Source organism: Pezoporus occidentalis, unplaced genomic scaffold (genome assembly GCF_034315485.1).
Source record: "Pezoporus occidentalis ecotype Australia unplaced genomic scaffold, CSIRO_AGI_Poc_V1 ctg144, whole genome shotgun sequence".
Lineage (NCBI taxonomy): Eukaryota > Metazoa > Chordata > Aves > Psittaciformes > Psittacidae > Pezoporus > Pezoporus occidentalis.
Window position 1 is genome coordinate 651,594 of NW_026913252.1, and position 283,201 is coordinate 934,794.

The window sequence follows — 283,201 nt, forward strand, 5'->3', positions numbered from 1 at the left end:
TTCTCCCCTGCTCCCTTCATTTCCTTCCTCTTTCCCTGCTCTCCCTCTGAGCCAGCATCCCACCTACTTCTAACCCAAAATCTCCTGTGCCACATTTCCCAGCAGAAGCAATGAGGAATTCAATGGAAAGACTGAAAGGTCAGGATGGAGCCATGCCAGGGCTGCAGAACACAGCTACAGCTGGGAATATGCTTCCAGAAAGTGTCCATCCTTCCCAGTGACAATCCTCAGACATCCTAGAGATGATACACTGAACACAGACCTCGCCAAGGAGGAGGAGTCCTCACTGAGGCTCAGGAGCCCAAGCATCGTGGAGAGTCAGTGACAACCCCAAATGGCAACCAGGAAAGGCAAGAACCTGGTTTGCAAGTGCAAAGGAGCAGGAGATCAGGGAGGCAATTAGATAGGCAAACATCTGATCGGTGACAAACCGGGCCACCGCCACACCAGATGGGCAATGAACAAAGCGCCAGTGACGGGCCCAGCAAGCCCCCATGCAGCCAGCACATGTGTTCAATTAGCCCAAGAGCCAACATCCAACCCAACACCAACCTAGCCAGCAAAGGAGCAGACAATAGCCTACTTGTTCCATCAAACAGCTGAGTTAATAGCAAAAACGTGCGGGGAGCGAGGCAGCAGCCAGAAGCCCACGCCAGCCACGCAGTAAGTCAATTAACCAAAGAGCCACATAATCGACCACTTTAGAGCCGAGCAAATAGCTCACAATGAGTTATTTATCCATTGAATTTAACCTCCAGTTTTCGCTCGGGCCATCTCTGGGAGCACATGATTTTCAATTCATCTTATTTTGGCTTCTTCACTCTGTGCACGGCTGGCCAAAAGTTAACATTTGAACTGCACTCATTAGCTGTGATTGCCCAGGAAGATTACATGTTGCTCTCTAGCCTCAGATTAGACAAGCACAGCTTTGCCAGTGAATCTCAGTCCCCAAAACATTCAAATGAGACTGCAGTGAATCAGCCAGGGCATGGTGAACACATTATTCAAAGAGCTTGACAAGGAGTTATTGAGCCCTTCTCCAGCCAACCAAGTAGTGCAACTAAATAGTCCTGAGGGAATGCGGCTGCTGATACTGCTTAAATAGGATTGGGAGCTGAAGGGTTTGGGTTTTCAGCCTCTGATGTTGGGTCTCATTTCTGGGACCTTTTCCATCACCGCAGGACAGTTGCTGAAGACATAGGCCCATGAACAGGCAAGGATGGCCCAGCTCTGTATCTCCAGCCCTTGTCTGGGGGGTCACAGAATCACAGAATAGTTTGGGTTGGAAGGGACCTTCAAAGCTCACCCAGTCCAACCCCCTGCAGTGAGCACAGGGACATCTTCAACCAGATCAGAGTGCCCAGAACCACATCCAGCCTGGCCTGGAATGGCTGCAGGGATGGGGTATCCCCACCTCTCTGAGCAGCCTGTGCCAGTGTTTTACCACCATCACTGAACACAATTATTTCCTCAGACACTGCCTGGGATATTGCAGTGCCTGCTGCAGGGCCTCAAGCCTGGGGACACAGCCAGGCCAGCTCCTTCTGGCAAGGGCTGGGGCATGCAAGGTTCTGATTGCATCTGGGTGCTCCAGGTATCACCAGAGCATTAAAATCACAGCAACACCTCACTGAAAAACCCAGCCACCTGACTGGGAGCTGCTCAGAAGAGATGCTGTGTCCCCTATCCACAAGCCTTTGAGGAAAGGTCTCCATGGTGGTGTGAAATCCAGGGCTGCTGTTGTCCTCTTGGTACAGAAACACCTCCTTCTGCACACACCACACTTTTCCACTTGCTGCCAACAGACTGCAGGTCTGATGCACATGGTCAAACACAAGCCCAGGCAAAGTCCTTGCTCCTGCGGAGCCGTGCCACAGCAGGATTTGGCTCATGCCATGGGTCACACTGCACTTCAGGGAGCCAGATAGCATTAATCCATGGCCTTTTCTACACCAGTGCTATGGGTGATGGGGTAGGTACCATTCCTGGCTGTCTTCATCCTGAAGAAACAAGGCAGGCAGACTTGAAGTGTGGCCTCACACAGCTGAGGGTCTGCCACAAGTGCTTTGCATTGGGCACTGGCCAGGAGGAGGATGTGGTGCTGGCTCCATGCTGCCAAACCACACTGTCAACCACTGCCTGGGAATCTCAATCCCACAGGAAACATAAAACCAACAGGAGCCACCCATCTTTGTAGTGAGAAGTGGAACATCAGAGGAACACTCCTACCACCTGCCTCTCCAAGAGGCAGTCACAGGGACCGTTTGAGACCAGGAGTAGCAGCATTTAGCTCACTCCAGCAGCCAACTGAATCAACAATCCTTACATGTCCTGATTCCCAATGAATCACATCTGATTTCTCACCCAACCTGGAGCATGGAGCAGCAGCACAGCTCAGACCTTGCTGCTTCCATACTCAGAGGGCTGTGAAAAACCTCCCCACCCTCATTACCCTTGCAAATGAGTGTTTTTAATCTAGCCAGCATCTCCCACAGCAGCTTCAGGTTTGAGCTTCACTGTCAAGGAGAATTGACTTCTCAAAAGCCAAACTCGGCTGCAAGCATCACGCTTCAGCTTCGAGACCAAACAAAAACCCACTGATTCCACATTATTTCCATGCAAAGCTATAAATCAGCTCAGGCTTGGCTTGACTCTAGGCCAAGGCTTGACTGAAAGGTTCATGAACCTTAAGGAATCCTTTGACAAGCTCAGTCTGAGATTCAGATCTGTAATGAAACCCCCGAAACAGTGAAGCTCTCTGGTTCCATGCCATTTCAGGTTTTGCTGTGAACATTTCATGCAGGTCTGGGGACACGGTTACACCGGCATAAACCCAGTTACTCCTTAAAAATCAATAGAGCTGGCCTGGATTGATGCCGGTGTAAGAGCAATCAACCCAGCCCAGAAAATAAGAAGTTATTTTTACTCCTTGCCTTCCGTTTTGCTAGAATCCACCCAAGAAAAGTTCCCAGCCCAAGTCCAGACTGCAGAAATGCAAATGCCAGTAGAGCATAAACCCCAGCGTGTCTGGAGGAATGTGTGTAAATCAACAGGGTTACTCCAGCTGCATGAGGCTTCTTCTCTCATGCAGGAGCTGATTGAGCTTAATGAAAACCAACAAGAACCCAAAAGCCACCCCCTTGGGCCAAATCTGCTGCTGCCCTCAGCAGCTTCTATAGGAAGAGGCATTTACTGCATGCTGCCTTAAGTGGGGACCGCTTCTGAAGGGCAGAAGCATCGTGCCCCATCAGGCTGACCCCAGGCCAGAGGTTCCGCAGCCCACAGAGGGCTGGCTCCTGCTCCCCAGTGCGGTGCTGGGCTCTCAGCAGGTCGCTCAGGCTGATTCCCATTGATTCTTCACAGAGCCCCAGCTCTAACAAGGCAAACCGAGTTTGTGCTCTGGAAGGAAAGCGCTGCGGGGCTCAGGGGATGCTGTCCTCCACCCTCACTCTGATTTTATAGCAGATCTGCAGGGGTGGGTCAACACCAGATTGCTCCAAGTGGGGGAACTGATGCAAGGTGCTGGGTCAAAGCCCATTTAGCGCCTTTCTTCACAGGAACCCACCTCCATGGGTTCAGCTGGATAACGGTGGAGACAAAGCACTTCAGCTCCTCTGCTCCCTCGCCTCTGCTTGCACAACAGAGAAGTCCTGGGGTGTAAAACCTGATGCAGAAGCAGAGCAGAGCATGGCAGCGGGCTGGTGAGCTCCATTACTCTGCAGTAACATCAGCCCTCTCAATGGAGCTGCTCCAGATGTGCTACAGCAGCCTTTGGCCTGGCACCATTCCTGCTCCTTCCCATGCCAAGCGTTTCCCCACACTAAGACAGCAAACAGCAGGAATTCCCTGGATTTGCTTATTTAAAAAGTTTCTTGTTGCAGAGGTTTAAGAGCTGGCAGGAAGCTGGAGCTGTTTATTTACCTGGGGGCTCGCAGCAGCCCCAGGGATGTAATGCAAGGAAGTGCTCTTGCTTGCCTGCTGCCCATCTGCAGCCCAGCCCTCCGCAGGGGCTGGCAGGGAGCTCTCCTTTCACAGCTCATTCTGGTACCCAGAAAACCATTGGCTTGCCTACACAAATCTCAGCCTGCCAGTTACTCTTGCCCTTGTTTTAATCCCACACCCGCTCCCAGGGGCAAAGGTGTTCTGATGCATGTTCCCTTCTATGTCTTGGGAAGGGATGTCCTATAAGGCAGCAAGGCCATTGCTTTGGCAGACTTCATCATCCTGTCAGTACTGAGAAGCTGGCTTGGCTCTTTACCTTCCCTGTTAGGCTCTTCTGCAGTGTAAAGAGAATTTCTTGCTGCCTGGCATCGTCTTGCTGACCTTCAGTGCACATACACTGCGAATTAAGTGTCCAGGTAAGCAAATCCATCATTGATTTGCTGCCCTATCTGAACATGTAACTGTATCTCAGACAGCTTTGAGGTGTGATCAGTGGGACTTCAGGTGCTGGTTGTGCCAAGCTGGCTCCCTCATGTATGTCCTGCAGCAAAGACTCCCTGCAGAGCCTCTGTGCTGAGTGTGGGGCTCATTCCCACAATCACTGGGTTGTCCAATAGCCATATTTCCTAAAATATGACCTTCATGTTCCTGGGGATGCTGCTGGGGTGAAGGGGACATCACTGCAGGGTTGGTGCTCCCCGGCAGCTAAGCTGTGTGCTGAAAGCACCAGCCAGGGAGTCAGCTCCTGAGAGCACCAGGCTAAGTTTTCTGTAGCCCTCCATCACCTGCCCAGCAAGTTCAGCATACACCTTGATGCACGGGCATACCTTACACCTCATGTTGGTGGTATCACTCCAACACACAAGCCCAACCAGTGTGGTACCTGTCTGCTGTCCATTTTGGAGCTTCCCTTTGGAAAACAGAAGACCTGCTGCACTAACAAAGACAGGTTTCCAACCTTAGATGCCAATCTGACCTCTAAAGCAAGACTGGGGTGAAGGATAAGCCAAGGGCAATAACAGTACAGGGGTACCTGAACCAAACACAGCAGGCAGAGAGAGCTCCAGGGAGCAATGAGCCACATCCAAGATCCAGTCAGCAGCAAAAGCAGCCAGAGAGAGGAGGGGAGACAACCTCTGGACCCATACCTAAGGTCCGTCCAGAAGAAAGATGCATGCTAGGAAAGCAATACCCTAGGGCTGAGCCTAAATAAAGCCCAGGGTGCATGGGCAGGAATGTGGAGGGTCCCAGGAGGCTGGTCAGGGCAATTGGTTTGCGTTAAGGTGAACCTGACAGTGCATCAAGGCATCTGGCAGAGGCCAGCCCAGATGTTTGAAGGTGCAGGCGTTTGAAGCACCCTCTCCCCCTTCCTGTCAATAGCATGGAGGAAAATCAGTTTCCAGCACTCACACACCTCCTTATCAGGGCTGTGAACCAGTGTCGGGAGGGTGGTTTGACAGCTCTGCTGTGAGCAGGGAGCAAGGGAGCCCCTCCTTGGCTGCAGCACCAAGCATCCACCGCAGCAGGCCAGGTCTTCCCAGCAGAGATCCTGGCAGGAGCCTGGACCAGGGATCCCTCGATTCAATGAGGGGTGCAGTGCAATGCGTCACAGCAGACATCAGGGACTGGCCCCTGAGCACCACGCCTGAAGGGAGAGAGCCCACTGGGGAGCACAGAGTTATTCCAACTGGATGCAAGCTCCGGTTTATGTTATTGGAACGGGTTTGGAGGTGATGTAATCACTCAGTGTGCTCCTGCGCTTGGGATCGGGATGAGGTGCTGTCATGAGCTGACAAGGCAAGGATGCGAGAAAATGAGCTGGGACTTCCCCTGCAGGACTTGCTGGAGCTGCGAGCTGGGGAAGACGTGACTGGAAGCCGTAAGGATTAATGGCCTCTGTGCTGCTGTACAAGGCGTGAATGAATGAAATTCTGTTCTCCTTACAAAGGAATGCCATTAATTCAAGGGGAGATAGTCCAGATTTTACTCCAGTGTGATGAAAGCAGAATTTGGCCCTTGATCTTGCACAGAAAACGCCTGTCTAGCAAGTTTTGAGGTGCTTCTTTCCATTTCTCTTTTGATTTGATTGCATTTTCTTCTGTAGAAACAGTTTTTGTCCAGTAAATGCAGGAAGAAAGAAATAGAGACAGGCCAGAAGGCAGGAATAGGTAGCAGCAATCAGCAGGGAAGGAAAAACAATGGAGCCAATGGGAGCAATGCCTGGGAAATGGGGAGCTGCTCAGTGGGAGATGCTGGGGTGCAAGGGGTGAAAAGCTGGGGTGGGGGTGTGGGGAGAGGTCTCTGGCACCTTTGTCACCTCTTTGGCTGGAATTCCTGAGTAAATCCAGAGTTGACCAGATCTGCTCCCGCTTGCCAGCAGCCCCTCTTCAGTGGTCGGTGAAGACTGGGTTGGGAGCAGTACAGGTGAGGTCCGTATTTGCTCACATTCCAATTCATTTCTGGAGGCCGGTGGAAGCAGGGGATGGCAGTGGGGCCGTGTGTGGCTGGGAGGGGTGATGGGCTCCCTGGGTTGCTGGCAGCTTCATTCCCTGGTAGCTGGTCAGGGAAGGGGAGGCGATGCTGTGCGGTGAGAAAATGAACATGGGCCGGCTTCAGTGTGTGCTTGCAGCCCAGAAACCAACCGTATCCTGGGCTGCATCAAAAGGAGCGTGACCAGCAGGGCGAAGGAGGTGATCCTGCCCCTCTGCTCTGCTCTTGTGAGACCTCACCTGGAGCATTGTGTGCAGTTCTGGTGTCCTCAACATAAAAGGGACATGGAACTGTTGGAACAAGTCCAGAGGAGGCCACGAGGATGCTCAGGGGACTGGAGCACCTCCCGTATGAAGACAGGCTGAGAAAGTTGGGGCTGTTCAGCCTGGAGAAGAGAAGCTGCGTGGAGACCTCAGAGCAGCCTTCCAGTGTCTGAAGGGGGCCTATAGGGATGCTGAGGAGGGACTCTTCATTAGGGACTGCAGTGAGAGGACAAGGGGTAACGGGTTAAAACTGAAACAGGGGAAGTTTAGGTTGGATACAAGGAGGAAATTCTTCCCTGTTAGGGTGGTGAGGCACTGGAATGGGTTGCCCAGGGAGGTTGTGAATGCTCCATCCCTGGCAGTGTTCAAGAGCAGGTTGGACGAGGCCTTGGGTGATATGGTTTAGTGTGAGGTGTCCCTGCCCATGTCAGGGGTGTTGGAACTGGATGATCTTAAGGTCTTTCCAACCCTAACTATTGTATGATTCTATGATTCTATGATGGGGAACACAGCACAGGGACAGGGTTTTGTATGCAGAGGACCAGGCGGTCAGCTGGGGGGGATGGGGGTGGCACTGGAAGCCGGACAGGGATGGGAGCCCCAGCAGATGAGGCTGTGCCATCTGCCAACAAGGGACCAGGTGCCTGGGGAGCACGAGGAAGCAGTGCCCTAGCTGCCAGCACACTAATGCAATGGGTCTTCTGTCCCATGTGTGCATTGGTTCCAAGCAGATGAGCGCCCAGGAGGGACAATGGGACAACATGGCACACAGCCACCCGCCAGTCAAGGAGAGCTGCACCCAGCCCCTCTCCTCCGGGCTGTGGTCCCACCATGTTTCCAGCCAAGGGGTTCTCTGGGACCCCGCCAGAATACACTTCACAAGCTATTTCTGCTCAGGCTCTCTAATGTGTGGCTTTGCTATTCATCACAGCAGGGAGCTTCACCCTAAATTGAGCCAGTGGAGCAGCCAGGTCAGAGCCGCTTTGCTGTGTGCTGCTCAGAACAGTGTCAGCCTGAGCTCTCTGCCGAGCTCCATGTAGGATGCAGTGGTACAGCCATCCACAAGCAGAAGCAGCAGATGTTTGTTGAAGAAAGGCAATAATCCAGAGTTCTGCTGATATAAACACAATACCAGCACTGAATGCAACTGAAGGAAGACAAAAACATCCTGAAGACATAAACCATCAGGCTTCTTGGAAAACCTCCAGGCTGCATGCACCGGACTCTATCAGCCTCGGAGAAATGAGGGCTTAACCCCTTTTCGATCTCTTTGGCAGCCCAGCGCTTGAAGATTTACAGCAGACTGAGTGAGGGATCTTCACTGACATGTCCTGTTCCTTTAATTATGGGTGAGGAAAGTAACAGCTGCCCTGCAGACACTCTCCTGATCACCCCACTCCCCACCCCGTGGGACCCCTGGCCCCTTCCCCACCAACACCTTGGGCCCACCTGCCGAACAGCCGGTGTTCAGATCCCCATTGGTCCCGACGAGCTGTGCCGGCAGCTGGCGCATCCCTGGGATGCTCCTCTAGGAGGCGGGTGCCTCGGGGCCCTGCCTGCGCGGGTGATGCGGTGCTGGGTGCAGGGCTGGAGCAGGCCACCAACACGACCAAGCAGTTGTTGTGAATTCCTCTCTGCTCATTCCCAGTGCTGCAGGGTCCAGCCTGGATCCCGGGGTCGGGTCAGGCTCCGAGGAGGCACGCTCCAGAGGCAGTGCTGATGGATTTTGACAGGACTTAAGGACACTGGCTACTTTTGGGAGGTTTCCTCTTCTGCCAGTGAGCTTTCGAAGGAGCATGTGTGTTGACAGGGGCAGATAGCACCAGAGGGTGCTGAGGAGGGAGACAACTCCGGAGAACATGTCAGGAAGGATGGTTCTTGGCTGCCCACCCTACAGTGAGCAATGGGCACCAAGGAACCAGCATCCCTTGGACCCCACTCATGCGTGCTACCTTCAGATATGAGGTCTTACCATAGTCATTTAACAGCACTCTGAAGCCAATTAGTAGCTTTAATTCATGGAGACCACACACATGCCCAACCCATGTATTTATGCTGGATGGCTTCCATCTTGAAAACTTTCTTGGCTTTCTGTCCATCCCCAGGATGTTTCCAGACTCCACCTTCCCCTGCCCAGCCTCATGGCCACAGGGGAGCTGAGAGGATTCATGGCTAAAGCACCAAGAGGGAAACTGAGCTACCAGCCTTTCCCATCCATTGGAAGTGTCTCAAGCTGAGCAAAGCACTTGCTGCAGGCATGGGAAGGGAACTGTGTTAACTCGTGAAATAAAGAGCATGTTCTGCTCTGTAGGTGCAATACAGGGAAGGACAAACTTCTTTTGTCCCAGTGGCAGGTCTCATGGGCTGCAGCTGAGATGTTGCACCCCAAGAGATCTAGCAGTCTTGATGGATTTGCTCTGAACCATATGACACTATAGCAATCCCTATGGACCAAAGGGAGAGGGACTTCAGACAAGGGCCTATAGGGACAGGTCAAAGGGGAATGGCTTTAACCTGCCAGTGGGAAGACTGAGATGAAACCTTAGGAAACCAGGCTGGCATTCTATGATTCTAGTCCACCCCCCCTGCAGTGAGGAGGGACACCTTCAATTACATTAGGTTACTCCTGTTCAATCTGACCTGGAACACTTCCAGGGATAGGAGGTCATCTACCGCCCCCAGGAGCAACCTGTGCCAGTGTTTCAGTACTGTCATCATAAACTGTGTCTTCCTTGGAAACCATCCCCTGTCCTCTCTGTCCCGGTTTCCTTCATCTCCCAGCCAAAGGGACCACCTGCCCAGCAACCATCAAGTCCAGGCTTGACTCTCCCAGCTGTAGTTCTGCTGGGCCCATCACTGGGGTGACTCAGTGCAGGGTCCCTGCTGCACAGTGGGCAGGAAGCACAGATCTGTGTAGGAGCTGGGCATGGGAGATGAGCTGCCTGTTCTAGCACAGGCAGGTCCTTGGTGGGAGTGACTGGGAGCCCAGCGAGGGCCAAATGGTGCGGTTTACTGGGAGCTGCCATCCCATCCCACACAGTGTTACCGTGCAGAGCTCCCTCCGTTAAAGCGCCTGGTGCAGTGATGGAGAGCCGTGTTGGCCAGATCTCCCTGTGAGCTTCCAGACGTTATATATACATGGAGATATTTATACATATATATATGTACGTGCTGTTTTGCAGCCAGTGGGAAATGAAGGCTGTTCTTAGCCTTGTTTCCTCTCTATGCGTTACCCACACTCCTCCTTGCTGGCATTCTCTGGACCCATTCCTAGCATGCATCAGAGGAGAAGCCAGGGATTCACCAGGCAGCGAAGGTGCCTATCAAACGGCTCCTCCGGGAGCTCTCTGCTGGGCTGGAGGCGTGGGATCATGTGAGGAGGGCTGGAACGAGCATCGCTGCACATCTGCCCTGGCGCCACAGCCTCTCCATCTGACTGCTTTCATGAGCAAAGGCAAACCAGAAATACACCTGACCACTGAACCCTGGTCAGGGCCTTTCACCACCTCAGAGAGGTTTTACCTCCTTCCTCTCCTTGGTCCAATGCCTGGACACTTCCGTCAAGTCCGGTTCTCAGCACATCTGCTCCAAAGATTTGGGAGGTCCCAGGACCAGTCAGACCCCTAGTCAGGGCTCTGACATCTGCTTCTGCCTCCTCTATGAGTCACTTGGGGAGTTTGGAAAAGTCACATAACTGTTCCTGGCCAGTGCAGCTGGGTGCGAGTCCCATTCCAGCGGGTCTCTTCTCCAAGGTTTCACCTCTGAGCACACGCCAAGCGCCTTGAGCTCTTCTGATGGAGAGCACATCCCAAGTGCCTTGAGCTCTTCTGATGGAGAGCACATCCCAAGTGCCTTGAGCTCTTCTCTTCACACAAATGCCCCATGGTCTGATGTCCCATGATGGGAATATAGATGTCCGACACCAGTGGTCCTCTGCCAGCCATCTCCAGAAGAGGGAGGTGCAGAGATGTAGTCTTACATTACAGAGGTGTAGATTTACATTAGCTGTCAAGATTTCAATGAGCACTTCCACATAATTCCATTTTGTGGGATTTACCTGCTGCTCCTCTGCCCTGTGCCCACTCCATCCCACTATTTTAGAGACATTTCAACTCCTCTATCGCATTTTCTTCTCAAGACCAAAGCCTGCTCACACATCGCTGGCATTGAGCTGGAGAAACACTGCCAGACCCAGCTTTGCGCCAAGGTTAAATGAGCAGAGTCTGGCCCTGTGTGTGTTAATTGTTCACAGACTCATTACTGCCCTTTCCCAGTCTTTGCTGCTTCCTCAGAGGGGCTGGAAGCCATGGACTTGCTGCACACCGGGGCCCCGGCAGAAGAGCGCTGCAGGAATGGGAGCCACCAGGTCCCCAGCTGTTGCGGAGGGTTTTTTCCACCACCTCTGCTGGGGCTTTGTTTTTCCAATGAAATAAACACTTCCACGTGTCGCTGAGTCCTGCGGATGGAGCTTGGGAGCTCTGATTTGCTTTCCATGTCCCTGCGGAGCGGATGCCCCTGCTGTCCTCCCCACCAGCACAACTTGCTCTAGCTGCACCTCCAACCCCTTCAGCCAAGCAGGACCTCAATGCTCTCCTCCCAGTGACTCTGGTGGCTCTTTTCCGTAAGGAGGAGTGAGTGAAACCTGGTGTCAATGGGACATGGTGCAGGACCATCCCTGCCTTGCACAGCTGTGAATGATGTGAGCCTCATGCCCAGCTGGAGTGGTGGTGGTGTGGGGTGAGGAGCTCAAGCACAGCAGGAGGAGGACACCTTTCCTAAGGCATCCCCAGGACGCGCTGCTCCTCTCACCAAGGGATGCCAACTCAACCACGTCCTCCTTGGGAGCAGCCAAGCTCAAGGCTTTGTGCTCTCTGACTGAATCCCAAGATTCATCCAGACCTTTCCCCAAGAACCCCTTCTCTCTTCTTCTCTGGGCCATATGGGGAAGGAGGAGAAGGGGATACGGGGAAAAGAGCTTATTTAGGCCCTGTTGTTTCTGCTCACAGACGTGGCAGTCCCAGTGCGTGCTGCAGCCCCAGCACTGGCAAGCACAGCCCAGCACAGTTCAGCTCAGCCTCCTGTTGTGTTTCCTGCCTCTGCTCCCAGGCAGCCCTGACAGCCCAGCACCACAGCACTGCAGCACCGCAGCATCACACTGGCCAGGACCCACCCAAGCTGCCTGCACTTGGGGGGATCCAACCCTGGGAAACTCCTCTGAGCATCGCAGGATGTGGCCAGTAACAGAGGAAGGGCAGCTCCAGGAAGAGGAAAATCTGATGTGGTCCCCTGGTGTCCCCTCTGCTGCCATGGCTCCGGAGATGCTCACCAGCCGGGTGATGCCGTCACCTGCACTAAACCCTTCCACAGGGGAGAGCACAGGAGGAGGCCTGGTGCTTGTGTTGGCCTCCCTGGCCCTCTGCCACAATGATTTACATCAGCACAGCCCAGATCCAGCCTTGATCCCATGGGGAAGGTCCTGTCCTTCCTGCCCTCCCTGCTTGTGCTTGGAGAAGGTGAGAGGGTCCCTGGGAAAGGCTGCAGACCCCAGCAGAGACACAGGAGCTGTGGCTGAGGCTGTATGTGGCATTGTGCCCATGGGAGCATCCCACTTATCCCCAGTGAGATGAACTGTCCTCTGGGCCAAGCCGGGGCACCCTGTGCCAGCGCCTCACCATAGCAGAGAGGGTCAAATTCTCCTAAAAGCTGAGTGTGTTGGGCCTGGCTCTCCTGGGTCCTTTTCTGCTCCCGGTGAGAACGGCTCCACTTGTGCTTTGGGGAGATTGCTGCACAATCAGGGACTCCCCAGAAATGGGACCTGGGTTTCACACAGGACGCTTGGAGCAGGGAGGCTGGGAATCCACCGGGCTGGTGCACAGGGAATGAGTGGCCGAACATCCCCAGTCAGAGCCAGGCTGGTCCTTTTTTGGGTGCCCGGTCTTGGAGTCTGGTGTCTTGAAAAAACACAGTTTTTGGAGTATCCCCACCAGGCAGTGGGGAACCAGGCTGTGGTCCAGGGGGAAACCTGCCAACTCCTCCCTTTCCATCCACGTCCCCAAACCTGGTTACATACAAAGAACAGACATTTCATGGCAGAGAGACCCTCACACCCCCACTGTGTTTGCATCCTGGCTGCTTTAGCTCCCCAGATAGCTGAGCCTGAAGCTTCCCCTCTGCCTCTGCTGCATTTCAGCTCCACTGCTCTGATGCCATAAATAGAAGACAGAACATGAATAAATAACAACAATAACCCCCCTGCACGAACACTCAGCAAATCAAACTGACCCATCTGTGAATGAAGGGGAAGAAAAGGTGGCTCCTCCCTGCAAGTCTCCAGAGCTTCCAGAAGCAGGCTGCGGTCTGGCCAGGGAGAGCACAGCCAGGGTTTGCTCCATCCATGCCAGCACCGGGATGGAGCCGCGGTGTTGCAGCTGCTCCTGCCCTGCTCCAGTGCCCACAGCTGGCTGTGTCGTGTTCCCTGGGCAGGGCCGGAGCAGCCCAGGGCCCCACGGGGCAGAGAATGGCAGCAGGGGCTGAGCAGCGTGAAGTCCCTCCAAACCTTAGGGGGAAATTACTCTGTGCTATTTACAGCTGAGCAATCCATGTGCCACAAAACACCTCTTCCCAGCACGTGTGTCCAAGGTGGGCATGGTTAGTGCCATAGCTGGAGTGGTGAAAAGGGTCCCGGGAGTGTGCAGACGCCAAATTCAGTGCCCAGCTGCCTCGCAGCCCTCGTGGTGACTGTTACAGAGCTGCAGGGTTTTCCTCCCTTTCCCAGGAGCCTCTGCACTGTGGTTGGAACCAGCGATCGAATACCCTGCACCTGGGATACCCCAGGGAGCAGTGGCTGCTGGGGGTGCCAGGGTGGCTGGGGGGGCAGAGGGACTGTTCCCACAGTGTGGGGTGATGCTGGCAGCAGCCTCTCCCCACTGTGCATCTGCCCAGGATTCGAGCTCCTCCCAGGCTTTGCTGCAGGAACGCTCCTCACGCTGGCTGCTGCCTCCCACATCTGGGAACCATGAATGGAGCAGTGGGGCCAGGAGTGGAAATCCGGGCTTGGCACCACGGGTTCACCTGTGTCAGCCCAAAAGCCCCAGCAGCCCTCAGCACCCTCCCCTCGTGAGAGGCACCCCAGGTGAGGATGTGCCATCCTGCTCAGCGAGGCAGGAGAACAGGAGAGGGAGGGCTGGAGCCAGAGCCCAGCAAAGACAGCATGGGCAGCACAGGGGCACAGGAGGCACAGGGGACAAAGGCAGCACAGGGGCACAGGAGGCACAGGGGACAAAGGCAACACAAGGGGCACAGGCAGCACAGGCAGCACAGGGGCACAGGGGACATGGGGCACAGGGGATACAGGGGACACAGGCAGCACAGGGGCACAGGGGACATGGGGCACAGGGGATACAGGGGACACAGGCAGCACAGGGGCACAGGGGACATGGGGCACAGGGGATACAGGGGACACAGGGGACACAGGCAGCACAGGGGCACAGGGGATACAGGGGACACAGGGGACACAGGCGGCACAGGGGACAAAGGCAGCACAAGGGGCACAGGGGGCACAGAGGGCACAGAGCAGCACAGCGTCCCCTCTCCTCTGGCCACAGACACGTTTCCCTTCGCCGGGCATACCACGGCTCAGCCAGGGTGTGCATGAGCACACACGTCCTGCAAGATCCCAGCCGGTGGCCAAGAGATTCCAGATGCTGGAGGAGCTGTGCACAGCTGCCGGCCAGAAGCGCCAGAGCAGGGGTAAAGCACTGACATCCTTTCTTTTCCCCTTTGCCTTTCCCTTATCCTTTCCTTTTCTCTTTCCCTTTCCCTTCCTTTCGGTGGCATCACTGGGAAGAGACAATCTCCCTCAGTAATTCCATGGGAAGCAGGTGAGCTTGGCTGTGCAGGGCCTGGCTGAGAAATGAGAGCATGGAGCAGGAATGTCAGCTATTTCCTTCTGCTCCCCAGTGCTAGAGCAGCCCCAGGTAACAGGCAAGGGACCAGCGCTGCTCCCCCACACCCCTTTGCTGCTGGGGAGCTCTGGGGTCAGGCAGCACCTCCTGACCACACCACCTCCAACCACATCACAAGCAAAGCTGCAGAGGTGGAAGCGAGGCCATGTCCTGCCGGTGGGGTATGGATCTGCTGTTGAGAGCTGACATGGGAAAGGGAATAGAGAAAATGCCTGTGAGAATTGCAGGAGGTTCTGTTTGAAGATTGGATCGATTGGAACATTTCTGTATGTGGGAGCTAGGCAGGAAGCTGCCTTCCAGCAGGCCAAGTGCAGGGTTCGAAGTGAAAGTATGTCTTGGGCCATCAGCCCTGCGTGCCTGGGAGTGGGATGGGGATGAGGATGGGGATGGGGAGGGTTTCACACAGGCACTGGTTCAGTGAAGGCCCACAGACTCTCCCATTCCACCTCCTCCTCAGCAGGGCTGGGCATCCATCCCCCTGGGATGTTCAGCAGGGATGGGAAGGACTCACCCCTAAAAGCGAAGGGGGGATGCAGGACTGGAGAGACACCAGCCCCCAGAGTTGAATTCAGGTCAGGCTCTCACTGCCCCTTGGCTTTGTTTCTTCCCTTGTGTGGCGTGCGGTGGAAACTCTAACCCAGCTCATGTGGGAGCGGGGCTGCGGAGCTGGATCTTGGCACAAAGCTCCACACAGCCCCCAGTGTTTGTACAGGCTGGAAAAGCACAGTAAAGCTTTTGCTTCCTACTTTGCATCAGCGTCGCTGCCGTTCCCAGAGAGGATGGGCAGGGTAACAGGCAGCTCTGGGAAGGGGGGCAGGCTGGAGAGGGGCTCGGGGGTAACCAACAGCAGCCGCAGAGAGGGCAGGGGGTCTTCATCCCGCTGTGAGTGTGTTCTGCACACACCAGCACCGCCACCGTGGGGCTGAGCTGAGGCAGGGACATCAGTGTCCTTGTACCTGCACAGGGCTCCCTGCTGCAGGATGTGCTCGGTGTACAAATGCCCCCCTGCTTTTCCTGGTTTTCCTGGCCCGTGTTTCCAGCATTAGGGGTGCAAACGCGGCAGCTGCCCCGCAGATGAGTGGTTCTCTGGCAACGCTGCAGGCGCTCCCCATTACATGTGGTCTTCGAAATGCAACCAAGCAGCAGAAGAACCCAGCAGCTCTGTCCTTCCCTTTGCTAAACTCAGAGGCTGAAGCAGCATCACCTCTGTGCTTACACAGAGGGATGGGAGCAGGTCCCAGCTTCACACCTCCCAGAAGAAGATTATGAAATGGAAACCAAAAGGAACAGAGCGAACCAAGAGGATGACCTCAAACTGTTATTTCGCTTTTACCTTCTTCTCATGTTTATTTCTGGGCATGAGCAGCTCTGGCCATGCCAAACATGTGAGGTTTGGCTTAAACCAAGAGGAATGCAGCTGCTTTCCATGCAGAATACGAAGCTTTTCTTTAAAAAAGGAAGAGTTTGGGCCAATCCCCAGATCCCTCCTGGTGGCTCTGCAGGCCAGGGTACCCTCACCTCTTCCTGCTGAGCTCTGCTTGGATGAGTCCTGCCCTGCCATCTCCCCAGGAATCACTGGGAAAGGGGGACCCGGAGGAGTGGCCTCAGTGGGACCTCTAAGTGTTGCAAAGCCCCGCAGTGATGGTGCCCGAGCTCTGTTTTCACTGCTCTGCCCAGCACCCAGTGCCCACTTCAGCTCTCTCTAACCTTGTGCTTTACAGCTCAATAATTTCCATTTTTTACCCTTTCCCACACTTACTCCTCCCTGGGTTTCAATCCTGCCCCTTGCAAGATGCTCCTGTATCCTCTATGCTCTTACCAAACCCCCCACCACAAGGCAGATGCTGGCAGGGCTGGTCCAACACTCAGACCTGAGGTCCCACTTCCTGCCCCTTCCCAGCTCCTCGTACTCAGCTGATACCCGATATTCCCATCTCTGCTCTGGGCTCCTCAAAGGTCATTTTCCACAACTCATCTGTTCTAATCTGGGTCTCTGATGGGATGAGTCTGTCTCCTCTCTGGCTGCAGATCTGACCTGTGCTTGTGGCCATGGCTTCAAGCATCTGTGTCCAGCCTCACTGCCTGCCTGTGGCCCTGGCTTGGGATGCTCCCAGTGCTTCTCAGGGAGATCTTCAAACAGTCAGGAAGCACTGCTGTGGCAAGCGCCCTTTGGTTGAACCTGAATGGGGGCATGATCCCTGGGTCCTTGGGACAAAGAGAGACTACAGCACACACGCTGTGCCCCAGCCCTGCCCCGTGCTCCAGCATGCATAGGGCTGTCAGGGCACCCATGCTGCTCACCCATCTTTTAGCATGAAAACCCTTCCCCTCCTCACAGCCGAGGGCCGGGGCTGGGCAGAGAGCGCAGCTCCCCTTGTGCTGGGGTGTCAATACAGAAATGAGGGAGGGAGCTGGCGCTGGCGGGGATACCCCAAAGCAAACCCCCCCCCCCCCCCCCCCATCCATCACGCCACCTCCTGCAGACCCAGCGCTCCCCGAGGCACCGCAGGGCAGAGGCTGCGGCAGGAGCGTGTCCGCCGTGCGCTGGCCCCGGCAGCGCTCCGGGAGCGGCACCGGCGGCTCCGCGTGCTCCAGGCCCTGCATTTCCGCCGATCCCGTTCTCTTCCCCCCGGCAGCCGCAGGTCCGGGCTCCTGAGCACGGGCTGCGGGCTGAGAGCAGCCGTGGAAACTCTGCCGGTGCAAAGGGTCCAAAGGCAAAGGAGGGGAAGGAAAGCGGGGCTGTTTGTGCTCACTGGGGTGTCTGTGCTCACTGCGCTGTTTGTGCTCCCTGGGCTGTTTGTGCTCACTGGGCTGTTTGTGCTCCCTGGGCTGTCTGTGCTCACTGCGCTGTTTGTGCTCCCTGGGCTGTTTGTGCTCACTGGGCTGTTTGTGCTCCCTGGGCTGTTTGTGCTCACTGGGGTGTCTGTGCTCCCTGGGCTGTCTGTGCTCACTGGGGTGTGGATGCTCACGGGGGCAAGGAACCACAAGTGCTCTGCTCCGCACCGAGCAGTCCCTGTGAGGGTGATGGCGCGTCCAAGCTGGTGCCATCTCCCGTGCTGGAATAGGAGAGCTCGGAGGGTCCCATCACCCCAAGGCCACCCCAGGGTGACCCATAAGGGTCGGAGATGTGTTTGCTGGTGACCCGACACACTTCCACCTCCATCCCCTGCCCGAGCACATCCCGTGGGGCACTTCCTTGCCTGGCTCATGGCCAGAGCTTTCTCCTTTCCCTGACAGCTGGGGAGAAGCAAAAGTGTTTCTCCCCATTCCCAAGAGAGATCTTTATTTACAGGGACTTCAAATATTTATCTGAAGCACAGGAGCCCCGTCAGCACAGCCCTCGCTATGTGCTGCGGCTCCAGTGTCCCTCCTCAGCTTGGGCCATTTCCTGCTCGCTGTTTATTTCCTCAAGGATCTTCCCTGCAGTAAATCACTGCCGGCAGGGCTGGTCTGAGGTGACGGGATTCAGCTGCACACTGGGATTTTGGCTGTGAGCTGCAGAAGCACCTCTCTATTGGGAGCTGGATTGATCCTCCAATCAAGGAAAAGCACTGGGATCTCCAGAGGCTATTTCCCTGGATCGGGGAGCTTTGAGGCAATTTGGACAAGACCTTGACAGCCATCCTCTTTCCTCTCCCTCCAAGCAGGGCTTTTCCCATTGCTGCTTCCCTGGTGGCAGCTGCCAGGGCTGTTTCCTGATGTCTTCAGCAAGGGATGAGTTTGTAACCTGGGGGTCCAACTGCTGGGTCTGTGCCTGGAAATGGCATCCCTGGTCCATGAGTGCTGGGGGAGAGTGGGGTTCATGACTTCTCCCACCCCGTGCTGCCCCAGCACCCCCCCAGCCCACTCTCTGTCCTGACTCCTTGGCACCATCACCCTCTGTCACAATACCCCCCCACTGGGTGCACACCCCACATGGGTGCTCGAGATGGAGACCCCTTCCCAGCTCCAGCCTCAGTTTAATGGCACCTCTGGTTCTTTGGTTTTCTCTGGTTGTAACTTCCTCTTCTTTGAATGCTCTTTACAGAAGATGGCCAGAGGTGCTCAGGCAGAACAGCGCCAGGACAGATATAACTCAAGAAGGGAACACACCACACTACCAGGCTGGGGCAGGAGAAGAGACAAAGATGCTCCGTGCAAACAGGCTCTCCCGTAGTGCCCACGACGTGGCTCTCAAAGGGTGGGTTTCAGTTCAGATCTCCCTGCAAGAGCAGTTGGCCAAAACCCAGTAGAGAAGACCCTAAGAAACCCGTACTTCTTCGGTTTCTCCGGGTTCCTGGGACGCAGCAGCAGCTCACTCCCCAGCCCAGCCCTGAAAGCAGTGCCTGGTCCTGACAGTGTAGCCCCAGTGTGCAAAAGCATCCAACACAGCATCACAGAATCCCAACCTGGTTTGTTGGAAGGGACCTTAAAGCTCCTCCAGCTCCAACCCCTGCCATGGGCAGGGACCCCTTCCACTAGAGCAGCTTGCTCCGAGCCCCTGTGTCCAGCCTGGCCTTGAGCACTGCCAGGGATGGGGCATTCACAGCATGCTCAGTAAAACAGGGTGAGCTTCAGCAAAATGACCTTGCTGGAAGTCCCCAGAAGCCCTTTGACCTCAGTCTCAGTGGGGTTGCCCAGGGCACATCAGGGACCATCTCCAAGTGGCCCATTGCTGTTGGTGGGCATCAGCTGGGAGATGCAGGGACAGGATCAGGAAGCATCTGGAGGGCTGGTCTGGAGCTGGTCATGGACTCATCAGGACTCATTCCCAAACAAGTTTCTGAGCGTGTTCCCATTTCCATCACCCGTGCAGGCTCCTCAGGGGGTGGGCAGCTGAAGACCTGGCCCTGCTGCTCCCCACAGCCCTTGCTTTCATCACATACTACATCCTAAGAGAATGACAAATCAGTTTCTGGATTAAATTCTGGCATGAATAAACATTATGCTAGAATTTGCCAGTCCTTCAGGAACTGCAAGCATTTTCCCAGTCTCAAATGTTCATTCAAATAACGGATGAATAATGACCTTGATTATGTCAGATATTACAATGAGCAGAGCACTGGGCTTTGGTTCATAACAGTATCTGCAAATCAGTGCCTTAACGTTTTGCTCTTCTTGGTAGATTCCTCGTGCTCCAGCACTTTGAAGCCAAAAGCCGGTGCTCTTGGACAGAGCAGCAGCAGCAGACCAGCACCTTCCTTGCAATGGGACCAAATGGTGCATCCCCATGACATGGCAAAGAGGTGACCTCCTGGGGGCTTCTGGCTGCATACCAGGGTCTGAGGCACCTCCTGCATCTCCCCAGGGTGGAAAACCCAGGCTGATCTGCAGCCAGGCAGCTGCAGCAGAGGATACAGGAACATCCAAGAGGGAGCTGGGTGCAAGGGGACCCCACTGCCATTGATCCAGGGCTGTTTCCTTGCTGGGGGGCCAGGAAGAATTTTTGCTATGTATATCTTAGTCCAGGTTGGACACAGGGGCTTGGAGCAAGCTGCTCTAGTGGAAGGTGTCCCTGCCCATGGCAGGGTTTGGAGCTGGGTGAGCTTTAAGGTCCCTTCCAACACAAACCAGCCTGGGGTTCTGTGACTCTAAGGGCAGGAGGAATGTGGCAGCCAGTGGCTGTGCCTTTGGACAGAGTAACACCATCCCTGGGGCCGGGCAACATGGGGGCTCCTCCTGCCTCCTCCTGCCTCCACACTCCAAAAGGAATCAGGGATTCCCTTTGGAGCATGGCTCAGAATCAGCCTCTGCCGCTGACCCCGTCACTCATGGGAGCTCCTGGTGTTTGTAGAAACACCTCTTCTTCCGACGCCCTGGTCCCAGGAGCGGCTCCCCAGGGACAGGGTGACCGGGTGAGAGCTCTCTGCCAGGAGCACAGGAAGGGACCAGATCCAGCAGCTTTGCTGCCTCTCCAGTGAGAGAAACGACATCCACAGGATGTGGGCAAGGAGAGCACCGGTGGGAAATAACAAGGCAAATGCAAGCTGAAGCTAATCTCAGCCTCTGCTTTTTATCCAGATTGCTCTGTTTATTCACAGCCTTTCTCCGATAAAATCGTTAGAAAATCCAAGGCAGCATCCACTGCCTTCCAGATGCATAGGGAAGGATAGCAAGAAAGCCAGGGAGAGAAGGCAGCTCCAGCAAAGAGCAAGGCAGAGGGGCCGTGTAAGAGACACGAACAGAGAAACTGCACTCAGTTTCAGAGCCCATCTCTCAGCAGCCTCCATGTGCTGCTCCTTCCATGCAGGATTTTCCCATTAATGTCCAGTGTTTGAATCTTCAATTAGGAAGAAAAGGAAAATAAAGCCCTTTTGTTTTCAGGGCTCAAAGCAGCTGGACAACATCTCCCAAGATGATGACTGCAAAGGCAAAACCAAAAGCAAGCACCAGCTTCATGTCAGCCTGGAGCATTAACCAGTGTCCTTGTCTCACCTCCCACTGTTCCCTCTTCCCCCTGCCCTTAGCTTCTCAGAAGCTGGCTGTGTGGTGCCCACTTAGGATGCTTACAGGGTATAGGAGAGGTTTAGTAGCAGCTGGTACTGCACCAAAGCTGCATCTCCTGGTGGTGAGATGAAAAGCGACCCAGGTTGTAACCTCTGGAAAACTGAAGTCTGGCTGGTACATACGGCAGCAAAAAGGAGAGGCTGGGTTTAAGTCCACGGCTTCTATAGACTGACATGAAAGGAAATGGTGCAGCCTTGTTCTGAGTCTCTGAAGATGCTCACGCTGAGTCCCAGCCCCTGCACAGAAAGCAGCTTCCTCTTGGATGTGGCAATACAGCTGCTAAAACCCACACAGAGATTTACCCCTCCAGTCCAGAGATGTTTTTCTTCTTACTTTCTCCCTTTGGGGAATTACATATCAGGAAAGAGCCCAGCCAACACCACAGGGGGCAGCCGGGACCCAGCACCATGTACCTGAGCTGTCCCAAGGGCAGCAGAGTCCCTTCCTGCCAAAAGCCCTTTCATTACTTGCAGGAAGAGCCTTTATCACAGGGCCTCACGTGGATTTGTGTTCCAGTTGTGTCCAGGTACCATTTCAAACCCCATTCCTGTGCCCGGCTGCCTTGCCCTTGGTGAGAGGCCAACGGAGATGTAAGGACCCAGCCGTGGTCCAGGGCTCCCTGCTCAGCTGCTTTCCAGGTAGGGGAAGGAGGAAGCTTTTCTCCATGGGCTTGGAGCTGGCATGGGAAGCCCAAAGCTTTTCTTCCAGAGGCTGAGGACCCGGCAGCAGATGTGACAGCCAGATGCTGGCCAGAGAGCTGTAGCCATGCTGGAGATGGAGGTTTTCTCAGCATCAAAAGGCAGCAGTTTGGGATGAGCAGGGAATGAAGGGCAAGGATCAGCTGCTGTGGGACAAGTGACATGGCCTCGCCGTTGCCAGGAGCTGGACCTTGCTGTGATGGGGTCTCAGGCTGCAGCGGGTTCAACCCAGGAGTTTTCTTATGGTGCGGGATGGGGCTTGGAGCAACCTGCTCTAGTCGAAGGTGTCCCTGCCACTGGAAGAGGCTTGGAAATGAGATGATCTCTGAGGTCCTTTTCAACCCAAACTGTTCCATGGTTCTATGACTCCATGATTACCACGTTCTGGTTCAACTCTGACCTGTGATTTTCTGTGTCTGGGTGTAGCCAAACCCCTCCTTGCTGCCACCGCTGCTGCTGGGAGTCTGCTAGCATCAGGAAAGTCCTCAGCTGCAGGTCCAGCTCTGGGCTGAGCCCTGCAGGCAGTCAGTGTATGGCCTGGAAGGGCTGAGGAGCTCCAGGAGCCAGGACAGTGACACCACAGAACACTGCACCATTAGAAACCTATGGAAGGAACTGGTAGAGGCTCAGCCTGGATCTTGGCCGCTGCAGCCGAGTTAGCCCCTTGCCCTGGCTGGGAGCACCGAGCTCTCCTTAGCAACCACTCCTCAATATTTAGCACCAAACGCATGTGCCCAAGTGACCTCCCATGTCCTTTCCAGAGCACTGCTGCTGAGCCATCGCCAGGAGCACAGCAGCTACCAACTGAGTCACCGCCAGCTCAAGATTTCCTCTGCTTCTCCCAGATGAGCACTTGCTGGGCTTGCCATGACCTGGTCTGCTCGGCCATGGTGAGCTCATGGCCAGGGTGGAGCCTTCAGGAGAAGCAAGGCAAGAAGGTCCATAGGGGAAGTTAGAGACCAGAGGGTCCATGGGTAGTCTCTATTGTTGTAGCCACCAGATGGAGAGGAAGGAGACATGTTTGGAGAAGTGATGTGCAAAGGGGTGGAAAACAACATCTGGCTTACTATAAGGAGTAGAGCGAGTGGTATAAGAATGGGACTTCCAGGGACATCTAAGGGTGACGCGAAGATTACAGGTGATGATGAAAACCAGTTGGGGCTCTCAGTCGATTGCACAGAGAGGAGATGGGGTGATGTGCTGGAGAAATGGGAGGCCATGAAGTACTTGAGGTCTGAGGACTTAGATGGGCCCACTGCAGAGCAGGTTAACAGAGCTGAGGGCATAGAGATAGAACCGGCTGAAGAAGTTTTGGGTTAACTAAAACCCGAGGAAACTGAAGCATGGGTTCACTTTTTGAGGCATCTCATCCAGGAAGCTCTTTCCTCCAAGCTCAAAGGGGCAAAGGGGAATGCCCTGAGGTATGTAGCCCCTGTCCCCCATTTTGGGGAGATGGGCAAAACCCACAGCTTGTTTCATCACACCAAAAATCAGAGTTTGCTACACCTTGATGACAAAAAGGCACCATGGTTTCAGCTCCCCCTGGCCCTCTGTGCCCCCCATATTTTTGGTGGACTCTCTCCCATGCACAGACACTGTCTGGACATGCTGCCCTCCCTTCAATGAGTCCCCTGCCCTAACGAGGTGCAGCCCTGCGTGCAGGCTGGGCAGGTCTCTTGGCTCGGGGGGAGCGTGGAGCCTGCACAGAGCTCGGGCCCTGGTGAATCCTCCAGCGCTGCCCTAGCCCTGCACCTGCCTTCAGCCTGGAGCCTTCCCCTCTGTGCTCTGCGCATCACGGCGGAGGCGCCGGAGGAAGCAGCCCTGCCCCGGGCGGGAGGCGGGAGATGCTTTATGAGCAGCAGCCGCTGGTGGAGGGCTCTGGCTCCGGCCCCGCTGCCACATTCTTGGGAGAGATCATATCAAGAACCTATTTTTGCTAAAAGCGCAGCGGTAACAGGCTCCAGATGCGCGCTGTTATGTAATGGGGCTTGTTTGAACGGATCCCACTTCCAGATGTGCAGCTCGGGCTGCAGGCGTCTGCCTGCTCCTCGGCAGGGCGGGAGGGAGCAGCAGCTCGGGGTGCTGTGCGAGACGCGGCCAGAGCCTCCATCGCCAGCGGGACCTGCCCTGCCTGCTGCGTGCTTCCCGAGCGATGCTTTTCCATGTGCCTCTCCCCAGCGCAGCCTTGGGCAGCCTGGGCAGCTCCCACATCCCATCTGGGAGGAGGTCAGCAGGAAGGGTCCTGAGCACCGGTTTGCTCAGCTCCATGTGAGAAAGAAGGGGACTCGTAAGGAACAATTTCTTGTCTCCCATGGCAATCTGGGCCTGCCTGTAGGGCACCATCACGTAGATGGGAAGTATTACTTGTTTGGGGATTCACTATAACCACTGGTTGAAGACTGGAAGATAAAGAGAATTAAGGGACTTTATTCCCCAAGGCCCACTTTGTGCTTTCCTAGCTGTGAGAAAGTCTCAGGCAGAATGGGTGCCAGGAGGAAAGAAGCAAAGGTTTCATCAGGCAGAAACATTTTGGACCTGGAAGTGGAGAGGCAAAATGGGGGCATCTGAGGAAAGAGATGGCCACCTTCCCATTGGGCCTGTGATATCAGCTCAGTAAACACCGGTGGGAGCAGTCCACACACCCTTCTGGACCAGTTTCCAAGCTGGCATTGATGTTCACCAGCTGAGCCATTGCCTTGGTTCATCTCACTGGTAGAGGTTCATTTCCCTGCTGGAGGCTGGAGAGAAGGCTTTTGAAGGCATTTTGTGTCATGGTGGTTTCTCCTTCCCTCCGTGCAGGTCTGGGTGCTATGGGTTGAGCATCCCCCTTCTCCAGCACTGCTGGAAATATTGGAAACATTGGCTGCTCACCCCTTTGGTGGGAATTGCTCCAAGTCGAGACGCAGGAGACGTCTGGATCCTCACTGCTAGGTGGACAGGGGGATGAGTGGTGCATGCTAAGCCAAGGAGGATTTGAATTCAAAGTATGTGGCTCTATGCCATTACTATTAGCATCTCCTAATAAAATGCTAAGACTTACTAAGTGCTCGGAATCAGGAGGGAGGTTTAAGGGGGATGCTCTTGGACTGAAAGCAAGAGGCTTAGGTGCTTTCCGGAGAGCACAGAAACAGCTGGGGGCCGGCTCTCCCCAGAAACCGCTACCTGATGGCCGAAGGAAAGAGCTGGAGAGGCAATACTGACCCCATAGTGCCCCACAGGACATGAGCCGAGCCATAGCTCCAAGGAGAAGGAATGGTCAGAGGAGCAGTGACAGATCTGCCCCCCGTGGAGGGGGAGCGCATCCTGCAGGATCAGTTCCTGCACCCGCATCACTGCCTTCCCCAGCTGAGATTCCTGCAGCAGCTCAGGCTTCCTTTGGGATTACTGCGCCTCAGTGTAAACCTCCTCAAGTGTCAAACAATAAACACAGATGGGACAAAACCACTGCTCAGCTGGAGCCTGGGAAGTCCAAGGGGGAAAAGAGCTGCTCTGGGATCACGGGTTCACATCATGCCTTGTGCTTGATTTTACCTGCAATGAGACCTTTGTGAAGCTGGCTCTGTTCTGCATTGCAGCCACGTGCTCACCCCGGCGTTCGGGTTTTTCTCTGGCCTCAGTGCAGCTCTGCTGTGCACATGCAGCCTGCCCAGGCCACGGAGTCGATTGCAAAGCCATCTGCTCACACACCGCTGAGGACGTTTCCATGGCTCTTTAAAAGAAAGGGACTCGTTTCTCTTCCCCCCCCCCATGATGAAGCCATACGTGCGCACAGATCATGTGCCAGAAATGTGGTGTTTAGCAGAGGTGCATTCCCACTGCCGTGGGATGGAGTGGGAAGAGGGGAGGGAAGGGGAGAGGGGATGCAGAGGCGCACCCAGCCCGGCAGACAGCCTGTGGAAGGTGTAGAAGCTGAGCTGGGGAAATGAATGAACGCTTGAGCCTTGTCCCTCCCCCCCCAGCACGTCCATGTAAAATGTGGAGATTAGGTGGAAAATCCATACAGAGGGGAAGTGTATGCCTTTAGCAGAGCGGGGCTCGAGGCGGGCCAGTGAGCTGTTTTGAATTGATGTCCTGGCACACAGAAAGTCCGCTCCTGGTTCCCTTTCCTGCCTGGGGCAGTGTTTCTGCTGTTAACCCTCTGAGGGAGGAGAGCGGGTAGGAGGGGACCATCCCCACTCTGCTTAACCAGGGCAGCAGCGCCCGATCCCTCCAAATGCTTCCCAAAGTCACAAGGGGGGGAAACATTCCAGGATGAGATGTGAGAGGTAAACAGACGGGGCTGACAACACACAGCCAAGGGGAGGAGGGAAGCGCTCTCGCTTCTGGACTGGCAAGGATGAGACACGGAGGAGATGGAATTAACTTCCAGGCTTAACCATTAGTCTTTTTTACAGTGCAAATGGATTTCTCCCAATACCTTTTAATGTCAATATCCCTGGGGAAAGAAGCCTCGTGTGGCATTCAGAGGGGGTGAGTAAATGTGGAAAGATGAGCATGAAAGAGATATAAGAGATGATGACTTCTGCAAGCTGCCTGTGCTGGACACACTGGTGTGTGGCAGGGAGAGGATGGTACCCTCCAGGGCTTTGCCTTTGATAGACACCAGCGGCCTTCATATATGGTCCCTTGTATGCTAAGGTGACACACAAGGGAAAGAGAAATGAGGGTTGTCAGACACGGGCTTGGACCAAGGTGGGGAAAGCTGGTGTCCTGGAGGATGTTCTCCTGGGTCACGCCAAGCACCCAGCTCATTCAAGAGCTAACTTACCTGGGGCGCCAGTACTTACGGCCCAAGTTGCTCGAAGCAGCTTGGGAAGGGAGAAGGAAACATCCATGTGATGGGAGAGCAGAGACCCAAAGCAAGGGGCACTTGGTGCAGGCAGGATCCCTGGCAAGGTCTCAGCATCGCATCCTGCAGGCACAGTGGGGAGGGTGGCAGAGCCCAGCTCTTGTCCAGTTCTGAATGGATCCATCAGATTTCCCAGCAGGGACCACAGGATTCCTTCCAGCCAGCCCTGGTGAGGGTTGAGGAGCCAGGTATGGGCAGGCAGGAGGGCACGGGGTTGCTGACAACTGCAGGCAGGCAGTGACACTTGTGAGCTGGATCCTCCAACACAGGACCTCATCCTGTCCCCAGGCCTTCTGGCCACCTCCCACCCGGGGCTGGAGAGATGATGGAGCAGGGAAGCCCTTCCCTTATCTCCTGCTTTTCCACAGCCATGCTCAACACTTCTGTGACACATTCTATAACCCCCAGCCACTCATGTCCATGAGCTGCAGTCCCTGGAGGTGCGGTAGCCCGGGAGAGGAGGGCAGAGCACCGCGAAGGCAGCACGCTGCGGCGTGTTGAAAATACTACCACTAATTACACAATGGGTTCCTTATGTTCCCTGGAAATGCAATATGTGGGAGGACTCCCGGCCAATTCATGTTTTAGGACAAATCAAGGCAATATATTACTCGACTCAGCTCCTAAATTTGGTCATACTTTAGCTGGTGTTTTCAGACGTTTGTGAGTTAGGTTGGCCAATGCCACAGAGAAAAGTGATGGGGCAATTATCTTAATTAGGAACAAATGCATTACTTCTGCAAGTTATTTGGTGCTTGGAACAAGCCCTCCCCATTGCGTGACTACTTTGCGCAGAGTTAACCCCTGCCGAGACCTCCTGGAGGTCAGCTTTCTGGAGGATGAGAAGGAAACTCGGTGCCCATCGGACTGCTGGGGTTAAAAGCCATGCAATGCATGAAGCTTTCACAGCATCTGCCAGCAGCCTCAGCAGCTTCACTGGCACCAGGCACTTTTGCCCTTCACAGGGGTCAAGAAGAGGCTGTGTGTCCTGCAGAGGGGTGAGGGACCAGCCCTGGGAAGCCCAGATGCCTTCAAGCCCGGACCAGCCTGGGCAGCATGTGTCAGATAAGGCAGCAACTTCACCACACAGATGAGCGAGGCTCCTCTTGCCTCATCCCTAAACCACAGCCTGCAGGTGCTGGTGATGCCGTGTGCCTGTGGCCCCATTTAGAGGACCCTGGAGAAGAGCTGGATGAGCTCAAGCAAAGATCTGACCCTTCCCAGGCAGCCACTGGCTTTGTGGATTTGTCCCAGGTTGCAGCCCCCACTACCCCAGCATCTTCCCACAAGAGCAGGGGAGCAGAAGCTCCTGGTCTCTTCACCCTCATGTTTTGCCTTGTTTTCCCCCTTTGTAGCAGCATCCGCAGGTGATTTTAGAGGCAGGAAGGACCCTCCTGCCTCTGACATTCAGGTTCTTGTGTGGCATCAAAGAGGAGACAGAAATTCATTCATCCCCCAGTCCAAATGACAAAGCTTTTAAATGAGCTACCAGTGCCGACATCCCAGCATCATTCCGGGGCTCCAGCATTCCAGCCTGGCTCATGGTGCGAGGCAGGCTCCAGAAGCTTGCTGCACCTTTCTGGCAGGCAGCCCTGTCCAAACCAGACCCCTGATTCCTTCATATCTCGCTCTCCTCCATAGGAGTCTGTGGCTCACCCTGAGCCCCCATCCCTGGACCAAGCACCACAGGAAAGCCAGGGGATGGAAAGGGACAGGGGGGGACCTGCTGGGAGAGGACAGCCTGGCAGCCCCAGGCTCCATGCCCCATCCACAGCAGATGCAGGGCACGGGCTGGAGGAGCCGCTTCGCTCCCAGTCCTTTTTGCATCTTGTATTTTGTCTCCTTTTTCTGCTTTCTCCAGAAGGGCCCAGATGCCTTTACTTTGGCTGGGCTCCCTTGGCCAGCAGCCCGCAGAGGCACCAGAAACGCTGTGTGTGAGTGTGCGTGTGCAATATTAATACACAAAATGGAAGGCAACCAGCATATAAACATTCTTTACTGTTTGGGTCACAGCCCGGGGAGCTGTAAGAGCTCTTGTGCTGAGTTTTGAACACAGACTAAATAGAGAGGGGCAGAGAGGAGGAGAGGCTGGGAGAGACGGGGCGGGAGGACAAGAGGCAAGGACCCTGTGCGGAGCATGGGGTGCAACGGGAACACACAGAGGTGCTGGTGCAAGGCTAGGAGGTATCCTCGGGACACTCACATCTGCTCCCTGCAGAAGGCTGGGCAGGAGGTGGGGGGGAAACCAGCGAGGGGCTGCTCACCAGGGCAGCTAAAGCAGGAGGTAAATACTAAATAAAAGGCACGAGAGGCCGGGGGCTGGAATAACCAGGATTCCTGTGCAGAGCTTGGCAGAGTGGCTTAAGTGTCTGCTTGGGAATAAGGAGGAGGGGGCTGTGTTGGAAGTATTTCTGCAGCAGCCAGCAGGAAGGACGGTCTCTCCGGAGCTAACGAGACCCATCTGGCTCCCGCCTGCAGCCGAGAGTGTTAAATCAGAAACTATTCCATCAACAGCCAGTTTGGCCAAATATGAAACATTTCCAGGGAATCAATGGCCGGTGCTGGTGACGCAAAAGCCAACAGTCTTGACTTCTTTTCCAGAGCCTCCAGAAATACACTCATAGGTTTGGACTTAAAGGCACAGATCGTGCTTTTTCCACTGGTCTAGGCAGCGTTCAGCTGAGAAAGCCACATCCCAGCAGCGAGAGCGATGGCTGGGCTGGTTTAATCCACTGGTTAATGCTTGCGAAGGGTCCCAGGGGCTTTTGGACCTGCCAAGCTGCTCCACGCAGTGAATCCAAACTGGACGTGTCCTCCCCTGATGTTTTCTGTGGGGGTGAGCTCAGGCAGAGGACTCGAGCTTCACACTGCTGAGCTGGGGCCACCGTTGGTCTCATCCTGTGCTGGTGTCTGGGCCTTTGGCCCTCACCTGTGCAGAGCACAATGGAAACCAAATGGTCAGGCTTTGCATGTGAGGGTGCAGGAGAACAGGGGCCATCAGAGAGCCTGGATGGTGCCCACCTTGGTGCTTGAGACACGTTTAGTGTAAGGTCAGCAGCAGTGCTGGAGCCAGCGCATCTCCAGCGCATTTGGTCTTGTATGGGTGAAACAGGAGAAATGGTGTAACTCTTTCTGTAGGTCCATCCCCTCAGGTCTGCTCCAACTTTCCAAGCCAAGGGAGCATCCCAATGGCTTATCCCAGCCTTCCTGCCAGCCTGGGTCATGCTTGTCCCATCCCAGCAGAGAAACAGCACTGGTGGCATATGCCAAGTCACAGCTAAGCAAGACAAAAGTGATCCCTGGTGATAACACAGAAGGGGAAAAGTGGCAAAAAAGAGTATAAATAAAAGCAGATGACACAGATAATGTGAGGTCTGTGGAGCAGCATTTGCTGCAAATCAGTCTGTATTTGAAGCAATGTAAAACCTGCCCAGCTCTGAGCTTTGCAGTGCAGAATGCGGAATGCATCCTTAAGCATCCTTCCCGTCATACATAGATCCTTCCTCACTCCCATCTCCAATGGGCTGTGTCCTCCATCAGAGGAGATCCAGTTGTGCTCTCCACCTGCAAATGGCTGCATTTTAGTTGAGGGCATGCCGTATCTGCAGTTTGACACTGTAAAAGGCTCTGAAAACCACTTCCCCCACCAGTTTTCCTCCATAGAGGCAGAAGCTGCTGAGCAGGGCACACCAGAGCCATGCTGCCCAGATGCTGGGACTATGGTCACAGGTCTCACCTTGCCCAGGGTGTGTTCAGACACACATGGATGGGTCTTCTTGCTCTGCGTGGCTCATGGCTCTGGAGGTGAGGGGTACTCCATCCGCAGCATCATCAGCTGAACACGAATTCCCAGTTGCATCTGGACTTCAGAGGCCCGGTTGGTGGTCTGCTCTGGTGAGCACGGCTTTTATCAGGGGCCAGGGAGCTGGGAAAAGGAGCCAAGCATCTTGTTTCTCCTTCCCTGCTGGAGGCAGCCTCATTCCCACCGGCTGCTCCTGGGAGTTCTCCAGTTAAGCAAATCTGGGGAACAAGCACAGTAGGGGGGCTGGGGAGGGGTGCACGGGGCCTGGGCACAATCAGAGCAGGAGAGGAGGCATCTGCAGCTCCCTGGAGAAGGTGGCTCTGCTGCAGCATGAAGGGTGTTTCCCATCACTCTGGGGGTGATGATGGAGCAACCTGTGTCTGCAGGGCACCTGGGGCACACATGCCCTTGTCATGGAGGAGTCAGCACAGCCCCTGGGCTCCATGGGGTGTCTCTGGGCAGGGCAAGAGCTTGGGATTTGGTCTAACCAGCAAGGGCAGAGCGTGGGCAGTGTGAATCGAGCCAGTGGCTGGAGAAAGAGCTCATGGTCATGCAGGAGCTGGCCCATGAGCCATGTCCCCTTCTATTCCCTGTCCCCCACAACTCTCTGCACCTGCACCCATTGCTCATGCTGATGGCTCCCCCTCCGTGTGTTTCCAGAGGTACTTCCAGCATGGAAAGTTCTATTTAAAGGGCATTTTTCCTCTCTCTTCTTTTTTTTTTCCTTTCGGAGGAGAGGCCAAAGGGCTGTAAAATGCAGTTTCCCACCTCTCTGAACCAGAGGAAATGATGCTGACAGAAAGCTTAATTTACCCCATTGCACCAGTTTTGGGAGATGGACAGAAAAGGCGGAGTGGACAAAGTGGACCTTGGCTTGGGAGGTGAGGCCCTGGCTCTCCCACTGCTCCCTAAGCAGCACGCACGGCAGAGCTGGGAGATCTTGGAGCAGGGAGTCAGATCCCTGAAGCTCTTCTGCTCCTGGCAGCTCGTGGGGCCAAGAGGCTGTGAAACACCTCATGTCTGCAGGCACTGAGCAGAGACCTTCCTGCTGGAGCTGAGCGCGCCTTGAGAGGAGCAGAGCAAACAGAATGCACCTCCCATGGCCCCCATCACCTCTCCGGAACCAGGCTGTGGTCATGGAAGGGCTGCCCGTGTGGGGCAGACGGAGGCTCCTCCTCGCTGGAGGTCTCGCAGCGGGGCCCCTAAGAAAGCAGCCCCCACTTACACGCAATCCAACCTGGTTTAGCTTAGCATCCCCTGGGAACACTGGGGGAAAGCAGGCGGGGGCCGGGCTGCCCACGAGGAGCCAAAACCCAGCATCACCGTTCTCCTCCTCCCTCTGCCCCCGCAGGCTGGGGGTGCAGAGCCCGTGTTAGAGGGCACCGCTCGGGGGGCAACACTGGGAAGTCATCGGGGTCCCGCCAGCCTGTCTGGGACACAGCTCCGCGCACCGGGGCCATTCCCTTGGAATTAGGACTGATTAGTGCTGATTCCTTGCTCTGTGGCACTCTGCCAGCCCCATGGCGTGCCTGGTTCAGCACAGGGACCCCGCTGTCAGGAGTGTGTGTCTGTCCTGGTGGGGCTGATGGATCTCCCCACTGTGTCTTGCCATGAGGACAGCCTCGTCTCAAAGCCACCCAGCCACTGGTGGGACATGAGCAGGGACTGGAGAGGGCTCTGTGTCCTTCTGCTGCTGCTCCAAGCAGCCAAGGAACTGAGCACCAGGAGGGCAAGAAGCACCCTCCTGCCCCTGCACGCACTGAGGAAGTGCTATGCACGGATGAGAAGAGGCTGGGGGCAAATCTTTGCTCCCAAGAGAAGGGGTGCTGGGTGACTGGGAGATTTCAGGGATTCTGGCTCTCCTGGAAGCACCACGGCTGAAGGGAATGCCAGGTGTTGTGTGGGCAAGAAGCCTGGGAAAGCCTCCCCTGGGACACCCCCGGCTGCTCCTGACCCTGAGAACAGGCTGAGGATGGGGCTGCCCAGACCCGGGGATGTTCTCGAGCATGGAGAGCCCTGTTGCCAAGTGCTGAGCTGGGAAGTTGGCCAGCCCCACTGGGAGCTGGAATTTCCCCTCCAAGCAAAGCAGCATCAGTGTGACAGTGATACCCCTCAGCACTGCATTGGGTTCTTCTGTGCGGCTTCTGCAGCCCTTTCCAGGCCCCAAACTAGCACCAGCACCAGCAAAATTAGCCCTGAGGACATCCTGTATAGCAGAAGGGTCAAACTGAGAAGTGCCAAAGCAAACGCCCTGGGGCAAGAGGCCAAATCCAGCTCCAGCTGCAGGCTGGGTTATGCTGGCACTGCAAAGGGGAGCAGATCCTCACCTGGCTGCAGTAGCAAGCGGGTCAATAAGAGGTGAAGATCCAAGCCAAGCATGCCAGGATCTCCCTCCTGTGAGTGAGCCCATGGACACTGCCCTCTGCTTTGCTTCCAGTCTCTGTCCTGGGTTGGATTGGGATGGCCCTTGTGTCCTCAGGGGTAGTGCAGAGCTCAGGTACCATCGGCTGCTGCGCACTGGTGCCAGGACACAGCCCCCTGAACACAGTGGCCTCAGCCTCTGGGGCTGCTCAAACTCAATGGTTCCTCAGTTCTGGTAAAGCACTGGCACTTGCTGCTTGTGTCACCCTTGTGCTGTGCTCTTCCCATGCTGAGCTCAGCAATGGTCCCATCAAACGTCCCTCCACCTCCCCCTTCCATTCAGAACAAAGCAAAAGGATTACCAGCTTCAGTGTTGGAGTTAACAGTGCAGCCTCCTTTGCTGTATGAACAGTATGAGGAGCTCTGCCTTGGCTCTGCACCATCCTCTCTCGATGATGCATTAGATGCACCTATAATAGCAATAGGTGCCAAAGCAAGTCCTCTCCTGGGCAGCATCCTTCCTGCAGGCTGCAAACTGGCCTGGGGAAACTGCCATCACTTTGCACACCAGACCTCAGTGATGGGGACCTGTGAACTCGGACCCTCCATGGTGACACCTGGAAACGCTGCAGCTCTGCCCCAGCAATTCCTCTGAATGCTCTTCCAAACTGTTAAACATCCAGGATGTGAGCCTGAGGAGCCTGCCTTCCCCGTCCAGGCGCAGGAGCCACGCTGGTCAGCCCAGCCAGCTCTGCACGCTGCAGCAGTGGGAGAAAACGGAGATAAAAACATCCTGTATGGCATGAGCAGGATGGTGATTAATCCTTGGGAAAGGCTAACTGACATGACTATCAATAACTACAGTAACTTGTTGTGGCTGCCTCATTCCAGGAGGATTACATGCCTGAACACTCCTTAAAACATTTAATGAATGTCATTTTGGTTTTACTCTCGCTGCTCATGCAAGTGAAGCACTCAACAGCTCCGGCCAGAACCATGGGGAGAGCCGGCAGGGCTGCTCCAGCTTCCCACACACCGACACACCGCACACCACCCACTGACGCCAGTATCCTCGCTGGGTGCTCCTGCTGCCTCCAGCTCTTTCCCATCAGGATCCTTATGGCCAGTGCTGGTTCTTGATGGCTTCAGATGACTTTGGGTGATGTCTCACTGGAGGACACCCGCCCCACAGCATGGACACCGCAGCTCACACCTTTCAGTGACCTGAAAGCAGTGTTTCGGTTAAGCAGAGCGGGTTGGACAGGGCCTTGGGTGACATGGTGCAGTGTGAGGTGTCCCTGCCCATGGCAGGGGGCTGGACTACATAGTATTAAGGTCCTTTCCAACCCAAACCGTTCTATGACTCTGTGGCTCAGGTTTTTCTGCCGGCTCCCCTTTCTGGGGTTTTCTATGGCAATCCCCAAGGAGGAAGATGGGGAAGGTATGGGTGCTGACGCAAGATGTGTTTGTCTGCTCCACCTTCAGAATTCTCCTTATCCCTGCTGAGAGAACAAACCAAAACAGCAATGGACCTGCCATTAAAGGCCAACAGCCATGAGCCCTGCAGGCATCAGCAAGGTATAGAGTGTTCAGAGAGGGTTTCCCAGTCACAGCTATGTCTGGGTACACACCACCCCAGGCATCCACCTTGCTTGGGTCTGTGAGATCCATGCAGACTACAGTTCCCCCTCATTTTGCTGCAGGCTGCTCTTTAGAAAGGAACAATAGTGGAAGCAAAGCTGCAAAAGGTGCTTTTCGCACTGAAGGACCACATCACTGCCTTTCCTGCATGGATGAGACTTGGTGCAACATGTCCTGGGGCACAGCCATGCAGGCTGGGGCTGGGAACCACTCCAGAGATGCTCACCTGGTTTGGTGTATGGCCTTTCAGGAGAGGGGGAGCGGGATCATGCACAGCTCAGATCCTGGGGGTCACTGCTCCACCTCGGTCATGCTGCACAGGGACATCACCAGGGAAATTCGGGAACCAGTGTCAGATTGTCCAAACCCCTCCACGAGCCCATTGGTGTCAGGGATGCCCTGGTTAAATGTGGTCTGTGGTTTCACAGTGGTGATTTCCAGCCACCACAGGTCACTGCTGGTAGCTGCTCTTGTCCATGCTGACCAGCACAGTACAAGTGCGATTTCAAGATACCTTGAGATGATATAGTCCTAATTAAAATACATTTAAATTATCCCTGCTCACCGCAGGGGGTTTGGAACTAAATGACCTTTGAAGCTCCTTTCCAACCCAAGCTATTCTATGGTTCTATGAATCATGTCCAGTGTTTTCTTCTCAGACATGGCTCCAAGGAAGGAGTTTTCATTTTCTATTGGCAATTCTCTGGTTCATACCAGGCTCTCTCCTCATCCCCACGTGAGGGGCAGCTGCCAGTCCTGCCTCACCCCCTTACAGGTTCAGTTCCCTGGGCACTGGCAGTTTCTTGCCTACTGATGCTGTGGGAGACTTTCTGGGCTCTGAAAGCATGGAGATGCTCTCTGGCCTCATGCTCCCCATGTCTGGAGCCATCTGAAGAGAGACCTGAGAGCTGAAAAGGATGTTAAAGCAGACCTGGCCACCAGGATCCCACCCCACTCCTCCCCACATCCTGCATCAGTATCAACAGCCTCACCAGTTACTGACTGGAAACCCTTAAGCAAGAGCCTGTCTGCAGAGAGGTGGCTGAGCCCAGCCCCATGCAGCAGCTCTCACCTGACCTTCCCTTATCTCCTCAGCCCCAGACGGGCTTTCCCTGCTAGCAGAGGACCTTTCTGCTGCTTCTTGTACTCTCAGCCTCATATTTCAGATTCCTTCGGAGCTGTATCTGGTTTTCATTTAAACATATTACATTTAGATAGATAGATGGGTAGATAGAGTACAATGAGAAAGGATTTTCAAGGTAATAAATGGAACATGCGAGCCTAATTATTCAGGATGACCCGCTGCAATTCGGTAAGTCCAGCGAGTTGTTTATGTTGGCAAAAGGAGAACAAAATATCATTGGATATGGTCATTACTCTCGTAAGATTTCAATATGTATACATTGTCAGGAGTCCCTGAGTTATGAAGCCTTCCTTGCTGAAGGAATAAACATGCTGGGTAATAATCCTGGAAGCAATCAAAATGCCTTCAGCTCGGTGCCTGCAGAGCTCCCCTCTCCTGCGCTGTCTGCAGCCAGCCCTGAGCCTGGGCTCGCTCACAGTTATCTCACCCTGAGGCCATGGGCAGAGCTCATGGGTGAGCAAAGGCAGAAGCAGGATTCTCGGCATTTCAGGTGGAGCTGTTGAAGCCCCCTGGTCCAATGGGAAAAAATACCATGAGGGAGCTGGCTGCGCCCTCAGTATGGCTGGAGAAGCCCGAAGGGCTCCTGTGTGCTGGCCTGGGAAAGGGTTTGCAGAGGCAGGACTTGCTTTTGTTCAGTTGGCTCAGGACATCCCCTGGGTGCTGCTGCCCCCATTTCCCAGGCTCTGAGCATGCCTGCAGCTGGCTGCTGGGGAGGATGCAGGGAGGAAGGGCCGGCCTCCATTCCCAGCCCTGCGCACACCTTCCTGCTGCTTGAGAAAAGCCTTCTGAGCATCCTTATTACTGAACCTGCCGCTGAGCCCTAGCAGTGGGCACTAAGGGGATGTGGGTCACAGATAGACGGTGCTGGAAATGCAACAGTAGCCCATTGGCTCTGACCATATAGAAACCATTTTGTGACACACACACCCCTCTGAGAAGCAGGGATAACAGAGCCGAGATGTAGCCTCCCAGCTCCTGTGTGCAGCCTTGGATTTACCTCTCCTGTGAGCTCGGGACCACTGCAGGGTGGTCCATGCGGTGACATAGCTCAACGCTGCTTGCTGCCAATGGGGCAGCCAGAAAACTCCTGGCAAGGCTCTCCGTCAGGAAAGGACCCACCCTCAGCTGCGCCTGGGGGGTAGAAATCAGCCCCAAACCTGTTTCTGTTTCAAGGGAGAAGTTAACTCCCCACTGAATGCACAGAACTGACAAGCAGTGAAGCTTGGGCTGTTTACCCCGCAGCCTGGGCATCATGGTCTGCGTGGCTTGGAGCCTCAGTGGGGCTCTATTCACTTTGATTTTACACCAGGGTTAACCAGACCCCGACAATTATCCCCTTTTAACAAGGCAGTGTTTACACCTATGAGAAAGGGTCAGCTCCTGCCTTGCTCACTGCGGCTGGGAGTATTGCTGATGGCAGCTGGAGCGGTGATGTGACAGTAGGGGGGGAAGGAGAGATGGGAGGAAAGAAAAGTGGAAATAGGAAAGGTGATCTTAATGCTCAAATGGAAAATATCCCCCGTGATCCTTGACTTCACAGCCTGCTCCCTCCCCATCACTCCTTACACCCATCACTGTGATGCAGCTGCAGAGTGCACACAGAGATAGTTGGAAGCTGGGCTGGGTTGATGGATTTCTTAGCTCCTGGGCTATTAAATATCTGGACAGGCTAATTTTAAAGCAAACAGGCAAAGGCCAAATGACAAATTGTTTGGGAGGCCCTTTAGCGAGAGGATGGAGTTTTACAACCACCAAGGGCACTGTTGCTGCCATTAAACCTGTGGATATTGGGGAAAAATAAGATCTGATTTATTTGGTGATGGTGGAAAATATTATCCAAGCTGTAGTTCATTGATCATTGCATCCTCCTGGTTTTCAAGGCCTCTTCCTTGTGCATAGGGAACATACACATATTTTTCCCTGCATATGAGGCTGAACACATGGTTGCTCCTGCACTTGAGTTGTTACATGCTCTGCTGCATGAGACTTGGCCAAGAGCTGGTGATGCCAACAGGGAGCAGCTTCCTGCAGCAAGGGACAGGTCACCTCAGGGCAGCTCTTTGGCAGTGACAGCAAGGAGCTGTGCGCTTACAGGGAATAACTCAACACTGGCAGGAGCTGCCAGTCCAGTGGGGGCTCATCCAGGCCCAGTGTCTCCATCAGGATGTACAGTCCAAAGACTTGAGCATCTTCCACCTCCTCCTTCCTGATGGACACTGATCCTGCAGATCCTGCCATGGGATCCTTCCTCTCATGTCCTGCTCCCCTTGTCCCTGTTCCTGCCCTTCCGCCCCAAGGCATCATGGATACACGTGGAGCAGTACCACCCCTGGGGAAGGACAAGTGACCAAACCCCCTTGCATACCCATGGTGAGGAGAAAGCGGACCTCAAGGAGGATTTGCACTTGCACAGGAGAGCAGGGACACGCTGCTGTGCCAGCACAGCTCTGACACAGCCACATCACACCCTCAGCCTCAGCTCAGCCACAGCGCTCACCCCAGACTGCCTGTAGCAGCGTTCCCCACCTGCCTCCATCCACACCGGACAAGGTTTTCATTTCCCAAAGGAAACAAGGGCTCGGTGCCTCCGAAGCGGGGTCCACGGAGCACAGCAGCCTCCATTTCCCAGCTCTGGGAGCAGGACTGATCCTGCTGCACACCCGGGCGGCAGGAGCAAAGTTCAGCATGGTCAATGGAAAGAAGGCAGGCTCCGGCCACCAGGAGCCTCACTGGGGATGGAGGCTCTCTAAGCTGGTTCAGCTGGTGAGGGCAGAGCCATGCTCTGCGGGGATAGCCAGAAACAGCAGCACTTTCTGCACTTTGTTCCAGATTTTTTTCTCCAGCCATCAAACAATACCATGAGAAAAGAAGAAAAGAAGGATCATCCTGGTGTTCCCAGGGAAATCCAGAGCCTCTTCCCACCCTTTGGCTCACTCCTGCTCTGTCACAGCCTCCAGGCAACCCGGTGAGAGCAGCCCTGCTCTGCAAACAGCCTGGGCCACCTCCTGCCTGTGCAAAGCTACCCAGTGCCAACCCTGAGCCCTGCAGCTCCCAGAGGTGGCTGTTGTGGCAGAGCATCGCACCCCTCCTGCCCGGCAGGGATCCATCCCGGGGGATGCGGGCGCTGGCGCTGGGTGATGCCTGTGGGCCAAGGGCTGCTCCTGGGGCAGTGGAGATCCCAACCTCCCACCCCGGGAGGATGCTGCTCACTCCCACGTCTCCCCACAGTGTCTCCAGGGCAGGTATCGCCACAGCCCTGACCTGCTGTTGGTCCAGCAGGAGCTGCAGCTCTACCCCACTGGGGAATTACAAGCCCATTCATAGGGGGAAGCAAAGCCTCCCTGTCTGCGTTCCTACCAGCTGGAGCCCTGCACAGCCTGTGAACATCAAAGCCCCAGACAGAGCCCAGGATGCATTTTGGCTCTCTGCAGTCACCCATCGCTCAGCACCACATGTGTTGGACCAAGAGATGCAGCCCAGGTGAGGCACATGGAGATGCTCTGAGGTCCTAGGCCAGCATCCTGCTTTGAAGGAGAGCATGGAGAAGAGCAGCAAGGAGAGCCCCGGGAGCACAAAGCACTGCAGCTGCTGCTCATTTGTTTCCCTTGATTTAGGGAGCAAAGGCCAGGGCAAAGGTGGGGTGCCCAGACCACCCACAGCCCGGTGTGGTGACAGGGAGTGACGTGGCCAAGAGGGACCTGCCATCCCCTTCACACAGAGCTGCAGGCAGGCAGGGGTGCACAGGCTGTGGTGCTGATGCCAGTGGCAGCACCCAGCAGCCCAAGGATGGGTGAAGGACAGCAGGGCTACATTCACCTGTGTGACAATAGAATACACTGCCTGTTTCTCCGCTAGCATCTGGAAATGAGGTGAATAAAATACGTGGGGAGGGAGGGACTGAGGGTTCCCATAACACCTATCAGGTTGGGAAATCAGGGAGAAGACTGATGAAACGAATGGTGTCCAGAGAGCTGCCAGGGCTCCTGCCTGCAACTCAGATGGACAGCACCCGTCCCCATGCCTAAACCTCCAGCGGGGGAGTTTGACTGAATGGACATCCCAGTGAATGACTCTGGGATGAGCCAGCCCCTGTCAGCACAGATCACCCTCGACGGGAGCAGCCCTCACTCTGTGCAAGCAGAAGAGGATCTCCTTTGGCGCTGGAGCTGTTTTACCTTCCTAAAGTAAAATGTCCAACTACTCGTTATATTTAGACACTGGGTTTTTCAGGAAACAGAAAGAGGCTTGTACCAAGCCCTGTGTTCACCTCTGGAGATGGCTCCTACCTCCTGACCAGGGCTGGCCCCAAAGCCCATCGCCTTGCCCATGCCAACCCCACACATGCTCCCTGCCCTCCAGCCCTTCCCGCAGGCATCTGGGGACCCCCAGACACCCTTGGCCCACAGCAGGCTCTGTTGGGGAACATGGGGAAAGGCTTAGGAAACCTGGCGGGAGGCCAGTGCTGGGATGGGAATGAGCCGCGGTGCCTGCCTCCGGCTGCCACGAGCGAGGGCTGCTGGTGCTGGACGGCAGAGGGCACTGGAGATGGGGAAGCCATCCCGTAATAAAGGCTTATCCAGCTCTCCTGGTGCGCTTTCCTTGTCACTACGGGAAGGGCTGCCCTTTGCACCACCTCGCTGTTGGAGGCTCGCCCCGGCTCCCGCGCTCCTGGGCTGGGGTCCCCCCGCTGCGGGGCAGGCCTCCCCCCAGCGCTCCCTCATCCAACTGGATGGGCTCCCAGCAAGGAGCAGCGGGAGGAATCTTGGCTTCTGGTGGGGAAACGCAGCCAGCGCCGGGGAAGGGCGGGGAGGGAAGCGCAGCCCTTCCAAGGCTCCAGCCTACCATCCCCACAAGCGGCCCTGTAATTGCAGCCACATGCTGGCTCCCGCAGCCCCACTGCCGGGGCTGCCCCCGGCGCAGAGGTGCCCTTCACCTCCTGCGTGAGGCCGAGGGACGGCGCCCGCTCTGCATCACGGACCTGTACACGCAGCAGGGAGCCCCGCACAGCCTTCAGCTGCAGGGACACGACGGGCTTCCCTGGTCCCCAGCGCTCCCTTGCTCTTCCCTCCCTCTCTCCTCCAGCATGAATATTTATCCCCTCGCCTTAGGGCCAGCTTCGCCATAGACATTCCTGCAGGAATTCCTCCTTCTCCCGCCACCCGGGGCCGGGGCGAGGGGGAGGCAGCCCTTTTCATGTCCAATCCCCCCATCCTCGGTGGAGAGTAAACATTGTTCCTCGCACAAAGGCGGGTATTGTGGCGGGATGGGGAGCGGGAGGGAGGGCGGGCATGGGGGAGCCCCCTGAGAAGGGGCCGAGCGGGATGTGAATATAAATTCTGTAAATATTTCCTTTAAGGTGCTCCCTGTAATCCCAGGAAACAGAGCCGCTGTCCCGGGAGGGCGGGGGCAGTGGGCAGGGCTCGGCTGCGGGTTTCTTCACGTTGATTAAAACCCTGATGGAGCAGCAGGGGCAGCATCACAGGCAGCTCCGGAGAGCACCAGAACCTCCCCCCCACCACCTTCCTGCCTCCCACCGGGTCCACACAGCAGCCAGGCAGTGTCTTGCCCCCTGTGCTGTCCCCACTTGCACTCCCCAGGCCCTTCTCCTCCTGGATAATGTATGGCCAGGCTGGTAAAGCCAAGAACACCGGGGTCTGAGTCCTGCAATGAAGGGTTTGCTGCCCATCAGCCACGTGGCCCTGAGCCTCAGCCAGGATCCTGAGTTGAGGCGGGGACATGTGGCACCCAGGAGAGGGTGCAGGGACACCTCAGCGTGGCCATCACCCCATAGAAGTCAAGCACAAGGCCTGAGATTGTCTAAAGGGGCCATTCACGGTGATGAATATGGGCATTACCAGTGAAGCAGCAGCAGCAGAGGCCATGGGATGGCTCCACTGGGCCCTCTCCAGCCCAGGAGCTGCTGTATCTGTCCTTTGCCCATCCCTGGACCAGCTCTCCCTTGCCCAGGGAGAAGCAGGAGGTGGATGTCCTGGACCAGCACTGGTGCAATGCCCACTCCATGGTCCAGGGCCTTTCCCAGGCCTCCTGCAGAGCCTCCTGGAGTGGATGAGCCATTATCCCGCAGCAGTCAGATGAGCTGGTGTGTCTCCTTCAGAAAAGGATTACCAAAACACCCAATTAGGCTTTCCCTTCTCCTGCCTTGCCTCCTTTTGGTGCACTGCATGAAACAAGTGTGTCCAGAAGCCAGGACTTCCACGGACACTTGCTTTAATGGTGATTCTTCACTTGCCCAGCTCCATCCCAGGAGCCCCATCTATTCTCCCGTGGGCAGAGCTGCTCTCTTCACCCCACAGCCCACTCGCCTTTGCGTCCAGGATCCAACATATCTAGGGACCTTTGCTCATGCAGGAGCTCAGTGCTCATCCCAAATTCAGCCTGTGGAGCAGGGGACCTTCCAGTGCCTGCAAAACTTGTGGCCATCCCGCAGCATCCTCTGGCAAATGGCAGAGCCTGGGAGGCCACCGCAGAATCCCAGCCTGGTTTGGGTTGAAGGGATGTTAAAGCTCCTCCAGCTCCAACCCCTGCCACAGGCAGGGACCCCTTCCACTAGAGCAGCTTGCTCCAAGCCCCTGTGTCCAACCTGCCCTTGAACACTGCCAGGGATGGGGCAGCCACAGCTTCTCTGGGCACCCTGTGCCAGCGCCTCAGCACCCTCACAGGGAAGAGCTTCTGCCTCAGATCTAACCTGAACTTCCCCTGTTTTACCCCACCTGATCCCACACCACATGTGAGCACAGAAATCCCTAATTCCAAGTCATTCCCAGTTCTAGGGATGTAACATTACTCTCTATAATGGTTATATTTAGCCCCCCGTTGCTTGCAGGGGATCCTGACACCATCAGCCGCCGCCCCCCCCCCCCGGGTCCGGGGGCCATGGCCACAGCCCCCTTTCACCCGGGGCACCATGAAACGTGCCCTGTGCCTGGGGGGTTTGGGGAGGTCAGGGCTGTAACCACATTGCAGAAGAGATTAGAGCCACGCGGGGAGGTCCTGGGGCTGTGCCTCACCCTTTCACTGCCAGGAGGATCCCGGCACGCTTCCTTCATTCCTCCTTCCCCATCCCCATTGCTGGCGAAGAGCTGAGGGGACGTGGGGCTGCTTTGATCCGCTCCAGCACAGCTGTTCCCAGACCTTTATGTAAGGGATGAGAAACGTGACTGAAATACCCGAGAGTGAACAGAAGCAAGTGCTGGAGACTATAAATAAATATGACACAATGACTGTGGTCACTGCTAAATAAGTTCTACCTTGAACTGACAGTATAAATAGAGTCAAAAAACACCACCAGCAGGTGACATGGATTTGAGGTTGGGAGCAACCAGTGTGATGCAAGCGCAAACACAGTGAAACCCCATACGTGTTCTAACTGCGCTGCTCCATCCCTGCTATCTGTCAGCCATGGAGGTGGTTGTTTCATTCCTGCTTTGGGGGGGAAGATGAGCTACAGCCAGTACTTGTGAGTCCCCCCAGGGTGAGAGTGCCCATGGAAGGGGAGCTGCAATGGGGAAAAGCCCCCAGGATGCTCCTGCATCCCTCCAGCTCCCAAGTGCTCTCCCATCCTTACCCATTCCTTCCTGCTGGACCCGGAGGAACAGGGCATGGTGGGATGTGCATGAGGAAGGTTAAGCCCCTGCGGTGGCACGGGCCCCCCTCTGCACCGTCCAGAGCCCCCATGGCAGCCGCAGCCTCGCAAGTGGCCTCCGAGCAGCCATAAAACGGGTTCAGATTTCACTTTCCGTGTTTAAAACCTTTTCCCCCTTTCCTTTCCCTGCTTTCCCAGCAGATGTGTTACCTTGGCTCCAACACGTCTTGGCCCTTCATGGTGCTGTTTACGACCCTGTTTCCAGCAAGGCACATTGAGTCCCTCACTGACTGGTGAGCTCCTGTGTGAGCTGCACCTATCCCTCACAATCCAAGTAACCCACATGCTCCAGACACCTCAATCCCAAACCCACACAAGCATTAAAGAGCTTCATGTATAAGCACTGCGCATAGCTTGGACACCATCCCATGTCCTTTGTCCCAAACACAGACCAAGGAGGAGAGCCCAGGAACCTGCCCCTGGCTCCCCACATTGCTACCACAGCATCACCGTGGCCAACTCTACACAACAAACCCCGGGATGCTCAGCAAGCATTGAATACTGGGATCAGGCATGGGAGATGCCCATCGGGATGGGGATGGCCCATGCCATGCTGTGATGGGGCTCACACCACCAGCCACCCTCAGCGCCAGTGCAGGATGCTGCCAGCACCACGATGCTTGACAGTGCATGTAGGAAGACATCCCAGTGGGGGCTGCTGGCGCAGGGCCCTCTTCTGACATGACCCACAGCAGGCTTGCCCAGCTCAGATTCACAGCAATCCTGGTAGCATGGAAAACTTCCCTGTCCCCTTCTCCCTCTTTTCCACCTTCCTCACTGCGGGTCCAAACCCCATCTACCTGCAGCGGTCTGACGATTCCCACTTGGACAAACACGCCCTTGGCATGCCAGCTTGTAGCTGGAATCAGCTCAATGCAGAGGGCTGGAGCAGGGGGAGCGTGGGTGGGAAGGGGCTGCAGATCAGGCTGATAGCGCCTGGCATTTGGGCTGGATTTCTAGGACAGTTTGTACAGCGCCTTGCCTGCACAATGGTCATGTCTAGCCACCGCGCTGCGGCTCTCATTTCCATGAGCAAGGAATTCAACCGAAAAGTAAACAGGAAAAAACGTTGCGGCTCAGTTTATAAATATATAGGAATTATTTAGGCAGTCAGGCCAATTTGCACAGATGCCGCGTATTCGCTGTGACAGATCCCTGGGTTGTTTTGGAGCCACCCCTTGTGAATGGGAAACAGGGCTGGTTTCTTGCCATGTCTGCATGAAATATTGGGATCCTCCTGCAAGCTGGCTGCCAGCAGCGAGTGCTCCGGCTCTTGGGAACAGCGCTGTGAGCTGATGTGAGCTATTTGCACGTAGAGCTCTGAGACTCGAGCCCCCGTGTTTCCAGCTTGGGATGCACGAGGCCTTTGGAAGAGGCAGGGGAGCTTTTCCATGGCGATTTCAGCCTGAGATGTGTCAGGGCGATGGGACAGAGTGTGCCTTGGTGGGGTGGGGGGCAGGACCCGCCCTGGTACATGCACCCCACAAGGGCTTGTGCCAAGGACAACGAACTGGGACCACGCTCCATTTTGGAGTCCTAACTGCCCATGTCCCACAGGCTGGAGCTGCTGGTCCCAGGGTTGGGGGCAGAGAGGGGTGCAGGCAGGACACCACATCATCCCTGCCCATGGGAGCAAGGAAACCGAGCCCCAAACCCCATCCACCTCCTCAGCATCCCAAACCCGGAGCCACAGTTCAGATCAAACCAATGGGACCCGGCTTTTCCCAACCACGTCCCTGGCTCCCGCTCCCACAGCGGGCCTGCGCCCAGAGCTTTATTCAACCTGACAGCCGAGTGACTTGCTCATTGGAAGCGACGTCTTAATTACAGGACATCCTCCATGGCATTTCTGCCTACAGCCCCTAAAAGAAACTTCTCTTTCCTGGCTCTGCCCCCAGCTCCGCCGGGCCGCGGGAGCTGCTCAGACAGTGGGGATATTGTTTGGGCCATTGCCTGAATGGCCCAGCCTCCTCAGCTGTAAAATTACCTAGAGGATAACTAAACAAACCCCAGACAAGCACTTCTTTAAAGCACTGCTTACTTTGCACAGCCATTTCCCCTGCCTGCCACATGTGCTCACGCTGGGCTTGCTTTTCCTCCCTCTCACTGTTGCAATGCCCTGCAAAGCATTGCATGGGGAAGGGGGGGCACAAGGGATGCCATGGGCACTTCTGGTCCAGGCTCTGCTCAGCCCCAGCTCACAGCTGGATAACTCACAACACAGAGGCATCAGGAGCAAACAGGGAGGCAGAGACAGTGACTCCAGGCTGGCCTGTGTTGGAGCTGGGAGGTGGTGATGTTCTAGAGGGTTCAGCCCTGATCCATTGCTGGGGAGCACTGGGGTATCCCTCAGAACAGCACTGCTGTCCCACAGGGAAACTGGTCCCACCAGCCCAGTCCAAAACCCACTGAAACCAGCGGAAAAACAGTCCCAGTCTCCATCATCACCACAGCCCAACGGGGCTGCCGAGCCCCCAGGGATGAAATCAAGTGGTAAAGGACAACAAACCCCTCCAGGCTGGGTTGGGTGAGCGGGGAGGTCAGCACAGGTCACCTCCGGGAGGTTTTGCTGGTTCCAACTAACCCTCATAAATAGGAGGGGAGCTCTGGCCAAGCCCTCGTTCAGAGTCAATCTGAGCATTTCCTGACTCGGTGTTGATTTCACAGATTAAAGCCAGTCAAAAACAACCTGGTCGAGATCCAGCCAGCGTTAATTTTTGGACGAAGACCTTGAGGAATTTCATTCGGGTTTGTTCTGAGGGGAAGGGCTGTGCTTTTCCCACCCAGGAGCTTGTTTGCTTTTGAAATACATGCAATAAACACATGAACGCAAGCCCCAGCTCAAGCGAAGAGGCTGTCTTCTGCTGCAAAAGCATTACGTGTTCATTAACATAGGGGATATTGGTCAGTGTGGGGTCATGCCTTTAACCCCAGGTCTGCCAGTGAGCCACTAACCTAAACTGCACCCAAGTTTCCATGTTCACATGAGGGCTGCAGCAACAGCCCGGGGTTTGGCACAGGGAAGCAAGACAGGAATTGAAGATCAAAAATCCCATTGATCCCAAAATTAAGGAGGGGAGGATGTTGAGCAAATCCCCGAGTATTCCCGTGGCCGGTCAGAGGGAGATTTTCCTTTCTGGTCTTGGTGCCCTGGGCAGATAGAGCACGTTCCTGCAAAGACAGGGCTGGGAACCCAAATCGCAGCACTCCAGTGTGAGCTCTGAAAGTATGCACGGCCCAACCGAGGCAGATCCCAAAGTTTGGCAGATTCTTCTGATCAGGAAATTCCTTGAGAGTTCAGGAGTTTCTCCAAGGCTGAGCCCAAGCTATTCCACTTGGATATCAAGTTCTCCCGACTTTAAGGTTTTTTCTGGTGATGGGTCAGTGGGACCTTGGCGAGCACACGTACAGTGAGAAAGAGAATCAACAAAACACTGCACTAGGCCAAACGCAGATGCAGGGCCCAGCTGCTTGCAAAGGGAATCCAGGGAAGCCAAGTATCAGCCATGAGGTCCAAGCAGGTCTGGAAGGAGCCCAAGCTGGTATCAGTTACACTGCTCCTTTGCCCGTGCATAAATAACCACCCATTATTTATGGCCCTTCACATCACACCCTACACGTGCCTGCAGGGTCACCTCGGAGGACAGGGCAGAGCTGGCTGCAGGGGGGGCACCAAGGGGCCCTCATAGGACCCAGAAATAACTCCTGCTCATCCCCCTGCCGTAGGCGACGTGGATAATGGCAGGGTTTCAGGCCAGCTGTTCCCACATTTGCTATATCACAAAGTCACCCCGTGCTTGGGGACACATGGGAGCAGTGCTGGTCATGGCTTGGAGCAAGCAGCTCTTGACCACAGCCAAGCAAAAGCAGCCCTAGGGGTGGGCAGCCCTCCTGCTGCCCCAGAGCACCATCCCTGGGCAAACCACCAAGAACAGGCACAGAATAGAGAATGGAGCATGCAGGTAACTTACCCCAGGTGGGCTCGTAGGGTTGCTCTCCATCATCACCCCATTAACACGCAGAGACAACCGTCCTGCAGGCAGGCTGCTGGGCTTCATGGGGGTACTGCCCCCAAAATGCAGGAGATGGGAGAGGCAGAGGGCAATGCTCAGGCTGCTTCTGCGCAGAGCCCTGCAGCAGGCTCCACGCGTGGCCATCACCCGCTTGGACCCACCTCATGCAGGGAAACCTGCACCTACAGCTGCCTCCAGGTCCATCTCTCCTGCTGGAGCCACCCCAGCAGCCCTGGCCCCTCGCCTTGGCTGCAGGAACCAGGCACCCACAGGCACTCATCCCTCAAGAGCATCCCCACGCTCCAACAGCAGGCAAACTCCTTGCCTTAGGGTGTTGAAGAAGAGCTGAGGGGTTACAATCCGCTCAGCTGTGCCTTGGTGCCAGGTGACTGTAAACCAAAAACAAAGCCAAAGAGGCCGGTTTGTACACGTGTCCTTCACTATCGCCCGGCTCCCAGAGGAGAAGTGTTTTCTTTCCGCTCTTGTGGTGTGTCTCTTCCGCTGCGTGCAGCAGCGAGGTCACTGAGCAGAGGGTTTGTGGCTGAATCGCTGGGCTGCTGCCATTATCCTGTCCCCAGGAAAGGCAGAATCTGACCCAGCTGGAGGAAACGGAAAAGGAAAACACGGATCTTCCCTAAAGCCAGAGGCACAGCTCTGCAAAGGGCCTGCCTAAGCCCTGGAGAAGCAACCAAACATACCAACAGGGGCATTTCTCTAAAGCCAAATGCCAGGCTGCTGCTGTTCCCACTTCCAGTGAACCTGCTTCCTGCACCAGGGGCTGTCCCTGGGAAAAGCATCCATGGAGGAGAGGCCAGAAGGACCATCCCAAGGGCTGAACTGCCACAACAGCGTGGAAATCACCGAGTTAGTGCAGTAGCACGAGGTGAGCTCCTCCTGCTGCAGACATCCCCTCCATGGCCTGCACAGCTCCCCAGGCCCAGACACAGGGTTTGCAGGGTAACGTGTTGGTGCTGGGGGACAAGCTGGCACCAAAGCCCTCTCCAGGAGCAGTGGGATGAACAGCTCAGACACCCTATGTCACAGCTGACCCTGCTTCAAGCAGATTGACCAGGGAACCCCATGGTTCCAGACAGGCTAAAGGAGCACAGGACCTGGTGCCAGAGCCCTCACAGCCAAGCCAGGGACACAAACATCCCTCAGGGGGCCCAATGTTGGAGGGACCCCTCCTGCAAAAGCTTCCATCACAGGACCATCACAGCCCTGCTCCTGCCAGACCCAGCATCAAGCCCCCACCCCAAAGGCATTTTCCTCCCCTACCACCCTCCCTTGGCTTTGGGGATACCCTTGAAGGTAGGCAGGAGCTGACAATAAAGACCTTTTGCTCACCCAGACCTTTACCTACCAACAGAAGAGCTTTATCTCCCCCACATCTAACCCCTGTCCCAGACACTACCTGCTCCTCATCACAGGCATCCAGCCTTTTATAGCATTCCCAGGGTCCTGCCCAGCTGAGCCCAAACTGATAGGGACCCGCTGAGCTCACAGGAGGGTGTCACCTCCTCCCTTGCTCCATCTTCATCCTCCTCACCCTGCATCCGTGCGCTGCTGCATCCAACTGAGACAGCCCCTGGAGACTGCTCCTGCTCCACAGCTGTGGCCTGATAATGCTTTTTCTTGTTCCCCTGGGTCCTGGCATGGATGGGAAAGGGTTTCTTTAAGTAGACCACCTCCTGCTTGCCCCTTGTCCTTGCTGAACCTTCCCTGCCGGCCTCCCTGCGTGCTTTCCTGGAGGAAGGATGCTAACGGATGTGCAAATAACACAACCTGTGTATTCTTCTCCCTGCTCGGAGCTTGTATAACCTGTGGTTGACCCCTCCTAGTCCTCCCCAAACCGCAGCCCCAGTGTGTGCTGCCGCCGCTGCTGCTGCTCTGGCATTTTTATGAATGGCTTTGAGCCCGGGGAAGAGCTGTGAGCTGGGTTTGGAACAGCTCCATCCCTTCTACCGCACGCGCTAATCTTGACAAATGATCAGCGTGTGGCTTTGGAAACCAGAGATAAGGCTGTCTGACCACTTCAAGTCATTGCACTTTCCCACGAAGAAAGGGGTTCTGTTCTCAGCCCCCGGGCACAGCTTCCCCTGGAGCCTGGGCACAGCCGGGTGCCCCCTGCCCCACAGCTTGGGGGGCACACACTGCACTCACACCCCCTGGCACCGCGGCCAGGGCCTGACCCACAGCAAAACCTCAGCGCACAGGGCAGATGTTTGGGCATTCCCTTGGCTGCTGATGCCACCGGCTGCCTCCTGCCCACACACCTACATCTTCCCATTGGGGCCAATGAGAGCAGTGATCCGTGCCCCTCGTGGAGCTGGGATGTGGCACAAGCATGTACTGGGAGCCAGAAAGAGCTTCCAGCCTTGCAGCTGAGCCATGACCACGGTGGGCTTCCATGAACTCAGTTTTAGCTGGGAACTGGAGCACCTGGAGGGCTCTTGGCTCTCCTGGGTCACTGCTCCCCTTGGGGGGCTACCCCAGAGCTGTGGTGTCTCACAGGGGCTCTGATGGTAGAGCAAGCCCTGGATGGATCCTGTTGGATATGTACCTGGGAAAGCTGGGCTTTCCAGAAGGCTCCTTCTCACACAGACACAGACCTGCTGCCAAGGGAAAAGGCCTCTGCTAGTGCCAATTCAAGGAATGCCTTTGATCCGGTGGGAATCATTAGAGAGAAACTCTGCCTCTAAATCGAGCTGCTCTCTTGCCTTGCCACTTTGGGAAATGAATTTGTACTCGGAAAAACTCAGGCTGGGAGAGCTCTTGGGAAGCCATCCAACCCCTTTCCCTGCCCCAAATTGGTCCTGACAGGCTTTTTTTTATCTAACCTTTCCTTTAAAATCTCCAGATGGCTCAATCCAGCCTCCTCCTGGGCTACATCCATTTTATTAACAGATAGTTGTGTATTATTAATATCCAGCTTCCATTTCCCTCGCTGCAATCTGCTCCCATCCCATGGCAACAACTCTGACCTCTGTGCCCGGGGAACCCACCCGGGTGCCTTTCCAGCAGCACCTATTTAAAGCTTGGGATTGGGAAGGACAAGGCTGGTTCTGGCCAAGCGCAAGCAGAGCTGGGAAGCCCGGGGGCTGCCCTGTCTCTTCTCCTTCTCCTATCGCTGTGGGAAGGTTTGGGGCTGCAGGCACTGCCCGTTGGACCCGGGTGGGAACGGGGGGTTCAGGAGCTGCTGACCCATGAAGGATGGGATTGTTCAGCTGATGAGGCCATGCAGGTGTTAATTAAAACGGATGTGAGGCAGAACTGTTTGGTGTCACTGTTTGGTGTCATCTGCTCCTGAAATGAGCCTCATGGTGCCTCACCCAGCCCTTCCTCCAGAGACAGCAGGGGAAGAGCTGCCCCTGGAGCCTCTGCTCTTGTCTCCCCCATGAGCTCCTCCTAGGAGCACCTCCTGTCCTGCACAATGGACCTGCTCTTTGGCTAAATCTCTGCTGGACTCTCAAAAGCACAAAACCCTTTCACTCCCAGACTGGCTTGGAGCAGGGCTCTGCAGGGGTGAGAGCTGTAGCCAGAATCATGAGCTCCTGGAGGTTCAGGTGCAGAAACAAGCTCCCTGCACTGAGCTGGGGCAGGAGGTGCTCCCATGGGGACACTGATGGACACTGATGGACACTGCCCCCGGGTCAGGCACCCCTGCAGGAAGGGTCTCAGGTTTGCCCAGCTTCCAGATTCAATCAGCAGCAGGAGCCTTGGTCTGATCCCCTTTGCTCTCCAGCCAAGGCAAGGAGGGAAAGCAGAGCTTTGCTCTGGGAAGCACCAAGGGCTGGTGTTCCCAGTGAGCCGGTCTGCAGTGCCTTCCGACTGCAGTTCAGTATGGCAAAGCCCTTCCATTCTGCTGCACAGCCCAGCACTCAGCACCCTTCACAGCTCTGGGAGATGGGGCTTGGCATCTTCTCTGGGACATGCCCATGCCAGGAGAATGCCCGAATACAAGGAGTCTCCGCATGAGCACTTCTCCCAGGCCAGGATGCTGTGCCAGGCTGCACAGAGTCCGTGGTGTGGTGGGGACCAGCAGCAGCATGGCTGAGCACCACTGAGTCAAACCTGGGCTGCTCCATAAGTGCAGCTTAATGAATCTCAGTTTCCTGCCGCTCGGTGTCTCATGGTTGTTTCAGCTCACAGCTCAGAAGGCTCATGAGAGTTTTCCCCATGGTTTGGGGCACTTGTAATGGCTCTGTCCTATTCTTTGATGTCTTGTAAAAGAGCTGATGATGAATCTGTTTCCTCAGTGGGGACCCAAGTTTGTCACTCTCCTGTCTACCCCAATGCCTTTTTTTTTTATGAAACAGACAACAGCAAAAGGAAATGGAATTCAGCCTCTCCAAGGATGAAATTTAGCACAAAGTGACCTGGAGCCTCAGCACTGCGGTTGGATGGCAGGAACAGGCAGATATACACACTCTTCCACAAGGGCAATGGAGCCCTCCTTCCCTTTCACAGCCAGGCTAGTGAGGAAGCAAAAGCAGCTCTGTCCTGCTGTGCCCACCCATCGCAGGAGAGGACTGGAGGCCAGGACCAAGGGCTTTGACACCATGCTCCACCAGATGGTTTTTCCTGAGGCCGCAGACACACACGTGCAGCACGCTGTTACTAAACCTGGCTCGCACTCCCTGCACTCAGGGGGAAAGAGCTCAGGCTGCTCACTCAACTCCGCCATCCAGCATTAAACCGTGCAGCTCGGTCGACTTTTGTTTGCTGTGTAGAGCTGCTCATAGAGCATCCCCCCTGCAGCATCCCAGCGGAGCATAGAGCATCCCCCCTGCAGCATTCCAGCGGAGCATAGAGCATCCCCCCTGCAGCATCCCAGCGGAGTGGAACAAGTCCATGTCCCCGCTTCATGTGGTGCCAGACACACCGTGCACAGCCCACGCTGCAGCCACCTCTGCGGTGCAGCCTGACAGGCGGCTTGCAGCAACACCCGCACCACGCTGCACCGAGCGGAGGAGCCGCTGCCCAACACGCTCCAGCTCGTTACACACACTTCCTCCTCCTGCTGCCTCCAGCCTCCTCGGCTCTGCTCTCCTGCTAACGTTTCTGTTCACCTCAGGCTGAGCCAAAGACTCCTTGAAAGGAAAAGGCCATTTGTCTCAGTATCCCACCATCTCTGTCTCAGTGCCAGCCCGAGCCTCCATGCCTCCTTCCCTCATCAGCCACAGGTTTCACTCCTGCATTTGGGATTCCATCCCTTCTCAACCACTTCTTGTTTTCCTCCAGGAGTTCTGGAGAAGCAGTGCACCCCTCACGTGGTGCTTCCCTGCCTGGGCTGACATGGGGCAGGAGCCTCATCAAACCCTTGCTGTGGTCCTGGGTGATGCTCACGACTGCGAGCGTCCTGGGAACAGCAGGATGCTCAGCCCTGGCTCTGCTTCTGCAGGGCCTCACCGCTGCAGGGCTGTGAGCTGACCTTGCTGTGTAGCAGGAGGGATGTTACCCCCATCCCAAACTGCCCAGCGCCCCTTGGGGAGGGTCCTCTCCCCCTTGCCCAAGAGCAAAGGCTCCCCGTGGCTCACACAAAGGGTCTTACACTGCTGTGGTCAGTGCTGTGGTGCCTGGGGAGTGCTGTTGGGGCAGGGCATGGTGCTCAGCACCCAGCACACGCTGCTGTGGGCACAGGCAGGATGCAGCACACAGGAGGGGCAGGAGGCCGGAACCTGCCTTCCCAAGGAAGAAGTGCTGGTGTCTGTGGGAGATCCATCGCTCTGTAGGGAAACACAAGGGATTCCCTTGTCCCTCCTGGAGCCTGTCACCAAAGCCCAGATGTACTGGGGAGGGCTGATGCAAGCTCCAAGCCAGCATCGCTTCCCGCTTCCCACTTCCCCTCCCTGCAAACCGCAGATGCCGGGTTTGCTGGGACCTTGGTGATGCGGTTCCATCAGGCCAAGTGATCGAGCTGCGGGTCTGCAGCAGCGCACATCGCCTCGGGCCAAACACGCCGAAGGGGCACAGCCAAGGTCCCTCTGCCTTTCTGCTCCCGTGGGTGAGGCAGAGTCGGGAAGGGGCTGGGGGGGGACAAGGGCCCGTCCTGGGGGGAGCGGGGAAGGGGCAGCTCCGGCACGGCTCGGGGGTGCCGCAGCCCCCCCGGGCCCCTCCGGTCGCGCTCCAGCCCCGGGGCTGCGCGGGAGGGTTCCGGGGGGGCTGCGCTTTGTCTGCCCTCCCGCGGGGCCGGGGGTCGGCGGCTGCGGGAGGGCGGGAGGAGGAGCGCGGCCCGCCCCGCCGCCGCCGCCTTACAAAAGGGGTCGGTCGTGCTGCGGAGCCCCGTGTGCCGCCGGGCAGGGCCGGGCCGGGCCGGGCAGGGCAGGGCAGGGCAGGGCAGGGCGCAGCGGGCGGCGCTCCGGTCCCCTCCGCAGCGGCCGCCCCGTCCCGCCCCGTCCCGCTCCGCCGCCGCCGGGCCCGGGACCATGCGCCGCCGCGGGGCTCTGCTCTGCCTCTCGCTGTGGACGCTGCTGGCCCTCTCCGACGCCAAAGGTGCCTTCTACCCGCCCGCGGCCGCCCTGCCCTACGGCGGCAGGTACAGCCTCTACACGGCCGGCCCCAGCCCGCAGCTCGGCCCCGGCAAGCCCGTAGGCAAGCACAAGTAAGCGATCGCCTTGCGCGTCCCCTGCCGCGGCCGCGCAACGGACCCGGCGCGTACCGGGAGGCGGCCTCGGCCCTGGGTACCGGCGGGGCTCATTGAGCATCCCGTACCGGGCACGGACGGTGGGCACCGGGGACCGGCAGCGCCTCTGGGGTCAGCCGCAGCATCCGCGGTGGGTATCGCACCCGCGGTACCGGCAGTGGGCAGCGGCCCCCGAGGGCAGCCCTTGCTGGGGAGCGGTCCCGGTCCCGGTGCCGGGGGCAGGTGGGCAGGGCAGGACGGGGGGGGCTCAGCGCTGGACGGGGCGGACCGTGTGCGGGGGGGGAGGTCGGGTGCGCTGCGGTCCTGCGGGGGACAGGGCTGCGGGGGGCACGGGGGCGGCGGTGCCCGTGTGTGTTAACGGGGGTAGGTGCATGTACCTGTTCTGCAGGACATGGGCATGGGGGGGATGCGCGGGGGGGTGGCTGTGCACAGACCTCCGCATGGAAACACGGACTGGTTTGGAGGGAATTTGCTCATTTGCTTGTAAAGCACAGATTCAGTGGAGATCAAATAGGTTTTTAAGTAACCTGGAAAACTCAGCAGAGGAGGAATGTGGGCTTTATACACTCACTATAGACTTTTTCCATTCAATTGCAAAAGGGCTGTTACGGAGGGGGGGGGGGGGGGGGCGGAGAACACTTCCCTCCCCCCTTGTCCGCTAGAACCGTTTCTGCAGGGCTGCTTTGGGAAGGGGAGGATGTGGTGTTATGAACAAGCTGAAATGAATAAAGTAACATTGAGACGAACAATACTGGCAGTGCCAGCAGGAGCTTTCTAAACCCCGTAACATTTTCCAGCTGCTCACTCCTAAAGCATCGGGCTGGAGCTATAAAACTGCAGCTCAGGTGGGTGAGAGGGGAAGGGGGTTCTGAGGGGGAGAGAGAGCCAGAACCACCCTCCCCAAGTAGCCGCAGGTAGGCAGTGTTCATCAGCAGCGGCCAGTAGGTCTGCCCATGTAGGCTACCAGCTTACTTGCAGAAGGGGTTTACAGTCTGTGAGCGGGTCCTGGATCTCTGGATAGACAGTGATTCTAAGTTTCCACATGCACACTCACACATGATCTCCCTTCCCTCCAGCTCAGAAAAGTGGATCGCCTGTGCTCTCTGTGGCCCGGTGCTCAGATAAATGACTCACTTTTGGAAGTGCCGGGAGCAGCACGGATCCCTGCACACACTCTGAGCCTGGCAGCCTCTCCCCTGCATCTGGGCAGGCTGGGAATGCCAGGAGTGCCCATCCCAGGGGAGCAAAGACGGCCCTCAGCAAGGGCTGGGGTAGAGGTGCTGGTGCTGCTCCCAGGGGGATGCGCTGCGGGTGTGGGATGGGGGGTCCCTGCTGGGAGGTAGCAGAGAGAGCCGGGTGTTGGAGGGAGGATAAGCCTGCTCACACCTTGCTGCTTCATGCAGGGAGCTCCAACAGGCAGAGGAGCCAGAGGAGCCTGACTGGGGGCAATGGAGGGATTATGGTGGGTCTTGGCATGGGCAGGGGCTGTACTTTGTCTTCACATGTTTGCCATCATTGCTTGGCTCTGCTTCACCTCTTTCTGCACTCAAGATGAGCCAGAGCCCTGCTGCTCTGTCCCCAGAGGGTAATGGTGGGAGGGCTGCACACACACACCCCCCCGTGTGCACACACACTTGTGCACAGCCACATGCACACACACACATGCACATCCACATGCACTCACACACATGTGCACATCCACATGCACACACACGCGTGCACATCCACATGCACACACACACACGTGCACATCCACATGCACACACACACATGCACATCCACATGCACACACACACAGATGTGCACATCCACATGCACACACACACGTGCACATCCACATGCACTCACACACACGTGCACATCCATATGCACACACACACGTGCACATCCACATCCATATGCACACACACACACGTGCACACCCACATGCACACACACACACGTGCATATCCATGTGCGCATACACAAACACATGTGCACAGCCACGTGCACACACACGTGCACATCCATACGCGCACACACATGTGCACATCCACACGCACACACACGTGCACGTCCACATGCACACACACATGTGCACACCCCTGTGCACACAAACACACATTCACATCCACATGCACACCCACACATGCACACCCACACGTGCACACTCGCTCCCCCAGGCAGGAGGCACCTCAGTCCTTCACCCCAGGCAGCTCTGCTCTGTCGTGGTTGTCCTGGTCCCTCCCCTCACCTCTACCTGGCAGAGGTGTCTCAGTGCCACTGCGCCATCGTCCTGCTAAGCCCGTGAGAGCTGCGCTGCGGCCCTGCAGCTCCTTCCTCTGGTCGGTCCCAGGGCTGCTCCCAGGCCGTGCCATGGTGATGCCAGGGAGCTGCAGCTGCTTCCCAGCTGAGCCGCACTGGCCGCAGAGGGAGCTGGGTCCTCCCGCGTCACTGAGCACCGCGCGCCGGCCCATCTGCTCCTGCCTGAGCCCTGCTCTGTGTGCCTGCAGCCGCCTCTCCTCCCGCTCTGCCGTCTGCCCCGTCCCTGTGTCCTTAATCCCTCCCTCACCACATCCCTGCTGTCTCTGCCCCTGTGGGCCACGTCCATCTGCTCCTGCAGCAGCGCTGCCTTCAGCTGAAGCAGCTTCTATCTCCATCTGTCCCACCAGCGCTCCTGCACCCTTCCCACGCAGCCTTCCTCCCAGCCACCTCATCCTCAGTGCCTGGGTTTGCTGCTTGGCTCTGGAGAGTTCAGTGTGCATGGAGCTGGCTGCTCCATGGCAAGAGGGAAGAGGCTCCGCTCCACCCAAGGGGTCTGAGGAAGTTCCCAGCCTCCATCCCACTTGGAACCTGGTTTGTTCCTGCCTCCCTGGTGGAGGGAGGTGCGTTGCTGCAGCCCCACAGAGCAGCCATCCCCCACCTCCTCTTCCTCTGCTCACTGTAGCATCACACACGGCCTAGTGTGACAGTACCCACAGCAAGGTCCAAAGGCTCCTGGGCTGGCAGCACCCCAGAAGGACAGATCGCCCCTGCCAGATGCTGCTGGAGCTGTTTCTGGCATGCTGTTCCCATAACTGCTGCTGCAGGTGGGGTTCTGTTGTGTCCTCCCAGGCCATGATGTGCCCAGCACAGCCCAGCTCTCAGGCTCTGGGTGACCTGTGCACTGGTAGCGACGTGGCCAAGACTGTGAGAGCAGCAACTGCCCTCAGCACCCAGCCTCCCATGCAGAGCAGCACCTCAGAGGTGAGGGTGCTCAGCCTGCTTCCAGCACCAACACAGCTGCACCCCTTAACCCAGAGGAGAGGGGCCTGGGCCCCCAAGGGCTGAGGAAGAAGCTTAAAACCCAGCCCAGGCACCCAGCAGCAGGCTGGCACTGGGGACCCTGCTCCATCCCCACTCCCTGCTCTCCCCAGGCCCCTCTGCTGTCCCTGTTCCCAGTGTGTGGGGTGGGCTGGGCTGGGGGGTCCAGCAGCAGGGTCACACAGAGCTGCCTGGGATGGGTGGCACAGCCGGGTGCTGCTGTGTGCCAGGCTGATGGTGTCTCCCTGTGCTTCCCCACAGGAGCTACTGTGCCTACGTGGTGCAGCGCAATGTGACGTGCGTGCTGCAGGACGGCGCCGAGAGCTACATCAAGGCTGAGTACCACAAGTGCAGCTGGGGACCCAAGTGCCCAGGGAAAGTGCTGTGAGTATGGGGGACCCTGGGCCATGGCTCCCTTCCCACCAGGCCACAGCTCTCCTCGGGTGCCACCCATCTGACCATGAACCCTGCTCTTCAGAGCACAGCGAAAGGAGCTGAAAGCGTTTTCCTGGGTGAGGCAGTCAGTGCAGGGCAGGGGTGCTGGGAGGAAGCAGGATGGGATCTGTCAGGAGGGGCAGGGAGATCTGTCCCTTATCAGAAGTAAATCAGGAAGCCATGGGAAGCTGGTGAGGTGCATCCCTGCAGCCATTCCAGGCCAGGCTGGATGTGGTTCTGGGCACTCTGATCTAGCTGAAGATGTCCCTGTGCTCGTTGCAGGGGGTTGGACTGGGTGAGCTTTGAAAGTCCCTTCCTCCCATCACAAGTGTTTAAGCAGCATCTGGGGACTTGAGGACATCCTGCAGTAGCTGGTAGCTGTGAAGGAGATTCCCAAAGCAGCTCCCATCTCTGCAGTGTCTGCTGCTTGGCCCCTCCAGCCCTTCAAACAAAACTGGGGTGAAAACAGGGAGTTTTCTGGACCCACAGCTGAGTTTTCTGCACAGCCTCAGATGCTGCATCACACATGAGAGGGAAATGTCTCTTCCACACACTTGGGCCATCGGCTCACAAATCATTTCATCCCAGCCCTGAGGAGAAGGACTTGGGGGTGTTCGGTGAGGAGAAGCTCCCCATGACCTGGCTTCAGTGTGCACATGAGGAGGCCACGGAGATGCTGCGAGGGCTGGAGCAGCTCTGCTCTGGAGCCAGGCTGAGAGAGCTGGGCTGGGGCAGCCTGGAGAAGAGAAGGCTCCTGAAGGGGAGACCTGAGAGCAGCTCCAGTGCCTAAAGGGGCTGCAGGAAAGCTGGAGAGGGGCTTGGGACAAGGGATGTAGGGACAGGCCAAGGGGAATCGCTTGAACCTGCCAGAGGGGAGACTGAGCTGAGCTCTTAGGCAGAAGCTCTTCCCTGTGAGGGTGCTGAGGCGCTGGCACAGGGTGCCCAGAGAAGCTGTGGCTGCCCCATCCCTGGCAGTGTTCAAGGGCAGGTTGGACACAGGGGCTTGGAGCAAGCTGCTCTAGTGGAAGGTGTCCCTGCCCGTGGCAGGGGTTAGAACTGGAGGAGCTTTGAGTTTTGTGTTGGCACAAAGCAGTCCAGGAATCTACAATCCCTGGGCCAAGAGGTGCCAGACAGTGTGTCATCTGTCACAGTGGTCATCTATGGGGCCAGAGATCAAAGCAATAAAAACTTTTGTGATTTTCCAAACTAACAACGGGGGTCTGAGGTTAAAACCAATTCCAAGCAAAGCACCTCACCAGAATCCACAGGCTCAGGACTAACAGCTCTGCTCAGAGAGTCCCTCCTCACCCCGGGCTGGTTCTCAGGCTGGTCTGTCTGCGTTGCCAGCCTGCTGGGGAGGACTGTTCTCTCGCCATGTGCTGTCAGACCTCGTGGTCCACTCCTGGAGAGGGTGGGCACAGATTCTGCCGTTGTGGTGTGATGAGCTGTGTCCCTGGCCAGGCACTGCGCTGCTACACTGACCTATGGTGCAGCAAGAGCTCCTGGAGGAGGTGGGTCATGGTCTGCAGGTGCAGGACAAGGGTCTTAGCTAGGCTTTCCCATGCACCCAACAGGAACCATGACCCCCCTCTTCTCTATTGCTTGACATTGAGGTTGCTTCTCTAAACTGATTTCTCTCTTGGTCAAATCTCCTGGAAAGGTACCGCACCTTCTTCAGGCCCAAATACAAGATTGGGTACAAGACAGTGACTGAGCTGGCCTGGAGGTGCTGCCCCGGCTTCATGGGAGAAGGGTGCCACGACAGCCCCACGGACCAACCTGGCCTCCTGCCCCAGCAGCCCAGCCCCAAGGTGCCTCCTGGGCAGAAGATGTTTCCAATCCCCGGGCTTCCTCCCTATCCCAAAAGCCACCCTGACCTGTTTCCAGGCTCAAAGAAGAGTCACTATGGTGAGATCTCGCTCCTGCTTCACATCCCCAGGTTACCACGCCACCGCATGCTCTCACACCTCCTGGTTCTGTCTGTGCTGTTCCAGCATGGGACATGAATTAGGCAAACCATCAGTGGATGATGTGCTCTCTGATCCGAGATCTGGCACTGATTGCTTCGAGGATCACTTGCTTCTTAAATGTCATTTGTTTCAAAATGTGCAGCTGCAAAATTTCCCTCATTGCTTTAAAGCATTTCCCATTGATTTTTGGGGTCAACAGAGTGTGTCTCAAGACAAAGCTCCCCCAGGGTGCTCTCATCACCTGCTGTTGAACAGAGGGTTTGATCCCAAGGAGGAAGAGGGTTTCCTGATCAGCTTAAGAAGAGGTGTAGAGAAAAGGAGGAAGGGTGGGCTGATAGCTCTCTAGCATGGCACTGAGAGGGATGCAGGAGCTAATGTTAGTATGGGAAAGGACTCTCATCTAGGAGGTAGCCAAGGAGGGAAGTTGAAGGAACACCAGCCCTGACTGTCTCTGTTCCTTTCCCTGTGCAGGCAGGAAGCTGCCGGGGCTCTTCGGGGACCGCCTGGATCGGCTGGAGGAGGAGGTGAGGCGCCTTTCGCAGTCCTACGACAGCCTGCACACCATGGTGAGTGGGCTGGGCGACCGCCTGCGCCTCGCCATCCAGGAGGACACCACCAGGATGATCGGCTCGCTGATGAACAGCCCTGGCACACCGGACTCCTCGGTGGGCTTCGGCGTCATTCCCGACGGCCTGGTGGATGCGGCGGACAGAGCCGACATCGCCGCGTTCCCTCCCGTGGGGGACATCCTGACCAAGGTGGCGGAGGTGAGCGACGTGCTGAAGACCAAGGCGGACCTGCTGCAGGAGGTGCGCGGCATGGTCCTGGACCACGACGGGCAGATCAAGCATCTGCTGGAGTCAGCCCGGCCCTCGCCCCTCACCTCCATCGACCTGCTGGAGGAGTACGTGGACACGAGGCTGAGCAACCTGCGCGGGGAGCTGCTCGACGGCTTCGAGAAGAAGCTGGGCAAGCTCCAGAGCACGTGTGATTTCCGGATCCAGGAGGTGCGGCAGCAGTGCGAGGAGGAGAAAGCTGCCAACCTGCGGCTGCAGCAGACGCTGGATGGGAAGGAGCTCGAGATCAAGAAAGAGATCTCCCAGCTGGAGACCCAGATCCAAGGGCTGACAGTGGTGGAAAGCTGCTGCAGCAACCTGGACTACCTCACCGATCGCATGAACATCCTTGAGAAAGGCCTCCACAGCATCTCCGAGTCCCAGAAGAACTTGCACTCCCGGCTGGATGGAGAAATCTCCACTGTCACCCTAGGGAACCTTTTTGAAGGGCGCTTTGAAGACCTGGAAGCCAGACTCAATGCTACAGAGAGAGAAACAGGGAGCTGCTGTTCTGGTATAGAGGACAGCATGAGAGGCACAGTGATGGCAGAGGTGGACGGTATGAGGACTGCCTTTGACGACAAAGTGCAGACCCTGGAGGACAGGTTCATGACCATCGTGGGGGAGCTGAACAATGTGAGCTCTCCCATGGGAATGGACGGTGCGGTGGTGCCCGTGCTGGAGGGGGAGCTCGCCAGCATGAGGAAACAGACAGACGAGGCACTGGAGGTGCTGCAGAATCGCCTCGTCACGCTGGAGAGCACTTGTTCCCTGGGCTGCAGCTCCGCCTCCAAAGACGTGGAGACCTTCCGCACCGAGATCGAGGACTGCCAGAACAAGAACCAGGACCTGCTCCTGCGCATGGACAGCAACTACGACCTCCTGCGCAAGCTGAACGCCACCATCCTGGAGATCCAGCGGCGGATCGAGGAGGAAGCATCGGGGGCTTTGCAAGGGGAGATCACCCTGCTGAAGATCAACCTGAACACCGTGAGCAAGTCCCTGACGGGGCTCAAGGACTCCGTCTCCCAGTACTCGGACACCGTGACACACGTCAATTCCTCCCTGGATGAGCACGAGCGGAAGATTGAGGATGAGGTCCACTCCATCCAGGAGAAAGTCAATGACCAAGGCTCCCAACTGTTCTTCAGCAACCGACGTGTCCTCAACCTCAAGGGAGACCTGGAGCGACTCAAAGCCAGGATCATCAACGACCTGAGCTCCTGCAAGAACGTGGCCCGTGACCTGCAGAAGGAGATTGCTCACTTTGATGACCGGGTGGCCCGGGTGGAGAGCACCTGTGGCAGGCTGGGAGCCATCACGGGAAGCCTGGATGGCGTCAGGGATGAACTGGAGAAACACACGGGCAGCCTGTGGGACTACATGGACCACATGAACGGGACTCTGGCTGCCCACTCTCAGGAAATAACGGGACTGAAGGACAACCTGATGGACTGCCAGGCCAAGGTCTCCGAGCTGGCTGAGCAGGTTGGCCACTTGGAAGAGCAGGCGCAGGGGAAGCAGCATTAGCTGTGTTGCCACGTGCTTCTTCCTTCTCCTCCCTGTGAAGGACGGGGTTAACTTCCATCACACAGACTTGCTCCAACGTGACGACAGCTCTTGGGATATTTTTTTAAATTAAAAGATAAATTAAAAGCTGCTACAACCCCTTTATTTTTAATCCTGTCTGCCCCACTCCTCCATAACGTGCCCATTGGTACCCGCCAGCCTTGACCCTGGTGCAGCAGCATCACTGCTCTGGCTGGGGCATTGCTTTGGCTCCTGGGCTGATGACCCCAGAAGGACAATTCAGGAGGAAGCAGGAAGCAGAAAGGGGAGGATGTTTATTTTGTTTGCGTGGATTTATCACTTCTTGAAGACTAAACCCCTGTAGTTACCAGCTGAGGAATAGAGGTTCTCTGACCTGAAGACCACCTGCATCTTAATGAAGGGACTGAGAAGAGCCAGGGCTCCTTACAGGGAGCAAAACTCACCACAGGAATTATGGATCTCAGAGAACACATGTGCCCACACATCCCCTGGGAGCTGCCTTCCCCTTCTGAGACAGCAGCCCACCTTGCGTGCCATAAATCCATCTACACTGTGCATGCTCCTTACGGAGCATGTGAGGATCTGCATTAGGAAAACACACGCATATATAGATGTATGGTATGTGTATGTATATTTTTGAACAATCACTTGCTATGGTTCTCATCTGATTACAGTCTCCTCTTGCTGTCCACATGTCCCTTGCTGTATTTTGAAGAACCAATTGAGCAGCTAAAACCTGTCCCTCAGGACATCCATGTCCCGCAATCCCACTGTGCTCTGCTCACTGCTTACACCGGGGGCTGATACGAAGGGTTATGGAAAACCTGTGTCTTCCCTCAGGAGACGTGTCCACAAACCCCTGCAGGAGCTGGGCATGGAGCAGTCCTGTCCTCCAGCTCTGCTTCCCTCCTGTTTTATCACTGAAACTGTGAACATGGTTTTCCCCATCTCGTGGCAGGGCAGGAGAGCTGCAGCAGCTCCAGGGGCTGAGTGTGAGGCTCTGTCTGTGCAGAGCAGGAGTCTGCATCCTCTCATGTTCCTCTGAGCTCACTGGGATGCCAGCAGCCCTCGGGACCCGCACCAGTGCGGAGCAGGGTACCCTTGAGAAGACATCTTGAGACCTCAGCTCAGCCTGGGGATGAAGAAGACGTGATTAACACAGCCAGCTTGGCTGTTTTGCCACAAACAGGCAGGCTGGAAAACACTGAACATGTTCCCGAGCAACTCCAGCCTTGCCCTATGGAGCAGGAGCCTGGACTGTGTGGCTGGGGCTCAGAAAAGCCACCTCTCCCAGGGAGCCTGGTGTGGATGTCCCCTGGTGCTCAGCCAACATGGGCTTCACTACCAGAAAGGATGAAGACGAAATGAAAGAGCCTCCCTCTGACCAGCTCTGGCACTTTATAGCAGAGGAACATGATTTTCTATCAGCTCAGCACTGCAGCTCATGGACCCTTCCACACCAGCTTGGCCTTCAGCTTCCACCCGGTGCTCATCCCCCTCTCCAGGCTGCACCACCCGATAAAGGAGCAGCTCTGTGCTCTGATCAGCACAAAGCAGAGATTTATCTGGATGCCTTTTCTCCTCCGTAGAAACTGGATGAACTCCCTGGATCAGATGCTTCTAGGCTGGCGAGGGCAGCGGGGATCACTGTGGCCACATCGTGTTACCCTGATGCGGTAGAAGCTTTCTCCTGCCAAGGGATGATGGTCGAGCTGTGTGAGATGGAGAGGGGACCTGGTCTCCCACCGCTCACTTATCCCCACCAGCTCAGAAGGCTGCCAGACGCTCCGAGCACCTGAATCCACTCCTGGTGCTCTGGGCTTGGCTGATTTGGAGCCGTGCTGCAGCTACCGAACACTTCTCCAGCAAAGGGGCGGCTTCCAGCTGCCTTTGGGCATCCTGCACAACCTGCTTGTGGACAACAAAACCCAAGGCTTTTTCCCCAGTCCAGGAAGGAGGCTCAAGCCAACCCTCATCCCACTGGATTAACCCTAACCCTGCCCAAGCCCCATCCCCATCCTCTCACAACAGGGAGAAAACAGACTGCAAAGAGAACAACCAAAGAGAAGGGCAAGCCAAGGGCCAGGCTCCCCCTTCCTAGGGCTGGGGCAGAGCAGCTCAACAGCATTGGCTGCCTCCAGCAGAGAGAGGCCAGGACTGGCCATAACAAACCCAGGACAAGGAAGAAGTCTGACCTTCCGGAAAATGGTGCTATATTTGGACTATACCTGACGAGTCACTTGAAGCTATGGACAGTTTGTATTCCAGTTCTCAGCTATTCGTGTTTAAAAAGTGAAGGAACTTCCTAAAAATAGGGCATTTTTATTGTGGTTTTGCTTGCAGAGAGGAAAGGAGATGGTGCTCATGGGGCTGTCCTTGCACAGGCAGTGCTCCAAGGCAGTTGCCAAGTGATGCTGGTAGAAGGCTGTGTTTTATTGTGTTTAAAACTTTGTACATTTGTTCAGATTTTTAAAGCTGAAAATGTGTTTGTACTGGAAAAGACAAAAATAAAGTTATTTCTTGCTGAGGTTTGCAGATCACAGTCATGTGTGGGGCTTGCAGGAGAGCAGAGCTGCACCACAGGGCAGGCAGAGTAGATTTCCACTCACACCAGTGATAAAGGAGAATGGGGATGGCCAGGCTGGGTCAGTTTATGCAGTCACAGCTGAGAGCTCCCAGAGCAGGGCACCAGGCTTGGACAGGTCCCTCACCCAGTACAGGCTGGTTGTGTCCCACCCAAACCCACTTTGAGGCAGCCAAGCTTTCCTTGAATGCTCCACTTCAGGGCACAGGAACAAGCTCCTGCCCTAGCAGGAGACTGCATCAGGAGATTCACCCCATGCACATAAACCCAGGCTTTGCTTTCTGTATGAAATCAGGTCTGCACCAGTACCTGAAGGCAGAAGAAAAGAGGGAAAAGAAAGAAAAGTCCTTTTCTAGTGCCCTGGCTCCACAGGCCAAGGAAGCTGGAGCAGGTCCTGCCCTCATCTCCACCAGGATGATGCTCCTGGCAGGTCAGAGGACACAAACTCAGCCACAGCTGTAGAAGGTCACAGAGCCTGGCTCCCACCTCCATGCACAGGGCTACAGCACACAAGAGACAGCACAGGGTAATTGCTAGTACTGAAGAACACCCAAACCCCAAACAGCTTCCAGCCACCTTAACAAGCTGTTAAGCCATGAGACAGCTTCACTTCACCAGCATTCAATCTGCAGGTAGTTGGATTGGTAGGAACATTGGTCATACTGGAGATAGCAAGTTATACTCAATAGGACAGTGAGTGACCCACCACCACTTTTAATGAAGAGCCAGGCTTTAAAGGTGTTAAGAACATTAAGCAGGGACCAGCTTACAGGAGTTTCATTTTAGTAAATGCAGGTTTTGTAGAGTCAGAGCTCTCTGGGCCCCTATTGGGTGTTTCTAGTGCAGAACATGACCCCTGTGAGAAGTGCAAAGTGCCTGAGCAGCAAGCAGGGATGAGCAGAGGCATCTGGAGCATCCCATCCTGGCAGAGGATGCACAGGAGAGCCCTGGGTCAGGTCTCCGCAGGCAATAAGGTCAGGAGAAGGCATCCAAGTCAACAGCAGGCAGTGGGGGTCTCCAGTAGGCAAAGTGGCTGTACTCTGGGCACACCAGAGCCATGCTCCTGCTCTGGCCCAGAGGAGGGAAGATGAGCTCCACCAGCTCCGACAGCCGCTCGTACCTAGGGGGGCAAGAGAGAAGTTGCACTGAGGTCACTGGGGCTTTGTTTTCTACCCCAGAAGATGCTTCTCAGGGCTAAAGCCAGGTTAACCCAAAGATGCCGAGGACCAGGCCCATTGCTTACGTTGACTTGTGGTTCTTTGCGAGCTCCTGGATCAGCTCTCCCTTGGGGTTGACTGTGAATATGCGGCTCTCTGGCAGGCCAACCTGCTTGTAAGCACAGACATCCTGCCCAAGGCAGGCCAGCGAGGCATGAGAGCTGCAGGAAGGCACCACTGCCCCAGCCCCAGCCCTCCCTTCTCCCCACGAGACCCACTCACGTTGGCTCTGTTCCCAAAAGCCGCATAGAAGGGCAGCTGGGTGGCAAACAGGTTCTGGATGTCCTTCAAGCAGGCGATCTTGAACACCTCTGGCTTCTTCTCAATCACCTGCCTGAAGCACAGAGCAGAGGTCAGTTGGCATCAGCTGCTCAGGACTGGGGGCAGCCAGGCTGCCCGGGGCCAGACAAGTGATGGGAAGGGCAAGAGAGGTTTTGTGCATGAGGAGCTTCCCAGGGAGGGCAGAAACAGTTCAAGGCAGTGACATCCCTCAGCATCAACCTGGGGTAAGGGGTGACATCCCCAGGGACATGGGATGCAGGGCTGGCAGGACAGGATGTGGTACCTGCGGAAGGCAGAGAAGAGGCTGCTGGGGGCGAGCAGGATGGGGCCCTTGGGGAGCGCACAGCCCTGCTCGTTGACCCATTTGAGGTAGCCTTTGGTGATGTGCGCCATGCCGATGGCTCGGGCTGAGCAGTACAGGAACTTGTAGCCATTCCTAGCGGGAGAGCAGGGAGCCCTCGGGCAGGGCAGCCTCCTGCGCCTCCGAACACGAGGAGGCCCAACCTGTTCAGCCCGACCCCGCTCTCCCCTTCAGCAGCGGGCGGCTTCAGGCACAGCGCGACCCTACAGGGACCCGGTCTGAGCCCGGTCCCCGCCGGCCTCACGGCTCGGCCCCACGGCTCCTGCCCATGGCGGGTCCCCACCCGCGGGCCCACAGTGCCTCCTAGCGGCCACTGCCGAGGGGACTCAGGCTGGGGTCCGCCGTGTGCGGGCGCAGCTCCTGCAGCCCTCGGAGGGTGCCCGCGCCCACGGCAGGGGTGGAACTGGAAGGGCTTTAAGGACCTTTCAACCCAAACCGCTCCATCTCCACCCAGCCTCTCCTTCACCATCCTCCCGCTTCTCCCTGGCTTCACCTGATCCAACACCTACAGGTGGATTTTATGGAAGAGCTTAGCAATCCCACGGTGAGTCCAGTCCTTTCCCAGATGTGGCAAAATGTGCCCGAGAGCATCTGACCTAGAAGGGAATGAGACCAGGTTAGGCTGATCCAAGCCGGTGGGGTACCCATCTCCACCAGGACAGGTCTCTGGTCCCTCCTGGCTGCACACACAACCCTTGCAAGGGCATGTTCCCTAACATCAGGAGCAGGGAGAAGAGCCCTTTACTTGGTGATGGTGCCATCGATGTCAGAGATCACCACCTTGTCGTCCCAGTTCCACAGGTAGATGGTGGCCTCACAGCGGCACGTGCCCTGGTACTGGGTTGTCACGCTGAACGCCACCTCGTTAGGGCCATCCTGCAGGTTCAGCCTTCCCTGGGGCGCAGGAGGAACAAAGCAGTACATCAGCACGGGTTCATGCCAGCCCAAGGCTTGTCATGGGCCAGACTGCCACCCAGACAGACCAGAGACCTTAAACCTCTGCAGGGTAGCCACCCACAGCAAAATACATGGGTGCCCTATAAAAACACAAGTCAGGAGTAGAGAAATCCCTGTCCGAGGGCTGTCTCACCCCACCACACAAGCACTGAAGGAGCAGTGGAGAACATACTATTTGCTCAGAGGACAGCCGCAGGGATTTCTTGTAGGTTGGCAGAGATTTCTGTTCAGGATCATCCATTGCTAATATGTCCCCGGGGCACAGGGGCTCTTCATCACAGGATGACCCCTCTTCCTGCCTATACAAAGGGAAGAGCATGGTGGCTTCACTCTGCAGACCACGGCTTTCCCTGTGAGCACCAGGAGAGATCTGAAGCATACCCAGGACAACCCACCCAGGAAGTAGCCATGGAGGAGCTTGGCTGGACCAGGGTCAGCCAGAGCCTTAACAGAGCTTTCTGCCCTCACACATGCTATAGACATGGGGATATCTGGTCATTTAGGAGGAGAAGAGACCAGCAGCATGCAGAGACTCCTAAAGGCAACTTGGGGTGGAGGCACTCACCTCTGCTGAGCAGAGACAGGCTGCAGCATCCTCACATTGGCTTTCCCTGGCCTCAGCTGCTCCTGCAGGCAGAGTGGTGTCATGAGCACCCCCGTGCCAAGCGCAGGAGCTGCCTTGCTTTACTGCCACTTGGAGCAGTGATACCAGGGAAGAGGTGGCAATGAATCCCCTTGACTTCATGAGGACACTGCTCCATGGAAGAGCCACAACCTGGTGCTGTGGCTGCACAGGGAGACCAGCACACACATATGGCGGGTGGGCTGCGGCATGAAGGGCACGTGGCACCATCACAAGGTCCATGCCACCACATTACCAGGCACTGTCCTGCTGACCAGCCATTAACAGACCCGAGGGGACAGCAGCAACCTTCACAAGCCACCTTGCCAACAGGTCTGGCTGCCCTGGTACCCAGCCTCAGGCCATGCCCAGGACCCTGCTGCGCTCCTCCCCTGGGACATGGGCACCACAGCCAGTGCTCAAACACACCTCTGATGAGAATTCTCTCCTCCTCCAGGAGAACCACCACCTGCTGCCTTTCCTGGGCATCTTTTCCTTCACCAGCTGGTCAACAGTGCTCTGTGAACAGGGGATGAAGGCAGCCCTCAGCCCAGGGAGGCTCAGCTGCCAACAGGCTAAGACCACCCTAAAAGTCACCTTGAGGCCCCTCTGAAGGGCAGACTTCAGGGTTTGCTGGACTCGAGGAATGCTCAGCTCTGCCTACAAAGCCCCACATGGGCAGCTTGGCTTCTTGCAGCCCCACTACAACAATTCAAGCCCTGCCGAAAAGCATGGCCAGTAAATGGATTGTGCCACTGACCTCAGGAATGTTCCTTTGGAAAGCCTGCAGGGACAGGACCATGGGAGCAGCCACTGCCCAGTTGTAATACCTGGAAGAAGCAAGAGGGGTGGAAACATCGCCACTCCTGGAGCAGGGGCTGTTTCCAGATCACCACCCTGCAGTGTGGCCAGAGGGTCCCTTGCCACAACTACTGTGATATAAGCACTGTGTGGGATGGAGTCCCACTCCTGCTGGAGTGTTTCTGTAGGGCTCGCACTGGTGGCGTCGGGATGAAGCAGCAGGAAACGAGAGGCACTCACTTCTTGTTGAGCAGTATCACCAGGTTCGGGTCATTGATGAGCCCCGGGTTCTCAGCAAACTGCTGGTAGGAGACCACACGCTCCATGAACTTCCCTGGCGGGACAGAGGCTGTGTCACACCACTGGTGCACAACATGGGGGCAGCAGGTCCCCCCTCTGCTCCCACCTACCGTGAGGGAGCTGCCTGCTGCCCCCCAGCCCTCCGCACAGGGACAGGGCGGCCGCGGGGCTCTCAGCAGGCACATGGAGGGGCAACTGGGCACAAACAGCGCTGCTGGGGGCTGCCACGGGCTTTGAACTGAGCTCTGGGTCACTGCAAGAGAGCAAAACAATGGCAGCACCGGCAATAGCTTTGGACACCCCTGCTGCAGGGGCACTGCTCAGGGTCTGAGCTCTGCCAGCACGGACAGCCCTCACCTCCTGGGGAGACAGCGAGCTGCCTGCTCCTCAGCCGGGCTGGAGGCTGATGGCTCCTCAAGGCACAGACAGAAAGGAGAGAGCTTAGCTGAAACTCCTTTCCAGCCACCTTACCATCTATCAAGGAAGCTAACAGCACATTTGTACATCATTTAAAGAGAGCCTCTCGTTTCTTATTGGAAAAGCTGCCTTAACAGCAACAGAAGTACCACAAGACACCTGCACTGACATGAGACCACTTGCCAAGAGGACACAAAGGACAGGGCAGACTCCTGCCTATGATCTGCTGTGACAACATGGAGGTGCTGTTTGAAGTTAGCACCATGCAAGACAATGCTTTGTGATCTCCCTCTTTGTCCAGTGAGGAATCCCAAGTGTCTCTTCTTCAGGGAGACAATTTCATTCTCAAATTATGCTGCCTGGAAGAGTGAGGTTGGTTAGAACAGGAAACCAGGATAAAATTCCTTAAATACACTGTCAAGGGAATCATCCTTTGCTCTGTGTGATTTTCCACCTGGCTTGGCAGGGTTGGGATGAAGACACAAGCCCAGCCAGGTGCTGCCGGGCACTTCAAGTTAAGGTATGGTCTACACTGCTGAGAAATCTTCCAAACATGCAAAAAGCAGAGGCATCCAAGCATGGACCTCAGGAAACAAGGCAAGAAACCTTCCTGGGGATCCACTGAAAGGAGGGGAGCTGAGGAATGTCTCCTCAAAACATAGGAGCTGGCAGCACAAGGAGAGGGCAAAGCACACACAGCACACCTTGAGTGCCCAATGCTGGGGAAGTTACACTGAGTGAAGACCTCAGCCCTCCATTCAGGTCAGGTCCACCCGCAGGCTCCCAGCAGCACCAGCCACCCCCTCACCACCCACCTTGTCTCCTCTGGCTTCCCAGATGGGGCTCAGGGCGCTCCAAGTTCACCTGCCCCACAGCAGCATCTGGCTGAACCTCGGGCACCACGCTCCTGCCTCCCGCCCGTGGGGGCAAGGGGGTGTCCAACAAGGTCTCTGCCCTCACAGCCCTGGGGACATCCTGCTCCTTGGGGAAGCTGTTCCCATGCCGTGGTGCAGGTGTTGGCTCCATAACAGACACAGCAGCGGAACAGGGTATGGCCTGAGGTCCTGCTGGGCACAGATCTGCTCCCAGACCTTCAGAGGTGGCAACAAGATGGGTTACCTCATCCTCTGGGGCCAGTGCCACAGAGATTGTGGTTTCTGCAGTAGCAATGCTCTTGGTGGACTTGGCTGGTTCAACTCGTTCGGATCTATTCACCTAAGGAAAGCAGAACAGGTTTGAGGACAGGAAGTTGCCCAACGCATCAGTGCTGCTTAGAGGACACCTCCAAGGCTGCCTGGCCACAGCCTCCTCCACTCTCTGCAGCCCTGCCACCAGCTGCTGGACAAGGGCGAGAGCAGGGACTCACCTGAGGGAGCCTTCCCCAGGTCCACTGCATGTGGGACTCAGTCCCCAGAGGGAAGCTCTCCTGGGGTCTGATCTCCAGCTCAGAATCGCTTCTAGGAGAGGGCGGATGGCTCATGGTGGGGCTGCAAGAAGAAAAGGCAATGTGAGACCTCATCTACTCTACAGCCCTATGCTTTCACTGCAAGGACATTGAGGGCCAAGAGCCCTGTAAGGCTGCTTTCCTACAGAGTCACTTCTGCCCTGAGGCTGTCACAAATGAGCAAGTCCTGTGGGTTGAACCCTAACGGGTTCAAACTGAAACAGGGGAGACTGAGATGAGCTCTTAGGCAGAAGCTCTTCCCTGTGAGGGTGCTGAGGCGCTGGCACAGGGTGCCCAGAGAAGCTGTGGCTGCCCCATCCCTGGCAGTGTTCAAGGGCAGGTTGGACACAGGGGCTTGGAGGAAGCTGCTCTAGTGGAAGGGGTCCCTGCCCGTGGCAGGGGTTGGAGCTGGAGGAGCTTTAAGGTCCCTTCCAACACAAACCAGGCTGTGACTCCATAAGCTGAGGCCTGAGGAAGCAGTGCTATGCAGGTCAGCAGCAAAGCCCTGTACACACAGGCCCCTTGTGTCTGTGACCATGGCCAGAAGTGTCACCTGGGGGCTCTCAGCTTTCTTCTAGCCACACCATATGGGACCCCCTCTCCTGCCGCTCCTAAGTCCCTTTTGGTGCCCTGCTGTCACCAAAGCCAAGGTGACTTGGCTCTGCTCATTACCTGTCCACAGAGGCCAGCTCCCCATCAGAGTAAGGGTGCATCTCCAGGGACTGCAGTGACATGGCTCCTTCTTCAGGGAGATCAGCAAAGGAGAAATACACTGAATCACTGCAAAGAGGGAAAGAAGTCCGTGATGCTGCTCACAGGCACCAGGTCTCTCCTGGAAAGCTGGCAACCCCCAACTTCCCATTTCCACTGGCTTTCTACTCCACAGGAGTCTGGTCCAACTTGGAAACACTTTCCTCGTGTTTCAGTTCTGCTGGGCACCAGCAAGTGATGATCACCTTGGGGCTGCCAGCTCACATGGCTCCTCCATGGACATCCCACTTCTGGTCTCCTCGCAGCCTTCTAACAGTGAGTCTGACCCTTCCTTCCTCCTGGGCTTTCTCCTGCGTCACCTCCTCTTGTGCAAGGTCACTTCAGTGCTGGTGTCCTCCGGTCCATGAGCATCCTCCTCCAGGCTCTGCTCCATGGGGATGGGTGACGTGCAGAGGTGGGAAGGGATGCTGCCCTGCAGCAGGGATGGGAGAGCCCAACAGCACCAGCACCCTGCTTCCCAGCCTGGCCGCTCACGGCTCTTGCCTACGCAAGATGTTCCACCAGCACAACCAACATCATGGTTGGACCTGGTGACCTTAAAGGCCTTTTCCAACCTAGATAATTCTATGGAGCTCTCAATTTGGGGGTGGGTTTGTGGCTAGACCTGAAAGGAAACGTTCTGTATGTACAACTGGGAGGGGGGGACGGGGATGGCACCATGGGTGACACACAAAACACCCAAGCCACAAACAACTTGGGGTATCCAGCCACGTGCTGAAGACATCTTTAACATGGGCAAGGAGAGGCAGGCAGGAGATGGCACCACAGGACCAGAATTACAAAGACTGCAGCTGGGATTCAGCTCTAGAGCCCTCTCCCTGCTCTCAAACCCAGCCCAAGCCAGCAGCGACCACAAGTCCACATGGGAGGGAGCTGCCAAGAGCTCTGGAAGCCACAGCCAGTCTCATCCTGCTTCCCAGTGGAGTGGGCAGCCTGCCACAGCCTCTGGCTTCCTCCCATCCCTGTCACAAGATCCTCAAGAGGCCAAGATCCGAGGTGTCTGCCTGGCTGGCCAGCAGCCATGCCCATTGATGGAGACCAGACTAAGATTCAGATACTCAGGCCCTCAGGGTGCTCCACTGTTCAGATCCACCACACTGCCTGCAATGTCCTTTGCGTAGGAACCTGTCTGGACACACAGAGCATCAGCGGGATAATGCAGTTACCCTAGGGAAGAGGAGCAATCCAAAGCTGCTCCTTCCACCTCAACCCTACACTTCCAGGTGGTCACAGCAGGACACAGACCAGCAGCAGCTCTTCATCACCAACCTCACTCTCCTCTGACTCCTGGACAAAGAAAGCCTCTCCATTGTCACCCAGCTTCATGTGCAGGTCTACAGGCTCCCCATTGATTTCAATGTCGACCTAGCAAGGGACAGAAGAAGCCTGTCTGTCACCCATCAGTGAGCAGGAAGGCATTTCCCAAGTGAGCAGATGGGTTGGGATTGCTGATGGGGCTGACAGCCAGCCAGGCTCCCCTCCAAACACTGGCAAGCCCCGCTTTGAGCAGGGCTCCCATTCCCCTCAAACACATAACCCACATAACCCCCGGGTTATGGGAGATACTGGGTGAGCAGAAGCCCAGTCCCGGGGCAGACACCACTCACCACCTTCTCCCTGGAGCGCAGCACGCCCAGCTTCCCAAAGCGCACGTGGAATGGGGAGCACTGGAAGGAGTTATCGGGCTGCCTCACCACCACCACGTCGATGCAGCCCGTCAGCGTGGCGGGGTTCAGGCCCCGGTACAGCTCCTTCACCGTGACAAAGACAGTCTCAGCAAGCTGCCCCACGTAGTTCATGGTTTGAGACTGCAACGAGAGACAGGGACAGACTCAGGTGGGGAAGAGGGCTCCAGCAGCTAAATGCAAGGTGAGGACATGAGGAGAAGTCATCTCATAGCTGCAGACTCAGCCACACCATGGGGACAGGCAAGTTTCCCTAGGGAAACTGAGGCACACACGTGAAGGGCCTTGCAGAAGATCAGCCAAAGGCTGTGAGCACAGGAAATGGGGGAGAAGCCAGAGCACAAGTTATTGCCTCCAGCTTGGAGGAGAGATGCCATTAGCTCAGCACTTGGGATCAGCAGGACAACAGTCTTGGTGTCAGCACATCACACCAGGGGCTGGGAACCACGCAGCTTCCCGAGCTCCACAGCCCACCTTGCCTCAAGGAGAGGATGAGGACACAGGATGAGCACTTCAGAAAGACCATGGGTGAGCCAAAGGAAGCCTCTTGTGCCAGCAGCGTGGTCAGCCGACGGCAGAGTGTCCCGGGGGCTCTCAGCACAGCCCCTGGTGCACACCCAACCCAAGGGGTGGCTGGTGAGAGCTGGTTCCTTACCCAGAGGGATGAGGACAACCCCTGTGCAGGCACCCGGCTTCTCTGGCCCGTTTTGCACAAGCTCAGCCTCGTCCTGTTCCCAGCCATCCCTCCTGGAACGTGGTCTGCATGTCCCTGCCCCACGCTCTGGCCCCCCCACCTCTCCCTGACAGCCAGGAACAGCCCAAAGCCCAGAGGCTCCCTAGGGCAGGATGCAGGGAAGTGCGAGGCTGTTCCCGAAGCTTCAGCAGCTCTGCTGTGAGCGGGGCCACTCACCAACCTGCTGAGCCCAGCTTTCCCGGGACAAGGCAGCATTCCAGCTGCAGGGCCTGGAGCACACAGCACAGAGCTCCTCGCTGCAGGGAGAGAGGGAACAGTCGGGCTGGCCCCAGTGCCCCAGGGCAGCGCTGGTGGGCTCCCAACTGGGACAGACCCAGACCTGGAAAGTGCATAGGGAGCATCCTGGGCAGATAAAGCCACACAGCCTGTGCTGCTTGCGTGTGGGCTTGGGAAGAGCCCTCAGGAACAGCCCTATGCTCAGCAGCACCTTCATGGTGATGTGGAGTGTTTCTCAGCAGCGCACACAGCCTCATGAGAGGGCTTCATCCCCTCTGCAGGGCCAGCATTCCCACAGGAACTTCACATCCCATGGCCTCAGTGAGCAGCAGCCCCATCCCCAAACCTCTGTCTGCACACTGCTGAGTTGTGCTCAAGGGACAGGATGGCTCTGGTACAGCTTTTGGCTTGTTAAGTCCCTGTGGGCTTCACCCAGGACAGCTGGAGAAACGGAGAGAAAAGGCTCAGACTCCTCCCTGCAGCCCCCAGCCCCACCATGGATGGAGCAGGTCCATCAGGGGCACAAAGAACAAGTTACTGTGAAAGGACATCAATAGGTGGACAGGGTAGCAGAAAAGGTTTTCAGGCCACCCCGAGGACACCAACCCACGGTCAACAAATAAACCCTGCAGAGGAACGGGGCATCCCCACCCTCAACCCCAGGGTGATCCCAGCCCTCCACCACGCAGCTCTCACAGAGGGCAAAGGGAGAAAACCTTCCCTGTGCAGGCAACACAGTTCCCACCCAGCGCAGCTAACCCCCCTCCCGGAACAAGCCAGGTACTTCCCCAGCACCAGCGAGCCGGCCCCCCCGCAGCAGCGCACCCTTCCCTGTGCTTCCAACTGACCGGGACCTTCCCGTTACCTGCCCGGCTCCTGAACCTCAGCATCCGCTGCACCGCGGGGCTGCTCCCTGCCAGCAGCACCCACCCCGCTCCGCTCCGCTCCTCCTCCCGTACCTGCCGCTTCCTTCCTCTCACCTGAGCCAGGGGCGGGCTCCCAAGGCACGGAGCGCGGCCCTGGGCAGCAGCCGGGCTCGCTCCAGGCAGCGCTTATGTCCCGTTGCCCGCTCGTTTGCTCCCTGCGGAGCCGCAGCTGCTGGCAGTGATGGAGCCCCTTCCTCCCCCCCCAGCCCAGCATCCCGCTGCCTGACCCACCGGGCCGGAATTCCTAAACGCAGTCCTTCCCTTTTCCAGACCAGATCTCCCAGAGCTTAACCCCTCAGGGCACAAACTACACAAAGCACGGGCTCTTGGGACTGAGCCCTCTGGAAAACGTGCTGGAACAGGCTGAGCACACGGCTCTGGGAAAGCTCTGCCCTCGGAGGGAAGAAGAGCTCATCTCAATCTCCCCTCTGGCAGGTTAAAGCCATTCCCCCTTGTCCTGTCCCTACAGGCCCTTAGTCCAAAACCCCTCTCCCTCAGGTCTATAGGGATTGCTATCGTGTCATTAGGACCATGAAGGGTGGGTAGGGTGGTAGTTGCTGTGTTGCTCACTTAATTGGCCCTTGATGTAAGATTGGGTGCACCTTGGCCAGGCTCAGTCAGGGAGGAACACGAAGGGTGCTGCTAGGGAGGAACGAGGCTGCACCAAGGTTCTGGAGGCTCTAATTTTAGCTGCTGCTCAATAACGGCAGCCTTTGGGAGCGTGAATGTGGGTGAGTTGTCACTGCACAGCCTGAGGCCAGGAGCACACCAGGGCTCTGGGCTCTCTCACACCAGCCAGCCCCTGCCCTGAGCAAGCCGGGGAAGGCAGCCCTGGCTGGGACACAGGGAATGTCCGTGCCCTCCTGCAGAACCCCCCACCCACAACTGCTGCTGTGCCACAGGGAGCCTTGCTCTACCCTCTGCACCCACCCTGGGGCTCCACACACCTGCCCCCCCCCCCCCCCCCCGACCAGAGTGCTGCCTTATTCCAACATCGAGCCCTCCCTGTCCCACATTGCCCCAGGATGTCCTTCACCCAGCAGCCCCATATCACCTCCCCACCTCTATCATTGTGGCTTCCTGTCTTTTTGGGTGAGTTTTTATGCCCCTTCCACCCCTCCAGCCTTAGGAAAGCTTTGGGACACAAAGCAGCAGACAGCATCACTTTAGAGGCACCACAAAAGCAAAGCCCAGCAGGGAAGTCTTCAACAAGACATAAAGGGAGGGAGTGGGTGGCCAAGCCCCAGGGACTCCCCTGCTCTGCATTATCTCCAGTGGGATGAGAAGAGAAAGCAGGAGCTGAAAGAAAGGCAAAAGCAGAGGCTTCAAGTGAAGCTCTGCAGACCTCAGTGGGCCTGGCAGCAGTGGGGCAGCGATGCAGGGACAGCTGGGGGGCTCCAGTGAGAAACTGAGGCAGGAAGGGGGGGGTGTTTGTGCCCCCCAAACAGTGCATTGGCTCCCCCTGGACCAGGACTCTCCAGGAGGAGGGATGTGGCTGGTGTGGGCTCTGCCCTGACCCCAACCTGCTGTGAAGGGGTTTTGGAGTGCTCACAGCTGCTGGTCTGCGGGAGAGCTGGTGGTGCTTGGGGAAGGTAGGGTCTTCTGCTGGTGTGGGCACGGGGCTCTTCCACCCATCCCTCATGGAGCTGATGTTCCTCCGGGACAGCAGGGAAGTGCCAGAGCGTGGCTGCTTCGGACTGCTTTATCCCCTGAAGAGAAGGGACCAAACCACCCAGGCTGCTCACAGCCCATGGGTTGACGGCAGAAACACCAGAGCTCATCCCCAGGCAAGCCCCATTACCTCCCTGTGCCTCCCTGCCCTCAGCTGTGCCATACAGCTGAGGTTGCTGGCAGTGGCAGGCATGGAGATCCCCCTGTGCCCCTACAGCACCAAGCACGGCTGGGACATGAGGTCCAGGCCCTTGGGGACTTCCCAAAGGCTGTGACAAGGCAGCTAAGGCAGGCAGCCTGCTCCCAGCAGCTTCGTGTGCCCAAGAGCTCTGCCTTCAGTGGAGCTGGATGGGAAGCAGCTCTTGAGGGTGGCCAGGCATGGCCATGGTCCCCGAGGAGCATGGGCTGGCACCAGTGCTGCAGCCTGGAGCCCGACCACCTCCGGCTGTGCCACCTCAGATCTGTCCTTCGCTCTGTGATGCCACTGGAGCGGGTCTCACCCAGGGCACTGGTTTGCATCCTGCAGACCCCAGGGCTGGGACACAATGAACCCAACGGGTACAATTCCCAACCATCATCCCTCCACCATGCCCCTCCAGGGAATCCCAGCCACAGGCTGGGATGTGAAAGAGCTTCTCTGTTACCACAGCCCCTTCTCTCAGCAGAGACAAGCTCTTGCAGGAGCTGGCGAGGGCTGGCAGGGCAGCGGCTGCCATCTCTTTCGCTGGACCAACACAGAACTCCAGAGGCTTGTGAAAGGGGCGATTCAGCAAAACAGGAGAGGCAGAAACACGGAGCCAGCACAGCTGGATGGGGTGAAATTCCCACCCTGTGAAAGTCACAGGGAACAAGGCTCAGGTGGCCTGCTCCCTTGGGAATGGGGGCAATTCCTGCAGGTCCAGGTGCTCTGACTGGAGCCAGGAATACATCAGGAACAGTGGTGTTTTTTTCCTTTCCTATTCCCAGACAGGTCAGGTTAGGCCTGGCATGTGATGGAGTGGGTGGGAAAGCCACTTGCCTGGAGAGGAGAAAATGCCACCCTCAGTCACCCATCACAAGCACCAAAAAGCCACAGGTTGAAAACCATTTGTACTGGCTCACAGACATGCTCTGCTGATCTGGATCCCTGTTTCTGACCTGTTAGAAGTCCACATTTCCTCTGTGAACACTAATTTCTTTAAAAGAAAACCTGGAGAGCTGCAATTCCCAGGGCTTGCAATGAGATATAGCCATGCTCCAAACCCGGGAGAGCCAACAGGCCCGAGCACTGGGGCTGATGGAAAATGGAGTGTCTGAACTCACAGCGCTCGGAGGACCTGCAGCCTTTTTGTCCCTGCCGCTGCTGACCCGGGTGGGACCATGCTGCAAAGCCAATGGCTTTAGGTGAGCGACATCGTATTTACAGTGACGTAAAAGCCTGACCATCAGCTCTGGATGCAGGGAAAGCGGGATGACGTGCACAGCCGGGCAGCTGGAAAATCATCTCCCGTCCAAAGCTGGTGTCTCAAGACAGATGATGCTGCCAAGCCACGTTTCATTTAAAAGATATCTGGTCTCTGCTTGATCCCTGACCTGCTACAGTGGAAGGTTTGTGGTGGGAGGGACCTTAAAGCTCATCAGCTCCAACCCCTGCACGGGCAGGGACCCCTTCCACTAGAGCAGCTTGCTCCAAGCCCCTGTGTCCAACCTGCCCTTGAACACTGCCAGGGATGGGGCAGCCACAGCTTCTCTGGGCACCCTGTGCCAGCGCCTCAGCACCTGCACCCTGCCAGACCCGCTCCTCGCGTCCCGCTCGAGGCCCCGACGGACCTGGCAGGCCCCGCGCTCCCCGCGCCCGCCCGCGCCTCGCCCTCCCCGCGCTCCCGACACCCGCGCTCCCGACGCGCGCGCTCCCGCCCCGCCCCGGCTGACTGGCGCGCAGGCGCGCTGCCCGCCCCGCCTCAGTGGGGTGACGTCAGGCCCCGCCTTTCCCCGCCCGGCGATGGGTCCCGGCTGATGCCGGTGTGTGTCGCGCCCGCCCGCCCCCCTCCCGATGCCTGTGCTCGGCGGCGCCCGCCCGCCGGCCCCACAGCGCCGCCCGCCCCGCCCGCCCCGCGCTCGCCGCCGGGGCCGGGGCCTCCGCCGCACCGAGCCAGCCGGGGACCTGTCGCGGGTGAGTGCGCCGAGCCGCCGCGGTCCCTATCCCGCCGGACCTGCCCCGGCACCGCGGACCCGGGCGGGTGCGAGGCGATCCCGCACCCCGCAGCTCCGGGCGCCCGCCGGGGGTCGGGACACGCGTGTCGCCCTGCGCCGCGCCGCGATCGGGTCCGCCGCTATTCACCAGTTTACACTGAAAGAGAATGAGCAGAGCCCGGGCGGCCCCTCCGCTGGGCGAGCTGTGCCCGAGCGCCGGCACCCGCCGGCCGCTCCCTCGGCGCCGTCTGCGCTGGGTTCTCCTTTAGTCTGGGTCTTCAGAGGGAGAAAATTCCCTTTCCCAGCCCTGCGTGCTGCGGGGACCCGGCTCGGTGGCGGTCGGGGTTGTCACGGGTGTGGGTCTGTGGGTGCTGCCGTCGGGTTTAACGCGCCCGGCCTCAGGACGCACCGGGACGGGCGCGGGCGGCATCGTCCCCTTCGCTCAGCCGGTGGGGGAGCGGCGCTGCTGCCGGGTGCCGCGGCCGGGGCTGCCCAGGGGACGGGTGTCGGAGCTGGGGCTCGACGCCAGATCCGGGAAGGAGCCTGGGATCGATCTGTCCCGGCTTCCCTCCGGTGCCCCCCTCGCCTGGCCGGGGCCGGTGGTTTCATCTCGCACCTCTCTGGCCTGATAAAGTCCTGCCCTGGCCGTGCCAGCCGCTGCGGTAGCAGCCGGGCCTGTGCCGGGCGCCGCGGAGCCGGGACCTGCCGGTAACGGGGGCGTGGGTCCGGTGTGGGGAGCGGGGACGCGCCTGGGGCACAGCCTGGGTTAGACGGACAGCGGCTCCGAGGAGGGGGGACTTCAGCTCATGGCCAGGGCTCTGAACTCCATCCCCGCGTTCGGGACGTGCTTCGTCTGTGTCCTCAAAACTGGAGCCGTGAGGGGTTTTCCCAAGAGACCTCTTCCATGCTGGTTACGAGATGGAAAACTTCTGGGGAGAAGCAGGTGATGGGGCTCCTTGTGTACCTGGGACAAACCTGCACGCAAGCCCTGCCTGAGCTGTTTTCCCATTTCTGCTCCCTGAGGAGCAGCTCTGCCTGGCCGCTGTTGGCTTTCACCTCTCCTGGCATGGGAAGGTGGCTCTGGACTGTGCAGGGGTTCTCGCTGCTCTCCTCCCTGACCACCACCCAGCTGCAGTCCCCAGCCCAGTCACGGAGTCCTGAGGAACGATCCTCCACGGATAGGGAGCCAGAAGTCTACTCCGTTACGTGCAACAGCTTATTCTAAACTGATTTCTCTTTAAAAGATGAGTAGGGAAAAAAAAAAAACAGAAGATGAGAAGCATTTTATTTGCTGTAGAAGAAAACAGCATTTAATGATCACTTCTATTAACTAGGTTGGGGCCGTGACCTTGATGTATTTTACAGCTCGGGTGGTGTAACTGTGAAGAGGGAGCAGACTGTTCCAGTCTGTTCATTGTTTCCTCTTGGCTAATCCCAGTAACTCGCAGCACAGGGATGCCCACACAGTTCTGGAGTCCTGACCCACCTGTGGGGGTGGGAAGGAGGAGGCTGTTGGTTGTGTTTTGCTTCAGATGCAGCCGAATCTGTAGCTTGTGTTCATTGTGTTGTAGCCGGGTTGGGGCATGGCACTGGGCTCTGAGGCGGCTCAGCCCCCACAGTTCCTGCCATGGTGAGAAAGTCATAGTAGGTGTGTTTGAGGCCCTAGAGCACATCTCCATCAATAAGACCCCCATAGGGCTGCTGGCTTTCACTGGGGACATGCAGGGATGAATGTGGCAGCCCAGAGTAGGGAAGCCTGCAGAAGGCAAGCCAGGTGGGAATTGCTGTCCGAGTAGTCCATGGGGGGAGATTTAAATGGGAGCATGGCTCTTGTTCTCCTGTGTGTCCCCTCTCCCCACAGGAAGGTTTTCCTTCTGTTTAGACCTCCTCTTCTCCCCTTCCAAAACTGTGGTGCCCTTGTGTATGCAACTTTACCATCCCCCTTGGTTACTATGGTGTTACTGTGTAAAAGCAGCTTGTCTCGTAGCTCCTGGAATCATCCACAGTTTGGGATTATGGTCCAACCCGGGATGTGGGTCTGTGTCTATCCCTTGTCAAGCCTTTCCCTGTTTGTGTGGTGGGATGGATATGGAGGCAGCATCATTGGCAGGGCACGGCCCTGGCTCGCTCCCATGGGAGCCTTCTCTGGGATGCCAGGTGTGAGGGAGCTGCTGCTCCATGCGAGGCCACCTTATCCATGTGTCACTTGCTAGTTCCAGACGTGGGGCAGCATCTTGAGCAGTGATGAATCCTGCAGGAGATTCAGAGGCCTTTGGTTTGCTCATGGTTCGTGTACGTTATTGCCACCCTTGTTCCTGTAGGGAGCTGGCATGGCCCAGAATGGAGGGATTGGCTTGGGAGAGCAGGAGCCCAGAGCCGAGTCCAGATCCCCCCACCCTGCTCATCCATCTGGAGCGTGATTTGTCCCATGCAGACTCTCAGTCACTCTGAGGTGCCTCTCTCTTTGCATTAACTAAACAGGAGCCCAGGATGATGATGCTTGTCACTTGGGCACGTGTTCCCAGTAGCATGAGTGTAGTCCTTCCATGGAGGCTAATTTGGAGAAGGTCTTGCTTAATGGTGTTTGTGCTGAAGGCTTGCAGCATCTCTCCCTGTTGCTGCTGTGATGGCTTTTCTGCTTTGTTGAGTAGGAGAGGGGTGATGGTTCCAATTAAAAAGCGAACAAAAAAGTGTCTTGTACTTCCCCCCTTCTTTGTTTTCTCTTTTTCCTGACAAATGTGCTAAATAACAGTGTTTGAAATGGGAAAGGAGCGAGTTTGCATAAAGGGCAGTGGCTGGAGGAGCTGTGGTGGGCTGCAGTGGGGCTGGAGAGGCTGGTGATGACACATGGCACAGGAGTAGGGCAGGAGAGGTTGGGTTGTCCCCAGGCCATGGCTCATCTCCGTGTGCAGGATGAGGCCTTCAGAGACTTGGTGGTTTCTCCTTCCCCTTCCTGAGGGACACTGTGAGGATGCCCTCTCCTTTTCCTATGCAGACATTTAACTGAGGTCCCTGCTTATCTGTGTGCTCTCCACTCCTTATTCCTGTTGTTTCCTTTTTAGTTTTATATTGGAGCAGAAGCCTTCTAAACTGGGCATCCAGTTGCAGTGATGGCTTTCATAATGTTCCTCCTACTGAAGGCGAGCCTGCTCTCCCTGCTCCAGCCAGTCCCCACCATATGTTTTAGCACTTGCTTGGGGAAAATAAACCCAAATCAAATACATGATGTTAAGGTTGCAAAAGTTTCCATTCTCGCTCCACCCAAGCGCTCCTGCCCAGTAATGCTCAGCCAATCCAGTCTGGGTGATGGGACTCCCCTGCTTGTTGCTCAGGGCAAGGGGAAGAGCTCTGGGGGTTTTTCTCTTTCAATAGAGATGCTTGAGAGGGCCATGCCAGCAGCAGGGTGGGGAATGAGCTCTGGCATTTGGCTGGCAGAGCATCCGTGCTGAAGAGCTGGGTGGGACAGGTTTGAACAGCAAGCAAGAGGCAGATGAATCAGCTGAAAGGGGCTTCCAGCAAGGCAAGGGGCTCTCTGCTCTCTGTGTCGGTCCCTTTAACTCTTCCTCTCCTGAACAGGTCTCTTGATGGTGGTTTTGGGCTGACTTTTTGTGTCCCAGAGGTATAAAGGGGATGGGTTTGTTCCCATGAGAAGGGAGCTGGCTGCTCCTGGAGTCCTGCTCAGTGTGGGATGCTTGCGCATGCTCTGCTCCTGCTTAGATAAATAAAGAGGGTTTCATGGAACTTAGAGCAACTTCTCCTTTGGAAACAGGTCAGGCAAATATTTATTCCCCTAAGGTGTCAGGCCAGTATTGCACAAATACTTGAGCGGGTCGTCATTTCGTTTTTCCCTCCTTTGTTTCTTTTTAAGCATATTTGTATGTTTGTCCTCAAAGGGGGATTGAAACTTCTTGTCTGCTCTTAAAATGGTAAAAATCAGGAGTTTCATTTTAGAGGTCCAAAATTAGACTTGAGGGCTTGGATCCTTGATCCTGAGACTCTTCATCTCCAGGTCTCCTCTGTGTAGGAGTAGCAAGGGTTGTAGCTGTAGCACATTGGGGTACTTGGAATGTACTTTGTGTAAGAGGATGTTTGAAATGAAGTTGTCTTTCATGCTTAGTGATGTGTAGCATGTTTAATGAACTGGGGTCTTGGGCTTCTGCATTAAGGATCCAACCACATGGCTGGTACCTCGTGCTTGTGCTCAGGGCAGGCTCCAAAGGCTGGACACCTTCTTGATGGCTCCAGTCCTGTCTTGGGGCACCAGCAGCACAAGGACCATTTCATCCTCCTGTGTTAGTGGGTTTTCTCTTGCAGCCTGTGTTGTGCCTTCTGGCTCTGGTTCAGAAGATCCTCTTCTGAAACGTATGCTGCTTGCTCTTCCTTTGCTGGGAATCATTTCCATGTCAGAAGAGATTTAAGACAAGTGTCTCTGTTTTATAGAGGCAGAGCTCATTTAACACCCCAAATGTGAGTACAAACCCCATCAGCCATACTAGCAGAGGGGAAGCAGGCGTGTGGTCTGGACTTGGAGCAATGGGATGAGTGTGGATATTCCATTAAGACCATAACCTGCCTGTTGGGCTCCAGTCCTGTGTGCACTGGGAAGTGCAGCAGATGCTTAAACAGCAGCTTGAGCTCCCTGCTCCAGTGTCTAGCATTGCCATGCTGCTTTGCAGGCAGGAGGATGGAGACCGAGAGTGATGTAGCAACCACTGCAGGTCTGTGGTCCTTTGCTTTCTGCTTTGTGCCCCTCCATCGTCGATACTTGTCGTGGTGGTGTGCTGCTCCCCCAGCACTGACTCGTGGTGCTGAGCAGTGTTTTCCAAAATGGAGATTTGGGAATCTGGTGCTGGCCATCATGGGAGTGCTTATAAAAGCTCTAGAAATGAAGGTGCTTTGGAAGAGATCCTTTGTGTGCTGGGGATTAATTGTGCAAAACCTGTCAATAGTCCCTGCTGTGCCCACCTGGACCTACCCTTCCCAAGCTCCATCCATGCCACTGCTTCATCAGGCATGTCCTTTAGATGGGGTTTTAAATCCTATTCCCTGCTCTGGGGATACCCGCATGTTTTCTGGGTGGTTTTGGCTCTCTTTGGTGCTGCAGGACGTTCCCTTTTCTTGTCACCTGGGGAGGCCTCGGGGCGGCTGTGGGTGCCCAGCAGCGGGTGGGGAGCAGGACACTGGGCTGTTCAAAGGGACTTTAAAGCTTTCATGCTTCTCCTTTGATCCTCTCTGGCAGCCAGGAGAGGGTTTGGTTGGGATTTTTGTTTGTTTGCTTGGTTTTAATTGTAGTTTTCAAGGGGATGATTGGAGCTGAGCGGGTGGGGGAGAAGGAGCCTTTGCATTCAGGGTAACCACAAAATAAACCATGCTGCAAGGTGAGCACCGTGTCCCTTGTGTGCTCAAAGCCCTGCTCTTGGCAGTACTGGCCCATGGGCTCACCCGGGTGACGTGAGGTGGTGATAGTGTTTGAGTTCCATGGAGGAGCCTCTCTGATGGGGACCTTCAGAAGAGGGGGTCCATGGGGGGACCTGTGCTCAGTGGGTAGACCTGATAGCCGGAGAGAGTGGTCCCTAGTGGGGCATTGTGAGCTGGTGTTGCTGTCCCTCTTGCTCTTATGGGCCAAGGATGAAGCCACCCAAGTCCATCAGAGCTGCATCTGCCATTGCCACCTCTGCTCACTGCTCAGGCAAACCCCAGTTCCTGTCCCAACATAGGTGTTCTGGCATTGCTGGAGTGCTGGGCTTGGGAATGGGGGCTTGTTTCCCCCACGTGGGGAGGTTTTCCTTCTTGATTACAGATGCCAGTGAATGGAAAAGGGAGTGAGGTGGTTGGTGAGAGGCAGCGAAGGATGGGATAAACAGCAGAGGTACTGCTGAACATGGACGAGTTGCACTGTCTTCCCAAAATGTCTGCTCTAGAGATGCCATCACTGCTCTGCCCATAAGCACTCAGGAATGCTTCCATATCTGTGCTGCTGGGGTCAAGTTTGTCAGGTCTTTGTAGAAGTGAGACTCAGAAGAAAAGGAAGCAAAAGATGTTGAATTAAAAATGTCACTGGTTGATTTCTTTATGGTTTTGGTCTGTTTTCTTCTAATTTAATCAATTCCCGACTGCATTGTGAATTCCAAATGTGAATGGGAAATAATCCCACCAGTACAATAATTAGCATGTAACCAGCAAATGAAGAAACCCCGAACTGCTGAGCTGATTGGTGAATGCTGCCTGCTTCCCGAATTCATTTCAATAATCACAGCTCCCATTAAACAGAGGACGGGGTGGGGAGGAACTCTTCAATTTCCCTCCAGCTCAGTGTAGTGAGAAATGGTGTGTGCAGGGACGCGGTTCTCCATGGATTAGAAAACAGAGAGGAGGGATGTGCTTGAAACTGAACTGCACGCACAAAGTATTGCTAATTTTGCAGCTGAGAAGCTCCATTTCACTTGTTTGTTTTTTTTTTGGGGGGGGGTGGATAGAAATGGTAAGTCAGATATCCATAATTTTCTGTAGGTGTGTGACAGTAAATAGTGTGCTGGGAGAATAAAACATTCCCTTGCAGTGGTGCTTTGCTGCAGGATGCAAAAATAAGCCCACTGGAAGCCGTTAATAGTGAAATTAGTTTCTGTGTTTATTGTGCATCCATCCAGCTCCCAAATGCTGTGCTGTGCTTTGAAGGGATGGGTGGAAAGCAGCATGGGGGAAGGGGTGATTTAGGAGCATCCAGGAGCTGGGTACTGTTTTGCCACAGGGATCCGGGGCTGTTTCTGCCCTGTCTTCGTCTGCTGCTGTTTTGTGGCTCCGAGGTGGGTGGTCAGAGAAATCCTCTCTCTGCCTTGGTACCTCCGTGGGGTCCTGTCCAACAGCACCAGGAGGGTCCCCCTGCAGAGCTCCACCTGGCAGTGGTGTCATTACACACCCGTGTTCACATTCAGCATTAGCAGAGGTGATTTACCTCCCAGTGGTGGTCTTCCCCTCCTAGAGCAGCCCTGGGTCATCTCCTGGCTGTGGCCACCTCACCCTCAGGACTCCCTTTCCAGCAGCGGGGCAGAGCTGATGCTGCTATCGGGTGTTGAACCACTTCAGAGATGCTTTTTCATTCCAGTTTAAACTTCATTCCAGCAGCATTTGCTAAGGTGTGGTACAGCTCAGTGCTTGGAGGCCTAAAACTGCCGCCTTTACAAATACAGGGAATGGGCTGCTCAAACCTTGGCCCTACAAGTGTTCCTATGAGCATATCACGCTGTGTTGTAAAGGTGAGAGATCCCGGTGTGCTTGATGGAGCAGTGTTTCAATTGAGGTATTGGCAAGACTCGGGCAATCAGAGGTGCCTGTGATGGGCTCTGGCATGAAGCTGGTGATCCCCGTTTCAGCACCCCATGGTGTGGGAGCCAGGAGGGAGCCAGGTCCCAGGAGCATCATCCCTGGTGGGGGCTCCTGGGTCCTCCCCTCCCAAAGGCTCAGCACACAGTGATGTTTTCAGAGGTTATGATGAATGCAAGAAGTCAGGCCAGCCCTGGGGCTTCAGTGATCACTGGCAGGGTTTATGATGTGTTCTCTTTGAATATTTCTCCATGTTAGAGATGGGCTCAAAGACGCATGGCATTGTTTTGTTTCCCCTCCACACTTCATGTTCTGCTAAAAATGAAAGCTAATGTCAACAATGCTGCAATAACCAGGCGGTGGATGCGCACGTCCTGCGCCCAATCCAGTTTTGTTGCCATTTGGGAAAAGCAAGATTCGGCTGGTAATCGCATCACGAGCTTTGGATCAGGATCTCAGTGAAACCACCTCACTGGGGGCTTTGTCTCCTTTGCTTTCTTCCAATGCCATTAAAGAGAGGGGATTCTCTTGCAAAGAAGCAGAGATGGAGGAAAGTCACTCGAGGTGAGTAAACAAGGTGGCTGGTTTTTGATGAAAGCCAAGAAACAGCCTGTGGCTGCTACGTGTGCTGAGGGCACCTTAAATACAGAGTGTCCTTCTGTGCTGACAGGCGTCCCAAACACCCTTTATAATGAACCTCTAATTATAGCTCAGTGGCTCCATAGGTTCTGGGGATCAGCTTGGGAATAGCGCACTGAAAACCAGAGAATAGTTCTATTTTCTGTGGCTGATGAGTGAGCCAGACTTAGAGCTGGGCCTGGTGCGCGTGGTGCATAGTGATGTATTTATAGAGTACTGTAGAGCTGTGCTTGCTGCTGCTGCTTCATACAGCTGTGCGGATGAGCTCTGCGTTTTGGGAAACCCCTCCCAGATGCATTGGTGAGAATTCCCAGATCCAGAGCCCAGATGAGCTGGTTGCAAAGGGTTTGGCTGGTGGCAGCTCATCACCTCCTGGTGTCTGACCAGGGCCCAGCGCTCAGAACCGGGGACTTCAGTGAAAATCTTGGGTTGTTAAAGTGAAACAGACCTCCAGAGCTTCGTGGTTACAGGGAGAGCCTGGAAAACAGGAATTCTTGGGCACAGAGGGGTATGTGGGCACCCTCCCCCTACCACCCTGTGTTAGGTTATCTCCCGGTATCCAGACCGGGAGCCGCTGCAGTGTGTTCGAGGCTGATACCAGCAACTTGATCCTTTTCTCCTCCGTTTATTTATTTCTCCCCCCTTCATTTTAATCCTGTCTCCTGGGAGATTCCAGCTGAAATCTATTCATTGCTGAGATGCTTCTTTTCCCTTGTGCCGTGGCTGCTGGGTCCAGTTTGGCTGCGGTTTGTTCCTGGCACAGGAGGAAAGCAGCAGGAGAGAAGAGCTGTGTTCAGTGTTGGGGCGGGTAGAGGTACCCTATAGGTGTTACACACTTGTGGGCTCAGCCCTTCTTCCTGAGACTTAGCTGGTGCTGTGGGATAACAGGGACAGCTTTCTGCTGTTGCAGAGGCTCTTGCGGAGCTCTGGCACGTGCTAAGGGGTGAGGAGAGACCTCAGGGGCAAGGGCAGGGGTATGCTTATTCCTCTTCCAAGGAACAAGGAATGGGACAAGAGGAAACGGCCTCAAGCTGCACCAGGGCAGGTTTAGATGGAGCTGAGGAACAATTCCTTCCCCAAGGGTGCTCAGGCATTGGAACAGGCTGCCCAGGGCAGGGCTGCAGTCACCGTCCCTGCAAGTGTTCACACACTGTGGAGATGAGGTCTCAGTGCCATGGGTTAGTGGTGGCCTTGGCAGTGCTGGGAATGGCTGGACCAGATGAGCTTAAAGGGCTTTTCCAGCCTGGTTGATTCTATGTGGGGATGAGGGGGAGCAGAGTGAGACCTCCTGCTTCCTTCTGGTCCGAGCTACGTGGCTGGATCACGGACACAACCCCTGTCCGTGGGGGAACAGGGTCCCTGCTCAGCCCAGCTCCAGAGCCCTGCTTCCAGCCCCACAGGACCCCCATGGCCCCGCTCCCACACGTGTCCGTGGGGACTGGCTCAACCCTGGTGCTTCTGAAGCTGGACCAGATCAAGTGATAACCCATGGGAGGGTTCTCCTGCTGGGCCACTGATCCTTGACAGCCTGGAGCGCGCTGCACTGGGCTGCAGAGATTTACTCCAGAATTGTGTCTTTTTCCCCCCTTTTCCCCGTGATGAGAAGTGAGGGTCTCACACCCCAGGAGCTGACACTTCTCCTACCTGATGGCCCCAGCAAGAGCATCTTTTGCTTTCTCCAGACAATCAAAGCTGATGATGAAGTGGTGAGGTTTTGGCAGTACTGGTTTGGGTGCTGTTTGTGTGCCAAACCCTGCTTGAATACAGCTTTTATCACCATTTGTAACAGTAGCTGGTGGGGGGAGCAGGGCTTTCAGAAGAATGCTGTATAAAGGAGCACTGTCCTGCAGTAAAAGTGGCTTGGAGGTGGACTAGAAAAACCCAAACCCAGTGTTTTTCTTGTGCTCATGTTGTAAAACTTGCCGTTAATTTGGGCGAGTAAGTTTTTACTTTCATTTGTAGGCAGGTTTGTTGTTGTGTCTGTGCGAAAGGGCAGTGCTGTGCTCCGGGCAGGGGTTCTGGGGGGGAAAGGCATTGACGTCCTGACTAAGAAATGCCAAGATCCTTGTTCTGTGCCACTGGCCCCAGCCAGGCCCTGCAGGTGCCGCCGTGGGACCCAGCTGGCAGCTTGTGCAGACATGGCTCATCTGTGGTGGGATGAGCAGAGACGGGTCCGTGTGTCTGATCCACCTCACGTAGGAGGGCTTGGGAGGAGACCAGGCTGCTGCAGGTCTGTGAGCAGCAGAGGAGAGGGACCGGATGCTGGGGAGGGACTCTGCATCAGGGACTGGAGCGATAGGACAAGGGGTGATGGGTTCAGACTGAAACAGGGGAGACTGAGGGGCTTGGAGCAAGCTGCTCTAGTGGAAGGTGTCCCTGCCCATGGCAGCGGTTGGAGCTGGATGAGCTTTAAGGTCCTTTCCAACACAAACCAATCTGTGACTCTATGAATCTATGTTGCTTGACACCAAGAAGCTCTTGCTGAGCATCCCCTCACCAAGGAGGGCAAGTGCATCACTTTGCTCTATTTTCAGGTTTGGTTTGGATCATTACACACTGTTCTTAAATACCCATTTACTCTGTCTCCCATCTCTTTGGCCCAGAAGCAAGAGAATGAAACATTAAAAGAGGAATGTGATTATAATCCTGTAAAAACTGACAGGGGAATTTGGCAGCCGGTGAATGTCACACATAATATTTTATTCATTTTTTATGATGATTAGATTTCAAGCTGACAGTTTAAATGGCAAAGCACCTTAAAGAGATCTTGCGGACAGTGTGAGAAACCTGTCAGTGTGGGTTTTCTTTGCTAAGTGTGGAGTTTGCAAGGTCCTGGCCCTGACAAAACCCAGGATCCTTTGACTTTAGCTGAGCTGTGTAAGTGCAGGAGGTGTAAGCGATGAGTCCCTCCTATTAATAACTTGCATTACAGCATTGTCACTGGTGGCTCACAGGCTCCTTTATACGTGAGTGAAGAGCAGTGCTGCCTGTTCCAGGGGCACTTCTTGGCCAAAAGGGGATATTCTTGGAACAAAACCACTGTATTTTTGCTTTTGTTGTCCCCTTGCTCCCATAACTGGGAGCAGTAATGGAATGAGGCTGGAGATCTTGGCAGAGAACCTGCTCAGATCTGTTACTGAACGTATTGACTGTTCACGTAGGTTACTCGGCATGGAGAGCAGATCCAGGGGCTGACAGAGTTCCCCATCCCAGAATATCCCCGCTCACAGCAGGAGCTGCAGCCAATGATGCAAAACCCTCCCGGCAGTGCAGGAGCTTCCCACGTCCTGCTGTCGGGTTGGGGTTCTGGGGTGCAGGGGAAGCGGTGCTCCGGGTAATCACCCGCATTGTCAGCGCGCCCCAGCACGCACCAAGGGATGGTTCCTGCTCTCAAGGAGCAGTGAAATGTAGATGTCTGTGTTCCCATGGTCCTCAGAGCATCCTTGTGGGCAGCGGAATAAAAATGAGAGGAGTGGGAGTCTGCTCCCATGTTCCCGTTTCCTGGAGCGAGAAGCTGGCTGTGGATTGCTTGTGGGAGCTGTAATGCTGGGTGCTGTGTGTGCCTCGTTCAACGTGCAGCTGAATAGGATTGAAAGTGCATAAAACTGCAATGGGAATTTGCAGCTTAATGAAAATATTCCAGAATTCCTTTTCGTTTGGATGGGAAAAAAATGACTGAAGGTAGATGTGACTTGGACCATGGCTCCATCTGCTTGCAAGTTCTTGGAGACTGGGCATAAACTTCACCTCTCCTTAGCTGAAAATAAGGATCCTGGAGTAGGATAGGGGTGTAGTGCAGCAGGCTGGGAAGGTGTCCTCTTCTGGAGGAGGTCCAGGGAGTTGTAATGAGTTTGCTGAAGGTCCAGAAACCACTCGGCAAACCTGTTGTTGGCTCTCGATGAGAGGAGAGAAAATTATCTATCTGTCTATCTATCTATCTATCTATCTATCTATCTATCTATCTATCTATCTATCTATCTATCTATCTATCTATGTCTGTCTTGGGGTGCATAAAAGGGTGGGGGGTGGTTGCTTTCTGCATTCTCAGGGGATAGGGCAGGAGGTGTGGTCCTAAAATTGTAGGGAAAAAAGTTCAGATTCAATATTGGGCAACAGTTTCCTTCAAAGTAACAACGGGATGTGATAGTCTGAGGAGCTTGTGGAGCTGCTGGAAGGTGAAAATGGCTTGGAAATGTCTTTAGAATATTTCTTGGTGGTGATTTTCGCATGATGAAGGTGCAGTTTATCCTCCTGCAAGTGGGAATTGTCTCGGTGCTTTCCTGTGCTCCCTTCCTACAGCACTGGCATGGAGTGGTGAGGCTAGGAAGGGTTGTTTCAGTCTGGAATAAGCAAGAGATGACAAATGATGTTCTAGGGCTTCAATTTTCAGTCACTTAAAAAGACTGTAGGGATTAAAGATGCTATGAGCTTGCTTGCCCCTCTGCAAAGGCAGATGTTGGCTAGAACTGTTTTAGGCTCTTTAATTCTAAAATGGAATGCTGTGGATGTTAAATTGCATGACTTGCCTCTTGATGGTACAGCCTTTCCAGAACACTGGAGCTTGAGTTGGAAGAGATGGAGAAGGGGGAGTGAGCGTTGCCTTTAGTCCAGCCACTGCTCTTTAAAGGAGTATCAGTAAAGGCAAGTTCCTGGCTCTTTGTAAGCACTGGAGAAACAGAAACAGCCATTTTAGAGATCCTAAATGGCCACTTGTCCATCCTTTAATTGTACCTTGGGAATGGGAACTATTTTAACTCGCTTCCCACACCCAGCGGAGCCGCGGGGCAGGATGGTCTCTGCTGTGCTCTCGGGAGATCCCATGGGGCTCCACACACACCCTTGGTGCACCACCTAAGGCCAGGTAAAGGGGTGAGTTCTTCATTCTGCACATCAGTGTTCACTGCATGTCAACTCTTCTGTTAAGTCCACACAAATCAACTCAGGTCTCAAGGTTTAAATCAGCTTTTAGTTCCTTGCTTGATATAATAAACATCTTTAATCACAGAATCCCAGCCTGGTTTGTGTTAGAAGGGACCTCAAAGCTCATCCAGCTCCAACCCCTGCCACAGGCAGGGACACCTTCCACTAGAGCAGCTTGCTCCAAGCCCGTGTCCAGCCTGGCCTTGAACACTGCCAGGGATGGGGCAGCCACAGCTTCTCTGGGCACCCTGTGCCAGCGCCTCAGCACTCTCACAATAAAGAACTTGTACCTTATCTCCAGCCTGAACTTCCCCTGCTTCAGTTTGAACCCATCACCCCTTGTCCTATCACTGCAGTCCCTAATGAAGAGTCCCTCTCCAGCACCCTTGTAGCCTCCTTCAGACAATGGAAGCTGCTCTGAGGTCTCCACGCAGCTTCTTTTCTCCCAGCTGAGCAGCCCCAGTGTTCTCAGCCTGACTCCAGAGCAGAGCTGCTCCAGCCTCTGATCATGCTTGTGGCCTCCTCTGGACCTGCTCCAACTTCAAGCCCATCCATGAGAGCTGCTGGATCAGAGCTGTTGTAAACTGGACTGATTCTGACTGAAGGGAAGGACCAGACTTGTTCTGTTGTGGGTGTTGAGACACAGAGCGTGGTGAGGAACCCTTGCCGTGTTCTTGGCTTCTGGTGCAGAAGGTCCCATGGGTGACAGGAAGGTCCAGGTGGGCTCCACAGGAAGGTGCTCATCTCTGCCAAAGCTGGTGTCTGGCAGAGCACCTCCATGGCTGAGCTATTTCCCAGTCCTGGGAACAGCAAGAAAAGGTGAAGCAGCCCCAAGAGCATCCCCTCTGGGGACCAGCGGGCAGGGCAGTGCTTTTTGTCTTTTCCATATCACTTGGCTCTCCCTCAGCCCAGCCTCCACAGGGCAGGGTGCTGAGAGCCAGGATGGGGCTGCCTTGTCTGCTTCTGGGAGTATCAGGTTGAACCAGGCTTTGCTCTGCGAGGAGGCTTTGTTCTGGGGCAGCCTTGTCCCCTTTCCAGACATGTCATAAAAACAAACCCAAAAGAGCGCAAGAAGAGAACAAACAGCCATGAAAACAGAAATCAATCTGAGCTGGGGCTGCCAGGTGAAAGGGAAACAGAATAATCTCTGTTCTTGAGGCCTTGCAGTGGTTTTGACTTTCAAATGCCCAGGCCCTCAGTGGGTCCCTGCACAGGGATGCTGCTGGCAGGACGACATTCCTCCTGCCGAGCCTGCTGTCCCAGCTGGATCAGGCATCAAGGCTTTAACCTGAGGATGCCTTTTCTCTGCGTCAAGTCTGATACTTGGGGAATGTATTCTCTGGTCTGGAACTGTTTGCAGGCTCGAGCCTGAGGAAACCCTAAGATGTGGGGAGGATGGCAGAGGGATGGTAAAGATGATGGGTGGCCTGTCAGGCAGTGGGAATGCTGAGACAGGACCTGAGTGTATCGTGGCTCTCAGATGCTGGGATTTTAATACCTGAAGGAAGTTTAGGTACTCCAAGAATCACAAAGTCTTGTTTGGTAAAGCCTCCTTAAAAGATGATCTTAAGGTCCTTTCCAACCCTAACTATTCTATGATTCAACCTTTAAGGTCTAAGGTTGAACCTTAAAGGATTCAACCATATCAATGATGTTAAACCTACCATAGCGGAGAGAGCTCATACAATGCAGGGAGAGGTGGTGGAGGAAGAATGGCAGACAAGCAGCTGGTGCCGTGCTGTTAGCACTGCTTGGTGCTGGTGTTGTGTAAGTCATTGCAGGACATTTACACAAACTGCTGGAATAAAAACCCACTCCATCAGCAGTCTGATATTTGTTTCTTATTATATGTTAAACTTTTTTTGGCACAGGAAGCGTTGTCACCTGTTATGTCAAGGTCCAGGCATTCATCACTGGGATCTTTCCAAGTGTGTTGAAACCCCATTGGTTCAGAATAAGCCTTTCCTTCAGTTCAGGGGAGGAAAAAAAAGCAAAGCAAGGAAAACGGACAAGCTGTGGCATCGAGCAGGCATTGGAAGCTTTTCTTCTTGGGATTTGCCACACTCGGGTCTGAGTTCTCCCCAGCTTTGTGCTCGCTGTGTTTCCCATCAGTTAAACTGGGAAGATACCGTGCAGCAGTCAGGATGCAGCACACACCATGCAGCAGCCGGTGCTGTGGGTCTGGGGGAGCTTTGCCCAAGTGGCTCTGCAGCAGGGAGCGTGGGGGCACCTGAGTGAGGGGAAACCTTTGCACATCCTTCAATGCTCCCCCGGTTCCTTTGCCTTTTCTCCCCCCTCTATTCTTTCTCATCCCCTGGGGTTTGGTCTGTGTGGGTACAGGCAGAGTGGGAGCCTCGTGCCTGCAGGGGTTTGGAGGGGCTGAGCGGTGCTGGTGATTCTGTGAGCTCTCCCATCTCTTAAGTTACTTACTTGAACCGAATGGACTCGCTGGTTGTGTGCAGGGTATGGCGAGCAGGATCCAGCCTCAGCAGCACAGCAGCAGGAGGGAACCTTAGGGGGCAAGAGCACTTGTGCTGGCTGCAGCACAGACACTTGGGACGTGCTGCTGGGGGAGCAGAACCTGTCGCTGGCCGTGCTTGCAGCAAACAAGTGCAAGTTTTCCTTTCCTGAGGAATCACGACCCCGTTTTCCTGTTTTTCACTCTCTGGCTCACCTTTTCCCAGGGTGACTTTGTTTTCCAGTGGGCTGTTTTCTCCCCTGCTCTGAACTTCATCCCAGAAATCCACTTGGCTGGTTATTCATTTCGATGGTTAAGGTTAGCATTATGAAATGCCTCGGGGCTGGCTCTGCTGCTTCTCCGGGATGAGGGAATGGGGACTGGATGGCAGCAGAGGAAAATGAAGGGCAGAGAAGCAGCCCCCAGCTCCAAGCAGAGCTGCAGGTTATGTATAGCTCCCGGCTGCAGCGGTGTCGCTCAGGGGCTGTGATTGCTGCTCTGAATACTTCCTTGGCCAGTGGAGGTTTCCATTCGTGGGACCAGGAGCTAGGAGGTGTATCCAGGAGGTTTGTCCTTTTATACCAGGTGGGGAGCAATTCAGTGGTTAATTCGGCCAGCTTGGTTAACTTCTGATAAATGATGTCTTTGCTTAATGAGTGGGCAAAAAGAATATTCCAGGTGTGTGGTTTGGGATGCTCCAGGGAGGATGCACTGTGGGAGCATGGCGGGGTGAATAGTATGAGCTGAGAGACGCGTAGAGCTGATCAGTGGTTTGGGTTTACTTCTGTCCTTTCCTAAGCAAGGGTCTCGTCCTTTGGAGGCACAGCAGTGATTTGTGGTGTGTCCTTTCTTCCAGCCCTGAATCCCGGCGCAGCTGCAGTAACTGACGCACTTTAAAGATGCCTGGGAGTGTGGAAGAGGAGCTGGAGAAGGACAGGCCGAGGATGTGGTCCCTCGTGCAGGTAGGTCACTGCTGCCACCGCGGGCTCCGGGTGCTCCATGGACCATGTTCCTTCCTTCCTTGTGCAGCCTGGGCAGAGATTGCAGGATTAAGGCTGTTCTAGCCCCATGCCTGAAATCAGTGCTAATACAGCAGTTTGCTGCATTAACCTTTGAGCTCTGCTCTGCCCCATGGTGAGTACAGGTCTGGGGTTCTACTCTAGGTGTCCCTAAGAAGGGAGCAATTTATGCAACATCCCTGGAGACATTCCAGGCCAGGCTGGATGTGACAGGGGGTTGGAACTGGATGAGTTTTAAGGTCCCTTCCAGCCCAAACCATGCCACTATTCTGTTTGCTCTAGGCTTCCTGACACATTTCCAGTTGTGCAGGCTACATCCAGGCTGTTAAATTGGTAGGAATAAACTGATGGACCCTAGTGTAGCACGTGATGTGCTGGGATCCATGTGCACCCTCGGCCTCCTGAGAGCTGGCCTCAATTAATGGCATAGTAGGTGGGTCCTCAAACCCCTCATGGCAGCGATCTTGCTAAGGCAGTGAGTGTTGCTGCTCCTGAGTTGTGTTACCATGGCAGGGAATTCAGTAGGAAGAAGAGGGTAAAGCTGTTGTAGCTTCACTCTGCCTTGGTGAACAGGGTCAGGCTCTGTTGGGAGGGAGAGAAGGGAGAAGGAAATTCAGTTTCATATCCTTTGGTATTTGCCATGGAAAGATGGTGATGATGCATTAGGATGCTCTGTGTGGAGGGTCACTGGGTGAGTGGGAAGGATTCCTGTGAATTGCATCTGCAGAAATCCTGTCCTTTATTACTCAAGGGCTTGCACCAGAGACCACTCATGGCTCTGTAGCAGCGTGTGTCATAGTCCTGTGTGGCACATGGAGGCTTTCCAGTGTCTTCTTAGGGCCTCGGCCGCTTTCTCTCCCCATCACCCTCCTCTGATGCCCTCTCCCTCCCGGTTCATTTGCTTTAAACTGATGGTGCTGTTGTGTGCATCAGCAGGCACATCTCCTGCCTTGCTCTCCTCTTGGGCTGAAAGTGCAAAGCAAACCTGTTCATGGTCTTGGTGAGCTAATTCTTCCCCACCTTAGATTTTTAAAAGACTCTTTCCTGCTTGCTGAAATAAAGAATAAATAAGGAATAATATGTAAGAAATAGTAAATAATTCATTAACAATAAATAGTAAATCATAAATAAATAATAATAAATTCTGTGTTTAAGTAGACTTCCTGCTTGCCAAGCTTGCAGGATGTATTGAAGCAATGGGGAAAATATGCTGTGTGTTAACCTTCCTTGTTGTAAAACTGTTTACAGCACCCCATTCCTGCAGTGCATTTGGGAAGCGCAGTTTTGGATGCTGAAGCACGTAGAAAGCTTTGAAATAGGAAAATAGGAATTTAGTGCATTTGGGGAGGAAATGTTTTCAGTTTTCAGCTTTCAGCGCTTGAATTTTGGACCAAAACCCAGTGAGCTGGGCTCAGTTTTCTCTTCAGAGATTTAACTTCTCCTCCTGCAATCCCAGTGCTTGGACTCGGCTGCTCCTTGGGCTGCTGTTGCCTTCAGACAGGCTCCTCCAAAGCACCCACTGACTCAGATGAAGGTAAGAGCAGTGAGGAATGCTCCTGGCCTGTAAATAGAGTGTTGTATTGAGGGCTCGGGGTGTCACTGGTGTGTTAGAGGTGTTATTTTTACCTCTTGATTTCATCCTTCCTATGAATCAATCTCAGACCTGAATTCTGTTCAGGTTAACAGCCGTTCCTGCAGGGGTTTAGAGGTCCTGCTCCATGCACAGCGCTGTGACCAGGGTGTTTGGGCTGCTGGGAGGCAGAGCTCAGCACCCAGGGACACCAGTGTCTGTGGTGCCTGGCTGGTGGCTTGGCTCCAGCACTGGTGCAGGAGCTCCCCGTAGCCCTCCCGACCCACTGCTGCACCTCCTCTCCACAAACCTGACCATTGCTTATTCCTAAACTAAATATATTACAATATAATATAAATTAATAAAAATAATATAATGTAATAAAATAATATAATAATAAAAATAATATAATGTAAATAATGTAATATACTATATACTATATACTATATATATAAAATATACTATAAATAATTATTTATTTTGTAAAGGCGTGAGCTGCTGGTGACAGGCTCTACAGAGAGATGGCCACGCATGTGCGAATGCGCTTCTCCAGCCTGAGCTTTACAGGGCAGATGCTGGCTTGGCTGAGGCCCCTGGGCCCTCCCACAACGTGAGGAAGCAGGAATAAGATGTCAAGGCAAGCAAATTTTTGCTGTAGTTGATATCACGCCCCTGCAGCCCCCGTGTGTAGGGCTCTTGTTATCAGCTGTGGTTGCTGGTAACCTGCTGGAGGTGGTTCTGCAGAGGCTGAGGGGTACATCCCCATCAGTGGTGTGTTGTTAGTGAAGGCAGGAGCCGGGGTGTGGAAAGCACGTGAGGCTTTCACAACACTGGGTGCTCTGCATGTAACCTTGGGTCCCAGCTGCAGCACTGAGCCTTCTCCTCACCAGGGTTTATGTGCATTGGTGCAGGAGTGGCAGAAAGGTCTTCTAGTGAGCAGCTTTAGAACCAGCTGGGCTGGGGCAGGGTTGTCATCCTCACTGCTGCCACCAGCCATTCCACCAAATAACTGCGCAGCCAGTAGAGAAGAGATGGGGACAAGGTGTATTTCATTTCCCCACCTGAAGAGAAATGTTTCTTGGGAGCAAACGTTTACCTGCAAATCTGCAGCAGAGCACAAAGTACAGCGTTCCCTGCTCAGAGGCGTTGACAGCAGAACTGTGCTTATCCATGTAATTCAGAGGTGCTTGGGCTTTCTTAGGGTTTGGGTTTTTTTGGTGGTAGTGGGTTTTTTTCCTCTTATTGGAGGTGAAGTTCTCCCTTTTGGTTGTTTTTATTGTTTGTTTGTTGATGCCCTCTTTTCTTTCCTTTTTTCTCTGCCCCTATGGAGCCAGTGGCTTCTGATGCTCCCTCGGAAGGTGATGGTTGGGCTGAGCACTGAGCAGTGCTCACCATGCCCCAGGCAGGCAGCCACAGTCCTGAGCATGGAGCAGTGGAGCTGTTCTGGGGTCTCACCACAGGGCTCTACCCCCATTTTCATTCTCCTATCTTCCCAATCAATATGTGTGACTCTCCCCAGCTTTCACCTCAGACACTGTTCCCTTGATGCCCTTCCATCCCCTCCCCTCATCCCTCCCTTTGTACTCTTCTGACTGACCTGGCTGCCTGGGGCACTCATGCAATATCATGTGTGTGACAAATTAAATTGCTTGTACTCAGGAAGATGAGGCCCCCAGATGCTTAAACACTGCATAAACTTCTTGGCTAGACCTGCACTGACTGCATTGACTCCCCCCCAGTTCAGCCCACGCTACACTGTGTTGCGTGAAAGGCAAATTCTATCCTGCATGGCCCTTTCCACACCTATTGCCCAACACTTTCACTGTTTGTCATCAGCTGGAAGTGATCTGAGTGCTGTCTATAGCCATGCATGTGGCTGATTGACTCTGCATGAAGAACTGCATCTGTCTATAGAAGGGTTTGGGTTTGCTGTTCCTGTTTGCCAGTTGCAAGAGCTTCTCCCCATGCTGGAGTCACTCTGGGGCATGGGGGAATGCTGCAGCCTGGGCTCTGCTGTTCCTCTGTGAGTGAGGTGAGGCCACCAGGGAGGCACTGGGGTACATGGGGGATGTCACTGCTGACAGTGTCCCCACACTGCAGGCACACAAGAGCACCCAGCCAGGATGCTACTGAGATGCCTTCAGCCTGCTGTGCATGGTGAGGGTACCCTGAGGTATGGAAGGCTCCAGTGCTGAGGGATGCTGCAGGCAGGTTTTCATTAGGAAGGAAAGGAACTGTGCCCATGGCCCATGAAAGCTGGATAAAGGCCATTTGGTTGTTTTTGTAGCAACACAAACTGGTGAACACCATGCTCAAGGAGAGGCCTTGTGCAAAGGGAAAGGCTTTTTGGTGCATGGCCCAGTGCTAAGGCTGCAGTATTCTGTTCCATGCAGAGGTATTTATGAATGAAGATGCAAATGGAACGTGAAACTTGGGAACTGGTGAACTTTGATTCACTGCAGGCCACCCTTCAACTCAAAGCCATTAACCGCAGGGGAGAAACAACTTCTTATGTCCCTGCTTGACCTGGAGCCTTACAAGCCCTTGGCAGTTGAGCTCTGTGCAGCACTGGGGAGGTGTCTGCTCAGCAACACCAACCATGGAGCAAGCCTCATGTCATCTTATTTCCAAAATAACCCTTTGAGTTTGGGCAGGAAACTTGTAATAATTCTGTGCCAATATAGTTCCGCAGAACCTCTTGGCAGTGCTTTAGAATGCAAACTGGGCGGGTTTCTGGCCAAAGGTGACCCATTAAAAGGATGTTCTCTGATAAAGATGCTGTGAGGGCTGGAGCAGCTCTGCTCTGGAGCCAGAGCAGAGCTGTCCAGGGTCAGCCTGGAGAAGAGAAGGCTCCTGAAGGGGAGACCTGAGAGCAGCTCCAGTGCCTGAAGGGGCTGCAGGAAACCTGGAGAGGGGCTTGGGACAAGGGCCTGTAGGGACAGGCCAAGGGGAATGGCTTGAACCTGCCAGAGGGGAGACTGAGATGAGCTCTTAGGCAGAAGCTCTTCCCTGGGAGGGTGCTGAGGCGCTGGCACAGGGTGCCCAGAGAAGCTGTGGCTGCCCCATCCCTGGCAGTGTTCAAGGGCAGGTTGGACACAGGGGCTTGGAGCAAGCTGCTCTAGTGGAAGGTGTCCCTGCCCGTGGCAGGGCTTGGAGCTGGATGAGCCTTAAGGTCCCTCCAGCCCAAACCATTCTATGAAGTACCGTGACTGGGGCTCAGTCTGGGTTCAGTTACTTGCTTTGCTGTGAGCTTCCTGTAACCTTGGGCAAGTTATTTAAAATTGCTCTGTGCCTCATTTCCCTTTCTGGAGCACACCAGAGAGCATTTCCCTTCCAACCAGGAGTCTGGCAGTGGGAAGGCAGTCCGTGCCCTTTTCCATAGCGGGGGTGTGATGCACTTTGGGCAGATGGTTTCACTTCTCACCCCTTTGGTTCTTCCTTCCCAGTGAGGGTAGCAGTGCTGACCACCCCTTTGACCACTTCCTAGATGTCAAGAGACGCTTCCCAGCATCCCTGAAACATGCTGAAACCTCCCAGTTGTAAAGGCAGACAGCTGGGGGTCATGAGGCTTTCTGGCTTCCACAGTGTGCTGTGGAGACTCCTTGCTATTCCCATGGGATAAGCCTTTGGATCAGGGAGAACCTGAGACCCCTGTCCCATGTCAGTGACAGAGCTCCAGTCAGTGTGGAGTGCTGTGGTTGAGCAGGTGGAAATGAGCATCTTTGAGATGGGGCAGAAGATGGGGCTTCGATGTGTTTGTGTGTTGGTGAAAGTGCTCCTGGGGAATGTCTGGCTTCCCAGGACTAATGAGAATACAGATGCCTGTGTCTGCCCCTGGTCCTGCAGCTGGGTTCAGTGACTTGTGCAGCCTCTTGAGGAGGAGCTCACCAACGCAGCAGAGTGTAACCTGGGGGCAGCGCTGTCAGCTTTGCTCTGAATATCTCTTGTATGATGTTTGTATCCCCTGTGCAAGGGGCATGGCCCAGCAGCTGAGAAATGCATCCCTCTTGGACAGCAGCTTTGCTTTCATCCCTGTCCTGCCCTTCCCAAGCACCAAAGCCCCAGTCTCTAAGCTGTGGGGCTTTTAATCATTCAAGGCACTCTGTATGCTGGGGCAGGCATGTATATGATCACATCATATGTATGATCACGCATGTGTACCACACAGCGTGCAGCTTCCAAGCGCCTTCTGAGTTGTCTCTTGCAGGATCACAGAGCTCTGGGGGGAGGCTCAGCAAGTGTCTCCCAGGGATAATCTAGAATAACATGGGAATAACTGCTGGCAGGGGAGGGAGGGATGAGGAGAAGATGCCAGGCAGTGAGGAGGAGGCTGGCAGCCATCTCCTAACACAGATATCCCTGGTGAGCGGTTTCAGAACACGTGGATGCTCTCCGGGGCGGCGAGTGGTGCATTGCTCGCTGTAACCTGAATATCCTCCTACGAGCAGCACTTGGCTGCTGGGGAGCTGCAGTGCCAGGGGACCTTGCCCAGGGTGGCAGCGTGAGTAATCCCATGGGTGAGGGTGTCTTCTTCACTAGCAGCTTTTCACCCCTCACCAGCACTTGCCAGTGATGAGGCTTGTGCCCTGTTTTAGGATAGAGCATGAAGGGTACGGATAGGAGCAGCTGCTCATGAATTTTGGGTGCTGCCCACAGCGACTGCTGAGTCCTTTCCGTGTGGAAGCAGATGATTGAGGAGAACCCCAAAAGCAGCAGCACGGAGCTCTGCGGTGCTTTGGGCAGTGCTGGAAACCACCTCCCCAGCTCACACTGCGAGGTACGGAGCGTTTTATGTTAACCCATGGAGAGCTCCCTTAATCATAGAGTCAGCCAGGTTGGAGAATACCTTTAAGCTCATCCAGTCCAACCGCTCCCCAGCACTGCCAAGGCCACCACTAACCCATGGCACTGAGAGCCTCGTCTGTGCGGTGTGTGAACACTACAGGGACCTTTAATGAACCCTCTTGCTCGGCTGCTCTGCCTGGTGCCAGCCCCTGGGGAGCAGCTTCACCCAAGGACTGGTGGGATTGATCTGCAGAGCATTACCCTTGTTTGTGTCACTGCAAAGCTGCCTTGTCTGCAAGTGGCTTGATCAGGGATGAGTCTGCAGACTGAGAACACATCTCCCCCATGCTGCAGGCATCGCTTCACCTCATCTTCTGCTGCAGGTGATGATGAGCTTGTGCTTGGAGAGAGTTCTGCTGCCCTGAGCCTTATCCACTGTGACATGCTGTCGTTTCAGTGCAGTAGTGTTATAATGCTTCCAAGCCTGCTCTCTCCCAGCCCCAGGAAGGAAGCAGGTGCCTGGAGGACCACATTCTGCTACTGTGACTGTGGTTTGGGCTGCTGCTCTAGGAATGAAAGGCTCCATCGTGCCATTCCCAAGCCCCCGAGCCAGCCGGTCCTCCCACTCCTGTGTTTGCAGCCTGCCTGCTGACACCGGATAAATGTTAGTTTTGCATTATCATCCTCTTGCAGTTGAGTTTATCCTGCTGTTTTCTGAGTTATCTCAGAGTTGATGATACGGACTCGTCCTGATGAGGAGGAGGAATGATTTAGGCTGGTGTCATGAGACCACCCTTCACTTCTGTCTGAAAAAGGAGGAGGAGCTCTTGCTTCTGTTTCTCTGAGGTTATAACATAGGCTGTGCTGCTTTTGGTGGTGGAAGTCAGGAATATTTGTTATCCATGGTACACTCTGCAATGAGAAATTTTCCATGTTCAGTTAAAAGGATGGGAAATTCTAGATTCCTGAAGACAGCTTTTCTCCAAAGGCTCCAAGTGAAGTCAGCTCCAGTGAAATGAGCCTTCAAATGGGCAAACTGATATTTTAGTATTTTTTTTATTGATTCTTAGTTCATTCCTGGATTGTTCCCTTATTCCCGTGGGAAAATGGTGTTCCCACCCAGCTCATCCTGCACCCTGCCTCGTCTGTCTCTCACAGAGGTTTGTGAAAGGTGGGGTGATTTCAAGAGGGTGAAATGCAGCACTGGGCTCTCCAGATGACAGCAAACCTGGCACAGATCCTTTTCCCCGTTCCTCCCCTTTATGCCACCTGGTGCATGTCTGATTTGGGCAAAGCAAGCAGCTGTCAGTGAACTCTATTTACTGTTAGGGGGGACAGAAAGCCCTGGGACCTGTCTGCATTCATGGATTGGGTTCTTCTTCTGGAGCTGCTCTCCTCTGCGTGACTGTCCTTCACAGGCAAGGAGCTGGGGTGGTGAGGTGCTGACAGCCCTCTTTGCACTTGTGTGAATGTATGAGGTATTTAGAAACCAGCTGATGGAGCTGTTGGGGATGTGTGGGTAACTTCACACCTGGTTGCACATGCAGAAAGTGGAGCTTTCCTTGGGTTGTAGTTGCTACGGGTGTGTGTTTGAAGCCTATGGCCAAGACCTGGAGATAGGCTCAGTATGGCTTGGCAGTAATTGGGCATTAGTTGTGTAATGATAGTAATTTCCTAGTTCTTATTTCCTAAATTTGGTTTACCAGACTGTGCTGCAATGTGACTTAAAGCTGTAAGTATTTGTCTCTGTTGGCAATTGGAAATGTAGCATTAGCTGTGACTCTTTACAGAAATAAGTGTTCAGTGTTGGAGTTAAATTGAATAATATGGTGGTGTTTGTATCTTAATCTTCCAAATAGCTCTCTTAAGTTCACTACATTGATGTCTGAAAGGCTTAAAAATAATAAACTCCATTGTATAGAGCTTTGAATACAGAGTGGAGGCTTAGTAATTGCTGGCAGTGCATGGGTGGAGTAACACATGGCAAGGGAGCCGTTCCCCAGCACTCTTGGAGTCTTTAAAAGAATCTCCTCGTATCAGGGCCTTGTGATCCACAAATTCCTGAGTCCATCAGTATTGTCCTGCACCCAGCTCTGGGGCAGCAGCGTGAGAGGGACCTGGAGCTGCTGGAGCGAGTCCAGAGGAGGCCATGGAGATGCCGCGAGGGCTGGAGCAGCTCTGCTCTGGAGCCAGGCTGAGAGAGCTGGGCTGGGTCAGCCTGGAGAAGAGAAGGCTCCTGAAGGGGAGACCTGAGAGCAGCTCCAGTGCCTGAAGGGGCTGCAGGAAAGCTGGAGAGGAGCTTGGGACAAGGGCCTGTAGGGACAGGCCAAGGGGAATGGCTTGAACCTGCCAGAGGGGAGACTGAGCTGAGCTCTTAGGCAGAAGCTCTTCCCTGGGAGGGTGCTGAGGCGCTGGCCCAGGGTGCCCAGAGAAGCTGTGGCTGCCCCATCCCTGGCAGTGTTCAAGGGCAGGTTGGACACAGGGGCTTGGAGCAAGCTGCTCTAGTGGAAGGGGTCCCTGCCCGTGGCAGGGGTTGGAGCTGGAGGAGCTTTAAGGTCCCTTCAACACAAACCAGGCTGGGGTTCTGTGATTTTGAACAAAGACTTGCTGGAGACCTCAGTCCAAAATCCAAAACCCCAAACCCTGTATGTGGGCCATCATACTGTTTCAGACAGCCTCTTGCATTCTTCATCAGTCTGCTGGAAGCTGTTTTGGTCCCAGCTGTTGATGAGGGCTGGTGGACTGGGCTGGGGAGCTCGTCTTCCTGCCACCAAGGACTGTGCTGGGTGGCTGTTGGCAGGGGGCTGAAGTCCTGCTCCCCTGTCCCTTGTAGGAAGGGGTCAGCCCAACTCCCAGCCTTCTGCCCTTCACAGGAAGGGGGGAAAAGCCAAATACTTGGTGGTTTGGGGGGGGTTTAAACGGTGTTCAAAGAATCAGGTCCCTGGGGATTGAGTGTAAAAGGGGGAGAGCTCTGGAGGCAGGGATCTGGCTTTGCTGGGTTTCCTCAGTTCCCCTTGTGAATGAATTCAGCTGAGGGATAGGCTGGTTGGACCAGCAGGCATGGTTTCCCAACCACCCAGAAAACCAGGAGAGGAAAGGAGAACATGATTTGTTTATCACAACTGTGCTTGAAACTGATTTTAAATGTCTGACTTGTGAGAGTAAGGAAATTCCTTTAGCTTCCAGCAGAAAATAACTGGGATTCTTTCAGCTCACAGCTGACCCACAGAGCGTGGTGAGTTTTCCACTGAAAACATCATGACTCTGCAGCAAGGACAGCCCATTCCAAGTGTCACTGAGCAGCTGGGGGAAGAGCCGAGTCCTGACGAGCACAGTGCATGTCACAAATAACCCTTGATCTTTGCTCTGTATCCCTGCACTCTGCTGGGCAGGGTGCCTTGACAAACGGCTCTGAACAAATACAGTTTTCAAAGCAAAGAGCAAATGGCAAGGGCTGTGCGTGGCTGGCAGGTGCCGGATTTGGATGCCTGGATCTTGCCCATGGAGAATGAAATCCCAAATCTGTTCTTCTCTCCCTATCAGTCCTAAAAGAAATAGTGAGTATTTTGGAGAAAGGAAGGAGGAGCGGTGTAGTTCTCCATGCTCACTCTTCTTGGCAGCTCTCAAATATCATCCTACTGTTGGTGTGGTGAGGAGGACTTCTGAGGCTCGGCTTCTCAGCAGGCATATCTCAGCAAAGGGTTGGCTGTTGGGATTCTGAGCTCTCTTAATGGTCTGCCCTACTCTATGCCAGCAGGACCTGTCGGGAAGTGGGGACTTCTGGAAGTCTATCACTTATGTAGGTTCTGCAAAGGAGCTGGACTGCGTTGGAAGGTGGTGCTCCAGCCAAAGGAGCTGAGCGCTTGCCAGTCTGACCTTATGCTTCTGAAGTTCTTGTGGTTTCAATGCTTTAGGCCATGGTATTGCCTATTTAAGGCAATGGAAGAAAACCCTGTGCCACTCTTGCAGTGTAGGTATGTGAACTGTAAGCATCAGGACCAAATGGTAGTTCTAGAATTAGGTGGTGTCCCTAATTTCCCTCTTCAGTTTTAAGTGGATGCAGCATTCGTTGCTCACAGTCTCAAGTGTTGTGCTGCATTGTTGTAAGGGGTTGAACATCTGCCCCTTCCAGCCACAAAAGTGGCTCTGTTCCAGTGGTGGGTGGTTTCTTTCTATTCAGGGATCTTCAGAGGCCTGGAAAAGCTTGAGTATTGGGCATGACTGTCAGCTGGTGCAGATCCCCTTGACTCCCCTCCTTCCAACATCTCCAAGGCCAGAGCTGGACATCTTGGTTTGCCTGTGCACCGTGCATAGCACAGAAAGACCCTGACCCTACCTGGTGCTGAACAGGGAGTGTGGCCTCACCAGGAACCTGTCCATCCAATGCTGAAAGCATCTGTGGTCCCAGCCTCTAGAAGGGGAGAGGGAAGATCTGTCCTCAGGTCCTGGGGAGGGCTGGGATCCTGGCTGGTGGATGCTCATCCTCCATTTGCAGCTCAGCTCCAGCAGTGTTGTCCTGCTGCATGGGTGGGAAAGGCGCAGATGTGGCACCCAGCAGCCCCCTTCCCAAGCACCCTACAGTGGCTGGGATGCTGGATGCTGGAGCAGAGCAGGGGCACGAGGTGCCAGTCCCACACAGGGGGTCTCAGCACAGTGTTTCTTTCCCCCAGCATTGTGTGGGTGATTGACTGGCAAAAGCCTTTTGAATATTCATTTGGCTGAGGGGAGAGGAGAGTGTGGCAGCTCCTTGAAATCAGCTTGGGGAGGGGAAGCAAATAAGACAGCCTTTATCTTGCTACTAGTGCTACTTGAACGCTCTCAAATGCATACTTCACATGGGTAAATGATTGCAGAGACCTCAGCCTACCTAACAAGCCTGCTCTTGTAAAGCAGAAATTACAGTGCCTGCATACTCGCTGTCCTCATTCAAAAGCCCATTCCTCATTAATATCACTTTATACATATTCTTGCAGCTCGAAATGCCATTCCTCTTCTCCCCACCCATTTCCTTGACTGGCTGTGACATACAGGAACTACACCCAGTGCTTGACTCGCCTCTCCTGACCTTTTGTAACTTGGCTCCAAACTCCTTTTTTTGGGTCTTTTGCAAAACACTGTCAGAAGGGAAAAATCCTTTGTTAAAACACAGCCAACTCCTGCCTCAACGTGGAACAGTTTGTTCTGCTCAAAGAATGAGCCAGTTCAGTGAGCAGAAAAACATTGCCATAAACCAGCCGACCCGGTAAGCTGCAAAAGCCATCGCCCGCGCTCGGGCTCTGAAAGGGCGACGCTGAAGCAGGATCCGCAGGGATGGAAAAAAAATCATCCACGGTCCCGACCTGCCAAACCCCGTTTCCTTGCTTCCAGCCCAAGTATTTTGCAGTTGTCTTTTTGGTTATACCAACTGCAGCGGGGGAATGGGAGCTGCTGCTAAGCCCGAATGTAATGCAGCTCCTGAAGCCAGCATATTGCAAAGGGCACGGTGGATGAAGTAATCCAGCCGGGAAGGGGCTGCAGCTCTCCTAGCCTCAGTCTGTGCTGCAGATGATAAGCTCCAGTGCCCTGTGCTTGCTCTCTGCTACTATTTAGTAGCTGGGCTTAGTCTTTCCCACCCACATCTTGTTTTAAAGCTCTGGACACTATTTCTCTGGAATTGCTGCGGGTCTGCCCCTTCCCTGGCCGCTTGGTAGCTGGGGATCCGCCTGAATTTAGCAAGCACAGGGGACTTGGATGCTCAGTGAGAAGCTGTCTGACCCTCTGTCAGGCTTTGGGTTTGTGGTTCTGCAGCGGGATCGTTTCGGTGCTAGTATCAAAGCTGGTTTTCCTTTAACGCTAAATGTGGTAGCAGCTAGAGCTGTGGCTCCTGAATTTGGGGTGATGGTCTCCAGACAGGGTCTCCCATACAGAGGTGGGTGTGCAGGCCTGGAAGGGGGGCTGTGAGCAGAAGTGCTTCAGAAACACAAGCTCAGACCCCCAGAATGACTCCCTGGGACCAGGCAGGCTGCAGCCACCGGGAACTCCGTGGGCTCTGGTGCTTGGGTGCTCTGTGCCATCAGGTGCTCATACCTGTGGACCCATCACCACTGGGCCAGGCATTTCCTGATGGTTTAAAAGGCTCGAATTCCCTTGCCAGAGGTGCAGTGTGGGCCAAGATCTACTTCTGGTTCTCATTCTGTGTTGGGAACTGCTAGTTTCACTCTGATCTCCCCAATAGCTTTATGGCTTGGAGCCATTTCAGCAATTTCAGCGTATAAATATACAAAAAAGTACACTTTAGGTTGAACCCATCCCTTTTCATGTGCATTCCAAAATATGCTCCATCTGCTAAAGCTGCAGATGCAGCCCTTTGCTCTTGCCTACCTAAATGGTGACGTGGATAATAAGCTGTAAGCGTGGGATCAGAAGGCATGCAGCGAGTCGGAACGTGGTGTGGCAGATACCCCTGACCTGTGCGGGGCTGTTGGAGGTGCTTCTGGTGGAGCTGCAGTCACAAACAGATCCCTGGCAATGCAAGCAAGAAGGAAACCTCCCAGAGAAGGCACAGAAGGCCTTCATACTGTCCTGTTCAGGTAGAAACCACCCGGCTGGTGTTCACCATCTGAGTGCGAGGTGATGGGGGGACCCAGATACCGCTAAGCTGAGGGACTTCTTGTAGCTCCATTAATGCTATATGGTGTGCTCTGCTGGTAGCATTAACCTCGGAGCTGGCTCCGTCAAGAGATGATTATCTGTCTGCTGGACCTTTTCCTTTGGTGGAATGCCAGGAATGTTTTGCAACACGGACAGAATGTGAGGCTTGAAGCTATGGAGGTGGGTCCCTGGGATGCTGGGACTATGAACCTGGCTAAAGTAGTGTAACTCGGAGCAAATCTGTAATGAAGCCTCTATGCCAAGAGAGATTATTTTGGATTTTTTTGGAAGATGTTAATGGTATGATTGCATAACGTTTATTTTGTGCTCAATCAAACGGATGAGAGCAGAGGAAAAGGAGTGAATTAATGTCAGTGATGTTCAAACAGAAGCACGCGAAGCTCCGAGGGATGAGCAGTGGTTTTGTTTTGATGTGTGTTGTGTGGAGGTTTTTTCTTCCTGACATTCTCCTGAAATACAGCACGCAGGCTTGTCTCGAAGGGGGGCACTTTGCCAATAGTCTAAAGGTTATATTATCCTAGTGACCTATTTTTATACTCTAATCGTGTTCTGTTTCAGCTGCCTCTTTCTGGCCTTCCATCGTGCTCTGCTCTGTGCTCCACTGGAAATAAAAAGGAGGTAATTACCATCAGTCCCCAGTGCTGAGGCAGAGCACCAGCCCTGCCCAGGTAACACTGCAAGGGCCAGTTGCTGCTGTTGTGGAAGCACCAGAGCAATCTGAACACCCAGCTCCGCAATGGGCGATGGCTTGAAGCAGGGCGATGAGGAGCATTGTGCTGCAGTGCAGAGGAGAGGGGTCTTCTCTTCAAGGCAGATTTTAAATGGAGAACTACAGCAGTTTGTAGAAGGGTGAGATTTTAATGAATAGCTCTGTTTAACTGGCCTAAATGGAAAAGACACTTTTCTACTGTGGGTTTGCCAAGGACTGGAGAATGAATACGATTGTTCGGTCAACCGCTTCCCCTGCCTGTATACTGTGCCCGGGTTTTCAAAGCCAGGCTTAAGCTACAAAGCACCCTGACCAGTGGACATAGAGAGAAATTGTTCCTTAGTACAAACGTTGGCTGTGATGCTGCTCGAAGCTCGAAACTGCTGAAACTTGTGTGTGTGTTTGTACATTTGTGCAGTGTGAAATAGTGAGATGTCACAAGGCTTTTCTTGCCTGCGCGGCTCCTCTTGTGTGGTGGTTATTGTGTTGCTGGTGGCTTTCCTTGTTCTTGTGAGAGCACCTGAGTTTTGAGTGCCTGCAGAGTTAGTGCCACAGCAATCTGCTTGGAGGGGGGATCTTACTAACTTGCAGCCCTGTATGGGTTAAACTCCAGCGGAATTAAGTGTGTTGCTGCCTTGGTGTTGGGTTATGGACCAGGCTCTGGTGCCAGCCCTAGGACATGGAGCAGAGATGTGCCCTTGGAGCTGAGGTGATGTTCTGCTGCTGGAGATGGGCCCATCCCATGACTTCCCTGCCAGCTGCAGGCTCTGCAGGGTTATTCAGGGAGGATGCTGGACTCCAGCACACTGGGATGCGCAGCCACAGGCCAGGAACAGAGGAGCTCAGCCCTGCCAGATCTTGCCTTTCCTTCTCTGTTACAGAGCTGTGCTAGTACAGCTACAAGAGAAGTTCTGTCCACACCCGGGAAGCTGGGATTTGCTCTGAAGAGGTGGGCTGTTCCCTCTACATCCCTGTGTCTGTCCATGTTGAATCACAGGGATGTAGCCTGGAGAGGTCTTTGCTGAGTTACTGCAGCGTTTCCATCTACGTAGCATGTCCCTGGGATGGATTAGCAATTGCCGCGCTGTTCCTGTCAGGGGATTGCATCCTCAAAGCCTATTGGTGATGCTGCTGTGTGCCCTCTCCCCTTGTGCCTTTGTTGTAACCAAAGTCTGTGACTCCAGTTCCATGGTGATGAAACCCAGATGAGAACTGGTTGGGTTCCCTGGCTGGGAAACAAGCCCTTGCCTGTTCTCACCTCAGCCTGGAAGGTGCAAGAATCAACAGCCTTCCTCTCTCCTGCCAGCCCACACCAGCCACATTTTGGCAATAAATGAGTAAAACTGATGAAAGTCCTCCATGACTTCTCATGAACAGACTCCAAATGCAGAACAGATGCTAATGTAGTGCAAGAGGAAGAGCCCCAGGATTCCCATGGCTGGCACAGGGGCAGTTGTGGGGCTGTGCCCCACGTGTGCCTGCACTCGCTGCTGCATGGACCTGCTCTTCCTCCTCTCGCCAGCACCCAGGTGAATGCTCCCAGCCCCAGGCTGAGCTGGCACCAGCTTGGCATTGGGAAAGGGGAAGGTGGCTCAGCCCTTGGGTCAGGTGCTCCAAGGGCACCGCTCCTTCCTGCTGGCCCTAGGGATCTCCCACTTACTGGCCTTTACTTGCTGATTACTGGTGGGGAGTTGGGAAGGGATCTGTGGACTTCCCAAAACTGCATCTCCAGGCCTAGCTGGAGGTAGAGCCTAAAGAGGAGAGACAAAAACTCTCAAACATCAACTTCTTATCCCCAGTTTTGATTGACTGTTTTTCTTTTTTTCCCTTTCTCCCCTATACTTTGCTATCAGCCGGGGCCTGCCGAGCTTCAGCTTAAAACCTAAACTTCTGTTCTTTGAAGTGTCAATATTGTGCTTGGCTTTGTGTAAGACAGAAACATTAACTGTCTCTGAACTAGGGAGTGTGTCTGCCTGCCTTGCAGGCACCCAAAGTGCTGCGAAAACTGTTATTTTACTTCTATTTTGGTGCTGATTGCTGATGTTTTCCTGTTTGAGCATTCACTCCTCAGCAGGGCCGCATCGAACACCAGAGCCACGGTGGAGCACGCAGCCCTGGGTGAGCGCTGAGCACCCAGCGCTGGCTGGGCTGGGGCAGAGCAGGGCTGCCTGGTCCATGGTGCTGCCCGGTGGCTGTTTCTAGGCGAGGTTTGCAGAAGGTCACAGGAATTAATGTTGTAAGCGGGGCCCTTGGCACGGCACTGGTGAATGTTTTGCATTAACAACCTCACTGGTTAATTCACTGAAACATTTAAACACAAACCAGTCGCATCCAGCCAAGCTGGAAAAAGCTGAAAGTTCAGACTCGGCAGCGCAGATTTCGAAACCTCCCTTTGTTAATCTCTGCAGAAGGGAATTTTCTGCCATTGCTGAGCTCGCTCTGAGCACTTTGGGCATTGTTCCCCTCAGTGGAAGCGAAGCTGCTCTGCATGGGGTTGGTGCTGTGTACCTGGACCATGGGAACAGGAAGGAGGGTTGGTACAGGAGCATGGCAGGAGGGGAATGCTCGTGGAAGTGTTGGAGGCTTTGGGCTGTCTCCAGCAGAAATGCTGGCCCTGTGTTAGGGCCACAGGGATGCTCAGGGGTCTGGGGCATCTCTCTGATGAGGAGGGATTGCAGGAGCTGGGCCTGGCTAGTCCAGAGAAAAGCAGACTGAGATAGGATCTCATCAGTGCAGATCAGTATCTCAAACACAAGTGACAGAAGGATGGTGCCAGACTCTTTTCCGTGGTGCCCAGCGACAGGACAAGGAGCAATGGCCATAAACTGAAACACAACAAGTGTCATCTCAACATGAGAAAGAATTTCTTTATGCTGAGGGTGTCAGAGCCCTGGCACAGGCTGCCCAGAGGGGTGTGGAATTTTCCTCTCTGGAGACATTCAAAACTCACCATGGACATGTTCCATTTTCCAGTTCCATCTTCCTCCTCTATTATCACCATTGTAACAGGGGTAGCACATCTTATGGTGCTCCTTGTGCTTGTTTGTAAGCTGGAGCTGGGTCTCTGGCCTCCTACATGGAGAAGAGGCATGCAGACCTGGGCAGTGCAGGAGCGAGCTCAGCTGGGGCTCTGCCTCTTCTGAGCCACAACCCTCGAGAAGCTGATGTGTCCCCACCAACCCGGCTGTCCCTGCAGCCACAGCGTGGTAAAGCTGCACCTACCCGGGGAGCAGATCTGTATCAGCATGCTTGGTTTAACTGCTTTGAGTCAGGAGCCGTGCAGACAGGTGATCAGGGCTGCGTATCAAGGACAGGGAACTACCACCCAACCCAAGCCATTACCTGGGCTGCTCATCCTTGCCTCAGGGTGTGCACAGTTGTGTTGCTGTTGTATGAGCAAACACACATCAGCCCCAGGGGCGGTTCTGGTGCTTTAGGTATGAGACCTGTTTACTCTCTTTCCTCACTATCAAATTAACAGTGTAAATCAAACAGGAACCATGAATTTAAGTCCAGTACTTTTGTCTTTCTGGCTGCCAGGTCTCCAGTTAATTGTAAAATATTAGGGAATAAGGTTCTTCACACAGGTCTGAGGCGTTTGCAGTGGTTTACACTGAGCTCTGGTGTAAGGCTGCTTGCTAATGGATTTATTTTTCTGCTATTAATTTACCGTGTCCATTAAACCAGACTCACTTTAATGCTGGAGGAATCAGTGAATGATCCATTCTGTTATATATTAGTGGTGTATTAAAGTATTAGTGCATTCCAGAAGGTAAGCAGTGAATAAAACATGCTCCAAACATGGGGTTATGCAACTGTTCTATGGAAATGAAATGGACAAGCAGTATACTTGATTAATTCTCCTTTTTTTCCCCACTAAATTGGCACTGTGATTCACTTCCAGCTAAAGCTGCAATCTGTGCTCTCAGGTGGCATTAATATTGGAGCCCCAGCAGGAGAGCTGGGGCAGCTTTGATTGCATTTTTAAGGCAAGATGTTGGAGAGAGCTCAGAGCTTGATGCAAATGTGCTGGTAAATGAAATGCAGCTTTTAGGTTCTCTGGAGGTGGGTCAGGCCCTTCACATTTACCCACAATAATGGTGCTGGCGTGCCCCGGAGAGGCACTCTCTCCATGTGGCACAATGGGGGTCTGTGTGTGTCTCTGCTCTGTATCAAATTCACTCTGTTGACAGATAAAAATCATCTCTGTGATATCAGGCAACTCCAAAAACCCTCAGTAAGATCCGTCTGGGACTCGAGCTTTCTCAGGAATGGAGGATCTGGAGCTGGATCTCTAGCAGGAGCTTGATGGAAACAAAAAAGCTTGCAGAGAGCCCAGTGTTAGAGCTGCACAATCAAATTCTATGTGAATTCTCTTTTACCGTTGCTTCCCTGACACGAAATTCCTTTCAGCCTTTCAGGCTGGATTTTGTAGCCTTCAGGCTGGTCTTACTGGTTTTTTCCCCTAATTGACTTGAGTTGGAAAGGTCATTGTACCCCGCTAGATTTTGTAATATTTAACGTAGCATCAAAAATGAGGAGCTTGGGATTGGTGTCAAATGCATGCTGGTCCTCTCTGAATATCAAAGCCCATTCAGAGCCATCCAACTATCTGACTCGTTAATGCTAATGAATAACTTTCTGGCTCTCTACAGAGGGAAAGACTAGTCATGGAAAGGTGGCATAAAGCAGGTCTTGAGATTCGCACTAAATTCAGCTCCCAGCCTTAATACCTTTTTAACTTAGCATTTTTTATTAAAGTTGTAATTTGTAGCCTTTCCTGACGCTGTAGCATAGCAAACAGGCTGCGCTGGTGCCAAGTTCAGGGATGACTAACACTATTCACAGCACTGGGATTAACGGGAAGTGCACGTTTTCCCATCAGTCTTTTAAATGGTGCCTGAGAGCTGCTGAGGCCGGAGTTGACCATCCAGGCTCTGCCCGCTGGAAAAAGTGATGTCAGCTTCCAGAACAATTAAAAACCAAATTCTAATGAAATTAGGGAGGTCCAATTGTACTTCCTGCATGTGATGTTTTTGCATCAGGACCTTACATTCCCCTGCTGTTAAAGCTATGGGCACAGATAAGCAGAGGAGGTATTGCATAAGCACCAAGTCATTTGCCCCATCTGCATTTCTGGGAGCATGAGATCAGCTCAGGATATCTGAGATGAGAAAGCTGCTGGTGCACAAGTGCTGTAACTGATAGGAGTTACCCCTGAGTCAGCTGGGAGGAGGGGAGTTGGCCTTGGGGGTTTTTGTAAGTTCAAGTTTTTATGAGTGCTTTCATGAAGCTCCATTGCTATTACTGTAAATCCCAGGAAAGTCTGGCACAGAGGCTTTGTAATATGAATCACTGCGTCCATATGCTTCCAAGTGACACTGCAACCTGGGAAGATACCATTTTACCCCTGTGTTTAAAAGAGAGAAGAGCAGAGTTGGTGCACAGAAGGTTGCGTTGACAGAGAGGTTAAGGAGGAGATGTTGCTACCTGCCCTGTCACCAGAGCAGTGACTCCAGCGTCACTGCCCTTTTGTTGTGATCTGGGGCACGGAGCCCTCTGTGCACATGGCGAAGCTGCATCAGGCTGCAGATAAAGTTGTGGCTAATGCCCCAGCCAGGCCTGGCTTTCTGAAGGCTGAAGCAGTTTGAGAACCATGTTAGCTTCAGGAAAAAGAAGGAAAAGAATTATTCCTTTCTTCCTCCTTGTTTTCCTCTGTTTTTCTAATGAGAGGTCTCTGGTCACCCCCAGAGCAGCAGCATGGGCTTGTGTCACAGAGAAATGGAACTTTCTTAGGAGGTACCCCCAGTGCGCTGGGTTGTGTGAATGCCAAGAGATACAGAGGAGGTGGGAGGGGAAGGCTGGAAGGCTGGCACACACGTGTGATGCTGCCATGGAGTGCTGGGACCGTTCCTCTTGCAGCTCCAGGTGAAGACTCAGCAGCTGCTCTTGAAACAGTGGTGAAGTGGGCAGGGGATGGGCAGGGAAGCTCCCAAATGCTCTGCAGGCTTTGTCTGAGTGGGGAGGGCAGAAGTAGATGGCCCTGGTGCCCTGCAGCATGGCTCCCGGTGTCTCTGCAGGCAGAGGCCCTTGGTGTGGGCACGGTGCTTTGAGCTGGGGAGAAGCTTCCTGACGGGATGTTTGGAAAAGTACAGTTGTGAAGAAACTGAGATGTTCTGCAGGGAATGTATTGAGTTTTCACCAGGTTTTCCTGGTGGAAAGCAGGCAGCATTCCCAGGGTGACCCTGCCTGGCACTGCTGTGCCCCAGGGAACACTGGGGATGGGTCTGGGCTGGGCAGGGTGTGGGGAGATTGTGGTGGGTTTCCTCCTCAGATGGGAATTTGGTGCAGGCTGTAGAAGAGATGTGTTTGTGTGTTGGTTTCTAAAGAGCTAATTCACAGGTTGCACGTGTGAAAATACAGTAAATCCAAGGTCAAGTTAAATTTTCCTATCAAAAGAGACTGAAAATGATTTTTTTTTGAGTGAAACAGTTAAATACCAGGACAGTTGTGCTTTGTCTAATGGCAAGGAACTAACCCCCTCCTTCTTCTCCTTGTCCTCAGGTTCAGCGGCAAATATGAGCATTTGTCGACATCTGGCATCGGCTCCTTGGGACATCATGAGTTTGCTGAAATCTAGACCACAGAGCACTTGCAGTAGCACTTTTTCAATCTGAATTTCGTTTGCATGAAAGGAAACTAATTATCTGGATCGACTGTAGTGATGGCTAGCAAAAGAAAATCCACAACTCCCTGCATGATACCAGTGAAAACACTGGTGCTTCAGGAGACTGAACTGGATGCTGTAGAAGATGATAGGGAAGGAACGCAACAGGATGCTCCTGCGGAAGGGCCAGCAGCTGGTGATGCTGGTGCCAGCAGCACTAATAACGGAGCTCTGTCTAACGGGCACCGTGGCATTGCTGATAGCGACACTTACATCTGCAAGTCTTGTGACTTTGGATCTCAAGATGTTCAGCACTTCTTTGGGCACTTGGACTCTGAGCACTCAGAATTCAGCAAAGACCCTGCATTTGCCTGTGTCACGTGCAACTTCCTTGCAAACAGCCATGAGGGGCTCTCCCACCACAACATGGAGTCTCATGCCGGCGAAACGGGCTTTGTCTGGAGGGTGGCTAAGCAGGACAACCGGACAACAGTGGAGCAAAGTCTTGGTGAGACCACCAGCAGCCACGAGGTTCCAGGAGAGGTCCCCGAGGAAGGGGTGGATGGCCAGGCGGAAATTATCATTACCAAAACCCCCATCATGAAAATAATGAAGGGTAAACCCGAGGCCAAAAAAATCCACACCTTGAAGGAGAGTATGTCAAGTCAGTTGGGCAGTGAGGCAGAGGTGAAAGACGGGGAGCATTCGTTCCCCAACGGGTCCGTGCCGGTCAGCCAGCCCACGGCAAGCTCAACAAAATCATCTCATGTAGTGAATGGCTCCATCATAGGAAATGTGCCTGTTCTGCAGGCAGGTGTTGCACAACTTGTGTCCCTGCAGCAGCAGCCCCCATTGCATCAGCAGCTACCTACATCCAAGTCCCTTCCCAAGGTGATGATTCCCCTGAGCAGCATTCCAACATACAACGCCGCCATGGACTCCAACAGCTTCCTGAAGAACTCTTTCCACAAGTTCCCCTACCCCACCAAAGCCGAGCTCTGCTACCTGACCGTGGTGACCAAGTACCCGGAAGAGCAGCTGAAGATCTGGTTCACTGCCCAGCGGTTGAAGCAGGGCATCAGCTGGTCCCCGGAGGAGATCGAAGATGCCAGGAAGAAGATGTTCAACACCGTTATTCAGTCCGTGCCACAACCCACCATCACCGTTCTGAACACGCCGCTGGTTGCGAACCCCGGCAGCGTCCCCCATCTCATTCAGGCGACTCTACCGGGCCACGTGGTGGGGCAGCCGGAGGGGACGGGGGGGCTGCTGGTCACGCAGCCCATCATGGCAAATGGCTTGAAGGGCACCAGCTCCTCCTTCACCTTGGCGGTGAGTTCGGTGCCCAAGCCGCAGCCGGCGGCGCAGCACAGCACCGTGAGCTCCAGCAGCGCGTCAGGGGTGAAGGTGGTCAACAGCGCGCAGTCGCTGCTCACCGCCTGCCCGGCCATCTCCTCGCAGAGCTTCCTGGACCCTAACGTGTTCAAAAACAAGAAGTCCCATGAGCAGCTCTCGGCCCTGAAGGGCAGCTTCTGCCGGAACCAGTTCCCGGGGCAGGCTGAAGTGGAGCGGCTGGCGAAGCTCACGGGGCTGTCCACCAAGGAGATTCGGAAGTGGTTCAGCGACAGGAGGTACCACTACAGGAACGTGAGGGGCGGGCGCGCCGGCTGCCCCGGGGACAGCGCGCTAGATGCCCTGCCCGAGGCGCCCTTCGACGTGCCCAGGGGGGCTGAGCTGGGCCCCGCGGCCGCCCCGCAGCACCCTCCGCGGCGGCAGGCCTGGCACCAGGCGCCTGACTTCACACCCACCAAGTACAAGGAGCGGGCGCCGGAGCAGCTGAAGGCCCTGGAGAGCAGCTTTGCCCAGAACCCCCTTCCCGCCGAGGAGGAGGTGAACCGGCTCCGGGGGGAAACAAAGATGACGCGGAGGGAGATCGACAGCTGGTTCTCGGAGAGGAGGAAGAAGAAGGTGGCGGAGGAGAACAAGAAGGTGGAGGAGACGGTGCAGCAGGAGGAGGAGGAGGCGGAAAACGGTGGCGGGGAAGGGGAAGACTCCTCGGATGAGCTGCAGGCTGCGGGGGAGAACGGCTCCGTCGATGCCTCCGGCAACAACTCAGTGGAGCGGAAGGTGAGTCCCATCAAAATCAACCTGAAGAACCTGCGGGTGACCGAGTCCAACGACAAAGCTGAGCCAGTGGGGGCCGGCAGCGCCGAGAAGGGAGATGTTGGGGGCAGCCTGGCACCCAGCCCTCCCAAACCCAAGCTCAACTTCAAGAAGACAGCGCAGCAGCGGCACCTCCTGAAGCAGATGTTCGTGCAGACCCAGCGGCCCACCAACCAGGAGTACGACGCCATCGTGTCGCAGACGGGCCTGCCGCGCGCAGAGGTCATTCGCTGGTTCGGGGACAGCCGCTACGGCTACAAGAACGGGCAGCTCAAGTGGTACGAGAACTACAGGCGTGGGGTGTTCCCGCCGGGCATGGCGGAGCTCAGCCCCGCCGCCCGCGACGTGCTGCAGGAGTACTACGAGCAGCACAAGGCGCTGCGGGAGGAGGACGTGCCCGGCCTGGCCGAGCGCGCCCAGCTCGGCGTGCAGCAGCTCCGGCTGTGGTTCGCGGTGAAGGCAGAAGAGGAGGGCAGGGCGGCTGGCACCGAGGAGCCCGCTGGCGGCAAGGGCAGCCGGAAGCCACCGAGCGAAGCCGGCCCCGAGGTGCCCGAGAGCAGCGAGTGCTGGGAGCCGGGCGGCCGCGAAGGCAGCGCCGGGACCCCCGATGCCCCGGGCCCACCGCCCGCCGCGCGGCTCGGTGAGAGGTTGGGTGGGCGCAGATGGGGCTCTGGGTGTTCTCCGTTGGGGAGCTGAGGCTTTAGGGCAGGGTTCAGTGTCTGTTGTTCGGGGTTTAACTGGGGAAACGGGGAGGAATTCCCTCTGGGAAAGAGGGGGTGAGGGAAGGAGTATGAGGAGGGTGCAGTGAGGTGCTCCAAGTGCTGTTGCCTGCCTTGGCTGCTGGATGCTGGCTCCACTCAGAAGCCAAGTCCTGCTTTATTGTAAGCCAAAGTAAAACCAGCAGGAGTGTCTGGTCTCTACCTGCCCCGGGGGCAGGTGGCTCTTGGGTCTATTTATGGAGGGGATTGGTGTTTGGGAAGGAAGGGGCCTGGCTGCTGTGTCCATTGCCACCCTCCCCTTGGCCTCAGGCAGCAGCCGTGACCCCTGCCTGTGCCGCAAGAGCCTCTTCCCTTCCCTTTCCCACTGCCAGCTCTCCAGATGTGAGCATCCTTGTTTGCCGCGGGGCATCGCTCAGTGGTGGAGATGGAGGCTACAAGGAGGGAGAGATGGAGGCTGGTGTGTACTGCTGCTGGCCCTACCCCTCCTCCAGGGCTCACTTCTGAAAGCATGTGTGTGTGTGTGTGAGGAGAGGTGGATTCCAAGCCCTCCATGGGCTCTGCAGACTGCAGCTGGGGCCTGTTTCCTCCCTGGCTGGGCTCCCACCATATGAGGATGGCTGAGTGCTCACCCTGTCCTGCTGCGGGCTCTGCAGCCTCTCGCCTGCTCCATGCACGCAGCCCCTTGCTGTCCTGCTGGGCAGCTGGGACCTCCTCCAGTCCCTCTGCCTTGCTTTGGAGCTTCCCACACACCTCTGCCATGGCTGCAGGCCTTAAAAAACAATGATAATCATTGCAAACATCAACTAAAATTCATTACTTCCCTCCCCCGTCTCATTTGAAGGAGATGGCGCGTGGGTTTGAATGGGGCCCTGCCCTTCTTGCAGCTGAGAGGCCTGGATGTGTGTTGCCCCATGGGCTTTGCAGCAGGACTGGCTTTGGTCAGTTTTTGTGCCCATGGCAGAGAGATGCCCCTGCTAGCACCCTTCAGCATGGCTTTATGCCACCCAGTGTGAGGTGGTCCCCACCACCCCCCTGTGGCACAGAAGTAGGAGGTGCTCAGCGGGGATGCACGGCTTCAGACTGCTGCAGGCTGCATCCCTCAGCCCAGCCCTGCTCCCTTGAGCATTTTGGGTTTCCTGGTCCCTCTGACTGGGGCTTGCCTTTCTCTGCAGCTGACTCCATCAAGCCTCCCAGTTTTGCTCATCCCGAGGCACTCTTGCACCCCTTCCTGCCCACCCAGCAGGCTCCTCTGCATCTTGCAGCATCTCTGACCCCTCTGTTCTTTTTCAGAGGCAGACTGAACTCAAACCACCAGCCCTGGAGGATCCGCTATTACCCTTGAGAAGAAACTTTTGGTCTTGAAGAAACCCATGGGCCAGGCTGATGTAGACCTCAGGAGCAGGATGTGGTGGTAAAGCACTGCCATAAATGAGACCTTTGAGCACAGCACACGAGAGAGCACGCGTGCAAAAACTTGGTGCAGAGCTCTTGTGGCCCAGCCCAGGAGATGGCTGAGAGCTGGCAGGGGCTCAGCCTGCACCCAGGAAATAGGATGATGCTCTTGTTGCTTTCCAGTGGACAGACTTTCAGATTTCATACTCATATACCGATGCCTACAGCTGCCTATACAAGCGTAACAAATCTCAGACGTTGTGTAAACAAGGTCATTGCTTAGATATGGACTATCATGGCACAGTATTTCTTTCTTTTTTCTTGGGTTTTTTCATCTGTCTGTTAAGGTGTTTGTTCTCTAAAGGTTGGCATGGCTGCATATATCCTCTCCACCCTTTCTGGTCCTTAAGCCCTGGCAATGAAGCACTTTGTGGGCACACAGGGGTGTGTGTGTGTGTGTGTGTGTGTGTGTGTGTGTGTGTGTGTGTGGAAAGGGCTCTAAAAAGAAAACTGCCAGTTGTGCATTAAAGCCCAGTGGGAGCTGAGTGAAATTTTCATCCCTAAGGCATAGGTTAGATTTAGCATTGCATACTCTCCAGTAAGTACCAGGTTCCCAGACAGAAGCATCCTAGGAGATGGAGTTTGGTGTCATTTCTCCCTTGCCAGCTAGAATACTTTCCCTTGTGCTCCTGGAGACTGTCTGTAGCAGGCTGTTCAATCTCCAAGTCTCCCTTTAATCACTGAGAACTAGCACATCATAATTTTTCCATCCTGACCTGGAATCTTTTCATTGTTCAGAGAGAACAAGCTGTTCTTCAGAGAGCAAATGCAGAGAATACTCAGCGTTGCTGTGAGAGGTTTAAGGATTGTTGTCTCCAAGGGATCAGCAGCAGCTCTGCTGCAATCAGGAAGCTTCCCTTTTGCAGCCCTACATGATAGATCCTCCTGCAGCAGCACTGGGAACTTCAGGTGTTTGCTCCAGGCTTCCCTATCCTTCCCCATTTTATTTCCCCCATTCCTTCTGCAGTAGTTCTGGTGAAACAGCAAAGGAAATTGCCGAGTTAACCCTTCTGCTCCCCTCTACCTGCACAGTTTTAATGTGCCCATCTTGTCTTGGGTGGTTGCTGTGTGATGCAACTCCTTGAAGATCTTCTCAATATTCTTTTCTAACAGAAAACAAGGTCTAGAAGGGAAACTCTTGAGCTGGATACTCCAGCCAAATGCTGTGTCAGACCGTTCTGTCACAAACTAATCAAATCCCAGCTGAAAATTGGTTCCATGTCTTGCCTTCACTTTTGCTCTTGGAAAGGCTATTCCAGAAATTCATTGCCTTTGAGTGCTTAGAATCTTTATTTAAATTTCTAGTTTGAATTAATTCGTGGCTGGTTCGTTCCTGGTTTGTTTTGGAGCCAACATTGTCCTTTAACTTAAATAGGTTTTGGTGTCTGTCCGCTGATGTATTTATGGAGAGGAGTCAGAGCTCCTTATTTTTGTCAAGCTAACTCAGCCAAACTTTTTCAGTAGAAGGTTTTTAGTTAGTGAAAGCTTTTTCCTGTGGGAGACTTTATTGTTGGTGGTAAATGATATTTATTAGAAGGGTGGGTAGCAAGCCCCAAAGGATTGGATCCAGAGATTTACAAAACGTCTGGTTTAAACCCAAAAAAAAGCTCTTTCAGAGCCCCTTCCAACACTGGTGTCTGATTTCTACCTTTAATTGCTTTGCTTTTCCAGTCCTTTCCCCATCCCCTCTTTAAGAGGCTGCCTTGTTCAACTGCTAGGAGAGGTTCTGTCTGTTCAGTGCCTTGTAAGAGACAGGACTTCCTCTGGCCCTGTGGTGTGTGCTTCCATGGTAGGTGCATGCTCCTGAGCTCACGTAGCTCCCCTGGCACACAGTGTCACCCCGGTGGCCAGGTGTGAGCATCTGCTGTGGATGGAATTGCCCTGCACCCTAACGGGACCTGGGGAGATGCTCTGTAATGCAGGCACCCGCACTGCCACCATCCCTTAGCAGTCACTGCGAGCAGGGCTGGGGTGGACCCGGAGCACCCTGCAGTGACACCGTGCTCCCTGCACCTCTCCAGAAGCACTGCTGCTGTCGTGCTGTGGTTGGAGGCAGAACCAGCAGCAGTCCCACCTCGGCCTCTGTTGGCTCAGGTGGGCAGCATCTTCGGGGAGAGCAGAGACAGCCAGAGCCCCAAGGGCTTCACCCTCATGGGTGCAGCCATGCATACCCCAAAATGTCAGTGGTGGCAGGAGAATCTGGGTGCTCCTGGAGCCAGAGGCAGCATATCTGGGAGCTGTGTGTGCCGAGAGTATGTGTGTGTATGGTGCTACCTTCAGAGAACAAATACAGGTAGGTCAATTTACTCTCTAGTGTCTATGTACATGCAGGTTTATTTAAGTACACATATATACAGTTCAGATACGCCATTGATTCTTTATTGCATTAAAATGTACATTAAAAATGTACACTTTTACTAACTACTCGCTATATAAATATGTTGGAAGTGTAGTTTGCCCATTCAAGGTGATTTTCTGTGGGATTTTGGGTGTACACTTGAAGGCCTATGGCTAATTGGAAGAGTGATCCCCGCTCCATCTACAGAAATGCTTAAGGACTATGGTATGAACTGATCCCTTCAAACCATTTTTCCATGCACTTAGCTGAAAGTTTTTTGCACTTGGATTGTATTTGGCCAGTTTTCCAGACAAATTGAAAAGAGAAGTCTTGTGAGCTGGAGGGAGAGTTTCCCGGTGTACACAGCAAAACCAGCCTTGAGGGCTGGAAGCAGTTGAGGGTTTTGGGCTTTGTCTCCGTGCATTCATACAAGCACAGCAGGAGTTTTCTTTCTTTTGGGTTGGAGGAATTGTAAAAAGTGGTTCCATGCAGACTCCCCTTGGCTGCAGTGGGGCTGGCAGGGCCCAGCGCGAGGGGAGGGTGGGTGTTTAGAGACAGGAAAATCAGAAAGCAGTCGAGTTCCCTTTCTAACCCCTGCATTCCTCCTTATCTGCATTTGCTGAGTTGACTTGAAACCTCTGTGAAAGCAGAACCTGAGGTGTTAGTTCTGTGGCCCCATTTCCCTGTCTGAAGCTGAGGAGAAGCAGGTGTCATCGCCAAAACCAGGCTCAGGTTTTGGGTGCAGGACGTTAGAAATGTGTTCACATCTGAAACTGAAAGGAAGAAATGAGAGGTGGCTTGAGAGCCCCAGCAGCAGCTCTTCTGGTGGTAAGAGGAAGCATCACCAGGATTCTACACAGTGTGTGAATATTTATCATCATCTAATCAAAGATGACTCTCTTGATTTGAAAGGAAGGGTGTAAGATAGAGATTGTAGCCAGCATCAGTAAGAGAGGGAAATGAAATTCTTTAGCTCCATTCTCTGTGTGGCAGCAACAGGAGTAACCATCACTTTTAATCCGTGTCAATCTCGTTACTTGTGTCTCTGAGGCTGCTTAAATTAAGGGCACAATCTAATTGCTTAATGACCCGACCCCTGATCTGTGCCATACCTGGCCCACTTATGTAAAGAGCTGCTGGTTCTCCTGATGGAAGCAACATCTACTGTATTTGTTCATGTCAGCAGGCCCTGCTGTGGGATTCTAGACATGGCTGGTTCATTGGGTACCTTGTTTTTCACCATCCTGGAAATCACTTTTTTCTTACTTTCTTTAGGAGAACACTAAACAACCCATAATTTACAGGCTCTTCTTCCCACTTGTCCAAGGAACATCGGGCCTGCAGCACAAGGGCTGCTTCCATGGGTGACCCACAGAGCTCCAGCTGCAGGTACTGGTGTGTCTGCCTGTCCCTTCCCTGGTCACCACCAGAAGCCACCAGCAGAAGCAGTTGCTGCTGGCAGCTCTGATGAGAGTCACAGAGCCTTAACCTGCCTGGGCGATGCTGGTGCAGAAGCTGGAGCTGCTTGGTTAATGTTTGCTAGGTGTCCCCTGTCTGTTCAGGAGGAAGAGGAGGATGGAGAAGGCTGGGTTTCCACTTACGGTATTTTGAGGTTTAGAAAAAAGAACAGGTTTTGGTCACAGGTAGAAGTGTTGTATTCTGACTTCCCTGCAGCCCCTCTCTTAGAGACACTACAGAGGCAACCTGGTGGGAAGGTGATGTGTGGAGCTGGGTCACTGGGAATCAGAAGAGAAAGATGGTTTTCAGCACTTAGGCACCAGTTACCAAGTTAACGTGATGCTGTACCTTCCTGTCAAGTTGATAGCATTTGAAATGCTTGTAAACTCTCTCCTGTTGCTCAGATAATTTTGGCTTTGCTGTTTTCCAATCAGTCGATGGCCTGGTGTGCTTCAGCTCACAGCAGGAGCCTCTCTTGTCATTCCTCAGTTGATCACAAACCAGCAGGGTAAGATGAGGCAGCGCTACAAACGGAGGTGTAGGGATGAGACACTTGCAAGCTGTACCTTTTCTCTTGGCAAGTTTACTTTCTGCTGTATATTTTCCTGGCAGTGGTCCCTGCCAGGAATGCTGGGTTGGCATCACACAGCTTTAAGCAGAGCAAGGGAGCTCTGTAGCGAAGCCGTGATTTGTGTTGTGGTTTTGTTTCCTTGTTCCTGCCTGTTCCAGTGAGGAGTGCTCTGTTGGCTGACGTTGGCCATATTGTGATGGCACAATTCAAGCCACTTTTCCCCTGTACTGATGGAGGGTGGTGTTAGGAGTCTTGCTTACTGGTGGTAGTGAAGATTGGGCTAGGAATCCACGGCATAGAAAACTTCTTGCTAAAATTGCACTTTCTCTCTGCCCCATCTGGCTCGTGGTGGTGTTATGGGTACGTGGCTGTGATTCCCCTTGCACATACTAACATTGCACTAAAAGAGAGCCTTTGGGAACAGCGTGTTGATCACTTTGTTTCTCAGCAGACCACAAAGTCAGCCGAATGGGGTCTCTTTGTTTTGTTTTTTTATTTTTAATTATTGTTATTTAGAAATCATGCTGGTGCTGAATGACCTGGAATTTTTGCTTGGATTTATCCAAAGGAAAATGTAATTGTAGCTGCTACGGGACCTTTCATAAGGGTGGCCGTGCAGCTAGGGAGCAGAGCAAGGGCTCTGCTGGGTCTTTGTACCGGGGAGGTGTGGGGGGTTCCAGTGGGGTTATTATTGTGTTTTTCTTAAGACCACAGTTTTAGATGGTCACCTTGGCAATCGTGTGAGACAGGAACTAGTTTTTACTTTTGGTAAAGGTTTTAAAGAGGAAAAACAAAAAGTGAAGCTGCCTGTGATTGTGGGCTGTAGCTATTACTAGGGCTAGGGTAGCTTGTACCTGCTATGGAACTTTACCTGCTCTTATTCTGAGGGCAAGAACTCCCTGTAGCAACAATGCCACTTCTGAGAAGTGAACGGCAAGTTTCCCTTCCTTTTGTATATGTGGATGTGAGGGTGGGTGAGGGGAAGAGCTTGCTTGTACAGTTTGTTGAAATGAAACCAGACATTTTTGGTTGTTCCTAAATAAAGAGCGGAAAAGACGACCGTGACTCGACTGGTGATTGCGCTCACTTCAGGGAAGCCCTGGTGATCCCCTGGTGCCAACAGCAGGAGCTGCCCCAGGCATGGGCATGGCTGAGCTGTGCCCCCAGTGGGGAATGCTCCATCACAACCTTCCTTTTGGTTTGAAAGCACAACTTACCCACAGGGTGAGGCCAGCAGTGGGTGACCCGGCTATGTGCCAGAGCCTGGATACCTCTGTCCTAGTCATCCTTCTGCAGCCTGGGGTAGCTGCTTGTCCCCATTCCCATTCAGCAAAGCAGGGTCAGCTGTAGCACATAACCACATTAAATCTAGGGCTGCTCCTGGTTATTTCCCCCTGCCAGTAGCTGCAACCTCCCTAAAGCCCGGAGGAAGGATGGAGCAGTGCAGCCCCCTGGCATGGCTCCACACCCAGGCAGGGCTGCAGTGGGGCCATGCACCAGACACCACACACATAATACTGACACTTTTATTGTCATTCAAAGCTAGAGAGGCCTTGTAAATGTGAGTTTCACTACTGGCCCGTCGGCAGTGGCTATACAGGTAGGTAGATGCGATGCCCCCAGGACAGAGGTGCTGCCTTGGTCGCTCACGTCCCCCCTTGCCCGGCGCGTTGGGAATGGCACAGCAAAGGATGAGTGCCAGAGGGCCCCGGGAGCTGCACAGGAGTGGGATCGCTGGGAATCCGGGCAGAGCAGCGGTGGCAGGGGCTGGCTGGGGGAGTTCAGCTCTTGTTCTTTGCCGTCAGACAGCTGTCTCTCCCCTCGGCAGCTGGCAGGCAGTGCGCACCCGTGTGCTTTGTTAAGGGCTTGGTGGTGACGGGAGGGATTCGGGGTTGGTGTGGGGTTTTTTTCCCAATATATGTTTTTTTTAGTTCTCCACTCGAACACTTCAGCGGAGAAACCGGAGAAGCTGCCTGAAAGGAGGCCATAGCAGTGCCGTTTCCATAGAAACCAGTTCACAGTGTGCCGGGAGATCCACCGGCACTGGAGGTGCTCCCACCGCCGCGATGGGCTACAGCCGGTTGTCCCCGTTGATCCGGGTCCTCCGCAGCGCCCTGCTGGGGTCACAGAGAGGGGACACGGCTCAGGCTGCCCACGGCATGATCCAGGGCAATGTTCCAGTGGCCAAAGCTGTGCCCTACGGATGGCTCAGCACATCCCCATGCTGGTGCAAAGTGCCACCGGCTGTGGGGTGGCAGCTCCTAGTCCCACCCTATGCCCACAGACCCCAAAGCAGCAGCTCCCCAAAGGACCGGCACAACTTCCATGCCGGAATGTAGGGTTTCCATGCAGCAAAAAGGCTGCAGCTCCGCTCTGGGTTACTGGGAGGAGGCTGCCTTTCTCCGCCTCCACCACGGAGACCATGCTGGGGTGGGATATGTCACGGTGGGCACTGCCCTACCTGCGCTCCCGGCTCTCGAAGTGGTCAGCCAGCTGCTCCGGCGACATGCGGAACTCCTCAAAGGGCTGCTGGTACCGTGCCTCGAAGGAGCTCTCTCTGCCTCTGCCCAGCAGCAGCTGAGTGGCAGCATCCACGGTGCGGTCCCGCAGGGCTGCCCCACTGAAGAGGTTTATCTCACCGTTCTCCTGCTTGGATCGGGAAAACAACGGCAGGAGTAAAGGGCCTGAGAGCTCAAAGTGGGTGTCTGCTCATGAGGACAGTGCTGGGCTCATGGGGTCTCGGGGGTTGCAATGGCTTTAACAGCCAGCAATGAAAAACATCCCTCTCTGAAGGAGCTGTGACTCTGCCAACACAGACAGCCCCGGGCCAGCCGCGCTCATGGTCCTGAGCTGTAACCTCCCCGGAGCACAGCAGGGACTGGGAATGAGCACATCTGCCCCTTCCCTTCTGCTGAAGGGCTCTCCAGGCAAGTCAGTCACAGCCCAGGCAGGACCCTGCCTGAAACACCCCAACTCGCTGCAGGGGGCAAGTCCAGAGCTTGCCATCCCACCAGCGCTCCATGCATCACTCCAGAGCAGCCCTGGCAGCTCAGTGCTGCATCCAACAGCCCTGCTGAGCCCTGCAGCACCATCACCTTCTCCTGCATAGAATCAGGGAGTTATGGAATGGTTTGTGTTGGAAGAGATCTTAAAGCTCATCCAGTTACAACCCCTGCCATGGGCAGGACACCTTCCACTACAGCAGGCTGCTCCAAGCCCCATCCAACCTGCCCTTTTTCTTCTAATCAAGTGGTCCCTTGCGCTGAGGAGGTCAATCAAGCCCTTCCTTGAGCTGCAGTTTGCTAAAGTGGGTAAGCTGTACCAAAGGACTGGAAATCCAGGGCTCAGTCCAAAGCATTTCCCACCAAGAGAGGCACCAGGAAGATGGCTGAGCTCCAGGCTGCTGCACAAAGTGCATGGCACCCACGCAGGAACGGTCAGAGGTGCAAGCTGTCATTTCGCTTTCAGCTAATACTTGAAGATCCCCAACAGAACATAAGCTCCTACAGTTCCCTTTGGAATGGGCCAGCATGCCCCAGCCTTACCTTGCTAGGGAAGATGTCTATCTTAACAAGCAGGGACGCCAGCTCCAGGTTCTCGCTGTAGTTGTTCTTCAGGGGTACCGCTCGGAAGCCTACAGCAGACACAGCCCCAGCATCACTGGCAGGGACACATCTGTCCCCAGCACCCCTTCTCCCACCCACCTCCCCTCAAGTGGCAGGCAGCCCCAGTGGCCATTAACAAATGGCTTCTGCCTTCCTTGGGGCTCTGAGCTGCCATGGGGATGGGAAGGGCTGAGCCTGACAGCATCCTCCCACAGCACTCAGCATCTCCCTGGCTAAGGCTGCAACCAGCATGGGGCCACCAGGCCAGCCCTCCCCACCTCCCCGAGGGCTGTACCTGTCTTCAAGCCTTTCACCAGGAAGGTGGCCTGAGCCAGGAAGTTCTCATCGCTGAACATGTCCTCCTCATACACCACGAAGCGCAGGAAGGCAAAGTCGGGGTTGCTGACCTGGAAGTGGAACTGCTTCGGGGTCCAGAGCGGGTTCAGGCCATTGTCCGCTACCACAGGACACCAGAGTCAGTGGGAGCCCAGCCCAGCCCCATGTCCCTGTGCCACCAGCGCTGGCACCAAGCGACATGCCCGCACCAGTCAGGAGGGGCAGTGGGTCACTCTCCCAGCCCTTCACTCACCCACGATCTCCGTTTTCTGCTTGGCATTGTCATACTCAGCCCCAGACACCTCCACCTCCACAAAGGGACAAACGATTCCCCTCCCGTTTTTGGGAAGGTGCCGGGCCCCCAGAACCTGGGCACAGACCAGAAGACACTTGGTAAGAGATGGGAGCAAAGGGAAAACTATGTGTTTGCATCCCACACCAGTTTCCTTCCAACTAAATCACCCTGGCTCTGCAAATTGGAGAGAGAAGAGATGCTGCAAGCCAGCCCAGCCAAGCCCAGCCTGCCTTGGGGAAAAACAACTCCCACCCCTGGAAATGCTATGGTGTCACCCTGGAGGCTGCTTTGGTGCCACTGAGCACCACTTCGATCTATAAGCCATCAAAAGAGGCAAGTGAAGTGTTCCAGGTTCCTGTCTGGTGCCTGCAGAGCCAGGCCTGGGACCGCAGCATCCCACCCCATCCCATCCCAGCCTGCAGAGCCATGCTGGACATCCCCTTCCTTGCTGAAACTTGTCCCTCCTGCCTTGGCCTGAGGACAAAAAGGAGCCATTCCGCTGCTGCTCTGCCTCCTGTTCATAGCACAGCCTGTGCTCCACTCAAATGACAACCTGCTTCCTTGCAGGGACACGAATCCCAGCTCCCTCTTGCAGAGGCCATCTGTCAGCCCGGCGTGCTGCCGGCACGCTGCTGTAGCAGGGGAAGGACGTGCTGCCAACGCTGGATCATGTGCTGTGAGTCACGCTGAGCTCGAGGCGGCTCCTCCATCCCTGAGCTGGCTGCGGTGGGGACACTTTTGCCAGGGGACAAAGGCTGAGCCCTTCTCTTAAAGGAGACAGTGATGGGCTGCGTCGCGCTGACTCGGCGCCGGGTGGTTGTGGCTGCATCCTCAGATGCAGAAGTTTGGAAAGCAGACGGTGCAGGGAAATGGTGCCAGGGATTTTTAGGGAGACAGCGGGTAGAGGGTCAGTGGTGCAGATGGGACACAATGGGGCGTCCCCATTGGGAAGGGCTGTGGCTCTCTTAGGTGGGATCACTCTGGAACAGAGGTGGCCTCAGAGGAGCTGCACTTTGCGGGTGGTCAGAAACGGGTGAGCAGCTAAAAGCAGGATGTGCCTCCTCCCCAGGAGCTGCCTGAGCTGACAGGACTTGCAAAAGAGACTGGTGACCCACAGCTCGGCTCTGGGACCACTGGGGATGCCTGCACTGGTACAGGGACAGCCAGTGGTCCAAACATGAGAGCCATGGTGCAGCTGAGCCTCCCCATCCCTCCAGGAGCTCTGCTGGCGAGCGGTCCCCTACCCTGCAGAGCCTCGGCTGTGCTGTGAGCTGACACAGGGACAGGCCAGTCCCAATCCCACCATCCAGGAAGGAAAAGATGCAACAAGCACCTCCAGCCCCTCCTCTTATCAACACCAGCAACACAGAAACGGGCTGAGAAACGCGCTGTGATCATGAGCATCTTCCCAAGAGAGACCATGACCAAAGGGATATGGGAACACGGAGCCCGGAGCAACCACGCGACAAGGAGGGACCACGGCGCAGGTCTGCGTTATCCCGATGGGAGCTGCCATGCTCTGTTATCCCGATGGGAGCTGTCACACTCCAAGTGAAGGGGACTGGGCTGTCACCTCCACAGCTCGTGGATGCCACCTGGCGGCCCCAGGCCCTGGCGGGAGAGGTCCCATGGGAACACCGGGGGATGCTCCTGCTGGTCCTCTCCCGGCACCCGGGAGCAGCACCCATGGATCCCCCCCGCAGTGGGAGCTCCCCAAGCCTGGGGCTCAGGGGCTGGGTGAGGAGCAGCTGCAGAGGCCAGGAGCCAGGAACACCGTGAGATCACCCCCAGCTCGGTACAACCCCTGGATCCACGCCGGGAGGAGGAACTGACCTCAATGGAGATGGAGAGCGGCTCGACGCCCCGCAGCGTGCTCTTGTCGAAGGGGTCGAAGATGTCATCCCGCATGTTGGTCGGCTGCAAGACGTACCCACACTGGCCACTGGACATGAACAAGGCCTGGTTCATCTGCATGGGCTTGTCTGGAATGCACAGGCAGGAGATGGAGGGAGGAGACCATGCTCGTGTCACCAGCCACATCACCAGGAGGATTGGTGCTTTGCACAAGCCCTTTGAAGGGGTCACAGCCCATCCCCTGGCAGTGCCTGGTGCACCAAAGTCTCACTGCAGACTGGGCACATGCTGGGCCCAAGGGGTAACTTCCTCCTGCACAACCTGCCCAACTGCCCACTGCTCCATGGGTCACCTCTTTTCCCTCCCTCTCCTTTCAGCTTTCTGTGTGCTGGCTCTTGTGTTTGCCAAACCACCCTGCGAGATGCTTGAATTCCCCACTGGAATGGCAAAGCCAGCAGGATAAGAGGCACACAGCTCTCTGGTGGGCTGGTGAGCTCCCAGCAGGGGCTGGCAAGGGCCAGGGGAAGGCTGGACAGGGCAGCATGAGCAGGAGCGGAAGCTGGGGCCGCGCTGGACCCTGCCTGTCACCAGGGACCTCAGGGGACTCCCTGCTCCCTCTCCACTTCATCCTGTCCTTGTGGCATGACAACCCCCTGGCTCAGCACGGCTCCTGGTCAACCCAGCCCTCTGGAGCACATCTGCCCTGCGGCAACCATGGACGTGACCACTGAGCTTGGCTCCTGCAGAGCCCCTCCTGGGCCCCAGTCTGGGCAGGACGAGGGCAGGGTGCAGGCAGCTCCCCATCCCGCTGCCCTCACCTGGGGTCTGGAAGTTGAGGGCCACGAGCTGGCTGCCGCAGATCCACATGGGCAGCGGGTCGTAGTTGGAGGAGTCGAGGCGCTGGCCCTTGGGGTAGATGCGGGAGAGCTGCAGGCGGTTGTACTGCAGGAACTTCTTGCCCTTGATCCTGTTGACGTACTTCTCTGCCTTGGTCTCGGGGAAGGAGGACATATCCCGGTAACAGGCCCTCTCTGTGCCAATCTCTGCAAGGAGACAGCGCAGGGTCAGCCAGGAGCACGTTCCCTTTCCAAACACATCAACCATCCCAGGCCCCTCCCTAACACCGTCCTCTCCCCCTGTGGCTCAGCACCATCGGGCTGTACAGACCCTGCTCTGACCCGGAGGGCATTTGCCAGGTGCCCAATACGATGGCTGAGGCATCAAAGCCACCCCTGGTGATGGGGCACGATGCTCTCCAGCCTCAGCCTCAGCAGCTGCTCTGGATGGTGACAGATCCCAGCATCCCAGCAACACAGGGATGGGGATGGGAACTTCCACCCTCTGGAGAAGGACATTTCTAGAGCTTCAGTGTAAACTGGCTTCGGCTTGCTCCTGACACCACACTGTGGGTCTGTAATGCCTCACTGACTGCCTGCAGTGGCCACCAGGCCAGCAGATGCTCACTCTCTTCATCAAAGGGCACAGGCCGGCAATAGACCACCAGCTCTGAAAGCTCCAGGGCAATCTTCTTCCTCCTCTCCATCATCTTCCCTTCGGAGAGCTGCCAAGAGAGGGAGAGGGAGGTGTCAGGGCCAGGGGGAGCAGTGGCATTGGGTAACTCAGCTCACCAATTCAGTCAATGGCAGCACTGGCTGCTCCTGCCCATGCTCTGGGAACCATGAGCGGGTCTGCTGGGGGTACACCACAAAAGCACCCTGATGGGTCCCACCTTCCCCCTGAAGCAGGACTGGCAGCGGTACCAATACAGGGCAGCAGAGCCTTGCCACCCTCCACGGATGGAGATCCCAACCTCCCAAGGCTCCAACACCCTCCCAATGGACCGATCTTCCAGAGATGTCCAGCCTGAACCTCTCAACCCACCACGTGTGGCCTCCACCCCTTGCTCCGTCGTCTAAGGTTGTTCTGGCTTTATCGCCTCTGTAACTGCTCTGTCCATCATCACGTGCTGCCATCCCACCAACCCTCCCCTGCTCCTCGTGGGAAGCCCAGGGCTGGGAAGGAGATGTCCCCTGGGCAGGGCTCTCGCTCACCCGTGCATCAGCTGTCTGTGCTGCCTCCCGGATCTTCTTCACCCAGTCCAGCAGGTCCTCGTGCGTATCGGCCGCCACGTCCAGGGACACGCGCGACACCGAGGCCATGCTGATGGAGAAGACGAAGAGGCGGTTGTTCTTCCCCTCGGGGCGGATGGCTGTGGGCAGGGAGCAGAGGGCAACGTCACCGCAGATGCTGAGCCATGTCCTTCACAGCACAGAGGGAGGAAGGGAGAGCACGAGGGGCTCTCGTGGCTGCCCCAGGACTTCTCAGCTAAGAGAAGCTTCCATTTCTGGTTGTTGGAGGCAGCAGATGAAGCCCAGGATAGGTGAGGACGCAGAGTGTTCCCTGAGGGGGCTGAGAAGCCTTTGTAATGCCCTCTTTCTCCCATACCTACATCAGCTTCACTCTGTGCCCTGAAGTGCTCCGGTGAGAACAGCCACCCAGACCAAAAGGGCTCAGGGGAGGCAAGGGGCAGGCAAGAGCTGCAGACCAGACCCAGCATCCCGAGGCCCTGGCAGGGAGATGGACCACACGTATGTGAGGGAGGACCAACCCTTATGGGAAAGGAGGAGCCCACAACATTGGTCTGAGCTCCCCTGCTGTGGGGCAGCTGCCCCACAGGTTTTCAAGGCTCCTTGGCAGGACCCAGATGCTCCTCAGCTGTACTGGGGCTGCGAGGAAGTGCCTGAGCCCCAAAGCCCAAAGCAGCTCCTGTGCCAGGAGCAGCAGTGGAGGAGTCTCTGCCTGACCAGCATACACCATAGACTGTGCACTTCCAGCAGGCACAGGGGTGCCTGGAGGCAGTTGGAGACTGAAGCCCTGCATCCATCACAGGACAGGACCATGACCCTTGCTGGCACTCACCGATCTGGCAGGAGGGCACATCCAGGACACCCCCCAGCAGGTCTCCCAGGGGGCTGTTCTCATCCAGCTGCTGCTGGGAAGGAAGCAGAGGCAGGATGGTGCTGGGCAAGGTGCTGGGATGTGCGCACACTGCTCCTCCCGCCATCCCTCCCTGCTCCACTCCGCACGAGCTCACCTCCCGCTCTGGCTCCAGGCTGCTGGGACCAGTGATTTCCTCCACGTAGTTGGAGGGGAACCACAGCTGCTTCTTGCCACCATAATCTCCTCTCCACCTGGAAGAGAGGGATGGGGCAGCCTCAGCACCCGCATGGGGTCCCAGAGCATCCTGACTGGGGTGACAGGGGACAGGCAGCTCCTCCATCATCTGCTTTTAGGGTTCGTGAGGCTCTGGAGCTGTGCAGCTTGTCAGCAACCCCCAGATGGAGCCACCCCTGGAGGGGACACACCTCTGCATGGCACCAAGGTTTGCACGTGTCCCGAGGGACAAGGGAGGCTCAGGACACACTCACCAGCCTCCTTCCTGCTTCTCCACATTCTGGATGATGGCATTTTTGGTGAAGGTGAGCTCATCCTCCCGCTGCGCCTTGTAGTCGAACAGGGCTTTGACTGCACACTGCAATGAGGAGGGTTCCCATGAGGCCGGGCAGCGGGTGGATACATGGACAACGATGTGCTTGCTGGGGGGACCATGAGGCACGCTGTGTGCAGGCAGTGCCCAACCCTGCTGCCAGGCCCTAATGACCTTGCAGAATAAATCAAGGCCCCCATTTATGCCAAACCAGAGGTCACAGGTCTGGCATGGCTCCACATTGGCACTTTCCTTTGAGCTGGAGCCACTGATGGGTTTAGTTTGGAGGGTTCAGGACAAGAAGCAGCCCAGCCTGGGAACCTGCAGCCTCAATCTAGAACATGTCTCTCCTTCGTGGTATAGAAATGAGTGTGCAAAAAATACAGCTCTTGGGCAACAGAGCTAAACCCTGCGGCCCTGCAGGCTGTGCCATGGCAGGCAGTTGAGAACGTACCTTGAAGGTGGGCATGGGGTTGGCTTCCACGTAGAACCCGGGGTGGCGTCCCTCGTAAAGGGCTCCATAATCCGGCTCCTGCGGGAGCAAAGGGCAGCAGTTACAGCAGGAGAACAGGTCCCCACCTCGGGGCAGGCAGGGAGAACACCCCAGGGAGGGCACAGACCAAAGGTGATGCTGCACACAGCAAGCAGAAGCCCACACTTGGTACTGGGTCAAAGGAACAGCAATAAACCTCACTGAAGCCCCAGAGTGCTTCCAGCCCGAGAGGTGCAGACTGTGAAGCACAGAGATGGCTCATACAGCACTGCTTCAGGGCACCAGCTCGGAACAGACCTGTCCAGCATCCTTCCAACAGCCGCCCACACTCACCGCTGTCCCGATCTTCTCCAGTGTCTCCTCGTTGATGGGGTACCTCAGCTTCATCTTGCGGTACAGCGGGTGCTTCTCGTAGTAGCTGATCAAGTCCACCAGGCTCTCAAACTCGGAGTTGCCGAGCAGCACGGTCTGGCCCTCCTGCTGCACCCGGCAGTGCTTGATCTTCCCCTCCGCCCTGGCAGGAGCAAAGGCAGAGAGGAGGAACTTGGCACCTGGCAGGAGAAGGTCTCTGCCAAGGTAAAGCCACGCGAGCAAAAGGAGCACAGCCATCCCTCAGCAAGGTCCTGAAGGCTCTCAAGGGGCTGTGGGTCTTATCCAGGGCCAACAGGAGTGAGAAGAGCTCTGGGAAGGTTCATGCCAGGATCACAGCCACTCTCCTGCTGTCTCACACACTGCAGCATCCCAGCTCCAGCTCCCGCACCCACCACCACAGCCACACCAGGAACCCAGGATCTGCACCCACCACCGCGGACACACCTGAAGGAGATGGCGTAGGAGCTGGGCTCGCTCCTCTTGCGCACCAGGAAGGCTCCATCCCGCGGCACCCGCATCAGCATGTGCTCAGCTTGGGCCCGCGTGAGGTTGGCGTGGTACCACCTTTCAGGAGAGACACGTCACTGTACACAGGTCCCCACACCTCCAGCTCACCCCACACCTCTGCCGTGCCACAGGGCTTCCCCTCCAGCCCCTAGAAATCTGCTTGAATCCTCAAAAGGAGGACAAGGAGATCATCATGTACATGACACTGAACAGGGCCCTCTTCTTTCAGAGCCCTTTGGTGATGCATGGGTGAGGGCATCCCAGCCAAGCCCAGTACCTCCTTGCTTTGCACTGAGCTTCCACCACAATCAATCAGCAACACGAACAGCAGAGCTGGCCAGCATGGCTGCTGTGACACAGGGAGCTCCACAGGGAGCAAGTGGGGACCATAGAGCCCCAGCAAGGAAGGAATGGCTGATGTGGGAGGGTGTCCCAAAAGGTCCTGGCTGCTCAGTGGACACGACCCACCCCAGACCCACACTCACTCTTTGCTCTCATGGGCATTGGTCTGTGGCACTGGCTCCGTCAGCCTCATCTCAAACTCGTTGCACCTCAGAGGCACCTCCTGGTAGTGGGTGATGAGGTCGTAGAGGCTGTCGAACACTAGGTTGTCCGTCAGGAAGAACTTGGGGCTGCCGGCATCCTGCCGCGAGTGGATGCGGCAGTGCTGCACCTTCCCGTTGCGCCTGCGCGAGAGGGAGAACCGGGGTCCTCTGTGGGGATCCTGCACCAGCCTCAGGCACAGCCCCAGCCCGGACACAGCATTCCTGCCCCACCAGAGAGCTGACATGGAAGGGTCCCAAAGGACCTGACCCTTCTGCATGGACGATGAGCTGGCGGGATGCTGGGGCACAGAAAAAGGGGAGGGATGTGCACTGGAGCACTGGGAGCACACCGCTGCACAGGGACGGGATGAACCCCTGCAGCCTCACCAGAAGGACAGGGTGTAGTCTCCAACGAAGGTCTCGCTCTCCCTGACGAGGAAGGAGCCGTCGGGGGCGCCAGTCTCGATGCAGTACTCGGTCAGAAGCCGCTCCGCGATGTGCCGCCCGTCCCGGCCCGCTCCCAGCTTCCCGTGGAACCACTTCTCGGTGGAGTGAAGCTCCGTGCTGTTGCTCACCTGCAGGGAACCCAGCGCCCTGAGGGCAGGCTCCGGTGCCACAGCGCGCAGGGGTCTTCCCACCAGGAGCAGGGAGCTTCCCTGCAGCAGCTCCCACCCTTCCCACCCCAGGATCTATCTCCCCCTGCAGGCAGCTGGCAGTGCTCAGCCCCTTGGACACGCAAGTCATGGAATCACAGACTCAGACTGGTTTGGGCTGAAGGGACCTCAAAGCTCATCCAGCTCCAACCCTGCCACGGGCAGGGACCCCTTCCACTGGAGCAGCTTGCTCCAAGCCCCTGTGTCCAACCTGGCCTTGAACACTGCCAGGGATGGGGCAGCCACAGCTTCTCTGGGCACCCTGTGCCAGTGCCTCAGCACCCTCACAGGGAAGAGCTTCTGCCCTAGATCTAACCTAAACTTCCCGTTTCAGTTTGAACCCATCACCCCTTGTCCTATCACCACAGTCCCTGATGAAGAGTCCATCCCCAGCATCCCTATAGCCCCGCTTCAGACAGTGGAAGCTGCTCTGAGGTCTCCACACAGCTTCTCTTCTCCAGGCTGAACAGTCCCAGCTTTCTCATTCCTGTAGTCTCCTCTGGACCTGCTCCAACAGCTCCATGTCCTTATCTTGAGGACACCAGAACTGCACACAGTGCTGCAAGTGGGGTCCCTTCTCTATGTGAATGACTGACTGTCACACAAGGCATCCCTCACCTCCTTTTGCTCTTCTTCATCCTCATTTCCTTGGTCACTGGTTGTCTCCCCAGAGTAATAGATCTTGCTGCTGGTCAGGACAAAGTAATGCGGGTTCCACTCCTGCAAGGAAACAAACTCTGGGCAAAGAGACCCCCGAGGCAGCAGCAAGCTGGCCCCCACCACCCATCCATGGGACCAGCTCTTCCAGGTCAGCACGACCAGTGATGGGTGATGGGGTTTACAGAGGAGTCACCGATGGCAGTGAATCAGCAACACTGATTTCAGTGGAGTCACAGGAGCTCCTAAGACATTGCCCAAATCCAAAGGATGTGGTAGCTCTTACATCCAAAGTGACTGCAGCTCACACTGCCAACACCCCGGCACGTAGTAAAAGGGGATGACCAAATGGAAGGCAAATCAATGCAAAAAGAAAGCACTCTGCCCAGGGTCAGCACGGGGCTATCCCCAGTGAGGCTACAGGAGATGGCTGTGTGCTTCACTTCCCTGTTCTCCGAAGCTGTGTTTCATTCACACGTGACTTTGCCTGACCGATCCCCAGCGAAGCAAAGCCGCTGAGGGCGCGGGCTGTGTGGAAGCAGATGCGCACAGCAGAGGGGAGGTTTGGTGCTTTACAGAGCAGAATGCTTGCCGAGGTGTGGGAGCTCCGCGGGCACTCGGCAGGAGGCAGGAAATGCCACGGCTAGAGCTGACTGCAGCAGCAGATAAAGAGGCTTTACACAGCGCAGCTGCAGTGCCTCAGCCCAGAGCTCCCTCTAGCTCAGCTTCTGCCTCTAACAAGGGCCAAGAGGTGCCCAGGGGAGAGCACAGGAGAGAGCAGGCACAGAAACCCCCAGCCCTCAGGGACCCTGAGGAACAGGACAGAGCAGCGCCTCTTAGCTCCTGTGCACCACAGCCCTTCCTATCAGCACCACGCAGCGCCCTGCGGAGCTACCATGGCACCTATGGGGCCCACAGCGCGGGGTTCAGGGCACGGAGACACGTACGTGGTTGATGGGGTCCTCCAGGTAGAGGATCCCGTTCTTGATGGAGTTGCTGATGTCGTTCTCGGAGTACATCACGGACGTGGGTAGCTCCTCGTAAGCGCTGCCCTCTGCCAGCTTCTTGTGCTGTGAGACAAGAGGTGGGTCAGGTACCTTGAGGGAAGCAGGCACCCAGAAAGCAGCATGGGCTGCCTAGTGAACAGCCAGGTCTGCTGCAGTGGGTTCCCCTAGACTGAAAGGACCAGGGTGGCACCCATGCCACAGAGATCATCAAAGGGCACTGAAGTCCCACCCTTCTCCCCAGAGGTGATTCCTGCAGCAGGAATACCAGCACCCCCAAGCTCTCCAGAAGGGCAGCACCCAGCTGCTGAGCTTATTCCATAGCAGCTCCTCTGAAGCACGAGAGCTTTTTGTCTCCCATTGGGTTGAGCATCTCGTCTCCACTTTCAGCAAACCCCTTCCAGAGGTTAGGAGCTGCCTTTTTTTCCACACCGGCACCATTTTGCCCCCATTGTCTCCACTAGCTGGGGATGGGAGTTCACCTTGATGAGGATCTTCCTCCTGAGCTGGTTTGGAGAGGGAAGGCCATCAGCAGAGATATCCACAGGTTTGGTCAAGAGCATGTCCCCAAAGACCTTCTTGAAATTCTGAGCCATGTTCCGCTGCTGAGCAATGCTGCAGTGGTCCTCAATGGACAGAATGACTGGGAAACTGGGAGAAGGAAAAGAGCTGCCAGGACCAGCACGGTGTCCAGGTGGAACCATCACCTGATGGTCACAGGTCACAGCCTCTGTGCCCTCAAGGAGCACTTTGCATCCGCAGTGATCTGTGCTGCCTTGAACACTCAGTGTAACCACCCTACAGCACAGTGTCCCCCCCACTGCTGGCGATGCACATGGTGGAGAAGGACTGACACTACTGGGGTTTACCCAAAGCTGCTTTGCTCCAGCCTTGGCTCTACCCACTCCTTGCCTTCTTGGCAGCTCTGCTAGCTGCAGGCCAGGTCCTGCTGTACTCACTCGGAGGTGACAAAGGCATGCTCCTTGATGGTGACCAGGACATCAGAGAACTTGATCTTGGTGGTTAAGGTGTGCCCATGGTAAATGACTGGCATGCCATCGGGACCATCCCAGCAATCCACTGCAAGAGACCCATGGAAGCATCTTGGTTGGAATACAGGCAGGATGAGATGGACTGAAACAAGCACTGCTGGGATCCGCATTGGAAGGTAACAAAGCAGTGAGGCGAACGTCCAGATCTTCCTGGGGAACCAAAAGCTCAGGCACCTACCACCAGTGCCACCAAGCCAACACCCTCAGCCCCTCCAGCACATCAGGGTGGCAGCGGCATATGGACCAGCAACCCGAGCCTCCCCTGACCCCCACCGGCCACCGCTGGGCACAAAGCACAGCTCCAGCACTCACGTTCAATGCAGCGGCAGCCCATGCGCAGGCAGCGCGCGTACGCCTCCAGTGAGGACTCGCTCGAGAACTGGTCCCCGGTCAGGTACCTTCCATGGGAGAGAACACATGAACAGAGCCACGCACTCACAGGGGCAGGGGTGCCTGCTGGGCAGAGCCACCCCAGGGGAGGTTCGATTCTGCCCCGGCTGCAGGGGGCTGCAAGCACCGTGCTGAGGTCCCGGGTGGCAGCTCTGGAGATGAGACTCAAAGAGCGGTATCAGCATCGGTGACACAAAAAATGCCCCTGCAGCAGCCAGAGAGCAGGGTCAGGCCAGCTCCTGCAGGCACACAGCAGCTCTCTGCCTGCCCTCTGCACCTTTAAATTCGGGCTGTGGTGTTGTCACTGCATTCCATGAATGGGGAGTAGAGCCAGAGCTCATCTGCAGTAAAGCAGTTCCTGCAAGGTGCTTCTAGCAGCAGGGAAGGAAAATGGCCAGTTTCAGCCTGCCAGGATTTTGTCACATCTGTTCTAAGAGCCTCTGGAAGGTGACGATGTTGTTAATGGTAAGGAATGGCCAGAGTGACAGCCATTCACTGACCTGAATGCACAGTCTGTGAAGACATGAGGTGCGGACAATGCGCAAAACACAGACGGTTAAATGATAAAGGGAGGACCGGGGCACCAAGAAGAAGGTCTCTGCTGTACTGACCCTGGTTTGGACCCACCACTGGGATTGGGCAAGACGAGGGGAATCCCACCCTGGGGAAGGGGAGGCTGGGAGCAGACACGTGGAGGGAGCATCCCCTGGTCCTTACGTGTTGTGTGAGGAGGAGATCCAGTAATGGGAGAGGGGGTTGTTCATGTTCTCCAGACACACCATGTCCAGTTGCGAGTTCCAGATGCTGTTCTCTTTGGAAAACAGGAAGGTGAGAAACTGCTCAGGAAGAAACAGAAGCATGTTAATGATGTGGAGGAGCCGTTTACCTGCACACACATCCAACCCTCCCTGCCAGCAGCTACCCAGCAGCTACCCAAGGGGCATCAAACCAAGTGCAGCCCCTTTCCTCCTCCAAATGAATGCCTGGTGAGCACTCCCAGCTGCACACCCCCAGCACATGAAAAGAGCCCACAAGCCATTGCTTGGCCAACCAGCTCTTGTGCAACAGGGTGACCCACCACGTTCACCTCACAGCAACACAGCTTACAGGAGCTGTGATCCTTCAAGCATCACCCTGACATGTGAAGAGACAGACAGCAGAGCTGTCACCCAGCACACTGGGGATGTCACACATACTCCACCCCGCTCCATACATGCCAGTGTTGAAGATGTCTTACTTCATCCAGGGAGAAATAAGGCTCGTCAATCTCCCTCAGAGGGTCTCTCAGAAAGTTGAACATGAATTCCTGTACCTGAAGGGTGTCTGCAGCCCAGAGCTCCTGCAAAACCCCAAGAGAAAGAAAGCATTGCTCAAACCCATGTGTGGCTCATCCAACCCGCATCTTTAACCACGATGGAGGCAGCTTTTAATGCAAGACCAGCTCTGCCATGAACTGCACTGTCAGCACAAACAGCGGCTCGCACACAACTGCAGGATCTGCCCTGTTCCCAAGTGCTCTTCACTTTCTCAGTACATGCATTTTCCTCTCCAACAGCTCCTCCGCACACATCTGCCACCCCTCCTCGCTCAGCAGCAAAAGCCAACCCAGCTTCCTTTGGCTTCTCCCCTCCAGTGTCTTTCATTAGGCCATCACCATGCTGTGTCTCTTTGCTGGTTCTTGCTGTGCTGAAAGACCTCAGATCGCTTCGAAATGGAAGGGGCAGATCCATGGGCTGCTCCTCAGGAGCTGCTGAGACCTCCGGAGCAGAGAGGATGGACCATGATGCTTTGACTGCTCCACACCTTCAGTAACCAGCTGAGGCCATTGGGACTGGGTACACTGCCTTGACCAGTTCCTCCCTCCACTCCTCTCAGACCTTCTGCTCTTCGTCCCTTCACTGACCAGGGCTCCTGGCTGAGGTTTACCCTCAAGAGTGCCCTCCCTGCACCACCTCCTGCTCCAGGAATCACAGAACCCCAGCCTGGTTTGGGCTGAAGGGACCTTAAAGCTCATCCAGTTCCAACCCCTGCCACGGGCAGGGACCCCTTCCACTAGAGCAGCTTGCTCCAAGCCCCTGTGTCCAACCTGGCCTTGAACACTGCCAGGGATGGGGCAGCCACAGCTTCTCTGGGCACCCTGTGCCAGCACCTCAGCACCCTCACAGGGAAGAGCTTCTGCCTAAAGTGTACTTAGGGAGGATATGCTCAGGCCGTGGCTGTGCCAGGCAGAGCACCCACAACCATCACCTGAGCCCCACTGCAGGGCTGCCCTCAGGTCCCTGCCACTGCCCATCCCATCATCCCTCCCCTGGGCCAGTGCTGCGCTCACCCTCTGGTACTCCAGCAGGAACTTCTGCAGCTCCAGCAGTGACACCCTGAAGTGCTCAGACCTTTCTCCAGCCCTGGCAAGCAGAAAGAGAAGGAGAAGCTTTGGTCACTCAGGCAGCACATCACAACCGACTGCTCCCAGCGCCCTGTGAGCGTGCAAGCGACCACCATGGTGGGTGCGAACGAGACGTGCTCCGAGCAAGCCGTGCTGCAGGGGCAGAGGGGACGAGCAGAGAGCGACAGGGAGGGCACGGCAGCAAACACACAGCAGGTGAGAGTATACATCCACATCCCAGTGCCAGGGACTGCGCCAGGAGCAGCCCAGGATTCACAGTGCCAAGGGGATGGCAACGTGGAGCTCTAGTGACAGGCAGCAAAAATCATCAGAGGAACCGACTTGTACAAGGGTGACAATAACTAAATGGGTGCAGGGCAGTGAAGAGGTGATTGTGACAGGACAGACCTACAGGGATCCAGAGGACATGGACTCAAGGAGGCAAGGCAAGGAACTAAGGAGGGAACTGATTGTAGCTGATGATCTCAAAGGACTTGTCCATGAACGTACCAAGCCGCAATGGACAGCCAAGGGCAATGCTGGGGACTGACACCAAGGAAATCAGAAATGAACTGTCAGTGCTGGTCTGCTGAGGTTCCTGCCAGCTCTTTCCTATGGCTATAGGGGAAAAAGCATGGGGAAATCTGTGGACAAGGTCACAGGTCTCCCCCTTCAGCTCCCGTGTCCAGATTCAAGCCCTTTAATCCAGACACCAGCCAAGGTGCGCACAGGGAAGGGCAGAGCAGGCACCACAGACGCTGCCTGGAGGGGAGCACTGCTGCAGCCTGCGCAGCCCCTGCTGTCATCGGCAGCCTCTGGGAGGTGGCTCAAGGTCTGGGTGCTCCCCATAAAGCAAGGGACTGGTTTGGAGGAGGCTGACCTGGGCTGGGTCCCAGTCTGGAGGAGGAGAGCCCCCACTGCCCCGAGCTGGAGCGCCTGCAGCAGAGATGCTTCTTCAGGGTGCAAAGTCACAAACAGAGCGATAGGAAGAGGGACACAGCATGCCTCATCCCCAGCATGCTGCTGCAGGCACCGGAGCATGTCATGGAGCAGAAAACAGCCCCTTACCCAGCAAACACAGAGATTCACCCACCTGTCCAGGAATGGGACATCCATCTGCAGAAGAAGAAGCAGAAGCATTAGGTTTGCCCTCAATCCAATGTATTGAAAGCACAAACCGATGTGGAAGGCAATGGGGACAGCAGAGCAGCATCTAACCTTTCCTTACAGCTGCTGCTCATCCCCCTGCTAACAGCCTAGAGCAAGGACTTCTTTACTGCCTGCCCTCCCTGGCCCAGGGCAGTGACAGCCATGGTCTGTCCCTCCCCTTCCCAGCCCTGCAGAATCCAGCTCTTACCATTTTCTGGGCGCTGAACATGAGGCTGCGGTAGAGCTGCGCGAACTGCCCGTACGTGATATCCCCGCTCCTCTGCTCCACGTCCTGCAGCAGGAAACCAGAGGTTTGACAGGGCCACGGGCAGCTCTGCGTGGCCTCAGGAGTGTCTCCTCCCACCAGGATCCCTGGGGGAAGAAGGAGGAGGAAAAGGCCAAAACCTGGCCAGACTTTGCCTCCTACCTCTGCACATCTCGGTGGGACCCACAGTGCCCAGGACACAGGCACATCCTAAATGGAGTCACACGATTCCCCCTGCTCCCCAGCCCACATGAAGGTATCAGTGCTGACAGAAGCGTTGCTGCTTACTTGAACAGCTACTAAAGGATCATTTAAACTCATGCTTGCAGAGAGCACCTGGAAACCACAGGACCTGAAGCGTGTGCTCTCCTTTGGCCTCGAGTTCAGCGCTGGTGGACACGGTCACCAGGAGCTGAGCCTTCACTCTTGGCTCTGCGGTGATGCAGTGGGGCTGCAGGACCCAGGATGCAGGAGGCAGCCACCAGCCCTGCTGCCCATCCTCCTACACTTGACCCCACCAGCACAAAGCCCTTGGCTGGGGCCGGGAGCGTGCGGGATGGGGTGAAGGGAAGGTGCTGGCCACCATGGCACCGGGGTGCAGCACCCAGCAGGACCTGGCACCTCTTCAGACCCCTCCCAGGAAGAGCCCCTGATGTTCAAACACTCCGTGGGACCCAACCACCACCGGGCTCTGCTCAAAGGTAGGACATGGGCTGCAGCGAACAGGGAACATGGTCCTCCATGCCAGCCAGGAGAGCAGAGATGTCACACACTTACCATGAGTCTCTCCCGCAGGAACCTCATGTTGGGCACCCGGTAGTTGACCTGAGACAGCATGTTCTTCAGGTCCTTGGCGGAGATCCTGCAGGGGAAAGAGGCAAAACACATTCAGGAGGGCTGGGACAGAGGCATCTCACCCTGGGACTGGGACACCCAAAGGGACATCAGCTGTGACACACAAGGACGGATGCATGATCCAGAAGGATGCCGGGGCTGGGACCGAAGGCAGAGCAGGAGAACATTTTCCACCCCAATGAACATCCATGCTGCATGTGGGGAGCAGAGGTGCTTGCATGCCAAGGGAACTGCAAACACAGCTCCTGCAAGCTCCTACAGGGCAAGTCCCAGCACCCTCAGCCCACTCAAGCTGATGCCACCACGGGCACACAGTGCCCCCTGCTTTACAGAAACGGCCGGGGAGGGGCATTCTTGAACTGGCTGTGCCCCAGCGTGGATGCTGGGTCACCAAACCTGTTCCAACCCCACTCCCTGGCCTGCAGGAGGAGGCGGACATAGAGCAGGCTTTGAGGTGGTTTGGACCCAGCTAATTCTATCAGCAAGAGAGTCTACTCACAGCCACAGCGATGCCCCATGGTGCCCCAGCCGTGCTCCCCCAGTGACTGTCTCACACACCAATGTCTTCCCCAGGGCCCTTCACACCAAACGTGCCAGTTCCCAGACCAGGAAGGGCCCCCTGACCAACCCCAAGCAGGATCCTGAGCTCCAACAGGCAGAGATGGGCAGCAAGGAGCCCTGTTCCTTGTTCCCCTCCGGGCAACGGCCCTGCAGCGAAGGAAAACAGGAATGTCTCCCATCTGCAGGACCCAAGAAGCGAGAGGTCTGTGTGCCACCATCTTCCATCAGCTCCTGCCTTAAAAGCAAGTCCTTGGAGCCTGCCCCAGCAAACACAGATGCTGCCTTTGCTCCCACGGAGCATGTGGGGGCTCAGAAACGTGCAGGATGCTCCCTCATCCCAAGCACTGGGCAAGTCTAACCCTGGAAACCCAAACACAAATATGGCCGGGAAGGGGAGGATGTGCTGGGTAGGGGTTTAGCCCAGGCACACGCAGTCATCGGCAGCGATGCGGAGGCGCAGCATGAACCGCATCTCTTCCACTCTTCCCTGGCAAGAGGATGATCTCAAAGGACACAAAGGAGGAGGGACCCCCAAGGAGCAGGCTGGTGTCAGGCGCTGCAGCGACCAGGGCCCCGCAGCCGGCGGCACACAGAGAGCCCTTGTTTGTGGGCTCTGAGCGCGGGGCCCCGGGACGCAGCACGGCCAGAGCGGGACCTGGCCCTGCTCCCGTGCTGTGGCACGGCCAGCACCGTGCAGGCAGTGTCCTGGGTGAGGGTCCTGCCCCTTCCCTTCCGCAGCACACCCGGTACCCACAGCCACGTGCAACCCAGGATGAGTGTCCCACCTATGGGGTCCTGGGTGACAGGAGAGGACAGTGGGGCGGTGCTGGGGGGAGTGAACCAGGAGCGCAGTGAGAGATGCCACCACTGATGTGTGTCAAGGAGTGACCCCTGATGGGACCCACTGTCCCCAGGGCCACCCACAGCAATGTCCCCTTGGTGAGAGGCTGACACTGCAATAAAGCTCCTGGAAAAGGAGCTCCAGATGCACCGAAGACAGTGCCCAGCTCAGGGGACGCTGGGCTGGACCCAGGAAAGGCTTGGACTGAGGCACTGCTCATCACGGTGTGGTGGCACCAGGAGGGGTGAGAGCAAACCCTGTACAAGCTGTGACCAGCATTTCCCTCTCTGCCCCCGCAGGAGGATGGCGGATGGAAGGATTTTATTGATGGGGTGATATTAATGACGTGCAAGTGCTGCAGACCTTGGATAAACAGCTTGGTGGTATTTTGAGACTAAAAAGTGAAAAACAAATGAATAAGCTCGTTTTTCCTAAGGAAGTTTTTGAGGGTTTCATGACAAACAGGCCAAAGGACTGACCCAGCCCTCACACAGGGATGGAAACAGCCTGTGGTGCCGTAACGCTGCTCCCAGCACGGGCAGCTCTCCTAGCCAGAGGTGAACAGGCTCCTCCGCACCAGTGAGGAAAACCCCAGCATCCTGTTATCCTGCTCTTTCCACCTCACCTCCCTTGGAAAAACAAACACCCAAAGGCCCAGCAGCCAGTGAAAACAGCCCACATCTGCTGGCGTGCGGCAGGCACCCAGCCGGGAGGAAAGGGCTCCAGCACCAGGAATGATCCCTGCAGCTCCCAAATCCTGCCCGTCCTGGGAAGGACCATGGGCGGTTTGGGAAAGAAGCAGTGTCCTAGAAGAACCACGACTCACTCGTCTCTTTTCAACCCCATTTCCAGGCTGAGAGGCAGCAGCAGAGCCCAGTGACACCAAAGTTAATGCTGCAGAGATTCCACCCGGGAGATGTACATGCCCCTAACTGCTGCCGCGCTCTGCAGACAGCACAGGGATGGCTGTAAAACGGGCAGACGCCGCCTTGACCTGCATTCCCCCTCTGTCCTGCTCCCTTTGCTGCCTGGGCTGGAGCAGCAGGTCTTCTAATGAAACGGTTTGCATTGAAGCTCCTCCCCTTGGTGGACAGGTAGCAGTGTATTGTGTTTTGTTGCCTTAATTCTGGATGCAAAGAGATGCTATTAATTAAAACAAGAGAGATGCAGCAGGCTGGCTTTCAGCTCTGCTGAACCAGCCTCGATGATCAGAGGGATGGAGCAGCTCTCCTATGAGGAAAGGCTGAGAGAGCTGGGGTTGTTCAGCCTGGAGAAGAGAAGGCTCCTTAAGGGGAGACTTACTGTGGCCTTTCACTACTTAAAAGGGGCCTGCAAGAGAGATGGGGAGAGACTTTTCTGCAGGGCCTGTTGCCATAGGATGGGGGGTGATGGGTTTAAACTAAAAGAGGGAGATTCAGGCTGATGTGAGGAAGGAACTCTTTATAATGAAGGTGGTAAAACACCAGCACAGGCTGCCCAGTGACGTGTGAGCCATGTGTCCAGCACCACCCCTCGGAGCAGGACTGGAGGAATCCCCTTGCCCCAGGAGATCGCATTAACATGGAAATCAATCTGAGAGGTCAAGGGGCTCATTTAACATTGCAGGGGAAAAGCATGTCCCAGGGATGGATGGAGGCAAATAACAGCACCTCAGGATGAGGAGGATGGAGGGGGAATGCAGCTGGGAAAAGCAGCCAATGCAGCAGAAGCAAACAGCGTGGTGGAACTTACCTCCTTGACAGGGAAAACACAATAACAGAACAGCTTGGGTTGAAAGGGACCTTCAAAGCTCATCTAGTCCAACCCTCTACAATGAGCAAGGACACCTTGTCCCTTCTCTTAACTCCTCATGATGGATCTTGACCCAATTCCCTTCCCTTACTTCCATGATGGTTCAAGCATGACATTTTACACTTAGGGCATCACTAAGAAAACCCCACAAGTAGCGGCCCTGCTGCAGCCCATCAGCCTAGAAGCCAAGCAGGGGGATGGATCCATGGTCTCATGGACCTCAGAGAAGAAGAACAAAGCAAATGGGGTGGAGAGTAACAAACAGAACCCAGCTGAGCCCTGACAGGGTGGCCAGAGCTGCCGGTTGGCTCCTCAGTGTCTGCCCCCTTGGGTGATGCCAGCTGGGGGTGAGGTGTTTCACAGTGTTCCAAAGCAAAGGCTGGGGTCTCATGGCAAAGAGGAACCCTTCCAGCTCAAACCCTCTGTGCAGAGGGTGTTCTCTCTCCTCTTACCTGTCCTCTCGGTTGCGATCCAGCGAGTAGAACTGCTTCCGGAGCCACCTGAAGGGAAAGGCACAGACACACACACTGAGCCCCGGCTCCTCCGCCTCCTCTGCTTCACTGCTGTCTCTGGAAGCTTTCAATGCCACTCAACCCACTCCCAGAGCCCTCCTCACCACCAGAGAACGTGGAGGATGAGGACAAGTTCCTCACCTTTCAATCTGCAGAGGGGTAGCAGCCCTTAGCGTGTCAGCCACCAGCCAGTTCAGCCCCTTGATCCACATATTGACCTCATCCTCGGAAGTGGCTGTGGGAAGTGCACAGGAGAATTGGGAAGAAGGGACATAGAAGCTGATCACCAACCAAACCTCTTGGGACTATCCCCAGCATCTTATGTCCCCTATTCCTTCCTTCATCCCCTTCTGACAACAGCTCCCTCCCACACAGATGCTCTGGCTGACTCCTCTCCCGAGTCCCTGCTCTGCTCCCCTGGGATGCCCATGGCTGCTGGACCCCATCCCCTGCACATCAGGCTCTCTCTTCCCTGCAGATCCCCCGAGCTGGGGGTTTGCTTTGTCCCCAGGCCTGGTGACAAGCCAGCTACAGCTTGGGAATGCGCCAGCTCCTCCGTAACCTGTCAGCAGCTCCTTCCCTTTGAGGGCAGAAGTGATGCCCCTGTCCCCCTGCCCTGCAGCACCAGCCACAAGGCAGATTTGCCATGGGCCATGGATGTTAAGGAGTTGGCATCACTGCCTCCATCAGTGCTGGTCTGCCTGCACACAAGGCTGTGTGCTCATAGCAGAGAAAGGGGCTGTCTGCCAGCTGAACCACCCCCAGCCTGTCCTGTCTGAACAGGAGGAGCCTCAACGGCACAAACCTCCCCCCTTTCAGGAGCAAAACACAAGGCTGGTGCCCCAAGTCCAGGTTAAGTCAACAGATGGGGCACTGAGGGGAGCTGGGACCAACACCTCGCAGGTATCGAGGCTTTGTGAGTCCCCAGCGTTGTTTGGCTGCTCAAAGCAGAGGTGAGATTTTAACACTTCCTGCGTGGGGCTGACGGACACCAACACGCCCAGCTGAGACAGAACACTCCGTCTCAAGCACTCCTTTGAACGAGGAGCTTCAGTTCACCCGACTCCTGGGTTTACCTGGCAAATTAACTGATTAAACTGAGGGGTGTACCCTTCAGAGAGCCGGTGTCACCTGCCTCCAAAGACACCTCCTCAGCTGGTGAAGAGAGCACCAGCCCAGGGATACGCTCCTGCGCTCGTGGAAGGATGCATCCAAGGCTGGGTGCTGTAGTGCTGAGGTGCCTGCCCACCCCTTCCCTGCACAGCCCCAGGCCACAGGTGCTTTACCTTGCAAGCTGAGGGTCTTCAGCCGGAACTCTGTGCCATAGAGGACAACAAAGCAGTGAGAGTGGTCTGGTCGGACACACGGATCCTCCTGGTACCGGTCAAAGTCACGCGAGTTCCTTCCTGGACGGATCTCTTTGATTTCACGAATATCCACTAAGAGAAAGGGAGAACAAAAAGGAGTTCAGCGAATGGCTTGAAATTCCTGTGAGGGCAGACGAGGAAGAGCCTGGACAAAGTGGCTCTGGCCATCTGAAGAGCTGGATGACCACCCCTTACGTGACAGCGGATGCTATGGTGCTGGGTACCAGGCCCTGGTGTGTTTCCTGTCTGTGCTGGAAGCAGGGATGGGGCAGCTGCCTGGCCCAGGCAGAGCTCCCAGGTGGCTGGGGACAGGGGGCTGGGGCTGGTGCCTTGTAGAGGGACTCACTGCATGAAGGCAGTGCTGGGGAACGGTTGGACTTGGTGATCTTAAACGTCTTTTCCAACCTTCTATGATCCCATGACTCCATACTGTGAGCTTTTGCCCTTTAGCTTCACACCTCACGTTTTCCTCTTCCTCCACCCAATGCACATCTGCAAACTGCACATTTTTTGCCCTTCAAGACAGCAGTTCTTCTTTTTCCTTCTTACAGAAAGCTTTTTTAGCAAGATGAACCCTGTGAGGCACAGCTCCTGCCCCACTGGATGAGATCCTCTTTGCAGCTACTGCCTTACAAACACCAGAGATTCAAGATCCACTCCTTTCCAAATCCGAGTTACACACTGAAACTTGAGTTGATTCTTGGTTTAAGCAACCTGATTGTGTCCCTGCCTCCACCATCCCCACTTTTATCCTGAATTATGTCTCCATTATCTGGCATTCCCCCATCTCCCCTGAGCACCACCCAGGGCAGTCCCCGCCTTCAGACACAAGCCACCTTCACCAAGGAAACTCCATCCTCCCCAGGCAAAGCAGGGTGAAGCTGCCTCTGTGCCCATCACCTCTGGCTGGCGTTCATAACAAAGGCACCAAACAATGCTCAGTGCAAGGATCAACCAAGCCCAAGAGATCCGGTTGTGGTGGATCTGCCACAGCTCTGGAGCAGATCCAAGTGCAACAACACCCCCTCCCATGCTTCCAGGCAGGATCCTGCTGCCCACCCCACTGCCAAACACCTCCCGGAGAGAAAACGTGCGGAAAAGCATGGAAACAGCTCTGGAGCTCATCTGAACTACAGACACCACCAGGGAGGGTGGTATCAAACAGCCTCAGCATGGGCACGGTGCTGGTCAGAACAAGGGCTGAGGGAGGTGGGACAACCGCTCAGGGCTCCCACCTCTGTTTTGTACCACACACGAATCCCGTGGACTTTGTGTTTGAATGGCTTCGTTCTGAAGCTGTGGCAGCAGCAGAGGGGCTGTTGTCAGGGGGCAAGCCCGGACTGCAGAGGAAAGCTCAGAAAGTTGCCTCTCTTACTAGATGGCAAGGATCAGGTCGTGAAGGGGGTCATTTGGCTGGCCAGGGCTGTGGCTGGTGATTCCAGGGAGCCATGCTCATTATCCTCATGCACATCCATAGCGTCAGCGTGCTTCCTCCATGGAATGGCTGAAGAGGGCAAGATGAACTGCAAGCAACCAAGCCATGGACAAACAAAACCCACACACACAGTGCCACCAGGGAGAATCAGAGAATTGGCACCACAGATCATAGAATCATAGATGATCAAGTCCAACTGTTCCCCAGCACTGCCAAGGCCACCACTAACCCATGTCTCTGAAGGCCTATTCTACACGGGGGGTGAACAATTCCAGGGTCGGGATGATGCTAGGGCAGCACCATTGCACCAGGCTGTGGGACACAGGGACAGCATCACTCTGAGGACATTCCCTCAGCTTTAGGGCTATGGTCCCACCCCAGCAGCAGCTCCCAATGGGCTAGCCAAGGGTGACCAAGCATAAGGCAGCACTTTGACCATCAGGGACAGCCCAGGGTGGTGAGAGCAGGCAGGAGGAAACCAGGCTGGGGCTGGTGAGGAGCAGACCTGCCGGGCTCCAAGTGTGGGTGCTGAGCCCAGTGGTGCAGTTACAGCATCACCCTGGCTTCTGCTGGGGCTCGGGGAGAAGAGGAGCAGGGAACTCTAACCAGCAACCTTGGAGCTGTGCTCCTCTGCAAAGGGCAGTGGTGAGCACGATGGAGCTTTGAACGTCAAGCAAGGAGAAGAGACACTGGTAAGGGAGAATGCCCCCAGAGGAAACTCTGGGAAAGGACTCTCATTGCCCTCAAACAAAGAGAAACCAACCACAGCTACAAGAAAGAAAAAAACAACAAACCCCAAATCCTTGCTTCCTGGAAAAACAGTTCCTTAAACGCTCAGGGGAATCAAATAACAATATCTCTGAGTCACGTTTCCAAAGCAGATGATGCTTCTGAGCAACGCAGGAGGGAGATTACTGCAAACCTGGCGTGTAATTCATCCCAATTAAACTCCACTTACCGCGCTCGCCTTTCACTCCAATGTGCTGCTGTTTAACACGAGGCAGAAATAGGACCTGCTCATCACCTGCAGCAGCACTGAGCTGCAGCACAGGATGCTGCTTGCTCCAGACAAGCACCACAGCAGCCACACACAGGGCCTGACTCTGGGGACACTTGGAGACCCTACACGAGGAATGTGGGATCCTCTCCTGATGGGATGCACCATGCAGCACCATGGGTGTGCATCTGGAGATGATGGCAGCCTGGCACAGAACTTATCCAGACTGATCACTGCAGTAACCTGATCTAGTTGAAGATGTCCCTGCTGACTGCAGGGAGTTGGACTGGACGAGCTTTGAAGGTCCCTTCTAACCCAAACTGTTCTATGATTCTATGACAACCCTCCAAAGCTCATCAACCCCGGGCAAGAACACAGCAGGACCCAGTTCCTTGGGGCTGCAAAGGGAGGACAGACAAGCTTTCAGGAAGCAAGGGTGTGACTCCTTAAGGCTTCACCTACCCTTCAGGAATGAGCTGGCTGGAAGTTCAAACGTTAGCATGCCCTGCTGTAACCTGCCCATCGCCTCCATCCCCAGGGACACAGCGTGCTAGCTCCTATCTCAGTTAAGGTCTCAGCATCCAGAGCAGGCAGGGCAGGGCTGAAGTCAAACCCCGTCTTTGAAGGATGCAGGGCTCCACCAACGCAGTGGGGAAGAACCGGCCTCAGGATCTTCATGGCCGCAGCCGCTGCAGGAAGGTGCCAACGCTGCACACCGAGGATCCAGGCTGCGGCGATGCCGGGGGCAAGCGAGGCGCTCACCAAGGGCAGGGGCACCGACCCAAGGCAGTGGGTGAGAACCCACGCGCCCGCTGGTGCCGGCTCCTCTCATCCTCCCGAGGTGCCCGCGCAGAGCCGGCTCAGGGCTGGCTCTGTGCAGCCTCCTCCCGCCGCAGGAGCCTCCCAGAGCCGCGGCTCCACGGCCTCAAACCCCTTCTGGCGGCGGGGAAGGAGCTCGCTCTCGGCAGGAAGCGCAGCGAGCGCAAATGCCCCCGCTCGCACCAAGCGAGCGCCGGGACGCAGAGCCTGCCTCCAGCACCGTCTGCCAGGCACCACGTGCAGGGCAAGGGCCGATGAAGCCACCTTCCATAGCCATGGGGTGTCAGCCCCGGGGTGATCCCCAGCTCTGCACAGCACCAGCCAGGTCCCGCTGCCGCCGGGGTGCAAAACCTGCTCCAGTGGGTTCAGCAGCTTGGGTTGAGCTCTGCTCAACCTCAGCATTGCTGCCAGCACAAAGACTGCAGGCAATGGAGGCAGAGCCCACAGCCCATCCGCCCTGCCCTCCCCGGGCCCACACCAACCCCCCTCCATCAATCCAGTGCTGCTCTCCCCATGCTCCCACCGCTGTGGCCAGATGCATTATTCCAGGCAATAAACCACACTCCAACCCATAACTACCTCCACTGCAGCGTGTAAGAGCCCCACACCAAGCTCAGCCACCTCCTGAAGGCAAACAGCAAACCTGGTGCCCAGCAGCCTCCTGCCCTCCCACTTGGGACACCTTTGTCTTTAAGCCCCCCCTTGCCTGTACCCACCACAGGACCAAATGTTAGGGGCTGCTGATCCCACACACTCAAAACTGCTCATAGTGTCTACAGAGCCCCATAGCTATGCAAAACTGCAGGGAGGAGTGTGGGGGGAACCCAGACCCACTCTTAAGCAGGGGGTAGCAATTCCAAAGGAGAAGGCAGACAAGTTGGGAGCTGGGAGCACAGCAGAGAATCTCCACAAGTGCAGTGGAAGGAGGGCTGCAGAGTCCGACCATGGCTCCATCACTGCTCCACCATCACGCTCCCCAGGTGAGCAGTGTCATGGTGACAGCGACTCACATGTCCCACCGTAGGTCTGCACCTTGGGTCCGTGCTGGCAAAGACCTACCAAGGATGCAGCCCAGCTCTCTCAGCCTGGCTCCAGAGCAGAGCTGCTCCAGCCCTTGCAACATCTCCGTGGCCTCCTCTGGCCTTGCTCCAGCAGCTCCACGTCCCTCTTGTGCTGCTGCCCCAGAGCTGGATCAGGGCTGCAGGGGGGGTCCCCCAAGAGCACAGCAGAGGGGCAGGATCCCCTCCTTCTGCTGCATGTGGTAAAAACGCTTTCGATGTGCATGTGTGTAAAAATAAATCTATTATACCACAGCGTGCAGAATGAAGCAGCACCACCTCCCTATCAGTATTTCAGTGGATATTCAGGCCAGCACAAGGGAATAGGAGAGGCAGAGCTTGGAGGAGGATCAAAGCCCTCCTCCTCCTGCCAGCATCATCCCAGCACCCTGCTCAGCCTGGGGCTGCTCCACACTCATCAGCACTTGGGACCTGCTGAGTGCATCCCAGCACTGCCCAGCACAGAACCCAGCACTCAGAAGCCCTGTGGTCCCAGGGGAATCCCGAGCGTGTGCTAAGTGCTCCACTGGATGGGGGCCAGGCTGCGGCCCTGCTCCTGCCCTGGGCTCTTCACCAAGCCCCTTCCACGCACCAAGCTCAGCCCCATCCCCATGGGCACCGGCATTGCTGGGGAGCGGGCTGACAGTCACCACCTGAGCTGCAGCGTGGCTGCACTGCAGAAGTGAAGGTGGCTCTTACCCAGCATTATGTTGTGCTCAGCTCATAATGAACACAAGAAGCAGGGTCCTGCACTTTATAGCCCCTCTGCAGGAAGCAAATCAGGAACCCAAACCCACCCAAACCTTTCAGAGGGAAAAGCTGTGTGTGCCTCATTAGTGCAGGTTTTCATAGTGACCATAGCTCGGCCTCACAACCTCCCCAGCTTCCCTTAATCGACAAGGCTAAAGCAGACAGTGCAATGGTGAATTAAATGTCTGTGCACAGACACAGCGATGAGGTTACCGCATCCTCCTCCCGGCCGTGCCATCAGCGCTGCTGTGCATCAGTTATCATGTTTCTGAAGGACAATCCCGTGCCATTAGCAGATGGATTACACAGACAGGACAAGAAACCAGCTGAGGACTCTCATTTGACCTTACTCTTTTTCAGAGGACAGGAAGCTGTGCAGAGGCACCCATGGGGGCCAACATCAACAGCAAACCAGCAGCTCCCTGTGCCCCAGTGAATCCCCCATCCCCTATGAACTGAAAGTGGCCCTGCTGCCCTGCCAGTGAGGCACCAAAACCCCTGTAAGAGGCTCTGTCACTCCCACTGCTGCCCCAGGGAGGGACACAGCCACCCTGGTGTTCAGGACCCCCTTGTGTCCCACCGCTCTTGCTGCTGCAACACGCAGGTACTGCTCTTGCCTCAGGAGAAGATGCAAGCAAAGCTATTTCCCCGTCCAGACTCAGCTCAATCGTGTCTCGGGTTGCTCCAGCAAGTTGCTTCATCTCAGCTGCCACCAGCATCAGCAAGCAGCAAGTTTCACTCTGAACCATTGCGTTTTGCCAGGAAGCAACTGTTGGATTTAGCTGTACCCCAGAAGCAGCAACATCCATGCAGAGAGCACCCTGGGAGAGAAGGTGCTGGGAAACAAACAGCTCAGCGGGCTGCAGGTGGGATGGGGGCAGTTAGCCAGGGAGCCTGGGACAAGCCTGGCTCCCAGGTCAGACCCTGGCTCGCTTCTCAAGGATCTCAGTCACTGAGCATGGAGCAGAAGGACCTGGAAGAGGTGAAACTGCCCTGGGAGTGCAGCAAGCAGCGGGGCACACTGGGACACAGCAGCTGCTCTGCGGGCACCCCCGCTTCCTGCCCGTGTCCCCGCTGCCGCTGCACCCTGCACCACGTGTGCTGTGGCTTCTGCGCTCCAGCTCCTCCCTCCTGTCCCCCCCGAATCCTTATCAGCTGCAGAGAAAGACAGAGGAGATGCACAGGGAGATTAGAGATGCTCGGCTGCTGCTGCATCGCTCTGTGGGTCATAGTCACAGCCTGCTTTGGATAGGAAGGGACCTTAAAGCTCATCTGGCTCCAACCCCTGCCATGGGCAGGGACACCTTCCACTAGAGCAGCTTGCTCCAAGCCCCTGCATTCAACCTGGCCTTGAACACTGCCAGGGATGGGGCAGCCACTCATGGTTACTTAGAGGGTGGTGGAGAGGGTGGATGGAGGAGAAGATGCAAGGAACTGCCCTTCCTCCTCCATCCCATGCATCCACGTTACAGGCTGGAGCAGGGAGGCAGAGGTCTTGCCCAGACATCACGCTGCTCCTACAGGGCACTAAGGACCTCTGCCCAGGCCGACCCAGGCCTTTCTGCTGCACCAGCTTTAGCCTCATGCAGGTGGCCTTCAAGAGCTCACGAACATCCTCCAGATGCTAGAGGCAGAGGTAGCTGTGGGCTGGGAGCTGCCTGCCCCGTGTCATCAGCACATCTCTCCTGCTCGCTCAGCTGCAAGAAAAGGCGAGTGAAAACCCCAGAGCTGATCCCCCACATGAGCGGAGCAGGATGTGCTATCTGAGAGCTCTCCACAGCCCCACGCCGGCGGGATGGCAGGGCTGGCAGCTCCCACTCTGCTGGTCCCACCACCGTGCCCATCACCACCACAGTGCAGCTGAGGACGTGGTGCTGGACCCGTGTCTGCCTCTGCTGGGCTGCACGGCCTTAGGCAAAGCACTCCAACTCCTTCTCCAGCCCCCTTGGCTGTAGCCCTGGAGCTGTGGGGATGAGGAGAGCGCGTCACCGGGTGAGCGCATAGCCCAGAGCACTCACCACCCAGTGCCAGCGGATGGCCAGCAGCTGAGCAGCAGGGAACGACTGCACCCACCCCAGAGGGACTCTCTCTCCACTCTCCCCCTCTGCACCCCGGGGCTGCAGGATGCAAAAAGCAAATGTTGCCCCAGCCCCACATCCAGGCTCTCCTGCCCCAGCAGATGATCTGCTCCCATGGAATGCTACGCTCACACTGGCTCACCCAGTTTCTCACATGGCACTGGAAAGGTAACATCCCATGCAAGCTGGTCACAGGGCTCCCTTCACAGCGCGCACTTCAGTCCAACTCCACTCAAGCGCACAAGGGAGGTGGGAAGAAACCTCTCTCCCTCACCTGAGCCATAGCTCGTCACTGGGGTGGCCAGCAGGGAACACTGTGGAAGGAGCAAGAGCAGGGCGAGCCTATTTGGTTACCTCCCACTGCCCAGACCTCTGCAGCTGGGGTCTCTCTTAGAGGTTAGCATATCTGACTACAGCAGGGTGCAGGCACCCAGTTTTGGGACAGCCACTGAGAGCAAGGGTGAACCCCAAGCAACACAAATAGGCTGTGAAAGATGAAAGCAGAGTCACAGCTCATGGTGCAGAACTCGCCCAGTGCAGTGCTGGGCCTGGGAGCACAAACTTCCCACTGGCTGGACACCAGCAGCCCTGTCCCACCAGCAGAGCCCTGCGAGGACAGCTTCATGGCAAACACCCCTGAGGGCCCAGCAATCCCCCTCCCGGGATGCCTCAGGGGTCCCTCTTGTCCTCCATGGAAATCCCATCTCTGTGAGGCTGGGGGGTTTTGTACCAGGATTTCGGGATTCTACTAAACCCCAAGCTGGGCATCCAGGGTTGCTCAGCGCATCCAATCCCATGCTCAATCCTGGCAGCCACAAGAGCACCTTCACCACACAGAACACAGGAGCATGTTTCCACCCCAAACACGTGCAGAGCTGCTCCACGCAGGGTAAAGCCCTGGACTTTGCTTGCACAGATGCTGCTCTGAAGAAGTCTGTGTCCTTCCCCTGATGAAACCAGGCCATGGCAGCCACCCTGCAGTCACCAGCCTGCTCATTTTGAGAGGCACAAGCTTCCACTGACTCAACTGGAAAGGGGAAGCTCAGCACTGGTGCCTCTGGACAGACAGTCTGTCCAGGGATGGCTCCACGAGCCACCCCAAGGTGACCTTCTTCCTGCATGGCATCAAGGGCTCCATCCCCCTCAGCCCTGCCTGGTGGATGGAGTGACCTTACAGCAGTGAACCAGGAGGATGGGGAAGATGAAGGTCTGCGAGCTCAGCTCCTGCAGCCCACCTCTCCCTCTGGGGTGGACACACAGCACTCAGGAGATCCAAGAGGAACCGCAGAGGGCAGGGATGGATCGAGGGACACCTGCACAGAGCCGTGACTCGGCACAGAGTGGGATGAGGAAGCTGCTCCACAGGGAGAACGTCTGTGCCGCATCTCTGCGTCCCTCTCCTTGAGCTTTTCCTCCTGTCCCCAGTCCTCAGCACGTGTGAGGACCCCTACCCACTGCCAGCGCTGCCGGGAGGGGACGGGACCGAGCACACCAGCATGGAACAGGCAGGAAAAGGGGCAGACACGGCCATGCAGCAGTCCTGAGTGCACAGGCAAGGGCACAGCTCACAGCTCTCAGCCTGACAGCAGGGCTTGGCTGGGCCACAAGGGAGGCTCTGGGAAGCCCTGGCAGAGGTGGATGCGGGGACCTGGGTGTCCAACAGCAGCAGGAGCTCCTGGGAGCTCCTCGGGGACTTTCACACTCAAGAAAAGCACCTTCCTGACTCCTCCATGCCCGGGCACCGTGCCCCATCACAAAGCAAGTGCAGACAAGGGTGACCACGCACTGCCCTCAGGAGAGGGCACAAAGGCAAGGGGTGAAAACTGAAGGACACAAAAGCAAATGGCAGTGCTGCTGAGATGGCTCAGTTCTCAGCCGTGCCACCAGACAAGCTCCTGTGACAGCAATTTAAGAGCAGAGATCACTGCTTGGCCAGGACATTCACCGGGCAGCAGGGCATGGCCCAACCCTGTCCCTGCCAGCGCTTGAGCTCAGAACAGCTCGAAGAGAAGGACAGGGTGAATGTGCTGCTGAGCCATTCGAGGTCACCACAGCAGCCTGACCTCTTCCCCCACCACGCTCAACACGAAAGCTGTTTTGAGCCAGCAAGGACTGAGAATTCCCGACAGCACAGATGTGATTTCCAGATGTGTGCCATTATCTGCAGGAGAGGCCCCAGGGGGCTGCACCGGCTCCACTGATAACACAGGGAAAGGCAGAGGCACCTCCTCCTGGAACTCTCCATGCGAGTCCCTTCCGCCATGAACGAGGAAGATGCCATTACCAAAGCGGCTGAGGGTGGAATCAAACCTGCTCTGTCCCAGAGTGCTGAACAATGGAAACACCGAAGGGAAAAGGAAAACTCCTCTTCCCTTTTCACCAGTTTTGCTCTACATGCACTAACCATGACGGGACCACTGGTGGTGCTGGCTTCACCTCCCATCGCCCAGGCAAGATGGAAGATAACCATGGCATCTTCTTAACAGCACCATCCAACTGAAGGCACTGAGCAGACATTGCCTGAGCCACACACCACCATAGCAGGAGGCATTATCTTCAGTTTACGTGGCAGAAGCAGGAGCTCCTGGTGATGGTCTTCACACGAGGCTCCTTTACCACTTGGGGTTGGTGTTTCCTTAATGACCTCACCTGGGCTTTATTTGGTGCCCAGAACCAGAGACCTGCTCCTGGTGCCGCACACCAACCTGCTCCAGGGCCTATGGCAAACCATGCTCCAAAGTTCCATGCTCTCATCTCCAGGCCTTTGCACAGCATGCCCCAGAGCCCGAGCTGCTGGGGACCACAGGGGCGGAACTCCAACAGCAGCAAGTCCTCGAGAACAGGGTGGCACAAGGCATTAATATGGTGTGATTCAAGGCACTACTCTGTGATTCTACGATTAAAAGACAAACCAATTCCTGCTGCTTTGCTGGGATGGAGAGGCCAAGCTGTGTCCCCAGGGCCCAGGCAGCCTGCAGAGCCTGCTCAGAGCCTGCTCTGGCCCAGGACAGCTTTTTGGTCAGGAGGGCTGCAACCTGGCAAGGATGAGCAGGACAAGGATGCAGCTCAAAGAGAGAGGGGTACCCAGAGCACCTGGCCAGCGGGACCAGGGCTGGATGAGTGATGCCTGCAGCACTGGCAGAGGTACCGGGACGAGGTCGCAGGCTCCCTGCTTCTGCTCCTCTGCAGCCCAGGAGCTGCATCCTTTGCTCACAGGGAGCAGGACCACGTCAGGCAGCACCTGAGCGCTCAGCAAACAGCAGCTCCCACCCTGCACCAGCTGGGAGGCAGCTTCACAGGGCAGGGTGCCAGCGGGTGAAAGTCCTCTTGGACATCCCATGCCCCAGCATCGCAGCCACCCCCATTCTCTGACCCGGCTTAGGGCTGGGGACCGCATGTGCGGGGACAGCCCCCGGAGAGGGCGAGGAGGGATGAAGGGTATCCCAGCACACGCAGGAGGGTGTCCTTCAGTCACAGCAGCGGCACTTCTGGAAGCGAGTAAACAGGAAAGAGCTGCTCAAGCAGCTGCTCTACCCTGCAGGGTACAGCTGTGACAGCCATCCCCGATGTCCCCGCTCAGCGACAGCCATTCCCAACCCCGGCTGCTCCGATCGATGCTCAAATGGAGCAGGATGGGGCCCTGTGCAGCACAAACCTGGGAGGAGAGGCACAGAGTGAACTGGGGGAGCTCCAGCAGAGGTGCAGAGCAGGACAGCACTGTGCTGGGGCAGCTCACGGTGTCAGGAGGCATCAGAGCAGCCTCTCCCGCTCCCATCCCCGCACCACAGTCCTGGATGGACCGCAGCACGCTGCCGGTGCATCCAGCTCCTGCCCGGTGGGTTTGAAGGTAGAGGGAAAAGGCAACCCCAGCTCTCACGGACAATTTACCCTGCAGGTCACCACCCCACGTGGGAAGGCGCACAGCCCTCATGCACCTCATGCAGGTAAAGGCAGGGGGGGAGTAGAGGGGCTGAGCTGCACACACGGGGCAGCACAGCTCCGGGTGTGATGGTTCTGGGTGCGAGGGCAGGAAAACAAAAGGTCCCATTCCAAGAAAAAGAAAACAAATACGTTTGTAAAGAGCTGGGGAGAAAAATCACCCCGGAAGGAGCAGTCCTGCCCTGTGCCAAAGCCAGCTCACCCAGCAGCCCCTCGGGGCACCGCCACCAGGACACGTTCAAACACGAGGTGGGTTTGCCACCCGCGGGCACTGCATGGGCAGCACGAGGCTCCCCTCTGGCCAAGCCTCGGAGCCACCGGTGTCTGCAAGCACGAGGCAGGAGCTGCAGAGGGAAGCACGGGAGAGCCTGTCCCATCCCCTGGAGCTTCCCCATGTCTCCAGCCAGCCCAGCTGAGGAGCCCCAGCTCCCAGCCGAGCTCAGAAGCCACAAGACCACACAGGCAGCAGAGACGAGGAGCAGTTGGAGCAGCCAGAGACGTTCAGAGCTATGGGAAAGCTCTGCTGACTTCCCCAGCTGCAGAGCTGCGAGCTCCTGCTGCAGACGCCAGCCCTCGGCCTTTGGGGGGCTCATGGTGCTCCACAAGCATGTGCAAGGTGTTTGATACGGGATGGGCATCTGTCAAGAGTGCCCAGAGAGCTGGGGCAGGAGGGGTGAGCCCGGCACAGCTGGTGGCAGAAGCAGACAGCCCTGCCTGCAGCTCCGAGCACTGGCACATCTTTAGAAAGGCAGGAAACCTCAGAAATCAGGATATTTCTAATTTAAATCAACGTCCAAAAGCTTTTTCCATGTAAAAGAGCTCTTTGTGCCACACAAAAATCCTCAAACCTTAAAGATTAAACCCATGCCAAAGGAAGGCCACCTCCAGCACTGCAGAGTCCCTTTGCAATGGCCATTGTCACTGTGTCCCCTCCTGATGTGCCACCTCCAGCAGGGAAGCCGCATCCACCATAGGGATGAGCAGCGCTGGTGGAGCCATGAGGTCCTCCCCACCTGGCAGGATGCAGCCGCTGTGCAGAGGATGTGCTACAGACCAACCCCATCGCAGAGGTGATAGCACAGGAGAGCCCAGCACACACCAGGGGATGTGTTTGCTGGGGCAGTCACAGGTTCCTGTGAGCTTGCACACACTGAATCATGTTCTCCATAAGGCTGCAGGTACCTGGGGAACAGAAACCTTTCTTCTTCCATCCTTCTCTGCAGAGGCATCCTTCTGAGAAAACCCATTTCATCTGTTCTCAGAATCAACCAGGTTGGAAAAGATCTCTAAGATCACCAAATCCAACCATTCCCCAGCACTGTCAAGGCCACCACTAACCCACGGCACCAGCAATGGGCATCGCTACCAGCCGGCACATCCTCAGGATGCTCACAGGGCGCACACTGATGAGATAACAGAGCAAGCAAACACCCTGCAATGAGAGCAGCAGCCCCTGGGCTACAACAAAGAGCAGGAGGAAGGCCACAGGTTGGGCTGGGCTCAGCCAGGGATGGAGCACATTAGCAGTCCTGTACACAACAAAACTGCTCGGTGCTCCTCTGCAAAGCCAGATGTTCAGGCCCAGCTTACGGAGATGCTCCTCTCACCACACATGGTATGCAGCCAACTTGGCTGCCTGCAGGCAGGGGGAAAGCCAAGGCACATCACTTCCACCCTGACAAACCTGGAATCCTCAGGCCCTCGGCAGAGGTGAGACAGAACCAGGCCAATGCTACACAAAACCTCTCCAGTTTTAATCAGTGGGTTAAACCCATAAGCCAATACCTTCCACGTGGCTGACTGGTAAAGGAAGGAACGAGATGGATGGGCAACGTGGGTGCAGGCACCACAGCGGAGCATGGCTCTCCCAGCCTTTGCTGCTCTCTGGGTTGCAGAGAAGCTTTTGAGATGCAAAGGGAGGAAGTAATTTGTGATGTGTCTTATGCTGCATGAGCAGGGGACTTGTGACCCGTTCCTCCTGGAGGGTGCTACCAAGGTGAGAAAGGAGATGACAAAGGGATGTAAAGAAGGGGGAGAGGCGGTGCCGGTTTGGAGGTAAAGGCAGGGCAGAGCACGCTTGCTTCCCAGCTCAACACAAACACCCTGTAAGCAGGAAGGGGAGCGGTAACGACACAAAGCCCCTAACCTCGAGAAACTGCCCCAGCAGAGCCTCAGCAGGGGAGGCTTTAACCCTGGGGATGCTCACAGCCATGCCCTCACCGTCCCACTGCAGCAGGTCCCTGCCCGAGGCACCTCAGTGGGAGCAGGAGGGACCCGCGGTGCAGGAGCTCCTGCATCCCAGAAGACCCAATGCTGAGGTTGGTTCAGTCTCCAAATCCATCCCCAGCTCCCTCCTTATTGAAAAGGCCTCAAAATAATCAAATTCAACCCCAAAAGCAGGACTAACAGAGGGCTGGGGGGGGAAGGGGAGCACGAGCCACCCTTCAGAGCCACTCGATATCAACATCTTACAGCCCCTGCCTTTCCTTGCACACAACCAGCAGCTTTCCTCCACCTCCACAGGCCGACCTCACTTCACTGAAAGCAAGACCACAAGCAGGGCTCAGCAGAGGGGGATTTTCCTCCCCTCTCTCTCCCTCTCTATAAAACCAACATCTGCTCCAAATTTCCAGCTCGCTCTCGAAGCAAGCTCTGGGGTTTCTGACGTGTTTCAAGGCAAACGGCTCAGTGAGGCGCTGGCCCATGCCCCCTGCACAGGGCTCCGAGAGCTCACGGTGAAAGAAGTAAAAACACATAGCACAGCACAGGAAGTTAAGAAAAAGAGGCCCAAAAGACGCGAGGGATCGGTGCTGCTTTGCTCTGAGTGAGCAACAGAAAGAATGGAAAACTATGAGAGCTCTTCCCATGGTAAGAGCCGGGCCCTGTGCAGAGGGATTAGCAAGAAGCCATCACTGGTGACTGGAGGTGGCTGAAACCCTTTGGATGAAAACGATGTTAACTGGGGAAAAAGGTCATTTTTTTTGCACAAAGCAGGATTGCATTTGGCACAGTGTCAGTTCAGCAGGAGGAGGTGAGGAGGTGACCACCTCCCAAAGCAAAAAGCTTCTTTGCCCTTTCCTCTCCACTGGTTCTGAGCCACGGCTGCTGGAAGGAGCTGAAGAGGTTAACAAAGAGCAGGAGATGGGTCCTCTCCAAGGGAGAGGGTCTTCACTGGGAGCCCACTGCACCACGGGCACAGAGGATGCAGGTTTGCATGGACCCTCCTCCTGCCTCCTCCTCTCCACTGGTGGGGTGCCCTGATGCCTGCTTCTGCTCTGCCCCCCCGTAAGCTCCAGATCAGCAGCCACCAGAAAGCCAAGCACCACCAAAACACAGCTTTTCATGAAGGTGAAGGCAGACAACGGCCATTGCAACCAACAGGCTGCCCAGAGGGCTGGTGGATGCCCCATCCCTGCAGCCACTCCAGGCCAGGCTGGATGTGGTTCTGGGCTCTCTGATCTAGTTGAAGATGTCCCTGTGCTCACTGCAGGGGGTTGGAGCTGGATGAACTTTGAAGGTCCCTTCCAACCCAAACCAGTCTGGGATTCTGTGAACCACCCAGAGTTCAGGAGAGATCACAAGTACTGCAGACAAGCACCCACAGACCTACGGAGGCAGCAGCTCCTCCCAGCAGGGTCAATAACAGAGCCAGGTCCCACAGCACTGCCCCTGGGACAAACACGTATCTCCATCTGCAAACCCACCAGGTGCAGAGAAAGGAGCACAGACCCCCCCATGCTGTGGTGTTCACAGAGAGAGGCACCTCTCTAAGACATGGCCATCGACACAGGCTTGACCGAGTCAGAGACCTCCACATGTGATGTATTGTGGATACACGCCCCTTCCGAAGTGCCTAAAACCCCAGGATCATTCCTACCTGGACAATTAACTTGTGTCCAGGGCGGGCTGAAGCTCCTTGCTGGCCTGCATGTCTCAAGATATATTATGCCTTATCCCTTGCATTGTTCAAGGCCAGGTTGGACACAGGGGCTTGGAGCAAGCTGCTCTAGTGGAAGGGGTCCCTGCCCATGGCAGGGGTTGGAGCTGGATGAGCTTTAAGGTCCCTTCAACCCAAACCAGGCTGGGATTCTGTGAAACACAAGAACATTCATTACTGACCATGAGCACAGCAATCTTTGCTCTGTAGGACACTGCCTGGTGGGGATGCCACTGCATGTGAGGGAACATCTCCCCTCCTGGCTGCTCTCCCCTGCTCGTGCCCTCACTCACATTGCCAGTCAGGGCCTGACCAGAACCACATCCACAAGCAAACCGCACTCTGCCCCAGCCTCCTGCTCCCCACACCAGTGGGGTTTGTCTGCATGGGGAGACCTGCATCGGTCGCTGCTCGTGGCTAAAACTACCACTAGTCAACTCCAGATGACTTCTGCCTGGTTCCCCCCTATCCATGTGAAGCCTGGTCTTGCAGGAGATGTGAGCAGGAGGGGGTACATCAGTGTATCTGCCACGGGAGGTGGAGCCGTCGCACACCTGGGCTTTCCCAGGCATCCTTTTTCCGCACATCCCAACAAAACTCGGGCAGTTGGCCAAGAACCTGGATCCTGCCGGCCATTGACGGCGTGGCTTTGCCTTGCCTGCCCAGACACAGTCACCATCTGTGTGCATAAGCCAGCATTCCCACCTGGAGCTCCCATCCTGCTGCCCAGGAAGCACTAAAGCAAAGCCCTACCTCTCAGCCCTGTGACGGAAATGGGTAAGAGGACGGGCGCTGCTCAGGGTGACAGCAGAGGAGGGGACCGAGGACAGGGCGAGATGCTCAGGAGCAGAGAGGAGGCCATAGGGAAAGCACCCAGCCCCACAGAGGTGGGGCTGAAGCTGCAGCAGGCCTGCAGGCTCCTGCCCTGTTTCCACCTCGGCTCTCAGGGGGCTGTGGAACACCACGTGTGGCAGGAACGTGCTGGGAGCCCAGACCCACGGCCACCAGCCTGAGGCCTCACTGCAGCACCGCAGGGGAGCCCCAAGTCATTTTCACTGTCACATCTAAAGGAACACGAGGGAAGCAGCTGCCCTGCGTTGCCCAGCTCCTGGTTTCCCTTTGCTAGAAACCTGTGGATCCTATTCCCAGTCCTGGGACCTCTCTGTTGTTACAGATCTACAGAGCACGAGTCCTGGCGGCCACGTTATCATCACTGTTACCACCGTGGTTTGGTGCAGAAGTTAAAGTTCTCTCATCGTCCCCGAAGTTACGGTCCCAGCTTCACAAGGACAGCAGCACAAAGCTTAGGTCTGTCCATGGGAGCAGTCACCCATGAGGACATCAGCGGGGACCTCTGTCCTACCATGGGCCCATGTGGTCTCTGCAGACGCTGCCAGAAACCAGCGCCTGGCCAGCAGAACAAACGGGTGCTCTGCCTTAGTTTGAGAACATCTTAAACCCAGGGACCACGAGCACAGCATCTCCTTCCTCTCCCACTGACTCAATGCTCAGGAAAGCCATGGGGCAGCTCCACATCCTGGGGATGCTGAAGGAGCCCAAGGCTGCAAGATCTGCCTGGAGACTCCAAGGGTCTCAAGGCAAGCCGAAGCCCCAAACCAGAAGCACCAGCACTTTGTGGTCCTGCCATGGACACAAACATCTTCTCTATCTCCTTTCTTCTCCTGAGCACCCCTACCACCATCCAACCTTTCCACCCTGGGCCAGCAGCACTCCCAGGGTAGGACAACAGCTCCTCCATGGCCCCAGCCACATCCCTCAGCGTGGGGAAGGGCAGTGCCAAGGCCAGCACCAGGACTTGCATCACCTCTCATCACCTTTGTTTGTGCCCTCTTCCTCGCCTCCAGCATCGAGCAGGGCCCCTGTCCCGTGCACGCTGATGAGGAGCAGCAGTGACCTGGAAGCCAGCGCAAGGTTTGCAGTTTCCCGGCCGGGGCCTCCCGCGCTCTCCCCCTTCCCACCCATCTTCCTGGTTCTACACCCACATCTCTTACGCATCTTCTCCTGTCCCTGCCCCTGGTTCAGGTCCACGCACAGGGCAGAGGGAGCCAGGAACGCTGCTGTGCCCGTGGCCGGCCGAGCCGCTTCCCAGGGAGCCGCCAGCCCCGGGCACACACACGGAGGAGACGAGGGAAGGACATCCCCGGGTTCGAGTTTTCTGCTTTTCTCCCTTTCCGCTTCACCCCATCTGTTGCTCCAACCCCGAAACGGCTGAAACGGATCCCGCCTCCTCCTGAGCCTCCCGACGGCTCTTAGCCGAGGTGCCGCCCGGGAAACGGCACCTCGCTGATCCCAGGGGAAGTCCGATGCCGAAAGGGATGCGGAAAGTTGGGAGGCGGCGCCGGCCATGGCGGTACCCGGCAGAGCATCCCCCAGCAGCCGGGTACCGAGCGGCGGGAGCCGGCCCCGGGCAGGGAAACCGGGCACTTCCCGCGGGCACACTCACCCCGAGCCCGGGATTTACCCGTCCAGTTCCCCCCTCCCTCTCCGCACCTCTCGCGGGCCGGGGCCGCCCCGCACCCATCGCCCCGAGGGACCCGCAGCCCTTTTCCTGCCCTCCCCCGGCCGCTCCCGCACTCACCCGCGCCCTCGGTCTTGTCGGAGCCGCGGCTCCAGGTGAGCTGCCGGGTCTCCAGCTTCACCTGGAAAGTTTTCCGCTCGGGTCGCTGCGACTTCTTGGAGTAGAAGAGGGTCATGACCGTGCCCACCTCCAGGCTGCGGCAGAGCTGCACCGCCTCCGCCTCGCTCGGGGCCCCGGCGCCGCTGCCCGGCCCCGCCGCCATCGGCGCCGCGAACAAAGGGAACGGGAAAGGGAATGGGAATGGGGAGCGGGAGCGCCCGGAGCGGCGCCGGCTCCGCGCTCAGCACCGCCCGCCGCGCCCCACGGCCGGGGGGAGCGGGAGGAGGGGACGGGGGAGGAAGGAGGAGGAGGAGGAGCGAGGAAGAGGAGGGCAGGGAAGCGCCGGGAAAGGGGCGGAGCGCGGCCCCGCGGGGCGGGCGGGAGCGGGAGGAGGCACCGGCGGGTGCTTGGGGCTAAGTGGGGGGTCCCAGGGCGGCATCAGCCCCGGCCCGTCCCGGGCAGGGTACCCACTGCCCCACAGCACTGGCACCCTCACCCTGCAGCACACCCGCAGCGTCGGGGTGTCCCGTACCCCACAGGACACCGGGACACCCCATGCCCCACAGTACGCCCCAGGCACTGGGGTACCCCCGCACCCCACACTTGTAGCACACAAAGGTCCCCAATGTTCCACCTCGCACCCCCCAGCACAGGGCACTGTGGGGCCCTGGCCCCCCGCAGCAGTTTGTGGGGGGTCCTGCATGTGTGGCTCACACAGTTGAAGCCCGTGGTTTCCCATCTACATGTGTGTATGTATGTGTGCATACGTATGTGTCTGTGTATGTGTATGTGTCTGTGTATGTGTATGTGTCTGTGTATGTGTACATGTACACACACACGTGTGCATCCGCAGGCCCGTGACTGAGCTGCCCTTGTCTCCCCCTCCAGCCTGCGGGCAGGTAGGGAAGGGGCGTCATTTGCTACGTCACTAAGTGCACCCCACACACCAGAGCTCCCTCTCCCCCTCTGCTCCCAGGACACATGTGCACACACACACACATGCACACACATGTACAGACATGTACACACACATGTATATACATATGTGTACACACGTGCACAGAAGTGCACAAACATGTACACACACATGTATGCACACACACATGTACACACATATGTGCACAAACACGTACACACCTGTGCACAAACATGTACACACATGTACACACACATGTATGCACACACATACACCCATGTGCACAAACATGTGCACACACGTGTGCACACGTGCACAAACATGTACACACCTGTGCACAAACATGTACACACATGTACACACACATGTATGCACACACATACACCCATGTGCACAAACATGTGCACACACGTGTGCACACGTGCACAAACATGCACACACATGTGCACAAACATGTACACACACGTACACACACGTATGCACACACATACATGTGCACAAACATGCACACACATGTACACACACGTATGCACACACACACATGTGCACAAACATGCACACACAACACATGTACATACACATGTATGCACACACCTACACACATGCGCACAAACGTACACACACATGTACACACCCACGTGCACACACACGAGGGGCCCTACGAGGCCGTTTAGGATCCTCCCCGGTGTCTGGAAACGGACGAGACGAGGCCGAACACAACGGAGCTGCTGGTGCGCGGTGGTGCCCCAGGACCCTCGGCTCCGTTCCCGCCGGGCTGGCTCCCCGCTGGGCACCGGCCTCGCTCGGGACCGGCAGGAAGCAGCCGGCTCCCAATGGGCTGAGCACAGCCGAGCGCGATGGGCACCCCCTTGTTTTGGAGGGCGAAACCTGCGGAGGGAGCGTGGCATCGGCCCCGGTAACCGCTGCTCCCCAGCGCCTGACGGAGGGCACCCGTCCCAGCCCAGCCCAGCCGCGCCGCGCCGCGCCGGGGCCGCACATGGACAGGATGGGGTCCGCGCTGGAGGTTTCCTCTTCCCGGAGTTTGCCTCCTGAGCCCCGCATTGCCCCTGAGCGCCAAGAACCGCTTCTGCCGGCCCGGCCGGTGGCCCCGGCACCCACCAGGCTGCAGCGATCGCCCCCGGCCCCGCCGGGCACTGGAAACCTCCATCACCTTCCTGTTATCCCGCTCGGCGCTTCCCGGGATTTGCTCCGCAGCGGGGCAGACCCGTTCCGCTTCCGAACACGTTCCCCGGACCCACCGCACGGCGGGGTCCTTGGGAACCCCTTTGGGATCAGCTCCGGGAACAGGGGCTTCCCCCTCCGAGTGGCTCCAGCGCCTCCCTCTGCGCAGCGAGGGGCTCCCGGGCGGGCGGGCAGCAAACGGGACCGCGGGCCGGAACAGCCCCGGGTGAGCGAAGGGTCCCCATAGAGCAGCGCCCCCGGATGGGAACGGCGGCTCCAGGGAGCCCGGGCCCCATCCCAGCATCGCGAACCCCCAGGAGCCGGGCAGCGCCCGGGTTCGGGTCCGCTGCTGCTCTGCGCTGCGCGCTGGGGGCAAACGGGAAACCAGCCCCGGCGCTGGGGAGAGCTTCCCCTGGTCCTGCGCGGGGCTGGAGCTGCGGAACGCGGTGCCGGTGCTGTGTGACTGACACGGAGCAGCGCCCATCCACTCCTTCTCCCGGCCGGAGCCCGGCTGGTCCGTGCCCCTTGCTTCTGCTGCCTCTGGTCACTTCCTATTTCACTAAAGCAATGGTCTCCACTTCCTAGCATCTCAAAGGCCCCCAAATACAGATGTTAAACCATGTTCCTGATGTTCCCACTAACCCACAGCAGCACAGCCAATGTGTCCCAGGCAGGATCTTTCCCCAGTGCCCGCAGCCGTGCTGCAGAGCGAGGGCAGGCAGCAGGCTGCTGCGCACAGACAGGCTCCAGTTACGGACCAAGTAGATTTTTAGGAGGGAGTGAAATCCCTCAGGCAATTCCTGCTGGGGTGGGAACAGGAGCTGGGCATGCTCGGGGAGCCTGGAGGGTCAGGCTGCAGGTTTAGGGTGCATTATTCAACCACGCATCCCCTGGGGCTGCACAAACCAACCCAGAGCAGCGGGAGGAATCTGGGAGCCAGAGCTGAGGAACCACCTCCAGCCCCAGGTTACCGTGAGCTCAGGAGCAGCAGCAGGACCACGGGTTGATGTGATGCTCCATCAGCTCCTGGTGCCATGCCAGGGCTCCAGAACACCCCTCGTGTGATGCAGGACCAGCTTCTGCCCCCACCAAGGGTCTGGCTGCAAGAGCACAGAGCCACCAGGCCTGTCATTAGTTACCAAACCATAAAGGCAACATTGGGCAATGCTGCCCAGAGGAGCTGTGGCTGCCCCATCCCTGGCAGTGCTCAAGGCCAGGTTGGACACAGGGGCTTGGAGCAAGCTGCTCTAGTGGAAGGTGTCCCTGCGCGTGGCAGGGGTTGGGGCTGGGTGAGCTTTAAGGTCCCTCCCAACCCAAATCAGTCTGTGGTTCTGTGATCAGCAGCCATAGAAGCATTTTCCCTCCCAGAAGCCTGGTGTTGTTTCGGATCAGGGGCATCCCTGCGAACCCACGTGTCCCAACTCAACCTGCTGAAGCCCCCAGTGGGTCAATCCCACCCCCTGTTCCCTGCCATGGCCTCGACCTCCTTCCTGCAGCCCCGTGTGAAGGGCTCGGGGCTGCAGGGAGCCGAGGGGCTCGTGGCACAGACCAGCCAGACACCAGAGCACAGGTCAGTTGTAGGAATTTATTTTAAATAACCTACAGTTGATTAAAAGGGAATTCATGATAAAAATAGAAGATACTTGTTGAGGAAAGGCTGCGGGAGATGGGCTTCGCACACACACTACGCTAACAATGCCTCTAAGACTAATGATTATAGCAAAAAAAGGTTTCACATTAAAATTCTGCTTTTTAATTTTTTTAAATTTTTTTACACAATTACAAAAGAAAAAAATAAAAGCCCTAAAATCTCGATTTATTTCCTTTTTTTTTCTTTTTTTTTTGTGGTTTTTTTTTTTTTTTGGACCAATGCTCATTTCCCTCGAAATTTATTGACCTGTGAAACATCTTTTTTACATGATAAAATCTTTCAAGTAAAAGAGGGGAGCGGGGCTTAGAAAAAAAGGGGGGAAATAAAGGACACACAGTCTGACCGAGCTAAGTAGAGTCATGAAGCGTTCAGAGCGTGTTCAGAACAAAGGGTGACGGGAATGTCCTTTGCTGCCAATGTCACTTCTCCTCAGCCCCACACACGGCCCTTCCCCCCGTTCCCCAAAGCTACAACTGCTTGAAGAAAACAAAAACAACCCCCCCAAACCTGTTTAAATATTTTTAATAGACTTAAAAGAAATAAAAATTCACATTTGAGAAAGGAACACTCGAGTTGAGAGGCCGCCTTCCCGTCGCGCTTTGCTCTGAACACGGGAACACGGGGGGAGGTTTGGTATTCACGTGCCAATGGCACGACTGCTCCAAGTGACAAATTGGGAAGGATTTGGGAATTCCCATGACCATGGTGGCAGCTCTAGGAGGTGCGTTGGGTTCCTTACATTTTGTTTCTTTGTTAAATCCTGGAATGGGGCGGGGGGGGGGGGGGGTCAGGAGTCCATTTTCTATTAAAATATAGAAGTTATTGCAAAACCCTAACTGTAAAAACGCACCAATATAACTGGAGTTTGTATACAGTAGCTAAAGAGTCCCACGCGCTCAGTGTGATGGTGAATTTGCCTGGCGGAAGGTTGACAAATCCCCCATCCACTTGCCCTGCCTCCAGAGAAAACCCACCCAAACCAGACAGATAGAATTTGGATCTCTGAAACATGTTAAATAAGTTGTCCATAGGACAACTGGCTCAGCAACTTTATTTCCAGGTTATGCTTTCTGCAAGATGTTGGCTGTCGTATCTGATGCTCACTTGCCCCTTTCCTCCCCCTTCCCCAGCATCCAAGGACAAGTAAGGCTCACAGTTTTATCAATCTCCCTAAAAACCAGGCTACTCCCTTTTCCCATAAAATTCAGCTCATTAAAAACAGGTTAAAACTCATAGTCTTCCTCTGCCATGTCGATAGCCCACGCAAACTTCTCCCGCTGGGTTTTGTTATAAATCTTCTCTATAGGAATTCCCCACTTCTTACACCTGCAGGAGAGGAGATGCTGTTAGAGTCACATCACACAGGCACATCCCAGTGCCCCAGCAACTTCCTAAGCTCTGCTCATCACAAACACCACCCAGCAGAGCACAACCAGACAGCTCTCCCACCCATCACCTCCCAGCATGGTGCTGGTGGTGGCTGCCATGTCACACTTGCATTAAGAGACTTGTAGCCTCCTAGAACCATCTGAAGATACAAGTGAAGGCCACAGAGGCAGAGGTGGCTGGCAGCTCAAGGGCACTGCTCTGCCACAGCCCTTGCCTCCTACCTGGGGGGGACAACACAGAAGTGAAGGGATGGTTCCTTCCAGCACACCCCAGGCAGATTCTTACCAAGCAACAGAGATCCTGGGATCCAGATAGTTGAGTTTGGAGGTGCCCAAAGCAATCTGCTTGTTCTCTTCCCTATCTGTAGCCTGAACCTCCAGCTTCATCAGTTGCTCCTCAATCCTCTGCACTGCTTTCTTCTTGCTCTCCAACGTCCTAGGGTGGGAAAGAAGCAAATCACTTAATTCCTCTGGGCCCTGCTAGGCCAGAGCTGGCAGCACTGTGGGAACCCCAAGGGACTCTGCTCAAGGTAAGCAAAGCCACCAGCCACAAAGGGCAGCTGTGTAAGCACAAATGGTGACACAAACCACTCAGCACATGCAATGAAGAACTGACATGTTCCAAGAGGCACAGCAGAAATCCTCAGCAGCAGTTTTGTTTTAAAGGGTTGGAAGCAACAGCCTGAAGTGTACTGGTGCTATATCCACTTCAAACCCCTCCTGCAGCAACAGCCACGCTGTGATCCTGCTCTCAGAGTTCCCTTCACTCAGCACCCCTGCAGAGCCCCATGCAGAGTCCATCATCTGCACAGAGATCTGCATGTGCAATCGTGTACTCATGGCTCTCCATTACAACAGCAATGCTGTACACTGGAGACAGTTCTCTGCCTGCTCCTCAGCAGCAGGGTGCTTGAGCACTGGCTGGTGCTCAGCTCAAAGGGCTGAGACACAGAGGAGATGTTCTGGGGGACACCAATGCCAGTGACCATATCAGGAACTGCAGCATCAGCATGAAGGCCATTTCTTCACAAACAGAGCGAGGAGGGAACAAGAAAGCCTGAGGAAGCCTTCCCAGATCACAGGCTGGGCAAACAGAATACAGGGTTAAGGACCCATTTGGAGCTGAGAGTACTGGGAGCAGTGCACAGCCTAGTTAACAACAGCCTTACTTTTTAGACTTCTCATCCCTCCGGACCTTGGCATCAGCTTTGGCGCTTTTCAGTTCTCTCCTGGCATCAGCTAACTGCTCCTTCTTGGCATCGATCTAGGAGAGGCAAAACCAGACAGCAGCACTGTGAATAAGCTGCTGACAACTGTGGCAGCATCACCCAGGGAGCGAGTCTGTGACCACGTTCAGCATGTAGCAGTGGTCAGACACACTCCTGCAGGACAATGAGGCCATGTGCCTTCACAGCAAAGCCTGGTGTGGTGAAAGATTCCCCTCACAAAACAGGGCCCCACTCGTTTCTGAAGACAAGGTGGTGCTGGGAGCTTCCTCACACCACTATAAGCAGGTGAAGGAACTGGCTTGGCCTGGGACTGGCCAACAGCCCTTCCTTGTCTGCCTCCACTGCATCCTGCCAGTACCAACTCTCTGAGGGTAGCACAGGAGGGTGATCCCTGTGCCCTCAGCAGGAATAAGTGATTGCCCCAGACCCTACAGGCTGAAAACTGTTCAGGCTTCAGGCAGTTCTTCTCCAGTAAGCTTAGGATTCAGGGAGATTTAGCATTTTGCATCCCTTTAAACATCCCCAAGCTCTACGGTCTAGGGTGAAGGCAGCCATGTTAGGTGTTACAGAAGCAGGGGACACTGCAGTGCCAAACCAAAGTCCTTATTGTGAAGGTTATTCTAAAGCCAGACCAGGAACAGACCTAACCCCTTTGGACCTCATGGCCTTCACCAGAAACAATCTGCAAAGGAAGAGGTCAAGTCAGAGTGGCATCATGTACCATGTACACAGCCTGCCCTGATACCGGCCTGGGAGCCACGCAACAGGAGTGGGTGCCCACTCTGGGTTCTTGAGGGGACACAAGTCAGAGCTAGAGGCTGCTGCTCTGAAGCTTCAGTGGCAGCAGAACACAGCTATGGCATGAAGGGCACAGACAGAGGGCCTGGTCTTAGTCTTTGTAAGTAAAAGACAACTTCAGACTGGAAGGTGCCCCTTTCAGCTCACTGCTCCTCTCAAAGTAGGCCCAGCTGTGGTGTAGCACTGACAAACTCCCGACAGGGAAAAGCTTCACCGCAAGTGGAAGGAAATGTGACCCCCAAAATGCAGCCCTTGGAGCCCTGCTCCAAGCCAAGAGCTGGGCAGGAGGGGGGTACCTTGCTCTGCAGGTTCATCATGGACTTCTCGAAGGTCTTCGGTGGAGCCCTCTGATGGTTACACAAGATGGCAACCGCTCTGTTGGCACGGTTGTAGGAGAGGATCTTGGCTGGGATGTTGTCGTCCGCTGCAAAGCACAAGGAAGTGGTGAGCAAGTGGGTCCTGCAGAGCTGTGCAGCCCCAGCCAGGGTCCCACTGACTGCAAGCTCACAGTCACTGCAGAACTGACCTTCCTCTGATGGGCCAGTCTCAACTCTGCACTCTGATCACAGTCAAAGAACCTGAACACCTCCATACGGGGGCCCTGACTCCTTCTGCTATGGTTTATTCACTAGTAACAAAGACACCATTTGCCATTCGAGAGAGGGGAAACACTTCCATGCTCAGCAGAGGACAGCAGAACCATACTGCTCAAGACACTGCTGGGCCTCACAGATACAAGATGCCCACACTGTAAAGCTGTGAAAGTGCTCAACAGAGAGGTTGTGAATGAACAGACAAGAAACACGCAGCTGTTGCAGATCCAGCTGCCCTGCCTGCCACCTACACCCCAGAAAGCAAGAGACAGGGTAAAGAACAGGGACAAAACAGCAGGCACACCAGGCCAGCTCTGCCCTGCCCAGTGCTGGGTTGTTCCATTACCCCACAAGACTGTGTGGCAGCAGATTTTGGCAGATTTGAGCTGACCTCAGCTGTCTGACATTTGCACTGGAACGTATGATGCGCATGAGGAAGTGGTGTAGATATAAGACTTGTGGCTAAGTCAAGGAAGCCAGGCCTGTGTGGCAGGGTAAGATCTGTTCCCCTCACAGTTTCAAGGGCAAGACTTACGATTGGTGAGCTCCTTGAGCTGTTGCTGTAGCGTGATGGAGGCATTGTAAGTACGGAATACCTTGGCTGTCAGTCCCTCCATAAGGTCTTGAAGGTGTTTATTTAAGATACTGGTCTAAGGAAGCAGAAAGGAGATGACAGTTAGCAGTACACTTGGACACATTTGTGAAATCTCTGCACATGGCTGACAAAGACATGTAGCTCACAGCTGAGGCCTGGTGCACACAGAGCTGACCACAACAGAATGGCCACAACATTACTGAAACCACAGGAAAAGTGAACAAAAAGCCATCAAGTATTAGATTAGGTATCAAGTAACCACAAATAGCCAGAAAAGTCTTCTTCAGTGTGGAGGTTTTGCTTCCCAGTAGGTAGAAATGTGCCCGTCCCATCCCAGGAAAGGTGCCTGAGCCACCACCATGCTCCCATAGAGGGAAATGTGCAGATGGGGATGGCATCTGAAAGCATCACCTCACAACAATCATCACGTTCCGAGTCAGAGCCAGCCATGATCAGCAGGACCAAAGCCATGGATCTGTGGGCACAGCACAAAACAGGCACCACACTGAGACACTCCCTGCTCTGAGGTCAGCTCTGGAAGAAAACTGCCACTGAAACCACTGCTGGAATAGATCAACTCCTACTGCCTTGAGCAGAGTGAGCCTGTTCTGGTGCTCTACCCCATCCCTCACTGTTAACCACATGCTTACATTGAGGCGGTCAAACAGATCATCCTCAGGCTGCTTGTTCTCCATGAAGAGCTGAAGATTCTTAAACACCTGCAGAAAAAGCAAACCAGAAACTTAAGACACATGGAACAGACAGCTCTGGGGACCAGGAATACATCAGGAGCAACACTGCTGGGAGCCACTTCCACTGCTTTCAGGAGAAGTGACGATGCTGGATGTTACTTCCCAGCAGGCAAAGACCCATTTTCTCAGTACAATGCTTGCGTTGAAGGTTGCTCACCAGCGACAGGAGTCCTGAGCATTCAGTGCCCTTTATACTCATCCTTTAGATCAAGACTGCAGGAGACCCAATTCTGCTTCAGCTTAGCTGCCTAACAGAGAGAGAGACCCTGAAGCTACCACCCTTCCCCATCATTATTCCAGCCAGAGACCCCGGGGCCATACCCCATGGAGTGAAGCTACCAAATCCCAACCCTTCTCACTGCTGCATTTTTCACAGTTTCATTCTGAACAAGTCTATCTGAGGTAGGGACAATAATCAAACCAGCTTTGATTATAACAGAGACCACAAACCCCAGCTCTGCGTGCTCCAAATCCCCAGACCCAGCTTCTCAACAACACTCATTTTTCTACTGTAGACACCTAATATACAAAGATTTGTAGTTCTACAATAATCAATTCCCCCTTGTAAGCACTGAAGACACCAAGAGATACCAACACCAACAAATTTAAACAGGAAAAATGTTTTCTTCTTTAATCAAGGAAGTACAAATTCCACTCTATGGCAGCCACAGTTTGGGTTTGCTCCCCAAAGGCTGACATTTACTGCCAACTGTCCTTACAGCTACCCCAGTGTCGTACCTGCGGTATTTAACACACTGTGCTGCCCGCAGAGCTGCGGGCCACATGCAAAGCTCTTACACCCATACAAAGTCTTTTTGGATGGTGCCCTCCAGGTTCACACTGCTGGATGGGGATTTATCCTGGGAGGAGGTCAAGATCACAGCAAATGTGACACTGGTGAATGACCAAGAAATAAAGGAACACTGCCTCAGAATGATGTCCTGGTTGGCAGATACCCAAGTTCATAGGCCAAAAGTATCAGTGCATCTACTCTGTATGCTCTGGAGCACCTGAGATCAAGATCTCAGTGAGGGCTCAGCTCCAACATAAACAGAACTGTGACAGAGGAGAGAGTACCATGAAAGCCCAAGTCAAAAAGCTGCTCCAACAGTGACACCCAGCACTCTGCTTCAGAACCTCTTATGCTGTTACTTGTCGTATGGGCCTGGAACTCTCCCACCTACAGGTGACAAAGGCAACTCTGCTGATCAGAACAAGACCCAAGAAACTCATCTAACAGAGCTGTAAGAGTTATGTTATGCCAACTCTTGACACTGAGATCACAGGAAAGAGGAGTAAGATCTGTATCTCATCTGCTGAGTAATATCACACCGCCTCGGTGTGTGTGCAGGTTCATCTTCTATGGCACTGCCAATAGACAGAGAAGGACATTAACTGACTTATTTTCTGGCTAGGAATCTGACCAGTGATGAAGCACCTTGCTATTGCCATCAAAACTGTGCTGACCGCATTACTGCACCATTCAGGCTGTGTGTATGTTGGTGAGGTGCCTTACCCTCTTCTCAACAGGGACTTTATTGTAGTATCGGATGGAGTCTTTTCCGAGGAAGTCAAACTCAACCACGTATTCCTGGCCATCCAGTTCAGGATGCAGCTTGATGTGTTCTACTCTCAGGGAGCAGCAGCCCACGGTGTCAGCCGTCTCTCCTTCTTCTTTTTCATTACCAGCTCTCAGGGCAAGCTACATTTATATTAAGGCAAGAAAAGTCAGAAGCATTCCAAACCATTCCTGCAAATGTATAGATGCTATAAACTTTCTGGGATCAGCAGTGTCCATAGGAGAAGGGAAAGGGAGAAAATGCATTTGAGTGGATTAAATTGATACTTGTAAAAATTCTAATAAAAACAACCTCAGGTTATCTTTAAATCTGTTTTAAATAATCCCAAGGCCACAAATCTACCAATCTACCAGAACAGAACAAAGGGGGATTCAGATCAGGTGTAAGGAAGCAGCTTTTCCCTGTGAGGGTGCTGAGGCACTGGCACAGGGTGCCCAGAGAAGCTGTGGCTGCCCCATCCCTGGCAGTGTTCAAGGGCAGGTTGGACACAGGGGCTTGGAGCAAGATGCTCTAGTGGAAGGGGTCCCTGCCCGTGGCAGGGGTTGGAGCTGGATGAACTTTAAGGTCCCTTCCAATACCAACCAGGCTGGGGTTCTGTGATTCTACACCTCATTTTTAGTTTCAGTTTAAAGCAAGATCTTTACTAACTTCTGCTCATGAGGTAACTCAAGCTGTGGGACAGCTCTTCCAATTTCTAATGGAAATCCATTTCAAAGCACTTGGTGTGTTAAAATCCAAAATCACTTCCATGCGAACTGAACCTGATGCAAAATCGCACAGTTCAGGTGTTCATCTTCTTGATCCTACCTCTGCATTGCATGCTAAATATACACACTTTAACTAGCATACAGAGCACTTGGAGTTAGATATGTCACTTAAAGGCTACACTTGGCTGCATTAACATTGTTTAACAGCAGTGGACAAGCCAATTTCTCATTATTTTTTTTTTTTTTAGGAATAACCTTCAGTGTTCCTATGAAACCACAATTATTCAAATCCAATCCCCTGGTTTCCAGCAATTTAAAACAAAACTGGTTAACTCAGGTGGTCATCACACCACCAGGGCAACAGCTCTCTGGGAACCAGCTTTAAGCAGCTTTAAAGCATCAAGACAACTGCATTATTATGAAACCTCACAAGTGTGACCTCAAACTGAAGAGGTGACAAAGCAGCAGAAATTCCCATCCGGAAAACTGAAACAGCTGGAGACAAAAGGTCCACACAAACCTCCCAGTAATCCAACCGGCCGGCTCTGGAACCAGGCTGTGAATTTTGCCTGAACTAAAACAATGCTGCCTGAAATAACCACGCTCAGTACAATAGTTTAGTGCTCTGGATTCCAGGTAATGGGAAGGAAAAGGAGACGGGAGCCTGCCCACCAGGAAGTCTCAGGATACCTCGGTAACTGGCTCAATTGTGCCTTAGGAGCTGCCCGGCAGCGTTCCAGCAAGCCAGGAAGGTAAGAGGGGTGCGCTCACTTTGTCAATGAAGTAGAGGGCCACGGCCCGCTGCCGCACTTTCATCTCTTTGGATTTCCAGTCTTCTCGATACTGGTTTCGGATTTTATCTACGCACTTCTTCAATCTCCGAGCTGTCTCATACTTCTGCCAGTCCTTCTCACCCTGCACAAGACATTAGAACACAGTGTTAGCAGGAAAAGGCCCAATTCTGCTCTGCAGCTCAAGCCTCTGCAAGTCTGCGTGTGGCAAAGGGGCTCAGAGGACAAAGCACAGCTCAGCTTCAGACTCTGCTGCCACGCAGCTGTGGGGAATGCTGATTTCCATGATATTAAATGCTTCCATGGAAGCCACTATAAAGACACAAAAGATATTATGTCTTTCCTGCTTCTCAGCATATAAATGGTTTCCTCTGCTTTATTCAGATGACACTTATGCTCTTTCAGCTGTGTAATTAACATCCATAAAACGTAAAAGCAACTTCAACAGTTCATCATCATTATTATATATTCGGGCCATGGCAAAAAGAGGTCATGAACCCCCAGGGAACAGAGACTTTCCTTATTTTTGCAGGAGAAACCCCTTGCTTCCATCCAGGAAAAATTCTCTTCTAAAAAGACTTAATGAGAGGAATTTCAATCCCAGCCCGGATACTGAAGCCTCATCATCTTCCAGCAGGTTTTCAATGCTTGTAAGGAATTGATCCACTGACTGGTTACCTGCTCCCACAGCAGGCTTTGCTTTCCTTCAGTCCTTACAGCCTTCTCAGCCAGCAGCCTGGCCACATCTTTCATTTTACAACTGACAAATGAGCAGCCCGTAGTCAGAACTTCACCACCTGAGCAGGCAGAGGCAGTCAGGGCCAGAAGTAGGTGAAATATCCACCAGAGCAAGTCTGTCCTTGGGTAAATTGCCTCCTTTTACATTTACACAGGGCAGAGATTTCTACATGGAATGACACAATGCTGCCTTTCAGCTGCCATCCTCCAGATTCCATCTGCTCTCCTGTGCAGGAACTCTTTTCTTTCTTTTCAGAAGAACAGAAACTTTCTATGTTTTCTAATCAGAGGAGGATGAAACAAGCCAGATTTACATCCTGTCCCTGTCCCAGCCAACAGCTACATTTGCTTCTTGGAGATATGACCTGTAACACTGAACTTAAGTAGATCCTTACCTTAATTCTTGAGCTAGGGTTCAACATGATGTACTTGATAGAGCCTTGGATGTTCTCAGTCCACGACACCAGCCAGGTAACCTTGTTGTCATGCCGGACCTCCTTCCATTTGTGTCCTGGTGGAGGGGGAGGGATCTTGGAATCCCTGCAAAACAGTAAATAACTATTTAAAGAGACTTCCATAGCATCAGAATGAAGAAAGTAACAAATACCACCACACAAAGAAAGCACAGGGGAAGAAGCCTGAGGCAACTTCACTCCTTGTTCCGCAAGCAGGAAATCAATGAATCAAAGTGAACAGTCAAATCTCAGGTATGTAACTGCTATCAGTGTGTGCCTGATGTGTGTAACATAAGTGGGAGCACACCCTGCAGGGACCAGCTTTGGTCTGTGCACACTGTAAGAGTGTGGACACTTATCAGGGCAAGACTGAAGAAAAGCCCAGCAGAACTCAGCCTTCAGCATCAAGGAAGACAAAGTATGGCAACCTACCTAGGTGAAAACCCCTTTCTGGAAATACCAGCAGGAGAGGCTGGGTTAGCAGATTAAGCTGTAGGCATGAGGAAGAAAATATGTTGACAGAGTTCTACGTGAAACCCCTGATAGCCTTGTTCAGTCGTTGCTTGTGTGACTCAGGTTTTTATCCATGTAAGAGTTAAGATAAGCAGCATGTGTGCTGTACATGCTTATCAACCCATGCAGGGGTTTAAAACAGAAGCTATTCTATCTAGAAAGCAAAGGCAAGGTGAGAAGCACTCAGTGCTCACTTGCTGCAGTTAATGATGATGTCTTCTGGCATGATGCGTCTCTTCAACATGCCCATTTTGGGATGGTTCCCACGACCTCGGAAGAGACCTGGGGGTTCAATCTTGAAGTTGGCAATCCTCTCCTTGTGGTTGTCCATCACACAGTAACCATATTCCTTCAGTAGCCGCTCATTCTCCTCTTTGATTTTCTGGAAGAAGCCAAAAGCAAAGATGACCTGGTATACCCAGCACCACACGCATCTCTACATGCCAACGCTAATGCTGAAGACCCAACTCAAAAGCAGATCCTCATCATGCCAAGTGCTGCATCAACACCCAGAGCAGCAGACTGCCCAGAAAAGCATTCATAAAATGCAAGCAGCACAAACAAACTGGGAAAAGGGAAAGAATGTGGAAAAACTCTCTGAACACTTGTATTTGAGAGAAACAGATCACTGCTGGTGCAGACAGCTACAATTTTGCCCCAGCAGAGGCAAGTACCTCTGTCCACGTATCACAGCTACAAGGGCAGCCGCAGCACAGTACTGCTGCTTTATAGTCTCTATTCAGCATTTGACACTGGACTTTACATCTTGTTGTTTACGTGTAAAACCTCAGACTTGAGCGTCTGAACTCAGCATTGGAATGCAGGCAGAAGAATGTCTCTGGTCTGCCGCATGCCCAGCCTGTGTCAGCAACTGGGCTCGTAAGCAGAAAACAGGCTTCCAAGTAAAAATGCGCTGAGATTTCAGTGCATACCTCTGTGCTTGAACTCTGATTATACAGAAACAGAAACACCGCAGCTCAAATGAAACATCTGACCCACAGACAGCACTGGGGCGCCAGCTAAGAATCTGAGATAGAAAACCACTGCTGCTTCCTCACAGCAACTACCACAGACAGCAACTGAGAAGGGCTCACCCCATGTTTATCAAATGCAAGCAGCAGTAAGACATGGGTTCTCTATTTTGGTGGGACTCCTCTGACCCCAAAGGCCATAATTCCAAGCTACCAGGCCCCTTGCTCAAAGGACAATGACTGAAGCATTGCAAAAGAGAACTTGGGGCGAGTTTTTAACTTCCATTGCAGGAATCTCAGTCATTTCATTCTCTCCCCACAAGCCACTGTAGCTTTCCGACTGAAAAAGAGAGTTTATTCTTATTCAGAAAAGTGCACTACCTGGTATTTACGATTTGTTCTCTCATTTTAATCACTAATATCATTGCTGCATCCCCTCCACCATCCCAAATTCCATCCTCCAGACTCAAAAAGCTTCTAAAATTATAATCTGTCCTTAACTGAGTGTCTGCTGTTCAATACAGGCCAGGGACTAAGGCTCCTGTGGAGGCAGTACCTCTCATTCTCTTGATCAGGAGCCTTAGCCCTAGCAGTATCATTTTAAGTCAGGATGAAGATTCAGCTGTGCTTTGCCATATCTGAGCTGCACAGCAATGACTCTGACAGTTCACATGAAAGCTAGTGACCACTGACCTACAGGCAGCAATGCAGGCAGAGGAATGATTACATAAAGATGTTTACAAGCCAGCTAAGAAGCAAGATGTCTCCTAGAATTCCCTCACATACCTGTTTCTCCTCCTTGGACATCTGTTTCCTAGCTTCCGCCTGAGCTTTGAAATACTGGCTCATGTGGGTGAAGTCACACTTGCTGAGGCTGGTGATAGTGCTCTTCTCTTCAGGGGTCATTTCCTTGCAGAAAGAAAGGAGCACACTCAGTTTTCATACACACCAAGTTTTTACACATGGTAGAACTTACCCCACAGACAGGTTCTCACAATAACCCCCAGACTCCTGCACATGCTTCTTCTAGCTGAGGCCAAAGCAAGAAGCTCAAGAACCCAAGCACGTGGTGTGCTGGTCCTCCAGCAGTCTGATCTCTGCAAGCGCTGGGCAATGCCACTCCACCTCCCAGAGTGCTCTCACTGAATAGTGGCTGGGACTATTGAGGCATAGGGAGACAAATCCAGTAATCCACCTAGGAAAACTGCACCACCTGATCCCAGGGTTTGATCTCACAGCTGAGGACTGAGGTGAAGTTCTGAGATTTAGGTCTTTGGAAGGGGTTTCCTTTGAATATAAAGCTGGCTCTTCAACAAGGTAAGTAACATAAGAGTTATACCCCATGTCATACAGAACAAGCAAATTGGGTTGGGAGAAGTATGACTTGGCTGGTTTAGAAAGTATTTATGACACGGTCCTTGTGGTGAAGCTCCAGATGAACTGAAAACTCACAGCTACAGTGAACCTTCCCGTGCATGGAGCAGTTGTCCCTTTTCCCTGCCTGGTGCCGAGGGGACCCTGGCCATGCAGAGCCACTGCACCAGGACTATGTGCATACCTTCCTCCAGTCTTTGAAGAAGTTTTTCCTGAAGATTTCCTTTGTAGTGTACTCGTGATCAAGCATTTTTGCAAAGAATGTGGCAACTTCTTCTGCTTTGGTACTCAGCTTCATGACCTTACCTACGAAGAAAGAAAAGATTTCCATTTTTAAAGCAAACGCAAACCAGGAATTGAAGCCAGCAAGAGGCCACAATAACTACTTTAAAGGACTCTCTATTTTTAACACAGGGAGGTTTTGCTTAAAAACGTTGCATAATAGAGCAAATGGGATGGCCAAAGGAAACAGAGGAGCACAATTGCTTGACTTTCATCATAAACATTTGGAGAAAGGTTTCCTCTGGAATCCAAACATCACAAAAAAGCAACAGCAATCTGCAGTGAGAGCGGGCTGAGAGATGCAGGGCAGGAAAGGGAAAAGGCCTCCTGCAGAAAAGCCCATGTGGGACACCCCAGTGGTGTGGATCTGCTGTTTGAAGTGAAAGAGGCACAGGTTCTATCACATTTCACATTCCAGCACTCAGACCTAAAGGAAATACAGTCTCTGTGTTCCTCTTTACCCACAGAGGGGCTCCGCTCTGGAACACCCCTTCTAGCCTTCAGTTGTTTCTAGCCAGGAAGAGCCCTTCCTATGGATATACCTCAAATAGGCTGTAAAGTGATGCCAAATATTTAACCCTCCTTCACTGCAGGGCAATGGTTCCCTCTGCTGCAGGAATGCCCTCCTGTGCCTCCAGACCAGACTCAGCAGCCTCTGTCACTCTAAAGACAGAGGGAGCTTTCAGTGAATGGAGAGGTCACATTTCAGCTTATCTGCAAGAGCGCAGTGCACAGTGGAAATGCTGGGAGGGAAGATCACAGAACACAAGGAAAAGAGACTGCTGTGACATAGAAGCCATGGATCCCCATCAAGCACCTTTTTGGTACCCAGACCACATTCCTGCCGACACGGGAAGTGGCAGTGATCCCTGGGAACGACTCTGCATGCAGCTCACATCTCCAGCTAGCTGCAAGAAGTGTCTGAAGTGCCACTGTGCAGGCAGGCAGCACCTGGGGACTTTGTAACACTCACTGCACTGCACGAAGGGGAACACAGGAACAGCACTGCTGCCTCCGTGCTCCTGGGAAACAATACCCCATTTCTGATTTACTACGTGTTTGAAAGGTTGCATCATCGCCCATATGAAAGCATGGGAGTCAGCCAGAAAGCCTTAAGATCTGCAAGTCCTCATAAAACAGGACTTAGCAAAGGGTCCTCCCAACAATCTGAGCGCATTCCACATTAAAGCAACAGTAACTCTGCCAATTTTTAAGCTGCAACCTAAAATACAGCATTTATTTGCTTGTAACAGGAAATGGGGGAAGGCAAACACTTTTCCAGGCTGTGAGTCCAGCTCAAGAGAGGCCATCAAGTCTGTAACATGTTATGGGGCTAAAATGACCGGTATTGTACCCAAGCAGCTGAAGGCTCAGTCCCCTTTTTCTAATCACTTTAGAATTTATTGCACTAGATTCAGTTTCCTCCTTTTTAGAAAGCTTTGAAAAGGCTCTTGGTGACTGGGGTGTAAAAAAAATGAGGTTTATTCCAGTCATGAATATCAGTAACCTGCCTCAACAACTGAAAATCAGAGAGCAACCAGGGACATCAGGAGCAGGAGAGACACCACATGGGCCAGGACTGAAATGCAGCACCACCATCTACACTCTCACCTTGCCCCTGGTACAGATAAACAGGCAAGTTCAAGCCACTTCCAGGGTATGAGCAGTGCATGTTAGCCAACCATCACTCAATCATCAAACCTTAAGATACAGCTTTGGCTGCCTCTTCACTGCCTCTGCTATTGCACCAGCAGCAGCTGCAGCAGTCATTATGTTCAAGTCATGGAATCCCAGCCTGGTTTGTGTTGGAAGGGACCTGAAACCTCATCCAGTTCCAACCCCCTGCCATGGGCAGGGACACCTTCCACTGGAGCAGCTTGCTCCAAGCCCCTGTGTCCAACCTGCCCTTGAACACTGCCAGGGATGGGGCAGCCACAGCTTCTCTGGGCACACTGGGCCAGCGCCTCAGCACCCTCACAGGGAAGAGCTTCTGCCTAAGAGCTCATCTCAGCCTCCCCTTGGTTAGGTTAAAGCCATTCCCCTTGGCCTGTCCCTACATCCCTTGTCCCAAGCCCCTCTCCAGCTTTCCTGCAGCCCCTTTAGGCACTGGAGCTGCTCTCAGGTCTCCCCTTCAGGAGCCTTCTCTTGTCCAGGCTGACCCAGCCCAGCTCTCTCAGCCTGGCTCCAGAGCAGAGCTGCTCCAGCCCTCGCAGCATCTCTGTGGCCTCCTCTGCACTCACTCCAACAGCTCCACATCCCTCTTGTCCTGTTGCCCCAGAGCTGGATCAGGGTTACAGGGGGGGTCTCCCCAGAGCGCAGCAGAGGGGCAGGATCCCCTCTCTGAGGGGGTGCAGCCCAGCACACGAGGGGGTTCTGGGCTCAAGTGCACACTGAAGCTGAGTCATGGGGAGCTTCTCACCCAACACCCCAAGTCCTTCTTCGCAGGCTGCTCCATCCAGTCTCCCCCAGCCTGTGTTTGTGCTGGGACTGCCCCAACTCAGGGGCAGGACCCTGCACTTGGCCTTGCTGAGCTCCATGAGGTTCACACGGTTCCACCTCTCCGGCCTGCCCAGGTTCCTTTGGATCCCAACCCTTCCCTCCAGCACGTCAACCACACCACACAGCTCAGTGTCATCACCAAACCCGCTGAGGGTGCATGGAAGCAGGGATCTCACCACAGTGCAGTCACTAGGAAAGGGACAGACCCCTCCAGTGGCAGCTGGCAGCTGGCTGGGCAGCCACAGTGTGACCTGGGCTCCACAAGTTAGCCTGGGGTAAATCCTGACACCAGACAATGCCTGGGGAGCAGAGAGCAGCTCTCAGCAGCTGCAGGGTAAACCTAGTTTCTCAAGGAAGACAGCCTTGCCCCCATTCCATCCCACAATTGTTGAGCCAATTGATGAATTTCTGCCATGACAGAGACAGAAGCTGCAGAAATCCATGCATTTCCTAGAGGCTTTGTGAAATACACAGCCAGATAGAAGAGGAGGTTCTTGCTGCCTGCACTCAAGCAATAGCTACAGTGCAATCTCCTCCTCTTCTCCAGATATCACACATTCTTCAGTGGAGGAGGGGAAATCCAACTTCATATCAAATTCTTATCAAACCCTAAGAAAGAACCTGGTAGACACTCCTGCCCACTGTGCTGCTTGCTTGGAGATAGCCCATAATAGGATGCAATACACTTGCTTCACTAGATTGTTGTTGAAAATGAACGCCGCCTCTTTCTCAGCACTGAAAAGCACTGTGTCATGTCACATGAAAGCAGCACATTGCTCCGGGAAGAGTTCCAGATGTCCCCTTCACCAAAAATGAGGTTTTCATCCATTCAAATGCCTCCCACTTAATTCAGTCCTGGGTTAATGTGCTCCTTCATTTAACATGATCACAGCACGAGAAGGAAGCACACGGGTCATCACACCTGGTCTCCAGCAGGCATCACATTGTGTAATCCCTTCCACAGGAGCCTCTAACAACCATCCAGACCAGTGGGTTAGAAACCCACATCAATTAGTTCTACCACACAACATGCTCAGTGAGTGGGACCATAATTGACACCAGAGGACTGTGTCCTTGATGCCAGGCTCATCCCATGCATTCCTACAAGATTCTGCTCATCTGTATCCCAATTCAATTGTCTCATGCCCCCAAATGACCACAAATTTCATCACAGATGACGGAAGCTCCAATTAATAAAGTTAAACAAGCTTAAAGGTGACCAGTGATGAAGTAGCTACAATTACGTACTCTACCGTTAGACACTGCTACTTGCAGGTGTAAGACACGCTCACAGTGTTAAGTAACCTGAGAGATTTACCACTGTAAGGGAGTGAGAATGAGTTCATCTCCATGTCAGCTTGGTTAGCAGAATCCAGCAGGCTGCTCCTTTGCTTACAGACATTGTTCCTTCACTGCTGGGGGAACTTCTTTTAAGGTAACCACTGAAGTAAAACCACCTCCTCATCTCTCAGTCCCCGGAAGACCACCACAATACCCTGGGAAAGTTTACTTCTCTTCACAGCAAGTGGAAACATGGAGTAACTCACCATCATAATAAAACTTGACATTTTCAGGCAGAGGTTCATATGGTGGAGCAAATACAGGACCTTTGTGCTCTAGGAACTTCCATTTAATGCCTTCAGGGTAGCGCTCTTCTTCCCACCTTCAAAAGAGAAATAGAAACCAATACAGTTTTAAGCTCCTGGTCTTCATTTGATTACTATGTGGGTATAAGAGTATGATAATCAGCAAGCAGTCATAGCCTTGCCAGGCACAGACCAGGTACAAATGTGCAATGCACTCTCTACCATGACTTTGTTTCTCCCCTCTCTCCTTCTTGTAAAAGAACACAGCCATGTCCACGCACGCACAGGACACTTGGGTCACAGGTTATCTGATGACACCATGCTCCTCACCACCCACTGCTGCTCTTGTCACTGAATCCCTCAGCTGAAAAAGCTTAGAACTTAAGAAAATGAGGAAGTCAATCATAAAAGAGCTGGGATCATGCCCAGTGAGAGCCAGCTGTGATCTCCCAGCAGGGCCAGCATGCCTGCTCAGCAAAGGCAAGCAGTTGTAGTGTTATGCAGCTGCTTTCAGATGAGGCCAAGTCTGCCATTAAGGGCAGAGATAAAGAACCAGATGTTCATTTACAACTTAACTGAGAACAAACCTGCTTGGACAAGAAAGCCTAAAACCTGCTCTGTCATGTGAAATTCATTCCAGTTCTTGGGTAAGAAAAGCATACTTGAAGAAAAGCAGAGCAGCACTGGAAAACTGTAAACCTGCCTTAAAGCACCTCTCTAAAGATGTTGTGCACATGCTGCACTCGTGTCACACACCGGGCATCTCCACTCCTGTGCTGCAAGGGAACAACCTCCCAGGATCACCCTTGGCACCCTCCGCCCAAGCCACTGGTTCCACACCCCTTTCATGATCACCAGAACATCACTGCTCCATGCTGCTGGCACAGGATCCGATGCAGAAAAAAGCTGTTCTACCTTAGTGATCAACCAACTTGCATTCAGCCTCTGAATTGCCCATGCAACCCTGTTGAGCAGCCAAGACAATAAAAAGAGGGTTTCAGCTTCCCTCTAGTGCCAGCCCTATGGAGCAGCCCCACTCTGGGTACAACAGCAGCTGGGAAAAGATGTACATATCCTACATGTGTCCCAGGAATAGGGACACACCAATGCAGAACACTTCATCCCTGCCAGGATAACAGGAAAAAGAGCTCCTGCTACAAGACACTCAAAATGCTTCACTGGTGCCTGCACAAAGCCAACTGCCTGGGACGCAGCACTTGGCTGCAGTTAGAAAGGCACATTCCTGACCGCAGCAGCAGACCTGCCTTTTCGTATGGGAAGCACAGGAACATCTTCCCCAGCAGAGCTCACAAATCCCAACTCTCAGCACAAAAGCTGCCCGGCAGATCGCAGTCCCCACCTGAGAGGAAGGCTTGAGTAAACTATGCTGATACAAGGACCTAATAGTGACATTTGAACTTTAGATCCCTAATATTTACATTCATATGGACTGTTTCTGAAATCCATTAGAGCTACAAATGGAAATGTTTTGTCAAACACAGGCCTGACTTCTTCCACCCAGAAGCTGCTCTCAGCAAAATGAACTGAAACCGTTCTCCTCTCCTCCCAGCCAGAACACAGTGATTCTCCCTGACACTGAATGGTTTTACGCCAGTAAGAAAGAACGAGGGGATGATTCAAAGTAGCTACTACTCTTACAGGACAGGTTTGCACCTTTGGAAGGTTCATCACTCTTGTATTCACTTGATGAGAAATACTGTTTCTCTACCCTGTCCTTGTACAAAGGACACATGTAAAAGGAGTACTAGAAAGGTAATAGTCTAAACAGAGAGCTGAAGCACACTATGCCTTTTGGGAGGGCTATGAGGACACATGGGATCTGTGGGATGGTTTCTAAGCCCAAAGCCACCAGAAAGCAAGAACCACAGAATGATTTGGGTGGGAAAGGACCTTAAGATCATCCAGTTCCAACTCCCTGCCATAGGCAGGAACACCTTCCACTAGAGCAGGTTGACAAACAAAGATCATAAACCATCCCAATCCCACTTCCACCTTCCTAAGCTTTGTACAGGAGCATTTAGACAAAAGGTTCAAGTGAGCCTCCTGAGATTGGTCAATTTTTCATACTCCTTTGGTTTTAAACAAAGCATTTACAGCAGCACTGCCCAGGGCAGCTCCTCCTCCTAAAGCAACGTTCTACACATGCTTCTGTGGGAGTGAGGAGAATGCTGCCTGTCAGGAATACTGCATTACTGACATCAGCACACACTGTGCTAACAGCTTCCTCGATTAAATCCCATATCAAACCTTTCCAAGGATGCCAGGGTGCTCAGGAAGACAGGCTTGGGGAGGGTTTTCAAGTGAAATGAAAATAGAGAAGATTCTTAAGGAAAAAAAAAAACAAAGCAGAATATACCTCAGGGATATGTTATTCCAAGGAAATGAACTTGCTGTAACACAAGGTGGGAGAAGTGCTCAGAAGGTATCCTTCTGGATCACATATTCTTCACACACCAACAGGGTGTGAAAATGACCTCTAAAAGAGCTCCACATGGTGATGAATGAGGCCAATGCCTTGGGAATGTGTAGCATCAAGTATTCACAGAAGTGAGGAGGGAAATGCTCAAGGCAAGCATGTGAGGTACCAGACACCCAGCAAATTGACTCAGATGAACACCAAATGCCCTTAAGAGACGGAAGTGAAGTGCAGATGAAACCTTGTCCAGCAAAGACCCACTGTACAAAGCTGCAGATGGATGACAGGACATCAGCAGAAGGATGCAGGTACCTACTGCGAGGCTTTGAAGCACATGCTTTCAAAGGCAGCTCTCCTCAGCAGGAAGCGATCACAGAGCTCGACAGAGCTACCTGGGGCTCTGCTGCCAAGGCAGCTGAGGGGGAACAGGACAACTTCCAAGTACAGCTTTGCTGCTGAAGGATACAGACTACAATACAAGAGAGCTGGGAAAACAGAGTATTAAGTTAGAACCAGCAAGAGCAGCTGAGCCAAAGCCCGAAAGACAACAGATTAAGGCTTATAGAGACCTTCTGTAGCTTCCACTTGCTTCGTGTCCCTGTGGTTTGCTAATGGCAAAGCACATGAAAAATACCATGTCAAAGGGCTGAGAACAAAGCGGAGCGCTCAGTAAAAAACCCAGGATAGTTTTGGGGAAGTGCCTGAAACCCACATTTCTAACAGAACACAAGCATGAAAAGCCATGCAAGTGCTGATGTTCTGAAGAAGCTGTGACAATCAGAGAAACAAGCAAAGACTATAAACACAACAGAAGAATTTTTCTTCTTAAAGGTGGATCAGTAAGAGTGATGATAAAAGGGTAAAACAGTGACTCTGAAAGGACTAAGACTGCAAAGGCAACACAACAGGTCTATTAAAAATACAAGAAACACTCCTGTAAACATCATCCCCAAAAGGTCCTAAAATACATCACAGGAGATTACAGGAGTGCAGAAAACACACGTGCTCCTGAAAACTAAAGATGCATTAAACTGAGGGAAGCGCCAACATCCAAACTTCCAAACACACCAGTAACAGCTCCTCAATGTAACAGTAGCTTAAGTCACTGTGGATATCTAAAACCAATCCAGCACATTTCTTACACAGAGCACTAGTGACGCAGCTCAGGCCTGGTTTCCAAAGGAACCAGAAAGCACACATGTATTTAAACAAGGTTCTAAAAACACGTAAGAGTGAGTGAAAGCACAACTTCAGCTGCTCTGCGGTGTCGCTGTGGGACCCTGGGCAGGACAAAGTGTGCTTTCCAGTTCAAATTTGTTTGCAAAAGTCATTTCCAAACAGCCCAAGTTTAACCGGTCGCTTGACCCAACCGTCATTTTGACTTCAGAGGCAGGAGCAGCTCTGGGAGGCACAGAGCTGACACGCAGCTAGAATAAAAAGATGGACACTCATGTTGTACCCTCTACAGAACACTATCAAACACTAGTTAACACATCTGCACTTCTTTATATATTCCTGCTGATATCCCCAAGCCTACAAGTTTTCATATAGGTCTGAAAAGTGTCAGCAAGGAGCAGGCTATGGGTACAATACTAATGGTGCTAATTACAGGTAGCCTCTACATACAGTAGATGGAGGGAGGGCAAAGAACAACCCCACAAAAAGCTTCTTTCTTGTTTCAGAGGATGAACACAGTGACTGAGATGTCCACTTAGAGCTTACCAGAAGGTAAGCCAATTATTCTGAACAAATCCTCATGAATCAAGGGAAGAGGAAGCCAGAAGTGCTTCCTCAGCACAGGAAGTGAGGAGAGCCCAGGTGCAGAGCAGCCTCCATCACTGATATATAATTACCATTTCCACTTCTGCTCCTCCTCTTTCTTCGGCTTCTTTCTCTTGTCCGCTTCAGGGACTTTCTTATCTTTGCTCTTGTCTTTCTTTGCTTTGCTGTCCTGCAAAACAAGGAAGAATCTGTTAGAACCAGGGACTATATTTCCCCTCTCCCTGAAAACATGCTTTAAACCTAAAAGACTGTTTCTTGGGGTATATAAGTTTGATCACAAATAACTGAATTCCTGTGGCCTCACCATGTAAATAAGCTCTTTGATCATCCTGTCAAGCTGAACTGCTGATGTCCCACTTCTGGGTTAAGTCACATTCTTTTTATTTTATACCTGGGACATGCTAAGTGCACACAGTCAGTTATTCTGCCTCACCTGATAGGTGGCAAGTCTGGGCCATAGTAATGTGATTGCTTGGTTACAGAAACACCCTCCTTGGCCTGCATCAGTGTACCCAGTCTGGCAGCTGCTACAGAGCTCACTTGCACCACTGTGAGGAGGCTTCTGGAAACCTGCTGGTGTAAGATCACTGTATAGACACTTTCACTGAAGGGGAAATTAGCCTTGTGGCCAGGAGGTGCTTGCAACATGTGCCTCACAAAGGCAACTTTGCTAGATGTGGAGTGTAGTTTGTTGGTCTCAAATGATGGATAACCTCTGGGCCAAATCCCTCTCCAAAGACATTTCCAACCCAGGCTCTGTCTAAAAGCTTTAAGCATCTTTTTAGCAGCTCATCTCAGTTTCATCTCCTCTGCTTCTGCACTGTGCTACATCATCTGTGCAACTACTAGATGTCATCAGTGAGGCTCCTCTACCTCTGTGAGCTACTCAACAGGAGGACTGTGAATTGCCTGGAACATGCTGACAACCTTGAGGCACCTTCTCCATCCATTGTGTTTTAAGAGCGGGAGAGGAAAAGTTTTCCTGGCTACTTATACAAAACAGCTCAGACAAGTTAATCTGCACCATAGGTGGGGACCTGCCACATGCACCTTTGTCCCAGACTGGCCCCTGCCTCCTCACTCATGAATCAGATTACCCCTGCTCTACATAATCCAACACCAACTTGCTTTTTTTTGACCACAAACTCATCTTTCACGTTACCTCTTCTTCCTCTTGTTTCCTTTTCTTTGCTTTTTTGATGTCTTCTGTTTTGATTTTCTTGGGTTTGTAGTCAGCACTGCAAGAACACACAGACTAGTTGATGAAAATGATCAGATAAAGAGAAGTCATACACAGACTCATACATCTTCATTGATGAGGAATTGCTTCAGAAGCATGAGTAGCCACCAGTGATGGGTGGCCACCAGGGATGCGATAAATGGGCAAAAGCTTAGTGGCATGTTCCACCCTCAACTCCTTTCCCAGTCATTGGTCTGGGATCTGCCCATGAGGCTCACTTTTCTCATCCCCCACCAGTTTAAACAATAGCAAAATTAACTACTGGCGAATTCTTAATCTTTCCATTGCAGACATGAGATGGGAGGTCACCAAAACTCAGCAGAAGGCAGCAATGATTACACAAAAGAAGAGGTGTCACACCCATCCCTCCTGGAAACAGAAATACCACCCAGGGACAGAATGCCACCATGGTTAAACCCTTCCCACCTCTTACCTCCAGACTGCTAATGGGGTCACACTATCTAAGGAGCTGGATGCACATAGGTGGTGACAGATGAGTGGGATGGAGCTGGGCTTTTATTCTATGGGGTGGGTCATTGTACCAGCAAACATTATGTGTGCTCCTCAGTATAACCCATGACATGTTTCAGCTGTAGGTGAATCACACCAAGCAGTGCAGGCAAACCTCCCACCAACAACAGGCTGACGCTTTATTCCCTTGTGCAGTCATCTCCTCACTCGACAGAGACCACTGAAGCCACTTAACCAGCACTAATACCTCAGGTTTTACAATCTTCACTGATCTCTTTACCTACCTTCTGGGGTTTGGGGGTTTTATTTATCATTATTCCATGATTCTATTTACCACCTCTGCAACATTTCACAGCACCACCTGCAGAAGGTGTGTTAGTAACGCTATGCCACCTTGGACACCACAAATACCATTCCTGCCCTGCTCAGAAACCCTGTAACAGGATCAGAATCCTGGTCTCAGACCTCCAACCACCCCCCTCAATGTTATCTTTCTGAAACTAAAGGCAAGCACCCAAGTCACCAGCACCCACAGCACTTACTCATCGTCTTCTCGAGGTCTCTTCAGGGGTTTGGAGTCCTCTTTAGGAGATGTATAAAACCCATCATCATCTGGTTCATCTTTAATACGTGGTGGACTACAAAAGAAGCAAAGAGAGGTGGTTCTAGCTTTGAAGAAGAAGTCTCTTGGAAACCAGCGACAACTCAGTTTTGAGAAATTCCCATCTGCAGCATCTTCCAGTCCTGGAAGAGCCCGAAGACCTGAGGTGTGTCATTCTCTGAGCATCCACAGACAACAGAGTCACTCCCTGTCTCCATATTTGCCATTTCTCAAGCAACACCAAGATCAACTCCAACTGCTCAGACTTCACTGCAGTTCTTTGAGGTTTTGAGTAAAAACAACTGCAGCTTCCAGCCCTTTCAACTATCCTTAAGCCAAAACTGAAATGCACGCGTACATCATTTAGTTTCAACTCAATACCGTCATCAAGCCTGGTAAGAGAGAAGATTATCAACTAAGCAAAGATTTGAAAGCCATTCCTCTGACTCTTTTGCCAACTCAATAATGAGGCTTGTGAAACCCAGAAAAGGAAACAAAGGTCTGGCAAGGTTCAACTGATCCATCTCTTCTCACGGGCTAACTGTGGGAAGATACAATCCCATCCCTCTCATACACACCATAGACATCAGGTTATTTTTTTAGCTGTAATGTCCCAAGACATCAGGAACAAGAGTCTGCAAGCAAGAGACACTATCCCTTTAAACAGACTCATTGTTTTGAGACCTTACAGACATATTTCACTTATCTTCATCAAGAGAAACATGTCTCAGAGTCCAAAATTACACTGTGAAGCACTTAGTGCTGCTCCACGCAGGTAGAAAAAGTAACAGTGCCATCTTGGGCTTTCCTATTCATATTCAAGCAGCTCCAATTGACTCACTTTCCAAGTCAACATGTGGATTCTGCCATTGGATGAAGTGGGATTAAAAAAAAGCAGCAGCATTCTGCTTTGTAGACTGCAGTCAGCAAGAGACATTCTGGAGCCTGATTTTAGCTGGTGATGTGTCCATGAAGCAGAACAAGCAGTTTGCTCCTTCACAGCTGTAAAGCTCTGCAGTGCTGGCAGATGCAGCTCAGGGGAAGTGGCTACGTGCTGCTCTAAGAAGCCATTTCTGTGGCACTGCCTCTGATTAACTCAGACACGAGTCTGCAGCACAGAGACAGTTGCAAAACACTGATGGAAAAAGAGGTATTTGTCCCATTTCATTTGGTCTCCCTTCCAGGCAGGAATCCAGAGCTACTGTTGCTGAAGCTGCTGCAGGAATTTTATCTCATCTATTTTAACACTGAAACATTTCACAACGTTTTGTAATAGAGGGAAATAGAGTGTGGTTATTAAAAGAAAGGAGCTGTGTGACCAAGCTGAACCCTGACTTGCCTTGTTTCCGAGACTGTAGCATTGCTCATCCGACCAAGTCTTAAGGAAGAAAATAAAAACCATCTGAGTGAGAACATCTTGTAAAAGGATATTTCAGCAGGGAAAAAGAAGAAGATCATTACTTTGCTCTTAGGCAGCTTTTAGCCCCGAGGGAGGCACAACTGTGATAGCTCCTCCAGGCTTTCCTCAAACACACCAGACAATGCTCTTGCACGTAAAGAGGACCCAGTTATGTTGATATGACAGCACCCAATGGCCCCGGTAAGATTAGCTCACATGTGAAATGCTGCTCAGCAGCAGAGGCTACAAAGAATTATTATTAGCTGGCTCCCACACCATGGAACAATGGGATGTCATCGCTTTGTGCTTCCAGAGCATCCCCAGCAAGGCCTGGAGAGGGCGCCTCGTCCCTGCGCCTCAGACAGCCACGGACTGCGGGTTAGAATTAGCTCGATGGAAGAACTGGCGTCAAGAGGAGAACTCATGTCAACAGGGCACATTCAAAACACAGAGAATAACTACAGGCATGGATCAGACTGGGGGCTTCTCCCAGCCTCTCTGCAGCCACAGAAAGCGGGTATGTACAACTGGACACGACTGAAAGCACATGCAGCCACCACTGCACAGACCTCTAGTAAGTCAGTGCACCTGATTTACCGCCTTAAAAATAACTGATGGCTGGATTTAAAACAAGTCACAAGAGATCTTAGTGGTTAACTATTAAAAATGTACTCTTGTATTAAGTGCTCACTTCAGGTTTTTAATAGGACTACTTGGTGACGCCTGGTACCACACTGAAGTCCAGGAGGCTCTATCAGGAGCAGGAATTCAGCAGACTAGGCACCTAGGCATTTTCTGCAGGTACTTCTGATTTTACACAAGCACCCTCCTTACTCATCACTCCTCTGCAAAGGCTTTAGGCTGTACGCGCTTAGAGAAGAGACTTGGAGGCAGTCTGGGCTGTCTTCACAATGCCCTGTCTCCAGAAGACTGCCTGCAGGCTTCAAGTACTAATGTTGCAACAAAGGTTCTTTCTACTCCAGCTACCAGTGTTCCCACAGTTCAGTGTGTCCTCAGTGGAATCCTATTTAATACTTGGACAAACCCAGCATGTGCAGGCAGACACCAGCAGCTCCCACCTCCAGCTATCAGGTAGGCAGATTGATTACCAAGACCGTAACTGAGATGAACGCATCGTCTGGAAGGGCTGAAAGTGTTCCAGTATCTACCCAGAGACCAAGTCCAACACTGAGCACCTAAGAAAAGCCAAACTGCCACCTTTTACAGATCACAGACCTAATTTCTTACCTGGAGAAACCATTTTCCTTTTCCTTCTTTATTTTTATATCACCAGAAGATGATTTCATCTGAAAAACATAAGAAGTAGTTGCTAAACAGCACTGCCCAGAGCACCTTGTTTTCCAACATGCAACACAGGCAGGAGATTTAACTTGGAAAGGAACCAAAGGGCACTGTGACTGTATCTTCATCCCCTGCAGCCTTCAGTGTCCTACATGACACACAAAAATGGTAATATTTTATGAAAATCTTGGTCAATTCAGTATTTTCTGATCCTCAAATTTCTTCAGTAGATTTGAGCTGAGTGTATAGTTTGTCCCTGCACGGAATGAACATCATCTAACAGATTTATCTCCCTTGTCTCTGAATCTAAGCTTGGTGCAGTGAAAAGTAACAGAGGAAGAAATGTGGAGTCAGCGGACACAGCTTCACTGTGGAGGTGTTTCCACTCCCAATACCTGCAGATAAAGCCCTGACAAGTTCATACCCAGCACTCCACAGACCAAGTCTTGGGGTTAGCCCTGGGCTAATTCTCTGCAGTTTGATAAAATCTTGGAAGTATAAACTACATTTAACCCAGGAGTTTGCACCATTCCGCAGTAAGAGACCAGAACCATCCTCTTGTCCCTCCTACAGGATTCACCTACCTTCTCTTCCTTTCTCTTCTCCTTGTCTTTATCTTTGTGTTTGTCTTTGTGTTTCTCTGAGCTGCCATCTTTGTGTTTGGTTTTCTCCTTGTCTTTGTGTTTCTTTTCCGAGGAATCTTTGTGCTCACTGCAAGACAAGAGAGTGTGGTTGAGAGGGGAGCAGGGGGAGGCAGGACTAATCCAGACAGCTTCCAGCGGGGAGAGTCACAGGTTCTGATGCTTACAACCCCTACAGAATAAAGGACCACTGTGATAGGGAGATCCACCAGTCTCCTGTCACATGTCCCCCATCCTCCCTGGGAGGAAGAGCTACCACAAAACCACAGCTGCCAAGTGCTCTGCTTGAGGAAAGCCCCGTCAGCCTGGATTGCTGTGGGAGCCAACAGCTCCTGCATTTAAAGCTCAACATTCCAGGTTCAATTCCCACTCTCTTTGCTTCTCCTCTTTTTCCTATTCCACATTAAAGGTCACTGGAACAGAGCTGCCAGTCCCGTCAATGTCAGCTTTTGCTCAGACAACAACAGTCTGTCTCTGTAGCAGCTCTCACCTCAGGAACTGGAAGAGAAAACCGCTGATCTCTATTATTCCCAAACAGATGGGAAAACCAGAGCAAACAGGAGATGTGGTGTCCTTGTGTTCATGCAAAGTCAAACAGAAAGGGCAGGGATGCTGCAGTCCTCAGCTGAGCCTCACTGCATGGCCAGCCCCAGCTGAGCCACCCTGTGCATGGTGCTGCCAAATGAGACCCTGCTCTGCTGCTGCCCAGAGCCTGGGGCTGTGGGTTAAGTGCTCAGAGCTCAAATACTCACATCCTTTGGTCAGAAAAGGAAAAAATGCCCCCAAGGAAAACAAAATGAACCTTTTTTTATTCTGTTTCGACCCCCTTCTGGTCTCTGAGGCATTTGGGTAAGTCTGGATCAACAATGCCAAGTTTTTCTTATCAACCAGAAAGACACATGCAGCTGTTTCAAAATGCAAATGGTCTTCTCATGGAATGACTTGACCCTTGGAGCCAGAAAGTGAGGAAACGCTCTCAGGAGTCTCACAGTAGGAACTGCATGAACTGTCCCTGAGGATCAGCAGCACTGCTGTGGAAGCCAAGCACATGCCTGTCAACATCCACAAGGCTGTGTGGACTCTGAGGTCACCCTGGGCTAAAGCAAGACAAAGGCGTGGTGGAATTGGGCTCTCTTCTACTGGTCATGGTCAGGCACCAAGCAAACTGCCCTCCTCATGCTGGCAGTTCACACTTCTCCCTCCTCAGCACTGGCCTCCCATCACTACTGCTCTCTGGGACACTGCTTCTCCTTAGAAAAGGCAATGCAATGCAAAGCTTTACTAGAAAAAGGCAGCTTCCATATTTCAGCTATTTCAACACTCAAGTACAAGCCCAAGCCAACCTGGGGAAACACAGCCCTGAACACAGGCAAGCCTGGAATGCCAGGTAATAGATTCATCTAAGCTTCTAGCCTTCTTTCTGTCATGAAAGGGTTGGGTGTTAAAGCTGTCTACCTTGCCTGGTCTCTCAGAGGATCCTTCTGTTCTGGGGCTGCTGATGGTCAAAGAAAAACAAGTGCCAATCGCGATGATAACAGTGCACCAGCAGCAATATCGCACCAACCAAGACTCCCGGATTCCAATCCTTAAGCTGATCCGCAGACTCGAAAGTCAAGGAGTGATCAGTAGGACCCACTCACCCTTTAACAGCCCCAAGCTGGGCGCCAAAAAGAACTGTCGTGGTTTAAGTCCAGTCAGTAATTCAGAACCACTTAGTTGCTCACTCACTCCCCCCACTCCTGGAGGGAGTTGGTAAGGTTGAGGTAAGAACAGTCCAGTAACTAAGGTGTAAGACAAATCACTACTGCTACCACCAATAATAATAATGATATGGGAAATAACAAGGGAAGAGAATACAACCGCTCACCACCTGCTGACCGATACCCAGCCCTACCTAAGCAGTGATCTCGCCCTCCCGGGTAACTGCCCCCAGTTTATATAGTGGGCATGATGTGCTGTGGTATGGAACACCCTTTGGCTAGTTTGGGTCAGGTGTCCTGTCTCTGCTTCCTCACAGCTTCCCCTCCTCCCTGGCAGAGCATGAGACTCAGAAAGTCCTTGGTCAGACTAAACATCACTGAGCAGCAACTAAAACCATTGGTGTTATCAGCACTGTTCCCAGGCTGAAAGTCAAAAACACAGCACTGCACCAGCTACTAAGAAGGAGGAAAATGACTGCTACTGCTGAACCCAGGACAGTAGGCTACAGAAAGCAGCAGCACACTAAGCAGCTCCCATACAGCTTGTGTGTGCTAAAGAGGAAGCAACCACAGTCACAAACACACCAATCCACACCCAGCTGTACAACTGCAGAGTAAAGTCCAATGTGGAGCATTCCACAGCCTCATGAACACTGCCACAACTGGACCTGAACCTACAAGAGATCTACGTTATTCCAGCTCAGAACAGCACAGACTCTACCAGATACATAGCTGCCTTCCAACCCCAGGCAGCTAAAGCATGAATTCATCTCTGAAGGAAATGGGTTCGTGCACATACTGCATCACATTAACAGAGATCAGTAGGAAGATAAACCAGTTTCATTTTATCTCTCTAGCAACCTTTTTATACTCCATATAAAACTGTAAAGGAGCATCAAAACCTTAACAGGGAACTGACATTCCAGCAATTCTTGTAGATAAGACTCACAGCACCACATGTTGTCTCGGAGTAAAGATTCAACAACTGCAGGCTATTCTTGTCATGTCCTGTGTGATCAGGACATGCAGTACATGCACAGCACAGCCTGGCACTGGGTCTTGGGAACCCAGGAGGTGCCTCTTGCTCATCTTTGGCACCCCACTTCTGTACCCTGCTTATTCACCAGCAGCTCACGCTTAAGTCACCAATTTCATTTTCCTGTGCTCCAATGAGATTCACCGACTGAAAGCACAAAGCCCACACGTGTTACTAATCCTCTTTGAACTCAGGAAGGTCTGGAAATCCTGACTTCATATCTTGTGCTGTTACCTGGATGCTAGGAACCTCATCTGCCACAGACTGCAGCTATACATACAGTCATACAGGAAACCCCTTTCCAAACACGCGCACAAAGCTCAGACCCATTTTGATCTCTGCAGTTCTGCTTGTTTCTGTTTTCTGACTCCTTCTTGCTCTTATTTTGTATTTAAATCCTACCTGAAATAACATATTTTACTCAGACAAGAATTTGGATCCTCAAAGCAGGACACACACTGCAATGGTTCTCTAAGGGAAAGTTCATGGCAGTGCCTGTGGCTTGGGAGCACAGAATAAGAAAGGAAAAACGCTTTCAGAATCCCCACACTCATTCTTGCTACCATCCATAAGCACCGGCTGTCAGATGTGACTGACAGAGCCCTGGGATGTACCCAAAGTGTGACTAAAGGCAGATTAAGAGATGACAATCTACATCTGCAAAGCAAGTAGTGAAACAGGGAGAAAGTCCCACTGACCTAGAGAAGCAGAGACAGATTTACACAGCAGGGCTGGGATAAAAGAGTGCTACACCTCAGGTTTAAGTGGAAGCTCAAATGACATTGCTCTCAAAAGAGAGTGAGTGGCCACCACCAACAAGCTGTCATTAGCAACCTAAAGCCAAGTTTGTCAGCACTGGAGTCAGAACCAAGAGCCTGGATTCCTGACTCAGTGTTAGATGTTTGGGGGTTTTTGTTTTATTATTGTCTCATCACAAGACTCTCCTTCCCCTTCACTCCGCAGACAGCAGTAACTTCTCACCAACACAAAGTGGAACCTCTGCCTTCAGTTTGAACCTGCAGCTTCACTGTCAAACCAGCACAACTGGTAGCGAGGCCCCACGTCCTGCCTCCTCCTGCTGCTTGGGAGGGGGGCCTGCAAGAAACCCCCCCATTAAAATCTGCTTCCACGTGCTGCTGCTCCAGTACTAACAAAGGAAAAAGAGCAGAGATATCTTCTATCCATTTGTAAGCAGATTACAGCTTGTCAGATGCGTGTTTTTGGCCATGGACCACAGCTCTTGACTTCCACATCTCAGTCCAAGATGTTCCAAGAGGCACAGTAAAGACAGCCTAGAACCTGCTCCTCCCAAAGCAGCTCATGTGGAAACAGGAGTCTGCAGGAACAAAGGCTTCAAGCAGCAATCCTGAGAGGAGTAACTGTTTTCCTCCAAGTTGCTGTGATATTAACTTCAGTCCAGCTGAGCTGCTTTGGTCTTTCATTTGGCCAAGATACTGGTGTGAGTCTCCAGGGGAGCACAATTTAACCACCGCACTAATCTCAAACGAAAAGAGAAAGCACCAGGATGCCATCCTTACCCTGAACAAAGAGTTTCAGCCTTCTACCAAGAAGATATTTCACACAATTTCAATTCTGCACATACCCTCTGCCAGCAAGCCAGCTTGAACTCACTGAGGTAAGGCAGGAGGAAACTTCAGTGCACCTTAGCCTGAGGAAAGCTGGATCATCAGCCAGCTGCTCACAATCTGTTCCGGGAATGCCCAGCCTTGCTGACAAACATGACCTTCCTTTTCACCCAGAGCATTCCGCTGAACCACTGCAACAGCAGAAGGGGCTTCATGCTGCTGACCTGCCCAGACTGTGGGTTTGTGAAAGGTACCTCACAGCAGCCTTCCAGTGCCTAAAAGGGCTACAAGAAACCTGGAGAGGGGCTTTGGCCAAGGGCCTGTAGGGACAGGCCAAGGGGAATGGCTTGAACCTGCCAGAGGGGAGACTGAGATGAGCTCTTAGGCAGAAGCTCTTCCCTGGGAGGGTGCTGAGGCGCTGGCACAGGGTGCCCAGAGAAGCTGTGGCTGCCCCATCCCTGGCAGTGTTCAAGGGCAGGTTGGACACAGGGGCTTGGAGCAAGCTGCTCCAGTGGAAGGGGTCCCTGCCCATGGCAGGGGTTGGAACTGAAGGAACTTTAAGGTCCCTTCCGCCACAAACCAGTCTGGGATTCTATGATTCTAACAAGGTACAACAGGACACCATATTAATACAGTCAGGACCAGGGACTGCATCATCCAGAGATGCATCGTGATATTACTGGCTTAGTTCAGACAAAGGCCAAGTGAGTACAAAGACATCTCCTGAAGCACTACAACCACTTTGCTAACTGTTCACTGTCTATCAGCAGTTCTGCTGTGAACAAGGACACATGAAGGCCTCGGAGAGCTGCGGCTGGAGTGCAAGAAGCAGTGCATGCACAGAGGAGCCATTTCCCTGGCAAGGACGGCTGCTTCCCAGCGAGGATGCCTGCAGCAAGGGAGGCAGAGCAGGCACGTGGGAGCAGCACAGCCTGTCATCACACAGGAAGGTCACAGGTGGAAAGCGTTCCTGAGGAATGGCAGATGTGCAGAGCACAGCTTCCTTCTTCAAGCTGCACCAGCCTGGCAGCAACCTAACACCGCATTCTTCAGGTGCCTTTTCTGCACGTTAATAAACCCTTCCCAGCCCTTTCCACTCCAGCTTCACAGCTCAGAAGCTGGGAAGGATGCACTATCTGAAGTGTCTTTTATTTCATCTCTCTCATGTTCTCGGCTGTAATTAGCTCACGCCTGGGAATCTGTTACTAGCGAGCAGCAGAGCCTTCTGCCAGCCCAGCCCTGCTCGGGGCTGCTGCAATGCAACCGAGCATACAGCAACAACAGGGAGCTGTGATTTTAGTGCAACCTATAAACCCAGCAGGGGCAGAGCCCAGGTTACACAGCCCACATCCTGGTTGATGCAACTCAGTATTAATGGGGAGCTGTAATCACATTCAGCCTAGCCCGGGCAAGGAAGAGCTGACTGCGCAGGGAGCAGACAGGAGGCACAGTGGCGAAGGGCGAGTTTTCAGCTGGCTTGCAGGATTTTATGCTCACTGTTAGAGAGCTCTCATCTGCTATTACAGGGAATGAACACGTGAGCTGCAATGGTTCTGCTGGGATTTCAGCAGTACAATAAAACCCCTGCAACCACGTATCCCAGAGCTGAACGGTGTCTTTGCCCCAGTTTGCAGATAACAAATGAAGCCTTCAGCACGATGAGCAAGATAAAACTGGACTAATCCACAGCTATAGGAAGTGGAACAATATTCACACAATGAACCAAGGATAAGGTGTTGCAAACATCTTCTATGGCTGTGTGAGAATCAGGTGTGCTACTAAATGAAGAGCAGTAAGTTGTGTTACTGGGAGGCAGTATCACATTATGAATCTGATTGAGGTAAACTGCGCACTCAAATGGGGAACAAAACTAATACCACCACCACCCATCTGGGCCAGGGAGCAGGGGGTACAGAAGTGTTTATTTAAAGCTGCTTTTCCCCATGTCAGCTGTCCTGCCTCTTCACGCCTGCAACCCATGCAATGCTTAGTTTGGGATAACATAATAAATCAGAGCAAGAAGTCTAAGCTGATGCTTAATGCCTGAAATCTGTGTTTTTCCTAGCAAAACCGTAAAACTCAGAAGATGCCAGTGAAGGTCAGGTCTATAAATCTCTTATGTGTCCCACACTTCAGGTCATCTCAAGCTGTGATCACAGGAAATACGCAATGTGGAGAGGAGTGTTCTTCCTGCGGCTGGATGCAGTGCTGCTCAGCACTGTCACTATGACAAGCAGCCTCATTGCTCCCATTCCTCTGAACACTACTGGCACCCACACTCCACACGCAGCCCGAGACACCTCCAGGATGACACCGTTACTGCCAACACTGTTGAACCAAGCTCTCAGGTCTTGGCTTCAGAGGACCCATTACTTCACTATTGTACATGGTCTGCTTATTTGAAATGCTCGTCTCCCACAGACAAGACTACTGCAGCAATTGTTTCATTCCAATTTTTTAACCACTGACATTTATACTTAATAGGTATGGATTAGCTTTTCCTTTTCACAGAATCCCAGCCTGGTTTGTGTTGGAAGGGACCTTAGAGATCATCCAGCTCCAACCCCTGACACAGGCAGGGACCCCTTCCACTAGAGCAGCTTGCTCCAAGCCCCTGTGTCCAACCTGCCCTTGAACACTGCCAGGGATGGGGCAGCCACAGCTTCTCTGGGCACCCTGTGCCAGCGCCTCAGCACCCTCACAGGGAAGAGCTTCTGCCTAAGAGCTCATCTCAGTCTCCCCTCTGGCAGCTTTGGGGATTGGGAAGTACAGGGCTGAAAGGAGCAGAAGAAAACACTTCGCTTGATAGCGATGTGGACTTATTCTTTGATACGTATTTTTCTTAAGTGGGCTTTAAATTTTCCTTCCTTGAGGGCGACAGAGATCTGAGGCATTCCAATGTTCTCTCCCAGTTTACTACGGCTGTAAACAATTGGTTAAGACACGCAAGTGTCATCTTGTGAGTGGGAGAGCAAGAAAGCAAGAAGCAAGTTTCAGCAGTTGCACATACCCCTCCACACACTTCTGCCGTATGAAACCCAAATTATTTTAGGTATTTCTGAGACTTCTCTTGGCAGTTTAGATCCTTCAAAGTCTGGATACAGGAAACATTTATTCCCCTGCACTGGAGTTCTGCTGCTTCCTGATGCAGGTTTTCTTTTCAAAGCCTTTTTTAAAGTCCAGGGCAGGAAATGAAGCTGTCAAAGTGCTACACACAGACATAAAAAGGATGCGCCTCAAACCCCAGCAGACAATGCTGTGTCTGTGGGCCCTGCCCAGTGCAGCGCTGTCGTGCTCAGAACACAGTTAGGGGACCCCATACTCTGTGTAAAACCCCATCGAGGTGCAAACCAAGTCCCAGTGACACCAGCTGGGTTTCTGCTGCAGCACCCTTCAGCCTCTCTGGAATTAGCCAAGATCCAGCACATCTGCTGCAATAACACAGCAGCTTTTGTAAAGGCAGAATGGATTTTCTGAAGATTTCCAAGCAGTTCTATTGATCTCAGATAAACTTTTCTAAAGGCTTTATCTTCAATTTCAGCAACAGGGGACAGAGCTTTTATCAAGTGCTTTGTACATTCCCCATACAGGTAAAAACCACTGGAAAATCCCGCATTCCTGTTACCTTGGAAAGTTTTTACTTAATTTGCAGCAGAGTCATAGCTATTTTTCACTCGATTTTCACTGTCAAAGGAGAAACTTCAGTACAACCAGGCAGGTTTTCCCTTCAACCTCCCCCATGGAAACAGCTGCCACAGCCCCCAGTGGAGCACAGCCTCTCAGGGGCTACTGGGGGCTGCTGGGTTCTGCTGCAGAGGGAGGCACTGGATGGTCACAGTGGAGAGACAGTGACATGGTGGCACTGCTGTGGGCCTGGGGTTTGGAAAGGGCCTTAGCACACAGGAAAGACATGGACCTGCTGGAGAGGGTCCAGAGGAGGGACACAGAAATGAGCAGAGGGATGGAGCACCTCTATTGTGAGGAAAGGCTGAGAGAGTCGAGGTTGTTCAGCCTGGAGAAGACTTCATGGAGACCTTACTGTTGCCTTTCAGTAATTAAGAAGGGGCCTATAAGAAAGATGGGGAGAGACTTCTCAGCAGGGCCTGTTGTAACAGGACGAGGGGTGATGGGTTTAAACTAAAAGAGGGAGATTCAGGCTGGACGTGAGGAACAAATTTTGTACAATGAGGGTGGTAAAACACTGGCACAGGGTGCCCAGAGAGGTGGTGGATGCCCCATCCCTGCGGCCATTCCAGGCCAGGCTGGATGTGGTTCTGGGCACTCTGATCTAGTTGAAGATGTCCCTGTGCTCACTGCAGGGGGTTGGACTTGATGAGCTTTGGAACAGTCCATGATTTTAGGATGGATGATTCTACAATTTTGTCACCTTTGGTACAAAAACAAGACCTTCAAGCCAGTGGAGTCTTTACAACAAGTTGTAATGAGATGGGCAGCGACCATGGAAATCTCCTGTATCACAGTCTCACCGCTCATCTCGCTGCAAAGGGCTCACAAGAGCTGCTGAACCTAGAGTTTTATTTTACAGAAAGCCAAGTGCTGCAAACCTGCTGTCAGGAGTGTGCCACCAAGCAGATATTCCTCAATAAAACACACGCACTAGAGGTGCCATCTGAACAAGGGGTGAGAAACGAAGTGATTTTCCAACTTAATTGGTGCTATGAAGAGAACATCATGGAAACGGGTCCCTCAGTATGTGATTGTGCTGCCAAACCCAATTCAAGTGTCTCTGAGGAAACCCCTCCTGGCTGCACACCTGAAGAACTTGGAATTTCTATCCTGTCTGGAAACCTTCCAAATGAAGAGTTCCCCTGGGTTTTGAAGCCATTTGCTAAGAAACTGCAACCCCTGTGCGGAAGCAAACCCAAGTGCCTGACACTGGGGAAGGCAGACATCTGCCAGCTCAGTGTCAAGAAAACCCTTCGCCTAAGGAGTGGCTGGGTTGAGACATGAGTAGCCCTGCTCAGTAACACAGCCAGTGCTGCACATCTTACATCTGCAGACACACTTCTGTGAGAGGAACTTTTTCTCCCTTTCTGAAAGAGAATTCCCCAGTATTTCCCCGCAAAGCAATTCCCTCCCTTCCCACTGCTGGCAAATGAAAAGCTATGAACAAAGTGATCCAATACCCCTCACCAGTGCAACCCCTGCTCAGCAGTGTGATGGGATGGACACTGGCACTCACACAGCCCATCCTACAATCCAGACTTCTCTGTTCATCTTGGCTCTGTCCAGGGAAGTATTCTGGTGCAGTGACTGTAGTAACTGAGCCCAAAGGGAAGCTTAGCTTGCTTCAGTGCCTCCTGTCCACAGCTCACCAGTGTGGCCTCTGCCAGCCCTGGATTCACACCAGCAGTCGCTGTCGCCTTAAGCACGGGCTCCAGTCAGGTCCCCTCAGGCTCAGCACAGGTCTCCCTCCACCCCTATGCTTCGAGCTACCAGCCTATCTCCTTCCCAAGACAATGGTCACCTCAAGTGCAATCCTCACACAGACAACTTCCATTCATGGAATCACATGGATGACATCAGAGTCAAGGATTTAGGGAAAAAAAAATGCTCAAATGCCAATTATGAGGTCAACTATTTCTAGGTTTCAGCTGCCTTTGCACAGCAAACATCCACATGCTCTGGGCACCACTGAGCACCAGGCAGGACAGGGCACCAGGCACTAGAATCCAGTCAGCTTAAGGTGGCAGCTTTGAGAGGCAGGAACCACACAGCAGCAAAGCTCTGCAGGCTGCACATGGCCTGGGGAGGTGAAGTCCCACCTTGTGCAGGGGTCTGAGGGGCAAAGCAGCATTAGGGCATCTCTCCTCAAAACCACACTATGAACAAACCCCCTGTACATGCACACAGTCGTGCCATCCACATTGGTGCACCCCACTCTGGGACTCGTAAATGCACTACATTGCACCTATAAGAGAGATAAATGAGGGCGACTGGAAGCTTTGGGCAGTGCCCACAGGGATTTAAGGACAACACTGTAGGGATGAAGGCAATATTCAATGTAAAGCATGATTATGTATCATTTCATGAGCTATCCTCACAAAATACACTAGCCACTCTTATCTCCTGGCCACTGTTAAGCAGGTATTATATACAGAAGCAGCACCATGCAGCTCTGCCTTATAAGCCATAATTAGTTCTTCTATTCAAAACCACACTGACCATTCCCAACCTCTACACAAGTGAATCCAATCATTAATGAATCCTAGAAATTCATCCAACCTGGCCCTGAACACTGCCAGGGATGGGGCAGCCACAGCTTCTCTGGGCACCCTGTGCCAGCGCCTCAGCACCCTTGTAAGTAAAAAAGGTTCTGAGGCGCTGGCCCAGGGTGCCCAGAGAAGCTGTGGCTGCCCCATCCCTGGCAGTGTTCAAGGCCAGGCTGGACACAGGGGCTTGGAGCAAGCTGCTCTAGTGGAAGGGGTCCCTGCTTGTGGCAGGGGTGGGAACTGGATGAGCTTTAAGGTCTCTTCCAACCCAAACCAGCCTGGGATTCTATGACTGTATGAAATCTAAAGATGGTGCTTACAGTGCTCCTTATGAAAGGATGTACTTGGCCAAGGCTGCAGGAGAATGGTTTTTCATGGGAAACAATGAACATCTGGAAACAGTAAATTTGGGGGTATATACCCGAAATATCAGAAAAATGAAAAGCTGGCATCAAAGCAATACAGAAATAAGAGCAAGAAGAGTGCAAACCATGTGCCCAAAGCATTCCGGCTTTGCTGATGAAGCCAGTAAAGGCTGAAGTGACCTGGTCTAGATCTTCTTAACCCTATCAACCATTTGCTTTCAAAACAGAAGAAACAACATATTGTGGAGCAGGAAGGTTGTGTAACTTCTCAAAAGGTCACAGAAAACTCAAATCCAGAGTGACCCCAAATAGCACAAGCCCACTGCTCAGCACAGCCTCTCTCCTTTAAACATTCTTTAATAGAAACCATTGATACACAATGGTTTTATTCAGTTTAAGACAGTATTATCACAGTTGCGCAGCAATTAACACTTGCGTGGTCAAAGCATAAACTCTTATCTGCATTCACCAAGAGTCACAACAGAAACTTACCCTCCAGTGTCTGGTTTGTTGTCCATGCAGGCTCTGTGGCACTTGCCTGTCAGGAGTTACAACAACTGGAAAGCATTTCCTGTGTGTGACATACCTGCCCTTTGCTCCATCACACCAAATGACCACAGCCAGACCTGCACACCCTGCTTCTTGCAGTTCACAGCCTAGACCAGCGGATCAACTGGACCACGGCACTCAACACCTCAGCAGCTCCAGATCATCACAGAGTAAATGTGTGTTTATCTTCAGTGCAGATGATCTGGCAAGTGACTGATATGAAGCACCTTCCCCATACAGTGGCAGAGTGTATCAATCACATCAGACAAAGCAGCATGCAATCCATTCACACTCATCAGCTAACCCAGCAGAAGTTCCTAACTGCCTCACAGCACTGAGACATCCAGCCCTTGTCTTGTTTTACATCTAGTTTAGTATCTTCATTGCTGATCTGGATGAGGGGACTAAGTGCACCTTCAGTGGATGTGCAGATGACACCAAATCGGGTGGGAGCATTGATCTGCTGGATGGTAGGAAGCTCTGCAGGAGGGCTCTGGATAGGCTAGATATATGGGCTGGAGCCCATGGGATGAGGTTCAACAAGGCAAAGTGCCGGGTCCTGCACTTGGGCCACAACAACCCCCTGCAATGCTCCAGGCTTGGGGAAGAGGGGCTGAAAACTGCTCATGGCAAAGGAGCTGGGGGTGCTGACTGATGGAGCTGAACATGATCAGATTGTGCCCAGGCAGCCAGGAAACCACCAGCATCCTGGCCTGTACCAGCACCAGTGCAGCAGCAGGGCCAGGGCAGTGGTTGTGCCCCTGCACTGGGCACTCACTGGTGAGGCCACACCTCAAATCCCATGTTCAGCTCTGAGCCCCTCACTACAGGAGAGACACTGAGGTGCTGGAGCGGGGCCAGAGAAGGGCAGTGGAGCTGGAGCACAAGTGTGATGGGGAACAGCTGAGGGACCTGGGGGGGTTCAGTCTGGAGAAGAGAAGGCTCAGGGGGACCTGATCGCTCCCTGCAACTGCCTGATGGAGCCAGGAGGGGCTGGGCTCTGCTCCCAAGGAACAAGGGATGGGACAAGAGGAAACGGCCTCAAGCTGCACCAGGGCAGGTTTAGATGGAACTGAGGAACCAGCTGAGGAGCCAGGAATTCCTTCTCCAGAGGGTGCTCAGGCATTGGAACAGGCTGCCCAGGGCAGTGCTGGAGCTGCAACTGTCCCTGGAAGTGTTCACACACCGTGTAGACAAGGCCTCAGTGCCATGGGTTAGTGGAGGCCTTGGCAGTGCTGGGGAATGGTGAGACTCGATTTTAAACGTCTTTTCCAACCTGGCTGATTCTATGTCTGTGGTAGGAAGCCAAAGACATCACCATCATTCTGGGGCACCATCTTTCAAGACTCTTCTGATTTTTCACAGGCTGAGGAGTCACATCAGGTTCACCTGTGCTGAACCAGTGGGGTTTACACAACAACTCCACATTTTTGACAAACTGGAACCACACAAAGATTATGAACAAACCTGATCAATCTTCATGCAGGTGGGGTTAAACTAGTTCTTAACACTTTTAATAACACACTAAGCTACAGTCACTTTTTACACACTAGCATTGGCTCACATCTGCAAGAAACACTACTTCAGCTTCACGTATGGAGATGTATGCAATGAACCAAGGTAGGCTTAAAGCACCTACACTTGCATAAGCCACACTTAAAATGTAGCAATTCTGCCCTCATGTATTATCAGAGTAATTCCTGTAGGACTGCTTGTGCAGAGCTGTTTTAGCCTAAGAGGACTTCAAGTTTTTCCTCACCTATTACTGTGCTTGAACTTTTCCCGGTCTTTTTCCTTGTCCTTCTTGTGCTCTTTGTGCCGGTGTTCTCGGTCTTTGTGTTTGTCTTTGTGTTTGTGAGAATCTGCAAGCAGAGAGGCAAAAAACATTAAGAAATGAAGCTGGTGAAAGCTCCACCCCCCTCCTGACCCTCTGCTTTCCCCCCACCCCACACTGGTCTGTTCTGTGATCCAGCAGTTGTAACAAACTCCTCCGTGTCAGGGCTCCTCAGTGCTGTTCCTGCAGCACAAATGAACTCATCTTTGCAACATGCACATTTATATGGTCTTTAGCTCAATGACCCTGAAATGCTTTACGGACTCTGAAGAAATGCTGCCCTACTTACAAAATAGGTAAGAAGTGGCTACAGCAAGTAGCAAACCTGCCTTCATATGCCTGAGTATTTCATGTCATATAGATTATAAGGATACAGGAACAGAGCACAAAGCTCTGAAGTTAAGCCTGTTGAATCCTAGAATTTAGACTAACACCTCCAGAGGTATCTAGTCCAAACAAAGCAGCCCCTTCTCCTCGGTTAAAATCATCTTACCCCCTATCCTCAACACCACCTGGCATGAGAGGCACACAACAAGGGAAAAGGGGAGTAATGAGGGAAGAGGAAAAGAAAAAAACAAAGGATAGGAATTCCCTCCTCAAGCTCCTCTTGTGCAGCAGACACTCGCCTTCTTTCAGCCCCCCCGCTAATCCCCATGGCACTGCAGTGAGTGTGCTAGTGGGCACTCACCTATGGGACCAGGGCTGGTCCCAACTGACTGAGAGGTCACACATGGGAGGTAGCACTCGAGTAAAGCCACATGAACACAGTGTTACTGGTATCAGTATCCACTGAGTGACGTTTCCCACCCTCAGTGACACCTGTACTGTACAATAAAGCCCTTTAAAGCACAAAGGAAATAGATCCAGCACAGAAAAAGAGCAACAGACTTGAACTGTAAATGAACTCATTTATAAGCATTCTCAGGTCTTTAAATGTTCTTTGTAAGTAGAGCAAACAGGAGCTGAGGCTGAACTAGCACCTCAAAGGCACCTATCATTTATGGGAAGGTCACTGCAGCACTGAGAAGAACCTGTGCATACTCAAAGACTCTCCCCAGGTTTTGTTCTGAACATGCGTCTCAAAGCCACTAAAATCAAGCTCTCTCCTCAGGATACCCCAAAGCCTGTGCTGACTTTGGCAACTGTTTCCAGCTAATAGTGCCAGAATTCCCACCAGAGACCTTAGATGTAAGCTATTAATGCTTCACTAACTGTAAAGATAGTACCATGCCTTTAAAAAGGCCACTATCCCCCCACTAAGAACAGGAAACAGCAACCAAAGGATGTTTTGATGTATATGGGACAGGCACTGCAAGGCCAGGCCAGGCCTCACCCTCCTGGCTCCAAGTCTTTGGCCACCAATTCATTCTTCTCCTTAACTCACACCAGCTCTTTCTGTAACCTCAAAACGTTGAGCTGGTTTTAGCAAACACCCACAGAGTATGATTTTCATCCACTGCTTTCTCCCAGTTCAGGTACTGTTTTCAGACACCAGCAGTGAGACAACCTAAAGCAACCTCTGAATCTGACACTTGAGCCTCCAACTTGCCTTGTGCACCTTTCCTCCATCCTCCCGAGCCTGCCGACCCTTCCCAGTGCTTTGGTGTACACAGGATAGAGATGGAAAGCACAGGATTTAGATGTCTGTATTTGGAGATGCAGACACGTGGCAGGTCGTGTGCAACATTTGGTGTTACAGAACAAAACAAGTAACAAGAGCTTTCAAGCAGCTCAAAGTAAAAGCTGTTCTGCAGGAGGCAGAGCTGTGTGGGAACGCACACCTCCACCCTGAGCTGCCAAGCAGCAGCTCCTCAGAACCCTTCTGCCCACCAGGACACACACATTCCCCTGGCAAAAGGGTCTCTGCAGCACATTTCACACTCGGCAGTGCTGAGCTGAGGCAGGAGCTTGAGCCCAGCCTGTCTGCAAACCGCCTGGGCTTTATTCCACAGGGAGTTTACTCACTGCTTCCAAAGCACCGGCTCAAGTGAACAACCATCTATTTACTCTCCATGAATAGGTAGATTGCTAGGAAAGCATCCTGCTGCTATTCATAGAACCATGTACACTCACTTTGTAATGTTCTTTAAGGAGGCACGTACCAACATGGAGTAGATTTATTCTACCCAGGGCTGGGAAGCGATTGCAGCTGAGCTCAGTGCTCTCCTCTGCAGAGCTCAGAGCCACAGCATTATTTCACAAAAGAAAAGAAAGCAGAAAACTGCGCAGTGTTTTACCTTCAGCACCAAATCCCCTTCCAGCTGACTCGTGCTTTCCAGCTGACATTAGTATTTGCTCTTGAAAAGGAGTTCCAGGGCTGTACCCTGCAAACACTGGACTCACACATCCACCTCCCCAGTCCTCTGCGCTGTTTCCCATTAGCTGTGATTTTCAGACAACTAAAGCCCAGTACAGAAGCAGTAAGTGCCTGAGCAGTTAAAGCAGCTCAGCTTCCTCTGCCATGCAACCAAAGCACTTCCAGCAGGAAGGTCTGTCCCCGAGGTGTTCTGGCTATGGATAAAGCACCCGGGGAGCTGGCAGGAGGGTGTGTGAGTGCTGTCAGGGCTGGATGGGTTTGTCCTCCCACACCAGACAGCACTTCAAATCCAGGACTTCCATGGAGGTCTCCCAGGCAGGTCTCTCGAGGGTTAAATTATTGTGGAATATTGGCCTGGTATTCCAACTCAGTGCTGCTGCTTCCTGCCACAATGCTAAGGTTAACAATAAAGACATCAAACGAGTTCATCGAATAGTCTTAGAATCAGAGTACTTTGGGTTGGAAGGGACCTTCAAAGCTCATAAAGTCCAACCCCCTGCAGTGAGCACAGGGACATCTTCAACTAGATCAGAGAGCCCAGAACCACATCCAGCCTGGACTGGCTGCAGGGATGGGGCATCCACCACCTCTCTGGGCAACCTGTGCCAGTGTTTTACCACTCTCATAGCACAAAATCTCTTCCTCACATCCCGCTTGAATCTCCCTCTTTTAGTTTAAACCCATCACCCCTCGTCCTGTTACAACAGGCCCTGCTGAGAAGTCTCTCCCCATCTTCCTTGATATGACATTTTCTGGGTTCAGAAGGCACTAAAGCTCTTGGTGTCTCTTTTGAGGATGGGGCTGGATGAAGCTCAGGAGATGGGCTCACTGGGTCAGCAAGAAGGACAGAATTCGCTGTTCATGGCATCACACAAATGCTCTGTGCCAGACTGGCTCCGAGAGTCCAAGCTGATGGTTACCTGGCAGCTGACATGACACGAGTTTAGGCATTTCACTCCAATGTGTACCCACTGCACAGAGACCTGTACAGCATCGCCTCCAACTGAATTACACAGGCACAGATGACCCAGCTAGGAACTGGGCCACCTCACACCAAACCTCATCAGCACAGAAGCAATCCAAGAAGTGTTCCTGTCTGCAATCTCTCTTCCCTGACGTATTTAGTACATTGATTCCTAGATGAACCTTCCAGCTTCCAGTAACTCTCTCCCAGTTGCAGCTGAAGGCCCAGCCTCTCAAGAGCCAGAGTGAGCTCTGACATTGTCACACATTCAAATTTATTTCCTGCCTCTTATGTCTTCTATCAAGTACGTCTGCTCCCTGAACAAGGAGATAAACCACTATTCCTTCTCCAAGAGCATTAGCAAAATCCACTGTGAGCAAAGTTCAAACCCCCCAAAGCTTGTGCAACATTTAAAAAGCTCAGAAACTGCAAAGTTGCTCTCCAGCATGAAGGTTACAGTGGGGATGGGGTTATGCTCACTGGGCATGGATCCATTACCCCTAAAGGCTCTCCCTTCACTATGCTCTGACTCAAATACAGCTTTTGGCACCTCTTCTGTTCTAGAAAGCTTGCTGTCCCTGGCACTGGATCCTTGTTAATGCCTGGTATGCCTCCATCAGCTTACTGCAGCCCCGGTGCTATTCCTGCCATCCCCTGTACCTCCAGCAATCACGAGCAGCTCAGCATTTTTTTACGTTGATTCATCTTTCAACTCTGCTTAATTCCAAAGACGCCTGACCCAATGATGGGAAATTCTAAGCACTTCTGGTCTGTGGCTGCTTGATCTGTCCCAGCTGCCAAGTCCCTGGGGAAAGGCTGAGTCATGCCCTGCCTGCGATGCCTGTGTTACACACATCACTGCAATGGGGCAGCTCTACTACCAGGAGCAGAGCTGTAAAGGCTGGACATCTCAACAAACAGCATGACAAGAGCAGGGATGCAGTAAAATCAAACCTTCCTCCACAGGCAGCTGCAGCCTAGAGAAGAAAAGGAAGAGCACCATGGGACAGCAAAGGTGAGAGCTGCCTTTTGGAACGAGAACAGCCCCTGGCGTGAGAGCACAGCCTGGTGCCAGAACTATTATGTGGGATCACAGAATCCCAGACTGGTCTGTGTTGGGATTCTCTGCTAATTCTCTGAAACTGAAGCTCATCCAGTTCCAACCCCTGCCACGGGCAGGGAGCCCTTCCACTCGAGCAGCTTGCTCCAAGCCCCTGTGTCCAACCTGGCCTTGAACACTGCCAGGGATGGGGCAGCCACAGCTTCTCTGGGGACCCTGGGCCAGCGCCTCAGCACCCTCACAGGGAAGAGCTTCTGCCTAAGAGCTCATCTCAGTCTCCCCTCTGGCAGGTTCAAGCCATTCCCCTTGGCCTGTCCCTACAGGCCCTTGTCCCAAGCCCCTCTCCAGCTTTCCTGCAGCCCCTTTAGGCACTGGAGCTGCTCTAAGGTCTCCCCTTCAGGAGCCTTCTCTTGTCCAGGCTGACCCAACCCAGTTCTCTCAGCCTGGCTCCAGAGCAGAGCAGCTTTAGTTCACAAGATGTTCATTTGCTTCTAAAATACTTTTAATCACCTTTCTCCTCCCCTCAACCCCACCCCAAATTCCTTCCCTATCACACTCAAGGAGATCAGGCCTACTTCCTACTTTAGTAGTTCAGTTTTGACAGCAACTTTTCTAATAAACTACTACAATCACACATAGAGGTCCCTTCTAAACTGAAGCACCACCTCCAAGTCAGACGTTCACAAACTGCAGCCTCCTTCCACCTCGGGCTGATGTCCTTCTCGCCTGCTGTGATGCAGAAGCAAAGCAATAGACTCTGTACCACCCAAAGGAAACAGTTTTACTCCTGCCCCACACGCTCTCCCAAAAGCAGTCACCTGAAAACCACACATTAGCAGAAAAAGGCCTCTTAATTTCAAGTTACTAAAGTTTTATCATTTGTTACCATTTATTTTACAAATCATATCACTTTAGGTCTTTATTTCATGTATGCAGGGTATAAAAGACTTATTTAAATGATCAATGTTCAGTTGCTGAAATGATGCCAAGAAGGGCTATGAACGTTCAAACATGTGAACGTAGTTCAAGGTGACAATACTCTTCATATTCCTGACAAAGAACATGCCCCTTTGACTTAGGCAGCTGATCACAGTGGGTTTAGTGCGGCACCACCTTTTACAACACATAGATCCTATCAGCAAATAGAAAGAGTGTAACCTTTAGTGACTGTCCAAGAGCTTTCTCATGAGCAGCAATAGGTTAGCAGATTACCTCACAGGCCACAATAAAGGCTGTGAGGTACACTGTTCACCTGAGAAAGCAGCACCTGGAGGAGATGAAAAAGCCAATCTGCAGAACACTTATGGACCAGAACAGCCATATGGAGAAGGTGGCACAGCCTGAGGCACAGGGGGTCAAGGATTCACTGCTGTGTTCACAGGTTATGGCTTTGGGCTTCTCATCTGACTTCACATGCTCTGATTTATCAGTTTTAAAGGCATGTGCAATATTTCCACATAACCAGTCTGGAAGAGGTTTAAACTTCACTGAAACATCTGTATTCCAGTTGGAGGAAGTCACAGCAGGATCCTGGTGTTCCACCACTTGAGCGCACTGTTTGTGGAGTTTGTTGGAATTGCCTTTGCTGTAGCCCAAACACAGAGGGAGGAAAAGCCAACGAACAGAAACCAGAGCTGCACCTTTCCCAAGCAAGCAGGGCAGGCTGAAAGGAAACAGCAGTGGGTATGAAAGATACAGACCCTGAAGACATCTAGATGCAGCTTGAAGTGTCAAGAGCAGAAAACCATACCCAGAAGGCACTGTTCAGAAAGGAGGGTATCGTGGGTGAAACACTGGAACAGACAACCATCACCTAAAATAAACTTCCCATCAAACTGGCTGTGTCACTTACTGGCCTAATGGCCCTGTTTACACAGCTACAGAACACACACAACACCTCCCCTGGCAAGGCACCATGGCTCTGTTTGCTGAGCTGCTTTAGTCCAACTGCTGACTGCAAAACGTGGAATCCTGAGCTGGGAGTGACTGAAACACCCGAGACCACAATGTGAGCTCCCCACAACTTACACATGGAATTCCATGAGAAGCACGACCTGGGGTTTAGGAGGTGTCAGGGACCAGACTACAAGGATACTGAAACAAGCCTTGGTCAGAGTCTTCACGGCACAGACAGACCTTTCGAAAGCAAACTGACGCCCAACCCTTCACCAGTGTTGAAGGACATCTCCACGACCAATACTGCTACAGGAAACGGTTGCCAAATCCTTAAAATCCTTCTTGCAGTCAGATACAAATGAAACAATTACTGGGGTGTCACAGGCTCGTTTCCCTACAGGTGCACCAGGTCAGGTGCTGATACTCCAGCAGTGTCACTGCTTCCCTCCATGAGCCAGGAGGGAACCTGAGTTGTAAGGTTTACTGCAGAACAACTGTATTAATTTTGACTAAGCAAAAGGAGAACACACACACCAGCTCTTGGCTGGGAAGCTCAGATCCTTGCTCATTTGTTTTTCCAATCATACAAAGGAAGAAATAGGAGAAAAAAATGTGTGAAAGCTTCATAGAATCCCAGGCTGGTTTGGATTGAAGGGACCTTAAAGCTCCTCCAGCTCCAGCCCCTGCCACAGACAGAGACACCTTCCACTAGAGCAGCTTGCTCCAAGCCCCTGTGTCCAGCCTGGCCTTGAACACTGCCAGGGATGGGGCAGCCACAACTCTTCATGAGGAAGGAACCTGGCAAAGTGCAGCAGAACACCCAAACAGCTCAACCTGGCTAAGGCAGGGACTTTAGTACTAAAAGGAAGACTCCAGAGTGTGTCCTTCCTTTGTAAGGGTTCAAATGAAGAACACGTCATTGCTGAGATCTCAGTCAACCTATTTTCCAGGCTACAGCTACTCCAAGACCAAACTCCCCCTGTGACCACACCACATGTGCCAATGCTGCCAAAGCATGACAACAGTGAGGCTTTGATAGAACACTAAAACCAATGACCTTACAACCCCTCTCCACACTTGAGCAGTTACTTGAGGCAAATGCTACTCCAGGGACAGACAGATAACTGTGTCTTTTTCCCTAAAAGGGCTGTTCTGAGAAACTTGGCTTCAGAACAAGACAGACCCCTCAGTTACTGCATTCTCCATTAATCCTATCATTTGAAGGCCCTGTATTCCTTGCTGTTGAATGGAAGGAAAGTAAGAAACCTGTAGGATAACTTGGTGATGAGTAAGGGAAATAGATAGACAGATCACCTCCAGCCATTCTCTGTCCTTTAGAAGAGCAGAACAGCTCCTAACAACCTCAAACTATGAAAGCTTATCATGGATAGGTTAAGGAGGCCAGAAGCCCAGACCAATCACTCCAATCTTCTGTGACTGAAGCCTCTAGGACATGAAGTTAACCTGAAGCAAATGTCATGGCTGGCATTTCATCAATCTAAACCAATGAGCAGGAGGTGGGTAGGTAGCAAGAGCCTATTCAGACAGAGATCTTCCTTAGTGCATGTTTGGAGCCACACTGGATGAACTGCTCATTTGCTGAGGAGCTCAGTTTGTCACCTGCTGGTGAAGCACCCAACACTGCAGGTGTTTAATGCTGTTTAAAGTCATTAAGATAGCAGCTCTGTGGCATCAAGGGGTGCTGGCCTTAAACTGCAACGCTGTGAAACTAGCACACGGTGTAGACAGCAGCAATGAGTGTGATGACCTGCCAGTGCCTTTCCCATGGCTTCTTCTGAGAGATGGCACAGCACACACGTGGCCACAGCAGATCCAGGATGCTGTGCAGAAATACATAAACCCACCGCAAGCACAATTGCAGGAGATGCTATTACAAAAGGACAAGACTGAAGAAGTCTTATAAAGCATGAAAACGTTTGATCAGTACGGACAGGCGAAGTTAAGAGCTGCTTCTTACACATGCCAAAGGGCTCCCAACCGAGAAGCAACAATGAAATTTCAATCCATTATTTGCATTCAAAAACAAAAGAAGTTCACTGTGAACAGAAACATGTGTTTCCAGGGATCCCCCAGATGTAAAACATTCTCCTGTAATTGTAGAAATCAGAGTCAGACTGAAGCCCATTAGTATGTTTCCATTAACAAAGCAGAACAAAGCAGAAGAGCATGTTAAACTTCAGGGACATGACCAGCAACAGTGTGCAGCTCAAATATTGCTGTGCTGGCCTGGGGAAGAGGGAGACAGAGGCATCTCTCGAGGAAACAAGGCAAGAGAAACCCAGTTCGTCCCTAGTGATACTGATTCTTACAAGGCTACACTCTTGCAAATAGAAGCACTTGTTTTCCACGGCCTCCTCCATTCCACATTTGAGTACCTTGCGTGCCAACTCTTCCCTTCCCTTAGGGTTTCAGCAGGCTTTTCTGCTGCTTTATGAGTGTACACCCACAGAAACACACCAAGTCATGCGCTGCTCTTCACAGAAGCTGCAACACTGAAGACACACTTCTCCAGCCTCAATAGCCACGGCCCACCACCTCTCTGCACATCAGAGGCCAGGATGAGGCGGAGAGCAGGATCTAGGGAAAATCCACCCAGTGAGCACTGTGGGACTTGGGAGAGCCCCAGAACTCTAGGAACAAAGCTGTGCTGGAAGCAGGTGAGTTTCTATGGTGTATGCCTGCCTTCCTCCTAGCTGCTGTCAGGGCAACAACTGCCTTGCTTTCAGTGAGCATTTAATCCTCCTCCTCCCACTTCAAACTAGCCCAGAAAGGGTCTGAACAGGTAGAAAAGTGGGAAGTTGGGCAGCTGCAGTAGACAGTGACCCTTTCCAAAGCCAACTGTGCCTGCATCCGAGTTATCACCTTTTGCATTTTGGATCTGGATGCAAGAGCAAACAAAGGACAGCCCCAGCTGTAGCTCTGGGTTTCAAAAGCCGTCTGTTCACTGCAACTGAATCCGGCTTCCAAATTTGCCACTATATGCACAGACAGGGCTGAGCCCCTGGAGGACTTGTAAGGAACAGTCTACATAAAGCCAAGCAGGCAAGGACGTTCCCCAGGGATTTCTTTTACATCCGCTAACACCAAACAGTTTTTCCTAGAGCATCTGATCTCCAGCTCTCCCAGATCTGCCCATTTCCTCCCCATCATGTGAAAGGCAACTCGCATACAGCACAGGAGGCAGGACAGGCTGGATGCTTAGTCACAAACCAGTCCAGCATCCAGGAGTGTAAAACTGGCTTAAAGTTATGAAAGGAGGCAAAATCTATGGGCATTCAAATAGCTAATGTAAGGGGGACTAATCCTATTTGCAGAGTTAGAAAGCAGCCAACCTTCAGCACAGATCCAAGGCTCAGCACAGAAACCATCACACACCATACTGGGAATAGGCACAAGAGACCTGCCCAAGGTCACCCTGGCCTCTGCCCTGCTTCCCCAAAGCATTTCCTATAGAGGGACTCATCATTTCTATCACGCTTAGACTGGAGCTGTCAGGGACTGCACAAGCTAACCTATCCCTCACTTCAACACAATCCAAAGCAAAATGGTTCACTTCACCCTCATTTTCCTGGTTTGCAGAAACCCTTTTCCATAAGGGGTTCTTGGGCTGCGTGATGTTTGGACCAACATAAGTCTCTTCATCGATCCCCTCTTACGAAGGATGTGCAAGTCTCACTTCTGCTTGGCCACTACCCATCCCACAGAGACGCTTTTGCTCTTTGGTTGCTCCACAGCTCAGAGAGCCCCAGCTCACGCTCAGCCGCAGGGTCCAAGTCAAACCTAGGCCCTCAGCGAGGGGTAAAGAGCCTGCCACAGGTAGCTGGGCTGTATCAGCTCCTGGAGCTGTCTGACAAAGCACTGCCCAGGGAGCAGCTCCAAGGGTTCCTTCAGCAGCCTGGGTCAGTAGCAAAGAACATATTCTGGTGCAGTCTTTGACAGAGCCCCACTGCAGACAGGAACTTCACGTTCTGTGCTTCATACACAGGCTGAGTCAGTGGCCCCAGCAGAAGGCTCTGCCGCCTCCAAATGCTCTTTGTGCCATCACCAGAAAGGTGCAAACACGATTTCCAATGCAAAGTCACCATCTGCTTACTGCACACAAGCTTCCAGACAGGTCACCAGGAGAACACAGGGGCACGCTCCTTCTTGGAGAGATTAATAGAAACTTAGGCTATTTCAAGAAAATTGAGATTGATATGATTTTGAGGCATAAGAAGGAGTTTCAGTTTAAAAACTGAAGTGGCCAAGAGAACTGCTGTGTTATCAGGAATCATGCACTGCAGTGGTGTCACCCATTCACTTGCTCTGCTGTGCACACCACCAGCATTCCCGGATTCACTACAAATTAGTTTGTAAAGACGTGAAATCCTGACACTTCCTCAGTGCAGGAGTGATGCCGCAGAGCAGCTCCCAGCTCCTGCTCTCACACCAGGACACGGGGCTGGCGTGTCTGACTGGCCTGGGTCTGACCCAGAACAAGGGCTGCTCCCGAGCACAGCTCTTGGAGCAGCTCAAAGCCCAGCAGGCGCACTGCAACGCTGCTGTGGCAGTGAGCAGCTCCTGTCAGCAGCCTGGATCACACACACAGCTCTACACATGGAAGTGGTACAGGCTGTGCTCAGCCGCCTCAAGAGAAGCTCCGATGGCACCGCTTCAAAGCCTCTTACTAACCATCCCCTGACTACATGATGCGGCTTTGGCCAGTGCTTCTCTCCTGCCTGCTGCAGGGAGGGAAGACTTGAGGAGGCAGCACCCTTGGGAGCAGCGCATGGCTTCCACAAGCCCCACTATTAAGAGTATAAATTGAGTCTGCAAGACAGAAGTGCTTGGTACAAGCTTTACTTCACCTCTGACAAACAGCCCCACTGTTTCACAACCTGGAGTCAGAGGGTTCTCCTACTGCTTGTTCAGTGCCATGCCTAGAACCTGAACTGATGGGGAAGCATGGTCAAAGCCTTACAGGTTTGTCTCAGCACACCAGGCACTTATGCTTTTATCCCACTTAAGCTGGTTCTTCACTGCAGGTGCAACTCCCAGAGACTCCAGCTACTCTGTTGTTTTTCCTACCTACAATGGTTTCTTTCAAGTGTAGGGCTGCTCTGGATGGAAACAGCCAAATCTCACCTCTGCACCCATTATGGGTGAATTCAGTGATTTCTCACCCACTCCAGGCTAATCCCAAGGGCTGTCTGCAAGCATCTTATCACCAGTCTGCTTTGTCCCTAGCCCACTCTCAACACAAGGGAGGGAATGCAGTTCCCTTGCCCCAAGGGGACATTAACACCATTAGCATATAAGATTACAGCTAGAACACATCCGAAAGTGAGTAAAAGATAAATATTTAAAGACAGTTGAGATTCCTGCACTTTCAACTGGACTCCTGAGGCTTCTGGAAGGAAGGGACAGAGGATGGAGAAAGCAGCAGTACCGCAGCAGTGCAGGTCACAGTAGCTTTAATAGTGAGTTTTACAATAAGGCTGTTACTGCAATACTCAAATGCACCAAGTTCCTCTGCAAGGCTGCAGTTCACATCAGCAAAAACTGGTACTTGAAGTCACCTATTTTAATCTGGTTGTGCACCTGTAATCTGTTTCCACTGGCAAATCCAGGTCAAGTCTTACTAGTGGCAGTTGCTGCATCACACCCAGACACACACCTCAACGTAAAATGCCACTGGTAATGCAGGATATAACACATCATGGCTACTTTGCTGAGTAGAATGAACTCCTCCCTTTGCAGTTAAAAGGCTCATGCAATGTGTTATCAGTCTGGGGAGGTCTGTTGCTTGGGTTTGACTTTGGGTGGAATTCACTGCCAACACCTCCAGGCACAACTCACACCTGCCTTGAGAATGAGACTTGTGAAGGGGAGAAAAACAGTTGCTTCATTTGGTTTGCATCTGAAGTTTATTCAAAGAAAGCCCTTGGAAACTGAACTGAAAAAAGTGCCCTGGTGATCTGGTTCCTCAGTTTCAAGAGGAATCCTTTCTTACCCATGCCCAAATAGCCAGGTGTGGAAAGCGAGCTTGCTTCCTTCAGCTTTCAAACAGCTTCCCCCATCCCAGTCACTGCGGGAGCTGCTGGAGCTGAAGGGAAGTCTCTGCAAATGCAGTCACGCAGAGCTCACTATCACTGCACTCCATTCGCCAAGTGCTTCACTAGTGACATCCCCCCACACACGAGGCTCTGCTCCAGAGCTGCTGCAGCCCCACCACACTGCCTCTGCCCTGTGAGCTTCCTCAACGCAAGCCTAACAGTATCTAAGTACGAGGTTGGTTGGTGGGTTAGAAACAGGCCCCAAACTATGAGCACTACAGAAGTAACACAGGGATTCGAGACTTCAGTTTTCCTCTTTAATATAACCCCAAATGAGAAAAACAAGTTCTCTTGCTTGTTTCCAGGAGTATTCCAAAGGAAGAATTAAGAAACGTCTTTCCACTTATTATTTGACAGCAAAGGAAACCAGAGGAACATTGAAGACTATCTACAATCTCATGATTTGTTCCTGACTGACCCACCTCCAAGGCCAGGGAAAAGCTATTTATAAAAGTTCCTTGGCTGCCAGTTTTGTGCATCTCGAGACCATTTTTTAAAAGTTATTATGATTCTCATTAGAGTTAAAATTATATCAACGCATCTGTTAAAATTTATCATGAATTCTACATGAAGGACTAACTGCAGCCTGACGTCGGCAGCCTTTCTCTCCAGCTGATGTAGCTCGCTCCTATGCAAAGAGCCCCAGGCAGCAGCTCTGCAGCTCCCTCCTGCCCTCCTCTTCTCGATGTTCCCTGCCTGGAAGGGGCAGCACATCCAGGTACCTGGGAGCAAAATGCACTCACCTCCCCAGAGCAAGTTCTGCCCAGACACAAGCACAGCAGCCCTCAGCTCCTGAACACACTGGCCCGGGTCTGCCTGCACTCAGGGACAGCATTCCACAGGTTTGGAAGTGCACCAGTTGATTTCTGAACTTGGATCTGGTTTACAACAGCCAGGATCTCACTTCCTGCACTCCAGTCCCCAGCAGAGCACAAAAAACATACACACACACACACACACACACCCCCCCCATCCTGTGATCACCTTTTACTGTCAACTGTTAAAGGCACTGATACTGAAACACCGGAGCCTCAAGCTCTCATTAATGACTGTGGTAGTACTAAGGGAAGTGGGAAAACTATGTAAGCAGCCCTAATAGCATCAGGAAGAATTAATATGCATAACTACTCTGAAAACAGAAGCACAAGTTAGCATCAAATAGCACAAGATGCTTCACACGTCATTCCAAAACTAAGAAGCCGTGGGGACACAGCAAGATCCTCCTGGAGAAAGAGGTATAATACAATTGAAAGTTAAGTAACAGCTTATAACAGTAACATTTCTTGTCTAGTGGTGGTGCACCAAATACCCCAAACTTGCTGGGGGCAATCTAAGTTCAAGCTGATTTCCCAAAGACAGTTGTTTGCATCCAAGAGGTGAAACAGTTCAACAGCCCCTGTTCAAGAAAGGATCTACCACCAGGAAACCAGTTCAAGGGTTCCACAAGAGACTTAAAGTACGAGTTACCTTGAGATTAAAATATAAACCAAGATACTTTCTGCCACTACAATCTGTGACAAGGACTGAAGCCTCTGCTGCTGGCACTTCATAGTAGTACAACAACCACCCTGATGCAGGAACAACAGATATAAGTGAGAGCAGTGACTACAGACAGTAACACACAGACAATGCTAATGCCAAGTGTCACATTCCCAGAGAATCCAGCTTTGCTGCAGTGAAAAGTGCGCAGTTAAATGCCAAGCAGCATTTGTTCCATCAAGGAGAGCATTATAACTTGCTTGTACTGACATACAAGAGTAACTCTGGTGCGATCAAGTGCAAGGGAAAACTGGAGCAAGCACAGGAAGAATCCTCACGGGGCTCCCAGTATACAAAGATACCCAATGACCTGCTCCTGTACCAGTGCCTTTCTGGAGTTCCAGTCTCTTCACACCATTTGATCTGTATTTAATTCTGCAGAGAAACAAACACATTCAGATCACAGGACTTGGGAAATCACATCCCTGCCCCTTAGCAGTAACCACACTGCCTAACAGGACACCACTGGGATACCTGCCAGAGCTGGGGAGACTGTTCAGATCTGAGGTTTTATGGGACGGAGAACCGACACTGCTGTCATTGACACTTGCTAACCAAATGACACCAGCTTCAGAGCCTGGAATGAGACCTGTGAGAAACCTAGAAATGACACAAATTTGCATTCAGCTTTAAGACTCCATATCCCTCATGGATGCTCACACGAAAACCCTTCCGAGTACCAAATCTGGGCCGAAAAGTAGTGGAGAACTTTCCAGTCTGAAGCAACAGTGGTAACAATCACCATTACAGTTGTCTGTAGTCCATGTACTACAAACAGGGGAAAACCAACCAAAGTGAGAGCTTTGACTGTTCTCCTACAGAGCTCCTTGCCACAGACTCATTCCAGAGCTCTGCTGAGATTAAACTGTTAATACACTCAAAAACACACTATAAACTCAGTTTAGGAAAAAGAAAACATCATCCGCTAAGGAGTTCCCTTTGGCATTTAAGGTTTCTTAGTCCGGACTGGAGTCCAAGCTTGAGGCTCCTGTGCCTGGGTGGGATATTTACAAAAAAGGGAGAAAAAACACAACGACTGAAATTAAAAACAAACTAATTCTGCCATTAATAAATAAGGCTCACATCTGTTTTGAACCCTGTTTCATGTTCTTGTGAAATACAGCTACAGGGGACTTGTTTCACAAAACAATGCTCCACAGCTTCATTCTCTCTAAAGGAATTTGTTTAAAAACACACACTTTAACTTCAGGACACAAAGACTTTGTGAAGCTCCTTCAGGAACATGGCCAGGGCGTTCGCATTGCCTCCAGCCCAGCCAAGGACTGAGGAGCGATGGGCACAGGCCAAGCACACGCTAGCTCCTAGGAGCTCCAATCCCCTTGCTGCCAGCATCAGGTGTGACCTGCCTGCTGACTGCACACACCAGGTTCCAAATGACTGCGAGAGGCAGCTTATCCCCAGTCGCAGCCTCCATCCACTGCAAGAGCAGCTACAGGCTGGGGCAAACCAAACTACACAGTGCTGGGAGAGCCCAAGACCGCCCACTGACAGCTGAGGCAGCCAAGATAGAGCACCAAGTGCCAAGCTGTGCTTTCCTCTTTCCAACATACAATCAGAACAGTCTAAAACCTAGAAAGAAGCTTCCTTTAGAGACAAGTGATGCTGAATAAGCCTACTTGATGATAAAAGAAAAACGCACTTTATGACAGCTACCAAACTCCAGAGCAGCAGGTTTTAACCCATAAAAACAGGTATTTCGAGGACAGCTTGCTTAAGAGGCAACATACACAGCTACGATATTATGACTCAGACAAGATGCCAGCTTCTCTGAGAGGCTTCCTGGGATTGGAGGAGGAAGAACATACGAGGAAATGAGAAGGCAAAAGTGGCAAAGGCTCTTGAAAAATGCGTGTTATCCACACTCATGTCCAAAGGTATCCTGGGCAGCTGGAGATGTTCCAATCCACTAGAGCAAAACAAAGCAACCCAAACATCAACACAGCCCCACTGAGACAACTTGCCAACAGCAGAGTAAACAGCATGGACAGCCTGGCTCTGATCTGTGCCAGTGTCTGCTTCCTGAAGAGACGGAGCAAGATGACACCTACAACAGGACCAAGCCACACTGCACAAGTTAATCAAGGTCACAGTTGTTAAGAGTTCATCTCATGCACTGTATTTGTGCTTACATGAACCTACTGCCTCTGGATCTGACAATGTGCACTTGTGCACTGAACACCACACACTTTATTCTTTCTGCTGCCAGGAAGCACTCAAGACTCTTTGTCTTTACCACCAAGGTGCACGGTTACCAAGCTGAATGAACCTCATCTTCAGTCAAAACCAATGCCAAAACCTAAGTGTCGAGCGTCACTGCACTAGCACAGAAAGCTTCCTCTGACCCACACAACCGGCTTGCTGTGCACATGCAGCACTACCACAGCCCCAGTGACATTCTCAGTCCTCAGAAGAAGAGCAGCAGCCTTTTATTGCCCATCTGGTGGCCATTAACTCTAGACTCCAAACCTCAGAGTACGTCACTAGAGCTGCTCCATCCCTCCATTTTACACAGGCAGCTTGTGTTGCAATGAATCATTCCCTCACACACAACCCAAAAGAGCTCCTGCTTCCCGCTTCCCAAAAGGCTCCATTAAAATGGAGTGTGCTTGTCTAACTGGTAAGTGTACCTCTGCAGGCAAGTTAAAACTAGAACCTGACCATCCCAGCTGTTTTATCTCTCCAGTAACTGATCTTACTCTCACATTTGCTAGCATTTACAAACTGGCAGAAGACATAATATGCTCTTCCTACTGCTCAAGGCACAGTTAGGAGACAGTCACACCAAGGCTAACAACTAAAACCTGGATACCAGAACCCCACATGCAGATCAGGGACCCTACTGCAAAGGCAAAGACCTCACCCCTGCAAAACGCAGCAGACAGCAGCTTAGTCTGTGAAATAATGTAGTACCAGAGAAAAAGCAGCACTCTTTAAGTTCCAGAGATAAGTTCTGCATTTACAGCACACATCACACCTGCAGAGCCCCCTCTGTCCTTTCCTTCTTGCCCTGCTTTGCTGACCTCAACCTCCTTCAATGCACAGAGAATTAAAAATCAAACTGAATTCCAAGCTGAAACTGAATCCCAGCCCAGCCAGAGTTGTACATCCACTGCCGTACTGGCAAACATCACTCCCGCTCTCTTCTTGCTTCTCCACCTCTGAGAAGAGCACAGTACTCCTTGTTCTCCCACTGTGTTCCCTTTTTAAACACGGCCTTAGGACAACAGGATAACAACATGTAGCACAAAGGACCTTAATCCCAGGCACAGCATCCACGTGTTACTGTCCCTCCCCAGTGCTTCCTCTTGGGTTTCAGCGGAGCCTCTCTCCACGTGGCCTGCCCAAAGCCGGAGCATTACAGGCAATGCTGACAGCTGGCAGCACAGCACTGCACAAACCAGAAACAGGAATTGCCAGCTTAGCTACTGATGTCCCTAAGGACAGAAAGAACTCCATGCACTCACATCCGCTGCAGAGGATGGAGGCAGACAGCCCTCCTCGGGTCACACAAGTGCAGCAGGGTGTCCAGCTCCAAAGGAAGAAAACAACGACACAGAAGCCAAGAGCCTACTTGTCCCTCACCCTCATCCCCAAAAGGTCTTTCCAGGCCACCTTTCAAAACAAGAAGCTGCCACCTCAGAGGAAGAGGAACAGCTGTTTTGACAAGCCTGGCCCTTGTTCAAACACTGGAATATAAGCCTGGATCCACTGCCATCACTAAAAAGTTCAACTCAAGTATATTGTCCTGGCCCTAAACCACGGGTCACTTATTCCATGTTACATACCACATCACTGCTCGAACTGGAAAGGTGTGCAGCAGAACAGAAGATGAAAAAAAGATCTCTGCAAGTTCCTGTTCTCATGTGAAGCAGCATTAGGCAATAGGTCAGAGTAAGCGACAAATGCCAGAGGAATTTAACAGCCACCTCTACTTGGGGATTGCTCCATTCCTGGTCATTATTTTCGTGACTTTTTACCATTAAAAAAGTCTCTGGTCTGTGTCTAAAAATCACCTTAAAAAGTCTTAAAACGATCCCATTCAGACACTGTCACACAGCTGTAGCTGCAACAACCTGATAAGACATCTGGATGGGAACAAGATAACTTTTAATGGCATGCAGCGTGCACTGAGCAGTGGAGTGAGCCCAGGGCTTCAGGAATGACAGAGCACTGGTAATGCTCATTCCAAGCAGGCAGGCAGTGCTCATGCAGTGGGCTCTAGCCAGGACAAGCTGCATGGAGTCTTACCCACGCTCAACACGAGACTTCATGTTTCATTTGCTCCCATCATTTATTCCCTGACACAGCAAAACGCTCTATTACTGCATCCCAGGGGCTTGCTGCAACTACTAACACTGTGCAAATCAGCGACTGAGATTTCAAACTGAGGAGCAATAGGAAAAGTCACCAGGGTTTATTTTTAGAAGTCTCTGGAAATTGGCATTATGGGAGGAAAAGGACATTTGGAAGCATCAGAACTGTATCTTCATTAAGGATGTTTCTCCCCCAGATAAAGCTGTACTATCTGCTAAATGCAGTGTGTAAGAGACCATTTCAGCTGCACACTGCAGCTGATGAGACATAGTAGGCACTTGGATAGCTGTCTGAGCAACTGAAACATCAAGTGTGTTATCAACACGATTCTCATACTAAATCCAAACCCACAGCACCAGCTACTATGAAGAAAATTTCTCCTATGCTAGCCAAAGCCAGAACACTGGTACAGACCCACCATGGAGCATGTCTCACATGGACACAGTTGACCAAGCTAAAGATGAGCTACAGACACTGAGTGTAGGGAAGCTACAAGTACACTCCAAGCTTTCCTGAGGCAGAAATCAATCTCTCTCCAGTCATGGAAAGATACAGCCAGCTGCAGCACCGCTCTGCTCTGAACTGAATTCCATGGAAGTCCAGCTGCCTGTAACACACATCCATCTATGCTGGGTAGAATGAGGAGAAAATCTTCACCATTGGTGGGCACTGTGAAGCTCAGCTCTCTGCTGGAGAAGGAAGCCAGTCTTTATAACACTCCCTGAAAGCCCCTTCTTTAAGGAGGGTGTAAGATAAAAATACATGCACGCACACTCCTGCACCTCACACCTGCACAAAGCACGTGGTGAACTTGTGAACATGAAAAAATAAATACTCATGTCAAAAACACCAATAAGGAATTCAAAAAGATGTGCCCATTAGAAACTTCCTGGGAACTCTGAGCTCTAAGCCTGACAGGAGACTTACGATAAACCAGCTTCCCACAGGTCTGATGCTGCCCCTCTTTACCCAGCAATCACCACAACTTCCAAAGTTACGACCTTCAGACTTACAAAGGGATTCACTTACTTCAGGTGGAGACACAGGTTTCCGTCAATGAGGTACTTACTGTCTGCTGAGCCTGCATGACAAGCACCTCTCTCCCCTTCCTGCTGTGCTCCAGGAGCTGAGCCTGCACTGCCCCCAGCCCACCAAGAGCTGCATCTCAGATATTCCCCAAGCCATGAGCAAAGCTCAGTGCTGTCCATCCCCAAGGCTCTGTGCTGGGAACCAGCAGTTTCAAAGCACAGCAGCATCAGGGCAAGTTAATTGTATAAACTGAACTACTGCCACAACCATCTTCAAGTGAAGCTATTGAGATTAAAGCAAAAGCTATGAACAAAGGCAACTTCCCCCAGGCAAAGCAAATGGAGTATTTCTGAGCTGTCTGGTCAAGTTGTCTTTTTTGCCCAGAATACGTTATTCTGGTGGACAAACAGGGCTTGAGTTGATGGAAAACATCACTAGAACTTTGTGATAACACTCCAGCAAACCCATGATGCAATTCTTATTTGAACACTGTTCCTCTTCTGCTCATCCTTCCTTACTGCAGGACTCCATCTCTAACATCAGATATTAAAAGGGTACTAACTGCAAAGGTCTCCCACTTCCCCAAAAGCACCAAGCCTTATCTCCACCAGTTGCACTGGAGGATCTCCTCCCAGAATATAATTTCTTGCAAAGTCTGTCTCAAAGCTGTGTACTTCACATCACGACTCCTGCTGACACAGACTGAGCTTTAACAAAACATGCTTTTAGCTCAAAGAAGCCCAACTGAATCAACTGACATTACGTAGGTCTAAGAAAAGATCACGTCTCAGGAAGCCTGACAGCCGCTCTGCGCTCTCCGCTCCCATTCTCAAGTCTGGAGCTCTCACTTGTTCATCAGCTGAGGAGCTACAGAAGTCAAATGTAGAAACCAAATTTCAACCTGAAAAGATGCATGCATGCTCGTGTTCCTATGGCCAACAGCAGCTCTCCATTGCTCTTCACACCTTACAGGTCACAAAACACAAACAAAGGAATACAAAATTAACTTCATCCTTTCTTTTCACATCACCTTCCAGATGTCACACCTCTCACTGTGAAGCCAGAAGGCACCACTGCACTGCTGAAGAACAGCAAGCCTGTACCTTCCCGCTTTCTTAACAGGAGGAAGTGTTTTGAGACCTAATGATACACATTTAACCCCCGAGAGTGCTGAACAGCTCAGAACCAATAGTTATGCAGGGCCAAGGTCCATCAGGGCAGAGCTGTCATATGAAAAAGCTCCAGAAGCAAGGAGAGAAACACTGATTGCTACAACTATCCTCCCTCAGGTCTGGAAACCCAAGACACTGGAATACATGATGCTCAATAGCATTTTGCTCCCACATTTTAAAGAGTGGGGTTTCCTATAAAACTTGGGGCAGTCTCTATAAAAGCATCCAATTTAATAAGCCAACAACTATTTCTGAATGATGCATGTCTTACAAGGAGCTGAGACATGATGTTAGCACAACCAGGAAAAGCAGACTTGAAACTATCCCATCGTGAAAAGGCACATAAATCTTCAGTCATTTCCTACGTTTAATTGTCCTTAAATAGTCACTGTGTTATTAAAGCCCATCCCGGCAGCCCAATAAGGAACAGCAGATTTGAGCAGAACTGCAGCAATTCAAAGCACCAGGAAGACTGAGCTGGAGCCTCTACCAGGGCAGTGGCTCTGCCATTTCAGCAGGTCTGACTTGAACAGGAACCCAGTGAAATCATTAACAGAGGAATCTGAGTCAATGAGATGTTAAGTACTTGCTATAATTACATATTATTGCAGTTTCTGCTGACATCGCAACTCAGGAGCCTGGAATTCAATGAACTATCTAGCAAATATCTCAAGTCCCAGCTGTAAATGAAATTACACCTGAATTTGTATCTGCTCATGTTCACGAGCTGGGTCCCTCATTTAGTGAAGCCGTGTAACAGACACTTGGACACTGGTCCCTGGTTAAGAGTTGTTCATGTTTTACCAAGTAAACAAGGCAGCCCTGGCAGCACGTTAATAACAGATCCTGCTTAACACTGCAAGAAAAGGAAAAACAAGTGCAAGAAGGGAGCACATAGGCCATTAACCCCCCCAAACACAGCTTCCAGCACATTAGGTAATTGTGCTGAGTTCTAACAAACCCAGAAGTCGGCTGCAGCAAGCAGAAACACTCTGATCTCCCACTCGACACCCATTAAGCTTTAACCCAGCTGCTGAAGGTGTCACAACAATTAACACACAGACCTCAAGGTCTTTAGTAAAACCCTTCTAAGGCTATGGGAACATAGCTGCAAACAACTGCCACAGCACATGATGGTGAAGAGCAGCATGCCAACAGTACATGTATTTCCATTTGAGAAGTGTCAAGCAAGCCACTTACTCCAGAGTAGCCTCACCTGGCACAATCTGACAATACCCATGGCAAAGCTGCACTGACATGCTCCATAACCCCTGCAACAGACAGCTGTTAACACATTGAAAACCAACACGAAAACGAGAGTAAGGAATTCTGCAGAGGTTGGTGTGTGACGTTAAGTATTTCCACAATAAAAAAGCTAAATGGTTTCAGCCTTAAAACTACCCCAAGTATTGTTCTGAGACTGCGGGCAGCACTTCTCACAATGCAGGCTCCTCACCAGCACCGCAGCCTGGAAGAGAAGTCAGGGAGCAATGCAAGGCTTCTCTGGGAAGGAACAAACCACATTCTTCAGGATCCACATCTCCACATCACAAAGGAAAGGAAACTTTCAGTGAAGATATCAGTCTGCATCTAAATATCACTAACTACCTTTTGTATTTTGGAGCCCCTGCCAAACATTTGACATTTAAACGCACTGGTGATGACAAGTTCCCAGGGAACTTAAAAGCCGGTCTCACCCTGACATGCACAAGAGCCAGACAGAGCAGCGTTTACCTTCAAGCTTCTCAACCTCCTGAGGCTTGCTTAGTGCAGTGGCTCTGCCAGCAGCGTTAAGGTACACGGGCCCAGCAGCACAAGTGGCCCGGCTCCCCTTCAAAGGGTTCTCACCACCAAGAGGGTACCAACAAAGCAGCAGCAAGGGGGAACCACACAGGCCCCCAACAGGGAGGGGTGTGAAAGACTCCAGCCCCCAAAAGATTGCTCACAACCACTGACAAATCTTAAGGCTCTCCATTATGTTGCTTTTCAGACTGTCTCCATTTAACTCCTCCCCACCTTTTACATGTGCAGCTCTATCACACTGACACATCAATTTAATGTAAAACACAAAATGTGCATGAATTCCTTCGTTTGTGAGGTGCTCCTGCAGTGCTCTTGCTATTGAAGTTTCCCTCTTGCTCATTCCCCTTCATATCACCACCTGATACAGAGGTGCCACAGGAGCCAACATAACCTGCCAGTCTGTGATAAGATGCTGCAGCAATAAGGGCTGCTGCTTCTTGTTCAGAAACATTCCCTACTGAAGTAAAGCCACTCCATCAAGGGGGATCAGCTTCCAGAAGCCAACCTCTGATGCTGGACAAGCAAATTCACACTTGACCCCTGGTAATACACTATAATGATTGCCACAGCAATACGGACTTCAAACTGCATCTTAATGTTACTGGTCAAGTCAACCAGAGTTAAAAAACTCACTGCTTGGGATGATGCCTGCACCTTCTACACACAACAAGTTCTGATCTGAGGCTGATGAGCAGCCAAGACAGCACCAACAGTCTGTGGAACTTAGTAGCTCTGGATAGCAACTGGATTATTTTGCAAACAAAAGCAACTTTTATCTACTGCACTCTGCAAACACAGTGGGAGAACTGAAAGTCAAGATAAATTGCTTTTAGTCTCAACATTGTCCTCAATAATAAGAGGTTGTTAAGTTCAACCTTAATTAAAGCTCTTAAAGGCGAAACTCAACAGAATCCAAACAGATATTGCTTCCCATGTGCAATTTTACCAAGTGAGGGAAAAAAACTTAAAAATTATTTCCCCCCCAGGTCCATAGCTGTGTGTGAAGGGGTCATTTGCAGTGACCAAGCTTTACTGGAAATAAGAGTTTCAGAGTGCCATTTCCCTTCTCCAACACTGAAGATAGGGAGGGTGCTGCTTGCAGAAAGGGCTCAGTGTTTCAGCACCACTCTGCTCTCAGGATGGTTTGCAAACACGCACTGCTGGGACTGAACATGGAAAATTCTTTGCAGTGCGTTCTGATACTAAAATACAGTTAAGGTGAAAAAAATACCCACTATGGCCAAATTAAACAGAAGGGAGAAACTGGATATTGAGACAGAATGCAATTACCCAAGTTGGAATTTGCCCAGGACACTCTTGCTTAGAATGATCTGGCTATTTAATGACAAGAAATAGCCAGGAACACATACCTTCTGCTGGTATCCTCTCCCATCCCTAACACTACCCTGCTATCAATCGAACAGGGGTGTAATCAGATCCAAGTCCTCAGCTACAACCAGGGTGTTCCTGGTGACCTGCAATGGGTGAGCAGATCCACCGCCACCCACCTTACTCCAGCTGCAACAACTTGTGTGATCACAACCTGCTCCATCGACCCAGATAGGAACATGAGTAACAGGAAGCTTCAAAGTGCTTCAGCTGCTCTATTACTGGTAAACTATCCAGAAGTCACCCAAAACAGTCTTTATTAACAAAAATGTTTACTGCTGGTACATTCAACATTTAGAATGAGTCAGTACCAGCCCCCAGAAAACCTCCCTTCCCCCAAATGTAAAAGCAGCCTAAAAGGAGACTCTGCCTGCACTGGTAAGGACTGCCTAACAATAATCAAAGTACAGACCAATTCCAAACATCTGGGGAAAGAAAGTATGTGAAATTCCTACCACCCACTCCTAATCTTTGCCACTAAATAGGATCAAAACAAGAATATAAGAGCTAGAGCCTCACTGCTACACCTAAATGAGAACTGCTGTTCTCAGATCCATGCCTGACACAGACATGCAAAGAACCCCTGTGTGGAGGCAAGCAAAGCTCGGAGCAAGCAGAGGGGATGGGGCCACGGGAGATCAGCCACGGTCCAAGGTCGGAGAGGACAGTGTCTACTCAGCACTATTCCCTTCACAAGACTTACAACTTTCTGAAAAGCATTTTGGATTTTAGGGGCCTCTCATCAGCCCCACTGATGTTACACGACTGCCACATAGTAACTCCTAGAGGCAGCAAAGCCTGCTGGCTTGGGTTTGGGGGATATAGGCTTGATTTACCAGGAATTCTTTTTTTCCATCAAGGTGCCTTACTTTGAATTTCTGTATTAAATTCCTCCAACACATGGTAGAAATAAAAACTGGAGGAGTCTTAAGGACTGTGCACCTAATACTCCTTACAGAATGAAACAGCACATGGTCACAACAGAGGAGAAAAACCCCTTCTCAGAGGTGCACTGGAAGCTGAAAGATCAAATATGCATCATTTCCCCTATGGAAAGCAGGACATAACAAAAGCTTACCAGAGAGCACATTTCCCTGAAGATGATCCTTAAGCAAATACTTCCCAGCATAAGACGACTACAAATATTCAAATACATGCTCCTATTTAAGTTGCTTCAAGAGTAACTCCTGAACTTGGGAAAATCCACTGTGCCCTTCTACTAATTCAAAGATTAATTCATTAATTCTATCTAATTCACAGAGCCTTACTATAGATTCAGAATGGAAATACAAGTTCAAAAACTTCATATTCATTACTGTCTGCTCCTACTGAACACATACAATCACATTCCAATGAAATGACAGGAAGAAAAGTGCAGCCATAGACTTGTCAATATTTACATACAGTAGTCTACAAAGCACATGGACATCATTCAGAAAAGCATGCTAAAAATCACTCCAAGTCATGGTATCTCCAACCATTTCTTGCCTTCTACTACCTCCCCAGCCAGAGGCCAGCTCAGAGTCCCTTACACACCCCAACAACGACAACAGCATATACACACAAAGGTGGATTGTACATCCTCACCTCCCCTCCACCCTAAGCCTTTCAATTTGACACCTACCAACTTGAGGGGGGAGTAGAAATGCAATTAGGAAATGAATAAACAAGCAGAAGTTAAGAGTCTGATTAGAAAATATAGCATTATATGGGTATATAAAAAGAGCCACAGAGAAGTGTATATATTAATAGATAAATATATATAAAATGACAGAGCTGCTGTGTTTCTGAACAAAATGAACAGTTAGCTTGCAAACTTTTAGAAGTGATGCTGTCTGCCCTTCTGGAATTGTCTACACTGCTTTTTGGTTGGGTTTGGGTTTTTTTGTGTGGGTCTTTTTTTAATGAGGGGTTTTATTTTAATTAGCCTCCCCAACAAGGTGAAATAACATCAATTAAACAGCAAGGGAAGAACCAGACTGATCTTAAAATGGATGCAGCAGATTGTTTTAAAGAGCAACATGTTGCAATCACCTTTCATTTTAGGGGAAGGGAGGGATTCCCTGAAAGGAACAGAAACGGGGAGGGGGGGAGGCTGCGACTGAAAAAACACGGCTTAGGGGTTTATTTTAACCAAAACCTTCGCTTTCCCCTCCGTTGGCAGGGGCTGGGGCCGGGGATCGAAGCCCGGTGCCCCTGTGGAAGGCTCGCTGCCGGCAGCTCGGGAGGAGGCGAGGAGAGAAAGGCTCACAGAGGAGAGAGAAAAAGAAAATGGCGCAGAGACTAAGTCCCGACCGTCGACAAGGCGACTTTCCAGGGAGGAATCTGGGCCCAAAGGAGACCCCGGCAGAGGCGATAGGGTCGGATCGGGGGCCTCCGGAGCCCCGTCTAGGGGAGGAGGGGACCGCGGTGGGGCGAGGCCGCCGGGAAGGGGCCGCTTTTGGCGGCTCGATGGGAACAATGGGGCCGGTGAGCGAGGAGCCGGGACTTAGTCTCTGGGACGCCATGTCTGTGCGCGGCGAGGCGAGGGGCGCGCCGCGGCCACACTCACCGTTCGCTCGGAAATCCGCCTCGATCTGCGGGGAGAGCAGACAAGGAGACACGGTCAGCACCGACGTCCCGGGGGGGGGGGGCAGTATTTTTGGGGAGAGGGCCCTGGACTTCCCCCACTTCTCTCATTCTCATTTGTAACAAATTAAATACCAAACGAGAAAGGACCAGCGCGGTGCCCTCCATAATGGGGGCACAGAAGGAACCGTCCCTCGCCACCCGCACAGCTCCGGGGTGACCCTCCCCAGCCACCCGCTCCCAGACAGGGGTCACACACGGGTCCTCTCAGCCCCACCGCCGGGAAGGAGCGGGCCCAGGGGCCGGTGGATGCGGCGCCGCGGCTCGCTGCGGGGCACAGGCCGGGCTGACAGGGCCCCCCCCGGGGGCAGGGGGCAGCAGCAAGGAACTGCTCCCCTCAACGAGGCTACAAGGAGATGTGGGGGGGGGGGCGGCCAGGCGGGCCGGCCCTGAGGGGAAGGAAGCACCGCGACGGGCCGGGGTCCCGCGGGAGCGGCAGCGGAACGAGCTCACCTGAGAGTCGTTGTGCAGCTGGTCCCCGCTCATGCCGGAGGCCTGCGGGCGAGGAGCGGCGGGAGCAGCGGCGCGGGGAGCAGAGCTACAGCCGCGGGAACGCGGGAACGGGGAGCGCGCAGCGCAAGCGGCACGGCGGTTGTGTAACTGACTAAGTCCGCGTCCCTCCGCACTGCGCAGGCGCGAGCACCGCCTGCTGGAGGGGCGGGGCCAGTCTGTGAGCTGGCCAACGGCAGCGCGCTTATTTGCATACGGGCCACGCCCTCCCCTCTCGCGTTCTTTTCGAACCCCTCCGAGCTCCTCCCACGCTCCCTGCGCCGGGTCGCATTTTACATATCCGGTCCCGCCTCTTCCTGCCTCTCCTCCAATCGGATAACGCACACCGCACCTTATTTGCATGCCGAGCCCTGCCCCGCCGTGGGAGGGATCTACGGTATTTCGCCAAGAGCCGCGCGAACTACGCATGCGCCCCGTCTCACCCTTGCAGGCTGCCGGTTTATTTGCGTACGAGGCTCCTCCCACCGGCTGGGCAGCATGGCGGCGCTGCGGGGCCGTGTGCTGTGTGGCACCGGAACGGGCTGTGCGGGTCGGGGCACGGCGCCTGCACCCTGGTGTGACCAACGTGAGAGGGACGTGGAGCTGATGGAGCGAGGCCAGAGGAGGCCACGGAGATGCTGCGAGGGCTGGAGCAGCTCTGCTCTGGAGCCAGGCTGAGAGAGCTGGGCTGGGTCAGCCTGGAGAAGAGAAGGCTCCTGAAGGGGAGACCTTAGAGCAGCTCCAGTGCCTAAAGGGGCTGCAGGAAAGCTGGAGAGGGGCTTGGGACAAGGGCCTGTAGGGACAGGCCAAGGGGAATGGCTTGAACCTGCCAGAGGGGAGACTGAGATGAGCTCTTAGGCAGAAGCTCTTCCCTGGGAGGGTGCTGAGGCGCTGGCCCAGGGTGCCCAGAGAAGCTGTGGCTGCCCCATCCCTGGCAGTGTTCAAGGCCAGGTTGGACACAGGGGCTTGGAGCAAGCTGCTCTAGTGGAAGGGGTCCCTGCCTGTGGCAGGGGTTGGAGCTGGATGAGCTTTAAGGTCCCTTCCAACCCAAACCAGGCTGGGATTCTGTGGGTTCTGTCTTCCTTCCCCCACGGGGCTTGGGCCTGCCAGGCCTTTCCTAACAGCTGCTCTCTGCAGGAGGAACTGTGCGAGCTCCTACAGGACCTGTGTCAGCACAAGTGCCCTGGTGTGGGGCTTGAGTTGCAGCATCTCAGAATGGTTCATGTGTCCCTTGAATAGTTCCCTTTGACAGGAGCCCTGGTGTGTGACCTGCCTCTCATTTGTCTGTGAGTACGGGCAGGAGGCAAGAGGCTGCAGTAACCACACAGAGGTTCCATTGCACTGGGTGTTGTGGCCCTGTATCCAGGTATGAGTAATGCTGAGAGGGACGTGGACGGGGCAGGTTTGGGCTGTCAGAGTGAAGGACAGTGCATTACAAATAAGAACTTTCAGCTTTAGAAAGGGATCACCCAGCAAGAGCTTGCATAAGCAGGCTCTTTAAATTCTTTTAAAGGGAAATGGAGGGTAAAAAGGAAACAAAAGCTTTATTTTCTTTTAGCTAATGTAAGAATGAATCATGTACCTGCCTGGAAATCCACCTCCTGTCGCAGCTCTGATCTGAAGGCATTTATTTCTGTTCTGCAGCAGCTCTGCTAAAGGGTTTTTCTTTTCAGTGTACTGAGCGGCAGGTTTAGTATGCATGGCTGGTACATGTCTCACAGGACTGCCTCCAGTCTTCCTGGAGCTTCCATCCTGTGCTGCGACACAGAATGTACCTTTGCTCAGCTTCTTTACACAACCAGGGCTTTGATTTGACACTAAAATAACCTGATGCTGCCAGGCTATCTGAAGCTACACATCAAATGTAAGCAGCGACAGCAGCCACCTATTTGCACTGCGTATTTATACCCTCTAAAGGGAAAATTGTCACTTTCTTACGGTCGTCAGAAGAGGATCTGAGGACTTCCTTTTTTTACCAAGAGCAGGCAAATATTTCTGGCTCTGGAGCTGTTTATTATGCAAACTGCTGTAGTCACTGTTGGGTTTTTAAAGATAAACAGAATGAAAAGGCTGTTTCAGCCACCTCTGCTGTTGAAAGGTGTCTGCCCCTCGCTCTCAAGGACGAGATGAAAGGGGGCTCAGGTCGTGAGCCCCTCCTCACTGCTGTTGAGGGTGCAGAGGCTGGGTCTCTCCATGCAGGACAGCCTGGCAGTGGTAGGTCCTCTCATCTCCCATAGGGATAGACTGGGGTCTGAGCAGAGCCTGCACGGAGCCTCTGCTCTGCTGTTAGATCCCAAGAGCAAGGACATCACAATGTGTCTGAAAGCACATTAAATGGGACCACCAGTGCCACCACATGTGTTGCAGCAAGCCCCATGATTACTAACCTGTCTGATCTCACAGGACCCCTCATGCCTACACCCTGCACCATCATGAACCAGGAGCCTACTCCTCCCTCAGCCCTTCCAAGCTCTCATCCTTGCTGCCAAGGAAGGGAAAGACGCACACAGGACACTGCTGTACAGCCAGAGGCTGGCAGTGCAGTGGTTAACGTGCTTCCCAGGCAAGGCTGTGCACACCCCATCAGGATAAATGGAGGAAGATCACACCTCTGAGCACTGTTGTTTCTCTCTGTCTCTCCAGGGCTCCCTGGGCCTGCAGTACATCACCATCAGGTTAATGTAGCCTAGGTGATTGCTTGCAAAAAAGAAATGGCTGGAAACTATGTCTTTAAATTAAATCATAAATCGTCCTGGATATAAAACCTGGAGGAAGCCCTCCACTTGCTAATACTGGTGAATGGGAGGTTTGATTTATTTGCTGTACTTGGGGCTTCTTGCTGTGCTCAGGTTGCCTGTGTTGGGAGAGGAAGGTGGGTGCCTTTGTCCTGACCAGCTTTGCTGTCCTTTGTGGGGATGGGATCCTACACCTTGCTCCAGCCTGGTCCCCACTCCTGTGCATGGATGACAGCTGTAAATGTAGGAAGCCCCCTTGCCAGGCCAGGCTTTTGCTGCACTGTAGTGGCTTCAGCCTCCACTTGTGCACTGCTGCTTTCTGAATGCTGGAGCAGGAAGTTGAGGAGGGCAGCAGCTTCCCCAGGCTCTCATGTCTCTGCACAGGCTTTGTCAAAGGTGACCCCAAAGGTTGGGCAGTGGTCCATGCAGCAGAACCAGGACTCCTGCCTTCCTCGAGCATCCGAGCCAGCACGGACCCTGTGGGGTCATGGTGGTGCCCAGGCCAAAACCAGGCTGTGCTGTGCCAGGCCTAAGCTGAAGGTAGACACAAAAGTGAGAATCTAGGACCAACCCACAGCATGAATCCCATACATCCAAACCCCTAAACCCTCCCTAGCCCTCTTTCCAAGCCATTGCCTGGCTTTTAGCATCAGGTGAAGCCATTTACATTGTGTTCCTACAGTTAATTCTCTTTTCTGTTCAACTTTGTTATATGATGCATTTTAAGTTTGAAAGCGAAACAGATTTGGTAGTTAAATACATCCACAGCTTGGGAATTTTATTACAGTATTAAAATTTGAGGTCTGTGACCCTTTTTCAGAGGGCAGGGGGTGGAACACAGCATTGCCAACGTGTGCAGTTTATTTAGCAGTCCTACATAGCCAAGTTCACTTGTTTTCCTTGATTTTCTTTTGTAAGAGACTCTACTTTTGTTAGTGGCAGAGGCAAGTTTCTGATACTGACATTTTAAGGGAAATAAATCCCAAACTTCTGCATATGAAACGAGCATTCTGCTGTGAAGAGGTAATTAAAGACCAGTTACAAACCAGATTTAACCCTCCCAAAATCTCATTTGTCAAAGCTGTGCTTTGGGTACGCCTATTGCTGGTCTGTAGTTTTCCACAGCCAGAGAGACCTGCCTGATGTGCAGGGTTCTCTGTAAGCCTACTGTCACTAGAGCAAAGTGACACTGGTACAAAGTAGGAACACGCAGATTCACAACCACCCCCCTCTCATTTTCCACCAGGGTAACCTGTTCAAAATGCTCACACCTTCTACCTACAGTCCAATGTATTGAAACTCAGTCACCTCAGGGCTTTGAAAGCTCTGTTTTCCACTTTAATAACCTGCAGCAATTACTCACAGCTGTGTACGTAAGACGGGAGCAAATTAAGCAGAAGCAGCAGATACCATTGTAAGTGGGAGCTTTCAAAGGTCAGTCTGGATTGCGGAGCATCCCATGGAACAGCAGGAGCTTGCAGAATTCCTGGGAAATTATTAGAGAACAGTAGCTGGGATCACTTGAGCTTTCCTATGTCCTCATTTGCCATGGCTAAGGGAGCCCGGAGTGGTAGAAGGGTTGCTGTAGCGGAAAGAACATTTGGATCATCATCTAAAGAGCATGTAAGTGTGTTTTCTCCAGGAGCCAGCTAACATGCACAAACCCATACACATCTGCATGGTGGTTTGTGGGTGCTGGAGGACCATTACCTGGTGCTGAATGCAGTCAGGCATGTATATTCCCCTATGCCACATTGCCTCCCTCCTTCTAGCAAATGAGGGTGACTCTCCTGCTTCAGCAAGCAACAGAAACCCGTACGCAGCATCTTGCTTCAGCCCATCTTCCTGGTTTCACTGTGCCAAGCAGTGCTTGGAGGTGAGCCCATCACCCAGCTCCAGCAGAAGTGTGGGTGCCACGGGAGCCCCGAGCACAGAAGAGCCATCTTTACATAACATAGCAAGTGTAGGAGGCAAGAGGATGGCTCTTTTTGAGTGTTAACGTGTTGCACATACAGCCGTGGTAAGGAGCCATTTCATATAACCTGTGCCCTGCAGTGCATTTCCCATGGATTTAGGCTAGCTGCTCTCACTTCTTTTTCTCTCCCATAGCCGAGCTCTGTTGCTGTTTCACACATAGTGGCATAATTCTGTGATGCAGATTCCTGACATTGCAAGGAAAGGGTCCAAACACTTCTAGTCATATCAGAACTGTTATTAAAAAATACCCAGAGTTATATTTGGTAACCACAGTTAATAAATGGCTCTCCTTCATAGTACAATGAGATAATGTTCCCCCCGTCTGTAGTGTTTCCCATCCAAAGGAAAGAAGAATCCCCATTTTGGGAATGAAACTGCTCAATTGGACTGCTTCCATGCATGCAGTTGCGCCACGTGAAGAATGCTGGGCCCAGCTCCAGAAGATGTGAGCAGCCTGAACCCATCCAAAATCCACAGGAGCTCTGATGCTCATCACCCAAGCGCCAGACGTATCCTAGAGACAACCCAACTCAATGTGGGAGCACTTCTGAACCCAGCTCGAATCCATGGCAAGGGCTGGAAATCCAGCAGAGACTCTCGGTACATCTTCGCATCTGACACACAAAACGCCATTCATTGCCCTCCCACCCCACGGCTAGTGCCAAAGACCCGCTTTAGTTGAGAGCTTTGAGGTAGCCCAAGTTAAGTTCTAGCCCCAAAAACTCCATGGGAGAGAGCACTCAAACCACGGGGAACTTCCCCTTTGCCTTCCAGGCTGCAGGGGAGTGCATTCAGACTTTAAAGCCTGAATGAGGTGTGAATTGCTCAGACCTTGAGGGATGACATGTGATTCTATTAATGGGCTTTACCGGCTTCGATGGTCCCATGCAGCTGGGCAGTGCTTCCCAGAGGGAGGAACCCCCTGTGCTCCCAGGGCTTCGGGAGCTGCTTGGTTCCTGCTCTGGAAGTGCTGCACCCTGCTTGGTGCACCAGGCTGTTTGGGGGCTCCATCCTGCATCCCTTCAGCAGGAGCTGCTGCCCTTAGGTAGCCAGGCCGGCACTGGCAGCTCTTACCGGCTGTCCCAGCTCTCAGCAGCAGCTCCAAGGGTTTCTGCCACGCGGGACCTTAGCAGGCAGATGCAGCATCTGGCATCTTGTCTTTCCAGGCCCTCCCCTCTCAGCACAAAAGGAAAATAAACCAGAAAGCCTTTTGCATCTTGACACTTGGCAAAACTGAGGTGGAAATAGACACCCCCGCCCCTTCTGGCATTGCAAACCCCCTATACCAAGAGCAGCTTGCTATAAGGTACTCTGCTTTTAACGTCTACTGTGCTTCAACTCATCAGCTGGCAAATGGGGCTCATGGCTGCTCCCTAGCAGCAGAGGTGGTGGGATGAGACATGCAGCTGTGGGTTCCTCTGCGATGAGGTGAGAATGATTTAAAGGATTCAGGGTGTTCTCAGGTCTAAACTCATCAGCCTGATTAACAAGGCCATTACTGAGCAAAGGGAGCTCACAGCTGGGTCTGCTGAAGGCACCCTTAGGTGGGTTAGACCTTTAGCACCCCTCACAGTCCAGGAGCCGTCCATCAGACCGTGTCCAGGCTCATCCTGGGTGCAAGTCCTTGGCTTAGTATCAAGATGCAGCCTCACATGGGCAGAAGCAGGTGCTGAGCGCACTGGGATTGCTCCCCTACGGCAGGACCACCATGGTTCATCCCACAGAGCAAAGCCAGGAGCCAGCAGCACTTGCACCGATGGGTGCTGGTCACAAAGGCGATGTGCTGGTGGGGTGCAGTGTGCCCAGGCAGCATCACATCAGGATGGAGAGGTGTCTGGGTGATGTTTGTGTCCAAACATGGTCCTGTCCTGCTGTCAGGCTAAGACTGCAAATCCGATGAGCTGCTATTGCAGCTTATTAATAGACTCTGCTGGAGTGAATCTGGCCAAGTTTGTACCTTTTATCAAATTAGATATAAAAATGTCCATACATTTGGGTTTAAATTTATTATTCAGACGATTAGCTGGCACATTAAACCTCTCCTAAAATAACTTGCAATGTTAGTATTGTAACAGATCTATGGAAGCCTAAGCATGAACCCCTGATGAGGAAATCCACTGAAACCTCAAGTGGAAATAACTACTTCAAAGTAATTTGGTCAGGGAGGAAGTAATGAAGATCCTTCATAAGGAAACAATGATCAATCTCAAATACAGAATAAAAAGAAATATGAAACTGATTTTAGAAATAACGAGGGGGTTTTTGCTTCCTTTTCCCCTTTAATTTTAACAGAGAATTGTCGCCTTCAATAGGCTTTAGATTTGTAACCCACTTAGACCCTTCTGGAACATTAATAAATACTTGCGTGTCCTACAGAGGCCTTCACAAAATGTGAGATGAATTTTGCCAATGCCAAGTATTTTATAGCCCCTTCCTAAAGAATCCACATCCCAGAAATAATGAGACTGGATTTCAAACAAGAAATGTAACTTTCTGTTGGAATTCTTAGCACTGACGTCTTGAAGGTGCTTTTTATTACCATTTTTTATGATGAGGTGGAATAGGAACTTAGGCCTGATCTGCTCAATATAGCTGCACTGATTTAAAAAATCAATTTGATTAGAGCAGTGATTAGACCTTAATGTCAGCACACCTCTGTGCTGAGGGAGGCTGAAACCGCACCTGGGGAATTACACCTTTAGGTCAGAGAAACAAACTGCTGACTTCGCCATCATCATCATCATCATCATCATCATCATCTTTTTTTTCCTTTAATACAGCTCTTTCTCACAACTAGCAAAAGGATTGTCCAGCAGGTCTCGTCTGGTCCTGGGGCAGGGTGGGGGTGGTGCTGAGCAAGTCCAGGTGGTGCTGCACCCGGCTGGTGCGGTCACTGGGGCAGAGATGTGCAGCCCTGAGCTTAGCACAGGGCTGGTGGCTGCCTATGGGAGCAGGGCAGGCAGCAGGGCAGGCTGTGAGCCTCAGTGATCCATTTGAGCATCCCACAATGGTGCTGTGATACCCACAACATGTGCATGGGGCAACCGGGGCAGGTACCACTGTGGGGAGCAGCACCTGGCCCAGGTGCTTCAGCATCATCCCTTCCCACTGAGATGGGACCTGCAAGACTGCACCAAGATGGGCTCCATCACCTCCCCAAAAACCACCACATCACCAGCACTCACTGCTCTGCTTGAACCACATCAGCAGCTCTGCAGTTGCACCTAATTCACACCTCAGCTGGCCTCCTTTCCCTCTGAACCACATTACCAGTGCATGTCTGAGATCCAATTATGTTTGTGGCCATTATAAAAGCTAATAAACTTCAGCAAAGCCTCTACAATGCCCAGCTGCTCTGACTGTGTATCAGCAGAGTCACCAGGGCAAGAAGCATTAGTGCTGTCAGCACATGCAGGCGGATACAGGCATCCCCAGGGCAGACAGATGTGGTCACAGCGCTTCACACTGTGCTGCAATTGCTGGGCAGGTAATTTAAATACAACACAGCTGAACAGCACCAAACCAGATTGCTGTGAGCAAGGGAACAGAGGGGCAGGGCTCTGAGAAGAGTTTTCTGCTTCAGCCAGAAAAGGATGTGTGCTGGCCCCTGAGGCACCGTCCCAGAGAGCTGGAGTCTCGAAGTGTTATTACACTGGTGAGGTTCTGATTGCCCCTCACCCCAATCATCTCTCCCTGCTTCACGTGGAGGTAAATGAAGCCAAAGTCACAAAGACCAGATGGGTCCCTGTGAGGGTGCTGAGGCACTGGCAGAGGGTGCCCAGGGAAGCTGTGGTTGCCCCATCCCTGGCAGTGTTCAAGGCCAGGTTGGACACAGGGGCTTGGAGCAAGCTGCTCTAGTGGAAGGTGTCCGTGCCCGTGGCAGGGGTTGGAGCTGGATGAGCTTTAAGGTCCCTTTCAGCACAAACCACTCTGGGATTCTATGGTTTGCCAGCAGGAAAGCTGCTTGGTCAGTGCTTGGAGCTGGCAGCATATGCTTGGATTTTCGTGCTTTCAAACTGATCGTTTTCAGAATTCAAAACTTGCAACCTGTTGTATTTCTTTACGTTTCATTCATCTTGGTGGCTGAAAATAGCCCCGACAGTTTCAGTTCTCTTTTTTTCCCTCTTTGTTTTTTAAGTCATCAGTTTCATTCTCAGACAATGTCCATAGCGCATAAAATAGAACATGTCGTCTGTCTTGGTTTAAAAGCTACTGGGAGCATGGCCCAGATAAGTGCTGCCTCCATGGGACCTGCGACCATAAATCCTGGCTGTCTCCCTGGCTGCCGGTCTCTCCCACTGCAGCCAAATGCTGATCCTGAGTGATAAATACCAAAGGGCTTCTTTTTGCAGTGAATAAACTGATTTACAGACGTGCCTCTGAACTGCCAGACAAGCCAGCGTGGGACTGAGGAGTGGGGCTGTGTGGGGATGGTTTGCAGGAGGAAGGCAGCCCCATGCTCTGGGCTTGAACCAGCCCCTGTCCCACTCTCTTCTGAGGACACACACAAGCCGTGTGCTTGGGTTTCTAACTAAAACCCTAACACTGAGTGATGCTGTGATTGCAGCTGAAATGATGCCCTCAGCAGTGCGATACAGCTATGTGCATTTGTGCAAAGGCAACAGAACACCCCAGCAGACACCTGCCACCGCTGCAGCTTGGGTGCCGTGGTGAGGAAGCTGTGTCTGCAACATGGCAAGAGGGAGGGGATGCAGCCCGGTGCTGGAGGTGAACCACGGCTGTTCAGACTGACTGAAATGGGAACAGCAGAGATCTTCACTGCTGGGCCTGTGCCTCAAGAGCTGGCAGCAGGAGCAGGGGATGGAGCCCTGGTGCCTACAGAGCCCTAAGAGCCAGAACGGGGCAGGTCCATGGGCTCACTATGGGGCTGTCCTGAGCTCTCTGATGGTGGGTTAATCATCAGTCACACCACACACAGCTGCTCTGCATCCCTGACACCAGGTTAACATGTGGTAAGTGCCACCATGAGGTCCCATCCTGCCTCGGTTCTCAGGTCGTGGCCAAGTCCTTGTCTGCTTGGGCTGGGAGTGAAACTAAGCAGAGAAGTGCGGCTTCAGGAGGCAGGGGGGCAGCTTCAGGAGTCACTTGCATTTGGTTACAGCAGCACCAAAGTAATAACAGGAACCGGTACTTTTATTCTTTTCATTTGCATTTGAAATGTCACCCTGGGGACATTATTATTATTATTATTATTATTGTTATTGCAAATGTGTGCCTTGATCTTTTTCAATCGTGACCGTGCTGCATGCACAGATACAGATTGACCCTGCAGGGGCTGGCATCCAAATGTCATTGCCCAGCAGAAATGAATAGCAGGGGAGGGAAGCAGACACCCTCCACCACAGGAGTGTGTTACAGATCCACTCCGGCACTCGGGTCCTCTTAGACAAGCTCTTCAAACCAGCTTTGTAATGTTAAAGCTCCTCCTGAGGATTGTGATTTATTAATGATTAATTCCTACATTGCCCAGAGCAGAGGTTTCCATGTTAAAATATTCTTGTTGCTAGTAATTTTGGAGTATTGCCTATGGTAGCATGGTCACGGATGGGATGCTCATGTTGAGTGCTCTGCAAACATGGGACAGGAGCATAATTGCAGCTGGAGTGCCCTGGAGGAGTTGGATGCTGAGCTAAAGCCTGGTTTTCCAGGAGACATCACTGCTCCCCCTGCACTCGGAAGCCTTACTGCAGCAGCAACAGGGCCTCCTGTAAGCAATGCGTGTGGCCAGAGTAGGTGCAGTTGTTATTCCACATGAAAAGAGCCTGGGTCCTGGAAATGAACCCTTGGATTCTTCCCAGGGCAATGTGCTTGTAGGAGAATAACAAACTGAAGATCAGAGGAGGCTTCATCAGGTCATGCACCATCTGGTCTCTCATTCTCAGCTCCAGCAGGACTGAGGGGCTTGTCTGCAGCCCACCATCACTCCTGAAAATGGTTAGCATATGTGAGGTCCCCAGTGCTGGCCAGGGAGAACAGGCTTGGGAAGGAAACTGAGGCATGCAGGGATGAGCTGGCCTCCTCTGACCCTCTGCTGTAGCAGAAAGATTTGGGTGCTCAGATCTCCCCAAGCTGACCTGGAGCCCATCTGGGATGATGGTGTGGTGTGGAAGGACGGGGACTGGTTGGGTGGCATCAAGTGGTCATCACCAGCCTTGCCAAGCACCGTCACATCTGGCTGGTGATGCTGGTGCCATCTCACCAAGCAACAGGGCTGTCCTCTCCTGGGCAAACCAACCAGCTCCCTGTGGGTTTGGTGGCTGACAGAGCTCTCAGCTGTGCCATGGCAAACACTTGCCAGTGGCAGGTAATGGAGACCCACTGCTGGAAAGGGCTGGGATCTGTGGCGGTGCTTCTATTCCAGATGTTCGCATTCTTTCCTCCTTGGAAACACTCTGTTTCTTCCTCTGCAGGAAAGGATCTGGAACATGCTGACAACTGCACCCGCCTCTCGGGGCACAAATCAATCTTCCCACGACGTTCCCATGGAGATGACCCAATCTGCCAGTTCTCCCCTCCTTCCCCTTCAGAGCTCTTTAACCTGCTGCACAGGCAGGAAAGGTTCATGAGAACAAATCCCTGCAATTCCAGCTTCAAAAGTTCCTTTTGGGAACGGAGATGTGGAGCTATGTCTTGGACTGCAGCAGAGCTGCCCTCTGCTCTGCTGGGGAGAGGCAAAGCAGCCTCAGGAGGGGAGGTTCATTCCCTTGGGAGGAAGGGAAAGGCCAAAGGAGAGGGGGACATCCATCTGCTGCCTGGGGTGTCATAGGGAAGCCGCAGGGTGACCTGCACCCACGCTTACCCCAGTGCTGTATCCCTGCCTATCCCTGCTGCTTCCCTGCAGACTTGGCAGGGAAAGGCAGTGATCCCGGGGAGCTCCTTACCCTGGCCTTGACAGGAAACATTACACACAAGTCATGGCTACGTCTGCTGAGGGACTGGTAACCAGGGACCAACCCCCTCAGGGTTAAATAGGCCACGAGCTGTTCATCAGGACAAAATCCGAGTGGAATGGGACTTGCGTGTGAGGTTTCATCCCAAGGCCAGCCCAAGGAGCTCCCTGGGATCATTACAATGAGGGTGTTGAGGCGCTGGCACAGGGTGCCCAGAGAAGGTGTGGCTGCCCCATCCCTGGCAGTGTTCAAGGCCAGGTTGGACACAGGGGCTTGGAGCAAGCTGCTCGAGTGGAAGGTGTCCCTGCCCGTGGCAGGGGCTGGGATTGGATGAGCTTTAAGGTCTCTTTCAACACAAACCAGTCTGGGGTTCTATGAATCTATGAATCCATCTTTACTCTGTGAATTCCTCACTTTGTAAAATCATCTTGGAAACTTGGGGAAGAAAAAGCCTCAGATCACACTGGTACCGATTCCAGTGGCTGCACTGTGAAGCCAGCATTGCAGCCTGGGAGCACTCTTGTTTTCAAACATGCCTGGCCTAATGCTTCACAAGTTATGAGCCACTGATGCACCGTCACTGACAACAGTGTAAGGAGAACCAAAACCTACAGATGTTGACGTTCTTGCACAACCCAGTGACTCAAAGAACCAGCACAGAGATGGCCCCGGGTCCTGGATGACGCAAGGTCAGCTCTGAGCACTTCACCATGGCAGATTCAGTGACCACATCCCTCACGGAGGCAGAACCTGTCAGTGCCAGTGTGACGATCCTGTGGGGATACAGTCACGGGTACACAAACACAGGGGGAACCCCGGAGCTCTTTCCAAGTGTAACCAAGTGAGGGATGGGGAGGGAGTGCAGGGAGGTGCAGACACTGGAAAGGGCTCCTCTGATCTACATGTGGGACCTGACTGGGGCCAGACCTGCCCTGGCTTTCCCATGGGAGCCTCTCCCCACACACTCCATGCACCATGTCCCTTCTTTTGATCCCTGCATCCTCCCCTGCATCTGTCAGCAGTGGCTCTGCAGCTCCCCTGAGCTGCTGTATGCTCTGGAACTCCTCTGCTCCCCTATGGCACCACTCAGATCATGGTCCCACAGAGGCCACTGCCTGCTCCCAGCACCCTTTGCCTGAGCCGGATTTGGGATGCAAATGAGTTGAATTCAGAAGATACTGTCTCCCCTTTCCTCCAGGCTCTGGTTTCACCCAGACCCACCTGAAGTTCAGCTTTTGTTTGGACCCAAGGTTAGCATTTGGTAAAATTTCTTTTCACATGATTCTTCCCCTGCCCCACAAAGAGGAAGACACTGAGTGCTGGGGGAGGGATTTAGCTTTAAAAACAATGGGTTTTCATCACATAGGAGGCTATTTGCACAGTTTAATGAAACACTTCCAGATCCTTTCAATACCAGAGCTCAACACTGACTCTGAAAAAGGAAACTCAACTTTCTACTTGAGATAAAAATAAATCAAAGCCGGGCTACAGCTCCCCCATTTTCCTTTGCTCTGTGATCATAGAACCACAGAATCCCAGCCTGGTTTGTGTTGGAAGGGGCCTTAAAGCTCATCCATTTCCAACCCCTGTCATCCACCTTCCACTAGAGCAGCTTGCTCCAAGCACCTGTGTCCACCCTGGCCTTGAGCACTGCCAGGGATGGGGCAGCCACAGCTTCTCTGGGCACCCTGTGCCAGCGCCTCAGCACCCTCACAGGGAAGAAGTTCCTAATACCCAACCTAAACCTCCCCTGTTCAAATCTGGTGAGTGATGGTGAATAGACACCCTTAGTGTGGGGCAACACCACTCCCCATCTCCACCTTTCACTGTTCAGCTCCTGCCCTTTTACTCCAATGCTGAGACCTGATGAATGCACAGGGTCCAAAGATACATCCTACTGATAATGGCAGTGAAGTGACAGAACCACTGCCGAGGGGGGCTCTGCTCATGCGGGCTTCGTTATCAGACCAGGAGCTCACCCTGCTGCAGGGGAGGATGGGTGACACAACCTCCAGAGAACATCCCCAGCCTTGCCTGCACTCGGGGTCCTTCCGACCCGCTGGGTTCCAGCCCCAGAATGAAGAGACTGAACTGCTGCAGGAAGGTGCGGAGACACCCCCAGCACCTTCCGCGGGCCACGGCTGGAACCGCGCACGGCAGAACCGGGCCTGCCGCGGCGGAGCCTGCAGGGAGCAACCCCTGAGGTGGGGAAACCGGCAGCGCCGGCCGGGGAGAGCAGCAGAGAGGACTCCGAGCTCCATCGTGCGGCCCCGGCCGGGATGTGCGCAGGGAGCGTGCTACACGCGGTACCCGCGGTGCACGTGGTACACGCAGCACACGGTACACCCGGATACACACGGTGCGTACGGTACTCACGGTATACATAGAACACGCAGGATACACGGTACACACGGTACACATGGTACACATGGTGCGTACGGTACTCACGGTATACATAGAATACAGTATACACGGTACACATGGTACACAGGGTACACGCGGTGCATACGGTACTCACGGTATACATAGAACACACAGGATACACGGTACACACGGTACACACGGTACACACGGTGCGTATGGTACTCACGGTATACATAGAACACACAGGATACACGGTACACACGGTACACACGGTACGCACGGTGCGTATGGTACTCATGGTATACATAGAACACACAGTACACACGGTACACACGGTACACACGGATACACACGGTGCGTGCGGTACTCACGGTATACGTAGAACACACACACGGTACACACGGTACACACGGTGCACACGGTGCGTATGGTACTCATGGTATACATAGAACACACAGTACACACGGTACACATGGTACACACGGATACACACGGTGCGTACGGTACTCACGGTATACATAGAACACACAGTATACACGGTACACACGGTACACACGGTGCGTATGGTACTCATGGTATACATAGAACACACAGTACACACGGTACACACGGTACACATGGTACACACGGTGTGTACGGTACTCACGGTATACATAGAACACACAGTATACATGGTACACACAGTACACATGGATACACACGGTGCGTACGGTACTCACGGTATACATAGAACACACAGGATACACGGTACACATGGTACACAGGGTACACATGGTACAGACAGCATATGGTACACACAGCAACAGCACACACAGTACACATGGTGCATACATTACACATGGGTGCACATGGGTACTCACGGTACTCACGGTATACACAGTACACACAGTATACACTGTACACACGGTACACATGGTACACAAGGTACACATGGTACACACAGCACACGGTACACACAGCAACACAGCACACACAGTACACATGGTACACATGGTACACACGGTACACAAGGTACACGCGGTACACATGGTACTCACTGTATACATGGTAGACACGGTACACGTGGTACTCACTGTATACATGGTACACACCGTACACACGGTACACATGATACTCATGGTATAGATGGTACACACAGTAAACATGGTACACATGGTACGCACGGTACACACGGTACAGAGTACACACGGTACACACAGTACACACGGTGCTGCACACGGTACAGATGCTGCGCACAAGCACAGTGTCACACAGACATCGCATCTGGTCACTGCTGTTCGTGCTGCTGCACCCGTTGTGTCCTGCTCTGAGGACAGCACAAGCTGCACAAACTCTCTCTGTATCTGTCACTGCTGTGAGAACACCGGGTGCTGTATGGGCTGCACACAGCGTGATGTGCACTTACCCCGCACTTCTGTACCTACCCTGTGCTGCTGCTGTGTGTACCTGGTGCTGCTGTACATACCCTGTGCTGCTGTGTGTACCTGGTGCTGCTGTACATACCCTGTGCTGCTGTGTGTACCTGGTACTGCTATACATACCCTGTGCTGCTGTGTGTACCTGGTGCTGCTGTACATACCCTGCGCTGCTGTGTGTACCTGGTACTGCTATACATACCCTGTGCTGCTGTGTGTACCTGGTGCTGCTGTACATACCCTGTGCTGCTGTGTGTACCTGGTGCTGCTGGACGTACCCTGTGCTGCTGTGTGTACCTGGTGCTGCTGTACATACCCTGTGCTGCTGTGTGTACCTGGTGCTGCTGGACGTACCCTGTGCTGCTGTGTGTACCTGGTGCTACTGGACGTACCCTGTGCTGCTGTGTGTACCTGGTGCTGCTGGACGTACCCTGTGCTGCTGTGTGTACCTGGTGCTGCTGGACGTACCCTGTGCTGCTGTGTGTACCTGGTGCTGCTGTACATACCCTGTGCTGCTGTGTGTGCCTGGTGCTGCTGGACGTACCCTGTGCTGCTGTGTGTACCTGGTGCTGCTGAACGTACCCTGTGCTGCTGTGTGTACCTGGTGCTGCTGTACATACCCTGTGCTGCTGTGTGTACCTGGTGCTGCTGAACGTACCCTGTGCTGCTGTGTGTACCTGGTGCTGCTGTACATACCCTGTGCTGCTGTGTGTGCCTGGTGCTGCTGGACGTACCCTGTGCTGCTGTGTGTACCTGGTGCTGCTGTACATACCCTGTGCTGCTGTATGTACCTCATGCTGCTGAATGTACCCCATACTGTTGAACCCACCCATGCTGCTGTACATACCCCTGCTGTATCCTGTGCTGCTGCACGTACTCCATACTGTGTCACTGCTGCAGGGGATGCAGTAACAAGGGGCAGTTTGGGGTTTTGACATCCCTGTACCCACATACAGCTGCTGTTCCCACACAGGCTTTGTAGCACCAGGGGAGTGTGCACCCATCTCTAACCATGGGAGTCACTGCACAACGTTCTCCATCCCTGGCAATGATTAAGGCCAGCTTGGACGGGGCTTGGGGCAAGCTGCTGTAGTGGAAGGTGTCCCTGCCCGTGGCAGGGGTTGGAACTGGGTGAGCTTTAAGCTCCCTTCCAACCATAACTATGCTATGGTTTTGTGATTCAAACAAATTCACATTCATGGAAACAGCCGGTTCTTTGGCTTCTCCCAAGCACAGTTGCTCCAGCAGCACCCTCCTGGAGCTCCAGCGGGGCTGGCGCCTGCATCTGCTCCCTCCTCTTACCAGGAATCACACCTCAGCAAAGAGCTTGGTGAGTTTTACAGGAAAAGGAACTGAAGCCCTCGTACAGCTCTGCCAGAGGGGCTCCAAGTTACTGCCTCCACCTCTTTTCCTGGGATGCTTTGGCCACCCTCTGTCTGCAGCCTCACAGCCTGGACTCCAGCGCAGGGAATTCCTTCCCTTTAAGGAAACAGTTTAGTCCCACTGTTATCCTCCACTGGGGTTTGCCAGGAGCTGGCGGTGCTCCGGGTCATAGAATGGAATCATAGGGTAGTTTGGGTTGGAAGGGACCTTCATCTCGGCCAACCCGCTGCAGTGAGCAGGGACACGCTGCCCCACGGCTGGGGGCAAACCGGAGGGTGAGGCCCAGGGTCCTGAAACTTTTCCCTCTGGAATCGAGATTTATGGCACGACCACGGGAAGCTGTGGGCTCCCAGAAGATGGCACTCGTGGTCTTCAGATGGAGGCCGGCTCTGCGAGGATGGCTCCCGGCGAGGGGCCCAATAAATAGCGCAGACAGGCTGTCAGGATGCCTGATTTAAGCACCAGAAAGAGTGAAACTGTGGAGGTTTCTCAAAAATTAATTCCTCTAAAATGGGAGAAAGATGAAGAGAAGACATTTTTTGCCTGACGCCGTTGCAAGATCCCTGCGAGGAAACCAGGCTTAACTCCTTCGCTGTTGCTGCCCCAGCGGCGTCAAGGTGGCCTTTGGTGGGGACGGATCCTGCCTGTCCAGGCGCTGGGCAGATGGACACCGGTGCTCAGCACAGCCAGCCATAGCACTGGGCTGCTGAGACCTTGCAGCAGCGCTGCTCCATGGGACGGGGCAGGCAGCAAAGCTCTCATCCAGGATCATCCCCATGTAGGATGCTAATTCAGGAGGGGAAAGGTGACTCCTGGAGTTACATTTTGGCTGAGGTCCTGAGCATCCCCCTCGCTCAGTTTTAGACCTGCAGGACCTCCAAGCCTTGTTTACACACCAGCTCTAGAGACACTCTTCAGCTTTAAGTTTAAACGTCAGGCAAAGGAGCTGCACAAGCCCTGGCCTCCTGCTCTTCCTCACCGTGACAGCTCAGGCACAAACCTACTCAAGGGTCTCCAGGGAGGCACCTGCCCTGAGCCTCTCAGGATTTCTTTAGCTCCTCTTGTGTTGCATTAAGACCTTTTCTCCTTGAATCTCCCTTGTGTCCTACAGAGCCTGACAAGCTGGGCCCTGTGAGGAAACGGGCTCAGCTTGGCCCTGCACCACAGCACAGCAGTGTCCTGCCCGGGGAAGGGGGCCCTGGGGGCCAGATGTGCCTGTCAGTAGGAAAAGCAGAGGTGGCTCATGCTAAACCTTGTAAACACAGGCAGGGCAGGGGCGAGGGCAGCCACCAGGGCAGGAGACCTGCAGCCTGCTCACAAGGCAGCTTCGGGCTAAGAGGCAGAACAAGCACTGTGTGATTCTTACCACGGCCACAGACCCTGAACACGATGAGGGGTAGGAGGTGCCAAGCCCCTTGCAGGGCACAGATGTGCTCAAGCCACTGAGACAGGCTGTTAGGAATTGCGAGCTGAGCTGTGGTACAGGCTGGTGAGGATGCTCAGAGCCGCTGACGCAGGAGAGATGATGGGAATTAATCATCCAAAGGGGAAGACGTGTGCCAAGGATCGGAGCAGAAAGATCTGACCTCTCCATCTGAAAAACCTGCAAAATAGTCATTATGGGCTCATGGCCTTGAGGGAGAGATGGGAGGGGATGTACCAGCCCTGCATGCTGGATCTGCCTGCAGGAGCATCCTCTGCCCTCCTTGCTCCAGGACAGACATTCAGGGCAGGAACAAGAGAACAAACAGAGCTGCCTCTCTCCTCCCAGCACCAAAACTCGCTCGGTGTAAATTATGCCCCAATTATGGAGCACCGACTGCCCCCTATAAATTATGGATCTGTCCCCGCTGTTCCCCCAGGAGGTGCTGGGTGATCTCTGCTGTGTCTCTGCGGCTGCTCTCCTTGCATCAGGCCTGCGAAAGCCCCTGCAGAAAGGGATTGGTTTTGCATCATTCCTGCTTTGCTTTTAAACAACTATTAATTGTGTAATCATTTAACAACTATGTGCTGCTGGTTTGAGTGTTCCCTCTTGGTCATGGATCCTGTTAATGTGCTAATCACACCTACATCCCCTTGTAATCCTGGATGGTGATGCTGTGTTATTGTTCAGCCTCCTGTAGTACAGCCATGTATTGCTCGGCCCCTGCTGCTCCGTGCCAGCAGCAGCTGTGTTCCAGTGGGCAAGCAGAGCTGGAATCATAAAGCAGATAGATGTTACTGGGGTGGGGAAAGAGGCTTAGTCTGAGACCTCGGACCTTGTCCAAGCATAGGAAAAGAGACTGTCCCAAAGAACACTCGTGCTACACCTGATGTTTGCAGAGAAGCAGAGCAACGGGAGGCTTGGAGAAGTCAGCGGAGTAAGTCAATGGCAGGGCTGTGAGCAGGGTGCCAGGGTGTGGGAAAATAGCCATTATATGCTGCATTTACGTCAGGTTCTTAATGACAGATCAATCAGTACCAAAAAGAATCTCATCTGATTTATACCTGTGTAAAACTGCAAGACAAGAGGGTCCAGACCCAGGGTATTCTCCATGCACTTAGTCCAGTGATGGGTAAAGAAGAGAAAAGTTTCTTTAAAGTAATGGAATGTTGTTCTCATCAGAAATCATATTTTATTAAAAGGGGACACCAAGAGGTCCTGCTGCACCACTATGATCGAGGACAGGAGGCATCAGGCTTTGGAGAGCCTTGGAGCCACACAGTCACCTACCACCCATTCTATAGCTGCTTTCCAAGCAGAACCACGAGGTTAAGGTTGGGATTTGCAAAGAATACTCTCCAACTGGTTTTAGGAGGAGCAAATTGGTCTGCAATGCCACCACCTCAGTGATGGCTTCATAGCATCTCTTGTGGGAGGCAGAGGGGATGCTCCAGACCTCTTCTGGGCTGCACAGTCTGGAGAGACAGCGGTGCTGTCTGAGGTGTCATTCCAGAAGCCCCGCTCTCCTCGAGGCTACACGATTACCACCTATAATTGTATAATAGAAGCCACATCCTCATCCTGCACGGGGCAAGGGACCTGACCACCCCTCCTTGTCGAGGCAGAAATCCTCAGAGTCTGAATTAGCCAGTTACTGTGACCTGCAAGTGTTGTAAAAGGGAAAATACTTTTGATGGATGAAACCGATTCAGGGGCTTGGGAACTTGTCTCTTCAAAGGAAAAAGAAGCATTTTTGGTTGTTTTTGCTCTGGCTGGAGGAGCTCTGATCTTTCTCAGCTCTCCACCTGCTTTAATCCACCGTGAAGTCCCTTGCTCTTGCATTTGTGGCTGCTTCTTGCACTGCAGACCCTGACTCTAAAAGCCACGCTGCTCCTCAGCCTCAGGGTTCAGTGAGGTCTGGTGAACCTCTGAAAAATGGCCAAGCTGTGAGTGTTTTACCTGACCTGAATTACATGGGTGAGGCATTTGTGCAATGTCCAGTGCTGGAAACATGAGAAATGAACTTGCTTCCTCGATGTGCAATTCCAGGACCATTCCTGACAAACGAAGCCGTCTGCTTACCCTAATCAAGGCATCTTGTTATGGGCTGGTCCTGGGAGTAAGTATTAAACATACTGTACTGTGGCATTATTTATGACTTGCACTGACACTGCATCACTGTGTTATCCATGCTTACAGAAAAAGACCCACTGTAAGTATAATTAGTTAATAAATCACTGTGAGTGATAAACAGAATGATGGATGCAGGTTTCAGTTGATCACTTTTTTATTAAGGAGAGATAAATCAGCATCATATTGTTGCTGTAAACCCTTCAGATTGGTCAAAACCCTTGTGCTGCCGCCATGCAGCAGGAGGTGATTAACGTGTCAATGGCGCAGCAACAAATTGTACCTGATAATTGATATCAATCAATCCTTCTAATTTCTCTCCGGTGTAATGGGTGTTATACATCATCCTGCTCTCCTGCCGCTCCAGCGTGGCTTCTGCAACCTTCCCTCCACACCCAGGCACCTCTCGGAGGCCTCAGCTCCCTGCCTCTGCCTCTGACATCCTGCAAACCTTCCAGCCTTCTCCAGCTAACCCTGCATTGCTCCTGGTGAGTGGTGCTCTGGTCCCACCTGATGGCAAGGAAGGAGAGCACGGCCACCACACAGCCCTGTGGGTTGGTTTCTGCTGGTTACAAGGCACAAGCCTCACTGGTACTGGTTGGCTGATGTCTTTGAAAAGGTAGTGATACTGGCAGGTTAAGGGGGGTCCTGCCATCCATCCAGGTATGCACCCCACGCTGACTCAAAGGCAAGAACTTTTGACCTGTGTCATCTAATACAGTGAGAACATGGCTGTAAGGGAGCAGCAACCCTTCCTCCCAAGGGACAGATGGGTCAGACACAGGGGAGAGGAAGCACTGCAATTCTCTTAGAGGAAGGAGCTGAATCAGAGATGCAGAGACACCCTTGGCTTTGCACAGCAAGCACTTTGATCTCTTGGTGATGAGCCACTACTCCAAAGTCAATTGTTTTTCTCACAGCTTTGCTTGGTGTTTTCCTGATACACAGGGAAGAGAAACAGAATTTACCCCCCTCCTCCCATATAGTGCCCAGGGATGGGTATCTGCGGAGATCAAGACCCCACTGCAACAGTGGTTTTACACAAAGGATGTACTGGAGGGGAGCCCGTCAGCTCTGTCTGGACAGAGCTGTGCAAGGAAGAAAGAGCCAGAGCTAACCCAGTGCTGCTGGGTGGGCAGGAGCAGGCACATACAGCCACGTGCCCTGGTGCCAGGAGAAGAGCCCTTCTTGCATCCCTTGCTGTAGTACTTGGCTGCACCAGTGACTTGTGTGCCTGTGCTCACAATGCAGTGTGGGGGGACCAGGCTGCAGCCCCAAGGCTCTCCGTGGTGCATGCACCAAGGGCACCACTTCCGTTCCCAGCTCCAGTTTCTGTTCAAGCTGTTCCCAAATCAAACGGTTTCTAGTGCAAAATTTTGCCTGCAGCTAAATGCAGGGAGGGAGGAAAGCTCAGGAATGACTTCCAGCGCCAGTTGTGCCAGGCTGGACCAGGGATGCTCCCTTGGAGCAGCCCCAGAGCTTGGCCTGTGAGCACATTCAGATGTGCAGCAAACAGGAGTGGAGAGGAGCTGCTGGTTTGCCAGCTGGAGCAAGCTCTGGGTACCCAGCTATATTTAGCTAACAGTGATACACCCGCCTTTCTGCTCTGTTCCTCAAGGAGTCTTTTCCTTCCTCCAGAAGACCACACAACCTTTCTCAGCCTATGTGCTTGCATGGCAAAGTCCACCCACCTGGTGGAATGCTACTGGAAGCAATTATTTGCCTTTGTAGCATGCCCATATATTCACAACTCATTCGCAGTGGTCCAAGTCCCTGTTGTTACCTGTACAACAACTCACCAGCATTAGCGGGCACATTACATGCCCTGGATCACTGAACCATAACCCAAAGGTGAGCAGCACTTACAAGGAATGGGTGGTGAGTGGCCCTTGGCCCCGAGTCATGAGTGGATCTCCAGGGCTGTGACCACTGGATCACATCCTTGGCTTGTGCGCATCCCCATAGCTCCATGGAAGTGGTGGAGCAACTTCAGCTTCCACAGGTGGAGGCCACGCATTGCCTCTCCCATTCCACAGCAGCCAATTCCCCTGCCCCATCCGCATCCAGCCTGTGGCTCTGGCTCTTCCTGCCTTTTCCTGTCTCACCATGGTCTCTGCTCTGTGTACATCGTATCTGTCAGGTCTCATATTCCCGTGACATAGCATCCTCTCATATTATACTTGCCATAATACAGAGAAGATGAATATTGCCCCATAAATGCCTCTTAAGTTAATGTAAAACTACATCTCGCTACATCATGGATTCAACAAGCCGTCATTCCCCTCATAAATTTTGAGGAGCGTTTTAGCTTCTGGAAGCAATTGGCTTGTGCGTCCGGCTGAGGAATGATCACAGCCCATGGCCCCGGCTGGATGCAGGGGCTGTAAATCAGCCCCGGGCTGAGCCGCCATCCTGCCCTCCCAGCCCAGGCACCCGCGATTGCTGCTGACTGGTTTTATGGCATCAGTTCAGCATCAACGGCCCCATTCAAGAGCCAGCTCCCTAAATCAGCCCCGGACGGGTGTCACTCTGCGGGGAAACAGCCTCCACCTTTTCTCAGGGTGGACAACGAGGATGCCGCAGTGCTCAGGCACACATTAGACACCAACGGGCTGTTTTCATTTCACTGGCATATTTCTGCCGTTCCCACTCCTGCTCTGGTGGCAGCGCAGCACTGGAACCATCCAGCTCCTGACTGTTGGGAATATATATTCAGATATTGCATTCTGGCATGGGGGCATCAAGCCCAGAACCTTTCCTGCAGCCACGAGTCACACCCTGAGCCACAAACTGTGCTACTCCTTTTCAGTGGGCATGGACCAAAGGGAGGACATCTTGGGATGCTCAGCTTGAAGGAGCCTGTCAGGATTCAGTTACAGAGCATGAACCACTGAGCACTTTGCACTGGCTCCAAAGTGCTGTGGTGGAAAGCACCACAAGCTATAGGGATGCCCAGCCATAGGGATGGACCCACCTTATGAGAAGCCAGATGCAGCTGCTCACTCCCGTATTCTCTGGGGCTGAATGGAGACCAGGGAAGCAGAAGCAGCCAAGCCCTCCCCCCAGCACACACCAGACCCTCTCTGTGGTAACCACCACAACCTCTAAACCGCAGCAGGAGCCTGAACTCGCAGCACAGGAGCTTCCAGGGCTCCCTTGGCAGCCGTTCCTCTTGACAAAATCCATCTTGCACTTTGGCACAAGGAGCCTGTTTCAGCAGCTCTGGTTTTGGGGAGGTTTGTCAGGAATGACACAGGATAATGTACACTGTATGTGCCTGAAGTACACTTAGATATGCCTTAGGATTAGTTCCTTGGTTTTCATACACAGGTTTTGCTGCCAGAGGGAGAGAAAACCCAGCTAGAGCCCAGTGACAGCAGTCTAAATGCTCTTATCCTGTTCTCCCCACTGGACAAAAAACCCCTGTCCCCAGGCAGGGTCAGGCTTGCTGTGGGGCTGGACGTGCCCATGGTCCTGGGGCAGTGAAGCCCATCCAGCCCTGGCCACTGCGTTCATGCTGTTTTCCCTGGCAATGAACTGCCTGGAGCCTCCCTTGGAAAAGGAAATGAATTTCCTCCTGCCGCCACTCCTCTGCAGAATTGCCTTTTGGGAAGCTTCAATAACACCAATTCCCTCCTGCATTCAAGTACCCCTGAACGAATGACCCTGCAAGTAGTGCAGTTTTTCCCTTCGCCCGCCTCCCCCCTTCCCTCGCTCCCCAACTTTGATTTGATCAGGCCAAATCTGAAATGATGTGTGAAAGTAATGATATTTTGTAATTAAATCTCTGGTGATGGTGCCTCTAATTTGTGGTACATGCATTGTTCATAAGGAAAAAGGCATCAATTCATTTTCTGACTGGCTACTCCAGGGACTCATAATTAGACCCAGTTCATCTCTTGCTGCCTTGCATATTAAAGAGCTACTGAAACGCAAAGGGAATTTGGGAAAAGGGATTTTTTTTAACCTTCTAATAATGTTAGCTCAATTAGAAACACTCAGGAAGTAAAAACCCCAGAAAGTTCTGCATCATCCAGAAAATAAAGGCAGAATTTGGAGAGCCAGGGCACCAGGCACCAACTTCACCTATTCCCTTAGAAGTGGTGATGTTTTCAGTGTTATTTGTAAAAGAAAGATGTGCTCTGACACAGGAGACATCCCAGTCTGGAGATGCTGCCCTTCTGCTCTGCTTCCAAAATAAAAGGGAGAGAAAACTTTGATTTACTACAATTTGAAGGGGAACATCAATGAAACACATGGAACAGCCCAGTGCTGGGGAAAGGGAAAGGAACCAGCAGACACACAGGTTATTCCATAGGGTCAACACTGTAAAGGTGTACTTACATACCACATGACTGCGCATTCACAGCATCTGCTGGGAATGTTTTCCAGCAAAGCCTTGCATGGCTCAGCTCTGTCAGAGTTACCAAATCACATCAGAAAAGCAAATTCAGTAGGTACTGGAATTAATAAGCAACAGCCCCCGAAGATTCCCCAGGCTTCCCACTTGCAGCAGCATGAGAAACCACATTCCCATCCCACAGGGATTTTAAGAGAACAAATTCTCTCCCTCAACCATTATAAAGTTGGATTCTCAAAAGCACTTATGTGTCCTGGTCATAGAGAAAAAATGAAGTCTCTTGGATCACAAGTGTTTGGGTTTGGTCCTTTTAACACTTAAAGGAATCAGCTTTGTCAGGGTTTGCTTCCCAATGGGAAGTTGCTTCAATACGAGAGTCAAACGCTTTAACGCAAAGATGCTGAAACCAAATGCCGACATTTCCAGAACTTTTCTGTCTGCCTTCACAGTCACTGTTCAAGGGAAAAGGATCCCGGAGGAAGATTCAGACCTGGGGAACCTGCATTTCCTGACAAAACCATCCCGCAGCAGCTTTTGATACCCCTGAGCATCCCCCTGTGCCCTGTAGCTCTGTTGGTAATTCCTCACCCACTCTGGATCACCTCTAGTTTCGCAGCACCAGCTGTAGCAGGTCCCTTGTGCTGGTGGTACCCAGCCACTGGATCTTTGCTAATGGAGCACTGTGACCAGGATCTTTGCTAATGGAGCACTGTGACCACTGGTTTAGGCACCAGACATCATTATCACCAACAGCCACCCCTTTGGGTCTCCTGGTGCGGCCAGATCACAGAATCCCAGCCTGGTTTGTGCTGGAAGGGACCTTAAAGCTCACCCAGCTCCAACCCCTGCCATGGGCAGGGACCCCTTCCACTAGAGCAGCTTGCTCCAAGCCCCTGTGTCCAACCTGGCCTGGAGCACTGCCAGGGATGAGGCAGGATGCTGTTAATCAGAGCAACACCCATGGCTCAGCACAGGGAACTGAGCTCCTACTCAGTGTGTGGGATCTGTGCTTGTCCTCCCATGTCACAGCATGTGCTCAGCTTGCTCTGACACCTACAAGTGAATCCTGGGGTGGAGGGAAGGGAAGAGGATCTCCCAGGCACGCCTGCCCTGGGGGAAGCGGGGCACGTGCCAGTGGGAATTTCTCTGCACACCGGCTTTGGGATGCTCCCTGCCAAAACGAGCACAGGTGAAGGGAGAGGAGCAAGAGGTGGAGAAGCAGCTGAGGGGCCCGAAAGAACTGGGATGCTCTCTGTCCAGAGCAGCCGGGCTGGCAAACACCCGCAGCACCAGGCAGGACAGTTACTGTGGGACCTTCATGGGGGGCAGGTCAAAGTGCTGAGCTTCTTCCTCGTGGAAAAAGTGACAGGAAAGCAGTGAACAGGCTTCAGCAGGGAACATCCTGGACACCTCAGCTAACAGAGGTACTGCAGGGATGAGCAAAGACTATAGCAAAGCCCATATGCTTTTAACCAGAGAGCTATCATCAGTTAATCGCTCTGCTTTGATGGGAAGCCCCAGCAGAGCCTCCCAGGCCCTGCCGTGCTGAGCTCAGCTCCCGGGCTGGAAGTCCTGCAGCTGAAGATGCTGCTTCAGGATGGAACAGCACCAGGGTGGGACCCCCCAAAGCCCCACACCTATGGGCAGCCAGGGCCACAGCAAGGCTTTGTGGATGTGCTGGGCCATGGCTATCCCTTCTAATAGGAAAGGTATCAACATTTCAAAACAGTTTAATTATTCTGAGAATGCTTAGCTATTAGCAAAGACAAGAGAGCTCAGGGCTATTTTTCAGCATTAATTTTCCATTTGAAATGAATTCCTTTTGGTTACACTTTTTAAATGTTTCTTTTAATTAGACACAATTACTTCAGAAGAATTGCTTTTATTTCTAAGCCTGAGATCTCAATGATAAAGCTGTTAACTGGCTGAGCTGAATGCTGTGTATGGCTCATTTAGCTGGTACACTAAAGTATATTGAACTAGGAAATTATACAGTGAATCAGCTATTAATTCATTTTATGATCCTTTCACTCTAACATCATGAATGAGATCTTCAGGGGGAAATTTAGTCACAATACATATAATTGTTCAACTATATATATGCCACTGGTTTACTGCTCTAAGGTTACAGGCACTGCAGAGCTAATCAGAGTGCAAGTGTGCAAACAGCATTGACCCCTGACTCCTGGTGCCACAGGGAGCATCACTGCAGCCAGCCAGTGCTGGGATCAGCTTCCAGCTCCACATCCACACGCCAGTGCTGTCGAAGGAAAATCTGTGCTGTCCTTTCAGGGCTGAAAGGAAGAGGCATCGATGAAGGGTGGTTCATATGGTGCTCCGAGTATCACACTGCTGCAAACCAGCTGAGAACTGTGAATGAGACTTTCTCCAAGGGGTCTGACTAAATCAATACATTTCCTCAGAGCAAGCAGGACCAAGAATCACAGCTTGTACCCTTCTTACTAGCGGGTAATTCAGCAGCTTCTACAGCAGTGATTGATCCTGGGTGGGTACGACCAGCCCCGATGTGAAGAAATATTAATGTAGCCAATGGCAGACCCTGCAGCACAGCATCCCCCTCCTCTGTTCATCTCTGTCCCCACTGCAGCTTTCCCCCTCATTTAGGTGTCTGCACGGCTGATCCTGCTGCAGGGGTGTTGGAGTAAAAGAGATGTCGCGGTGGGAGCATGCGTGTCCCAGCAGGGAGTGGGAGATGGGCTCTGACCCTTCACCAGCTCCTTGGAGCCTACCTGGGAAATCTGTGCCTGGGCTTTTGGCTTCGTCCGAAACCCCTGCCCATCACGCTGCTGGTTTCTCAGGCTCCTGGTGGGCTGCGGTGCTGGTTGAAACTCATCCTCACAGCTCAAGAGCTTTTTAATAAAGCGGTGACCCAAAAGGGCACAAGGATTTGTGCTTCAACTCCCAACACTCTTCCTGCAGGGAACACCAAATGGTCATCCCCATCTCCAGCAGTGTGAGAACCCAGCGAGACCCCCACATCCAGAATGGACTTGTCAGCACACTGTGAGCCCTGCTAGCATTGCAGCAGGGCCTGGAGCACATCAAGCACTTGTACATACTGCAGAGTCACCATAAGGATATCTTTGTAATTGAAAATGTAATGTAAACCTTGGCATCCAGGGCCTTATTCTGGAGAAATCATTGTGGAAATGTCATATAATTAATGAATTGCATCAACTAGCAGGGAAAAAGACATTTTAACCATGGGATCATGGGACTTTATTACTGTAGATGGACTAAATCTATATCTTCCAGCATAGATCAGTCCTGACAAAAGCCTGAGGCTGCCAACTGGCCAGGTTTGTTTTTACTAACTTAGCTCTCTTATTATTTTAATGAAGTCCAACTGATGCTGCAGAGAAGCCAATTTTCCTAAATGCTGCCAATAAATTACAATGAAGATGTTGTGTGTGAAGATTGGCAGGTGTCTCCCTGCAGATTTTATCAAGCGTCCAAGAAGAGCCCCCCCACTTCAGCAAGAGCCGTGGCCAAGCGTTGCCTACAGGAATCAGCAAGGCAGTGGAGCTTAGAGCAATTAGCTCTAATTAGTGCCAGCTCAGCTCCCAGCAGTGGGGTGTGCACAGAGAGGAGCCTGTTAAACCATGGAGATGTTGGTCTGGGGCTTGCAGCAAGGGTTTGAGGCTGGTGCTACAGCTTCTGTGTGATCCTTTCCAGCCCTAACCCGACCCTTCTATGCTCCTATGAATGTGGGACCAGTCCTCGTGCCCTGAGTCACTTCAGTCTGATTTTGACCATATTCATATTTGCAATATGACCGTGGCCAGAATTCAGCACACCCCACTCCGTGTGGACTGATCCTGTTCTGAATAGCTGTGCCAGGGGGGAGCAGGGCTCTGGAGCTGGGGCAGAGCCTGGGAATTCAATGGCAAATGGCCACTGCACAGCCCATGTGGGAGGAAGCTGTTGGGCGAGAGCTTGCTCATTGCTGCAGTCTGGGCTTTCCCAAGAACAAAGCTCTTGTTCTTCAAAGCATCACAAGAGGCAGGAGCACCCACACATCCTGCCCTGGAGGAGGCTGCTGTCCTTAGGGCAGAACAGACATCCATCCTCCCCGCAGCATGGGCCAGCCCAGCTGCTCTGGGTGTAAGCCCTGTGCTGGCGTCCTCCCCATACAGCTGTGACATCCAGATGTGCCCACATTGTCTTCACTGACGTCTCTTGGGAATCTGTCACCTCCATCCTCTGCTGCCCAGATCAAGGGAGGAGGAAGCATTGCAAAATGCTCATCCATCTGCATGCTGTAACCAGTGGCACTTGGTGGTCTGAAAACATCCATGTCTGCTTCTAACATTAGTGCAGAGGTACTTGCGCACTCAGGCGGGTGAGTGGCTACAGGATGAAAACCTGTGTGCAGGGTAGGATGATGACCCTGGATCCAAGCACTCACACATGCTCATAAATTCAATATCTGACCTCGGGTTTAACCTAGATCTACTTCATCTGAATCTCTCCTCCAGGTATTTCCAACATGCACCAGAGGTGTTAACCCCAGTGTTACAAAGGCTGGTTAGGGAAAATGAGAAGGGAATATAGTTATGAGAGCCCTGTCCATCACCAATGGTTGTGCATCTGTTCTGTTCCAAGAGGTTCAAAACTTTGTTGTTCAAAAGTGCTTGCTTAATCCACAAACGTGATAGTGTACAAAATGCACTGCTCATGAAGCACAGCTACTGAGGGTTACAGCAAGACTATGCATTAGTATAAATTAATGACTTGAGTTAATTAGCCATGTAAATTAATACTAATGTGGTACCCTTAATTATATTTATCAATTAATGAAGCTCTCTACTATTGCCATTGTACATTTACATACATGTAGCTGGTGACAAGTGTCAGTAAAGCTCTTTGAAAATTCAGAAAGACAACTGTGCTCAAGCACTGCTGCCTCCAGAAACCCATCCATCCATCCATCCATGCATCCATCCACTCATGTATCTTTCCATCCATCCATCCATCCGTCCGTCCGTCCGTCCGTCTGTCCGTCCGTCCGTCCACCCATCCATCCATCCATCTGACCACCCATCCATCCATGAATCCATCCATGAATCCACCCCCCCCCACCACTCATCCATCCCAGGTTGGGTAGCTGTCCCTGAGCTTTTTGCTTTACACTTTCGTGTCTCTTGCATTTCTTATTCATGCTGGTTTTGGCAACTGAAGCCACCTGAAAGTATTTTCCTGTTTACAAACCATGAAGCTGCCTGAACTGTGCACATCTTTGGAGCTGACTGAGCAGGCCCTGTCTGCCTCTGGTGTGACAGAGTCTTTGGCTATTGAATCCAATACCTGTTGTCTCAGGCAGCTCCTTCTTACCACTCTTTTCATAAGACAGGAGGATGGATATCTTTTTATACAGAGAAATTAAACATGTGTCTTTCTGAAGGGGAAGGTGAACAGCCTATTGAAGCATACAGACCTGTTCTCCTTTCTTGTACTCCTGCTATCCAGAAACACACAGCAACAAAAGATATGATTCGGTGAAGTTATTGAGTTCCAGGCCTTCACATTTGTCTTCCAGTGACTCCTAAGTCTTCCTTTTCTCTATTGAGTTCCATCTCATTGACTTCCTATAAACACTAATAGAGCCACAGACCCAAAGACATGCCTGGAATACAACCCACACACCTTACAGACACTGCCAGGGGCTGGGCTGGGCTCCGAAAGCCCAGGCATTAAACCAATGCATCATAACAGTGGAGTATTCAAACCCACGAGCCTCCCCTGTACCCTTCTAAAGCACCAAGCTTATTTTCTGTTTCTCTCCTGCCCGTACTTTAAACTCCTGAACTTGTTCCACCTGTGGAGATTTTCCCTTTCCCTTATTTTTTGCCTCAAGCAGCAGTTGAGATTTGCAGGTATCCACTCAATTCCTTAACCCCTCCCTTGCTGCTCCGTGTAAGCCTAGACAATGAAACCACCGAGCAAGAGGATTCACCACCCGACATGGAAACACTGTTAATGCTAAACCAGGCGCGGAATTCAAAGCGTGCCTCTAATTAATCACCAGTTAGCCAGCGTCGTCGGGTGGCATCTTCCATCTTGTTTCAGACACAATGGGCTTCCTTCCCTTTTGTAGTCACACACGTTCCTCTTCCTCTTGGGCTTGACAACTGCCAACCTCCTCACCCACTCTCCTGCCATCCCAGCCTCCCGTCCATCCACCCTGTTGGAATATTAACCTGGGTGGTGAATGGCTTTGCTGACTGCTACATAAACAAGTGCCATGTAGCTACTGGCCTGCCACAGCGTCCGCTCCGTTAGCATCTGAATGCGACCACCGCTAAGGGATTCCGGGACAGCGGGAGAATGAATGGACACAACTGCTGAGGAAGAGGAGCAAAATGAAGAGCTGGAGCTGAAATACAGCTGGGAAGAGAGTGTTGCCGTGGGGAGCCTGTCCTCAGCAGCACACCCTGCTGCCATGCTCACTGCTCTCTAACTGCTGCTGTATGAAACAGCACTGATGGCTCATCTTCCCGTGTGCGTCCTGCAAATCACTGCCCCGCTGCCAGCTGAGCACACAGGTCTGGGGATGTGGTCTTTTAATATTCATTCAGATCTGTATTGCTGCTGATTGACTCTGGTACAGGTCTTTTGCAGAAAGGACATTAAAAACCTGCCCTATTGGACTTGATGGCTTGTGTAGTGCACGTGCCAGGAGTATAAACCCTCTTCCTCCTTTGGACATAAGGTCGATCGTTGTTCAGCTCACAAAAACCACATCAAGTACTAGCCCAGAATCATCAGAAGCCACTCGATGGGTTCACAGAACTGTCCCACAGTGAGATCAGACCCTTTAGCAATTTTAATCCCAGGTCTCTAAACCTTCTTTGGGATTGGGAAGTTGTGTCCAGGCTGGTCATGACAGAGGTGGTTTGCTCGTGATCCAGACAGCTCAGCTTCACCTGCCTGAAGGTTCACCGTGAATCGTGGCCCCTGGCCACCAGCGGGTACAGCCAGCCTGCTCTGAAGCTTCCCAAGTGCAGCACTGCAGTCTCAAGCACAGGTGGGCACAGACCTTCTCATAAGCACAAGCACTTTCTTACCCCAGCGCTGAGTGAAAGAGGAGCCTGGCAGGGAAGCGGTGCTGCTACCTGTGAGTTTTCACACCTTCACAACCTACAGCTCCCACGCTCTCCTCTACTTTCCAGCTGCGCTTTGTGGGATAAACCAGGGAATGTGATAAAACATCTGATGATGCAGGTGGCACCATCTGCTCCCTCACCAGCTGCTGCCACCACTTAACCAGCTTTCACTGTGAATTATTAGAGGAACAAGGTCACCACATATGAAGCAGCTTTCAGGATGGTCCCAGCACAGGAGAGAGCCATTCTCTTGTTAGAAAGTCCTGAACCTACAACCACCAATTGTCATCCCCTTCCTATAAACCAAGTCAAGTCCTGAACATACAACCACCAACTGTCACCCCTTTCCTATAAACCAAGTCAAGTCCTGAACCTACAACCACCAATTGTTACCCCTTTCCTATAAACCAAGTCAAGTCCTGAACCTACAACCACCAATTGTTACCCCTTTCCTATAAGCCAAGCCAAGCTCTGGACATAGTACAAAACCTGACAGCAATGAAATTTAACCACTTCCCAGAGCCTCCAATGAGTCTCTACCCACACACTGATTTCAGAAGCTGAACACCAGGCCTCCAATGGAAAGCATAGAACCATGCAACCCAGGGGCTGGTGTGACCACAGAGAGGAGCTCTTCAGTCTGTCTTCCATGAGTACCTTGAGGATAGAGAAGTAGACCTATTCTACATGCAAGATCTGTCAGGCTGGGGCATGGTCTCTGGGCATGCAGCCTCTGCTCCCTCCACAGCTACCAGCTGAGCTCTGCTGTGAGCCTGCATACGAGAGATGTGCCTGCACTGCTTTTCTTTTGCTGTGGCTAGGAAGGATCCAGCCACATTCTCTAAACTGTGCTCTTTTCCCATACTTGTCATGTGCACCCAAGGAAAAGCTCAGACTTATCCCTGTAGCAGTTAATGGGAAGTGCTAAATTGGCCTTGGGTCTCCTTCAGGAGTGTTGGGACACCCTAAAGGTCAAATCCAGCTAAGGTATATCTTTTGCTCTGGTATGAGAAATAGCTAAAGCCAACCCACTTCAAAGCATCCTTGCCTGCTACAGTTTGTTCTACACAAAGCTCTTGGTGGCATTTTCCTTCTGCAGAAGGATGTGTGGAAGCAAGTCAGTCATACTTCACCCATCACCTGGATTTGCCATTGCCGTGGATTCCAGTTTCAGTGCCAGATTCTACTATGAAAGATTAAGGAATTGAAAACTGAAAGTAGCAAAAAACTGCTAAGATGAACTCTAAACCAGAGTCTAAGATTTAGGGGTCCAGTGACAGCACTGCAGAGTTTCTAAGCATAAAAAGGATGGTGATGCTGTGCAGAAACTGAAACGGGTTTTGGGCTTTGCCTGCTGCCTGTGTATCAAGGGTGTTTTATATCAGGACAGGAAGGGTTGGGCTGGTGTTCAATCATTTTTCAGATAAGATACGGATGGTGTCACACATCATTTGGTGGCTATTTCAAATCAATCTAGTCTTAAGGGCAAATACAGTGATTTCTCAATAGTGGCTGGACCCTGACAGCCCATCAGGGCACAGCAGCAGGACAGCACATGCTTTCCTCTGTTCAGCAAAGGGAAGAAAGGTGGTGTGCTCCCCTCCTCACTGGCAACTTCCCTTCCCTGTAAACCAGCACGGCCCTCATCTCACCTCTGCCAGCATCTGTTTGCTGCCTCCTCTCCAGGTGTGCTGCACAGGGAGGCTTAACTGCAGAGAGCCCTTGCAATGAATGCTGAACAAGCTTGTCAGTCAGATTCCAACCACACAAACATCCACCAAACCCAAGCTATGCTCTGTTAATGCAGCTCACTCAAAACCAGAATGAAACTCTTCCTTTGAGTCTCTCAGAGTAAGGCTGGGTGCTGTTTATGATAGTTTTTCACCGTTTGGTTGGTTCCAAACACCAGTGCTTGGAAGCCTGCCGTAAGAAAACAGGAAAACACCTTAAACCACTTCGTGAGTACCCCATTTCCAGCAGTGGCAAACAGAAAATGCTTAGAGAAGAATATAACATTAGCAACCCTTCCAGGCTCCAGCCCTGCAGCTCAGGGATCCTGCCTCAGCCAGAAAAGATCATTTTGTTTAATGGACATGGCTGGATTTTTCTCCCATGCATTTGTATAATTGCATTTGGAGCCCTCTTAACTTGCCACTGTGCTTAAGGAGCTGAGCTGGGACGAGCTCAGCCAGGCTCAGCTCGGTCCCTGTAGGAAGGCAGCATCCCACATGCCATCCCTGCAATGTGCAGTGCCTGGGGACACTACTAGCTCTTTCCATGTAGGAACTGGGGGTTCAAGGAATGCCAGAACTGCCTGGTCTAGCTGAAATTTCAGATCAGCTGTTTTGCAAGAGCAGCGCTGTGTTTGCTGGGATGGGAAGTGCTGCTCCCCAGCAGTTAATCCTGCCCTCCTCACGAACAGCGAAACTCAGGGTGAAGGCAGAGCACTGGACAGCATGTTTTAACAAACAACCCAACCGAAGGCAAAAGCTCAGTTACATCCCTGGGCTGGGAAAAACTGCCTTTGTTTTAAAACAAAGCCACAGAAGGGGAAGTCACTGCTGAGCTTTATGTCCAAAGGCTTTTCCTTGGGAGGTGAAGTGTAAGCAGATAAAAGTGAGTAACCAGACAAGAGCCTTTCCCTGCCTTCGCTGCCAGGCTGTCCCCTGCACACCGACTTCAGCTCAGCCTCTCTGGGTACCACTGTCCCAGCCTCCTCCCCTCCTCAGGCACAGCCTTATTGCCCCCAAGCATCCAGCTGAGCCTTCCCAGAGCAGGACTGATGAGGAGGCACCAAACACCCCACGTGCAGAGCCATTTGAGACTAGGTAAGAAAACCTTTACCTCCTGTTTCAAGATCGCTGCGCATCTATCTGCATGAGATCGAGGCTCAATCACTTCTGAAGATGTGCTTTTGGTGTTAAAGTACCTTTAGGGTCTACCCAAAAACCATTTTCCAAAAGGAAGGAGACTTGTTCCACAGGGATGTTAATCACTGCCCCAGGAGCAGAGCAGAGGAAGGATAGTACCTGGCTTCATCACCTCTTGCAAACAGCTGCCAAATTCATCACTCAGGAGTTTGCTTGTGATGTATTATTTAATAATATCTAGAAAATACATTATAGATGCAAGGTCTTTTCTTTGCCAGTTGATTTTAATGTTATTGAATATTCTCTAAATCACTTATTGTGATTTTGCTCTGAAGCATTTACTCTTTGGGCAAAGGCACCAAAAGCAACTTCTCTATATCCAGCAGTTCACAGCCTGGACAAACCCTGCCTTCTGTCTACACCGGGAAAAACAAGTTGTACATGCAAAAAAATGCCAGGAAATTGGAAATTCTTGTAGAAATTGGCCCTTACATGGATGTGGGTATGTACATAGACACTCCATTAACCCACCCCTTTTGCTGGTGAACTGGAGATGGATTGTGAATTCATCTTAGCTAAGTGGGAAGATGATGGAGGAACCTTGTCAACACTGGGATTTCCTTCCCTTTTGAAACATTAGAAAGTTATTTAATGGCTTGATGCATTTTCCCTTTTATTCACTAGAACACTATTGAATGTTCTAATGCTAGCACCCCACTGAAAGGGCTGCACACAGAAAGAGCCCGTCCTAACCACACTTCATTTCTTCTCCTGGAAGGTGGTTTTGGCAGGTTACCTTGAAGTATCAAGCTCCTTTCACCAAAGGGCCTAGTGACAAAGCAAATCAGTGTCTCTGAAGGGCTGAGCAAAAGAAATACTTCCTAAAGCCAATGTGAAAACTGGATATGCAATGCACCCAGGTCGTGGAGTTGCCCATTACAAGACTGAGGAAGTGACTAGTTTTGAAGGAGCAATTCGTCTCTTCACATCTGCCTGGCTTTCTCAATCTTCATGATACAGCCTTTTTCTGAGGCTTTTATGGAGGGTTTTTGCTCCACAGGAGCTGAAGCAAAAGGAGCTTTAAGCTTAAAAGCACTTCTAGATCATATTCCAAGTATGAGATCTGTGTTCTGAGTGCTTCTACATCTGCTTCTCAGGCTGGAGAAGGCAGATACCCTCATGCTGTGATGCTGCAAGCATAACCCAGAGCATCTTCACTCTGTTCTGAAGTTTCTCTGAAACCATTCGGTGACCTGCACCCCAAACCCACCACGTCAGCCAGACCTGGTTCGGGGATCAGCCTGTTTAAAGGCTGTGGTTCTGCTCTGGGCAGCCCCCAGCTGCTGCTTTGGGCAGCTCTTGGCAGCAGGAGATATCAATGACTCCAGTGATGACTCCACAGCACCCAACCGCTGCTCAGGTGCCTTCCTTGGAGCCTTGTTCCCCCCATCTCATGAATGGAGAGCCCCAGGGTGAGCTGCCTGAGCAGCTTGAAGCTTCGTGCTGCGGCTTGCCATGGGCACACTGAGGCAAGCTTCATGTCCCTGTGGCACTCAAGCTCCCTCCTGCACAGAGATGCCCAGAATGAGCTGGCACCAGCACCGGTGGTTCCACAGCCATGGCGAGGGAAGGGAACAGGCTGCAGGGCTCTAAGCAGAGGGAGGTGAATCCTACCTGACCTCTCCTGCTGTAGCTCTTTGTTACACATCAGGCTAATGTGCAATTACAGGAATTTTTCCTTGATGCAATGCACATAGTCCTTGTTCTCTGCATTAGGAAGTGCTGATATCACAGGGAAATGCGCTTCATTCCTGACCCACAGCTGGGAAAGCCTTCCCCCTACAGATTTTGCTGTGTTGGGCTGAGCTGGCAGAACTTAACCCAGGCAGGTAACACCACTGTACCCCATGCACCATGACACATGCCTCAGGATGGTCTTTGCTAGACTGAGCCTCGATGACCTCAGCTGTGATATGCCTTCCTGACTGAGCATAAAGCTCCATGGCTCATCTGTTTTGACTGGGGAGCAAAACTGCAAGGCCAGCATTGATGCAACAGTCCCGCCTCCATCCAGACACATGCACTTTCTCCCCCTTCTCCCCAGATAGCACCTCCTTCCCCTCTGCTGCCCACACAGGGCCTCTGGCCCTGCTGTTCTTTACATATGCACCCCAAGCTTCTCCATCCTGCCTGTTCAATGGTTAACTTCTGGAGCTGCGGTTGTTAAAGCTGGGAGTTACCACTGTCCTGGAGCAAGGGAAATGCTTTTACCCATCAGCTTCAGAAGGGAAATGCTCATACCTTAAGACTGAACAAAACGTTGTGGATTTAAAAACAAAAGCCCAAATTTGGCAAATTTGCCAGTGCCAAGTATATTGCAGTGTCAGCACGACTTATCCATAGTGATGGGGCTAATGCAGGGCTTGAGAACAGGTCTGCATGGAACTCTCCAGCTCCCCCCCCAGCCATAACCTGAGCTTCCTGCTCAGGACTCAGCCGCCTTCCCTCAGGTACAAGCTGTCCCCTGACACCTCATCCCCTCTCCCGAACCCCCAGGACTTTGTTGCAGGCCTGGGAAGCTGCAAAAATCAAACACAACCATTTTGGAGTCAGAAAAGGTGTCTGAGGGGGATGTGAATCTACAGCATCGCTGGAGCCCTCTTGCTCCATCAGAGCCAGCTCACCCAGCTTGAGCTGATTCACTCTCCCACTCCTGGACAATCTCTGATCTGTACTGATCTGGCAGCTTTTGCCTCTCACAAGCCTCCAGAGAAGACTTAGACAAGACTCCAGATTTGTCCTGAGAGATAATCTACAGGAACGGATTTTAATCCCTTGAGCACTTTGCAAAACAGTGTGAGTGTTATTATACTGTTACTGCATGTGGAGGAACAGGAATGAAAGGGTAGGGAGGTTTGGGTACTTGGGAAGGTCTGAGCGTTGGTTCAGCCTCATGCATGGCGTACTGAGCCAGCCCTGGTGAAGCCAGTGCGTTCATGGGGCATGGAGCAGTGCCACAACACGGTGATGCTTTCAGTCCCAGGGCTCTTCAGCAGGGCACTCTGCCCTGGTATATTCAGCATCTCTTCTGTCGGGGGGAGGAGGACTGGTTGTGTACCACAGGCTGTTTCTGGAGATACCAGTGGCCCCTTTCCACAGCTCCACACCGCAGGGATGCAGCCTCCCTGGCTTCTGTGCAAGAGGCCAAACCCACAGCCCTGAGTGATGGGAAAGAAACCCCCTCCCCACTAAAATCACTGCCAGCTGAACTGTGCTCTTTTCCTTTGTATCATGGTGCCTGTGCTCTGCAAGCAGCAGCTGCCCTGGGAAGCCACCCAAAATCAGGGCAATGCCGCTTATCCCATTTGCATGCCCGTGTACAGTCCAGGGCACTGCTGAAGCTGCAGGGCAGTGGGAGCTGCAGGGATCCTCTGCTTCCAGGAGGAGAGATAGTCAGGCTAAAAGCGACTTCAAAAAACACATGTTTAACCTGAACTCTTATCTTTTATCCCTTTAAATATCCAAGCGGCCACTTTTGCAAGCCTGAAGTCTGGACTCCAGCTACATTTATTTCCCTCTTTCATCCCAGCTGCAGCTCCTCAGAATTTATCTCTATGGTTAACTTCCCCTTTCATAATATTAGCACAGTTGAAGCACTTGCTTTCCTGTTGCAGGCAGTGATTACATAGCAAATTAACCACAAGCTGTTCAGTCCAAGTCCAGCAGTTGGAAAGATGCTCCTCTGAGTAATGGTTTGTGTAGTTGATGCTTTCATCTGTAATTTGCATTTGTAATAAATGCAGAAATAAAAACTGGGGTCTATATTTCATAAGAGCCTGGTCTGGCAGGGCAGGCAGGAGAGCTGATGGGGAGGCAGAGGCCTCAGGGGTTTTGAGGGCTGCATCCAGGGCACCACACTATGTCTTACGCATGGAGAGGGAGTCCACATAATACCTCTCCAACACAGATCATGGGCTTCCTGCCCAGCCTGATTTTACAGAGGGAGAAGGGGCAGAAAATGACAGCATGGCCTGTGCTAGCAACGCCACACCAGCAATTCCCTCCATCAGGAAGATGCGCTGGGTGCACATACCAGTGTTGCAGGGACACGCAGCCTGGCTGAAGCTTTGCACATCCTGTTGCCTCCCTGCTAGTGATGGGGGAACCACGTTATCTCTGCAAGACCTGTGCAGGCTGTGTCCATGCCGCTGAGCAGCAGGGGAATACCTGAGCCCGCTTTGCCACGCTCCAGCCTGTGGGAAGCAGGTCATGGCAGGGATGTGGAGCTCAGCTGCGGCAAGCTGGCCCCATTGAGGAGCAAAACACCCAAGCTACAAGTCAAGCTCTGTGTTGCCTTGACAAGGCTGCCCCAGCACTGCTGCTGGCTCACCACACACCCAGGGATGTGCAAGCAGGGTGACATTAAACCAGAGGCCAATGAGTTGGGCATATCACTAAAACACTGGGGACAAACGGTGATGCCTGGAAACAGGGGAGCTCTGCCAGTGTTCTGGCAAACTGGAACAAGGAGAGACAACCTCCAGTGTGTCTTGTTGAGCCGTGTAGGTGCCACATGGCTTGCGGGGCCCTGAAAAGGCACCTGGAGGAGGAAGGCTCTTCTATGACAGCACTGGTCCTGTCTTTGCCTCCTGCGTAAGAATCATTCCTCAGTACCTATGTTCATCACTTCTTTGCAGTTTCCTCAAGTGTAAAACAGTTGATGGCTCTCAGCCAGAACACCAGGACACAAGTAAGTACCATGCTAGCGATTGCTGCCATCACAGCAGCCACACAGCATGTCAAAGCCTAAGGCAGCGCCAGCTCCCTGCATCCCTCCCTCCTTTGCAAGTCTTTAGCGATCCCAGGTCTGACTGCTCAGCCTACACTCACTGCCTTGCTGTTCCCTGCCTCTGTTCACCACCTGGTGCCGGGCAGAGCCAGTGCATATTTATCTGCCCTATCTCTACCAGTTAGGGAGGGTGGTCCCTGTTAAGTGAAGATGGTTACAGCATCTCAGGGATGCCTCTTGCTAGATGCTCACTCTTACCCCCAGCCATACAAATCCCAAGTTCTGGGACACAAACCCACAATCTCTTAACTAAGCAAAGGGAGAAAAGCAGATGCCACGTTACATCCTCCTCCCCATGGAGAGGAGCAGCCAGCCAGCCTCAAACACCTCTCCATTCCCACACCAGAGATGATGATGCGCTCAGCCCACATAAGGGTACGTACAGAGCCCTGGGGTTCTTTACTGGGATGTTTCCACTGCTCAGGACATGCAGCTCCTGCTCATTTGCTGAGGTAGCACAAGGGAAGTAGCTCCGCTTCCTAGAGAAAACACCACAGTGAAAACAGGGTGGCTGCCTGTGACTTCTGTTCCACAAGAGCCCAGCTCTCTGTTTAATTAAATAAGAAGGGAAGATCAGGAGAGCCAGTTTCTTAATGATATTTGGTATGACAATTGTTTCTACAGTTAAGAACCAACTGAAAAGGCTCCCTTCTAACACTTCCAGAAGCTGAGCATTTTAAGCTTGATTTAGCTGGTGTCAGGGACCAATTTTCTCTCTGCTTCTGTGCAGCCATGAGCATGTTTTTCATCACTATACCAAAGTTACTGCTTATGAATCATCACATATTTACACATTTTATGAAGCTACTGAAAAAGTATTGGCTTTCCTGGATAGACAACCCCAGACCATGATGTCCCCTTTAGCCCACCCATAAATCTCAAGTTTTGGGATACAGACTCACAACCTCTCAACGAAGGAGAGAAGGAAGAAAAATAAGATGACAGGTTGCATCCTCTAGACACGGCTACCCAGGACTTGTGAAACAAAGTCCTCGTCCCACAGGTCCCATTCACCTGGTGCCAAACACACAAGAATCTCCACACAAGTTGGCCAAAACACTGGTAGGAACAAAACCTGTGTCATTACACTTTGATACCTTAATGCTCATTTGTAAGCATGAGGGACTTTTAGGGACCTGCATCTGAGCAAGACACTCCCACTGTAGGGAATCCAGGCAGGGCAAAGCAGGTACACGTGGGCAGGCAGGAGCCACAGCCTCTTGCACTGGACAATGGTGGGTCTTCACCCAAGCACCACCTTGGTGGTCCCATGTTTCAGTTCCCCACCAAGCTATCACAGATAACACTTCTTCCTCCTGTTCTGCATCTTCTAGAGGCCACATATGGGTAAGGAAGCATCTAGCATCAGGGAAATCCCATTTTGCCCATGGCACCTGCAAACCAGAGGGCAACAACCAGCGAGGAGGTACCTTTGTTGGGAAGAGAAAAGGGACACAGGAAGGGAACTGTCCAAAGAGACCTCTGGGGGCACCCCTAAAAGGATAAAGGTAAGAGATGGATGAACAGCATATGCACAGGAGGGAAGTTACACACATTGCACAGAGGGGAGAGGGGGAAAGAGAAGATTGAATCTTCCTGGAGACCAGTGAGATTCTATAAACATAATCAAAATGTAATAGAAACTTTTTGGAAATGCTGTTAGAAGGAGAAAGCATCAATCTTCATGGAACTCCACTCAACAGGCTTTCTCCAGCTAATCAATCACGGTCAAGACATGGGCCGTCCCATCTGTCTGTGCAAGGGACCAGGAGGAGATTGCTAAGTGCCTGGGCTGGAGCAACCATCTCAGTACCAGGCAATTCATCATGCAGGGAAGAGAAGGGGGGAGAAGGGAGAGAAGGAAAATAATGTATAACACTAATGAAGTTTCTCCCCCCTCCCTTTATTCCAACCAATTCTTAGTGAAGGAGCCCAATCCAGAGGGCTGTTGGTAGGGAGGGTGAGAAGGGGGATATGCACTGGGGAGGAATCTGGTTGCAAGATGCACTCCAGGAAACAGAGACAAAGCCATCATCTGCATACGAGTCCCATGCTCATCACTCGGAGCCTGGCAGCTGCACAGCAGTGAGCCTGTGCCCAGCAGGACTGGCGTCCCCACTCCCGGAGCCATGGAGAAGGGACATGCGGAGGAGAGCACGAGGGAGCATCATCAGTGTGCGCTGGGTGGAGAGGCCAGGCCCCTGCATGCAAACAGCAGGTTTTGTTCCCTAGATGCTGCCATAACCATTTGGGAAGGCCCCAAAAATGGGATAAAGTGGAGTTTAAGGACCAGCAGCACACATCTTACTGTGTCTGCAGCAGAGTGTTCCTCACATCACATTATGCCAACATGTGCATGAGTGGGGACTAACACTGCAAAGAGGGGGTTTTGCTGGCTTTGAGCTGCTGTCTCATTCCTCACTGGGCAGCGGCCCCTCCATGAGAGGGCATCAGCACATGCCTTAGAGCCAAAGGCTCAAATCCACATTTGCCCCTGCTAAATTCATCCAGAAGTGATGTAACAGAGCATGACCCCCTTTCTATCCACCTTCCTTCTTTTAAACTGTGAGGGTTTCTCCCTTCCACTGGAGTTTTGACATGGAAAACAGCAAGCATCTGAGAGCATCTTTTGCCAGACCCAGTGCTGGTGATTTTAGGTACCACTTGTCCATATACAACCCAGGCCAACTTGTGGAGACTCTTGCGCATTCAGCACAGGGTGAATGGGAAATCCGAACCAATATGCTCACATCAACTGCTTAAAGGACCATTTGAAATGGGAAACCAAAAGAAATGTATATCCTAAACATTTCTGTTGCCCTGAATTTAATCTATTGGATTGCCCGGACTCTACAGGTGAAATTACAAATGTGACAATAGTAGGTGAGAGATTGATTCCACCAGAGCTAGGACAACCCCATAATTTCCAGTAAATGTCAAAATTCTTTCCTTGCTCCGTAGATAAAAATAGACTCCACTTAAAAATGCAACACACGATTTCAGCCTCTACTGTAAGTGTAAATATAGCAACAAGTTAAGTAGAAACATCCAGTAAATAATGTTGACATCCCTGAAGGTGAAGTTGCTTCATGTTTAACTCTGACGGGCTGGTCTGTGACCAGGTGAAGGAAGACTTAGTTTAACCATTAAACCGGATTTCCTTCAGGGTGTTAGTCCCATCCTGTGACACTGTTCGTCCTCTTCTGCTTCTCCATCCCTTCCAGGCTCCCTGCACTCAGTGCCAGACTGCAGCTTTCCTGGGGTTCATTGTTATAAGCAGCCACGAAGTTGCTTAAAACTACTCAATCCATCAGTTATCAGGAATTTAAAACATTAACACATGGCTCATAATCACATTCCCTGCTCCTAGATGTGCACATAACAGTCAGCCCCTTATGTCCCAATGTGCTCATAACCACAGGGTGTCATTTATTAACCCTTTACTAACAGAGTTTGACTATGAGGCACAGCTCAGCAAAAACCAAGGTGGAGAAGTCCCCAGCCCATGCAAGGGGTCTGCTGCTCTTCACTGAGCTCAGTTGCTCTACTCGCCCTCAGCTCCCCCAGGGAAGTTTTAGAGGAGCCACCTCTGAGTCCCACACAAACACAAGACAGGGATCATTGCTTGAGCCAGAGCTCCCAGCTCTCCCCCAGGGCTCCAGCTCAGAGGGCACACAAGCCTGGATGCTTCCTTCTTGAGCCTCAAGAGCCTAGCAAAAGGCTTTCTGAAAGAAACAGCTGATGTGACTGTAGCTCTTACCCCTCTTCTCTTTTCTTCTTCCAGGCAACAAGGAGAAGCCAGGTCACCACAGAGAGAAACCAGACAGGACACTATAACTCATGCACAAGTGTAACCCTTCAGAGCACAGCATACTCCAACCACAACACCTCCCCTTCCACCAACTCCTCTCCAAAACAACCCCACTCCTGCACTCCATTAACTCATTACAAGTGATCCCACCCCTTCCTCCACCTGGCAGGGGCAGGGGCTGGCCCAGACCCCAGGCTCCTGCTGCCCTGGGGGAATGGGAATTGGCTGCTGAGGGATTGGTGCCTGCAGGAGCTCCCTGCATCCCAGGTGACCGTAATTCCCAGCCTGGCACCACCCATTTAGGCAGCAGTGTTAGGGACAAGTTCCCTGCATAAACCTCTTCTGTAGTCAATATACAGCTATTCTCAGACCAAAACCTTCCTCCTTAATTACCATGAATGTAAATGACCTCTGGTGTGAGGTTTACTGTAAGGGTAACTGAGCTTTGGGGTTTTAATAAGAACCTCCTGGATTTTCCACTTGATTTCCTGATGTACTTTACATTTTCAGGAACACACATAAGGGTCTGAGACTTCATCAGGATGCTCATATAAGGTCTGGTCATGGGCTTCACCAGTTCTCCAGGCCAGTCTCTTAAATCATCAGATGCGTCCAGGCTTTTGGGTTTTCAAAGGGTCTCAGGGATTTAGGCAGAGTGATGTGACTCCCGCTGACTTGCTGTGGGTTGGGATAGCTGAGTTCCATCAGCAAACTCGGGTATATCACTTTTTATCTCAACAAGAGCAGGCAAAGCTCAGACCCCGTCCTGGTGGAAGTAGGAGGTCATCCAAACAGTCACATAGCTCTATATTGAAATTGAGACAACTTTTCACCTCACAGAAAACTGGGGAAGAAAATACATGGTACAGACTGCTGGAGGAATTTCTACACTCAAAATATGCTCTCTGGAGTTGCTCAGAGCATTGCAGAGTGGATCTGCAGGCAGTGTTGGACTTAAATCCACAAGAAGACTTCCAAGATGACTCCCCAGCCCAGTCCGAACCAGCCCTACGCACAGGGAGATGTCAGGTGAAGGCTTGTCCTGGCTTTTCAGGAAGCGAAGCAGCCAACAAAATCCCAGTTTATTCTGTTAAAATGGAACACTGTTTTTACATTATTGCTAATAGAGAAAAGTACACAAATAATTAATAAATGTTAACTTGTCTCTTGGGCTTTTGCTTTTCTGTGTGTTAATTTTTGTGCTATAAATGACATCCATTTTCCACAACTCACTCAACTGGCGGATGGGGAAAAGAGTCCAAAAAAACCATAATCCTCAAGGGTAGAGCAAGCTGCTGTTCCAATCGAGATGCATCCTGACAAGTCAAGTTGGTGAAACCCATTAATTAGCACTTTTGGAAGCAGTTGCAAAGTTAATTATTCTTCTTTCAGACGAAAGGAAGTTGATTTCTGGCATTTGCTGTGACAGTGACATGCACTAACATTTGTAGGGTTGACGTCCCTCAAGATAAATGGTGCTCCGAGGTGTGCGTGCAAACGTGTTGACTGGGAGCTCCTGTGGTACTGGCACAGGCACCTCTTACTGCAAATGTTTTGTATCTGCTGGGACTGTGATCAAAGTTGGGAGCCTACAAGGAGGGTGGGGAACCTTCATCTTGTACCTCAGGGAGGGTGTGGGTGACTCTGCCTTTGGACGGGAGGCACAGGCAATGCAATCGAGTTCATCTCCATAACATCAGTAGGGGATGTAAACTTCCTGGCCAACTGTGCTGGCAAAATGAAATCCATTTTTACACTATCTGTATTGCTCTGCTCAAGAACCATTTTTTGTTCAGGGGGTGAGAGCAGCTGGTGAAATAGATGATCTCCAAAAGGAAGTTCTCTCTCGGACGATTAGGTGCCAGTTAGTATCAGTTTATGTGAGTTTGAAAAGGCAAGATTTGGGATGTGGAAACTCAACAAAACTCTTATGCCAAACCCCAACATCCTCACTGTGAAGAGCATCAGTGTGATTTGGGACTTAGTCCCAAACACCTCTTTGCAACTTTGGAAGCTGCCTTGATCATGTCTTGGATGTACAAGGGTAGTGAGG

At 53.1% G+C, this 283,201-nt stretch overlaps 5 protein-coding genes and 1 long non-coding RNA gene across 15 annotated transcripts; 3 read left to right on the plus strand and 3 right to left on the minus strand.

Moving 5' to 3' along the window:
- Positions 1-53,684: 53,684 nt before the first annotated feature.
- On the plus strand, positions 53,685-63,539 carry EMILIN3 (elastin microfibril interfacer 3). The gene is made up of 4 exons (XM_062610064.1): positions 53,685-53,920; positions 57,506-57,628; positions 59,340-59,587; positions 60,121-63,539. Exons 1-4 carry the CDS (start codon positions 53,745-53,747, stop codon positions 62,013-62,015), a joined length of 2,442 nt encoding a protein of 813 aa, XP_062466048.1. The 5' UTR covers positions 53,685-53,744; the 3' UTR covers positions 62,016-63,539.
- Positions 63,540-65,318: 1,779 nt separating this feature from the next.
- LPIN3 (lipin 3) lies at positions 65,319-75,442 on the minus strand. Its single transcript, XM_062610114.1, is given in 20 exon segments — positions 65,319-65,740; positions 65,864-65,967; positions 66,060-66,171; positions 66,403-66,555; positions 66,990-67,076; positions 67,226-67,374; positions 67,610-67,736; positions 68,003-68,064; positions 68,489-68,578; positions 68,820-68,889; positions 69,101-69,194; positions 69,271-69,413; positions 69,518-69,573; positions 70,385-70,792; positions 70,944-71,064; positions 71,694-71,801; positions 71,978-72,204; positions 73,062-73,157; positions 73,400-73,600; positions 75,428-75,442. Coding segments are annotated over 19 exon segments (2,544 nt in total). The 5' UTR covers positions 73,592-73,600; positions 75,428-75,442; the 3' UTR covers positions 65,319-65,595.
- Positions 75,443-79,080: 3,638 nt separating this feature from the next.
- ZHX3 (zinc fingers and homeoboxes 3) lies at positions 79,081-125,712 on the plus strand. Of its 4 annotated transcripts, none has more exons than XM_062610081.1 (4): positions 79,081-79,196; positions 95,410-95,515; positions 115,852-118,757; positions 120,127-125,712. In XM_062610081.1, exons 3-4 carry the CDS (start codon positions 116,012-116,014, stop codon positions 120,135-120,137), a joined length of 2,757 nt encoding a protein of 918 aa, XP_062466065.1. In that variant the 5' UTR covers positions 79,081-79,196; positions 95,410-95,515; positions 115,852-116,011; the 3' UTR covers positions 120,138-125,712. The 4 variants fall into 4 exon arrangements, with proteins under 4 accessions (XP_062466065.1, XP_062466068.1, XP_062466066.1 ...); XM_062610084.1 differs by having other exon boundaries at positions 115,852-118,395; XM_062610082.1 differs by lacking the exon at positions 79,081-79,196 and adding an exon at positions 94,490-95,119.
- Positions 125,713-126,167: 455 nt separating this feature from the next.
- PLCG1 (phospholipase C gamma 1) lies at positions 126,168-167,575 on the minus strand. Of its 7 annotated transcripts, none has more exons than XM_062610079.1 (32): positions 167,242-167,575; positions 149,549-149,701; positions 148,404-148,497; positions 148,203-148,250; positions 144,480-144,564; positions 143,646-143,729; positions 143,382-143,404; positions 142,235-142,307; positions 141,143-141,244; positions 140,623-140,741; positions 139,828-139,913; positions 139,423-139,543; positions 138,946-139,114; positions 138,407-138,529; positions 137,421-137,522; positions 136,537-136,724; positions 136,090-136,290; positions 135,542-135,661; positions 135,059-135,239; positions 134,687-134,764; positions 134,174-134,277; positions 133,840-133,936; positions 133,665-133,734; positions 132,797-132,954; positions 132,210-132,306; positions 131,564-131,788; positions 130,725-130,873; positions 128,850-128,964; positions 128,556-128,717; positions 128,201-128,289; positions 127,117-127,301; positions 126,168-126,769 (listed from the first exon to the last, which is right to left on the minus strand). In XM_062610079.1, the coding sequence occupies exons 1-32, from the start codon at positions 167,441-167,443 to the stop codon at positions 126,727-126,729; spliced, it is 3,846 nt and encodes a 1,281-aa protein (XP_062466063.1). In that variant the 5' UTR covers positions 167,444-167,575; the 3' UTR covers positions 126,168-126,726. The 7 variants fall into 7 exon arrangements, with proteins under 7 accessions (XP_062466063.1, XP_062466062.1, XP_062466061.1 ...); XM_062610078.1 differs by having other exon boundaries at positions 126,168-126,772; XM_062610077.1 differs by having other exon boundaries at positions 127,117-127,304.
- Positions 167,576-170,949: 3,374 nt separating this feature from the next.
- Positions 170,950-237,933, minus strand: TOP1 (DNA topoisomerase I). The gene is made up of 21 exons (XM_062610086.1): positions 237,758-237,933; positions 237,228-237,252; positions 210,982-211,084; positions 197,697-197,823; positions 197,059-197,117; positions 194,353-194,448; positions 193,262-193,337; positions 192,171-192,268; positions 187,842-187,957; positions 183,698-183,819; positions 182,926-183,048; positions 181,363-181,550; positions 180,596-180,740; positions 179,443-179,586; positions 177,901-178,086; positions 176,283-176,351; positions 175,573-175,687; positions 174,741-174,868; positions 173,587-173,681; positions 172,704-172,853; positions 170,950-172,355 (listed from the first exon to the last, which is right to left on the minus strand). Exons 1-21 carry the CDS (start codon positions 237,788-237,790, stop codon positions 172,253-172,255), a joined length of 2,301 nt encoding a protein of 766 aa, XP_062466070.1. The 5' UTR covers positions 237,791-237,933; the 3' UTR covers positions 170,950-172,252.
- LOC134159301 (uncharacterized) lies at positions 215,209-217,232 on the plus strand. Its single transcript, XR_009963111.1, has 2 exons — positions 215,209-215,352; positions 216,905-217,232. It is a non-coding gene; the product is annotated as an uncharacterized LOC134159301 (long non-coding RNA).
- Positions 237,934-283,201: the final 45,268 nt, after the last annotated feature.

What these genes read in the sequence shown, in the direction of transcription:
- EMILIN3 (XM_062610064.1), top strand. Translation starts at nt 53,745, where the DNA reads ATGCGCCGCCGCGGGGCTCTGCTCTGCCTCTCGCTGTGGACGCTGCTG. An exon ending in AAGTGCCCAGGGAAAGTGCT is followed by an intron (nt 57,629 to 59,339) that starts GTGAGTATGGGG and finishes TCTCCTGGAAAG; the next exon opens with GTACCGCACCTTCTTCAGGC. An exon ending in CTCAAAGAAGAGTCACTATG is followed by an intron (nt 59,588 to 60,120) that starts GTGAGATCTCGC and finishes TTCCCTGTGCAG; the next exon opens with GCAGGAAGCTGCCGGGGCTC.
- ZHX3 (XM_062610081.1), top strand. Translation starts at nt 116,012, where the DNA reads ATGGCTAGCAAAAGAAAATCCACAACTCCCTGCATGATACCAGTGAAA.
- PLCG1 (XM_062610073.1), bottom strand. Translation starts at nt 167,443, where the DNA reads ATGGCGGCGGGGCCGGGCAGCGGCGCCGGGGCCCCGAGCGAGGCGGAG. An exon ending in ACCCCATGCCCACCTTCAAG is followed by an intron (nt 134,278 to 134,686) that starts GTACGTTCTCAA and finishes TCCTCATTGCAG; the next exon opens with TGTGCAGTCAAAGCCCTGTT. An exon ending in TTCGAGAGCCGGGAGCGCAG is followed by an intron (nt 126,773 to 127,116) that starts GTAGGGCAGTGC and finishes CTGTGACCCCAG; the next exon opens with CAGGGCGCTGCGGAGGACCC.
- TOP1 (XM_062610086.1), bottom strand. Translation starts at nt 237,790, where the DNA reads ATGAGCGGGGACCAGCTGCACAACGACTCTCAG. An exon ending in ACCCTAGCTCAAGAATTAAG is followed by an intron (nt 179,587 to 180,595) that starts GTAAGGATCTAC and finishes TGTCTTGTGCAG; the next exon opens with GGTGAGAAGGACTGGCAGAA. An exon ending in GCTCAAGGAGCTCACCAATC is followed by an intron (nt 174,869 to 175,572) that starts GTAAGTCTTGCC and finishes TGTGCTTTGCAG; the next exon opens with CGGACGACAACATCCCAGCC.